Below are 247,780 nucleotides of genomic sequence, written 5' to 3' on the forward strand. Positions count from 1 at the left end.
CTCAGTATGCTTATGCCCTTCAATTCAAGGATTCTGCCAACCTCAGTGCACCCACCAAAGGCCCGAAATTCAAACTGCAATGTACTGCATGCTCCCACCTGTTTCTGTTACTTTATTGTATTGCTGATTCCAAATACATATTGTATTTGAGTTGCAGAACTCAGCTTTTTTTCTCCGGGCATTTGAAAATGGGGAGTGTAAAGGTAGACAACTGTTCTGTGGAGGTGGGTATTTAAGCTGCCCAGCTCCCTGGCTGTGGCTATCTTAACTGCTGTATTTCAGCTGTGCAAACTATTTTATGAGCAAATTGGGGCTTGAGGAGTTCAGAATATCAAAAAGTTCAGAAAATTGAGCATCTCAAAATTACAGCAGGATCAGTGCACAAGATGCAGGATGTTGCACTACATCAGCTTCTTCGTAGCCTTCAAAGCACTGCAAAGCTATTGCCAACGCACTGAAGGCGCTGGAATGTGAAAGGACATTGACTTGTTCTTCATCGACATCACTTTTGTTACGTGATTTTTTTCCCCCATGAAAAATGGTTCATGTAATTGGTTGTTGTTTGTAAGACAGACATTCATGATGTCAAGCTTCTCCTGTATTTGTAAGGCATGGCATGGCATGGGTGTCCTTGCTGGCATTTTGATTACACTATTTTTTTATTGAGGAAAATGTTAACAGGTTTACAAATGCTGGCAGAGTAAATAGAGAAAAAACAATAATCACAACAGTGAGCTTAGTTTGTTCAGAGAAACAATATACAGTAATATAATAATCAGATCTATTTAATAGGGTGTTACAATATTACAGAGTGAGTACCCACAACATCTTGTTTTTAATGATTTTTTTTTAAATGGACTGAAATCTCTGATTACACATATTTAACAGAAGGGGCATGTCTCTTAAATGTTAATAGTCAAAAAACTGGACATATGTGCTGGGTTTTTTAGAGGTGAATATACTTTGTGTGAGTAGTGAATAAATAGCAACAAATTTGTCCTCTATTTTGCTTGGTATGTAATTGGTGACCGCAACCTCCCATATTTTTGAACCATTCCTCTCGTGTTGAGCTATTTTTTGTTTTCCTTGTTGGCATTTCCTCAACTAACGGAAAAATGTGACATGGCTGTGTCCAGGCGCCTGACTCTCCCCGGGACACGGGGCTATCCTGTGCACTTGTTGTGGATCCATAGATGGCTAGGGAGTAGCCATGTCTCTGCCAAGAACAAGCCACGCGTGTCTGTGAGTGGGGTAAGCCTGGCGGAAGGAGGTGCTGCTGCCTGCTTGGCTGTGGGCGGTTCTGGTCTCACACTGGTTTGATGGTGGCGCATTCCCATTGACTTCAGGAGTGACTCCGTCCTGATTTGCAGAGGTGCAGAGCAGATACCGACTGTCTGAGCCAAGCGGGCACCTGCCCTGGCTCACCAGGTCCTCCAGGCCTTTGCCATGTGCAGAGCAAGTGGGCTGGGGCGTCATGTGACACTACGGAGGGGGGAGGCTGGAGCAAGGTGGACTGTACCATTGCATAACACCTCACGAGGAGGGGATATGAAGAGGAAAAATTCAACTGAGCCATACCACTATGGAACAGTGTGGCGAGGGAGAATGCGCATGTGTGGGGAAGAAAAGGGGTAGTGGACTGGACTGTACCATTGTGTCGCTGCTCGGGGGGGGGGGGAAGAATTCTACCCGTGTACCATTGGGCGCACTGCTTACACGTTACACCATGAAGCAGAGCCTCAAGGAGACGCGTGGACTGCATTAGGTAGCACCTGACGGGGGTATCGGGCAGGAGATGTTGTCCCTCAAGATGGGGTTGGCCAGCCCCCTCCCTTTCCAGCCACTCCTCTTCCCCAATGACTCCGCTCTCGCCCTTTGCGGCCTCCTTTACTTCCCCTTCCTCTTCGCACAGCCGCGCTCCTCTTCTATTGGCCAGACCCTGTGAGCTCAGCTGCCTTCACCGAACGCTGATTGGCCACATCTCCTAGGCGCAGGAGCCCTGACCTTTGATTTGCAGACAGGAGGGAGGAAGGCCTCCATCCCATTAACCAATCAGCGTCAAGCCCTTGTTTTGGGGCAGAAACTCGGCGCTCCCATTTCTTCCCCCAATGAATTCCAGTCGCTGATTGGGCGGATCCCACGAGCGCAGGCGCCCGTGCTGCCTGCCTGGATTGTGATTGGCTGGAATCCGCGTACGCAGGGGGGGAGGGCCGCGGCCCCGCCCTGCGCCTGGCGTGCTGCGAGGGGACTGGGGAGGGGAAAGGCCGCGACGTGAGCGCGCGACCCCGTCCGCCATTTTGTATTGAAACCAGCGGAGGCGAGAAGCTGAGAGAGGATAAAAGCGCAAGAGGCTGAACGAGGCGCCTGCTCTGGCCCCGCGACCCCCAGCCCTGCCGTCTGAGGTGAGAGCCGCGACGGGGGCTGGGCTGGACACCTGGGAGCAGGCCGCGGGTACTGAGGCCTGGGGCCGGGAACAGTCCTGGGCCTAGGGTATGTGGGGCCCGGAGCCCGGGCGAGCAGGAACCGACCGGAAGGATGAGGCTTGGGGTAGCCCCAGGCTTGCGGGGGGGCTCGGGGCGGTGCTGAGGCGCTCGGGGCCTAGGCTGGGACGTGACCCGGAATTGGGGGAGTCGGGAGCCCGGGCCTGTAGCGGGGCACCCCGCACGTCGGGAGCAGGGAAGCCCGGCACCCGCCCTGCGGGGGAAGCAGGAGCGGCGGCTGGGTTTGGGGTGGTGGGGCCCGTAAGCCCGGCCGGAAGTTCCCGGTAGGGGGAGCCCGAGTGGAGGCCTCGAGGCCCAGCCGTTTCCGGGGGTCGGCTGTGTGCATGGCTGGGCGGTCTGAGCTGGGCCAGTGGCCCTGGCTTCAGGGGCGCGGGCTGGGGCTCTCGGGGGGAGGGGAGTGGCTGGACTCCAGCTCCCCAGTCTTCCGTGGGGTGTGTGTGTCAAACTTCTCCTTTCTCCTGGGGTATGGTTCTTTGCGACACCAGGGTTAAGGGGCTTTCTAGGCGGGAGCCTAGGACAACCTGCCTCTTCCCTGTTGCGTGAGGGAGGGATGGACTTAGGCTACCACATCCCCTTGGGCTCCTTTTGGATCCCCATGAGTTACTGGGTTTGAAGTGGGTTGGATCGGGTCTTTGAACACCTGTCCCACACTGATCGATTCCAGCCAGTAATTACATTTGTTTTCTCCTTGGTAGAATACTTGTGATGTTGGCTAAATGTGGAAATAAAACTAGCTGGTAATTCAGTTGCAACTCAAAACACTGAATTATTTTTTTGTCACTTGCCTCTTATGGCAAGTGCCCTATTAAAAAGCAGCTTTATCAAGGACCTTCTCCTCACTTAAGCACACTTGAAATACACAAATGGTGCTTGTTTATAGCTTAGTGCACTGGTTCTCAACCTGTGGGCTGCTTTTGGCCCAGTCAGCTGTGGCCCATGTGCATCCTCAGAGCCATACAAGTACATTTCTACCCCAATATAACACCAATTTGGATATAACATGGTAAAGCAGTGCTCGGGGGCGGGCTGCGCACTCTGGTGGATCAAAGCAAGTTTGAGAACATGGTTTCACCTCTAATGCAGTAAGATTTGTTTGGCTCTCGAGGACAGCATTATATCGGGGTAGAGGTGTAGTGTATATATTGTGTGGCTGTGATCCATATAACGCATAGAGAGCTGCATGTGCTGCCCACAATAATTCATAGGTTGAGCACCACTGCCCTAGTGTGAAGTAGAATGAAAGCCTTGAATATCTTAAATATGTCACAATATCCAAAGTGCAGTTCTGGCTTCAGAAAAGTTTTTCTTGGGCAAATTAAGTTAGAATTAAACTAAACCATTGGTCATTCTAAATTGAGACCAGAATCTGTAGCATTTTCCCTCTTGCTTCTGCTGTGTAGACTTGCTCAGTCACACTAAAACTTTGAAGATCTCTTGAAAGGCAAAATTGTTTGGAATTTGCGAACAGAAAAGATGGTGTGCCCTGGGCATAACAACTTGAGTTTGTAACTCCTATATAGGGTAACCTAGAGCCTGTTTACTGTCGGTAGGCCTGACCTGACATGGATTCTTGAAAAGCCAAGTAAAAGGTTTTGAAAATCCCAACGTTTACAAGACAGTTTGTTACCTTGGCTGATGAAAAATAAATACATAAAAATGGAGTACATAGTCATACAGTAAGTACTGTGAAGACATGGTCTTTAATTATGAATTATTTCAGCATACCAGAAATGGCTGTGCTATTCATTAGCAAGGAAGAAATATTTCTAAATGCTATCATCCAGTTAATTTGAGTGATGAGCAGTTGCTTAGTCCTAACAATAGTTCAAAACTAGAAAACTTAGTGTAATTATAGTAACGTGGTGTAAACTGTTTTTTTAAAAATAGCTCTCTTGAAATGGGCATTCATTGCTTGCGTAATAGCCTCCCCTTCCTAGGTCTTTAAACTAAAAGGTGACTGCCAGCTAACTTTAACAAATTGCAAAAGATTTTGTTCAGTGCATACAAATGCAAAAGGAGTGAGGTGATGTGCAAGGGCATTAAATATAACGAACAAATAAAAGTTGATACTGTGACAGACAAATATAGACTTAGTACGGGGAACATGCAACTTAGAGTTTAGAAGTCTCCAGTTTGATCATGTGATCAGATAATGCAGATGCTTTCTTAATTCAAGTTCAAGGACTCTATGGTGGAAAGCATGAAAATACAACAGCTGTCAAATTGTTAAGCCGGTAGTGAAATACAGGTATTTCTAAAGAGAACTGTATGACAATTCATTCTTGATACATATAAGTAACTTCAGGAGGCTTCCTGTTTCCAAGGTAACTATACCTTGGATTGAATAAAATGAAGGCAAAATTAGGCTGGATGAGGTAATTGCCTTGTAAACAGGAAGCAGCCTTTGATGGCTGTGCAGAAATGTGCTTTCCATCCCACTCCTGCATCTTGGTTTGGTATTGTCCTCCACTCCATATCCCTATAAATAAGTCTGTCTAAATTTCTGACCCTCATCCTGTTGCCAGACAACCCCAGTCTTGAGTCTCCCCCGTCCTTCTCCCTAGAGAGACTTATTTCTGTCCATTCTTCTAGTCAGTATTTACTTTAAAATTATATTTAATATCTGGAGTTGAATAGAAAGGAGATACTGAGTTGGCCACATTTTAGCTATATGGATGGACTGTACTGAAGGGAGTAGAACAGAGATTTTATAACTACTGTTACTAAGGAAAAATAATTAATCAAAACCTTGTACTCTAGTGAATCCCCATCAATAAACCAAAGTGCAGGGAATTCCATAAATGAGAAATGTAGTTTGTGTACAGTATTCCTGTGTTCTAGTGAGATTCAGTTTGTTTTCTTAGTGTTGCTTATTAACTAAATTGTGTATTCTAATTAATCACTCCAGGTCTCCTTTTAGGCTCTGGCATGTAACACTTATCAATAGTTTTAAACACTTTTTTTAGTAGAAAAAAATTAGTTCTAATCAGTCTTCACTCATCAGTGAAGGTAGGTCCTATCTATTGTAAACTTAACTACACTGACTAGGGAGAACTTCAAACTGCATTGTTAAATTGGAGGCAAATAGGATATAAATGTGTATCCTGGTTGCTCTACAGCAGTGGTCACTAATGGGTAGATCGTGATCGACTGGTTGATCCTGGAGCCTCTGACAGTAGATCATGATCTCTGGCTGCTAAAAGTCCAGTGAGGCTAAGGCAGGCTCCTTGCCTGCCCTGGCCCCGCGCTGCCCCCAGAAGTGGCCAGCATGACCTGGAGGGGGAGGGGTCTCCATGCTGCTCCTACCTGCCTTCAAGTACTGCCCCTGCAGCTCCCATTGGCTGGGAACGGGGAACTGTGTCTAATGGGAGCTCTGGGGGCGGTGCCATGTCCCCCCTCCCCAGGGGCTGTGCCACCCAAGGTAAGTGCTGCCTGGTGGGAGCCTGCACCCCAGCCCTGAGTCCCCCTCCTGGAGCCAGCACCCCCTACCCAAGTCCTGAGCCCCCTCCCAGAGCCAGCACCCCATGCCTCTTCCTGTACCCGAACACACTGTCTCAGCCCGGAGCCCCCTCCTGTACCCAAACACCCTCCCAGAGCTTGCACCACTCACCCCCTCCTGTACCCCAACCCCTTGCCCCAGGCTCAGCCCAGAGCACTGTCCCACACTCTGAACCCCAATCTGCTAACCTCAGCCTGCTGGAAGTGGGTGGGGGAGAGCGAGGGAGGATGGAATGAGTGAGATGGGGTCTCGGGGAAGGGGCAGGGTAGATCCTTGTTTGCACTTAAATTCAAAAAGTGACCTTGTGTGTAAACAGGTTGAAGACCACTGCTCTACAGTATATACACTACCTAAATGTTTTCCACATTCTTGATTTGTGACACTAGCAAGAGGTGGTACTTGTGTTCCACAGAGTACTTACCAGCATTCAACACTTGCAATGCAAAAGTGGATGGAAACTGATATTTTTAACAAGTTATAATGCCCTGTAGCACAAAATTGCAAGGCAATATATTTAGGAAAGTTTGTGGCTGAAATGTAAGTGTGGAGCTACATGTTGACTACTGAAATCATATTGACTAAATTGAGTTTATAACCTTAAAATAAGGGAAGGATGCCAAAGCTTGTTCAATATCTAATGAAACATTTAGTTGAGTACTGCTATGCCAGTTGAGTTAACAAACTGCTTTCTACAAATTGTTGTTCTCTAAAGTAAATGTAAACTCTTCTTGGAGAGTAGCTGTCTGGGGTTGTGGTGAGAGTTATTAGACAAAATATTAAGCTTGTTCCACGGTGTTTAAATCACAAGTCAGGAAGACTCTATTTTAATCGTGGATTTCTACATAAAAGTGCATTCTTGTTGGTTGTTATAACCTTAATACATATTCTTCACAACTCAGATGTAGGTTTCATTTTTAGAAGGTACACACTATTCATTTTTAAGTGATTTATTTTGAAAACTTTTCAGATTAGTTTTACAGCTATAATCGGGAAAATGAATGATAGTTTGGTTATTTAATTGACCAAAAGTAATTGAAGCAGATGTTTATGAAGTCACTGGGAGGTGAATTATCTCCAATTCAACAGGTTGATCATTAATATTTTGAGGATTTTCCTGCCATGCTGTATTAGGAGGAGAACATCACCAGACAGACATTTAAATTGTTTTAGTTAACTAAAACAACTTTATGTATTCTGGATTTTTTTCTTCAACAGCAAACATATAGTATTTTAACTAAATTCAAAAATTCATATGCTTGTTTTGTTAAACATTCAAGTTTTTAAAATCAGGTTTGTTTTTGTTAAAATTGATTTTAACTCAAATAGTTAAATGAAATATTTAAAAACAAAAACAAATTAAATCTGTCAGCCAGGTCAATATGAGAAACTTAAAATATTGTCTTCTGCAGCTAACTCAGTCATCTTCACCTTCATTTTCCTGTTTGTTCATAATCTGGAAAAGAAAAAACAAGCTTTCCTGCTTTTTCAGGCCCCAAACGATTTCTCAGTTTGGAATGAATTGTCCAAAGGAAGAAAATATTATTTCTACACTGTCTAGGGTGACCAGAGGTCCCAATAAATTTTTTTTTGCTCTGCAGGCGGATTCTTCCTCATTCCCCCCCTCCCCCGCCGGATATTGTCTTCCTCTCATCTGGTCATCCTGGCAGAAGAAGCTACTGCTGTTAAAAGTGAGATTATCACTTCAGCAGTCTCTGAATCCAGGTGCTTAAGTAACTTCCACCAGTTCACTGGTGTGACTTTCTTGAAAACATGAGCAAACAACATTTCTTGAATGGTTCTTATTCACGAACTGGGTCTCTTTTATGGTCTGCTGCCATTATAGGTTTTCCCTCCGAGTGAGAGAATGGTATGGTAGATTTCACATCAATGAAGGCTACACTCAGACCTCAAGACTTCTGGAATATGCTGCTCAGTTTCACTTTTGTTTCTATTGCCTGTCCCTCCCTTCTCACATTTATCTCCAGACTTCTTCTCCTTGTCCAATCTTCTATTCATTGAACTTTTTGAAACTTTGCACTTTTAGAGAGAGGTAAGGGTTTGACTCTGTACACAAATTTGCAGCGGGACAGTAGGGTTGAGGTCTTTCTCACCTCTATACATTTATTTATTTATTGGAAAACATTTTTGCGGTTAACAAGCATGTTATCTATGGAGACACAAATCCACAGTTTGAGAACTGCAAAACTAAGCATCTCTGATGGTATCTTCTAGACTGAGCACTGAGTCCCATTGGGTCGATAGAAAGATTAACCTAAATAATCTATACAGAAGCCCCTGGAACCCCATAAGTTTGGGTCCCTAATCCATGAACTGTTGGAACTCATTTACAAAACTTTTCTTAAACATTACATGAATATATTGTCTTGTACTATAGAAATAGAATTTATAATCCCTATTCCATGATGAGATCTCTTTGAGCTATAATGTATCTTAATTAAAACTGTCTTTAGATCAGTTTTTGATTAAAATGCTTTTTGAGGAAAAAACCTATTTTTTTTTTTAAATCCTTGATTTTTATCCACCCTACTATATTGGAAAGAATGAGTAAAATTTCCCAGTAATGTAATTAAATTGTCATCCATGTGGCTTATGCAGTGAGTTTTCTCTTGCCATAAATGTTTAAGCAGTAACTATCTTGTAGTCTAAATTAGCTTTGAAGCATACCTCCAGTTTCTTCCCTAACTGAGTCTTTTGAGGCACTAGCAGAATGCTTCATAAACTCTACTTATATGTGGCTTTGGTGGGAGGACAAGATGAAACTATTCCACCAGAAACTAGTTCAGTAATTTTGCTCTTCACTGTTTCCTTATGCAATATCTTATAGAACTCATATCCGTGTAATGGCCTCACATTTTTTGCTTCTGGTAAAATGCGAACATCCAAGTTGGAGGTTAGGTGTTGGTTGACTACTGCTTTTGAAACCCAATGGAAATGCATGTCTAACACGTTAAAATGGCTCATTTGAATTTTTTAGGAATTTTTCAAGACCTCTTTTGTAGTCTCTTGTTTTGAAGTATTTCAAAGGACTTCAGAAGCATTTTCACTTCACCCTCCTCAGTGGTCGGACAGACACATGCCTACTGTATGCAGCTGAAGTGTCGCAAAGTAACTGATAGTGCATTTCAGTTTATTGGATTTATAGAATAGCAAAACCATTTCAATACTGAATACTAACTACTTTCTGTGGAGAATGAAGTTTTAGCTCTCACTGCTAAACTATTGGATTCTTGCCTAGAATTTTATTCTTGTATTTATAGCCCACCTGAATTCCACAATATTAGAGGCACTTCTGAAGTTGCATAGATTGCCAACTGAAACTTTACCTGCTATAGGAGATCCTTATGATATACCTGTCATTCTCTTTATAAAGTGTAATGATTCCATGCAAGAATTATAAGCAGACCAAAGTGGGTATTCTGTACCACTTGAAATGAAATTATATACTTTGTGTGTGAGTATAGGTAAGTGCTAGTACAGATTAAGGTAATCATTTAAAGGATGACTGAAGGGCTGAATCTGTTATATGAAAGTAGTGCCCCTTGTAACATAGGAACCTATATCTTTATAGAGCCCCATGTGAATATGAAATTTGTATCTGTATCCGATCCGCAAACATGGTCTGCAGATTTTCAGGGCTCAAACTTTAAATATGCTGATAAAATTGACTTGTATCAAAACGTCTCCTGGGCTGAGCCTGTTTATCTTGAAGTAGACACAAGCAAGGTGTAGTGCATCTGGGATTATTTTAGTTACTGTAGGTGAAGGAGTGTAGTTTGATTGTCCTATTGGGTCACTGAGATTTGCAATGTAACATTCAAGGAGAATGACTTTCCTTGCCTGTTAAATTCTAGCCAGTCTTGTTTGAAACATTACAGCTGAATAAAAACCACTTTGTCCCTGTTGATTGCTAGCTAACCAGTGCAGTATTCTAGAAGTCCATTCTTCATAATGTTATGAAACTTTCATGTTTAGCAGTCTTCTTACAAGTCTGTTAATGAGGAAATTCCAAAACATCATTTGCATCAACGGTGACTTCTAATGCCTTGTTGTTCAGTTGCCATAAAGCTTTCAGCTTCATAGATTATGTATGACACTTTTTAAAGTAACACGAGACTTACAATCCACAAATCTGACTTTTTTCTGTCCTGGGAATGATTCTTCACTTTGGTATATGATCACTTCAGCTGTGTTAGTCTAGAATTGGCCAAGTAGATCATATCTGGGCTACAGAAAGATAAAACTATTTAGACTCTTTTGGAGTGGTGGTGAGGAAAAGGCAGCTTTCCACATGCATTACTTAAGACCAGGGACTCTTACTGAATTTTTCCTTCTTTAGAAGATCGGGCACTCTTGATTAGTTAAAATGTCTTTTGGAGAACTTGTCTGTAGTTGACTAGGATCAAGCTTAATACCGAGCTCTGGTCAAGTGTAGGTAGTCTCTTGGTCTATCCAAGGCCGTGATCAAGTGTCTTGATGTTTTTGGTCTTTTGGCCTCGAGATGAAAACCTTGTCTTTGCTTCTGGGACCTCGAAGTGAAAAAATTCTCTAAGTTATATCTGTTGCCTGAACTCTGACACTTTGAAGTCTTTCAAGTGTGAAAAATTACTGGTTACATACCGTAACTGGTTGACATAATGAAAACCTTCTTTCTTGCTGAGTAAAGTGATGGACTTCTCAGGGTATGTCTTCCCTGCCGAGTTAACATAGGTGACTATCATTGAGATTGGCCTAGCCTGTCCAGGTGTGAGCAGCCATACTTGAGTTGCTGTGTCCTGGTGCTGCGTTGCTCATCTGCATGTCAGGACTTCTATGGGCATGTCACAATGGCTCTTCGTGCTGTAGTAAGCTGAGCCACTCTGGTGAATTGTGGAAGAACTTGTCTGTCCTGCTGGGCACATGGGGAGTGGGAGGGATGGTGGGAAGGCATTGGAGGGCTATCAGCACTTGGGTGGCTTATCCTCTAGTCCTCATTGCAGAGTGGTTGGATACCAGCCCAAGTGAAAGCCTTTTAGGTGTTTGTGTACCCTTAGACAGCCCAGCTAGCACAGGTTGAAAGCAACACTAACCTTGGCTCAGAGGAGAGTGTAGTGGTGATTGTCTTATGTCATCCACATAGTTGTTGGGGCATTTGATGCTCTGGATGGGCTATACCACATGTTGTGCTAAGAATGTGTAGGAACCATGACTCTTAAAACATGTGCTGTGTGGGGGAAGGGTATCACAGGCTTATCACAACATGTGGTATACCTCATCCAGTGCATCAAATGCCCCAGTAACTGTGTGGGTGAAATCAGACCATCATTAGGCTCTCAAAGGAACTTAGTGTTTTTTTTCTTTTATCATATTTCTGTGCATCACCTGTGGCAAATAATGCGATACCACAATGTGATAACTCCATATCTGATTTTTTAGTACTCCCCCTCAAAGGAAACCTGTACAGCGCCTTCAAAAGGCAAGCCTGGGAACTTCAAATCATAACTCTATTAGACACCAAAAGCTATGGACTTGACAGGGACACTAATCTTGTGTTACAAGTTGCAACAAGCTATACATATCTGCACGATCTGCTACCCTTAATCGCCTACTTCAAATCCTTTATGCATAACAATCTGACCCCCAATTGCCCATTTTATTTCAAGTGATGGCTTCCAATACACATTACCTCTTCTGCTTACCAATCTGTCCCAACTTGTATTTAGTTCAGACACTGCTTTCTTCCCCCAAAGAAGAGTTCTGTGCATCTCTAAAGCTTCCATCAATGGAAGTTGGTCCAGTGAAAGATACTAGCTCACCTACCTTGTCTCAAGAATACACTTATCTAAAATATCTACTTATTTTCCCCTGGAACTCACTACTACTCAAACTCACCCAAGTTTGATCATTCAGCGAATGGTGCAAGACATGTCAACTTGTGTAAGCTCTTTCCCAAGCACTGCATAAATTTTCCTAATCATCTTATCAACGGTCATTGTCCTTTATAAAGGCATAATGATGAAGGGTTTACAAGGTATTTTCTCAGTTGACATAGTTGTCTTAAAGTTCTCTGTACTGTGCCTTGTAATGGGAATAAGCACAAAAGCTTGTAACAGAAATACAAACCACCCTTCCTTACACATGCTTTATATCTTGATGTGTTTAGAGCATTGAGATGAGGCTCCTTCCTAGAACTGTGTGGGCCATTAGTACTGTATTTCATCCTCGAGCCACAGTATCACCTCAGGCATTTTCAAATCCTGCTGACTTTAAAATGAAAGCCAAATTTGAGATCCTAAGTTTGATTACTATATGGTACTGTCAGATGCTGCTGCTCAAGACTTGCAAGTAGGAATGCTTGTACTGGTGAGAGAGATGTCGGGAAAGGGGTAAGTTATCAACTTCTGCATAAACTAAGACCTTGTTTTCCTATTCCTTGTGTTGCTGCTAGCTTTTCTAAGCAGGGCATAGGGAAGCTAACAAAGCTGTGGTCAGTTTCACTGCTGTCCTCAGGAACTGCATAGTAGGTGGTGAAAGCAAGAACCATGTCACCTCATAGCTTTCCAAAGAGCAACCTATCAGCAACAGAACTAGTTGCTGGAGCCATGTGGTAAGAGGGCCCAAAAATACAAACTGGGTTTTGGGGGGTGTGTGTGGCAACCACGCTACTTTTCACATCAGATGGATACCCTGGGCCTGAGGAAGAGTTTCTTTTCACTTTCCACAGGGGGATCTTTCAGATTTCCGTTTGGTACTAGCTACCCAAAAATAGAACCCATGAGCAAATTCTAGGTAGAGTGCTGTTCCTAGACCTTACCATAGCAATCACTGTGGAATCCAAGTATTCTCGTAAAGGGAGGGTTATCATTTCTTACTGGCATCTTGCTGATGAGCTCGACTTCTTAACAAGGCACTGTGCTGGACCTTGCTGGTGGCCGTTCCCTATCTACTATACATCTACTAGGTTAGTATGAAACTTCTCAAACTGTACAGTTGTTGGGCCAATAAGCTGCCTCTGTGTGCACAGTGAGAACTTTTGAAGAATATACATTTGACTTGTACAGGAAAACTAGTCATTGAAATTTTTTTTTTAAAGTACATATCTGCTGATGGTCTTCGTGGTCTTAAGTCACCTTTTGTTCCTTTTTTCTGCTGAGGGAAAGACCCCCAAATAGGGTAAATGGATTACACTTCTGTCAAATGCCGACTGTAAAACTAAAGGGGCTTCTCTAATCTTTTAGACAGGCATGTTAGAGGTCTGAAATTTTTCCCTCTGCAGTACAGTTAACTGGCACTTTTAGAAGTTGAAAGTCTCTTAGGATTCTGGAATCCTTTTAATTCTAGGGAGTTTCTTTCCTCCCTACTTCTGAGCTCTTTTCTCCCCCCCCCCCAAATAAATGGTGGCAATTGGGTCATACACACAGGCTTCAGCAATATTTATTTGTGTAGCATAAGGCAGTAGTAAAAATGTGGGCTTTTCTAATACAGCAGAAGAGTAGCTTTAAAAAATCCAACAGTCTGTAGGTTGATAAATAACTTATACAGTTTTTTCCTCTAGTTAGCTAGTCCAGTTATAAGCTTTTACCAGAATACCAAAAAACTGATCTGTTGAATACAAAACCTAACATTTTTGTGTGAAATGTAATCAGCCCTTTTAATTTTGGGCATCATTGAGAAGCATGTCAGTCTTCCGTAACTAAGAAGCTAACTTAGTTTTGGATGGACAGTTGTTAGCTAGCTAATTGTGTCCCAGGAGCAAATGGGCTGCTTATATGACTAAAACAATCACCTGGTCAAGTCCTTTGGAGTGTCAGCTATCTGTGATACCAGAGAAGCACAAAATGCCTAACCATGTGTACTCCTCCCATTCCAAGCATAAAGCCAATGTCAAATAAACATCATACACCTCTACCCCATGTTATATCTAATTTGGATATTATGCGGTAAAGCAGCTCTCCGGGGGGTGGGGCTGCGTGCTCCGGTGGATCAAAGCAAGTTCGATATAACACGGTTTCACCTATAACGCAGTAAGATTTTTTAATTTTTTTTGGCTTACCGAGGACGCGTTGTATCAGGGTAGAGGTGTAAGTTGTAATCCTAATTGAAGAGGAGGAGATTCCTTTATATAAATGTGGGAAAATTCTTGGTTAAATTTGAGATGGCAGAGGTGAAGAGCGCAGCTTTTTCAGCTTTGTTGATAGTTGCCTATTGTCATAATTTTTGTTGAATCCAACTTTAAATTCTTGTGTGGTGGAAAAACCCTTCTGGATAAGGCCACATCTTTTAAAGTGGCTTCCTAAATTGAGTTGCCACAAGTATGGGAGTCAGAATACTAACATTCACCCTGTGTCTGCCCTGTTGGTGCTGAAACATGTCCCAGCATGTATGATCACATTGATCAGAGTATTTTCCTCAGTACCTTGTGGCAATATAATGTTTACTCTGAATAAGGTGAAGTCTTCTGATTCCTGGGAAGTTGCCAGCTTGTTTTTTGTTTTGTGTACTTTGGACAGATGGCATTTTAGTACAGTGACTCTCAAGAGCTAGAATGGTGCTTATTGATTACAATGTCTTTTATCAGTATAGCTTTCAATTTCCTATTTGTCTTAAAGAGCTAGAAGACTCTTCAGTATACATTCTTGTTTTGGGATGCAATTTTATCCCACTGGCAATCCTTAACTTGACAATCCAGATTTCATATCAAGTAAGATTTCATACTGTCATAGTAACTTATTAAACTGTCAAGCTTTGCTTTTGTGGTTGGAAAGCTGGTTTATAGAAAATTGTAGGTTTAGTTTATTGCAGATCCTTGTATTTACTGTTTGCCATATAGATCACACCAAGCAATTGTAAAGTAAGATTGCACGCTGCAAAAACTTTCAAATAGTGAATTGTCCCCAAAACTGTTTTTGCTTTCTGTGGTATCTCATGCGTTGTGTATCATTTCCCCTTGTCTCTAGCACTGCTGACAGATTAGTTGTTGAAATATCTGCAGTGTCCCCTTTGTCTATTTCGAGCTTTTTTTTTCTCTTCAAAGGTTGCTGGAGAGCTGCATAAACAAGGTTGGGTTGGGAGAAAATCTGTAACAGAACTTCCTTCTGTGGCACATGCACATAGGCTACCATGAGAAATGATCTAAACAATGTTCCATATATTATACTAGGCCTTTACATCAAAGGGAAGCTATCAAGAAATCATAAAATTCCTTGTTACCAGTACCTCAGACTGTAAAACCTGGTAATTGATTCCTTTTCACTATTTATTTTGCATTTCACTCCTCTTGGACAAAAACTAAATTGCCTTCTGGTTCTTATGCTGTCATAATGCTGAACTTCCATCACTGCAGGAAAATATATTTTCCCAACTCTGGTTTTAATAGAAATACCTAAAAACAAAAATGCAGGAAAACTTTTGTTAAGCTTCGTGGAGTTTTGGAAAGAACATTTACACTTGAAGCGATTCAGAAACTCTGTGAAACGTACAAGGCTAGTTAAATACTGTACTAGTTTCAATGATAGACTTAAGTGAATTTCAGAAATCTCTGGAAGATATTTGTAAACTGAAACAAATTGAATCTAACGCAATGCTATTTTGTCTTCTAGGTGCCATGTTTCAGAACAGAATAAGACCACTTGGAAAGAAGAGCTGAAGAAATAGCACAGAACAGATATAGGCTAATTGGAAAAAAATTAACCTGTCTCTGAGGTGACTAAAGGGGAATAATGGTGATTTTGCGCCGGGCTCGGCCGCCTGCTTCCGCCCCAACCAGCAATGAATCTTGACTCGCTCTCGCTGGCCTTGTCTCAAATCAGCTACCTGGTGGACAATTTAACCAAGAAAAACTACCGAGCCAGCCAGCAGGAAATACAGCATGTAAGTAAACTAACAGAAGAGAGTGCTGCAAAAGAAACTTTGAATGGAAGGATAGAAGCATAAAATGGGGTCTCTCCCTTTTGAGTTATACCTCACAGCATTCGTATTATATTTCTACACATTTACTAACTCCTTTCTCTCTTCTCTCCTCTCTTCCCCCCCCCCAAGATCCAGGATTGTAGCTCTAACCTTCTTGGAAACAAGTCTCATTGGAGCTGTCACTCAGTGATGAGGCAATTCTCTTCTTATTCTATTCCCTCTTCTCCCCCCCACCCTCCCCCCCAACTGTCAGCAGAGTCTGTTACTAACTTCACTTTTTTTATAGCTACTGATTAGTTGTTCTAACAGCTTCTCTTGAGAGAATCTACTACACAAATAATTCTACCTAAATTCCTTCATATCAGGACCCTTAAGTTTATGTACCATTGTTAACTTACAAGGCTACTTGCCTGACACTTCCTGTTCAAAATGTCTCACTGAAACCTTGGATGCAATAAAAGATGGTAACTGTAATTCTAGAGTCACTGTTCAATTTTCTGGCAAAATCTAAAAACTCCTTTAAATTTAAAATTGTAAGATTCAAGTTAGAAGTATTTAAAATGTTAATCCTTTTAATTAGCTAACTGTTGGATGCTTGTATAACATGAAAAATAAATCAAGTTCACTTTCTGGTTCTGGGTTGCCGATAACAATGGACATTTTAAGCTTCCCTGTCTTTAAAAAAAAAAAAAATTATTTTTGAAATGTTTTGACAATTGTTAAGATTCAGGCTACATCTTGAGTTCATAGCATTCTATTGTAAAGGGAGCCATTGGGCTGAAAAGCCTTGTCCTCAGTGGATTGCTGAGGAGGGAACACATGTTACTGAACCAGTTTCTAGAACTGGTTCGCCTAAAGCAACTGGTCTTCCAGACTTGTATGAAACCAGTTCAGTTAGTTCAGTTCCCAGCAGGCAGATGACCACATCAGTCTGCACTAGTCAGCCAGTTGAGCCATGTCAACAGAAAATCAAAGGATTGAATGAGTGTCGAGACAGAACTAACCTGTCACCTATAGAGGGGACATTCTAAGTCAGGGTTGAGACACCGTGGCAAAGCATAGTGAGTACTGTTGCCTTCTGTGAAGTCCTGCTTTTGTGGAAAACTTCATTTTATTTTTTTTCCAGATCTGTCAGCCTGGTACCTTTTTGAGCAGTAAACTAAAATATTTTCACAATTTTAGTGCAAATATTTAAGGAAGCTTTTTTAGACAAGTACTTTGTTTTCATTTGAATCTGATTATATCTAGGCCATTGGCTGAAATGGAATGGCTTTAGTAAATCTGAGCAAATGAAAACTGTGATTGGAATTGGCTTTCAGAAACACCTAGGGTACAAATCTTACATCTTCCTTGCTACTGCTCTTGCCTATAGATCCTAACAAATAGGGCTGTTTCTCAGTTTGTCTAATGGCTAGATGTTTTGCATAAGTGTTAAATGTAGAAAGACCACTCTTTAAAAACCAAAACCAAAACCTGTATCTTGCCTCTAACTTATTTAGTCCAGGATATGGTTATTACCTTTCCAGTGAAGCTCCTTAAAGATGTCAGATTTATTTAAACATAAATCTTAGGCTGTTAAACACTTTTAAATCGAATCTTCTAAGCCACCGCTTACACTTCCAAATTTCTATGGGACAACTTTATTTAATCCCTCTCCGTTCTGATTTTTATGCAGTAGCACAGTAGTTCTGGTTTACATCATTACAGGGGGATAGTTCTGTTGACATGAAGGATGTTATCAACTTAACTGTTTTGAAATTGACAAACTTCAGTTTCTGATAACCCCTCCAAATTTTGTCATTAATTTTTTTAATGCAACTTAAATTATTTCTGCTCCTTGATCAGGATTTCTCTTCAAGAGTGGCTACGTAGGGGGTTCAGTGAAACTTAATTTAGAATACTATCACAAACAAGGTAAACTGAATATTTTGCAGCTCTTAGCTACAATAATCTTGTAACTAATGGATAAAACACTTTCAGTCAAATGGCTTTCATGTTGATTTCTCACTAAAGACTAAATCCTTGAACCTCAACTGAAGCAGACCTGGCAGTTGCCTATAATTTCTAGTCTACTGGATTCCATAAAATTAGAGACCCATTTTAATCAGGTTTCAGAGTAGCAGCCGTGTTAGTCTGTATCCGCAAAAAGAACAGGAGTACTTGTGGCACCTTAGAGACTAACAAATTTATTTGAGCCCACGAAAGCTTATGCTCAAATAAATTTTAGTCTAAGGTGCCACAAGTACTCCTGTTCCATTTTAATCACTCTTCAGATCAATTCTTGACTAGTCAACAAACTTGTTTTATGGCACTAAACCCATTAGCAGACTGTTTACTCTGTTGTACTTTATACACCTCTAACCCGATATAACACAAATTTGGATCTAATGTGGTAAAGCAGTGCTCCGGGGGGGTGGGGCTGCGCACTCCGGCGGATCAAAGCAAGTTCGATATAACACGGTTTCACCTATAATGCTGTAAGATTTTTTTTTTTTGGCTCTGGAGGACAGCGTTCTATCGCGGTAGAGGTGTACTTAACTTCTTACAAATCTCTCATGAAAAGCATTTGTGTGTGTGGTTGGAGGGGAGTTGGGGGAAGGTATTCAACTACTTGGTCCGTTTAGGAGATGTGGATAATCTGCCTCTGAATTGACCTACAGTTCACTTTGTTTTGAATGCGTCTAATGTTTGACTGGAGAGTCTTTAAGATTTGGATTGTGGTGGGGTAGTGTCTGGATTATGTAGATTGCAGTTTATTGGGGGCTATGAAAATCTAGTCTTGGAATCCTAACTCCGGTGATATCCAATGTTATGTCCAACACAAACTAATTTAGTATTACTTTACAGATGTGAGTGTTCAACACTGTTTTCTTCAATACAGTAGAGGGTAACTACATCCACATGGTTTAGCAACTTTTTAATCTTGTAATATGCTGCTTGGTAAACTTGGTATTCAGACTTAGGAAGTTATCTAGTTATCTCACTTAGCAGCTACATCTAAATGTGTAGAGGCTATTTGAAAAGTACACTGTTGGAGCTGTTTTTTCTTGTATTCAAAACTGGTAACCTAAAGTGTTCTGTAATACTAATTAAAACCTGCTTTAATTTAACCTGTTTTTCTATCTCTTGCAGCTGTTGTATTATGCCACACAAATGCATTCACAAACATAACTTTAGCAGTTCTTAAGCAATGGGTAACCTTTCTGCTTTTGAACTTTAACATGTCTTTATGCCATTTAATAACACAAGAAACTTTCTTAAGACTTTGTCTTGAAAACTGGGAACTTATGTTGAGGCTTCCTGAACATCTCTCTAAAAGCTGAAATCTAGAGCACAGGCTCGGTCTGAGGTTGCAGTCAGGTATAAGGTGTTTCTGGTTGCCTGGCCAGTATTGTTAAAGGGAAGGGGATCCTAGCTAGATTAGACCTTGATATGGGAAATTGAGATCCACTGAGGATATGTCTACACTAGGAAATTAGGTCGAATTTATAGAAGCTGGTTTTATAGAAATTGGTTGTATACAGCAGATTGTGTCTCCCCACATAAAATGCTCTAAGTGCATTAAGTCAGCGGACTGCATCCACAGTACTGAGGCTAGTGTTGACTTCTGGAGCATTGCACTGTGGGTAGCTATCCCACAGTTCCCGCAGTCTCTGCCGCCCATTGGAATTCTGGGTTGAGATCCCAATGCCTGAATGATGCAAAACAGTGTCGCGGGGGGTTCTGGGTACATGTCGTCAGGCATCTCCCACAACGGCAGACAATCGATTCGTGCCTTTTTACCTAGGTTACCTTTGCAGACAACATACCATGGCAAGTATGGAGCCCGCTCAGCTCACAGTCACCATATGTCATCTGGGTGCTGGCAGCCGTGGGGCTGCATTGCACACAGCAGCAGCCCCTTGCCTTTTGGTAGAAGATGGTATATTATGATATCTGTCGTCGTCATACTGCAGTGGCTGTCAATCATGGGCACCTGGGCAGACATGCTCAGTCCTATCGAACAGTCTCGCCGATAATGGCTATCAGTCGTAGTATGCTGTTTTCTGCCAAGCGCCCAGTATTTTCTTCCAAGCACCCAGAAGATGCCAAGGGGTATCAGTCATGCTGCACCGTCGTCTGCCAGCTTAAGATCTAAAAAATAGATTTGTTCTGTATTCATTTGCTTCCCCCTCCCTCCGTGAAATCAATGGCCTGCTAAACCCAGGGTTTTGAGATCAATCTTTGGGGGGGCCATTCTGTGTGACAGTTATTTGTTTCTCCCTGATGCACAGCCACCTCTGTTGATTTTAATTCCCTGTACCTGTACGCCATGTCGTCACTCACCGCTCCCTCCCTCCGTCCGTCAGATACTAGTTTTGCGCCTTTTTTCAGACCAGATGCCATAGCATTGGGATCATGGAGCCCGCTCAGTTCACCGCGGCAATTATGAGCACTATGAACACCACGCGTATTGTCATAGAGTATATGCAGAGCCAGGACATGCCAAAGCAAAACCAGGACCAGCCGAGGAGGCGATTGCAGCGCGGTGACGAGAGTGAGGAAATTGACATGGACGTAGACCTCTCACAAGGCACAGGCCCCAGCAATGTTCAAATCATGGTGTTACTGGGGCAGGTTCATGCTGTGGAATGCCAATTCTGGGCCCAGGAAACAAGCACAGGCTGGTGGGACCGCATCGTGCTGCAGGTGTGGGACGATTCCCAGTGGCTGCGAAACTTTCGCATGCGTAAGGGCACTTCCATGGAACTTTGACTTGCTTTCCCCTGCCCTGAAGTGCCAGAATACCAGGATGAGAGCAGCCCTCACAGTTGAGAAGCGAGTGGCGATGGCCCTATGGAGGCTTGCAACGCCAGACAGCTACCGGTCAGTCGGGAATCAATTTGGAGTGGGCAAATCTGCGGTGGGGGCTGTTGTGATCCAAGTTGCCAGGGCAATCAAAGACCTGGTGATATCAAGGGTAGTGACTTGTGCAGGCCATAGTGGATGGCTTTGCTGCAATGGGATTCCCAAACTGTGGTGGGGCGATAGATGGAACCCATGTCCCTATCTTGTCACCGGAGCACCAAGCCACCGAGTACATAAACTGCAAGGGGCATTTTTCAATGCTGCTGCAAGCCCTTGTGGATCACAAGGGACGTTTCACTAACATCAACGTGGGATGGCCGGGAAAGGTACATGATGCTCGCGTCTTCAGGCACTCTGGTCTGTTTCGAAAGCTGGAGGAAGGGACTTTCTTCCCGGACCAGAAAATAACCGTTGGGGATGTTGAAATGCCTATTGTGATCCTTGGGGACCCAGCCTACCCCTTAATGCCATGGCTTATAAAGCCATACACAGGCAGCCTGAACAGTAGTCAGGACCTGTTCAACTACAGGCTGAGCAAGTGCCGAATGGTGGTGGAATGTGCATTTGGACGTTTAAAAGCGCGCTGGCGCAGCTTACTGACTCGTTCAGACCTCAGTGAAAAGAATATCCCCATTGTTATTGCTGCTTGCTGTGCACTCCACAATGTCTGAGTAAGGGGGAGACACTTATGGCGGGGTGGGAGGTTGAGGCACACTGCTTGGCCGCTGATTACGCACCGCCAGACACCAGGGTGGTTAGAAGAGCACAGCAGGGCGCGGTGTGCATCAGAGAAGCTTTGAAAACAAGTTTTGTGACTGGCCAGGCTATGGTGTAAAACTTCTGGTTGTTTCTCCTTGATGAACCCTCCGCCGCGCGCCCCCCCCAGTTCACTCTGCTTCCCTGTAAACCAACCACCCCACCCTGCCCTCCCCCCTTCAAGCACCGCTTGCAGAGGCAATAAAGTCATTGTTACTTCACATTCATGCATTCTTTATTAATTCATCACACAACTAGGGGGATAATTGCCAAGGTAGCCTGGGGTGGGTGGGGGAGGAGGGAAGGAAAAGGACACACTGCAGTTTAAAACTTTCTCTTATTGAAGGCCAGCCTTCTGATGCTCGGGCAATCATTTGGGGTGGAGTGACTGGGTGGCCGGAGGCCCCCCCACTATGTTCTTGGGCGTCTGGGTTAGAAGGCTATGGAACTTGAGGAGGAGGGCTGTTGGTTACACAGGGGCTGTAGTGGCGGTCTCTGCTCCTGCTGCCTTTCCTGCAGCTCAACCATACGCTGGAGCATATCAGTTTGATGCTTCGGCTGCTGGAGCATCAACTCTTGCCTTCTGTCTGCAAGCTGACGCCACCTATCATATCTTCAGAGCAAGTGGTGGGCTGTTCATCCCGCGATTCAGCCCGCCACCTCTCATCTCGTTCATACTGTGCTTTTCTGTAGTCTGACATTGACCGCCTCCACACATTCTGCTGTGCTTTCAGCGTGGGAGGACATCTGGAGCTCCGAGAACATATCATCCCGAGTCCGCAGTTTTCTCCTTCTAATCTTCACTAGCCTCTGTGAAGGAGAAACATTTGCAGCTGGTGGAGAAGGGAGAGGTGGTTAGAAAAAGACACATTTTAGAGAACAATGGGTACACTCTTTCACGTTAAATTTTGCTGTTCACATTACACAGCACATGTGCTTTCGTTACAAGGTCACATTTTTCCTCTTATATTGAGGGCCTGCCGGTTTGGTGTGAGAGATCACTGACGCAGTGCCAGGCAACAGATTTCGGCTTGCAGGCAGCCATGGTAAGCCACAGTCTTTTGGCCTTTTTTAACCTTCTTAACATGTGGGAATGGTTTCAAACAGTAGCGCCCTCATTTCCCATACCAAGCACCCGTTGGGTTGGCCATTTAAAATGGGTTTGCAATGTAAAAGGAGGGGGCTGCGGTTTCCAGGTTAACATGCAGCACAAACCCAACTAACCCCCCTCTTCCCCACACCCAATTCTCTGGGATGATCACTTCACCCCTCCCCCCACCACGTGGCTAACAGCAGGGAACATTTCTGTTCAGAGCAGGAAGGGGCACCTCTGAATGTCCCCTTAATAAAATCACCCCATTTCAACCAGGTGAGTGTGAATGATATCACTCTCCTGAGGATAACAAAGAGAGATAAGGAATGGATGTTGTCTGCATGCCGGCAAACACCGGGACCATACGCTGCCATGCTTTGTTATGCAGTGATTCCAGACTACGTGCTACTGGCCTGGCGTGGTAAAGTGTCCTACCATGGTGGACGGGATAAGGCAGCCCTCCCCAGAAACCTTTTGCAAAGGCTTTGGGAGTACATGAAGGAGAGCTTTCCGGAGATGTCCCTGGAGGATTTCCGCTCCATCCCCATACACGTTAACAGACTCTTCCAGTAGCTGTACTGGCCGCGATTGCCAGGGCAAATTAATCATTAAGCATGCTTTTAAACCATGTGTAATATTTACAAAGGTACACTCAGAAGAGGTCCCATGTGTGCCCTCAGGGTCTGGGAGCACACCTTGGGTGAGTTCGGCGGTTACTGGTTCCAGGTTCAGGGTGATAAACATATCCTGGCTGTTGGGGAAAACAGGTTTCTCCGCTTCCTTGCTGCTGTGAGCTATCCACATTATCTTCATCCTCCTCTTCCTTGTACCCCGAACCCTCTTCCCTGTGTGTTTCTCCATTGACGGAGTCATAGCACATGATTGGGGTAGTGGTGGCTGCACCCTCTAGCATGGCATGCAGCTCTGCGTAGAAGCAGCATGTTTGCGGCTCTGCCCTGGACCTTCCGTTTGCCTCTCTGGCTTTGTGGTAGGCTTGCCTTAGCTCCTTAATTTTCACACGGCACTGCTGTGCGTCCCTGTTATGGCCTCTGTCCTTCATGGCCTTGGAGACCTTTTCTAATATTTTGCCATTTTGTTTACTGCTACGGAGTTCAGCTAGCACTGATTCATCTCCCCATATGGTGAGCAGATCCCGTACCTCCCATTCAGTCCATGCTGGAGCTCTTTTGCGATCCTGGGACTCAATCACGGTTATCTGTGCTGATGAGCTCTGCGTGGTCACCTGTGCTCTCCACGCTGGGCAAACAGGAAATGAAATTCAAACGTTCGTGGGTCTTTTCCTGTCTACCTTGTCAGTGCATCCGAGTTAGGAGTGCTGTCCAGCGTGGTCACAATGAAGCACTGTGGGATAGCTCCCGGAGGCCAATAACGTCGAATTCCATCCACATTACCCCAATTCCAACCCGCTAAGGCCGATTTTATCACTAATCCCCTCGTCGGAGGTGGAGTAAAGAAACCGGTTTAAAGGGCCTCTTAAGTCGAAAGAAAGGGCTTCGTCGTGTGAACGTGTCCAGGCTTAATTCGATTTAACGCTGCTAAAGTCGACCTAAACTCGTAGTGTAGACCAGGCCTGAGTTAGGGGAACAAGGCATTATCATATTAATCTAGAAAAGGAAAATTACTCTTGACATACTCATATTTGTGTGTCTTATGAGAAAACTATGTTATAACTGTATCAGCAAACACTATCATACTCCTGAAGAAAAGTATGTATGACAATATTCAAATAGGGTCAGTTGTCAAAACACTTCTGCACTGCACAATAAACTACAGTGGTGACTTTGAAAACAGAAAAGCTTGCTAAGTTGCTGCTAGTCTAAAACTTTGATTTTTGTCTAGGGGGCCTGTCTTTCATGTACTCAAATATTCATCAAGTGGTTTTTAAGGCTCCACCATAGACAACACCTTTTGTTTAATTGATATGAAAACGTGGTGCTACCAATCATATTTTTAATGCAGATAACTTTAATTTTTCAAGCTACATGCCACAAAGGAAAGCCCTTGAACTATTGAATGTGTCTGTGATCATTGTCCCTGGGATAGCTGGCTCCTAGAACATAGCTGTAGTGTTAAATATTTGGATTTTGCCAAAAAAATGATTGTAATAACAAATCTTAATGTTTCATATAACTTCCTTCAAATTCACCCAATTTAAATGTTGCTGTTACTTAAACAATGCCCACCTTTTTGTGAAAATCCATCTGTAATCTGATTTAATGTCTTAGATATTTTTATTGCTGAACTATTTGTATAAGATGCTACAAAACAAAGCTCTACTCTAACCTATGTTGCTGAGTAAGCAGTAGTGAACTTGCCGCTGGCAGTCAGCCAAGCAGATACTTGATCTAGTACAGTGGTCTTCTGTTCTTATAAATTCACTGTATGAACAAGTAGACTGACTCTACTATAAATTGTCCTGTAGCAGGAATCATTGACCCAAACTGGCAATTATTCTAAATTCTTTCTTGAGGAAAAATGTAAGTGAATGTAATCCTGGTTGATTTAAATGCATTCTAGTACCTTTCAGAGTTTTTATCTCCATAGGCTGACATGGGGGGAGAAAGGAGAATAAATTGTCCTTTACTCTGCACAGAAATGTACCTCACAGTAGGAAATACAACATCTAAATGAGGGAACAGCCTAATTCTCATGCTGTCAGTTCATGGATGCTAGCTAGTATAGTGGTGAAATTGTAATGGTGACTTTAATATGGATACTCATTGGCTTTTCCTATCTTTAGTAACTCAGTTGAGTCCACAGGTTTATTTGGTATAGCACACTGAAGAGCCAGGGATAGTAACTGCCTTCAAGTCTGGGACAGAGGCGTGGTAGCTATGTCTGAGTACCAATACTTAAGTGATTTGGATTGCCCAAAGTTCTAGCTGCATTCTGAAGCCTGGATTGACCGATTCGCTCTCAACAATTCATCTGAGTCTTTTGGTGTACTGTAAACACATCTGGACTTCTAATTCTCCTGTGTGAGAGTGACCTGCTGGGAGGTCCTCACAGTCATGAAGTGGTGTAATTACTCTTGAATAGATGGCAGTACTACTCTGTCCTATTGCATTTTAAACAAAGAAACCTATTAAAAGAGAAGCATGTGGAAATAAGTAAATTGGGAGGGTAAGGAAATAGACCATGGAAACTGAGTAGGCTAGACTACTGAAATGTATTTATATGCGATTTCTCTTTTCATAATTTAGTGCTTGGAGGTAATGACAGGGTGGTGGTAGCAGATTCTGCTCATTCTATTACTGACTGGGCTTGTAATGGGGCAGGTGACTTTAGATAACTATCCAACTTTTTTAAACTTGGGGATAGAAATTGTTATAAGTAGCAATAGCTAACAAATGTGTAAAAGAAGCTCAAGGTAGTTAAAACAGCAAGGGCCTGGACTTGAGCTGTTTAGTAGCCAAGAATTTAGAAACACAAGACAAGAGTAAGGTGGGCTTTAAAGACCGTATACCACAACCGTACTAAGTTGCTGTGATGGCTAGGAGACCTGTTGCAAAGTAGCTAATGGATTGATTATGATAATAAATGAACTATTGATGCTGTGCTTTTTGACAAACTAGTTTTAATTCTTCAGTTTGGGTATAAATGGATTAATATTGGAGGGGGAAATGTTAGTGCAGAGACCTCTGCCACAGCTGTCTGTTATAAAATCTATGCCGAAAAGCTTGCTGATCAGTGAGAGCCTAAGTCAAATTATAGAAAACCCCTAGTATGTAGGGGTTTATTATGGTAGTAGGGAGAACAGTGGGGCACTGATAACTTACACTTGTTCCAGTCTGTGTGTAGTTCAACACCATAGTTATGGGTGTGTAGTGATAGTGAATCCAGAAGGATGTGGTGCAGCATGCTGGCTTTATGGAGCTCAGTCTATGGCTAGTAGTGCAAGGACATAGTTGACACTACAGAACTGTCCCTCTGTATGACTGTGCTGAGGGGAAGCGGCTAGAAGCTTGAACAGGTGTCAAGACAGCTGCAGTTTTATGGGATGTGGGGGTAAAGTGGGATGCAAGTGAGAGCTGAATCCCCAAGATTCCTCTTAACCCTGTGCTTTTAGATATCTATATAACACACAGAATAAAGCTAATTCCCAAGTTAGTTTAAACTAAGGCCATGGCTACACTTGCAGCTGTAGAGCGCTTTGGGTTAAACCCACCTTCGGAGAGTGCACTGCGGAAAGCGCTCTAGTCTGTCCACACTGACAGCTGCAAGCGCACTGGCATGGCCACATTTGCAGCACATTGGGAGCGGTGCATTATGGGCAGCTATTCCAGTGGCTGCAACATGCTTTTCAAATGAGGGGAATGGGGTGAAGTGTGTTGGTATGTGGGGGGGGAGAGGGTTTTTGGGGTGATGTGTCAGCACACTTTCTTGTAAGTTCAGATCCCCCTGACCCCCCTGCCTTTCTTTCTCTCTCACTCCTTAAGCGTTTGCTTTGCCCTGCTGCAGCAGCCATTGTCTGAAAAGGCATTTCCGCATTATGGCACGTTTCTGGAGGTCGGTCAGTCAGTTAATGCTGTGACTTAACTCCCCGTTTACACTGGCCCTGGGGCGTCTCAGCCAATATGCGACAGCTGCTATCTCTCTCCTGGAGGTGGAGTACCAGGAGCCCTCTAGCCAGGGACTCAGAGCGCTCTATGTGCCTTGCCAGTGTGGACGGGGAGTAAGGTAGAGCGCTCTGGGAGGCTTTATTGCGGTATAAAGTGCCAGTGTAGCCAAGCCCTAAACTATTTAAAACAGGATGTGCAAAAGACCATGCTGAATGAGTATCTCCACGGTTTTAAGAACTATAGCAAGAAAAATAGTGGACTAGACTGAAGGACATGTCAAAGATCTGATGCTTGTTTACTTTCAAAATGGCCTATAATCTTGGCATCCTATCTTAATGAGTCAAAAATTCATTTTAGCACTTCCTGGACTTAAGAATCTTACTGTGTTTCCTTGCTCCCTTGAATACTCCCTTTACCCCGATTTCCCCCTTCTTCCAAATAAAAGAATTGAGGTACTAGTGCATTGTCGCAGGTTGGGGACCTCCTAGTGTTAACGGTTAAACCAGGTCAAATCTGGCTCTAGCATGCTACTAGATTAAAACCTTCCAATTTAGGTGGGTCACTGACTGTCAAAAGTTCAATTAATTTGTAAAACAATCCTTTTGGTTACCTGTGTTGGTATCTGACAGAATAAATATATGGAGATATACCTAGCTCATAGAGGTGGAAGGGACCCTGAAAGGTCAGAGTCCAGCCCCCTGCCTTCACTAGCAGGACCACGTACTGATTTTGCCCCAGACCCCTAAGTGGCCCCCTCCAGGACTGAACTCTCAACCCTGGGTTTAGCAGGCTAATGCTCAAACCATTGAGCTATCCCTCTCCCCTAAGTGCCAGAACGCTTTTCAGTTCTGCAGGCTGTCTAGATAACTGTAGGGATTCTCCCAGATATTAGCACTGAAACACTGCTCACAGTGCAGATTAGTGGCATCAGGATAACTAAATACACCTCTACCCAGATATAACATGCATTCGGATATAACGCGGTAAAGCAGTGCTCCGGGGGGGCGGGGCTGTGCTTTAATCCACTGGAGTGCAAGTTCAATATAACTCAGTTTCATCTATAACACAGTAAAAATTTTTGGCTCCCGAGGACAGCATTATATTGAGGTAGAGGTTTTGGCACATTAGGATGTTAAGGGAATTCCCAGGGTGGATTTGATTTTAAATCATGATTTAAATCACTAGTCAGGAAGACTCGATTTAATCATGGATTTCTACATAAAAGTGCATTCTTGTTTGTTATAATCTTAATATATATTCTTAACAAGATATAGATTTCATTTTTAGAAGGTACACACTATACATTTTTAAAGTGATTTATTTTGAAAACTTTTCAGATTAGTTTTACAGCTATAATCAGAAAATTAATGATTTTGGTAAATGAAATAACCAAATAAGTAATTGAAGCAGATGTTTACGAAGTCATTGGGAGGTGAACTATCTCCAATTCAACAGGTTAATATTAATATTTGGAGGATTTTCTTGTCATGCTGTATTGGGAGGAGAACATCACCAGACAGACATTTAAATTGTTTTATTTAACTAAACCAACATTATTATGTATTCTGGATATTTTTCCTTCAACAGCAAACATATTATTTTAACAAAACAAGCATATAAATTTTTGAATTTAGTTAAATGTTCAAGTTTTTAAAATCAGATTTGTTTTTGGTAAAATTGTTTTAACTCAAATAGTTAAATGAAATATTTAAAAACAAAACAAAACCCTAAAAATTAAATAGACTGTCAGCCAGGTCAACATGAGAAACTTAAAATATTGTCTTTTGCAGCTAATTCAGTCATCTTCACCTTCCTTTTCCGGTTTGTTCATAATCTGGAAAAGAAAAACAAGCTTTCCTGCTTTTTCAAGTCCCAAACAATTTCTCAATTTGGAATGAATTAGTCCAAAAGAAGAAAATTCTTTCTACTCTGGCAGAAGAAGCTACTGCTATTAAAAGTGAGATTATCACGTCAACAGTCTCTGAATCCAAGTGCTTACGTGACTTCCACCAGCTCACTGGTGTGACTTTCTTTGAAACATCAACAAACATATATTTCTTGAATGGTTCACCCTTAGCTCTGAAGTTTATTATAGTTGGCATTATGGAGGGATGATGGCGAGGACATGGACATCCAGCAAACTCCTCTTCTTCAGCAGTTAAGGTTTGACCCTGTTACCGAGTATTGAGAATATTTGCAAGAAAATGAACCAGAGATGGTGCTTGTCTCATTTGTTCTTTTAATGCTTGTAATTTAATTGTCATTGCATATTTCTCTTTTTAAGATCTCACTCAGTTCCTTCCAAATTTCAACAGCATCAGCAATAAAACAGTTATTTCCCTGCATTTTGTTCAAGGCTACAGAAATAGGCTTCAGGATACTCAACATGTGTTCAACACTTCTCTGAAGCCCAATGTTGAGAACTTTGGCTATGACAGTGCCATCTATTTTTTTCATGATTTTGTTCACAAACTGTCATCAGATTAGGCCAATTCTTGATATAGTTCTCAAAACAGTCCACTACGGAGTTCCATCGCACATCTTGTGGGAGAGTTAGCTTGGTTCCTCCCACTTTTTGTAGAGCAGCTGCTGCAGAGTGGTTGTTACAGAAGTATTTTGCAATTTCAACATTAGCCTTTATTTCTGGAACACTGAAGTCTTTGGCTAGGAGGTGGATCAAATGAGCACTGCGACCGTATGTTATTAGCTTGGGACACTCTTCTAAATTTCTTCTCATCTTGGATACGTTTGCAACATTGTCTGTGACAAAGCTGCTTACTAGACATTTGCATTTTTCCCCCAGTTTAAGGCTTTTACTGCTTCTACTTGTAAGTATTCTGCTGTGTGCATTTCCTGATGTCTTCCTTACAGAAACAAGAGAGACGTTCCCTTCCTCTGTCACACAAGCACATACAACTCAATCATTGTGTGACATTGCTCCACCCATCATACTCAGGTTAACAATTTCACCCTCTAGACCTTTTGCACACTGCTCAATTTCTCTTTCATATACTTTATCCAGCACTTTGCCTGTGACATCTGCTCTGTTTGGTGGACTGTATCCTGGTCTTAATGACTGAACCATGTTAATGAAGTGTGGGTTCTCAGTCATACAGAAAGGAGAGTTGGTTGCATAAACAAACTGGGCAATTTTTTTCCATCAATTTACCTCTTTTTGTAATCTGTTGGTTCTTATCACAAACTTATCTATGGTTGTTTCTGGATGATGGAGACTTTCCTGTTTGCTACAGGTGATATACTGTGGTCATGTGACATACATGTGACTGAAACACTATCATTGGTGGATAAACTCTGAAACTAAAGAAAATGGTGACCTTGAAGGTGGATAGTCTTCAGAATCCTGTATGTAGAGGATGGATTCTCCTAAACAAAATAAGTCAATGCAGTTATTTAATTATTACCTTACTGCTCATTTAGTATTATTCATTGCATTCACTGACTACTTTAAAGTGCTATTGTAAAAAGATCTGCCTATTTCAGCTATTTATTTGTATCACAACTGCATCTAAAATGGTAGTATCCTAGAGTAACAACTATTTTTTTTGTTCATGAGAATTCAAGAGTAGTCCAGAAGGAAGACAGGCAGTCCTTAAGAAAGAAGTATGAAATAAAAAAGTTTACCAACCTGAAGATCCTGCGTGTTCAGACATGTTCATTTCATCATCTTCAATGCAGCTTCCTCCTGAGAAGGAACACTTCTTATGATGATTCATTCGGGCAACCAGGCCTTGCATTTCTCGCATTGTTTGCATTTTGAACACATGCCCGTCTTACCCACAGGTAGAGGAACTTCATTAAAATATTCCCAAACTGGGTCTCTTTTACGGCCTGCTGCCATTATAGGTTTTCCCTTCTAGTGAGAGAATGGTATGGTAGATCTCAAATCAATGAAGGCTACACTCAAAGACCTCAAGACTTCTGGAATATATTGCTCAAACAGTTTCACTTTTGTTTCTACTGCCTGTCCCTCCCTTCTCACATTTATCTCCAGACTTCTTCTCCTTGTCCAGATCTATTCTGCCCCCAACAATCTTCTAAATCTATACAGAAACCCCTGGAGCCCCATAAATTTGGGTCCCTAATCCATGAACTGTTGGAACTCCTTTACAAAACTTTTCTTAACCATTACATGAATATATTGTCTCATACTATAGAATTAGAATTTATAATCCCTATTCCATGATGATACATTATAGCTCAAATATCTTAATTAAAACTATCTTTACATAGATCCCCCCCCCCCCCCAAAAGCATTTTATCAAAAAAATCCAATTTAAATAAAAAAAACATTATCCACCACCCTGGGAATTCCCTTATGTACCGGTTCCTTCCTCAAAAACAAACAAGTTGAGTGCTTAAACTAGTGTGCCTTAATGTGGGCAGAAGCATGATCAAAGACTACAACTTGGAGTTAAGAGATTGGGGTTCTGTTCCTGTTATGATTTTACTGCTTTGATTCTGTCTTTCCATCCCCAATGGGGTTAACCCTTACTTCACAGGATATTGAGAATTAATTACTAAACTCTTGGATCCTCAGTGCCTCCTATTTGAACTTGAGTATTCCGTTGTACAAAGTAGTGAAATTACTACAGTAACCAAAGTACTGGTGCCCCATCATTGTGTGTGAACTTTCCATCAAAATTGTTGGATGTTTTCTAAATGGTTTGTTCTTGGTCTTTCAGATTGTGAATCGGCACGGTCCCGAGGCAGACAGGCATTTACTACGCTGTCTATTCTCGCATGTGGATTTCAGTGGCGATGGTAAAAGCAGTGGCAAAGATTTCCATCAGGTAAATGCTGCACTTGGACAATCACTAATTATACTTTTAATTGGCTTATTGCAAAGCTCTCAGGCCATTTTAAGCACAAAGGCAGGGTACAGGTTATAGTCTTCAGTTAATTGGTGGAAAATATCCATGCACAGTTTTTGAATTACAACTCCCTTTGTTGGCTCTCTAAATTAGCAAGAAGGTGGAATTACTGAGTTTCTCTTTTAAAGAACTGACTTAGAAAACCTGCTACTAAAGTGTGTTGGCCCCACTTTTTTTTTTTTTTGGGCCCCAGGCAGTACCTTCTTAAAACATCCCTTACTTTTTTTAAAGCTTAGTCCAAGCTAGTAATACAATGAGCAACTATCTTACACACTTCCAAACTATTTAGACTTCTGGGGCACACCTATTTCCTGGCTTAACCTCCATTCTTTCCTAAAATCTCTTGAGAAACATTGCTTAATTTAGCATACTATGCTCCTATTTGTTGTGCATACAGACACTATCTATGCTAACATCTGTAGGAGCCTAAGACAAGTGAAATGAAGTTCCAGACTTGCACATCAAGTTTACTTTGCCAGGTGACTGAGAAACTCTGTTTGGCTCGCTTGTCTAGTCTGGCAAATATTAAAACCTAAACCTTAATGACAAGGAAACAGTCAAATTCTGATGGACACTAGTCTGTCCCCTTCTGTGTTTCTTGGTACAAAATACTGAATTCAAAATCTGAAGCACTCTAAAATCTGACTGGGTTATTGCTACTGTGGCTGCAGAGTGAAAAGTAAAGTGATAACTGAAATACAGATGCAATATGTTAAAGCAATAGCAGATTCACAGTTCCCTTGTTCTTTTCAGACTCAGTTTCTGATCCAGGAGTGTGCGTCGCTGATTACAAAGCCAAACTTTATCTCGACGCTGTCCTACGCCATTGACAATCCATTGCACTATCAGAAGGTTTGTATACCCTGTTTTAAAAGGGTCAGTCATGGAAAAATAAGTCTCTATTTTATTGTGGAATTATGTAGAATGTTTTCAATGAGTTATATTTAAAATGGCTTTTTAAACAGGAAAACTTGTCAAACAAGGCAGTAGCATTCATTCAGTGTGTAACTGCACTAGCAGACTAAATTTTCAGAACAAGAGGAGTGACAAAGGTTTTCCTAGAGTTGGAGGGGAAATGGATTAACCCATAGAAAGGAAATTATCTACTTTTACCCTTAAGGAGCTGCTATTTTCTAGACTTTGATGGGTGCTAGTGCACGAGGGTTGGGGACAGTTTTTTAGCTTCAAGAACAGGATCCTTAACTAGAGTAGGACATGACATGCTTCCCTTGTTGCCTGAAATCCTCCTTGGCCTTGCTTTTTTTATAGTTGTTTATACCCTCCGTGTTTGTATTTACTGGGATTTAATCTTTTAAAACAAACTCTTGTCTTTTCTAGTACCAAGAATTTTAAAAACTGAATAGTCTTGCTCATCCATTGTCACTCCCTGTACTTCACTCAAGCTTCCACAATAAATATAAATTAGTCAATTTCAGGTTCTTACGCATTCCATAGTACAGCAATGTTTGGATTGCAAACACTTGATGGGAATACTTAAAACCAAGCAAGACTCATACCTCTACTTTCATGAAAAAATATTTACGGAGTTTAAGCCTTTCTTTATAAACCCTAAGGTTGGGTCTAAACTGTATTCCCTTACATGATATTAGCTAATGCTAGTTGTCCATGTGGAAGTCTGGGATTGCACTGTCTGCTATATCTAACTTTATTCTCATACTGCTCATCTCACTTTACCATTTTCACAGAAGCACTGTAGTAGTGTCCAAGCCACTTTAGAAAGGGCCTTTCTCTTGATTAAACTAAGCTGGTTTAATAGTGTTAAACATTTGTGATTTTTGAACATTTTGTGTTAGACCTCAAAACAATCAAAATACAAAATAGGTCCCTAGTGCTTCTATATTTTTATGTTGACATGGGGGAGGTCCTGAGACCAACAGCTTAGTAACTGAACTAGTGTAACTTGTGAGAAGTATGTGTGGATTTAAACTTTCTTCAAAGCATGGGTCACCTTAATATTAACTCCTGAAAATGGCAGCTTTTGCTTGGGTTTTTTGACTGCCCTGTTCAGGCTTTGTGAGCTAGTCTACTGCAAAATGCCTTCCCTTCCTGCAAATTTCCCTCTCCTGCAAATAAAACCTCCAGGCTGTCTTTCACACTACAAGCTAGACCATCCGTATAAATAATTCATACTTTATTCTGTTTCAGAGTCTAAAGCCTTCACCCCATTTATTTGCCCAGCTGAGTAAAGTTATCAAATTAAGCAAAGTTCAAGAGGTGGGTAAACATTTGTTTCCCAAACTAGCTGGTTAAGTTTGTACAATACAAAACTTGACTGAAATTAAATGCATGATAGGCACTTACTTTCCTCTCATTTGTTCACAGGTGATTTTTGGTCTTGCTTTACTGAACTCCTTCAGCTCAGATCTACGAGGTTTTGGTAAGTGAGGAGTTTGCAAAATACTACAGCAAAGACCTGTCAAATTTAAGAACAATCCTGACAATGCTTTAGGGTCTGGGTTACTTGAGTTTGCTTCTGCAGTTGAAATCAAGAGGTACTGGAGCAGGAGTTGTTCCTCCCCCCCATTTCCCCAGTTCTGATTCACTATTGTAATATGTCTGGAACAGACATAGCTAAGTCTTTCTTGCCTACTAAAGGTGGGGCTGAGGGGTACAGAGCATGAAAAGGATATTGCTGTCTTATCAATGGTAGACAAAACTATTTAGGTGGTGTGGAGTGTGTTAAATATGCCCAGAGCATTGGATGACCAACAGAACCAAATTAAGTCTTTGACTAAGGTACATTTTTAAAGTAACTTTCAGGGCTTTAACTGTAGCCTCTCTTTTCCTCTTGTAGCTGCCCAGTTTATCAAACAGAAACTTCCAGATCTGCTGCGGTCTTACATTGACGCAGACGTCAGTGGAAATCAAGAAGGTGGCTTCCAAGATATTGCAATAGAGGTCCTGCACCTCCTCCTCTCCCATCTCCTTTTTGGGCAGAAAGGAGCTTTTGGGGTTGGACAGGAACAGATTGACGCTTTCCTCAAAACATTACGTAGAGGTAAGTAGAACCTCACCATTCAGGAAGCCTGTTTGAGTGCCTGTCATAATGTACCAGCAGCCTGTCATTCCAGTGGCAGCAGTGTGGTGGTGTAATAGGCTGCTTAGTGCATAAGGTTTCATGAGGCTAAATCCACTGAGAACAAATACTCTGTTGCAGTGTACCACTTAATCATGTTGGTTTTGAAGTAGTTGGAATCTTCTTTCCATTGGTATGTGGTAACATAGTATTGCACTATACTAAAAAGAATCTGCAGAATTTGAGGGGTATGCAGCCTTTCTTTAGGGATACCCAAATGAACAGGCTTTAGATAGTGGAGAACTTCTGTCCTGTTGCAAAAGTTCATTTGTTGTATATTTTTCTTCTATTTGTAGCTTTAAACATCCATAGTACACTATCTTTCTAAAACGGAATTTTTCAGAATGCTAAATGAGGGGGAAACTGGATTGATGATATAGTTAAGGCTTCATAATATTTACATTAAATCAGTGTCTGTTGCTGCAAGTCCTAGAATACATAAGTTCCAGGAACAAGTTTAGGGGAACTTTCAGGGAACATAGCTTTGTATATGAACTTTTTATTGATGCCATGTATGTTGTGGAGACTACCTCGGTCTGTGTGACGCTATGGCAGTTGAAATGTAGTATATGAAATAACATTTCCCTTGTCTTCAGTGGGTGAGGTGGTTTCTGGCAAAATATTCTTAATAAAGGGGCCATGCATTCCTGACTTGAACTCCTTTAATCTCCTCTTCTTCCCGGCCTCCCTCACTCCTCCTTAGTTCTAAGAAGAACTAGATATACTGTGTGTATAAACAGATAAATAGAGCAAGACTATAATGCAAAAAAAGCAGCTGTTTATGTTCTTAAGTATTGTCTGTTCTAGAGAATTTGTTCCCTTAATCAAGCCAATAACTTGCCTACATGCTTCCAAAAGTACACAAGCAGTCACACTAACTTGTTTTGAGGGAAGGCTGACCCCTAGGTGGTTCCCACTGGGCTAATCTGTCCTATTGTGGATGGGTTGCTGGCATAATAGCCCAAAACATAAAATTCGTCCTCTTGTCCCATGGTGCATCTGTCCCTTGAAACCTGTCCCTGCTAGAATGGAGAGGAGCACCCCACACTGATCCCCCTATTCCCAATACTTTCTGGTGGAAGGGGACAGCTGCTCTCTCCTACTGTATTCTTTCTCAATCTGTGCTTTTTGGGTGGTTGTCCCCTCAGGAATAATTCTAGCACCTGTTTCTGCTGCAGTTAGTAGCTTTCCCAAGCAGCTGCAGTGAAACTGTAGAAGGCTTGTCAATTTCATGCTGCTCCTGCAGTTTGGGGGAGCTGTAAACAGCAATAGAGGACCTGGAGCTATGCTGGTAGGCTAGATGCAGTGATTTTTCTGCGCTTACATTTGGTAGCTTTTCTTTGCATCTGTAGTGGCTAAAAATTTTAAAGCTTCAATTCTTCAGGAATTGGAAGCTTTCCTGAGGGAGGCTCAAAGCCTTCATTTTACAGGGGCAATGTGTAATAGTATTTTTCAAGACAATCTTCATTTGAACATAAGCACTTAGAAACACAGAATCCTAATGGTCATTTGTGACTGGAAGTAGTATTGTAGAAGTTCCTGTTTATTAGGCCATTATAATGCATCTTAATACATGCTCTTCATTTTCACTTTTAGATTTTCCCCAGGAGCGTTGCCCCGTGGTGCTTGCACCACTTCTATACCCTGAAAAACGGGACATCCTAATGGATAGGATCCTGCCTGATTCTGGAGGGATAGCCAAAACAATGATGGAGAGCTCTCTGGCAGACTTCATGCAAGAAGTAGGCTACGGCTTTTGTACAAGGTTTGTAGGAAAACTGTGTGGAGAGACAGCGCGTGCACATCAATCCTCTTGCCTTGGAACAGTCCACTTTTCCCTGAGGTAAAGGAAAAGAGGGAGACCTAAAGTAACTACACTAATCTTTGTACACCAAGTAGTAACATAAGGTCGCTTGTTCTTGGTTTATGGTATGTTCACTTCCAGTGTTGTGTATTTTCTGATTGTAAATGTAAACTACCTTCTGTTGAACATTCCTATCTAAGCAGTAGAGGTAAACTATTCACTTATCAATCCAGACATATTTTCTGTAAAAAGAAAATAGATAATGTACTTTCTTCTAGTTCTTTGCTTCGTTACACACACACAGGGCCAGGTAGGCAGGCAGAGCTTCAGAGTTGCAATGCGTGGATGAGACGATGGTGTAGAGAGGAGGGGTTTAGATTTATTAGGAACTGGGGAAACTTGTGGGATGGGGGAGCCTATACAGGAAGGATGGGCTCCACCTAAACCAAAGTGGATCCAGACTGCTGGCACTAAACATTAAAAAGTTGCAGAACAGTTTTTAAACTAAGAGATGGAGGAAAGCCAGTTGCTGCAGAGGAGCATGTGGATCGGACAGACTTCTCTTGGAGAGTCTATTGATAGAGAATCTCTAGGTTTTAGTCTTGGAGAGGATGGAAGAGGATAAAGGTTGGGCCAGATCAGATTAGAAATATTCACATAAAGAATCTGACGCATCAGAAAAGGGCAGACAAATAAACAGTTACAAGTTTTTAAAGTGCTTGTAAACAAATGCTAGAAGTCTAAATAATATGGGTGAACTAGAGTGCCTCCTGTTAAAGGAGGATATTGATATAGTAGGCATCACAGAAACCTGGTGGAGTGTGGACAAGCAATGGGACAGTCATTCCGGGTTACAAAATATATTGGAAGGACAGAACAGGTCATGCAGGGGTGGGGGGATGATTGGCACTGAATGTGAAAGAAAACGTAGAATCAAATGAAGTAAAACTTAATTGAATCCACATGTTCTGTAGAATCTCTATGGATGGTAATTCCATGCTCTAATAAGAATATAACAGTAGGGATCTATTATCGACCACCTGACCAGGACAGTGATAGTGACAATGAAATGCTAAGGGAGATTAGAGAGGCTATCAAAATAAAGAACTCAATAATAGTGAGGGATTTCAGTTAACCCCATATTGACTGGGAACATGTCACCTCAGGACGAAATGCAGAGAGAATTTCTCGATATTTTAACTGCTTCTTGGAGCAGCTGGTACAGGAACCCACAAGGGGAGAGGCAGTTCTCGATTCACTCCTGAGTGGAGTGCAGGATCTGGTCCAAGAGGTAACTATAACAGGACCACTTGGAAATAGTGACCATAATAACATTTGACATTCCTGTGGTGGGAAGCACACCTCAACAGCCCAACACTGTGGCATTTAATTTCAGAAAGAGGAACTATGCAAAAATGAGGAGGTTAATTAAACAAATTAAAAGGTACAGTGACTAGAGTGAAATCCCTGCAAGCTGCATGGACACTTTTTTCAAAGACACCATAATAGAGGCCCAACTTAAATGTATTCCCCAAATTAAAAAACACAGTAAAAGAACTAAAAAAGAGTCACCATGGCTTGGCTTAACCATGTAAAGAAGCAATGAGAGAGAGTCCTCTTTTAAAAAGTGGAAGTCAAATCCTAGTGAGGTAAATAGAAAGGAGCATAAGCACTGCCAAATTAAGAATAAAAATGTAATAAGAAAAGCCAAAAAGGAGTTTGAAGAACATCTAGCCAAAAACTCAAAGGGTGGCAATGTTTTTTAAAGTATATCAGAAGCAGGAAGCCTGCTAAACAACCAGTGGGCCCCTGGACAATCGAGATACAAAAGGAGCACTTAAAGACGCTAGTCATTGTGGAGAAACTAAATGAATTCTTTGCCTCAGTCTTCATGGCTGAAGATGTTAGGGAGATTCCCAGACCTGAGCTGCCCTTTGTAGGTGACACATCTGAAGGAATTGTCACAGTTTGAAGTGTCACTGGAGGTGGTTTTGGAATTAATTGGTAAACTTAACAGTAACAAGTCACCGGGACCAGATGGTATTCACCAAAGAGTTCTGAAAGAACTCAAATATGAAATTGTGGAACTATTAACTATGGTTTGTAAACTGTCCTTTAAATAGTCTTCTGTACCCAATGACTGGAAGGTAGTTAATGTAATGCCAATATTTAAAAAGGGCTCAAGAGGTGATCCCAGCACTTACAGACTGGTAAGTCTAAGGTCAGTATTGGGCAAATTAGTTGAAACAATAGTAAAGAATAAAATTGTCAGACACATAGAAGAACATAAATTGTTGGGCAAAAGTCAACATGATTTCTGAAAAGGGAAATCATGTCTTACTAATCTATTGGAGTTCTTTGAAGGGGTCAACAAACATGTGGACAAAGGGGATCTAGTGGACATAGTGTACTTAGATTTCCAGAAAGCCTTTTGACAAGGTCCCTCACCAAAGGCTCTTACGTAAATTTAAGTTGTCATGGGATAAGAGGGAAGGTCCTTCCATGGATTGAGAACGGATTTAAAAGACAGGGAACAAAGGGTAGGAATAAATGGTAAATTTTCAGAATGAAGAGGGGTAACTAGTGGTGTTCCCCAAGGGTCAATTCCAGGACCAATCCTATTCAACTTATTCATAAATGATCTGGAGAAAGGGGGTAAACAGTGAGCTGGCAAAGTTTGCAGATGATACTAAACTGCTCAAGATAGTGAAGACCAAAACAGACTGAAGAACTTCAAAAAGATCTCACAAAACTAAGCGATTGGGCAACAAAATGGCAAATGAAATTTAATGTGGATAAATGTAAAGTAATGCACATTTGGAAAAAATAACCCCAACTATACATATAATATGGGGGGGGGGGGGAGAGAAAGTGGAGGGGCTAATTTAGCTACAACTAATCGGGAAAGAGATCTTGGAGTCATCGTGGATAGTTCTCTGAAGATGTCCATGTAGTGTGCAGCGGCAGTCAAAAAAGCAAACAGGATGTTAGGAATCATTAAAAAATGATAGAGAATAAGATGGAGAATATCTTATTGCCCTTATATAAATCCATGGTACGCCCACATCTTGAATACTGTGTACAGATGTGGTCTCGTCATCTCAAAGATATACTGGCATTAGAAAAGGTTCAGAGAAGGGCAACTAAAATGATTAGGGGTTTGGAACGGGTCCCATATGAGGAGAGATTAAAGAGGCTAGGACTTTTCAGCTTGGAAAAGAGGAGACTAAGGGGGGATATGATAGAGGGATATAAAATCATGAATGGTGTGGAGAAAGTGAATAAGGAAGTTATTTACTTGTTCCCATAATACAAGAACTAGGGGCCATCAAATGAAATTAATGGGCAGCAGGTTTAAAACAAATAAAAGGAAGTTCTTCACACAGCGCAGTCAACCTGTGGAACTCCTTGCATGAGGAGGTTGTGAAGGCTAGGACTATAACAGGGTTTAAAAGAGAACTGGATAAATTCATGGAGGTTGTCTATTAATGGCTATTAGACAAGATGGGTAAGGAATGGTGTCCCTAGCCTCTGTTTGTCAGAGGGTGGAGATGGCTGGCAGGAGAGAGATCACTTGATCATTACCTTTTAGGTTCACTCCCTCTGGAACACCTGGCGTTGGTCACTGTCAGCAGACAGGATACTGGGCTGGATAGACCTTTGGTCTGACCCAGTATGGCCTTTCTTATGTTCTTAGGTTTTTAGAATTTCCCTTTTATGCAAGTTGTCAAGCTTTAAACACAGGCGAGTGTTCACATGAAGATCGGTATTGAAGATCTGTATTGAGTTTTAGAATGCTGGGCAGGAAGAGCTTCACAAACAGTTTAACTTGCTGCATGCATCAAACTTTTAGTCATGCAACATTGTGAGCAGTAGTGTCAAGGAGTGGACTGTTTGACTATACTGCAGAACTTACGCAGCTTCCCTGCCAATACCTTATAGCATGATTATCCTTATAGCTGCCCCAGAACCAAGTACCTGCCAGGCTTCTTGTTTCTTACTGTAAGTGAAGAACTTGTATGGTCAATACTTGCGATTGCCTTCAATTAACACATTAATGTGCCATACTTCACTTATGAACAAGTTCTGAGGGTACATCTGCATGGCAAGCAGAAAGTCTGAGTCCTGTTCTACAAACTTGGGCTCTCTACAGCACTTAAAACATAGCTGTGTAGATGTTCAGGCTTGGGCTCTGAATCTCGGGGTGGGATTGAGTCCAAGTTCTAGCTCACACCAAGTGTTTACACAGCAATTTTTAACACTATAGCATGAGCCCAGGTCTGTAGACTTTGTCTCTGAGACTTGCTGCTATGGGTTTCTGCTTGCTGTATAGACATACCCCAAGAGTCTGCCGGTGGTTCTTAGCCAGAAGTGAACCTGCAGCTCTGATCATTGGAAACTCCAGAAGAACAGGCCAAAAGATTTGGTGAACCCACCCCAGAGGTGATGTAATGTACACTGAAGATCTGTGTGTACAGCATCTAATACAGTGCAGCTCCTCAGTGGTACTGTAATACAAATAACCCCCCTAACCCCTCCCAGGAAGGTGCAAGAAGCAATTGGGATCTAGTTTGAAGTCTGTCAGATTTGGATGCTAAGTCTTTCTGTTCTCCTCCCTTACCATTATCTGTGCTCGCTCACTTCAGTTTTTAAACCCATATTATTGCAGGATGGAAGATAGTGTGCAGTGATTACATGGCAGCCTGCAAATAACTTCAGCAAGATGGCCACTACCAGCAGCGTTCTCAAATGCCAGTTTTAAAGGGACACTTAGATTAGGCTCAATCCAAATTTAATGTGTGGTTAGATGTTGATAAAGCTTATAAAAAGCATAAGACTCGTATGATTCCACACCTAAGTTCCCTGTAAGCTGTACTGCTGCGCAGCAGCCTATTCAGTGCCGCGCAGGCGCTCAGGGAACCCGCCCAACCAACCTGCTAGAGGAGGGGCATGCCATAGGTACGGACTTCCCCTCTAGCTGGGGGTGTGCGCCTGTGCGCGTGCGCTAGAAACAGCTGTTTGCAGCAGGCAGGAGCCACTGGGGGGGAGGAGTTGGTCAGCAGGTGAGAGGTGGTGGACGGAGCTTGGGTGCTGGTAGGTGTTGCTCAGCAGCACCTGCTAATCTCTCTGTGGGTGCTCTAGCCCTATAGCACCCATGGGCTTGGCACCTATGGGGGTGCCCCTCCCCGGGCCCCAACTCAGCCCTGGACTAGCTGGGGAAGGGGCAGCCCCAATTCAGCCCCAGATGGGACCTATCACAGCCCCAGCCCTGGAGGTGCTGCAGCAGGGAGAGGCGCCTTCTCCCCCACCCCTTCCCCCCCCTGCCCAGATGTTGCTGGGGGGAGTCCTCTCTCCCCACTGGAGCATCCTCCTGCACCCCAGAGCCTGCATCCCCAGCCGGAGCCCTCACACCCCTGCACACCAACCCTCTGCACCAGCCCTGAGCCCCCTCCCCATGCCGAACGCCTTGGCCTCCACCCCCACCACATGAATTTTATGTGCACCAATGTGAAGGTGATGTGTCACACCACCTCCTTATTGGTGCACATAACAAAATTCATTCTGCACATGTGTGGAGAAAAATTAGAGGGAACACAGTTCTACATTTTAAAAATTTCTTCTGAATACCCTTAAACATCTCCTCGCAGTGTTTGAAACCCAGAGATGGCATCCAAAGGTGAAAATAAGTTTGGTTTAAAAATACCTTAGTTTTAATAATTTAGATAAACTGCATAAATATAAGTGTTTTCCCAGTTCAGATAAAAATCAAAGGTATTCATAGTCATAGTCCTAGATTAAAGGAAACTCACTTTTTTTTTTAACTTGTGTTCCTATACACTAGGTAACTGTCTAAATTTTCAGAGTAAAATGAACTTTGAAGGATATAAACACCTGAGCTGTAGGAAACCATTTAATTTGCCTTTTGTATTTAGTTCCTGAAGTTAGGTCAACTGCTAAAATATTTCATGAGTTGAAATTCCGTTGTGTAGTTATATTAAGATGACCTTGGTCTAATTGATGAAAATTTGACAACTGTAGAGTGAATTTATACATGTTAATTTCTCACAAAGCATGTAGTCATGGTCTCAAATACCTGTTGCAGATGGGTGGTACTTAATGAAGTTTCTGTAACCGTTGAGTACTCCAACTATGTCAGAACCTAAGATAGTGTTCATGAGTAATCTACCCGTAGTCTTTTGACCCCTTTCCTGTCTAATGGAGAGCTGAGAGTAGCAAAATCCTACAGTTTAATTTGCGTGAACTATATGCAGTGGTCAAATACAGGTCACATGGTTGTTACTTAGTGGAGATCTATGGTTTTGAGTTGAATATATGGCAATTTCCCAAAATATGTTTATAAACTTGCATAGAAATCCCGTGTTCGCAAGAGTTATCTTGGCCTAACATAAATACAGACACTCCCCGGCAAGACCCCATTTACACAAATCCGCACTTACGGAAAAAGTCCCATAAGCTAGAAATAGGAGGGGTTTTTTTTGTAATGGTCAGAGATATATTTCCGACTTAAGCAAAATTCGAGTAACACAAGGCGTTCCGGAATGGTTCGAATTAGAAAGCAAGAACCCTTCTAACTGAAAACATTGCAAAGCCAACCAGTCTTGCACTCCTTATTGTATGCAAAATCAGGTTGAAATAGCAACTTTTTGTTTCAGTGTTTGGTTACCTTTAATCAGAATATCACACTCTAGTCCCTCTTGTGTTATGCTGGTTGTCATGGTGAAACTTGCTTTGGTACTGTGATCAATGTCTATTTCTTCTGGTTATATTTTTAGTGTTGAAGAATGTCGCAACATAATCATGCAGTTTGGTGTTCGGGAGGTCACAGCTGCCCAGGTTGCCAGGGTTTTGGGAATGATGGCTCGAACTCATTCGGGGTTGACAGAGGGTATTCCATTACAAGTGAGTAGTTTTATTGAAGAGCGGTAGTAAACAGTGTACATTTACATCTTAGTGAGAAGAGTGAGCTTGTCACTAAAGCTGGGGACACTGGGAGTTGGTGCCCCAGGATTCCATTTCTGGCTCTGCCACTACTGTTACCTTAAGCAAATCATTTAACTTGTATTCTTCACTTCACATTTCATTCCTGTTCTGCAGAGGGGTATTGCATCACAGTGAGGCATGTCTGTAAAATGCTTTGATTCTTAGGTGAAAGGTGCAGAGCTTTCTTCCTAGCTTACTTAACGGCTTGATTTTGCTCATAATGCAGGATGTTCTGAAGCTCTGGTTTCTGGCGTTTGTTTAAATTTAACTAGTATCTGATCAGATGCATTTAATTTGCAGTCTATTTCGGCTCCTGGCAGTGGGATCTGGAGTGATGGGAAAGATAAAAGTGATGGAACGCAAGCCCATACCTGGAATGTGGAGGTCTTGATTGATGTTCTTAAAGAACTGGTAAGTTTGTGACTTCTTGCTTGTAATATATCAATATAGACTATTTGTAATTAGTATTCAGAGCAACCAGTAGTCAATTCTGGTATACTCTTCTCAGGAGTAGAATACCAGCATTTCTGAACTGAAATGTCTTTATTGCTTCACTTGAATAAAAATGTGTCCAAATACCACCACAGGAAACTAAAGGTGCAAAAATGGCTAACTTGAGTGATTTTTTTTTTTTAAGACAATTCCATGCTGTTTATTCCTATCTTACACCCATCCTAATATGCCCTATTCCTCATCACAGAAACCTTTATAAGCACTTTTGCCTCAAGGACTATGTACCTTGCATGGAAGAGAGGAGCACTTAGCCAGAATTCAGAGCCTGTAATCTTTTCTGGTTCTGGTGTCACTAATTAAGTTTGTCTAACACTCTGTTGTAGGCTCCTATTTTAGTTAAATTACAGCTGAGCCAAACTATTAACTATTTGTGCTGAAATTTTTCCATTGAAATGCACGAATGATCATTGTTGGCCTGGTGCACTTGCAGAAAGTATTGAGGAATGTTTATGGATGTTACCTTGATGCTGGGTAACCTGTTTTACTGGTTGCAGAATCCTAGTTTGAACTTCAAGGAAGTAACCTATGAACTGGACCACCCTGGGTTTCAACTTCGTGACAGCAAGGGTCTACAGATTGTGGTGTACGGTATCCAAAGAGGGCTCGGCATGGAAGTCTTCCCAGTTGATCTCATATACAGACCTTGGAAACATGCCGAGGGCCAGGTAGGCTTATTTTGGAGCTGTTGCCAAATTAATTGTACTGGGCAGTTTACATGCTTAACAGTTACAATTGTACTGGCTTAATATCTTTGTGTAGTAAGGAACATCATTCAGTAGTGAAACTAACTTAAATAGACTAATCCCAGAACTAAGAATGAATTTGCAAGACTGTCTGGGAGTGACTACAGACCCCGAGCACACATCTTAAGTATCGTCTAGTCAACTGTATAACTGGTTTATCTGAAGGCTTAAGGGATATTAAAGCACATTGAGTTGAAGGGCACCACACATTCTTGTTCGGGGAAAACCGTTACCAACGCTATTCCCGTTTGTAGTCTAGATGGAACTGGAACTATGTTCAATAACTGTGTAGTGCCAAGGCTTTAACCTGGTTACACAATAAGATTAAAGTCCTGGATACAGTACAAACTGAGGTGCAAAACACGCACACTAACTTTTGAGTCCCTTCTGAAAATGTCTCTCCTGGTGGTTGAGGAGGAAAGAAGGTATGCAACTTTTGCTGAAGATCTAACTTGATTTTTCTGAACACTTGTTCTAGCTCTCCTTCATCCAGCATTCCCTCATAAACCCGGAGATCTTCTGTTTTGCTGACTATCCCTGTCATGCTGTTGCCACAGACATCCTGAAAGCACCACCAGAGGATGACAATCGAGAAATTGCCACATGGTAAACCTGGTCACATAGTTGGATTTATGTTCTCATAAGTGGAGGATAAGACTAATTTGACAGTTAAATGTGGCTTTTTCAAATGACTTGAGTGTTTAGCTGCGCACATATTTTAGCAGATGATCCATTCAGTATCTTGTGTATAATTAGTGCTTGGTTCTTGCATTATCAGAGCACTTCCCACGTATGCCCATAGTAACACTTGTAAAGCATGCTGCCAGTTGATCCTTCCACTGGTGTCTTTAGCTGTCTGGGAGAGTTCCTACTAATGTGTTTTGGGAGTGCTTTTTCACTTCTAAAAATATATAGGTATTCTATTCAAGAACAGGGTTCTATGATGCAGTTGGGTGTCTACTACAGAATTAGAAATATCTGGGAAATACTAGACACAAATGCTGAGAGCTGACTACAGGCAATGGAGATATAAAATTTTCAGCTGTCTTTTTTTTCCTCCCTCCCTCCCTTCCCCCCCTCCCCCCCCGAGGAGCTTGCTCCAGGTATCTGAAATAAAACATGAGTTTTTAAAGTGTATACATATAGCCACAGTTTTCAGTTATTCAACCTGAAATATCTCAGTTGGCGGTGGAGGTTTTTAATCCCTCTTCACCACAAGAGTAGTTGACTCTGACCTTTTTGAGCCTTTTATTAAATGCGGAGTTTAAATATTTAATGAAAATCAGATAGGAATATTCTCATTGCAGGCTCAATTGGGTTCAACAAAGCTGTAAAAGTTGTATGAAGCTTGCTTATTTAAAATTGGCATTTTAATAATGTTTAGCATTGCCTGCCGACCAGAATCCTGTTAGTCATCTAGTATGTAACTTTGTGTTTTTGTTAGGAAGAGCCTGGATTTGATTGAGTCTCTGTTGCGGTTGGCAGAAGTGGGGCAGTATGAGCAAGTTAAGCAGCTCTTCAGTTTCCCTATCAAGCACTGCCCAGATATGTTGGTATTGGCCTTATTACAGATCAACACTTCCTGGCATACCTTGCGCCATGAACTCATCTCTACACTGATGCCAATTTTCCTTGGCAACCATCCCAACTCTGCCATCATTTTGCACTATGCGTGGCATGGACAGGTAAGTGTTGCAATTGAGTACTCAAAAGCTTTGATTACTTTTATTTTAGAAGCTTGTGTTGGATTGATTTGGCAGCTGGAACAGCAAAGCATTGAAATGTCTTCATTTATGACCAGGGTAGTATAAAAATGCAATACTTTCCACAAAATATTGCAACTCACCGGTGATTGCTTACCACTTGGATCTTAAGGCAAACTGCTGAGACTTGGTCTCTTTTTCATTGTGTAAATAAGTACTCTTTAACAAAAGATCAGCTTAGGAAACTCAAACTTGAATATAGGCTCAATGTAAGACCTTGTAAAACTAAAGTCTTGCTGGTTGGTACATGGAGCGTTTTTTTTAAAAAAAACCTCTTCTTCTATTACTCTGTCTCCTGTAATAAGTACATTATCTTGGGATATAAACTGTCAGGTTCAGGCATAAGCCCAATTGTTAACTAGAGATTGGCTATTCCATAACTATACATCCTGGGCTGAAGTATCTGTACGGCAGTATACTTTACAGATGTCACACTTGTCTGATGCAATGTTACAATTCCTGTATTTGTTAAACTGAGAGCTGTCATGAAGTGGCTGCCTGTGTATCCTTTTAGTGTATGCAAATGTGAGGCGCTAAATGAGTACATAAGCAGACTGTTTTGGGGTTACGTGCTGCCCTCTCCATGCTATAGCTTTCACCATTGCTACCACTGATGGAGCTACCCAAATGGGAAAGGTAAGGAAAAGATGGCTGTAGTTGAGACCTATGTCTTTTGGCTTATCTGCATTAGAAGAATTGTGTTGTGCTCAAGTACATCTGAACAGTGAAGTTCAATGATACAAAACTGACCTGGTCCTGGTCTAAACTGACTGAAGTCATGGTCATTCAGCACTGTCCTTCATTTCAAGCTCTCCCAGTTGTGATGTGGTGGTTTTGTTTACATTAGGAAAATCTCTTAAATTGAAGGGTAGGATTGTCTATTGCTTGACTGGAGAGAGCCTTCTGCAACAAAGCATGAGTTGAGTAAAGATCTTAACTGTAAGATCTGAAGTTTTCCACTGGCCCAGGTTGTGGCATAAATGCAGAACATTGGTCTATCTTTCATGATGCAGTTCCATCAGCTGGTAAAATTAAGTGCTCCCAAGATGTGAACAGCTAGACTTTAAGACCCTTGATACCAATGAAAAGCTGATTTCTGTTTTGGTTTTGGGATCTCACCCCCATTCTGTCTCCAAGAACATGAGATGTGGTATTCCATTACATAAGTGTAGATGGCATGCTACCATAGTTTATTCCAATCTCCATTCCTATGTGAATGGGAAAAGAATTAGACTGGTTTACTGGTGGAATAACATGGGATGTGAACGCAACTTGTTTCACCATTAAAAGAAAATTCAAAGATGTAGAATCATGTCTAAGTAGTGATTTTAGGTTCTTACAGTAGATTATCTGAGTGACATATAACTAGTATTAACTACAGAACTTGCCTATAAACACCATTAAAACTGTGGCGTATAGGTGAAACATCTGCATAAGTGTGTGAGCGAGCTATTCCAAATGTAAACTTCTGTAACAACCTGAAGTGTGGTGTTTCTTTTAAATGCAGCTCTGTATAAAGTGAAATCACAATTTAACTTTCCCTAGGGCCAGTCTCCTTCAATACGCCAACTTATCATGCATGCAATGGCTGAATGGTACATGAGAGGGGAGCAGTATGACCAGGCAAAATTGTCACGCATTCTCGATGTTGCCCAAGACTTGAAGGTGAGTTCTTTGAGAGGCATTTGTCACTTACATAGTGTGTTGTGTATGAACTTCATGTTCCTTTTTATAAGGGAAGGGAAACTAAACTAGCAAGTGATAGAAAGCTAGGAAGAACTGTATTGCTAGAATGTCTGGATTCAGATGAAAGGTTTCAGAGTAGCAGCCGTGTTAGTCTGTATCCGCAAAAAGAAGAACAGGAGGACTTGTGGCACCTTAGAGACTAACAAATTTATTAGAGCATAATAATAATATAATAATTCTATATGCATCCGAAGAAGTGGGCTATAGTCCACGAAAGCTTATGCTCTAATAAATTTGTTAGTCTCTAAGGTGCCACAAGTCCTCCTGTTCTTCTTTTTGTGGATTCAGATGTTGGCATAAGTGGGTATCAAGACTATAAAAATGATCTAGAACTAGAAGAATAGTTTCAACAGATTCTTACTTTTTTTGAAGATGCTGGAAGTGGGAGCATAAGAAACTTACTCTAGAAAAGTAAACTTGTTTAAAGATAGCACAGTTATACTTAAGTATGTTAAACAAGTGACAATAGTTCAGTAACTTTCCATACTAGTCCACTGAAATTGTATGTGCTGTTCAGTTTCAGCTGACTTATTTTTGAGGTATTTATCACCTTTTTGAGGTATCTGTCACCTGTTAAAGTGGATGTAACAAATTTGGGGTGTCATTTGGTGTAGCTGGACAGACTGCCTTCTGAAAAAAAATTTCTGTGCATCAACTACTGTTGACCATGAGGCACATTCAGAATGGATGTGAAATACTCCTGTGTTGTGCCCAGGGAGTGATAAGATTTTTTTTTTATTTGATTTCTTTGGTGTTGCAATAGAAACTGAGTAACCTTTTTTTATTATTCTGCCACTTATTGGTAAGGCTTCATATTAAGACTGTAAAAGCCCAAGCACAAGGTCAAGTCTAGTTGAAGGTAGTGTCATGCTTTCAGATCTAGAACCACTTGCTTAGTCTTATAAGCAAGACATAACTATGAAGCTAATAGTACCAAATTTTTTTGTTGACCAAGAAAGCAGTAGCAGCATGTTGTAGCAAAACTCGTCCAAAAAGTAGGTGGGGAGCAGAGATCGTGAAAGAATGGGTAGGGTAACCTGATATTTTGACTAGTAGTCTTATTTTTTTTTCTTTAGGCCTTGTCAATGCTGCTAAATGGTACTCCATTTGCCTTTGTTATTGACCTTGCTGCACTTGCCTCTCGACGGGAATACCTCAAACTTGACAAATGGCTCACAGATAAAATTCGGGAGCATGGGGTAAAGCAGGATTTTTATTTCATTTCTGCATTTTATTTTTGGTGACTTAAGTCACTATAACAGTTTTAAGTAGTATTGAAGTTGTGGAAAACTTCTTTAGTCTGACAGTTCAGTGAAAATGTTGAACTATGTAATAGCTTAGTGCAATTCTTTCCACCTTGCAATTGCTAAATTTGAAATCATGGCTGGTATGCAGTCTAAATAGAGATTAAAATAATTTCTCTTCCCCAGGAGCCCTTCATCCAGGCCTGTATGACCTTCTTAAAGAGACGATGCCCATCTATTTTGGGGGGCCTTGCCCCAGAGAAAGACCAGCCCAAAAGTGCTCAGCTTCCTCCAGAAACACTGGCAACTATGTTGGCCTGCCTACAAGCTTGTGCTGGGTAAGAAAATTGCACGCTTATGGTAACTGCATATGCTTGAAGACTCAGCTGCAAGTGTCATAGTTGCAAAACGATCTTAAAACTGAGGTTTGGAGTCCCTTGGTGCATATGAAAGATGGGGCTGTACCATTTAGAGCCAGTCCTAGATTGAACACATGATTGGCTCTATCTTATTGCTAAACTCCTCTTGACAGTACTCTCAAATATTAGGCATAAGCTATTAAACTATTCTTTATCTCTGGATTTAGAAAGCTTTAGTCTGCATAGTGGTCACTTAAGAACAAGCAATAACTTGGCTGTGCTCTGAACCCTGATGTTCCCTGGGGTGGAGAACTAGAAGGTCCAGAACAATCTTCTCAACCCTTTACTTCCTCTTAATTTTTATCTAAGAATCTGAACCATTTGCACACTTTTTCAGCAAAATTACTAATGGAGACTAGATTGAGAAGAAGAGTCTTGTGTGCAGGCTTTCTTAATCACAATCACAGGTCTAAAATCTTGGATTTCAGCCCTATTTAGAAACAAGCATTTTAGTCAACTTTCTGGCTAAAAGTTAAGTTCAGATTTATTGTAATTTATGGGGGAAGTTGTTTCCCAGTCATTTTACCTTGAAATTGCACCATGGTGCATCATGTATTTAGGAAGCTACACCAGCACTTTAGTTATAGGAATATCTAATTTCAACACATGATGTGCCAGGAACTTCTAGTGATGCCAGAAATGTCCTGGAAATCTTTGTTTGACCAAACCACTTTGTCCTTATGCTAGTAAACACAGCAATCTTGCTCTATAGCAATAAGTTTTAAACAGCTGTTTACTCTGAAGAACAGTTTGCAATGAAGTCAGATGAGCGTAGACACTGAAATCTGTTCAACTGCTAAGTGTCTGATAAACTCACAGACCACTAAGCTACTTGAAGGGGGGGTGGGGAATCCTCTAATCAAGGAATAAATATGCAATGAGTCAAGTTGGTGCTAGCATCTTTTTTAAAGTACTTGTATTTATAGGGGTTTCATGACCCCAAAAAGCTGCCACAAGTGTCCCTCTAGGTGCAGTCACTGGGATGAAATAGATGTGCATGTTCTTTTTTCCCCCCGTCCTCCCAAACATACCTTGCCTGCTCTGTGTAGAGGGATAAAAATGGAAAAGGTTTCTTTTTTTCCTCTTAATTCTCCCAAGACCACATCCTTTTCTCTCTCCCTTACCCTCAGTTCCTGTTGGTGCTGACTGGCTCCTGAATCGTTGTATCTGGCAGAGCCAGTGGTGGGAGGAGGAAGAACAGATATTGCCTCACTTCCTCCTCCTGCTCTACCACAGTTTCCATTCTCTGAGCAGGGCTAGACTCATCTTTGGGTTGAAGGGGCAAAGTAAGTGGAAAAACAAGAAGTGTGTGGGAATCAAAGGGCTTGGAGAGCGAATGGCCTTCTTTGTGCAAATGTAGGGGAAGGAACTACTGAGACTAGGGTAGAGAACCGAGGAGGAGGAGAGGCTGCTTGTGTGGGTGGGCATAAGGGAGTTGGGACATGCTTGGCACATGATACACAGACTGCCTATTTGAGCGTCTGGGAAGCTGCATGAGAGTGAATGTTGCTTGGGGTGGGGGGGGAGGAAGCTGGAGGGTTCTCAATGTCTGTACACATGCTTGATTTTTGAGGAGAGGATGGTAGTATTTGGACTTCAGAGGTATGAGGCTGGCTCATGAACTTATGTCCTGGGAAGAAGTATAGGAGACAGTTTGGGGGGGAAATGGAGGTTTGGGAGAGTGCAGAGACTGAATAGTGAACACAGGAAAGGAGTGATAATGTGGAAAGGGGTAAACACAACATGGGAAAAGAGGACGAGAGAATATAGAAAAATGAGTGGAGCAGAGGAGAATTGAGTCAAGGAAAAGAGTAAATAGGTTTCACTTACAGGAAGGAATGATACAGTAAAACTTTTTTTTTTTTTTTTAAATTTAGGTATTTAACGGGTGGGGTCGAATGTTTATGGAACCAGACCTAACTGGCAATGCAGTCTCTCCTAATACTTTTTATATTGCTGAACAAAATTTTATGATCCTCTTTTCCTGTAGTTGCAGAGTAAGTAGGTGGGGCATCTTCCTGTATTTCTCAATAGGGCTGCTACATTAAAAGCAAATGGGCTTCCATGTTTGTCATACCAATTCTAAATGATCCTTTGCAAAGTTAATATATGCAGAGATACTTAAATTTTAAACCTAGAATTTGTTACGTAATGTACTTCTGGGGCCAGTCTGCACCAAAACATTAAAAATTCTGCAAATTTTATTCATCAAAATAACACACTATAATCATGCCAGTTTCAATTATTTGGGTCATGTATTTCAAAATACCTGTCAGCAAGTGTCTGTAACAATACAGAGAGACGCACAAATTTCCCCAGGAGTAGAGTTACAGAAATCCCTATCACAACCTAGTTCCTGTTTCTCTGCCCCCTTTGCCTCCCCCTCGTCCCCCAAGAATCTAGCCTTACGTGCCCCCCATATCCCACCCTAAGCCTAGGGATCCGGAGGGAGAACTGCCTGATGCTCAATCCCATGCTTGCACAGAGTTTTCTGTGCGCTGCCCTCTCCTTTTCTCGGCATGCTGGCAGCTGCCAGGAATCTGCTGGGTCCAGTGGTGGCTAGCAGCATTGAAGTCCATTTCTGTGGGGAAAGAAAATTCCACATGCACATTAATTTCTGCAAAATTCTGCATTGCGCAGTGGTGCAGAATTCCCCAAGGAGTAGTAATGTTATAAGATGAAAAAACAGTCTTCAATTTTACCTGTTTTGAGGTATATCCATTCTTTTTGCTGCCTAGATGTCAGGACATTAGTAGGAGAGATTCTTGTAGAATTCATGGCATATTAGGTTAACATTGGAGTTTTCAAACAGTGTGTATTGACTTCAAATCACCATTAATAGGATTTAAATCAGCAAGTAGGAATCATTAATTGATTTTAATCATGTTTTGCACTTGTATTTTTTAGTTATTTTCCTAAAGAGAGGTTGATCCTCATTGGTTGATAACCATTAAAACAGATTTAGTTACAAATTAACAAAGTTATGTTAACCCGGAGGATACATCATAACTTACCCATTATTCAAGCAATTAAACAGCTTAATTGACACTTATTCAGATTCTTAATTTGAAGTCTTTTAGTACTTTAGAAAATAGTGGATGATGCATTTCTCTTAGACAAATCACAAGCAAAAAAATTATTTATTTGTATTTCCATCTAAACTTAATTTTATTAAATAAAATTAAATGTGCTGGAAACGTACATGGTTTCACTAAATTTTTTTTGCATTTAAAACGGATTAATGAGTAAAGGAACTATTCACTAGTTAGTGATCAGAAATCAGTTCAATTTACTATGTCCTTCAAGATTATGGAACTAGTAGATCTCATCCTTGCATCTAGTTTGTATACATGTTTTTTTTCTTTTCCAATCTAAGTTTTCCTGCTTTTTTTCCCCAACTCCCAATTGGCTCACCTTAGAAGGAATTAGTCATTGACCTGAAGTAGTTGAATAAACTGAAATGAAGAAAATAGTCTCTGCACCGGTCTACAGCTGCTTTAGCACTTCAACAAATTCTTGTTCCAGGTTAACTAGTGACGTCCACCAATTCAGTTATTTGACTTTAAGACTTTGCATCAAATGTACTGCTTAATATTTTTTGTATTTCATTTAAATTATTTTAATAATTTAAGGCCTTAACATAGGGTGTCAACTTCAAATTTGATCTTAAATGGGTTTATTTTTTAAAAGAACCTGTATTTAGTTTCAATAAAATATGAATTCTTTTTAGTTTTTATCCAAGCTGGCTTCAAACTTTCATAAGTGTGAGCCTTATTTAAATAGACTCCATAACGAACAATCTCATCCTCACATCCACATAGTATCCATGTAGCAACTACAGCAATGGCTTTCTTAAAAAGGATTGCTCAAAGCATTTAATGTAACTGACTCTCTTGATGTGACTTAATTGCTACAAATGAGTGCATAAGGAAGGATGGTCTAGTGGTTAGAATCATAGAATATCAGGGTTGGAAGGGACCTCAGGAGGTCATCTAGTCCAACCCCCTGCTCAAAGCAGGACCAATCCCCAAACAGATTTTTGCCCCAAATCCCTACATGGCCCCCTCAAGGATTGTACTCTCAACCCTGGGTTTAGCAGGCCAATGCTCAAACCATTGAGCTATCCCTCCCCCTCTTAGCAGGGTTAGCCTCAGACTCTGGAGACTTAACAGAGTGGGGACTTAAACCCAGTTTACTTTGTGACCTTGAGCAAATCACTGTCTCTTTTCCTCAGCTCATCTGTAAAATGAGGATAATAGCACTTTCCCTACCTCTTGGGTGGTGTGAGGATAACTGTAGTAGGGATTGTGAGGTGCTCCTCCTACAGTAATAGCTGGTTATAGATGTACTATAGATGGAGAATAGGCAATACTTTGGGCTTGCCTACATGGGGGGCATCCAGGATAATTAATCCAAATTAACTAAAGGTATGAATTGGATTTCATGCAGTTCAACTAATCCACTTCCCTGTGTGGATGCTTCTGTTCAGAATTGAAGTGACCATAATTCAGTTTAGTTTAATTAGTGAATTAAGAAACTACATTAAGGCCATTTTAATTCTGATCAATCTGTGGAAGGGGAGAGAAAGCACTCCTACAAAATTCTGAAGTCTGCTTACTGGGTAGCTGCTCACTTTTCACAAAATGTGGGTGCTATAGGTAATGTAGAACAAGGGATTCTTTTTATAAAGACTTGTCTTAAGAGGCAAATGACAAGTCTAGCCTTGGATCTATTTCTATATGAGAAGGCCAGTTGTAATATTTCAGAGGATAACAAATTAATAGTTTTATCTTCTGACTACTTACTACTGTGTAAGGTCTAAGCCCACTGAAAGATGCCCTCGTCTTGGGCAGCATGCACTTTTGACCTTTACTTAAGGCTTTCTGAAGTAGTACAGCCCTTTTGTTTTTTAGAGATCCCCGTGCCAAGAAATAGACTAGGGATTCCTAGGAGTCTGTTCTTTTTTAACTCTGTTGTGGAAAAAATGCATTCTGTTTTTAGGTGTGTCTTAATCCTTGAAGTTATTCAGTAGTGTATCTAAGACAGGAGTATTGACACAGGATAATAAAGTCTGGAAAACTAATTTCCCTATCAAGACTGTCCTTTTTCTATGTATCGAATGGAAATCAAATAAAATGTAGCTAAGATTCAATATAGTACAGTTACTTATGAGGAACGACACTTATGAATTGATACCCTGATTCGACTTTACGACGCTCGGTCCTGCAATGTAGTGGATTGTGGTTCCGAGTTACGATGTTTCGACTTACAATGCGGTTTTCAGGAACCAGTTGTCGTAAATGCGAGGACTGCCTGTACACCAGAGGGGGCAGGGTTTCGTTGCTTGCTTAGAGCTATAAGGTACTACTGCTAATTACTCCTTATATTCCAGTGCCTGATGAAATGTGGATCTGAAAACAAGCATCTTCTTAGCATGAGGGGGATAAGCATATTGACTTAACAATGTAACTTTTCACTAAAGATGGTATCTACAGTCACTCAGCCATCTGTTTTGGGTTTAAGGTCTAGCGTAAGTCTTTTAGAAAGACACGCTGCGGGTTTGTAGGTTCTAGAAGTCTCTGGAGTGCTTCAAGTCACTTCTTAGTGAGTCTAACGAAGAGATACAACAGTAGGGATAGTCAAATTATTGTAAAGTAATTGCAAAATCTTAACTTTTATCTACTTCTCCAAAGCCACACTTATTGCCTGTCTTGAAATACATGGTCCCGCTTGCTAAAGAGAAACTGAACAGGCTGGATTGGCCAGCCTCAGGAATGCCATATGGCTTATCACCTAACTCTTCTCTGCTCAGGAGCGTTTCTCAGGAGCTGTCAGAGACCATCCTCACTATGGTAGCCAATTGCAGTAATGTCATGAACAAGGCTAGACAGCCACCACCTGGAGTCATGCCAAAGGGACGTCCACCAAGTGCTAGCAGCTTGGATGCCATCTCTCCTGTACAGGTAGATAAATGACATGCTACAGTTTCAGAACAGTGATAATTGGTATTTGTTTGCTGCATAAACTGAACTCTGGTAACGGAACTAAATGTTAGTTGGCTCCCTTAAACTACTTGTACATGCATGTCTACATAATTTGCTTGTGTTTTAACTACAAAATAGTGTGTAATGGGTTTAGTTCAGAGCTAACTTTCACTTCTGGAATGTTTGTAACAAGTAACTGATGCTTAGAATGGGAGCAGTAAAAAGTGAAATACAAATTTGGCTTAATTAAAAATATAGTGAAGGTTTCTTTAAAGTGGTAAAGAATTTACTGAGACTTTTGAGGAATAAGCACTGCCTTTGAACCTGATGTGTCTTGTTTGTAGCTTCACGGGCCAAGCAACAGTGCTAGAGCATAAGGACTTGTTATAACTGGGGCTCTTCAGCTCTCAACTGAACTGCTCTTTTAAAAACAAGGTACATTTAAGTTACTCCCTGCCGCTCACCACCCCTTCCTCCTCTGGGAGCAACACATTCCAGACAGATTTTGCTTCTAGCAACTACATTCAATGGCACATTGAAATGTTAAGAAATTAACTTTTTCCCTATAAACTAGTGGCACTTCAGTATTTCTATAGATGTCAAAGGCATCAATATTTTGCAGGCTAAAGAAGTAAAGCAGTTTAACAGCTCTCAGAAGTGGGAAAACTACTCCTTAGATAAACCTATTAAATAATATCCTGGGAACAATACAAACTGCTACTGTGAGCAATTAGAGCAGCAGAATGTTTTAGATAACTAGTCTGTAGCCTGGCCATCTTCTGGATAGATGGTGCAGTTCTAGAACTCTCACCTCCTAGAGTCAGGTTTCAGAGTGGTAGCCGTGTTAGTCTGGATCAGCAAAAAGAACGAGGAGTACTTGTGGCACCTTAGACTAACAAATGTATTTGAGCATAAGCTTTCATGGGCTAAAACCCACTTCATCGGATGCATGCAGTGGAAAATACAGTAGGAAGGGGTGTGTGTGTGTGTGCGCGCGCACACACGACATGAAAAAAATGGGTGTTGCCATACCAACTATAATGGGAGGGATCAATTAAAGTGGGCTGTTATCAGCAGGAGGAAAAAAAAGTTTTGTAGTGATAATAGGGATGGCCCGTTTCCAACAGTTGACAAGAAGGTGTGAGTACAGAAGTTTGTTTTTTCTCCTGCTGATAATAGCCCACCTTAATTGATCACTCTCCTTATAGTTGGTATGGCAACACACACAGGACATGAAGAAAATGGGTATGTGCGTGCATGCACACACACCTTCCTACTGTATTTTCCACTGCATGCATCCGATGAAGTGGGTTTTAGCCCACAAAAGCTTATGCTCAAATAAATTTTAGTCTCTAAGGTGTCACAAGTACTCCTCGTTCTTTCTCCTAGAGTCAGCATCTCTAATAGTTGCTAATATTGTGGGATCTCTGAAGGCCTATGCAAAAGATCATGTTCCAGTTTTCTCTTAAAATTGGACACAATGGGATCCCTTATACAATAATGAGATCTATAAATAGTGTTGATCATGAAATTTCACTACAGCCAATAACTTTTAATGTGACCTAAAACTGAAAGTTATAAGTTGCTGTAATATCAGATAGCTAAATATTGGTTTTTAATCCAATTTTTGTTGTTCGAAGTCAAATGTGTAATACTAAGGTCTTGAATCTCCAAAAGCTTTTAATAGACTTGGATTTTACATCTCTAGGGTTGTAGCAGTCTTAGGTTAAATCTAAAAGTGTGCTAAATGTCTAACATTTTGTAGATAAACAGGATCTTGTTGGGGTGACCTGTATGATGTCATAGGCTAAAGTTACACCTATGTGTTAAAAATAGTCCCTAAGAAAGTATTGGAGTGGTGTCTGTCAGTTATTGCTAAGAAGAGCTGATAAATGTATATGGCTGTTTATAATCTGCATTTCTTTATTCAGATTGACCCGCTTGCTGGGATGGCATCTCTTAGTTTAGGTGGTTCAGCTGTTCCACATACCCAGAGTATGCAAGGCTTCCCTCCAAATTTGGGTTCTGCTTTCAGTACACCTCAGTCACCAGCAAAAGCATTTCCTCCCCTTTCCACCCAAAATCAGACAACTGCTTTCAGTGGCATTGGAGGACTCTCTTCACAACTTCCAGGTACTGCTTGTTTGCGTTTTGAGGTAACGGAATTGTTCAAGTACTGCTACAGTTGCCTTGGTCAGAGGTATTGGGCAAGAACAGCAGTATGCTTCTGTTTGCTAGGATTTAATTAAAATTACATAACCTTTGCTCCCACTTCCACACCAAACTGCTCAGTGCAGCATAACAAATCAATATAATGTACTTCAATAAAGGGAGGGTCCCATTTAAAAAATAAAAAATTGTGGGTATGCAGTTCTGACCTCCTTGGAATGTTTTACCCATTGAAGACCATCTGAAGTATATTAAAGTGTTGCATTTGAATAAAAGGCTGAAATTTTGATTGGGAACAAGCTGAGCCTTTTGACAGACTTCAGTAGACTGCTGGTAGTAGCGTAATGTGGACTAAAAAGTTGCATATGAAATTGGATAACATGGGGATAGTTATTATAAGACCTAGCTGGTCAAGTTTGTGGGAATAAGCATTTTTTTCTTACTACATGCAAGTAGCTGAGTACCAATGAGATGACTGATGCCTTGTTTGGCCCCAGTAGGTGGTCTTACTACGGGTAGCCTAACTGGTATAGGGACTGGGGCCCTTGGCCTCCCTGCAGTGAACAACGATCCATTCGTGCAAAGGAAACTGAGTACATCTGGACTGAACCAGCCTACATTCCAGCAGAGTAAGATGAAACCTTGTAAGTGGTAGTGTTGTCTGTGACTGAAGTGTGACTGTGGTCTGCAGTTAACCTGCATTTCCTCCAGGGCAGGCTTGCGGCCAGTAGATGGCAGATCCCAGAAATGTGGCTCTGGTTTTCACTCTGCAGCATGAAACCGGCTACTTTAAAACTGCTAGCAGTAGAAGCTTGCCGAGTAGCCCTGAGGGAGTAGAAAGAAGCAGTTTTGTAGTAAAGTAAATAATGTGTTAAACCCGCATGAACAGTGTTGCTCTGCTTCTTTGTTCTGCTGTATATGAACAAAATATGCCCAGTCTTTTTATAAGGGGTTTTATATATGTATGTGTGTGAGATATTAGTGTTACAAAAATGAAATTCTGTAGAGCAAACTAATAAACCAGAGGTGCTTTGAGTGGGATATTACCAGTCAGAGGATTTAATAAAGGGAGGAAGTGGTGAATTAGGATGCTAAAACTGGGAAGAAAAATGAATTCAGGCTAGTTTGTTTCTCAGAATGGAATATTTGGTCTTCCCAGTCCACCCAAGAGTCTAACCGGCACAGCTGTATCTCTTGACTGTGCATACAGTCAAATTTCACACCGTTTGCTTTGGTGACTAAGAGGTGCAATCGGATATTAAACCTTTCAGACATAATTATGTCAGTAAGTCCACTATCTGGCAGCTTGTCCATAAAACTGAATGTGTGAAAAGCTAAACTAATAGGTCCCCAGCGAACGTACAGCTGGAGGTTGATTTGACTCTCTGCAGTTTGGGCTGAGCATTCAGTGACTTGGCTTGAAGTGCACTGGTTGACCTGAAAGAGCTTGTGTGAAAGACTGTCTGCATGTTAGTGTTGTGTAGCATGCTCTTTTTATGTTCATTTGCACATTGGGTTAGGCCTCAATATAATAAACTTTAGAGGTGAAATCTATTCTAGGAGCACTAGCTTAACATTCAGTTTGTTTCAGATTGATCACTGTTGGCAAAACACAAATCTTACTAAGTTAACAGACCTGTGGTTTTAAATAAAACTTGTGCTCATTAAATGAACAAACACTACTTAAAAGCATTTCAGCCCTGTCAAGAGAATTATGTAGGTTCTGCATATGTTTGAACAGATATCTGAAAATCAATTGAAAAGAACAAGGAAAAAGTCATTTGCTAACGAATTAACTCAAATGTTACTTTGTCCATTTTCCCAACAGCTGACTTATCTCAGGTGTGGCCAGAGGCAAATCAGCACTTTAGTAAAGAAATAGATGATGAAGCAAACAGCTACTTTCAGCGCATTTATAATCATCCACCACACCCCACCATGTCTGTAGATGAGGTGAGTTTCCTTCCGCAATGATCACATCACTTGTCTAGAGACTTGTTTTATGGTTGAAAGTAATTCTCCTTAATGTCTTTAATAAATATTGAGGCAATAGCAACATTGCTTTTTGTTTGGTTGCAGTTTGAGGAAGTAAATTGAGTGCACAAATTTTCAAGAACCTGTCTGCTGTACACAGGGTAAAAACACCCAGTTGTACTGTGCATTAAGTGCAGTTTTAAGTTCTAGCTGCTGAAAATGTTAAATTGGGTGGACTTAGTCATGTGAAATCCAAGCACAAGTATTTAACATTGGTGCCAAAGCTTAAAGGGACACCGTCAACTTAAATTATATTTTTATCTGAAAAGAATTAACCTATGCAATTAACACCTAAAATTACTATAAATGACAAGTGAAAAATGCTCTTCAGTTTTAGCGTATACCCTTGACAGTACTGTGTAGTGGTTTGGTTTACTTCTCCTGTCACTAGTCAATTTCACCTTTCTTGGGTGTCTCGCACAACAGAGAGAAGAAAACGCTTCATTATAAATTTTTTTTTTTTTAAGAGACAAATATCAGGGAGACTCAGTGGCAAGTATAATCCTGTGGCCAAGTTCAGTTTGCTTGTTGAAATAGACTATTTCAAGTTAACGATGTCCCTCTAAATATATTTGCACACTTACGGATTATTGAAAAGCACTGTTTAATGATCTCTACTTCCTGTATTTCAGAATCAAATTTAGGAGCAGTACAAAGAAAAGTCTCATTTGAAGACCATTGCAAATAAATCTGACAAATTTATAAATATAAACATGGCCTTTAATATCTGATAGAGGGGGAAAAAATGAAATTATGAGCAATACTCTAGCAGGTCTAATCTACAACAAATATTCTTGGGAACCTCCCCCCAAGCAACTACTTCACAGTCCAAATACTGTAAAAATCTGATGCTGAATTTCCAGTTACTTAATGTATATTGAAGTGGGGGAAAACTAGAATGAAAGTAATTACTCTGCTAAAATGACATTCAAGGGATTGTCTTAACTCAGAAGCAAGCATGTCGGAAGTATTGATCTGACAAACTAGAATGTCTGAGGATTTGAAGAAAATTGATAAACTGTCCATTTGACCTGAGTAAAATAGGATTTTGCTTATTTATTCCTTTCGCCAAGGCCATAGGTTTGAAGAAAAACTGCCTTTTTAAAAGCAGTTTACATGCATAGGAGACTACAACTTAAGACAGTCTGACATTTTATTTGCACAGATGGGCATAATTGGAGTTATTGCTCAGGTGCACAATTGGTATGTAAAGTACTTGCACACTCATTCCTTACTTTATGCTTGAAACACTCCTGTTGTGAAGCCTTGAATGTTACTTTCTTAACTATTTAGAGATTCCTGGGGAAGATTTAAAACTATTATACCAATTAAAATGACTTCTTGGGATTCCATGTTTTGATCAAACTCCATCAGTTTTACAGCTAAAGATCTGTATAACTGCCAGTCCTACAAACTCAACCTTAGAATGAAATTCAAATGAGGGGGGTGTGACTTGTGTATTATCCTGATGATTCTGCAATCAGAATTTACTCTGAACCAAATAAAATCTAGCTTTCTTTCTCATTTGTTAGCTGCACTGTGCTAACAAGAGGTCTTTCTTAAAATAAAAAAGGCCTAAAGCAGACATCAGCCGGGATAGGCAGAGAGCAGATCTGAGTGAGAGGTAGTGTTTTTTTTTTTTTTTTAAACATGGTCCCTTTTCTGACCATAATTGCACTTTTCAGTGCTTTAAAAATGAATACTTTTGGGCTGATACTATGTACATAAACTTAGCCCAATTTGAATATGTACAGCTAAGATGAAGCCACATGACCTGTAAATGTAGCAGTGCTATCAGATCGACAAACTACTCAAAAGCTTTTGCAAAAAAGATACTGACCTGAACAATTGTAAGACAGCTACAGTACGAACAGATGAAGTTTCTAGCATCCACAGAATCTGTGGAACAGCTACACTGAAGCAAGTTGTCCCGCCATCTCTTGACAAGACTTTAAATAATAAAAAAGTGTTTGAGTTTTACATATAGATTCCTGCCCTCAAGTTTGGCAGTTTTGCACTGGGAATTGGGTTTTCCCAGTGCAATTTACACTAGTGACTAGTTGCAGGTGCTCTTGAACCCACTGGTGTGAAAGGGCTGAGATGAAATCAGTCTCTTGGTAACAGTTTCTATTTCTTTGCAGGTATTAGAAATGCTACAGAGGTTTAAGGACTCCAACATTAAGCGGGAACGAGAAGTGTTTAACTGTATGCTGAGGAACTTGTTTGAGGAGTACCGTTTTTTCCCCCAATACCCAGACAAAGAGCTGCACATAACAGCCTGCCTCTTTGGTGGGATAATAGAGAAAGGACTGGTTACTTACATGGCATTGGGCCTGGCCCTGCGCTATGTTCTTGAAGCCTTACGAAAGCCTTTTGCATCCAAAATGTACTATTTTGGTATTGCTGCACTAGATAGATTTAAAAATAGGTGAGTGATTTTTGTAATCTTTTAAAAAAAAATAATAATGCATGGGATATCTTATTAAACTTATGTCTGCTCTAGTCATATGCTTAGTAGTAGCAATACAGGATTAATGGTATGTCATCATACTTGCACATCTCACAACTTGAACATAATTCACCAATTCCAAGCTCACATATAAAACCCACCTAAGATAATCAGTTTTTGTGTTAAATATAGTCAACATGGGTTGAAACTACATTCAAACATCTCTGTCTAAAATTCAACTGACCATATTTTATTAAATCTAATTCAGTCAAGTGTTAAGGCTTGACTTAATGGTATTTCAGTACTTTAGAGACTAAACTGGTAAAGCTTGATCCCCTGGTTAAGAATTTTCTACATGTGCATCCTTATTCAAGAGTAACTTAAGTTACTTCTTAAATGTGAGATTGGTCAGACACTAAGTGCTGCTATAGAACACAAATTTAAGTCCCTCACTAAAGTGTTAAATCTTCTCGGATGAGCCATGTGGAAAGTTCTTAACTGGCTATCTGTAGGGTTACAAGAAATACCCCTGTAGTAATACAGAGAGAATCTTCAAACTTCATTATTTGCATACGTTTCAGCTAGCAGATGCTTAATTTTCCTCTTTCCACAAAATGCCTATGAAATATTGCCAGTGAGACCATTTCCTCAGACACTTGGAGACTTTCTCAGATATTTGAGGCAAGGAATATAGGCTATTTGCAAATGGGGAAACTGTTCAGATAGTCTGGCTCTATTAGAAGTATCACTGGAGACACAAGGGAAAAGTCTTCCTTGTGTTTAAGAAGACTTCCTTAATTAAAAGGTGCCGATTTAGCACCTTTAAATGTATGCTCTGAAAACATGATTCTAGCTGAGATGCTTCTGCCCTTATTCAATTTCTTCATCATCTTATCCAGCCTTGGAATATTTCAGGCTACATTTAAGATACAAACAGCTGTTTATTTTATATGGCTGGATGTCTTGTTACAGCTATTTAATATTCTATAGCCTAGCAGAATAAAATGGCACTGTCAAGACTGACGTACCCAATCCTTCAGCAGCCTCTGTTACTTCTCTCTTGGTAAAATGCACATACTATTATACATGGGATTTTAAAACTTAGTTTTCATCAATTTTAGTAGTGCTCTACCTTGCATTCGCAAATGCACAGAATAAAACCACTGTACATACAGGGAGAGGCTTCATTGTCAGGTATAGGGGTAGTTCTAAACATTAAACTAGAAGTATAATCAAGCTGCCATTGCTGCAAACACAAAATTTAGCATCTAGTAAGGTTGTTGCCTTGCTAAATAGTAAACTGTCTAGGTGTTAAATATTTGGGAATAGATGGGTTAATAGGACTTAATAGCAGTGCAATGCAAGGGTAACTGCTCTCAAATTATTTTGCAACAAATCCTCTTACAAAAATCATTTGTGTAGCACAGCTGGAAAGTTTAGAAGCAACTTTGATGTGTTAAGGGAGCAACATAGCCAGTAACCAGTTTATATTGCTCTGTGGTATGTTCTTGATCAGGGCTCTTGCTTTCTCTCTGACTAATGGATAGTTTTACTGTTGACAGATTGAAGGACTATCCCCAGTATTGTCAGCACTTGGCTTCTATTAGTCACTTTATACAGTTCCCTCATCACCTACAGGAGGTGAGTGTTTAAAAATGATAGAACTAATTCATTAATTTGAGAAACAATCGATTGAGTTGATTTCTATTTGCATTAAAAATGGCCTAAACGTTCATAAGTTTTGTATGACAGTACAAGTCCATAAAAACAAAATACAAACAATTTTTAATGTTTTGTGTGAGCAAATTCTAGACTTGAATGCATTTTCCTTGGGTTTGGGGGAATGGCAGTAGGGGTAGGGACCAGTGCCTTCCATTTTTCTGTAAGTTTATTTGGCTTGCTTGTTTGGAAAGAAGTGCCTAACCTGTGTAGCCATGTGGCCATCCAGGACATATTGCCACTTAAAAAGTGCTGTCATGTATTAATGTCTAAGATCTAATCCTTGCCATGAATCTTCTCTGGGTTTATATTCCTGTCTCCTTCAGAATTTTGGGCTTCCCTGTTGAATAAATGCCCCTCTTCTGTGGTTAATCAAATTATGTGTTCAGACCTGCTAAAAGTAATTCAAACAAGGGACAAAAGAACTAGGTTCCTGAAGGTCTGATCAAAATAATGGGAATGCACTGTAGTCCAAACAGTAAAAGCAATGTTGATTATGGGTTTGTCTCAATGATCCTTCTGTTGGGGTGGGGGGAGGCATGCACAGAAGGTTATCCTAAGGCCACACTCTTGAATGTTTAGTTGCAGCTCAGTAAAAATAAAGGTCTGTCATGACATCAAGTAGACAATACCTTTACTCCACAAATAAAGCAAAATCTTGTAGCTGTCTCAACTATTTGATTATTGGTTTAAGTGATGTATCTGGCATCTGTGTACTTTCTGACCCATGCATTGTAAATATCTAGGCCCATGGTTCTCAAACACTTGTATCGGTGACCCCTTTCACACAGCAAGCCTCTGAGTGTGACCCACTTATAAATTAATAACACTTTAAAAATATTTAACACTATCATGCTGGAGGCAAAGTGGGATTTGGGGTGGAGACTGACAGGTTGTGACCCCCAGTTTGAGAACCACTGATCTAGGCAAATGCACCACTATGGAAAGAAAATGTTAACCATTGTAGAATTACTTCTGTAGGTGCAGAAATTTAAGACCAAGGAAAAAGCCAGTTCCAATAATCGATCACTGCATAGTTCAGCCTTCCTCTAGCTTTATACTGTCATTGAAGTCTTTGGGGAAGACTTTCTTGTCCACTCTGCATAGCAGGCCTTTTGATGTTCACACATTCCCCTTATATTTTTCTCACTCTGCAGGCCAGCAGTGTTTGGAATGCTGTCTGTCTGTGGACTTGGAAGGGAGTCAAGCCTTGTGGCGCTCAGCAGCAGCCTCTCTAGCTTGGGGATAGCATTCATGCCTTTGAAGGCCATACCATCCAGTCCTTCTTTACCATTAAATAAACAGGGACTGAAAAGAGGCTTCTCTGGTAGAACTTCTCTTAACAGGGAGTTCATCTCTAGGTTTTGCAAGTGAATTTACAAATGTCATACATCATACGGAGTGATTTAATTCTGGTTCTGGAATTACCCAGAAACTCTCCTACAAAATTTCCAGGCTGCAACTTTCTGTTAAATTCGATGTGGTGAACTAGAGTTGGGAGGACTCTAGTATTAGGATGCAGTTTCATTGCTACCTGTGTGAATTTCAGTACGTCTCTTGTCTGCCTTACTCTAGTACATTGAATATGGACAGCAATCCAGAGATCCTCCTGTGAAGATGCAGGGTTCAATCACCACCCCTGGAAGTATTGCACTTGCCCAGGCTCAGGCCCAGGCCCAGGCCCCAGCAAAAGCTCCTCTTGCTGGCCAAGTCAGCACTATAGTAACCACCTCCACCACCACCACCACTGTGGCAAAAACCATTACAATCACCCGACCAACTGGAGTCAGCTTCAAAAAGGATGTGCCGGTAAGTTACCCCATCGCTTCATGGGGCTCTTATTGGGAGATCAACAGAATTATGGGAACGGCTGACTCTCAATGAGAACCTAGGGGTTAACCGTCATGAGAAGTTCTATATTTTAGGTTGTCAAGTTGTGATCCTGTTCATATTCATATTTGTAACTTAAAGCATTTCGTCTCTTACAAGCTTTTTTGATTGGTAGTAAGTAACCTTGTTCTTCGCGGGCCAGCCTTTTGTCAATGAGTCTTTGGCTAATTTTGCTTTTTGGCTAGAAAATATTAAGGGGTGGGGGGTGGGCAACATGGCTTTCATGTTGCAGGTTCCCTTTTTAAAAAAGGCACCTATAGACCTAATGAATAGGGATTGGGTTGAATATTCACACTTCATAAACACTGCTTTTTTCCACTCTTTAGGTCACCTTTCTCAATAGAAGATCAAAGTGCTAACTTTACTATTAAACTGAACAAAAGTCCTCTTTGACCTTTTGCCTCTTAGTACTGTCCCTCTTTGCAATATGTTTTTCTTAATTGTCATTATCTTCCTACAGCCTTCCATTAATACTACCAACATCGATACCTTGCTAGTGGCAACAGATCAAACTGAGAGAATTGTGGAGCCCCCAGAAAATGTTCAGGAAAAAATTGCTTTCATATTCAATAATCTGTCTCAATCAAATATGACACAGAAGGCAAGTGTGGCAGAATGTTACCTTGTTTCATTTTATTACCTATTTGTAGCAGGAAGTAATCTGTTCTAATGTCATGGATGATGAAGGTGAATAGAAACTCTTGAAAAAACAAACCTTGTAGATCTTAACTACAACTATATTTTGTAAGAATATTAACTAATTTCCTCTCATCTCAGTCTGAGTTAGTAGCCCTTCTACTGTGGGACTAGAAGATGTATATTCCTACAGCACTGCATTGAATTCCCTCTTTCTTTCTCCCCCCCCCCTCTTTTAGGGAGATGTACTTGAAATCTCACTGCTTAAATTTTTTGGTCTTTTAAAAAGTAGTTTTGGGTGCTACATCTGATGTACAGGGGTAGGTCTGTCACACAGCAACACACTTTGTTTAAAAAAAAATTGATGGCTAGTTCAGGGACAGCTCTAGTACTTGAAATCTAGTCCATTTAAAAAAGTTTCAAGTGTGCCGTTCTAAAAGATTCTTTGTATGCTATTTTCAACAATTCACCCAAAGATAAGAGTACCAAGCTGAAATAGTAATGACCATGTTAGTGTTGCTATATTTCACATCAAAGAAATGTGGTATCCAGTAATCTTTGAATAGTTAACTGCTCTTGTTCAATGATGCTGCTTCATTCTCTTCACAAAGCAACATCCTTTGTCTAAACTAGAACTGTGTATTGTCACACTCTATTCCCCTCTGGTTTCAGGGGAACACTTCCTAGTAGGTAGCTGCTATAATAAAGAAGTTTTGTACTAGTCATATCACTGTTTGGACAATACTTTGATGGCTGTTTTTGGTGTGATCTAGACAAATATTCACACCGCAGAAAATGCAACCACAACTAGTATCTGTTTGATAATCAGAGCTAAGGATTGTATAGTCAGAGATTAAGCTGCTCTCCTCTTCCACTAGAGTTTCTAGGTTAGAGTTTAGGTTCACACTAACAGTAGAAACCTGCTCCGGGACTGCCACCCATGGTCTCTGTTCTGTGAACAGACCCCTTCAATGTCCAGGGCTGTCCTTCAGTAACGTATACTAAATTAAACTCTTTCTTTAATGATCTGTAATGCAGTAAATATCCAGCATTTCACAAAAGATGGGGGTTGCTGCACTCAAGTGCTTGGAACAGATTTAAGTTGATTCATTGGCTAAAGTAATCCTTGAATGACCAAAATGGTTCTGGAATCACTCAGTCAAAACAAACACTAAAATATTTAGTAAAATTTATCAGTACTGGTCAAGTCATTCCCCCCTCCCCCCCCCACCCCCAATCTGTTTTCATCCTAATTTCTGTGACTTTGTTTTGTGGTGGAGCCAGGTTGAGGAGCTGAAGGAAACTGTGAAAGAAGAGTTCATGCCTTGGGTTTCACAATATCTTGTGATGAAGAGAGTCAGTATTGAGCCAAATTTTCACAGCCTATATTCAAATTTCCTTGACACTCTTAAGAATCCAGAGTTTAACAAGATGGTTCTGAATGAAACCTACAGAAATATCAAGGTGAGTAGTATGTTGCTTTTTCTTCTGACACTTAATTGCAGTTTTCAATAATAGACACTGCACTGCTATCCAAATATGGTGTGAAACTTCTAAATTATCCATAATTTACCAAGTAGACAAACAGGTTTTTATCATAATTTGGGTAGGAAAAGTGCCTTGAGTACTGTAACTGGCCTTTAGATGGTCCTTTCTAAACCTTGAGTAGGTTTGGTATCTACCTGTGCTACGTGCATCTGGAGAAATGATACCTACCAGAGCTTTGGAGCGGAGCCCAGAGCTGGAGCGCGGAGCCGCTCCAGAGCAGTAGAGCTGCAGGTTTTTGCCTGGAGCTGAAGCAGAGCCGGAGCACAGCTCCAAAACCCCACTAAAAACTTGTGAAAGATTAGAGGGGAAAATGTTTGCATTTGACAGCATTCCGTATAGGTAACTTCTGTGTGTGGGACGGGGAGTTTTTTATTTCAAACAGTAGCACAGGAAAGATTATTTCTTTAAAAGGAAAATGGGGCTATAAAACCAACAGCTTGTGAGACTCCAGGGCAGGTGTAGTGTTTTCAACTGCTGTTTACTTGTTTCTCTATAGACTAGTTAACTGTTTTGATAACATACATACATCCAGCAAAATTTGAAAAATGCTTTCTGAAACATTTGTATTTAATCTTTATATTAAACCAGGTAGACAGTGTCCAAATGGTCATGATTTTAAAATCATAACTTTATAGAAAGGGGAACAATCCCTTAATTTTATTAGTTCATTTAAAGAGTAAGTTTTTGACAGGACTACTAAATTCCAAAAAGTATGGTTCAGCAGACCTGGGGTAACTGAGCTTATGTCAGAAAATAGGATATATCTATCAACATTTTTTGGCTGCTACTTATCTATTAAGTTAGTTACAAACCTGTTTAGTATAACAACGCTTTAGGTTTAGATAACTAGGTTTTGAATCTGACAACTAAGACTTCAATGTGTAAACTGATTGGCTTGATATCAGTGTGGTGCCACTTTTTCCCCCCTCTATCAGTGACTTGTTAATTTTCAACTTCTTACAGTAACAGTCTTGCAGTTGGGATAGACTTTAAATACGTGTGCTTGCAGACTGTAGTGAATGGTCAGATGAAATACTGTATCTATTTGTACCAAGAATCAAAGTTGCAGATAGAGCCTTCTTGAATGCATATCCAAGAAAATGTTGACCAGTTAATAGATGTCTTATAGATGTCATTCATTGTAATAAATTGAAGAAATGAAATTGTCCTGTTAGAACGGACTAGTTCACTATGTAGGATTTGTGAAACAAAACACACTAGTGCCAGAATCCTTTTAAATAAGACATGCAGTGACATGATGAATCTAGCAAGCTTCTAATAAAATCTATGAATGTGGGGGTTTGGGGAATACCATATGCATGTACAGTGCCCTACAAAACCATAGGGGTGTCTGTTCTTGATCCTACAGTTTACACCATTGAAGGACTTGTCTAAATGGCAAGAGTTCTGGCTGGTTTAAATTGTGATTAGAAATCCACTCACTTGTACTAGTGAAAAGGTTGTGTGGATGCTCTTGTTTTAAATCAGGCTTATTTTTGATTTAGCTTAAATTGATTGGTATATGTTGAAGCTAAACTTGATAGTCTTAAACAGAAGTAAGTATCCACACAGAGGCTTGCAGTGGTTTAACTGTACCCTTGTAAATTGGTGTAGACAACCCCCTGAATTAAATGGGCAAAGCCATGCAGATACACCTCTACCCCGATATAGTTCAACCCGATATAACACACATTCAGATATAACGTGGTAAAGCAGTGCTCCGGGGGGGCGGGGCTGCACACTCCGGTGGATCAAAGCAAGTTTGATATAACGTGGTTTAACGCAGTAAGATTCTTTTCTTTGGCTCCCGAGGACAGCATTATATCGGAGTAGAGGTGTACATAGTATACTGGCATACTGCTGGATAAACTTAATCTCAAGGCAATCGTGCTTTTAAAAATGTCATCTTCTGCAAAGTGTTTCATTGTTAATCCACAAGTCACATGCCTTAATTTTAAGGGCTTTAAATGATAGTGGCCATTTTTCTCAGAGGATTCTCAAGTGGAAAGAATTACTTGGAAGGTGAAGGCAGTAGGAAAATACTGAAGGAGCACTTAAAGGCAGCTTGAAGGAAGCATAGTCTGTGTACTGGTTTGCCAACAGAAGTATGAGGGAGAACAAAAGAACGGCCATACAGGGTCAGACCAAAGATCTATCTAGCCCAGTATCCTGTCTTCTGATAGTGGCCAATGCCAGGTGCTTCAGAGGGAGTGAACAGAACAGGGAATCAAGTGATCCATTCCCAGCTTCTGGCAAACAGGCTAGGAACACTATCCCTGCCCATCCTGGCCAATAGCCATTGACGGACCGATCCTCCATGAACTTATCTAGTTCCTTTTTGACCCCTGTTAGTCTTGGCCTTCACAATATCCTCTAGCAAGGAGTGCCACAGTTTGACTGTGTGTTGTCTGAAGAAATACTTCCTTTTGTTTTAAACCTGCTATCTATTAATTTCATTTGCTGACCCCTAGTTAGAAGGAAGTTAAAAATGAAAGTGGAAGTGCAGGCATGGGAAGATTAAATCCCAATTTTAACATAAGGAATTTTGTAGAAATGGCAAGGGGAAAATGAAAAACAGGAGTGAATATCAGTATATATCAATTAGCACTATTTTTAAACCTGTGGATGGGATTTCTCTCCACTATAGGTTACGCTGTAGTGCAAAATAATTCCTTGGCACTCTTCTGAGCACAACTGACCACCTACCATTTGGTTGATGCTACTATAAGCTAAGGAACAGAACTACATGTTTAAAAGGTCTTCAGAGACCAGAACTGACTTGAACTATTTGGGAAACTAACTACTTATGCTTCACTGCTGATGGTTTACATGTCGTTATATGGGAGGAATGCAGTGTTTTTGTAGCTGTTTGGTCCCAGGATATGAGACACACAAGGTGGGTGAAGTAATACCCTTTTTATTGGATAGACTTCTGTTGATGAGAGACAAGCTTTCGAGGGCTTACACAGGGCTTCTTCACAGCTAGGAAATGTGCTCAGTGTCACAGCTAAATATGAAGTGAAATAAATTGTTAATCATAAGAAGCTAATGAACATTTCCAGAGACCATTCAAGGTGGTGTTGACAGGCCACTTCACCTTGAATGGTCTCTGGAAATGTTCATTAGCTACTTACACTAAACAATCCTTTCCACCTTGTATTTAGTGGTGACACCTAAGGGCTGGTCTACACTAGGCAGCTTAACTCAACCTAACTGCATTGCATCGACCTAGATGCCAAAGTGTCTTCGCTTAAACTTGTCTCCTCCAACAGAAGTGCCCCTCTATACTGATTTAGTAATACCACTCCCATGGTTGATGTAATTAGGTCAACACAGTGTCAGTGTAGATACTGCGTTGCTTATGTCAACTTGTTGTTGGCCTCCAGGAGCCGTCCCACAATGCCCCACACTGACACAACAGCTAGAAATCCCTCCTATCTAGTGAGACAGGGTGTGGGTGAGGTGATAGCCTAATGAAAATAGATAACTTCTGTTGGAGACGCGCACAAGCTTCAAGCTTACAGAAAGCTCTTCAGGCCTGGGAAGAGTACTCGGGCCATGTCTACACTACAAAATTACATTGACTTAACTTATGTCAGCATAGAAACATTACAGTCAAACCACTTGTATGCACACTTGGCTCCTTGTAGTGTAGACATGGCCCGAGTACTCTTCCCAGGCCTGAAGAGCTTTCTGTAAGCTCGAAGCTTGTGTGTCTCCAACAGAAGTTGACCTAATAAAAATAGATATCACCTCACCCATACTCCGTCTCACTAGATAGGAGGGATTTCTAGCTGTTGTGTGGAATTCTGGTTTGCTGATTTTCAAGATACATAAGTGTGGTAGTCCTGGCATGGAGTTGTACTTTTCTGGATTTTGTCAGTTTACATTTTAAGGCTCCTTGAAGGAGGAGAACTTATTGTAGTTCTCCTTACAGGCTAGTAGGGGACTGTTCCTAGAAACTTGACAAACCATAGTTTCAGTGTATTAAAGTCAAAGGACTGTCTCCTTCATGGTTAAAGTGCAGCTAAATACTTCAGTGTTCTAGAACTCAAGACTTTCTAAAGTCAGTGTGTATTAAATGCTTAAATTGGCTTTGGATGTTTATCTCATAGTTTTGTCTAAGTTGTTCTCCTTTTTAATCATCCGTTAGGTGCTACTGACATCAGATAAAGCTGCAGCCAACTTCTCTGACCGTTCCCTTCTGAAGAACCTTGGCCACTGGCTGGGAATGATCACCTTGGCTAAAAATAAACCCATCTTGCACACGGTGAGCTCACATTTAATCTGTCCCAAAAAACCTGTTAAGCTTGTGACAGATTTGAAGTCAAGAAATTCAGCTAAACTTTAGCCTGGAACCTCTTACCTTTTGTACAATAAGCTTGCTGAAGTACAACAATCTGATTCTGTGGTTTAAAAGTCTTAACGTTTTAATACCTTATTTATCAAAGGTTCCAAAATCCATACTTTTGCGAGATTTAAGTAACTTCGTCCCCATAAATCCACATATTAGGTACATTTTGAAATGTTTACAATTTTGTGTGCAAAGTAATTACATCCCAGAAAAAGTAGCAGCTCCATAAAATTCTAAGGCTGTTTTGATTCAGCAAATGTCAATGCTATCCTGAAACTGTAGCCCTACAAGAAATAGGAGTGTGTATCTCGCCCCACACCCAAGTTTAATTGACACATTTTTGTGTTTTAGGATTTGGATGTGAAATCGTTACTTCTGGAGGCTTATGTTAAGGGGCAACAGGAGTTGCTTTATGTAGTACCATTTGTTGCCAAAGTCTTAGAATCCAGTGTCAGAAGTGTGGTAAGTGAACTCAAATCTGCTAACTGAGACGTAACTATTGAAGTGGCTCTCCAAACTAACTAGCAAATAAATATTGTAATGTAACAAATGTAAACTAACTGGATTTTTTTAAACTATTCATTCAAAACTAAATATCTTGTCAGGTGATTGGGAAGGAAATGCATGGAAACAAGGTGTGTAAAGAGATTGTGACCTGGGGAAAAGGGAAAAGAGATCTTGTAGATGTTGCACTTTTTTGTTCTGGAAGAATGGTTTGGTTGGAATATGTGCTTAAACAGCTGTACATTGTTCCTCAGTTTGCCCACAAATGGGGAAGTCCCAGAGCCCAGTTTTCTTCTAAATCTCATTAGCTTTGTGTCCCTTTCTCCTTCCTGGATCAGCTTTTCTGTTTCCCCAGTTCTACTTCTGCAATGGCACTGTTGATCTGGCAAATGAAAACCCCAATGAACTGGCTCCTTCTAATGTTCCAGTTTGGAATTAACTTCTCATTAAATTTTCTTTAATGCTAACCTGAGGTTCTCACCCCCCCCCCCCCCCAAAAAAAAACATACTGCTGGGGTAGGATATTGCTGTACTCTACATAAACACCATTATTGAAAAATGTCATCACTCTTTCACAGCCATACTAACAGCAATTTGCGTTTATGTGTTTTATGGTTTTAAAGTACACTTGTGCTGAGTTTTAATTTACACCTTTTGGAAAGGAATTGCTTTGTCTGACACACTTCTCTCCAATTCTCTGGTAGGTTTTCAGGCCTCCAAACCCCTGGACGATGGCAATCATGAACGTTTTAGCTGAGCTGCATCAAGAACATGACTTAAAAGTAAGTTGCTTTTAACTTTTTTTCTACACTTACTGAACATTAATGGATTTTCTTGATTGATCAGCTTAGCAAAATGTAATGCAGGAATACTGTTGGACTTCCAAACTTCAGTCCTCAACTCCATTTTTAAAGAATTGCTGAATTTAGATGCCTCATTTAGTCATGCTGCTAACTTCGGTGCTTCTAGACAGTCCCCTTACAGAATATTGGTCTAATGCCTAGAGTCTTAAGATATGAGAGTTAGAATGGGAAACAGAGGGGTTCCTTATTAGTGTAACCTAAAATGATCATACTGGAATTTTGTGCAGCTAAATCTGAAATTTGAGATTGAGGTGCTCTGCAAGAACCTTGCACTAGACATCAATGAGCTGAAACCTGGAAACCTCCTGAAAGACAAGGATCGGTTGAAAAATTTGGATGAACAGCTGTCTGCTCCAAAGAAGGATGTAAAACAGCCGGAGGAGCTACCACCAATCACAACAACCAGTAAGTAGTTGAAGTTTCAGCTGTATTGCAAAAATACAATCTGCTGCTTTTGAAGTTAAAGTGAGGCTTGCTAAATTACTTATAGCAGTTTTTAGTGAGAGTTTATATTTGGCGAGAGCCCAGAATTTGGAGAAGGAATTGATTAGAAAGCTTCTAGACATGTTTGCATGTACCAAAAACGGAATCATTCCTGCATTGTCAGATATCACTTAGAGGACAAATAAGGCTCCCGTATTTGTCATGCTGTTTGCCGGGGGGGGGGGGGAAGGATAGCTCAGTGGTTTGAGCATTGGCCTGCTTAACCCAGGGCTGTGAGTTCAATCCTTGAGGGGGCCACTTAGGGATCTGGGGCAGAAATCAGTACTTGGTCCTGCTGCTAGTGAAGGCAGGGGGCTGGACTCAATGACCTTTCAAGGTCCCTTCCAGTTCTAGGAGATAGGATATCTCCTTTAACTTATAAGAATGGCGCACTCAATTTTTGTACAAGGATATGTTGTTTAGCCTATTCCCCCAATCTGGAGGACCAGTGGACGGCTTTTCATCTGGTCCCTATCCTTTGACCTATCTGACTTGGATGGCCCTACCAGGAGGTAAAACTCCCACTGGTAGAGCGCTTGGGTCATTCACATGTCAAGGTGCAGTCCCCAGCGAAGGATGTACCAAAACTGTCCGCATACTCAGTGTCTGTACACACCATGGCTTTAAACTAAAAAGCAGGATAGTGAGGATTACTTATTGAGCTGCAGGATTGTTGTTAAACTCTTCGTATGTGTAATAGCATAAGCTACACAGGACTACTTACTTTATCTCACAAAAGAATCTGATGTAGTGGGGCTTGAATGAAAAGTGTACAATTACAAAGTCTCAGTGCTTGAACACAGACTGGGACATCAATGAAGTGAGAAGCCTAAACTATTGAAAAAGGTAAGTAATTTAGTCTAAAGAAATGAGTGGAAATGATGCCGTGGCTGTTCTTACATGGAAAACCTGTAAATACTGAATGCTGGGGAGAGTGGCAAGATGCACTTGCAGAAAGGCAGCCAAGGATTGCTATAATTGTGCATGACACAATAAATAATGCTGTCTTTCTACAAACTAAGGTGGAGAGATGGTGTAAGCTGTTACTGGCTTATCACCCTGCTTTTTCAGAAGCTTTGCAATTAAATGGTAAAAATTTTTCAAATGATGTACTCGCCAAGTGTATGAGGCAAACATAGAATTTTAGTTTCTCAGTGAATTAGTTTCGAGTAAAGAAGCAACTCTAAAGAATTCTTACAACTTCTATGTTCTACAGCTGCTTCTACAACCCCAGCTACTAACACCACTTGTACAGCATCCGTTCCTCCACAGCCTCAGTACAGTTACCATGACATCAACGTCTACTCTCTGGGAGGGCTGGCTCCGCACATTACTCTAAATCCGACTGTAAGTACTAGAGCTCATTGTGGTTTGTTACAGAAAGTTTTTGTAGTCCCAGAATAGACAATGGCCTGCAGGGGCTCTCACTTTCACCGAAAAGCACTCTTCTGACATTGAGGAACTAGTTAATGTGCTTAACTCCAGTCAACAATGTATACAGGTGGTCTGCTCTTTCACACAAGTATGTCAGTCCTCATATGTCCTGCCAGAATTGTTGTTTCTGCACTAAGCTACTCCTATGAGTGGTGTCAAATTGCCTTGAAACTTTTGTAGCCTACAGGACTAACGTGTGTGTGTGTGTGTGTGTAAAATTTTTTCGTTTATTGTAATAGGTGTATTACTTTAAATAAATATAAATCTAGTTTGGCTGTAATGCAAGAGACCTACAGGCCATATCCTGTATGTTAAGCTAAAGCAAAGTTAGCATATCTATATTAAGACCTTTTACTCAGAAAGCAAAGTTGACCTATAGCTTGTTATCTAAATAGATGAGTACCCACGCCTATGTCTGACCCATTATCTAGACCAATAGACAATGGAGAATGGCATAGGGGGGTTTTCAATGTTGTACCCACAGACTTAACAAGTACGCCAAAGAGACTGATGTGCGTACATACCAGTCATCAATACACACATACATACTAGCCTATGGGGTAAGTGTACCCTAACATTTCTGTGGGTGAGGAATGAAATTTGTGCCTAAGAGGAAGGATTTCCAGCATTTGCCCTATAAGAGGTAACCCAGCTCAATAGAGTACTCCAGTTCTCACTTTGCTCCATCTCCAGTTCTCACTTACTTCCTCCACTCTATCTATCTACGATGACTGCTACTATTAGTAGGCTATACTTGTTGTTCTTCTTAGTTTAGTTCCTTTGAAACTTAAAGTTTAAGCTTGGTTTCCCTAAGTTTTATTCTTTGTTTGTTAGGTTTTGGTTTAAGTTAGTCAAGTAAACCCTAGTCAGTTTTGATCGCTCTTAGCATTTTCTAAGCACTGCATCCCTTACTCAAGAATTGAGAAACCTGAACCACAAGGCTGTTCCTGTGTCTCTTGCCACCAGGTACCAAGGAAGGGTGTCGTATGTTAACCAAAGCTTTGTTGCATATAATACTAAATTATCATCTGTATCTTTTGAATAGCAGTAATGCAATTGTAACTTTGTAACTCTAGGTATCTTCCCATTTACTTATTAAAATTAATAGTAAGTCTTTAAGGCTATATCTCTCAGTGTGAGCTTCCTGTCATACCCCTGCGGGTCCTTTATAAATTCTGTGGAGCCTGATTCAGGACAAGAATTTTTATCTTCTGATCAAACAGATTGGTGAGCTTAAAACCCATACTAATTAATATTAATACTTATTAATATTGTTAAATCAAATAAAATTAAAGTAATAAACTAAATTCTCATATTCAAATTAATATTATCAGTACACCCAAATCAGGCTACGCTTTTTAGGCTAGCATCTACTAGAAACCAGAATGAGACCCACCCATCTGTACCTTGTGACTTGAACCAAATTTGAAATTGATTTTGTAGTAAGGGAAGTGCAGTTGGCACCTCCGCATCTACTGGAGTAAGTCTAATCTGTGGTAAAGAGATTCAGTCTTTTACTTCTGAATGCCTGGTTGCTCTTCAGTTCCAGGTAGCAGCAGTAACTAAGAATGCTTTTCTGTTGTTCACTAGTAGTTATAGTCTAACCTTGCTAATGTAGAAGAGATGACCTTTTTATCCACCACCAGGAACGACTATTGCAATAGGCTATATTTTATCCCATCCTTAAAGATCCTTTCAAAACTTCTGCCTCAGTAGAATGCAGTCGATTGGAGTAAACACAATTTACAGAAGTACACAAAGCACAGGTGTGGCTAAATTTTTTTAGGTACAGTTTGAGTTCCTTTAATGTAGAAAATCAGTATAGTTTAGGATGGATTGATTGCATAAAAACCGCGTTACTACTGTTATGACAACTGAGATCAGCTGAGGCTGCTTAGCTGACTCGAACTGCACCCTGCTTCTAGTCAAGAATGAACATGTTGGGGTCCGTGAGCATAGAATTTACTCCATCAGGATGCTAACTTTCACTGATGTGCAGAATCCATGTCTTCAGCCAAACCTCTGTGGCATGGGTCAAAACTAAAATGTTCTGTGTTGAGTTAGAAGTGATCTTTTTCTGTTGTCCACCAAATTTCTGTGGCATTTGGTGAACTAAATAGTTACCTAAACAATTGTCTGTAGGAGTACCTCAATGCTAAGTCTTGAATAGATGCTTTCCCTGTACCTATCTGTGTGCACTAGACGAGAATTTAGAATGCTGGTATTGAATACTTAATTTCATATAATTTTCATCTGTATGTGAAGCTCTGCTTGAGAGGTTTAGTATTTTAAACTAACTGGTGGTGATGTCATGAATGAGGAGTGGACACCTGAATTTTTTTCAGTTAGCCTACAGTAAATTTTGGTGGTTTCACTTCTCTCAATTCCAAGGAGGAAGTTTTTTTGTAACATCTTGTTTTAAGATTCCAGTTGATTCCACCAGCAATCTGACTGAAAAAGCTGTCCAGAACAAAGCCTGTTGAAGAATTTGTAGCTCTCATTTCACTCTTGTGCACACTGGAATGTGGGTGGACAATGGCACCAACAAAAATATTTTAAGGAGACTTAGTTTCTTTCAGTTAGTCTCGGGTTTTGCAAGTAACACTAGGAGGTTTAAAAAAAAAACCTTAGAGCATTTTCTATTTTTGTGCATTGGGATAGCACTGCCTATCTTCCCTTTTGTATGGTTTTCTCAGAGCAACAGGTCAAAATCAGAGTTCGCAGGGGACTCAAAAGAAGGTGTACTCCCTGATACTAACTTTCATTTTTAATCCAACTTTATTTTAAATTCCTTCAAGGGATGCCCTTTTGCAAGGTAAAACTGCAGCTTTTGTAGTTTTGCTGCCCTATCTCCTATATACCTCCCAGTTTTTGCCTCTTACCCTTTTTAATTGGCTTTCTGTTCATTTCCAGATTTTTTCGCTAGTTCTTTTTGAAAGGATTACTTCTGTTCTCTTGTAGCCAAAAGCACTCTGCTGCCAGTGCTGTCAAACAAGTATCTGTTGGCTGGCTGAGGAGTGTCTTGTGAGCGAAAAGCTGTAATTCACAGTTAAAGCTGCTAATGTTTCTTGGCAATCCACATTTGCTTTTTTTTAAACAGAACTGCGATTTTACTATTTTTAAAAGTAGATGTAGGAGTACTTGTTCTTTGACTTTGGTTTGACCCTTCTGTTGCCTAATCACTTAAAGTTGTTTTAATTTTCCCCTGTAGATTCCACTGTTCCAGGCCCACCCACAGCTAAAGCAGTGTGTGCGTCAAGCTATAGAGCGTGCAGTGCAAGAGCTTGTCCATCCAGTGGTAGACCGGTCCATTAAGATTGCCATGACTACCTGTGAACAGATAGTCAGAAAGGACTTTGCACTGGATTCAGAGGAGTCACGCATGCGTGTAGCGGCACACCACATGATGCGGAACCTGACTGCTGGTATGGCCATGATTACCTGCAGGGAACCTCTGATGATGAGCATTGCTACCAACTTGAAGAACAGTTTTGCTACTGCACTGCGGGTAAGATGGTGCAACTTCATTGAACTCCACTCATTAGCATTGACTTCCTAATTAATTGCATTGCCATAAACTGAGTACTTGTCTATTGGAGTTACCTGGAATCATGAATATGGGGGTAGAGGATCCTAGGGACAAGAAATCTTTGTATGATTTGGTGTGACAATATGGTTAGCTGAAGCGGAACTAAGTTTGCCTTAAAATAGTAGAGGAGTTGTTAGCCTTCAGTCTTTACAGACCGTTGAGATGCATCTTCTGGTGTCTTTGTATCATACTTCATAGAACCAAAACTTACTGATTGCCTTCACCTTTCCTGTACTTGGAGTGCATGGGCCTGTTACCTTTAAAATAGAATCCAAAAGCAATGGGAGATTAGCCCTTGGTACTGAAAATTAAATTTCCTGGCAAAATAGACAAGTTTGTCTTTGTATATGTGTATATATGCTTCAGACCATCTATTCCATTCACTTAATTGTTCCGTTAGCAAGCATAAAATTGAGAGATTATTTTGTACAATTAAACTGCTTGATTTATTGGCTTTTCTAGAGGCTGTTGTCAAGTCTTCTAACACATTATTTTAAAGCTTCCCCTGTGACTTTCCTCCATTGGCTAAACTAATGTAAAGATAATACAATTTTGTTTTAAACAATTTATGAACTGCCAGCCCTTAACAAATTGTTTAGTAGATCATTATCCAGAAAACTTACCATACTCACCACCAGCACTCAAGTATGTGAACCATTTTGGGTAGATATGAGGGTTGAAGCATCATGGAAGTTCAAGGCATAGCTGTTTTGAGGGGTAAAATTAGGGCTCCGGAAGAAATCGGTTTACATCTTGGTTAAGGGCAAACCCTTCCCCTTTTTCTATGGCTGAGAGGGGTCATGTTGTAATGGACTGACTCCATTGCATGGTAATGGGCTCAAGGCAAGATTTTGAGGATTGCAGGGAATATGAAAGGGTTAGTAACGCTGACACCCAGCTCTCATCACATTTGACCTCTTGGGTGCAATGATATAGATTGAAGACCAGGATGAGTCACTTGGCTGAGGCTCTTGCCATAGAGAAGAATGATGGTAGCTGGAGGGGGAGTAACAAGCCACACCAGTTCATGTTGCGCCTCTGCTGAGAGAGGATTTCTCCTATTGATAGCATAGCTTCACAACTGAAGATTCTTATTTAGCTGCAAAGATGTTCAAGCAGTAACCTGTCTGCCTGGCAAGGATGAACTGTGTAATCACTTCTCGGGTGTGAACTTCTGCTATAGTTACCCATATCTCTGCCATCCTGAGGGACTAATTTACTGTAATGCACTTTCCTTGAGGCTATTTCTTGAGACCTGGAAGCCTAAAGTAGTACCAGATATAACTGCCGCCTTAATGATCAGAGCTTCATGTTGAGAACATTCAAAACCAGTGCTGCCTGTTGGTTTGTAAGTGGTAGTTATGGGGGAGGTGTGTGAGAATTTCTAAATCGTTGCATATAGGGGCCTGGTAATCTCAGACCACTGCTCCATGCAGTAGCTCAGCATTTAAGACCAGAGGTGCTTGAGCCCCTGGTTTAATTTGAGGGCACTGCTGGCACAGCTGCTTGACTCTGGAACTCCCCAATTCATCTGCGAGGGCTGAGGGGCATAGAGTGTAGATCCCACCTATTGTTGCAGTGGGTGACTGAGGCATTAGTCAGTTATATGTAATTGTCTTGATATGGTTTAAGCACTCAAAGCAATGGATGGAGGCTTCTACCTATCAGAATAATCTGTTAAAATATACTAATTTAGACTACTGCCTTGTATTCTTCCATTTCTGTTCTAACACAGCTTTAGCAGCTGAGATCTCATCAACTGATGGCATTGATGATAAAACACTCAGTGTAACTAGAAAAGCTTAGTGCATATCTACCATTGCAAATTTCTAGTCCTGGCAGCTCATGAAACTGTGAATAGGGGTCTCATTATAGCACTGTCTTGTTGATGATGCATCCAGGACTGGATAGCAAATTTATAGCTAGTGTACTGTTTGACCTGTTGTCTCTTCTTTACTTACAGTACTATAATGGATTTTTATTTTGTTCTCTTCAAATGAACAGTGACGACATCTTAGGATCACACTGTCACCAAAATGCAGTCTGAATGTAGATCAAATGTTGATCTAAGATGCCTGATCCTGTAAATCATTTGACAGATTTTTGTTTCCATTTCAGCAGTATGTGTAGAAACCCTGTTGCCAGGCCAAGGAGGACTGCGCTATCCTCTTTTAGGGTGTTCAAACTAAACCAGGAAAGCATTTGCAAAAATTTGTTGCTTTAGTTCTCTAACTAAAACAGAGTGAATACCCCTTTTGGCCTGGCATTTGTAGTTCAAAGGAATTTTTTGTCAGCCCATTGCAAACAACATTTTGCTTCATCATAAATTGGCTTGAAGTGGCTCTGTGGAGGTAGGTTTTAAACAGTCCTTTGGAGGAACCCTTTCAGTGTGCCAGATCCCCAAGGGGTCCCATTCTTAAAGGTAAGCCAGATGGCTTCAGCATCTCGAGACAGTGTGTCTGGGCTCCAGCACTCCTGTTTCACTCCATGAGCTCTGTCCAGCAAGTCCAAATAAGACTTCTGTTCCTAGACTTCTTTGCCTTCTTCAGGGATTAGTGCACCTCAGCAAGTATTTGCAGTGATACCAGGCAGCCTTTACAAAACAGTAGGGTTTATTAGTCAACTGGAACACAGCATTGGGAACGTCCTCAAGATAGCATAAAAAAGTAAAGGTGAAGACAATTGACTGGCCAACATCAGGGTTGTACCCAGCCAAGCTAATGAAGAATCCATTTTGGCTCTCCCCCTCTCTTGGCCTCTTTGACAGTCCTGGGTGAGATCCGTGTGTCTCTCAAAAAGCTGTTGCTTCTCCTAGCCTCTGGTCAGCTCTCAATCCATTGTCTTGGTCCTCTTGCAGGACCCCTGCTCAATTTATATGTTCTGCCTGCCACAGTTTCCTGCTGTTAGGTATCAGTTGTCCAGTTCTTGGGGCTCCCCGGTCTTTCTAGATTCTCCACTATAATGGGCGTTTTCAGCCAGTCCTTAACCCATTTATACCTCTAGAGTCACATGACCTAAACACCACTTATCTCCTGCTTTACTCCAGGAGCAGCATTTTAACCCTTCTACTCTCACTAGGTAGCAATCCGTAGTCAAATCACCTGCCATACATATCATTCATAAAAATATTACAGAAAATTCCCACTTCATCACAGAGGGAGTGAGAGCTTCTGTGCTTTGATTTCAGGCAAGATGCATTGTTAGAGGTAGAGAAACTTCACACAAAGGGTTGTGACAGGCTGTTGTCTTGTACAGCACCAGGCAGTGTCAGTCAGCTTTTAAATGTATAGCAAAATCTCCCTTGACAGCAAGTGGTCCTTGTGATTCTTCAAGTGCTGGTCCCTATGGGCATTTGCTGTGGGTTCACATGATTTCTGGTCATCTGAGACCAGAAGATTCTTCAATGCAGTGTCTGTTGGTCACTGCCACTATACCTTCCATGCTCTGAATTGAGGGCATGAGGGGTGGCATGGATTGACCGCCTCTCTAGTTCCTTTCTACCACTTTGAGTCTGCGTCTGAACCCTTCTGCGACTGCTGCCTTCTCAGCATTCCCACTTGAACTGGCTCTGTAAATAATCTTTGTAAGTAGCTTATCTTAGATATTTAGCTTAGTAAGCCTAGTTGGATAGTTCAGGGCGGTCCCCCAGTGCCTACTTTTCCAGGCATTAAGGATAGCCAAGATTCCAGGCTTCCGGCCCTGTGTGGCTTTTTTTCCAGGTCTTCCCAGTTAGTGACCCACTCGAGAGCTGCCTGTGCTGCATCAGGGGATTGCACCTTCCTTCAAAGTGTGACTGCCATTACTTCCCCCTCATACTAGGCATTCTCAGTTGAGGCTCGTACACAATTAAAGGAACGCTCCATGAGGTCCCAATGTGATCCTGGATCCTCCTCCTCCCCATCTTGTCAACCTGAGCCTCTGGGTAGTGCCATTCTGGTACCAGCGTGCTCTAGATCAGAATCCTCTCCCTCTTGGCCCCAAGTGAGATGCTGTGCCCAGGGCTGGGTGCACCAAGAGCTCATGGAGAACAGCACCACTGCTATTGGGAAGTGCTACTGCTCCAAAACTCTATGAAAGGACAGGACTGACCCCTGCACCACACATGGATAGAGGGAGTGTTCATCCTCGGAACACACCATAAGAAAATTGCTGTGCCAAAACTCGCACCAGTGGATCCACCTATACCCAAGACTCTCTCCAGCTCTCCTTCTGTTAGGCCAGTGGTTCTCAAACTCTTCTATTGGTGACTCCTTTCACACAGCAAGCCTGAGTGCGCCCGCCCCCCCGGTAAATTAAAACCACTTTTTTAATATTTAGCATTATTATAAATGCTGGAGGTGAAGCGGGGTTTGGGGTGGAGCTTGGCAGCTCGTGACCACCCATGTAATAACCTTGCGACCACCCATGTAATAACCTCGTGACCTCCTGAGGGGTCCTGACCCCCAGTTTGAGACCCACTGTATTAGGCCTTAATATGCTCTTCCCGAGGATCTGGCAATTTTACACTGATCCCGAGTCGCTGATCCTTTCAGACCAGATAGTATCGAGGGACATCCCTAAATCATTTAGCACATCATTTGCCAGTCCCAAGCACCAGCCATGCTGTGGGCACTTGGACGCTGTCAGTGCACTATTAGCAGTTTGGGTGGTTGCAAAATGCACACAGTACCTCTGGCTCCGCCAATAGTTGGATAACGCCTATTCCTCAGACGAGCACAAAGGGATACCAGTGGTTCCCCTGCGTGCTCAGAGTCCAGACATCCGCCCAGACAGAGCTTCCAGAGGGTCCTAGCTGCCTTCACCCCCTCGTGATCTGCAGTGTTGGGCTAGTGACCAGTAGTACCCTCCTTGGGAACTGACTCGTATCCTCATGATTCCACCGTTTGGGCTCCTGAGGTCTGGACTTCTGAGTCCCTGACTGAGGGCACTGGGACGTGATCTCTGACACTGGTGCCCAGAGAGGAGCCTCAGTCCTCCCCAGATTGCTTTGTTGAGCAGGAACAGCCAGTACAGCTGGACCTGTCGGCAGCACTTTCTTCCTCTCCAGATGAGGTGGTGGCATTGGCCTCTCCCTCGCAACTGGATGATCATAGGCAGTATCAGGACCTATTGCGGAGGATCACAAACTCTCCAGAACCCACTAGAAAAGGTTCAAGATCTTACTTGTAAACTCCTGGATAGTCTCCAGACTGCAGCTCCTTCTGAATTGGCACTCCCTACAAATGAGGCCTGATTGGAGCCCACTAAGATGTGTTGGCACATACCAGCTACCTGTGCCTCAACCTCATTTTGTTCTTTCCAAGGGGGCAGAATATTTGTTTTCCTACCCTACCCAACTCCAGGCAGTCAGGGAGCAAACAGGATGCACTAGCATAGGTCCACCCCTTTGGACAAAGATGCAAGGAGACAGGATCTCTTTGGCAAAAGAACTGTTCATCAGGCAGCTTACTGTTCTGCATAGCAAATGTTCAGACATTAATGTCCAAATAAAATATTAATTACAATAAACTGTCAGAATTAGCTTGCTAATAAGCTAATGCAGAAATGTAGGCCCCAATTCTAGGCCATCCTGGACAAAGGGAGATTAGTTGCCAGATCATCTCTCCGGGCATCACCCGATGCAGTGGACTTGGCTTTCTGCCCAATGGTCACCAGTGGTTGAGGCAAGCTTCTTGGTTGCAGTTCTCAGAATTCCCAAGGCGATCCAAGGAACAGTAGAGGATCTCCCCTTCAAGGGTAACAACCTATTTAGTGAGAAGACAGATGAGTAGCTTCACTCCCTCAGGGACTCACGCCATCCTCTACTCTTCGAGGATATATATCCCGGCACTCCATAGGAAATGTTGCGGGCTGTCTTCTCATCGGTACCACCCAGCCCTATAGCCTGTGAGCCCCCTAGGAAGCACTAGAGGATATAGCAGAACAGAAGCTACAACCACTGCCTTCCCCTCTTCAGTCTCACCTGCCTCCCAGGAAGGCAGTTACCACTACCCCCTTAGATGGCTGCCTGACACATTTCTCCTAATGTGGCAGCATATCGCATTGGACAGATTACTGTTAGATGTTATATCAACTGGCTACCTGATAGAATTCCTTGCTTCCCCTTCTCCAAACCTCCCTCCCCATCTCTCTTCAAGGACACCCTCTCATGAGAGCATTCTCAGACAAGTGGACTCCCTAATCCAGTTAGGGGCAGGAGAGCCTGTACCACCCCCACATGGGGGAAGAGCTTTTATTCCAAAGATTTCCTCATCCCTAAAAAGAAGGGGGGCTGGAGAGCCATCCTGGACCTTGCAGCTAAATTCTTCTTTCATCGTTCAAAATTTAGGATGACTACACTGGCCACTGTAATCCCCTCCCTGAGCAAAGGCATTTGGTATGTGCCTCTTGATTTGAAGGATGCTTATATTCATGTAGACCTTCACCCCGCACACAGGAACTTGCTGTGCTTTAGTGGGCTGAGAGCACTTTCAACAGCGTGCCCATTCAGCCTCTTGATAGCCCTAAGGGTTTTTATGAAGGTACTGTCCATGGTAGCAGTGGATATGTGCTGACAAGGCAGCCTAATATTTCCCTACCGAAGTGATTGGCTGCTCATGGGACAGTCATATGAGAAAGCACAAATGCCAGTTGCCTCCTTACTCAGCCTCTTTCCTTCCTTGGGATTTCAGGTAAATCCAGAAAAGTCTCCTTTAATCCCTGCACAAGTTATAGAATTTGTAAGAGCAAACCTGAATGTGCAAGCAGCCAAAGCTTGCTTACCTTGGGACAGAGGCCCAACTTTGGCTCAGCCCCCAGATGACAGTCCAATTCTACCTGGTCCTGGTATGCTATATGGCCTCATGCACCTACATGACCCCCTTTGCAAGGCTTCACTTATGGTGTCATCAGGCATGGTTGCAGACAGTCCACACTTCGAGCAGGGTCTCCCTGGACAAATGAGTCTTGCTTCCGCAGAGCATCTGGCTATCACTCACCTGATCGGAAATGAAGGGCAGTGTCTGGGTAGGGGTTCACTTTGTTCTAACATCACTCATTACGGATGCCTCCCTGATGAGATAGGGAACACACACAGATGACCAAACTGATCAGGGTCTCCAAACTCTGCGATAGTCCCGATTACATATCAGTCTTCTCAAGCTTCAGGCAATGCATAAAGTGTGCAAGATATTCCTACCCTTCATATGGTCCATGTGTGTCCAGATCAGGTGGAACAACATGACTGTTCTTATATAATAAACAAAGGGGAGTGAATTCTGCCCCACTCTGCCAGGAGGCAATCAAGCTCTGGAACTGTTGCATCACGAGTGGGAGCTGCACTCTTCAGGAGTGTTGTATAATTTTCAGCAGTAGGGATTCCCATCCTGGGACCTCTTTGCAACCCAAAGAAATACTTATGCAGCCTATTGCTCTCAAGCTGCCCAGGGGCACAATTCCAGAGGGGATGCCTTCCTGGTACAGTGGTTGGACTCAGGAAAATCAGGCAGGAAAAGGCAACAGTAATCTTGGTGGTGGCCAAGCCAGTTCTAGTTCACCACTGTCCTACAGATGACCTCTTGTCCATACATTCACCTAGTGCCTCAGAACAGAAACATCCATCCCAACCCAGCCTCTGTCCATCTGGTAGTCTGTTTTTTGTACGTACAGCAAATTTTTAGAGAGCATGTTCACAAGTACAGTCCATCCTCCGTGACAGCAGGAAACCCCCAACATGGAAGGGCTATGCCGCCACGTGGAATGATTTTTCCATTTGGTATCAGCAGCCTCACTTATCTCCTGTGAGGAGTCTGCGGTGCCTCTTATCCTGGTGTATCTTCTCTCCTTGAAGGCATTGGCTGTGTCCATTAGTCCATTACTTAGCAGCTATTAATGCCTTTCCTGCTTCAGTGGACTACTGCTTGGTTTTCATCATCCCACAACTGTGAAATTCCTGAAAGACATTAGAACATTCTCCCCAGTGTTAAAACCTGGTGCTGTTGGCACATATTGAACCTTCAGTTTGAACCCCTTCTCAGAGATTTGCAGGGCAGCATCTTGGGGCTCCATTCACACTTTTAGTAAGCATTTTTGTCCTAGTGCAAGCTTCTTCCAAGGATGCTTCCTTTGTTTCAGCATTCCCGCAATTGTGGTGTGGGAAATTTCTTCGAACCCTCCTCTGTGAGCACTGTTTGGGAGTTCACCCACAGTGCCGGCCCAGCATGTGAAGGAAGGAAGGTTACTGCTCTTATTGTAATTGTTATTGTTCTTCAAGATGTGTGGTCCCTGTGGGTATTCACAGCCCATCCTCCTTTTCCCTCTGCTCAGATTCTCACTTGATTCATGCTAGAGTAGGAACTGGAGAGGCAGTTGGTCTGCACCACCCTCGGTTCAGAGCTTGAGGGGTAGGGCATAGGTGCAGGCCAACTGAATACTCTTCCGGTCTTAAATGCATAGAGCGTATGCCAGTGTACAGTGTGTCCCATGGGGGCCACACATCTTGAAGATCTCCAGTTACTATAAGGTAAGTGATCTTCCTTTTCTGACAGTCTAGCCTTCTTAGAGGTGAGATCATCAACTTCTGTAGACTTGAGTCATAGAAAATTGGATATGATGCAAACATCCACCTTGAGTTTCATGCTTAAAATAGATGCATTGGATTTTTGCCTGCAGATGCTGACAACTCCCTTTTTGGGAGACTAACTACGTCAATCATGGCTAAAGCTATGATGCTCAAAATAACATGAGCTGGAAAAAAGGATTAATAATCTCAGAATTTGTGGCAGTTTCCCAAAGAGTCAGAAGCAGGTAAATCTCTGCGTTTACATGGTTTTCTGAATTAAGGGACAGCCAAGGATTATTTCAGTTTTGCAGAGGCTTACTGCTTATGTGACACTTTTGTACTATCCTTGTTTGTAGAAATCTAAAAACAGCAGGGATTTCTCTACCCTGGAAGCTACAGGGTATTAAAGTAGAATTTTCCTGGTTTACAAACTAGCGTTACTGTAAAGTTACGCTGTTAAAAAGATAATGCTGCAGAGAAAAAGGTGCTGCAGAAGGTGAACCTTAAATCAGTTGTTAAATCCAGCTTGTGTCCCTAGAATGGGTTAATACCAATCTTTAATATCTACAAGAGGCAATCTGGTTTTCAGAAAATGGTAAAAAAGGAGTAGACTCTGATTGGGGGAGGGAAGACTAATGGTTCAGATAGCTTTGACATCTTGTGTGTGCTCCTAAAACACGGTTCCAAAATGTCTGGATTCATAATGCTTTTTCCTGTCTTTCTTGTCTGTCTGAATGTAGCATAGATTGTGCTGTTGCTGAACACTTCCCATTGTAAATGCTAAGAGAAAAATACTGGCATTCTAGTTAAGGCTATGTTGTATACGAAAATTTGACTGAACCATATTGACATGGTTTTCTGCGGTACTGGGCACCCACATCCTATTACAGAACTTGCATTGCAGTACCCCTGAAAATAGGTCTGTTTGACCTGTAGTTCCCATCAGGACTCATTTCCTAAAGTAGAGCAGTGGTCACATAGTCTTTCTGGAGATGGAAGCTGTTGACAGATTTACTTGGAAGAAGTTTTTAGGGTCAGTGTTTACATGCCATTGGAATAAATAGAGCAACTTACTCTGCTAGCTGCAGATGACTTTTCTTAGTTTGTGTGGGCCATAGACTGTTTAACATGAAGCTTGTTTTCTCCTGCATAGGAACCGACTGCTCTGTCAGCCTAGTACTGATGGGCTTTCTTCCTTAATTCCGCACACTGGAGGTACAGGAGATCCCTCTTGATTTTATTTCTTGATCAAGTTGCTTGTTAGCTCCCCTACCTGCATGGTTTACTGAAAGTTTTGATATCCAATATAAAACATAAAGCATTTAACTTCATGCAAAGTGACTCGTGTTCATGAGAACATCCCTGTTTGATACTGGCATTATGTATAGTCAGTGGCTCAGATTTCAAGATTAACTGATGCATTTTACAGTGGAAACTTACAGCCTTCATTAATATACTGTTTTTTAATAGGCAGCATCCCCACAGCAGAGGGAGATGATGGAGCAGGCAGCTGCACAGTTAGCTCAGGATAACTGTGAATTAGCATGTTGCTTCATTCAGAAGACAGCTGTGGAAAAGGCAGGCCCTGAAATGGACAAGAGGCTGGCAACTGTAAGTATAGAAGTGTCTATCCCTAGCCTCCCTCTGTCAGAGGGTGGAGATGGATGGCAGGAGAGAGATCACTTGATCATTGCCTGTTAGGTTCACTCCCTCAGGGGCACCTGGCATTGGCCACTGTTGGCAGACAGGATACTGGGCTAGATGGACCTTTGGTCTGACCCGGTACGGCCCTCCTTATGTTCTTAGCACAGGGGTAGGCAACCTATGGCACGTGTGCCGAAGGCGGCACGTGAGTTGACTTTCAGTGGCAGTCACACTGCCTGCGTCCTGGCCACTGGTCTGGGGGGCTCTGCATTTTAATGTAATTTTAAATGAAGCTTCTTAAACATTTTAAAACCCTTATTTACTTTACATACAACAATAGTTTAGTTCTATATTATAGACTTAGAAAGAGACCTTCTAAAAACGTTTAAATGTATTACTGGCATACGAAACCTTAAATTAGAGTGAATAACTGTAGACTCGGCACACCACTTCTGAAAGGTTGCCGACCCCTGTTCTAGAGGCTTCACATAAACAGTACCTAGCAACAACTTCTCTCTATTATTGCTTTTGCAGGAATTTGAGCTCAGAAAGCATGCAAGGCAAGAGGGTCGTCGGTACTGTGATCCTGTTGTATTAACTTACCAGGCTGAACGGATGCCAGAGCAGATCAGATTGAAGGTGAGAACAGACTTGCTGAATTTTAATTTTTGGTGGTGATGTCTTCTCCCTCTCTTCCTAATCTTAAAACTGCAGGAGGAGGTGGCAACACTTAGCAGATGAGTATTTCTTTGCCTTGTCTCATGGCTAATAATCCAGCTGCTTAGTATCTGAAACATATACAACTTTGCTTGTGAAATAAACTATTCAATTCTCCTCTTCCCTTCCTCTCAACTCTGAGGATATTGTATGTTCCTTCTAGAGCTTGTCTACAGTACTCCTTCAGTGGTGGTGGAGGAGGGTCACTAGAGTGTCTTCCATCTTTCTAATCTATTTTTGCTTCTCATCACCTTCTAAGGTGACATCTACTTCACTAAAGCTGCAGACAATTTTCAGTGGCAAAAAGAAATCGATAGGCTGCATACTTAAGTGCAGCAGCATAGATGGGGATTTTCCTGCTTTGCAGTTAAGTAGGGTGTGGGGAATATAGGATTCCCGCCAACCCTGCACTGAACTTATACCCACACGTGTACAGCTTTGAGTTTATGCTCTATAGGTCAGTGGCTCTCAACCTTCCAGACTACTGTAGCCATTTCAGGAGTCTGGTTTGTCTTGCATACCCCAAGTTTCACCTCACTTAAAAACTACTTGTTCACAAAATCAGACAAAAAAATAGTGGCACAGCACACTAGCTGAAAAATTGCTTACTTTCTCATTTTTACCATACAATTATAAACCAATTGGAATATAAATATTGTACTTATTTCAGTATAAAGAGCAGTATAAAATTTTAGTTTGTACTGATTTAGCTAGTCCTTTTTAATCTAGGCAAATACCTAGATGAGTTGATGTACCCCTCCGGAAGACTTGTGTACCCCCAGGGGTATGCATACTCTTGGTTGAGAACTATTGCTATAGGTCACTTATTAGAACTAGTTACACAACTTGCCCTTTAGTTTTTTCTTCACTGTCAGTGCAAAATAAAGGACGTGCCACTTTTTTTCATTATAAAGGTTGGTGGTGTGGACCCAAAACAGCTGGCTGTTTATGAAGAGTTTGCACGCAATGTCCCCGGCTTCTTGCCTACCAATGATTTAACTCAGCCCACAGGATTCTTGGCTCAGCCTATGAAGGTACAGATTTCTGTAACACTGTTGGCTTGAAAATATCAAAGCCATTTTGATGAACCTTGCAGAGTTTCACATAGAATACCAGTGGGTAATCAGTCTTTAATGGCACTCAGAAAACTTTTTTTGAGGGATGTCGGTGGCCTCTATAGCCAGATTGAAGGAAACTTAACACCATCCTCACATCATGTATATTTTTGTGTTGAATTCTGAAGTGCTACTTACTCATGGATCTGAGAGGACTAGATATGTAACTTTTGAGAATGAAATGGATAACAATGCTGGTATTTCTGGGAGCTTGTTAATGGACCAACTTGTAACTAAAGTGGGATATTTGGATGGCCTCTGCCAGTTACACAACTTAGTATGCTACCAATATCTGACTGTACATTCAAGTAAAATATCACTAATCAAGCATTGGCATTTGAGTTAAGAGTCTTCTTTACGATGCATCTTTCTGGTGCCAGAGGTTCTACTGCAGTCAAAAGATTAACTGGTATTTAATGAATTCTACATACTTGTTTTACTCTTTAACACCCCTCCCCCCACACACAATAATTTATAATTAATCCTTGCCAAGTCTTACTAAACACATACACTTTTTTTAAAACAGCAAGCTTGGGCTACAGATGATGTAGCACAGATCTATGATAAATGTATGACAGAACTGGAACAACACCTACAATCCATACCACATACCCTGGCCATGAACCCACAAGCTCAAGCCTTACGCAGCCTGTTGGAGGCTGTAGTAGTGGCTCGTAACTCCCGTGATGCCATAGCCGCGCTTGGACTGCTCCAGAAGGTTAGTGTCAAGTTCTGTGTCAGCTCATATGCAGTTCAGTTTGCTTTTACTACTCCTTTTGCCAGTAGATTGCCTATTAGCTGGCAGATGCATAGTTAGAATTGAACAAATATTGTGGGGAACTACTCAGTGAATTGTATTGAAGGACCACTACTGCCTTTTTCAGATGTTAAGAAATGAAAGAAGCAAAAACAGATTACACACAAGATGCAGACACTTGGCATCATGCACTCTAGAATGCCAAATTTAGGCAAGTCACCAAGGGGAACAAATTCCAACACTATAGAGGTTCCTCACTGAGACCCTGTAGCTGGGAGAATTAAGTCTGTGGAACATAGTTAAGATCAACTGGGATGCTCTTGCACTTAAAGATCCATGAGTTTGTTAAAACTTAAAGTGCAAGAGCCAGTCTCTTAATGTGCTTCCAGATCAACTTGGATTCCTTTAAATATGCTCATCAGTACTTTTGAATTGCACCTGGAAGTAGACAGAACTAATAGCGCTGAGCACAGGGGCTATACTGCAATAATTGAAACATCAAGGGTAACACGAAGTAGAGCATATTACAATACGCTTAACCTAGGGTCTGAGCATGGTATGTATGGCTTTATAGTGATGAGTGTCTAGAGATGACAAATGCAGAAGAATCTTGCAAGCTCTGTGAGGAAACTAGTATTAAGACACTCAAGTGCCACTGCTCTCTTACAATACAGGAACAATGATAGTGCTAAAAACTGAAAACCAGTCGTGAAAATAGTTTTACATCCTCAGTAGACGGTGTGGACACCCTCTACTGGTTTTGTCTTGACTAGGTCTTGGCAGGAGCCTAGACTGCACCTTGATCAGCTAAATTGATCTATAAGCTGATTGCCCTCCTAGTGTAATGCAGGGTAAGTTCTTCTTTTAGTCATGTGTTAAGCCTCACCTGAACTGGCCACTTCTACTAATGTAGATTGTCGGAATGCTTACTTCTATCAACAGGGGTATCTTCTCACCCAGTTTATTTTCATCCACGTTCTTATCTGAGCCAGACATAGAATTAGACTCTAGAACCTGAGTTTGATGAAAAGACATTGGCTTATTGATGTTGCAGCCCAAAGAATTGCAAATTTTTTCTTGCTGTTTAGTGTTTATATAAAATCACTAAGATGTGGTAGAGACCTGCAGAATACTTTGTTAAAACCTTTGTGGAGCATGAGCAGTTACCTAGATGCCCTCTCTTGTAAACTTATACAAGACCTTTCTGGATATTATGGCATGAGCGGAGATCACAGGTTTTTGGATAATATTGCAGCTGCCACATTTTAAGGTTAATAACTGCTTTTGGAGAAAAGTACTTAAAGTTCATTGATTTTTCAGGAGGCAGTAGTGGAGGACTGGGTTTTCCATATGTGCTGACCAGCTGCTTCTCTTCTAGGCTGTTGAGGGCTTACTGGATGCCACCAGTGGTGCAGATGCTGACCTCCTGCTCCGCTACCGTGAGTGTCACCTACTTGTACTGAAAGCTCTGCAGGATGGCCGTGCCTATGGGTCTCCATGGTGTAACAAGCAGATCACCAGGTTAGTAATGGGAGGAAGAGAACACTTGTTTGAATACCTCATACCTTGTCCTCTAGTCTTGTTGAGTTACCATTTGTGATTCCAGAACACTTGTGTGTAAAATGGTATAACTGTACAAAAGACTAACGCCTACATAATTTTTCACTTCGTTTGTCTTGTATATAATGAACTAAAACTAGGTGACTAAGTATTGCTCCTTTGCCCTAGAGTTTGATAGGAACCTACTTTTATTAAAAGGTTTAAACATACCTCAGGCGTGACAGTTTTGTCACTCTTTAAATAGAGAATCTAGTTTGAATAAGTCTCTCCTGCATGTTGTGTTGGATTCTACTAGAGACTGATTCCAGGAGTGCTTGGTAGGTAGACGTGCCACTTTCCATGCTTTGGAAATAGAGCTTCATCGATTCAGTGTAAAAAGCCTTTAAAAAGGACTGACCAGAGCAAAGATTTGGTGAAGCTTAGACTGCTCTGGGGTGCAGCTGACTATTAAGATCAAACACTGACTTGGTGAACCCTGTAGAGGATATCTGTTAGAGCTGAACAATAAATCAATGTCTCAAGTCTATAGCTTTCTTGAGGCATCACATTTTTCTGACAAGTCCAGCTAGGCTAAACAAGCATGTATTAAAAAGGTGTCTAATTTTTCTAGATGCTTGATTGAATGCCGGGATGAGTATAAGTACAATGTAGAAGCTGTGGAGCTGCTAATCCGCAATCACCTTGTTACCATGCAGCAGTACGATCTTCACTTGGCACAGGTGAGAGTTTACCTTTTGAACATACTTCATGTAATCAGTTCATTAAAGGGTTTATACTTCATATTCTTGACTACATTTTCCATCTTGGCAGTCAATGGAGAATGGCTTGAACTACATGGCAGTGGCATTTGCCATGCAGTTGGTGAGGATCTTGTTGGTGGATGAGAGGAGTGTAGCCCACGTAACAGAGGCAGATCTATTCCACACCATTGAGACTCTGATGAGGATTAATGCTCACTCCAGAGGGAATGCTCCAGAAGGGTGAGACTGAAATACTGGTCAATGAACTTCTCTAAGGTGCTCAATAGTGATCTGATTTAAAATGGCTTAAAACTGTATTCTTTTTGCATAAATCTGACTTAAATTTCCTGTCAGACACATTTCTGCACTAGATTCATCTAGTTCTGTCTTGATATCAATGATGTAGTTCTCCCCACCTGAAACTCTCTTCTATATTTAAAACTTTTGCACATATACCTGTGTGCACTTTGGAAAAGCAACTGCAATAAGGCTTTCTTTGGGGTAGAAAAAGCTCTGCTATGCACTATATTCCAACACCAGGATATCAGACAGATTCTCTTAGTATCTCACTCAGCCATTTTAGGTTTGTCTAGATTGGACAGAGACTGGTAGAGAATAAACCTGTATTAGCTAACATGTGGTTTCTAACCCAACTTAACTTTTTTTTATCCTTAACCTTTCTGTTGCTGCTGCCAAGTATCTCTTGACTTGCTCTGATGGTCTGAGATCTTACATAAGGAACACTTTCAGTGCAGTCTACTCTACGATCACAGATCTGGCTACTAGACAGTGGCATCTGTCACTGGTCCCTCTCCTCCTAAGGGCCCCACTAAACCATAGGAAGTGACGCTTTCATCCTGTGATGGGAAGGATGGCTCTGCCAAAACACTACGTTCAGGGAGTTGGGCTGGGCTTCAAAATTTGACTTTCCCTATGAATGAGTTGGTAATTTCAACGGTATAGGGAAGCTCCTTCCAGAGCATTGTATTCCCTTACATTAGTCTCATTGTGCTATATGTATCAGAAGGGCAGTTGCTAAGTGGCTTGAAATAGGCTTTTAATTTATTCTCAGTAGCTTCACATTTACGCACTGTTCCCAAAAATAAAAATGTATAGACGAATTCTTAATTTGGGTCTGTTTCACTAGGTTACCCCAGTTGATGGAAGTGGTCCGATCCAACTATGAAGCAATGATTGACCGTGCTCATGGAGGCCCTAACTTCATGATGCATTCTGGGATCTCCCAAGCCTCTGAGTATGATGATCCACCAGGCCTGAGGGAGAAGGCAGAGTATCTACTGAGGGAATGGGTGAATCTCTACCATTCAGCTGCAGCTGGCCGTGACAGTACCAAAGCTTTCTCTGCGTTTGTTGGACAGGTAGAGCTTTTGGAAAGAAAGGTGCTTTTTATTCGACATAAGTAGGGTGTGATGCCCTCAATGTTAAAGCACAGTGTTATGTATCAGTGTTAAACATCCTTTTGAAGTTTTCATGAGTATGACCGCTATCAAAATTCTGTCTAGCTTATGTGCTACGGCATATGTTTTTCCTTTTCACTGATGAAAGAGACTTTAGTGGAAAATCTCTCCTCCCTTCAGTGAGTGCTGTTCCAATTCAGTTACTACAGCAACAAATTGTCAGTGCAGGTTGTGATTCTATTGGGTAAATCTAGTAGCAGGAGAGCTTCTAATGAGACAGATCTTGGTAATAGCTCTGACAGCTCTGTCAAACGAAATTTGGCTTAACATTGCTTCTCCCCTACACTTAGCAGAAACTGTGTGGCAAAGTCAGTCTAGAGAAACCAATGTCTGGTGGGTGGAAGTGCATCTGATTGCTTTGTCCTACCTGAACAGGAAATGCCTTCAATTTTTATCCATTTGTTTTTGGAGGAAACTGTTAAACTGGATGGGTTAAAATGGTTTCTAAACTTGATGCCATTCCTCTTGCTTCTACTTTGACATACATGACTACAGGGTTGCCTGAAGAGTTGGAACTCCACCCGCTTGGGGGAGGGGAGGAAGTAGATGGGGATTGCAGTGAAGAGAAGTGAGATTTAAGTAGGCCAGTGTTTCTACTGACTTTCACTCTTTGGATATGGACAAAAATGCAACCGTTTGACATATGTTGTAAACTGGCAGCAAGACTTATGCTAAAATAGAATTTGCAGTTACAGCTGCACTTGCTACAAAGTCAATTTAGCCATGGCTGCAAGGAGAAGTTCCCAATTTACTCTGTAGATTGACTGCAGATGTCACTTCCAACTTCAAAACTAAGCAGTGAGAACCTAGATATTCCACAGAAGACTGACCAGCCACAAAGCAACAGCTATATGAAACCTAAACTGGAGTTCAGGTGTCTCACTGAGAGGCCAGGGCAAGCGGAATGGAGTCCAGCTAAGGGGTATTGCTTTCTTTATCCATCTGTTTGGGTCAGCTCTAACTAGAAGCTCCCACACCCTTCTTAGTATGAGTAATCTAATCTAGCTTGTAATCTCTTCACTTGAGGCTGACAAGCATTGCCGGAGTTGCGGCTCTCAAACTTCCTGTACTCTCTTCAGTCTGGCTTCAGGCCAGGTCATGGCACAGATGTCCCTAGTTTAAATAGTCAATGTTTTCCTTGTGATGGATGGGAACTAAATTGCTACTCACTATCTGATCAGCTGCTTTGGCTACTGATAGCTGTGAAGTATTGCTGACATGGCTATGAACTCTGACAGACATAAAAGGATCGCTTATGTGGCTCCTTTTTTGTATGATGGGACCAAGAAACTAGTGTTGTGCTTTGCTCTTTTTCTCTGAATGCTTTTATGTGGCATATAGAGAGGTACCTACTTTTCATGGCTTGTGTGGGGCTATTGAAAATGCAGCTCAGTCACGTAACTATGTTCACTTTGTCAGCTCTACGTCTCCTTTTTATAGGCTCCAGGTGGTGGGGCCTCTTTGCTTCCCTGGTTTCTATGAGAGATTGGGGGCTGTATGAGCACTAGGAGGCTGAAACTGTCAGGTAGCTCCTGGCAGGCCCTTGGCTGTAAGATTCTATTCTCTGTGCTGATCTAACGCAACAAGAATTTTTAATCTTCTCTTTCCTTGAGGTGGTAGTGCAGTATGGATAAAAACAAATCTTGCACAACCTGGGCTACTCCATACACCCTCTATGGAAGGGACTTTACTACCCTACCTGCAGCCTAGAAGATCCCCCTTCCCTGTGCCAAAACATGTTTGTTTGAGTGAGGCAGATAACCGTCTGTAAAAACACTCTAGCCCATACAAGAGAGCATCTACATAGTTTATGCTAACATCTCACTTTCTGTCTGGCTCTAAATGCTATATGGTGATGCTCTTTATAAAGATAGATATTGTGTATGTTACAACTTGCACCATATTGATTTTTGTTTTTGTTTAACTTGTGCTCCCTTGCCATCACATTCGGTCTTTACGGAGTAACTTACGTTGTGTACGCTCTTTCTGCCTCTTGGCATGTAACAGCCCTTCATGGGTCTTGTACAGAACTCTTTGTAGCATGTTTCTCTACCTCCACTCTGCACGAGCTATTTCAGTCCCACTTCTGCCCCCTCAATGAACAATAAGAAAATGGCTTTGGTGAAATTTTGGGCTACTTTACACTCTGAACAAATTTCATTAGGGCTGCTATATATTTCATAAGCCTTTATTTGGAAAGGCTTGAAATAACTGAAATGCTTTGCTGTAGTCTTGACTTTTTCCTTGTGAAGTTACATGAGACTCTTCTTTTTTTTAAAAAAGCTCTGGTAACAATTGGACAAGGGGATAGGGCTCAAAACTGTCTGTTGGCTGCTTTCATTAAATACTATCACCTCTTTCCCCAACGCTGCTTTAAATCAAGGAGCACGTGTCTTACAACAAAGCAGGCATGTACCTGCACTTTTCAAAAGCCACTTCATAAGTTCTAGAAGCTTCCCCTGAAAGTTTGACATGGCTACTCATGCCAGTTTCACTGCAGTAGAATTTCTGCTGCTTTTAAGTACACGGACAGCATAGCTGTTGTAACTTCCAAAAAGGTGGTTTGTCCAAGAACTGCAAAGTTGGTGTCCACTACTAATCTGAATTAATAGCTTATTCCTGTTTAACCTTGTACTTTGGTAACAAACTCAAAAGAGATTTTTATCTAGAGATACAGGCACTGGCCATTGAAACTATGCAGAGTCTAGCGTTCCTTTTGAATGTTATGTTCCTATGAAAAACTTGTTCTTAACAGTGAAGTGCAGTATCCAATTATGAGTTAACAAGTAGATTTGTAGCACTATAGTCCAACAAGGCATCAGGCAAACTTTACCACCCCCAATAACTCTGATGCAATCTGTGGGCTCCTAAAAGTGGGGCAACTTGAACGCTTGCCTCTACTTCTCCTCCTTCCAAGGCTTAAACCACCAGTAGCAGAGGAAGGATACTGCTGCACTGATATTGAACCACACTTCATTAGCTCTGATGGTTGAAAGGAGGATCACATGATATTTTTCTCCTTTAGAAGCAGGTGCCATTGATAAAGTACTTTTATGTAGGAGCACAGCTTTAACTCTCTAGCTGTTCCCATTTGTTTTAGAAACCTCTGTTTTGGGGAGTAAGTGGAGGAGGTAATCTCATAGCTACCTCACTGTAAAAAGAAAGGCAGTAGTTACATCCATGTTGCATGGCAGATGAATTATCATAAAACTGTTACTTGTTTGCTTCAGTATAACAATGAAGTGTTTTTTTTTAAATTACCATATTCTGTAGTTCTGAGGGTTTTTCTTGTCCTCGTAATAGATGCACCAGCAAGGAATCCTGAAAACGGATGACCTGATAACTCGGTTCTTTCGTCTTTGCACTGAAATGTGTGTTGAAATCAGCTATCGTGCTCAGGCCGAGCAGCAGCACAATCCAGCCGCCAATCCCACCATGATCAGAGCCAAATGCTACCACAACCTGGATGCCTTTGTGCGGCTTATTGCACTGCTAGTGAAGCACTCTGGGGAGGCAACCAACACGGTCACAAAGATTAACCTACTGAACAAGGTTGGAAATCCTTCCTCTTCCAAGCAGTACTTGACATTCCTAGATTACATCACCTGATGTATTTCTGCTTATGAGCTAAAACATGGGCCTTAACTTGGGGTGGGGCAGTCCGTCTGAGATGGGACCTAAAACTTTCAGATGACTCTTAAAATGGGGTATAGGCAGGGCTGCAGGCTAAGCTAGGTAGCTTCCTCTGTGATGTGGAACCAGGGTATCGAACTTCCTCCTTTGTTGCTGAAAAGGCCAATGCAGTCAGATTTTAAAAATACAAAAACAGCTTAAGGCTGAAACCCCCAACAAACACCATTGGCTGGGTGGGAACTCAGATCTGTTTGTGAGGCTGAGCTGGACGCTTAATGGACAATCAATATGGTGCACTCCGGTTACCAAAATGGCTTTCAGCTCTTCATTAGTACTCAGAATGCAGGCTTCGATTAGTGAAATGGTTTCTACAATTGACAGGTCAAAAACAGTGAAGCTTGTTCGTTCATTTCTTTAGGTGCTTGGTATAGTGGTGGGAGTTCTGCTCCAGGACCATGATGTTCGGCAGAGTGAGTTTCAGCAGCTTCCTTACCACCGCATTTTCATCATGTTGCTGTTAGAATTAAATGCTCCTGAACATGTGCTGGAGACCATCAACTTCCAGACCCTTACAGCCTTCTGGTACGTACTTCTGAATGAATGGCGGTTGGCACGAACTTACCCTTTCTAATAGGGTGAGGACTTGGATTTAACAGTAACTTGACAGCTCCATAGTGGCAGGTCTGATCATTTTTGTAACCATAGTATCGTGTATTGTCTAATTCATTATTCATGGAGGTTATTAGTAAAATGTAGATGCTAATGTCTCTTACTATGTACGTTCTCTCACATTTGTGAAAACCAGTGTTACCACTGTGCTCTCTTAATCAGCTTTAACCTTTTTCTTTCAGTAACACATTTCACATCCTGAGGCCTACGAAAGCTCCGGGTTTTGTTTATGCCTGGCTGGAACTGATTTCCCATCGGATATTTATTGCGAGAATGCTGGCGCATACACCACAGCAGAAGGTGTGGCTGCGGTTTATCTTCTATACATTATAAAACTCTTACTGAGAAGGGTGCCTAAGTGATTTGATGCTGTTTCACATCTTACTTTTTTTTGACGTGCATTAGTAGCATGTCTTCACATGTAGGTTTCTGTATGCACAGTAACTAACAACTGTGTGGAGGGGTGACCCTGTTTCAATAAACTGTCAAGCTTTGGGTAACTGGGGAATTTTGTAAATAAGAGTTTCCACTGTAAACCAAATCATCAAATTTACCCATAAGCTTTCTGTCACTGTCAGAGGTTGTACAGTTCATTGCTTTCCATGTCAGTTAAGCGGGGAGGGATAGCTCAGTGGTTTGAGCATTGATCTGCTGAACCCGGGGTTGGGAGTTCAATCCTTGAGGCGGCCATTTAGGGATCTGGGGCAAAAATCTGTTTGGGGATTGGGCCTGCTTCAAGCAGGGGGTGGGACTAGATGACCTCCTGAGGTCCCTTCTAACCCTGAGATTCTATAGAGGAAGACTCTTTTAAATACATATTCCAGGTAACCCTGAGACCCTCAGAAAACTGGAGCTGTACTGTAGTCATTGACTAGTCCTAGTGCAAATAATCTTTTCAAACTTATCTGGGGATAAGTCTAAACATGCTGTCTCTATTTTACTCTGCTTTAGACCAAACTGTAATAATCTAGGTTTAATTGCCTTTGTTTATACATTACTTATGTGATGGTTTTCTCTTGGCAGGGGTGGCCTATGTATGCCCAGCTGCTAATTGATCTCTTCAAGTACTTGGCTCCTTTCCTTAGAAATGTGGAACTCACTAAACCTATGCAAATTCTCTACAAGGTAAACCGTACGGGCTGATGCAGGTATTTTCCAGGAAAGCACTGTGAAGATGGGTTAGAGTGCAGTGGAAAGTAACTTGTTTTTGTTAGCTGAATATAAACATTTAACTTTTTTTATTTAAATCCTCTGTCTTTTGTGAGTTAGAGGTTAATTTAAGTACAGTTTCGGTATTGACACTGGTCAGGAGATCAGTACTTGCACTATTAATCACAGGTAACTGATCAGAGTTTGATAGTAAGCTGTAAGACACTGGAGACCAGGGAATGGAGTTGTCTGCTAGACACTGCCTTATTAAATTCATTACCGGGAAGAAGAAACTTTGATTACATGATGCATCAGGAAGAAAAAGGTCTCCTCTTCCCCTTTTTGCTTGTCTGGCTGTGGTACAGTTGCTGTTGGGGGAAGCTCAGAACCTGCTAATTACATGCCGCATTCTCTTTTTCTTTTGTAGGGCACTCTGCGTGTGTTGCTGGTCTTATTGCATGATTTCCCAGAATTCCTTTGTGACTACCACTATGGGTTCTGTGATGTGATCCCACCAAACTGTATCCAACTAAGGAATCTGATCCTGAGTGCCTTCCCACGTAACATGAGGCTTCCAGACCCTTTCACTCCCAACCTAAAAGTAGGTAGCATGCCCTGTCAAACTATCACACACGGAAACAATGGGAAACTTGATTGCATGGGTTCTTTTAAATACAATATGAAAGGGCGTGAAACTTCAGAAACAAAGTCCTATTTTGATAAACACAACCTAGAAGTTCCTAAAGTATTTAACACTTTGGATATGCAATTAATCATTGGAATTAATTAAATAGCCTGTTATAATTATAACTTGGTATAAAAGCGTTTAATTGATATTGCTGTAGCACTCAATGTGCTAGAGACTTTCCAAAGAGAGAGAGACTCAGTCCTCATCCTGTAGAACATAAAAGTCCAAGTCCCTAGCCCTGCAGTCTGATCCACATGGACAGACATTTGCACCTGTGGCGCTTCACTGATGCCAGTGGATCTTTGCATGGCTGCAGGGGTCTGCCTGTACGGATCCAATTGCTGGATCAGGTCCTTTGGCTTTCTGAGCTCCGCTGAGGAGCATTAAATAGGAAATCCGGTTTCTCACAGTAAAATACCATAAGGGTTTTGGGTATGAAAATCTGAAGCAAATAGAGGCTTTCTTGATCATGCTTGACTACTAAACACTGGAGCAAAGATGTTGAGGCCACACTTAAGATCAGTGGAGGTATGATACTGGGATTAGTGCTCCTTTCTCTAGCATTCCAGGTGTGTGTACTACACTAGTTTACCTCCGGTTCGCTTGTGTGAAACCACTGACTACTTTGGAAGTCTTCCATGTTGGTTCAGTATGCTCCATTTTTCTTAAAGGAAGAAAGTCAGTTAAACAGAGCTCAACTGACAACTTGCACTTCATTTCTTGCTCTGGTTTCTAGAAGTTGGAGGTGTACAGTAGATTTCATCCACCCTGGTGTATGCTTGGCTGGAATCCAGTTGAGCAACCAGTGAGAAGAGCAATTGTCCTCTCTACTGGATCAAAAAAATGAAGTGCTCTCTGCATGGTGTACTTATGACTCTCTTCTCAGAATACACATTAGTTACTTCCTGTCTCCAGTTATAATTTTTTTTAGATCAGCCATTCTGAAGTGTCAGTAAATTTTAATAGAATTACTGCTTTGACCTATTTAAATCCTGAAGACCATAGTCTTCTAATCCACATAATGGGTACAGCTGCAGCAGTGTGAGCTTCCCCACAAGCCCCAGCATGTCATCCCTTATGGCATGAACCACCTCTAGAAGTGGCAGGAGTGATGATTTTTAATGGCCCACTTTGTTTTAGTCTTCCTTGCTGGGGCTGGAGAAAAGAGAACCGAATGTGGGTGGCAGTTTTTTGATGTGGACTCATTCTCTGGGAGCTAGAATAAGACTTCCAATTCCACTTCACACAGATATCAGTCACTATCTTTGAATGCTACCAATCTGGGCTGATTTCAAACAGTTGATTTAGAGAGATCAGGCTGTGTGTATCCCATTACCAGTCTATAACGTATCTAGTTTTCAGCAATTTATAAGTGACATCAGATTAAGAAACCAGCTATTTTGAAGTCTGAAAACAAAGATCAAGAGCTCCAGCAGTACACCAGGGGAATTGAATTTCATGTTATACCTTCTGGTATAAAAATGTATAGATAAGAGTGGCTGGTATGATGAACTCAAACTTCCTTTCCTTAGGAAGTCTTACAACCATAATTTTGATTTTAAATAGCAGGAATTAAAGGATTACTAATGGAGTTTTTCTTTGGCAGGTGGACATGTTAAGTGAGATTAATATTGCACCACGAATACTCACCAACTTTACTGGAGTGATGCCACCTCAGTTCAAAAAAGATTTGGATTCCTATCTCAAAACTCGCTCGCCTGTCACTTTCCTGTCTGACTTGCGCAGCAATCTACAGGTTAGTGGATCCATCCCTGAAAACGTTTTTAGAGTCGGAGGCTGAAAACCATGTAGGAAGTGAGTTAATGTGACTCAACAGGTATAAAATACTGTGATGTACTGTTTGGCAGATGTGACGGGGATACGAGCTTCCAAAAATGTTCTTTCCTGCTAGATACTCAGTGCGTTTCCCAATGCACTACAAATAGAAATCTTGGATAATTTAGTATCACCAAAGATGATGTGATGTTTTGACAGCAGGAGTGTTAACTGCAGTGATTCTCAAGCAATGTAGTTTTGAGAAGAGTCCATCTTAGTCCTGTAGAAAAGTAGGACTTCACTTGCCATTCAGGGTACCATAAACTCCTCCTCCTGAAACTGCTTCGGTGCATAAATTGGCAAAATTTCCCCAGTGTGTTCTGATGGTTTTCTTCTGCAGTGAGAGCCCCTGGTACCAACTGGCTTAGGAGGTGTCCACGGCTGTCTTTTCAGCAGTTCTCAAATCAGCTTAGCGCTTTTAACCTGGACATCCTGTTCATTGCTTTCCATGTCAGTTAAGTATAGGGTGAGGGATAGCTCAGTGGTTTGAGCATTGGCCTGCTAAACCCAAGGTTGTGAGTTCAATCCTTGAGGGGGCTATTTAGGGATCAGGGGTAAAAATGTGTCTGGGGATTGGCCCTGCTTTGAGCAGGGGGTTGGACTAGATGACCTCCTGAGGTCCCTTTCAATCCTGATATTCTGTGATCTTTGAGACTCTCACCAGACTTTATTGAATTCACCTCAACTAATCAGTTTCTAAAACCGATTAAACAAGCTCAAGTCAGAATTTGCTTTTGAGTCACTTGTTAATGGAAATTCCTTTTTATTTGTGTAATTATACATTCAGATTGGTACATGGGTTCATGCAATTTCAAATGTTACATGTAGACACAAACACTTCTGAAAAGGAGGCCATGGAAGCTAAAGCCCACTTCAGTGTATGTTAAATGTGAATTCAGTAACTGCAAAGCTTGACTTGCAACAGAGTTGGGTACTAAAAGTTGGATATTAAGACCTAGTTTAGGCTCTAATTTAATAGAGGGTCTGTGTCTCTCTTTAGTGTAGAGGTATTGGCAAGCACTATCTACAAAGTAAGAAACCCAAATTTCAGACTTTAGATTTCTAATTAGACATTGCTTTCTGCATAAAGCAGATATTTGAATGCTGAAAATCTCTCCAAATCATTCCCTTCACACAGTCCCTAAGAACTCTGAAGGACTGTAAAAAGCTAACCTTTCTCTTGTGCTGTGCCCCCCAGGTATCCAATGAACCTGGCAATCGCTACAACATCCAGCTGATTAACGCACTGGTGCTCTACGTAGGCACTCAGGCTATTGCACATATTCACAACAAAGGCAGCACACCCTCGATGAGCACGATCACCCATTCAGCTCACATGGACATTTTCCAGAACTTGGCTGTGGATCTGGACACAGAAGGTAAGCAGAACTTCTCTGGATCACTTTTTGCTTCTAGCCTGAAATGGTTCTTGAAACTTTCTTAGTTAAGAGAGCAGATTAGCTCTGGGTACTATGGCAAAAACTGAAATACCACTTAACTGCTAGTGGTTTTGTATTAAGCAACACTGCATTACAATAGAGTTCTGAATACACTAAAAATTATTTTATTGGAACTAAACTTATCTGAAACACATTGACTATTCGCGAAGTATAAAAAGTTAATTTTGGCGTGAACTAGGTTTTGACTCTTAGAGAAATATTGATTCTCTCCTCTACTGGAGACTTATTTAATGTGCTGAGATCAGCTAGTCACCCTCCCACCCCCTTTATGCAGTATAATCCTTAAGTGCAATGAGCTTTGCTTCAGGATAGAGACAAGCGTCATGTTCTCTAGAGTCTGGAGTAATCGACACTAAAACTGGTATCTCTGTCCTGGGAGGATTTAATAAATAGCATCCATCCAAGATAAGTAGTAGAGGGTAAGATTGCAAAAGAGTTAGTTACACCTGCTTGGCTTGTGAAATATAAGAAGTGTTATAACCGGATAATACTTGGCATGTAACATTTCACTTTGAAACTTTCATCTTCCAAAGTGTGTTATGAATATTAATTAATGTATTAGAGTCTAAATTTGGTGTAGGAATGTTGCTTTGTCTGAGAATTTTGAATCCATACAATGAAAGAATCTTCAGCCCTCCTGGGACAGCTGCAAACCTGAGGGGGTGTACTGCTTTGCAACAAATGTCATGGAAGCCCTAATTTTTGGTACAAGAACTCCAGCTGGGATCAATGTTGTGAAGCACCCTAATATTTTTTTTAGCTTTTTACTGAAGTTTCTTTAAACTGTGTAGTGCAGAACCATACATCTGAATCCTTAAGCAGTGCTAGGGTGCTTCCTTGTTCCACTATGTTGTGTAAGGGAAACTAATTACTTCCTATTAAACACCTACTTTCTCTTTCCAGGTCGGTACCTCTTCTTGAATGCAATTGCCAATCAGCTGCGGTACCCAAACAGCCATACACACTATTTCAGTTGTACCATGCTTTACCTATTTGCAGAGGCCAATACTGAGGCTATCCAGGAACAGATCACGAGGTGAGGAGGGGCAGTTACATTCACAACCTTTATAGTTCTACTTTTCACTTTGCTTGAAATTAAATGACTGGGAGGCAGGTGTTATGCTGAGTTGTATAATGTTACTGTCTAGTGCTATAGAACAAGAACACCTAGTGCAATTTGATGCTGCTTGCAAGAGCAAATGTGTTCTCTTCACTGTGCTGTGTTGCAAATATCCGTGTCTTCTAGGAGATCTGTGTTGAGCCTTCCCTGTTTTGTTTTGTTTTGTTTTTTCTTCAGGGTACTGTTGGAACGACTGATTGTAAATAGACCTCACCCATGGGGTCTCCTCATTACCTTCATTGAGCTGATAAAAAATCCAGCGTTTAAATTCTGGAACCATGAGTTTGTTCACTGTGCTCCGGAAATTGAGAAGTGAGTAGATAACTTGGTTTTGTATGGTTTAATTAGAAACTCATGCTCACTTTGGTTTATTCAGTCACATAATGGAAATATTAGTGGTGATATTCCATTTCATACTAAGCTGACACAGCCCCATTGGATAAAATAGGTGACAATAAATATCACTACTTTGGCCTTATAAAATGCTTTACATGGATAGATATTGAAGTGCATCCATGAAGCAGGTGAAATAATTGCATTTTACAGATTATGGGGAATGAAGCACAATGTCGGAATATGCTGGCAGAAGTGAGCCTAGAACTTGTCCTACTCCTAGGACAGTTTACTGTCCACTTGACTGGTGCCTCTGTTTACATGTTTGATTGCATAACCTCATGATATCAAATTACATGGGAACATGCTATTTCCTAAATCTCTGATAAATGCTGTGTTCAGTAGTGGAGGGGGCTTTCTTTCTGAAATCTCAAATCAATGTATTCCTGTCTGAAAGCGCTATAAATCAAACTGGGAAAAGGACTATCCACTATGCCACAGCTTCCATGACTGCTACTTTAGAATAGCATCTCAAAATCCAGCTCGTTGCTAGGTGGATTGTGAGCTCTTGCAGTCCTATGTTTATAGGAAATCCCAGTGTTGAAGGTGTCTCAAAATGAAGATTTTTTACTGAACTATATAGCTCTGTCCCTCAACTTTTTTGCTCTTCTGTCCATGTTTAGGTTGTTTCAGTCAGTTGCACAGTGCTGCATGGGGCAGAAGCAGGCACAGCAAGTGATGGAAGGCACTGGTGCCAGTTAGATGAACTGCATCTTGTATTGTAAGCGTGCCAGCCTGGAGGTCCCCTTCCCATCAAACTGACAGAAGAATCCTTAAAGCTCTTCCTGACCTTCCCAGCCCCTCGATTTGGGTACACACAACAAGCCTTTGGGTGAAAGTCTGTGTGGGCATGTTCCAAAGTTTAAAGCAAAATTTTGACTCTTGGCCAAAATTTAGAAGATGCTGTGAATATCATTTTGAACTAGTGTAAATACATGGAACCGAAACGTTTGTCTGGACTTCTTGGGTTTGTGCAAATTGTGTTAAAGGCAGGTGGATAACTGGTGCCTGTCCAGCTTGTAATAAAGGGGCAGCTGCTGATGCCAAGCACTTGTCTAGGGCAGACCTCCTTGTCCTGACATTCCCGGACTCCCAAAGAATATTGAAAAGCCAGTTTTAAATATTATGTAACTTATTTTTTTTCTTTGTGGATGGGGGACCTTTAAATCACTAAGTTGTTTAAAAAAAAAAAGTGGATGTGTTGGGATATGGGAATACTATGGAATGTGGGAGGGAGGGGTTGGGATTAAGGTCTAGTGTTGCTTCTCCCTCCTGCCCCCCAATCAACTGCTGACAGTGGGGGGAGGTAGCCTTCAGAGCCCGCCTCCTTTCTGTTGGATAAGATAAACTTCAGGCCCTTCGGGAGAGGGTCAGCTGTTTTTAGTAGAGAGACCTGGCCTATAGCTTTTTTTCTTTTTTTCCTGACACTTGTAAATTTTGGAAGGGGGGAGCTAAATCTAGAACTGTCCCCCTGTGGCCACACAGCATAAGTTTGTAAAAAGAACAAAGGACCAATACAGCCCATTTTGTAAGGATTTTGAATGTTTTGTAAATGTATTGGTCCATGTGTTGTATTTTGTAGCCTTTCTAGTTCTTGGGCTTTAGTTCTCCCACTTCTTGTATGTATGCATACTGTAGTTACACATTAAAGTCATGACATGCAGCAAGTGCAGCTCTGCTTATTCTCGGCAGTACCATTACACTGGGTTTTCAGAGTTCTATCGTTCACTACTACCTGGGCCAGGCCCATTAGACACGTTTTGAACTTGAGCTCATGCTGAGAAAATTCAAGTAAACGTCATGTTTGGAACTCCAAACACTAGGGAGGCTCTTTAGGTTAATCACAAATTCACATGCACAAATGATGCCATTAGCAGGTTGTCAAATCATCCAAACATGAGCTTTGGCTATTTTCCTGGCTAGATTAGCCTCTGAGAGAGAGGCTGTGTGTTAATATAGCATTATGGGAGAAGAGAGGAAGTGGATAAAGCAGTAAACTGTAGCTCAGTTGTCTTAATTCTTGGTGGTCAGATGCATATAATTCCTGCATAAATCTCCTCGAAGGAATCTGATCTTATTAATGTGTAGCTGACTTTTAATTACTGACACTTAATAGGTTGGCTTTCATCCATCAAGGTTCAGTTTGACAACTTCATGGCTCCAGATGCAGGGCCTGCATGCTTCAAAGGCAAATAATCTCAAATCCTAAAAGGTGCTAAGACTTAAAAGGGCTTTCCCCCTTTTATCTATCTTTATATATAAGGGAGAAAGCTCATGAAAGTTGCATGTTTGCTTGTCTCGTAGCAAAATTTACCTGCAAAGGTAAGATGCCCATTTATTCCTTAAAAATTATGAAGGACTGGACATGAACAGCAGCACCAGCCCTTCAAATGAATATTGATAAAGCTCTGTGGCCATTTCCCTGTTCTGAAAGGACCTTCATGTAAAAAATGCCCACTTACCTTTAAAAAAACCTCCACTCAATAGCCTGCAAACAAGTACATGTTCACCTCAATGTTGTCTCCCTTGGCAACACACAAATAGAGCCAAGGATCCAACCATGGTGAACTCTGGCACCCAAACTGCCTCTGAACAGTGTTTTGAACAGCACCTCTCTACAATACTTCAAAGGCAGTTGGACAAAACCTAAGCAGTTCAGGCAGGCTGCCACTTGCACTGAACTCCAGCTGAATGTGATGAGGCCTTGCTCGTTAGTAGCAGGGATCCTAGTTTATGAAGAAAATCCCTTTTTCCATGATTAAAATGAAACCTGACCGCAGCTACCCTCCCACATTCTGTGTTCCCCATGGTAAATGAATTTCTAGGATACCTGGTTATTAGTTGCAGATACCAACAAAAAGCCTGGGTTCCCTTTTTCTTTCCTAGCTTGGTCGGCAGTAGGGTTTTGGATAACAGTAGCTATGCTGCTGGTATCAACTAACTTAGGGGCTGCTACAGCTGAACTGCATAACTATCAAGAACTGAACTAAATAGTCACTGAAGGGACAGGCCAGATGCCCTTCAGCAAAATGAATAGCAGCTGTTCTAGCATGTATGGTTTCTCTCAAGCAATGCCTCAAAAGGCTGGCGGCTTTAAGCAATTTTGTAGGAACAGGCTCCAAGCCGAATGAGGGAGAGGGTCATAGCCTGCACCCCCAACTTCACTGCACCCAGGCCAAAGGCTGGCTTCCCTCTAATAGGCACATGTATTCAGGTCCTGCCATGCAGTGAATTCTAGCTGTGGGTGAAGGAAGCAGGCCACCTGTGGCTAGAGGCAGGCCAATGCAACCATGGCTTAAGACCAGCACCACAAGCTACCTGCTAGCCAGTAGCTGAGGTCAAAAGCAACAGTGTGCACACACCCTCTGGCCAATCTTATAGGAGTATTTTGGATCACTGAAGGTGAAAAAAGCTCACTGCCCCAAATCATCAACTGCTGCAACACTTTCAATTGGTGGGAGAAATGCAAACCTCTCCTCCATCCCCTGCCTACTGAGAAGAGGCTGCTTCTACTGCAGTGGTGAATAAGGGGGAATCAAGGACCCCCCTGGCAACTGGACAAGTACAAGTGATTGACTAAAACAGGTCAGCAACCTCTGGCACATTGGGCCAGTTAGTTCGTTTACCTGCTGTTTGCAGGTTTGGTTGATCACAACTCCCAGGGGCTGTGCTTTGCTGATCCAGGCCAATGGGGATGGCACAAAGCGGCACAGGCCAAGGGAGGTGCTGGCTGCCCTTCCCGCAGCCCCCATTGGCCTGGAGTGGTGAACTGCGGCCAGTGGGAGCCACGATCAGCTAAACCTGCAGATGCGGCAGGTAAACAAACTAGCCTGGCCCGCTAAGGTGCTTACCTGGGTGAGCTGCGTGCTAGAGGTTGCCGATCCCTGGACTAAAAGGAAACGAGAAATACCCACTGAAAAGAAGACTGGAGAAGATGCACGCAAAAGCTTTGGTAAGTAAATATCACTGCAACTGATCTCTTCCCTGTGACACTTCCATCGTACCTTTATTTTAGCAAGCAGCAAACTACAATTCCCCTCAGCCTGCAACACCAACCGAGCAGAAGCTACGGAACAGGGACTAGAGTCCAGCTCAAACTGGTGTACAAATTCCTTTATGAAAGTACAGGGCATCATTGGGCCTGCACAGCCTTTAGCATTAATAGGCAAGGGAAAAAATCCATTTCACTAAGGAATCAGAGCCCTTTTAACTTAAGAAAACCCCATTGACAAAGAGCTGCACCATTTTTAGTCATTCAGAGAAAAAGATGTGGCCTAGTTATTTGCATTCCTAGAGATGTGCCTACCTTAACCTAGGGAATCCCATGCTGTCTCTTCCTGAACAGGCTGTAGAATTGTAGGACCTTAAGATTCTGGCAGTGACCATCCAGCCTCTAGAAAGTGGAGCAATTGCTAAAGACAACTTGTGTTGTCAAGCCTCCCTTACCTACTGCATGGCAGAAATGGCACCACACCAATCACTGATCTGCCTTCCTCCTTAGACTGTCAGCAGAGAGCAGCTAAGCAACATAGCCACCACCACCCCAGAGGAATTCTTGCCATCTCAAAAGCGGGTAAAAACATCCTGTCACGTACTGGCCAGAAAAGTGCATAACACTAAGAGTGCTAAAAGCCCCCAAACACCTCAGACTTTACCTACAGCAAAATTGAATAACAGTATGATACTCTGTCTCAGGGCATGTTGCTTGACCATATGCAGAATGAAGTCTAAGGGAGAGAATTGAGCCAACTGTAGCAGCTCTAGGGTTCTGAAATGTACTACCTTTAGTCTGACGCTTGGGAAAAATCTGCAGCCCTACACAGGCTTTGAACAAGTTACTAGCAGGACAGGGCTGCAGGCACAGTTGCTTACAGAGTTTGAAGGCAGTAAGCAGATGTTCTACTAATGGAAAACTCCCTGGTGCCTAGAGGTGAGCATTTTCTTAGATGCTTGTAACAGTGAATGAGAACCACTTCAAGATGTCATCCTAGCAAGTATAAAATCAGTGTTCTATGACAATTAGTGGCTATGGGGTGGGCCACTGCCTCAATCAAAGTTAGCATGGCAAGACTGGGTTCTTGAACACTGGGAACCCTTCTACATGTCACACTTAAGGCTGAAATTTAAGGAACAGACTTTTCCCTCCCCAGTAAGACAGGTATGTAATTTATAGAAAAGTCAAGAGGTAGATGAAAAGCCAATACAGAAATAACTGGGTCCAAATTAACTCTCACCCACTGTTCTTCCTGAATACAAGTGGCCACCCCATCCATCCCACCAGTGGGGGAGAGAGTGCAAGGTGTGCTTTATACAAGGGCTGCAATTCCCAGTTCAGCCTCTGCTAGCTTGTCAGCTCCAGCAATTGGTGCAAGATCCTCTTCTGCCCAAAGCGCACTTGCAAGGCTTGCTGCTCTCTTGGGCTTAGTTTGCCATAAGCCACCTTGTCATTGAGCAAGTCCTGCTCTGCTTTCAGGTCTGAGCTGTAAGACTCCAGCGTCAGCAGCGCACTGTCATGGAGAAGCTTCTTCCATGAGGCTTTGAGTCTGGGTATTGTCTCGTTAGACAAAGTAAAGCTCTCTTCATCCTCTGTGTCTTCTTCCCAGCCCTCGTGCTCTTTAAACTCTTTGAATTCTTCTGCAGCCATACACAGCACCTACAACCAACCACACGGATACCTAGTCATTATCACAGGCAGTGACGCAGGACTAAGGTTGAGTAGAATCAAGGTCCCAATTTTCAGCTACTGAACAGTAGTTTGGGAGGGGAGGGGGGGGGGGGGGGAGTCTCTACTGCAGCTAGCACAACACAATCCTCCTGGACTCCCATGGATCTGCAGTGGGAATGGGCACCAAGGAGCTAGTGAATAACCCAGCCGCAGGCTATCAAATCAGCTAGTTGGTTTAGTGCAGGGCGTTTGGCCAAGACACACATGCTGAGCATGCTTATCTGATCTTCAGGGGCCTTAATTTCCCAGCAGTACTTAGTTTTATTGCAACACTGTCATAGTCCTGAGGGGGGAAGGCTGGTGTGTTTCTTAAAATTCCCTGTGCCTGGACCTTTAACATGAAAACAGATTCTCATCTGATAAGAGATTAAATGTTAGTAACTGTACGGTGAAAGCTTTAAAAAAGCAAGCAAATAAAACAGCTCAACATTTAAGATCCTGATTTTCAGGGGTCTGCTTCCTAGTTTCAGTGCTGCTAGTGCACAGCTGGGGAGTGAAGGGGCCTTTTGGCAGAGTGTTAAATACTTCCCCCTTCCCAGCTAGCTGCAGGAGGGCTGCCACAAGCATAGACCCTCCAATACAGTAACTCCTCACTTAACATTGTAGTTCTGTTCCTGAAAAATGCAACTTTAAGCAAAACAATGTTAAGTGAATCCAATTTCCCCATAAGAATTAATGTAAATGGGGGGGGGGGGGAGAGAAAGGGGGTTTAGGTTCCAGGGAAATTTTTTTCACCAGCCAAAAAACAATATATAGATATACACACTATATGTTTAAAACGTAAACAATTTAATACTGTTCCCAGCTATGATTGTGAAGCTTGGTTGAGATGGGGAAGTTAGAGGGTGGGATATTTCCCAGGGAATGCCTTGCTGCTAAATCAGTGGTTCTCAAACTTTTGTACTGACGACCCCTTTCACATAGCAAGCCTCTGAGTGTGACCCCCCTTATAAATTAAAAACCCTTTATTATCTATTTAACACCATTATACATGCTGGAGGCAAAGCAGGGTTTGGGGTGGAGGTTGACAGCTTGTGATCCCCCATGTAATAACCCCGAGGGGTCACAACCCCCAGTTTGAGAACCCCTGTGCTAAATGATGAACTAGCACTCGGCTGAGCCCTCAAGGGTTAACACATTGTTAATGTAGCCTCACACGCTACAAAGGCAGCAGGAATGGAGGGAGGGGAGACCGCATAGCGGACAGAGATGCACACTGCCCCTTTAAGGAAGCTGACCCACTCTTAAACGCCTTGTCTTTTTAAGTGGATCAGGAAGTTGAGACAGCAGCTGCTGCCCCAGGCTCTCCATATAGAGCAGGGTGGGGACACAGAAAGGGTAAGTGGGGTGTAGGAGCAGGGGGGAGGGGATACCCTGACATTAGCCCCCCTCTGCACAGCAAGCAGGAGGCTCGCAGGAGCAGCACATGGCAGTGGGGGGAGGGACAGCTGCAATTGCTAGCCTGCTGGGCAGCTGTTGCACAGGGAACTTAGGGGAGCGGAGAGCTGATAGGGGGCTCCCGGTCCACCCTGGTTCCAAGCCCCCACCAGCTAGCTCCAATGGGCTGCTCTTCCTGCAAGCCGTGGACAAAGCCGATGTTAGAAGGGAGCATTGCACAACTTTAGACGAGCATGTGCCCTAACTGATCAGCAACTTAACATCGAAACAACGTTAACTGGGACGACTAAGTGAGGAGTTACTGTATTGATAGCCTGTGACTGCGTTCTCAGCTTCCTGGACAGTTTCTCCCTGCTACAAAATGGAGCTCTCAGCCACACTGAAGGTTACATTCCAAATGGATGTTGAAATACAGCATGGCATTAACAATACAATTAAATGCCACCTGGACACATCCCCTAATCTGTCACAGTGCTGCTCCCTCTTGAAGAGGATCAGAGCACGGAGACTCAACTACCCTAGAAAGCTCACACATCTCCTTCACGCTAGACTCTAACTTGACCTCCATATAATCCCAGAGCACCAGACTCCATCTGTGCAAGTGGACCCTTTCCGGAGGCGATCATGCTCCTCCCAGTTCTGAGTAAAGCTATAATCACAGGAAGGCAAAATTTCCCCACCCCCATTATTCTTACAGCAAAAAATCCCTGTAACAGGTCAACATACAGTATTTATAAACTCTTCCAGAGCAGCTCCATTCTCTTGAGGCAGAGATTCTACCCGTAACCCCACACTGAAGGTACAACAGCACAAGTCAGCCAAGCCTTTGGAGAACAAGCCTCCATGGGGCAGGATCAGTGCAGCCATCAGACATCTTTGTCATCTAGCGCTGAAATCCCTTCCACCAGAGCACCACGCACCTTCAATGTCATGGACAGCTCTTCCTCTGTCAACACTTCCTCCCAGCCAATCACAAAGGCTCCTTCTTCCCCCACCATCTCCAGCTGGCAAAGGAAATCCCACTGCTCAGAGACCAGCTGCCGCTCCGCTTCAGTGCTGGCACCTGGTTGAGGACGACAGGAGAGACAAGTCAACCACGCCCACTACACATTGGGGGGGGGAACAAAACTCTGTAGAGCGAGACACAGGCCAAGACTTTCAAAAGCCACTAGCGAATTTGTACCCAACGTGCAATGCCTTAGAGGCCTGATTGCCAGGAAGTACTGAGCACTTAAAACCCAGAGGCAAACAGCAGTTTCAGGGACTGTTTCTAAAGCAGAGGCAGATGTTGATTGTGGCTGCCTTGAAGCCAAATGTTGTGGGTGCCCGACAACGAGTTGGCTACTACACGCTTTGTTTAAAGGGCTGCAGATACGGCCCATAGTCTCCATCTACCAGAGTCATTTAGAATTAAGTTACCCTCCCTCCAAATGCTACAAGCCACTCACCCTGCAGGGCAGCCCTGCGCACCGTCACCATCTGGATGTCAGCAGTGTCGTCCGTGTTGCCGGGGTACGGCTCAGCAAAGCCGTACATGTGCATGAGTTGCCAGTTGGCCATCTGGCCGTAGGTATTGAAGATCTCGTGGCCTTTGCTGATGGGCTGCGTGGTGACCATTTTCAAACACTCCTGTAGGCAGAGGGACGGAACGGGCACGCAGGTGAAGGCAGCGTCACGATACTCCGAGTAAGAGACTCCGTCCTTATGGGGCAAGTGTGACCAAGTTCCCCCTGCCACGACTGCAAGGGAACCACGCCTTGCTGGCTCCCCACACCGGGAGGAGAGAAAGTGATTCTGGGACACACCAGGAAATCCTATTGCCTGGCAAACCCAGGCGGGTTTCTCTGTGTCCCATCCAATACCTTGTGCAATAGGCTGACCTGGGGGAGTCAGTCAGTCCCTGGCAAACACAGAGGTGAGTGTAACATTAGCTGCTACCTCTCAGTCTCTAGTCCTGCTCCTGTCACATACAAGTACCTTGGTGGCCCACCAAGCCCTTTCCCCGCCCCGAGTCGCTGGGGTGGGAGCGTTTGCATTGCCATTGCCCGTGCTCGTTCTATGGCAAACAAGGACATCAGGCTTCAAAGAGGGCAAACCAGGCCAGCATCATTCCTTCCAGGAAAACCTACCTCCCAGTGCTCAGGCCCTCGGCATGTCCTAGAGCCAAGCCCCCATCTCCCAACGTGGAGGCACCAACGCCCCCCCTCGCAATCAGATTGGCAAAGGCGCACCCTGCTGCCCCTGCAGAACCCCCCTGGGCTTCACACGGGCAGATCTGGTCCTTGCATTGGGGGCCAGGAGCGTGGAATCCCCTAGGGCTACTGTAGCCGAGCGTTACCTCCGCCAAGCAGGAGCAATCCAGGCCGCCAGTCCTGGAGCTCAGTCCCGGGTAAGAGGTGAGGTGCTGTGGGCTGTGGCAGGCTGGGCAGCAGACTGGATGATTTAACAGCCCCCCACCTGGCTCTGGAATCGATGAGTCTCAATGGAGAGCCAGGGCTGGGCTTCTCCTCCAGCACCCCATCGAAGGCCAGAGGGGAACCACACCGTGGCTGGTCGTGATCAGATAGAACCAGCTGGACGAGTAACGAGTCATGGCCAATGCCTAGGGATACATACGCTCTCCATTCCCGCGGCTCCCCACCTACTCACCAGGGAATATTCCAGGTTGGCATTGTGATTGGCCACGTGATTCAAAATGTCAGCCATGGGCACCATCATGGGCGGGTTGGGCTCCTTCTCATCCTCGTCTTCCTCATCCAGGGGCTCCTGGAAGCTATTTGGGAGGAGAGGTGAGGACAAGCCGATTCCCAGCCTTGTGAAATGAAGCCGTGGCCCTTAGCCCACCCTGGGCCCAGGACTGCCAGGGGCGGGCTGGCTACCTCGGAGGGCACAGAGAAGGCAGTGGCAGCACCAGAGCCACCTCCTGCCAGGAGAAGCCTGGTGAGCTGCAATCTAGCCCTCACGTCTGACTCCCCAAAGAGATTCCTTCAGCCCCTCTGGATGCAGAGACGTCTGCTGCGGAACGGCACCTCCCCATCTCACCTGTAGGCCATGACGAACGCCACCAGCCTCCGGTACAGCTCCGGCGTGTGCAGCTTGGGGTCAAAGAGGTCCAGGTGGGACTCCATGAAGGGCAGGATGATGGAGGTGTACTCCAGCTGGATGTTGGCCAGGTCTTTGTCCACCGCTTCGAGGATGCCAGTGCCTTGTAGGAGCCTCACCCTCTCTTCTTCAGGCCTGTATCAAGGGGCAGGCGTGGCAGAGACGATCCCCACCACCACCCAGGAAGGGATTGAATTAATACAGTTACCCCTGAGTCAAGTCTCCTAAATCCTCAATGGCCTCCCACTCCACTGCTGTCTGCAGCTAGTTAACCCAGACCCCAAGTTCAACCCACCGTAAACCCTGGCTCGCATTTAGGATGGGCAGCCGCCTAGGCTGCTAACATATCTAACAGAACCAAGCAACATCCATGCCTAGCCCCAGTGCTGCTGACCCTTGGGGAAACAGCCAGAGAGGGCAGGAGGCACATAGCCAGGAACAGAACTGAGGCCAGACCAGGGCTTTATCCCCGGGAGCTCACCGACTCCCAAGAGCCAGCACCCCAGTGGCAAGAGGGACCCAATCCCCAGGACCGAGTCTCGCGCAGGCGGCTGGATTTCTGCAGCCTAACGCTAGCGTGTGGTATAATCTTACCAGAACATGGGGTGATCCAAGCTGCTGAAGTCAGGCCAGAGTGAGAAGTAGGGACGCCAGTGGGAGTTGCTGGCCGTGTATTCATGCAGCAAAGACAGAAGGAGAGGCACCCAGCCAGACTGACTCTCCAGCGATGCTTGGTCTAGGGAGTCAGACACAGAGGAGACAGGAAGGAGAGGAGGGGAGGAACATGCTGAGATCCCAGGTCCTATTATTCCTTCACCGAGAGCCAGTGCCTTTGGCTGTACTGCACTGCTCCAGGCTCCCCGGCAGAAGGGGTGGGGTTGAGTTGGGGACTCCAGACTCGCGACTCCCAGGATAGTGAGGAGACAGGGGGGGTGGGGGTGGCTCTTCCACCAACAATCCCTTACCCCACTTGTTCATTAGAAGCTCTGCAAACCATTGCCCCCTCCAGCTCTAGCTCAGACAACTCCCCCTCCCCATGAGATTCCCCCAGGCTACAGGCTGCCTGAAGCAGACGAGAGCACATTGGCCATTGACTAAGGTCCCATTTGCTGCCCCTGAAATTCTCCAGACTCCTGCATATTAATCACTGGTCTACCCACCGCAGGCACGACCATAACATTTTATCCAATCTCCCTTTTTCCTGCCTTGGCTGGAAGAGAAAATGGGGGCCAACATGGTGACAGAGCAGCCAAGGGAACAGGAGAAATCAGGAGAATCAAAGAGAGCCAGGTTAGAAAAACTCCCGACTTCCAAGAACTTTGTTCCAACGTGGCAGCCAGTTGAAGTCAGCTGCAGGGCTCCTTAGCGCTGCGCCCCGTGTCCTGCTCTCGTACCTTTTTCCAAGAGGGACTGGATGGAGGTGGTGTGCTGGGACAGGAGCGCAGCTCTTGGAATGGTGAAGAGGACTTCTCCGATCTGGAGATCCTCTCTGGCCAACAGGCCGTAGTTTGACACCGTGCCCTCTTTGCTCACGTAGACCTAGGAGAGAGGTGCCTGTCAGGGCCTGTGGGGACCCCAGTGAAAACCTGCCTCTGATGGGACCGCCGTGAAGGGCTGCAAGGGAAATGAAGCCAAGAGGACAGGAGAATAAATCCAAGCATCATCCATAGAAGCCCAGACAGCTAGACTCATCCCTCACGGAGGGATTTCCTGCCAATGTCAACAGGAGGTTGGTTTTTAAATAACAAACCTATAGCCAACCTGACGGCTGCACCCTTGCACTAGTGCACGGGCGAAGTAACTGGAGATCACCACCTCGTAAGCATTCGCACTCAGCCTCGCTGCTTCCCTGCCCACCACTCCAACCCCTCCCCCGAGAACGTCCACGGATGAGTGATCACCCTGCCCTTGGGAAGCCAGCCTTGCCCTATCAGCCCGACGGGTTGCAGATACCCATACGCCACACTCAGCCTGAGACCTCTGAACACTGGGACTCACACCCGATACCCGGCCTCCATCATCCGGATCCTCCTACCTTTGGGCTGAGCTCCAACCCGACCTTCTCACACCAATCCAGGAAGCCAGAAAGGGCGTCAGCTCTGCCATCCTCCGCAGGGCTGCCCCCTGCAGCCACCTGCTAACAGAAATAGGGGGCAAGCTTAGGGAACAAGGACAGCTCAGGCACTAGAGAGATCTCATGGCAGAGGACGGAGGGTAACCCTGGAGGCCTCGCTGAGTTCCAGCTTGGGTAAATTACGCCACAGAGGGAAGCACTAGGCTCCAGTGGACGGAACCACAGATCAGACGTTAGGAGACCTGGGTGCTAGTTCCAGCAAAGCCAGGCTCAGTCTGGCATTGGGCAAATCATTTCATTTCGCCTGGGCCTCAGTTTCTCCACCTCAAACGGCTGCCTACCCATCTTTGTAAACTGCTCTGAAGTCTATGGACGGACAGAGTATTACTACTAGCTCTCCCAATAGCTTCAATTGGATACCCTAGTTCCTTCACTTCCTGTCTTAAACGGCTGCTGTGCACGGTTACACATCGGTTGTGTTTCTGGACAGAGATGGCCGCATTCCTGCGGTGAGTGAAGTGCTTTGGGATGAAAGGGGATATTTATGTATGCGAGATCATCATCAGAAGACAGGCCAGTCATGCTTCTCTCTCCCAACAGGCCCTTGCTGCAGCGAAGAAAGGAAGAATGACAGAAGACGACTGTTCTCTGCCGTGACCAGAAGATTTGAACTGGAAGGTAAAAGATCTCAGAACCGTTTACAACAGGTTCAGTCACTTCTTCGGGTAGGTCGTCCGTTCTGTGGCACGTGCACAGGCAGAGGATTATTTGCCATTGCTCTTAGATTCAACAGGATCTAGCGTTCTTCCAAACTGTAATAGTTACTGTTACCCTCACCTGACATGGCAGCTCCCCCCGCCACTGGTGAGTCTGTGCCCCAAAGGGAATAAAAACCCATCTCCCTCCCATGTACTGTTGGTTGAACTGTCTGCCTGGTCAGACCAAGCCAGCCAGACCATGGAGATTAAGTCCATTAATGGCTATTAGCCAGGATGAGTAAGGAATGGTGTCCCTAGCCCCTGTTTTTCAGAGGGTGGAGATGGATGGCAGGAAAGAGATCATTTGAGCATTATCTGTTAGGTTCACTCTCTCTGGGGCACCTGGCATTGGCCACTGTCGGCAGACAGGATACTGGGCTAGGTGGACCTTTGGTCTGACCCAGTCTGGCCGTTCTTATGTTCTAAGCTTACATTAGAGGAAAATGGCAAAAATTTCCAAAGTATCATTGAAAGATAGCATTTGAAACTGGATTGTTAATGAAAAAGTGAGCCAAGTAGCAGGGAAAACACAACGATCTGGGATTTCCCCTCCCCGATCAAAATACAGAGCTCCATTTGCAAGGATTTGGGGGGCCATTATTGTCAGTCACAATCACTCGGCTAGCCCGTGCAGGTGTCTAATCCTTCGCTAATCCCAAATGTTTCAAATTGCAGGGTGATCATTCCAGTCCAAAAGTTCGTTCTAGAAGAGTGTGACAAAGGGCCTGTCTACACTACCGCTTACGTCAATGTCACTTGCGTTCCACACCCCTGAGCGACGTAAGTTCCATCGCCATAAGCGGTAGTGTAGACAAGCTCAAAAGCGTCACTTACCCAATGAGGGAGCAGAAACAAGACTGCACGGCCATTCATACAACACAACAGCCAATGGTCAAAGTGGGCGGTCTGCAAACAACCCATAGGGTAAAAATTCCGTAACAAGTATTAGACAAATAGATTTGCAGAAATCAGGGCTGGTTCGTGACTAAGCTGCTAACTAACGGGAGCTACTTTCCTAGTGAACATTATTTAAAACCGTTTGACTAGCTCCAATGAAAAGATTCCACCTAAAACCTGTATTTGCTTCCTCTAGAGTCAAGTTGCTTTGTTCAGGTGTTTTTCTGACTTGTTATTCCTGCATATTTGTTGCTAATGTGAGCAAGGTGAAAAGGTCGGTCTGATTTCATTTTCAGATTTTAATCTTCGTAAGACCAGCCAGACTGGGTCAGACCAATGGACCAGCTAGCCCAGTATCCGGTCTTTCGACAGCGGCAATGCCAGGTGCTTCCGAGGGAATGAACAGAACAGGGCAATTACACTGGTCTACAATTTTTGAGAAGTCGTCTGCTTCAGAGATAAAATGTGCTATTATGTATTTTGATGTGCTGAATTCAAATATGACAATTAAAACAACTGATTGGCTACTGTTTCTAAGATATTTAAGTTTTTACATTTTATGTCTATGTATATTGTGTAGCTAGTAGAGTTTTAATCATAAATTGTAAACCTAGGTCTTTTCATGTGTTTATGGTTGCTTTACATGATAATATTTCACCTGTCCTGTTTATGTAACACTTTAAAAATCAGCAAAAGGATTATATAAATAAAAATTATTATGAAACAAAAGGCAAAAAACTATTATGTACATGTTTTAGTCCTATTCAGTGTCTACTTGGCACTTCTTGGCTTGTCTCTTGTATTCATTCAATGGAGCATCTCTTGTCACTGTCCAGCAATAGTCTGCAAGCATTGATGGGCTCCATTTGCCCTGATAGTGTTTCTCCATTGTTGCAATGTCCTGGTGAAATCGCTCGCCGTGCTCGTCGCTCACTGCTCCGCAGTTCGGTGGAAAAAAATCTAGATGAGAGTGCAAAAAATGTATCTTTAGTGACATGTTGCAACCAAGGCTTTTGTATGCCTTGAGGAGGTTTTCCACCAACAACCTGTAGTTGTCTGCCTTGTTGTTTCCAAGAAAATTTATTGCCACTAACTGGAAGGCTTTCCATGCCGTCTTTTCCTTGCCACGCAGTGCATGGTCAAATGCATCATCTCGAAGATGTTCACGAATCTGAGGACCAACAAAGACACCTTCCTTTATCTTAGCTTCACTTAACCTTGGAAATTTTCCACAGAGGTACTTGAAAGCTGCTTGTGTTTGGTCAATGGCCTCGACAAAGTTCTTCATCAGACCCAGCTTGATGTGTAAGGGTGGTAACAAAATCTTCCTTGATTCAACAAGTGGTGGATGCTGAACACTTTTCCTCCCAGGCTCCAATGACTGTTGGAGTGGCCAATCTTTCTTGATGTAGTGGGAATCTCTTGCACGACTATCCCATTTGCAGAGAAAACAGCAGTACTTTGTGTATCCAGTCTGCAGACCAAGCAAGAGAGCAACAACCTTCAAATCGCCACAAAGCTGCCACTGATGTTGGTCATAGTTTATGCACCTCAAAAGATGTTTCATGTTGTCATAGGTTTCCTTCATATGGACTGCATGACCAACTGGAATTGATGGCAAAACATTGCCATTATGCAGTAAAACAGCTTTAAGACTCATCTTCGATGAATCAATGAACAGTCTCCACTCATCTGGATCGTGAACGATGTTGAGGGCTGCCATCACACCATCGATGCTGTTGCAGGCTACAAGATCACCTTCCATGAAGAAGAATGGGACAAGATCCTTTTGACGGTCACGGAACATGGAAACCCTAACATCACCTGCCAGGAGATTCCACTGCTGTAGTCTGGAGCCCAACAGCTCTGCCTTACTCTTGGGTAGTTCCAAATCCCTGACAAGGTCATTCAGTTCACCTTGTGTTATGAGGTGTGGTTCAGAGGAGGAGGATGGGAGAAAAATGTGGGTTCTGTGACATTGATGGTTCAGGACCAGAAGTTTCATCCTCTTCCTCGTCTGACTCAAGTGAGAATGATTCTGGTGCATCAGGAACCGGCAGTCCTTCTCCGTGGGGTACTGGGCGTATAGCTGATGGAATGTTTGGATAATGCACAGTCCACTTTCTTCTTTGACACACCTTTGCCAACTGGAGGCACCATGCAGAAGTAACAATTGCTGGTATGATCTGTTGGCTCTCTCCAAATCATTGGCACTGCAAAAGGCATAGATTTCCTTTTCCTGTTCAACCACTGGTGAAGACTTGTTGCACAAGTGTTGCAGCATATGTGTGGAGCCCACCTCTTGTCCTGATCTCCAATTTTGCAGCCAAAATAAAGGTGATAGGCTTCCTTAACCATAGTGGTTATACTGCGCTTTTGTGATGCAAAAGTCACTTCACCACAAACATAGCAGAAGTTATCTGCACTGCTCACACAAGTACAAGGCATCTCTGCTGACTTTGGCTAAACAGAAATGTGTCCCTTTGCAAAATCAAACACTGACAAATAAGAGAGCACGACACTGTATGATTTCTAGAGCTGATATAGGGCAATTTGTTCAGCAGAGTGATGTAAGCTTCGTTATGATTGCATCATCCGTGACTTCTAGGAATAACATGATGCAATTCATATCATGTATGACACAATACCAGCTTCAGATTGCATCATTCATTGTTTTGCCTAAAAAGCAAGTACTGTCCAAACCCAGTCATAGATTTATTCATAGATCCAGTCAAAGATGTATTTTAGTCATTTCTGGTTTAAATTGAGATCCCTTCCCTTTATAACTCACTTATCCTCCGCCATTCCTAAGTCAAGGGTCATATATACTGACCCAATAGCATATCTTGAAAACTAGAGCCAATCAACACTTTTAAGCATCATTTTCGTTCTCAGTGACCCAGAATTAGTAAAGTTTGACTACATTTATTTCAGAAGCATTTTGGCTGTAGAGCAGTGTAATTAGATAAGTTCAAGGAGGACAGGTCCAGCAATGGCTATTGGCCAAGATGATCAGGGGGACAACCCCGTGTTAGAATCATAGAATATCAGGGTTGGAAGGGACCTCAAGAGGTCATCTAGTCCCACCCCCTGCTCAAAGCAGGACCAATCCCCAGCTAAATCATCCCAGCCAGGGCTTTGTCAAGTCTGACCTTAAAAACCTCTAAGGATGGAGATTCCACCACCTCTCTAGGTAACCCATTCCAGTGCTTCACCACCCTCCTAGTGAAAAAGTTTTTCCTAATACACTGCTCTACAGCCAAAATGCTTCTGAAATAAATGTAGTCAAACTTTACTAATTCTGGGTCACTGAGAACGAAAATGATGCTTAAAATTGTTGATTGGCTCTAGTTTTCAAGATATGCTATTGGGTCAGTATTTGGGAATGGTGGAGGCTAAGTGAGTTATAAAGGGAAGGGATCTCAATTTAAACCAGAAATGATTAAAACACATCTTTGACTGGATCTATAAATAAATCTATGACTGGGTTTGGTCAGTACTTGCTTTTTAGGCAAAACAATGAATGATGCAATCTGAAGCTCGCTGCTCTCCCCCGGCGCTCCGGCCAGTCGGGGAGAGCGGGGCCCCAGCCGCCGGGGAGAGCGGAGAGCCCCGGCCGGGGCTCGGCGCTCTGGCCGCTGGGGAGAGCGGAGAGCCCTAGCTGGGGCTCTCCACCCTCCTCCCGGCGCTCTGGCCAGTTGGGGATTGCGGGCCCCACGGCCGGGCTCGGCACCCTCCCCTGCCGCGCTGGGGGGTGGGGCGGCGGGTGGCTTTTTTGCCTAGGGCAGCAAAAAAGCCAGAGCCTGCCCTGTTTCCAACACTGAATTCCATCTGCCATTTCCTTGCCCAGTCACCCAGTTCTGCGAGATCCCTTTGTATCTATTCGTCTGCTTTGGACTTAACTATCTTGAGTAATTTAGTAGCATTTGTAAACTTTGCCACCCCACTGCCCACCACCCATCTCAGATCTTAGAGTCAGACTTTAACCCACTTGAAGAAGGTTTTAATTGAAATAGATTTTAAGTTAATAAATACAGGGGCTGACTCTTCGCTCTCACCCGTAGCCCTGATAACAGTGACCAGCTGTTGGGCTAGTAAGTGTCACTATAAAGCTTGAGAGACAAGGCCCCCTACCCCAGTCAGAACCCGTTTCTGATAGGGATGGATTCAAATACCCGGGGGGGGGGGGGGGAAAGGTATTTCCCCAGCCAGGCTCACACCAGGCTGCAGCTGAGTCCGCAGCTCCCTCCTCGGCCCTGCCCAGGCGAGCCTGGGAGATCCGCTTCTTCCTCACTCCGGTGTAAACGCGTCTCACTCCGGCAGTGGCCCCAGCCCGAGCCGAGCCCTGGGAGGAGCATGTGGGGGCAGGCACCGGCCCCTTTCACCGCTACCTGGGGAACCGGGACCGCCCCGCCCCCGGGGCTCTTCCTTCAGCAGGAGTCCCCGGCATCTCTCGGGGGGGGCCTCCCCCTGCCCCACAACTCGCTCCCCCCCCAGGGCTGGAGCCGCCCATGGGGGGGCAGGGTCCCGAGCCCCCAGAGGCGTCACCGCCCCCTCCCCCGGCCCGCTACCTTGGGCCTCTTCGCCGCCGTCGCCATGCCCGGCCTGGGGGGTGGGACAGAGCCGCGTCCGCAGCGCAGGAAACAGGCGGCGGTCGCCGCTTCCACGTGGTTCCCCAGCACCCGGAGCCGCCTTCCGGGCTGGGGCAGGCCACGCCCCCTTCGCGTACGGGGACCGAGATGGTCCTACAGCTGCAGGGCTCCCCCCTGCCGCCTGCCCTAGGGGCTGCATGGGGACGAGAGGGCGGGGCTGCCCATGACCCAGCAGGGGGCTGGGTGTGTGGCCAGGGCTGGAGGCGGGGGCCAGGAGGGGTGGCTGGGAGAATGGGGCCAGGATCACCCACCACCAGTGAAGTGGGGCTAGGGTTACCATATTTCAGCAAGCAAAAAAGAGGACGGGAAGAGCCCCGCCCCTGTCCTGTCCTAGCCCCGCCCCTGCCCCTCCCACTCCCCCCCTCAGAACTCCCAACCCTTCCCCCCGCTCCTTGTCCCCTGACTGCCCCCTCCTCGGACCCCTGCCCCTAACTGCCCCCCAGGACTCCACCCCCTACCTAAGCCTCCCTGTCTCTTGTCCCCTGACTGCCCCCTCCTGAGACCCTCCCCCCATCCTAACTGCCCCCCTAGGACCCTATTCCCTACCTATACCCTGACTGCCCCAACCCTTATCCACACCCCCATCCCCAGACAGACCCCTGGGACTCCCACGCCACATCCAACCACTCCCCACCCCCTGACAGCCCCCCCCCAAACTCCCGACCCATCTAAACCCCTCTGCTCCCTGTCCCCTGACTGCTCCAATCCCTCTCCCCACTCCTGCCCCCTGACAGCCCCCCCCAGAACTCCCAAACACTCTCCCCCCACTCCTTGTCCCCTGACTGCCCCCTCCTGGGACCCCTGCTCCTAACTGTCCTCCAGAACCCCACTCCCTACCTAAGCCTCCCTGTTCCTTATCACCTAACTGCCCCCCAGGACCCTACCCCCTATCTGTACCCTAACTGCCCAAAACCTTATCCACACCCTCCCCCAGAAAGCCCCCCCCGAACTCCCGACCCCCCCACCCCCTGTCTCTTGACTGCCCCCTCCAAAACCTCCCTGCCCCTTCTCCGACCCCCTGGCCCCCTTGTTGTTGGCCTTCGCCTAATGTCTCTGTGAGCTTGCTCAGGAACGGCCGGAGCCGTTCGTCCCGGCACACTGGGGAGGAGGAGCGGGGGAGGAGCTCCAGACTGCCAGAGGCGATCTGCGAATGCAGGGAGGGAGGGAGGGAAGGAGTGATCTCTGCTGCAGGGGAGAGGAGGAGGGGCTCTCTCTGGCTGTCGGAGCCCCATGCAAGTGGTACCATCGGGCTGGCTGCCCTGTTAGCCGCGCGCGCTCTGCAGGGGGATGAAGTCTGGACATTTACAAATTCCCCCCGGACGCTATTTTTAGCTCAAAAAGCCGGACATGTCCGGGGGAATCCGGACGAATGGTAACCCTAAGTGGGGCCTCCCCCGGGGGGGCAGCAGCCGCCAGAGGCAGCCCCAGGCCCTGGGGTCATTCCGGCGGGACAAACCTTTCCAGTGCTGGGATCTGTGGGGTCCATGCGCAGGCCGTGGGGCCTTGGCGCATAGGGCTCCCGTGGGAGGCTCTCCCAAAACAAAGGGCATACAGTGCTTTGGGAATGCAGCGGGGGGGAGGGTGATTGGGGGGAGTGGGGAGAAGAGATGTCCAAAGGAGCCTGTTTCCCAGAGAGCAGATGTTCAAGGCGGTCCAGCCGCTGGTCCCATTGGAAACACTTGGCCTCAGTGTTCTGGTTTCAGAAGTTTCCAGTTGCATTAAAATTCAAACCCTTTGCTGCTGCTATTTGCAGTAAGAAGTGGGTGAAGTGAGCTAAATCTGTTCTCAGACGGGGTGGTTACGAGAGCAGCCCAGCCGGCAGGGGAATGCCTAGTGTGTGACTCCTACCAGAGCATGTCAGGAGTGAGGTGGCTTTGCGTATGCCCGGCCCGCTGGCAGCAATGTGGGCACCTGTAGGGTTAGATGGGAGCTGATCAGGGTTTTGAGGAAGCCTGCGGAGAAGAGAACTACAAAATCCTAGTGTGGCACCCTAACTACTGGCCCACCTTCCTTTGGAGGTGTCAGCGGGAACTGCGACCTACTGCAGCAGGGCGAATGTCAGATACTAACTCAGGCTTCTAGTGACATTGGAGAAAATAGCTCCCGGACCATCCGTAAGGAATATACATACCTGAGAACTGTCCTACTTGTCTCTGCCCTGGCCTTTCAATCTGACACGGGCACTGGAAAAGCCACACACCCCATCACATAAGGGTACAGTACAATAAGGCTACTGAGACCAAGATTCCCAATCCCATTCAATCACTTATGACCCTTATTCTGATGGAGCCTTATTCTGATGTAGCCCTTTTAGAGGGAAGTTGACGATTAGACCACTCCCCAAAGCTCTCTGAAGGGACCGCCCCCCCAGCTCCCTGCAAGGGAAACTCCAGGGCAGACAGAAGAGAACAAGGTTTCCTGTTTGTTCTGAAAGGCTCCTAGCCAAACTCATTGCCAGTTTGGTTTTAGAGATAATGCAGCATGTTCCTGCGTTTCCCCCTTTCGCTTCCCAACCCAGCGTGCTTGCGAAGGGCCGGATTCTGCTGCTGGGAATTCAGTGCCATTGATTTCCGTGGAACCAGGATTAAGCCGGATTTTAGAGAAGTGCCACCAGCTCTTTCTTTGTCTCTTGGGCCTCTTGCAGAAATCATCTGCAAACACTTGGAAGGTGGTAAGGTGATCGGGAACAGCCAGCATGGATTTGTAAAGAACAAATCGTGTCAAACCAATCTGATAGCTTTCTTCGATAGGATAACGAGTCTTGTGGATAAGGGAGAAGCGGTGGATGTGGTATACCTCGACTTTAGTAAGGCATTTGATACGGTCTCGCATGATATTCTTATCGATAAACTAGGCAAATACAATTTAGATGGGGCTACTATAAGGTGGGTGCATAACTGGCTGGATAACCGTACTCAGAGAGTTGTTATTAATGGTTCCCAATCCTGCTGGAAAGGCATAACAAGTGGGGTTCCACAGAGGTCTGTTTTGGGACTGGCTCTGTTCAATATCTTCATCAACGACTTAGATATTGGCATAGAAAGTACGCTTATTAAGTTTGCAGATGATGCCAAACTGGGAGGGATTGCAACTGCTTTGGAGGACAGGGTCATAATTCAAAATGATCTGGACAAATTGGAGAAATGGTCTGAGGTAAACAGGATGAAGTTTAACGAAGACAAATGCAAAGTACTCCACTTAGGAAGGAACAATCAGTTTCACACATGCAGAATGGGAAGAGACTGTCTAGGAAGGAGTACGGCACAAAGGGATCTAGGGGTTATAGTGGACCACAAGCTAAACATGAGTCAACAGTGTGATGCTGTTGCAAAAAAAGCAAACATGATTCTGGGATGTATTAACAGGTGTGTTGTGAGCAAGACACGAGAAGTCATTCTTCCGCTCTACTCTGCGCTGGTTAGGCCTCAGCTGGAGTATTGTGTCCAGTTCTGGGCACCGCATTTCAAGAAAGATGTGGAGAAATTGGAAAGGGTCCAGAGAAGAGCAACAAGAATGATTAAAGGTCTTGAGAACATAACCTATGAAGGAAGGCGAAAGAATTGGGTTTGTTTAGTTTGGAAAAGAGAAGACAGAGGGGACATGATAGCAGTTTTCAGGTATCTAAAAGGGTCATAAGGAGGAGGGAGAAAACTTGTTCACCTTAGCTTCTAAGGATAGAACAAGAAGCAATGGGCTTAAACTGCAGCAAGGGAGGTCTAGGTTGGACATTAGGAAAAAGTTCCTAACTGTCGGGGTGGTTAAGCACTGGGATAAATTGCCTAGGGAGGTTGTGGAATCTCCATCTCTGGAGATATTTAAGAGTAGGTTAGATAAATGTCTATCAGGGATGGTCTAGACAGTATTTGGTCCTGCCATGAGGGCAGGGGACTGGACTCAATGACCTCTCGAGGTCCCTTCCAGTCCTAGAATCTATGAATCTATGAATAAAACCCAGTCTGACCAGCCTAGATACTTCTCCAGAGTGGTTTACTTGCCCTGCAGTAATCACCCCCCTCCACCTCGCATTTTGGTCCCTGGGAGAAGGTTAGTACCCCCCACACACAAAAATACACATAACACTGAGAAATACAAAAGCAGGAGAGTCTGCTGGGTTCTTCTTAATGTCTTTATTAGTTTTCGACACAGTAATCCTTTCTACATCAACCATTTTTTCTTCCATTTTACATTTTTGTAGTCGTCTGTAAATACCATGGCATCAATGCAACTTTCTGAGCATCAACCATCTTAATGCACAAAAATATAAGGATTCACCTCATACAGAAGTCTGAAATTCAGTAAATTCCACCTTAACCAGGAAAAAAGAAAAAACTCAAAACCAAACCCAGAACAAAATTACAGCCAGAACACCTTAAATGTTAAAACCACACATTTGTTACCAGTTGCTACAAGAACGAAAGAAAGAGGGGGGAAAAAATCCAATATATATATTATGTATAGGTATTTATATATATATTATCTGAAAGGACACACTAAAAAACAAAAACAAGAAAAATTGCAGCAGTATCTACAGTAAAAAGAATTCCTACTAGCTTTCAAACATTCACATTTAATGTTCAGAAGGAAGCACACGGAAAAACAGAGTCTGGGACAAACTAATACACAACAGAGAGTTTCTAGAATGCTTGTGGTGATGTCATACCATTTCAATGCACTATGTGTGTGTGTGTGTGGCGTGTGTGTTCTGTATTTATCCAGAGACGCACACTCTCCTAGATAGCATATGCGTGAAAGAGACAGCGTGTCTGGAACACCATGGCATGTTGAATGCTGTCTCTCTTTTTATCTCTAATAGAATTTCTTCTTGCTGCTAGTATGATCAGCTTTGAATCTGTTCCCTCCAGCTCCTAGTGTGGCAAGCCAGGCAGCTGAGGCGCCCTGTAGGGGCTGTGTGGTCACAAAGGACCAGAATGGAAGTTGGGTGTGTCAAAGGGACTGGAGCCCCAGCATCTGAGATGGTGCGTGCTCAGTACCTCATTAACTGGCTCTGCAGCGTTCCAGTGCGGTGAGTTGGCATTCACTGGCTGAAATGGCACAGAATGCCACTGGATGTGTTCCTCGTGGGCTTCTGTAGTCCCTTGGACTTCATCTTATGGTCCATTTCCCCCCTCCTCTGGCCCAGGGGCAATGCAACAGGAAGGGGAGGGTTCTCATCCTGACATAAAAAATATGGCACTCCCATGCGGGCGTGGCTCACGCCTGGCCCACTGGTTTGTGGCCTCCCTTGGCGACTCACTTTTGCCTGGGACATGGTGGAAGGAGACAGTGGCTGATCCCGGGAATGTCTTGCATACATGTCAGCTCTTGTTTCTCTCCCTGCCCCCCAGGGCTGGTGCAAAAGGAACTGTTCTAGAGCCATGCAGAGGGACTGCACGCGGGCTGTACGTGTGCAGTCCCTCTGTTTTGGGGGCAGATCCCCACAGCCAGGTGACCCTGCGGGGCTAATATGAAGTTTCGGCAGCCCTTACATACAAAGTACATGATAACGTAGCTCCCCTTACCCCAGACGCCCTCCCAAGCACTCCTCACCCTCTACATACAAGGCGCTGACAACCAAGGGAATCCCATTGACGGGTGAGACTAGGGAAATTGCCACTCCCAACACACCAACTAGACCCTGGAACAAACTGGCTAACAAGCCATTTACCGGATGGAATCAAAAATGCTCAGCTGCATGTCATGGGCCCTGTACTGCTAACAGCTCACAGAGATTCTCCTTTAGCTTGAGTGGGTAGGGCTGGGCTTTTGGAACAAGAGGATCTGTGTTCAGTTCCCCGCTGTCGCCAGGACATTCTGAGCAGCCATACAGCACAGAGACATGGATTTGTTACAATGCAATTTGCATTCACATCCTGTGCACCAGACCCAAACCACTCTGAGCCCCAGCTCCTCGGGACGGATCACAGACATGCAGGAACCTCACCAACTTGGAATGGATCCAGCCACAACACTGAGGAAGAACCAAGCCCTGGACAGCCGCTCAGCATGGAACGCCAAGCGACAAATGAGTCCGACACAATGAGAATGGGGCGTGCGGGGAGAGGTGTTGGCTCTGGGGGTTTCCCACCAGAATCTGGGGAGCAAAACACTGACTGATGCAGACTCACATATCCCCGGGAAAGCTGGTACCCACTTGCCCTGAGTCCACTGTGCCAACCACAGCAACACTGGCACAAAGCCAAGAAACCAGGCCTCACGCCTGCCTAGCAGTGGGCATAGGATGCCAAGTTCAAAGCCCAACTCACCTAGACTAACAGTAAACAGAACAAACTGGGACAAATTACTGACTTCATTCAGCTAGTAAAGGACACACAGTCAGTGGGAGAGACTCATTTCTTGAGTCCAGGCTGCCTGCTTGTGGGATGCACACAACACCCAATGAAGGCATGGCCCAATCACGTAAAGATGCCTCACCCATTCGCTAGAACTTAGCCCAGTTGTGGTAGGTGCTGTACAAACCCCCTGGAAGATGCTTTTGTCCAGTGCTTAGTTTGTGATGAAAGCGGTACCAGGGCTCAAGCAATGTTTTTACTTTCATAACGGATGTGGCAAGCCCAGAAGTGCCGGGGCTCTGAACTGCCAAGCCTAGAGGTGCCGGGAATCAGCCCTGGCGGGCTCTGGCACAAATTAAGCCCTGCTTTTGTCCCTTGGGCGGGCTATCCCCAGCACATGGCCTGTAAATACGACAATCGTCCACCAACAGAGCACAAAGCAGCAACAGAACAAGAGCAGCTGCCCCGCCAGCCTCTGGACCCTTCCTATAGGTTCCTGGAGCGTTCGCTTCTAACAGCCTTTCTGGAGAGCAGAAACAGAGCTCACGTTAAGGGAGGGAGAAAGAACCTGCACAGGCAGCAGCCCTGTCCTGGAAATCACCACCACCCGCCCCTGCATAAGTGTCCTCCATTCTCTGGCCCCAACATCCTGCTCCGGGCAGCACTGCTGGGTGCCGGGAAGGAGCTTTTCCCTTGTGAACCTTGGCTCGGTATGGGAGGGAGGGGGAGGCGCAGAGACTGCCCAGGAGTTTAGTCTGGTTTTGGTTACTGTCGTTGATTGTCCTTCTTGCAAAAAAGAATTGTACAGGGGACGTGTGTGCGCACAAGTCACAAACGCACGCACGGGCACCCCTGGGCTCCGTACTGCCACGGAGCACCTGGGAGCTTAGTTTATAGCACTGGCTCGTGCGTGACTATTCATTGGTTCGAAATGCGTCCGGGGCAAATTTAAGATCCTGTGACTTGGGCGCTTTCTCAGCACCAGAAAGGGCAGAGCTCGCCAGGTCTCACTGCGTGTAGGTATTTCTTGGGGCATCGTTATTTTGATTATATGTTTTGACAGATCTCACCCCGGCAGCATTTGGGTGTCTTTTAGGGGAGGGGCTAATGCCCAGTCCTCATGACATGTCACTTCCTGCCTTAAAACAATTCTACTTCCTGTTTTGGATGGACAGGCCAGAGGGCTAGGAAGGAAGGCCCCGGGGAGCCATTCTGCAGAGCAGTTACCTTCTGTATTGCTCTTTCCACGGCTAGGCAAATGCTTCGTTTTCAGCATGACCAGGATTAAATCCCAGTGGGCAGCGACATTTTAAAACCCGGATTTCTCAAGCCCTTTTTGTTTCTTCCTCCCCATCTCCCACATTAACCCAACGATGCATGGAGCCACCCTGGGTACCGCTACCAGTGACACTCAACAACATGGATCCGAAGAAGTGGGCTGTAGTCCACGAAAGCTTATGCTCTAATAAATTTGTTAGTCTCTAAGGTGCCACAAGTACTCCTGTTCTTTTTGTGGATACAGACTAACACGGCTGCTACTCTGAAACCTGTCAACAACATGGAGTGTTTAAGCCATGTAAACGCTGTGTGGGGCTTTGCCCCCTCTAGTGGCTGAACCATTTATAGCAGTTTAGGAGCGTACTATGGCTAATTGAGGTGGTCTTTTTAGCTCAAGTGGTAGGGATTCATGCTTTTGGCTCTTGGGATCCTAGGTTCAATTCTCCCGGGGGCAGGTCAATCGGAGAAAAAAAAAAAAAAAGACGGTGGTGATCAGTGGAAGGGGGGGCCATGCTACATTGAACTCTGAGCAGTTTATTTAAACAAACCAGCCCAGATTGTTATGAACACCCCACCTCAGGTGACAGAATTGTGATGAGCCTTTCGGTGACCATGGACACGTACGGGATTACGTGCTTGCTTGAGCTTTCCTGCCGCTGGCCAATTCGCGGACACTTCCCCCCGGTGACCTTAGGAACCCGAGCCTTCGGCTAACACGCTACGTAAGTGGCGGGGCCGAAGAACCCTATGGACCTGACCCCTGGAGAGATTTGTTACTGCTGGACTGACAACAGGATAACGTCACTAATTCAAAGTTGCAGCTATAGCTAGAGGTGGACTGAACTGTTGGTCTTATAATGTTACTTCCCATCTCCCCTTTTTTATGTAATATTAAAAGGAAAAAAAAATAAAACCCGACGAGAAAGAAAATGAACCCCCAACACGGTAACTGTTGGAAGCCGAACAGGATGGCCGTTTGGATGGTGACTCGATGCAGAACGATGCTAAATGTCTCCGGCAGAGGAGGAAGAGGAGACAGCGGAGGGACCAAAGACCTCAGCACGATACCTCCATGGTGTGGTTGATCTGCCCCATGGCCTCGCTGCTTTCCGAGTGGGTGCAGGCCCGGGGGTGGTTGCCATCCACCGAGCTGGCGCTGGTGAGGGAGGCAGTGCGGGAGCGGGCCAGCCGGGTCATGCTGGCCGAGGGCACTGGGGAGGGAGGGGAGATAGGGGGGAAGGGGACAGAGGGAGAAAAAGATGGTTAGGGATTTCACCCGGGGCCTGCAAGGAGGACTCGAGCAGACACGACACACAAGCAAAGCCGACACTGGTGAAGTGACGGGCTCTCCAGCCCGCCGAGTGAAGCGCCATTCTCTCAGCCTCTGCATACCGAGATGCCAGCTTCCAACTGCTCAAGCTTGAAGCATGCGGTGTTACAAGAGACGAGCTGCTACCGGCCTGTGATGGAGGGCAGCGGGGGTCCATTAATCCATCTGTCACTGGGATGGGGGGGGTGGGGGGGCAGACGACTCCTGCTGCTAAGCCCAGGTATCTGGACTGTGTGGGAACAGACTATTAGAGGGGCTGCAGCCCAGCCTCCAATTCCCGGTAGGAGTTTGCACCAGAGGTTTTAACACGTGATATTTTGCCCCTTTGGGCAGTCAGGTGTCCTAAAGACTGAGGCTCTGGGCCTTAACACCCAACTGGTTCGCTAGCTGGTCTGTGCGCAGAGCCTCTGATATGGCCGTGAAAATCCCCACGCACAAGAACGCCGGAATGCCACTGTGCACTCACCATGATCAGGGCTTCGGTGAAACGTACCCCTCCTAGTGCAACGCACAAGGGGTGGTGACTTGTCTTGTGCCTTAAATGCAGGGGCAAGGAGGTCTCAGCCTTCTGCACTGCTCCACCCTGCTTTTCAATCACTGTGCGGTGCCATTTTGCCCTATAGGGCGTATTATCCACAATGGGGACCCTGGGGGTTCTGCCTGGCACTGCGGGTGGGGAACACTGACTTGGAGCTGCTCCCTACAGAGAGGGTATAATAGGGGAGACCGTTCAATGCTAAATGGACATGGGAAATGGGATCCGTCCTGTCCCCATCCTGTCAGACTGGGACCCCCCACTGCTACTAGAACCCCCCCGAGCAGATGTCAGGAAGGAGACACCCCCGCAGCAATGAACTAGTGCAGGTACGTTTGGTGAATGTGGCTTATTCCCAATGGATGTGGGAGTAAGAGCCAAAGTGGGATGGAAGCCACATTAGCCCACCTGTGCCATTTGTCTACATCCGGGGGGCCATGAAAGCAGGCTGGTCTCTCTCGGGCTCTCATGCACTAGCCCCCTGGTGGATTTCAGAGTCCCAGCCCCACGGGGGGAAGCTGTAAGCCCACCACGCCCCCAACATCCGGCAGACGCTCTTAGGCCGTGATGCTGTTCTGAGATTCCCATCTGCATCGGGTTCGGAAAGACACCACATGTGCGGCCAAGAAAAGCAGCGAATTATTCTCATGGGGGTGTTTCCATCAGGTGGGCTCTGAATGCACTTTACCAGGACAGGACATCCCTAAATCCTCCCTGAGACAGGGGGCATGTTCGCCAGGACCCCCTGCTGCAGCTGAGCCGGCGTCCTGGGCCGCAGAGCAGCCAGGAGGCAAAGGACCCAATTCAGTGCAGCAGAGAACTGATTCACTGCTCCAGTCCTGGCCTTTAGAGCAGCCACGGGGTCTCCTCCCTGGTTTGGGGTCCCAGGTTAAGCAGCCTTCTCCTGCCACCCTGGGAGGGGATGGAGAAGTGGCACAGGAATCGGCCCCTCCCCTCCCCGCTAACACCTCTCCAGCCTTTGCAAGCAGCTCAGGGCGCGTGTCAGGTAGGCAAGCGAGGGGCAGTAGCCCTGGGACCCCTCGAGCCAGCCCACCTGCCAGGCTGCTTCTCCAGTCGAGGTGGGGGCAGCAGCCTGGACCCAGCCGGGGAAACCTGGAGCATCCCTGAGCTTCCCAGCCGGGCTCCCACCCTTACTATCAACACGCACAAGCAAAATCCACAGCTGGCCGCTAGCCCTGGCGAACGGAGCACCCAGCGGCACCAGCCGCTGCCAGCAGCAGGAGTGGAGGATGCTGCCATGAACAGGTGCCCCTTAATGCCTATTCCCAGCTGCGGGTAGAGATCCCAAGGGCTCGGATTCCAAGCAGGGAGGGTGCTCCCCACCCGGCCTGCCTCCCCCAGTAGCTATTCCCCCACCCCCGCCGCCTAGTCCCATCCTCATCCCTGGCTTGGCCTCTTCCACAGCTTGCCTGAGACTTTTCCACTCTGGGAAGCCTCTGCAGCTCTTTCTGCCACCGCTCCTCTCCTGGAGAGGGTGGGACTGGAGGGCGGCTGGGGGCGGGCATGGGAGCACAGCCCTCCCCGCAGCGATGCACATGGAGTTGGGGGACGGGGGCGCATGCAGCGGATGGGGAGGAGGGTGAGCAGCAGTGACAGGGGTACCTGCTCCTCCACTCAGCCTCCGATCCTTCAAGTACGCAACTAAGGGAGAGACAGAGAGCGGGGGGGAGGAGGGGAGTAGGGGGAGACAAGAAACGTTGGGAGAGAAAGAGAGCGTCAGCATTCGATCTGCCCCAAAACCAAACAACTGGGACGGCAACCACAACACGGAGAGAGCGGGAGGGAGAGAGACAGATGGCAGGAAGGATTACGCGCGCGCGCACACACACACACACACACACACCTCTACGCATCCACACACCCCATCTACACACCCATGCACATACCCACCCTATCTCTACGCACACCCATCCACACCCCATCTACACACACCCCATCTCTATGCATCCACACACCCCATCTACAACGCCTCCCCCCCCCACACACACACCCCATCTACACAGACACGCACACCCTGTCTACACCCCCAGGCCCCCTGTCTACACCCCTACACACATACCGTCTACACCCACACCCACATACACACCCATCCCCCATCTATACACCCTCCCCAACTACCCCCTCTATCTATACTCACACACGCTCGCTCTCTCCTGGGGGCTAGCCCAGGAATGTGCACAAGGCAAGGAAAGTCGCAATCTGACTGGACAACGCTCACCCCCACGTCTCTGCCTTTCTCCCAGAACCATCCAAGGGACCGCACGGGTCTCCGCTAGGGGCAGCCAGAATGAAGCGATGCTGGTTCCTGGCCACCCCCCGGAGACCCCAGAGCGGCCAAGGCCTGAGAGAGCAGAGGGGTCAGGGGAATCTCAGCTCAGTCCCAGACTCCTCCATTCCCCCAATGGGGAATCAGAGCTGGCACTGACACCCCCCAGTGCCAGGCAGGGTCCTGCGGACAGGCCCCTTTGTCCTGCTCGAAGGTGGCAGCAGTGTTGGTGGCAAGGGGGCTGCTGGGCAGCAGGTAGGGTAGTGCTGGGCCTGGGACAGCCCCCTGCCCGCATTCCCCCGCTACCTGCACTGCTTCGCAAGGAAGTTCTGATGCCCTTTGCTGTGGGGCCTGATCCTGAGGTGCCCGCAGCTCCCACCAGGCAGTGAGAGCTCAGCCCCCAGGGAGACCAGGCCTCTTGGGCTGGAACTGGCTTTTTAAGGGCTCTCTGCCCTCCTGCCTCCCTCCAAGGGACTACCTGCCGCCCCTGTCCCCGGAGAGCAGAGCAACGCTAATTAACCTGCAAAGAGCAGGGACTGAGCACGGTGCCCAGAGAGCCCATGGGGAGGCAGCCATGCTGTCTCACTGATCTGTGCTTTTCACACGCACCCCGAGTGCCGAAAACCAGCTCGGTTCTCCCCTCCCGGGTTCCCTCGGCCCAGGAGCCTAGCAGGGGCTTCCAGCCCAGGGCACACACTCACACAACGGGCAGTGACTCTACGCAGGCAGGACAGGGGGCAACTTAATCGAACAGCCGTGCTGTCAGCACAGCGCCGTGGGGGCAGAGCGTTGGCGTGCTGGGGGCTCCGGGCACCGCACCGTGCCAGGCTGAGTGTCGCACACACACAGAGATGGGTACCCCCTCCCCCACGCCCCTGTAAGCATGTGCCCAGCCACCCACCTGTGCCCTTACACACACAGTGCAGTGGGAAAGACAACTACACACACCGGCATGCACAAACGTTTACACACCGGCCCATGTGTAGGGCACATTCCCACCACCCTGCGCACACCCGTCCCCCCCAGGCAGATCCACACTCACACCCACACACACCTGGCACCTGCACTTACTGTAACCCATCCCTTGCAGGAAGTACTTAAAGGCTTCGGTCAGTTTTCCGGGCTGTTGGAGGGGAAGAGAAGAAAAACAAGGCTGAAAGGGCAGGAGGAGACGCTGGCTGTTGTTGAGACACAGACTGAAGCCCTCCCTCACCAAACCCAGGCCAAGAGACCCCATCCCCAGCAGCCCCTCCCCGGTAACCCCCCTTCCCAGGCCACGAGGCAGGGATCCCGCCGCCCCCTCCAGCCCCCCCCCCACACACAGACACCTCTGCCTGCTGCTCCAGGAGCGGCACACAGCCAGGGTGGTGTGGGGCTGAGGCCCAGGGTGGGGGGAGAGAGGAGAAAGAGCGGGGGCGGGGGGCTGGAGGACTCACCTGTGTGACTTGTGGGAGCCCCCCAGAGTCGGCCATCTGGAGGGGAAAACAGAACTCTGTTAGCGGAGGGCCCCAGGGACACCTCTACTGGCACCCGGGCTCAGAGTCCAGCCCCCCACCCCCATCCCACCCGCTGCATGGACATTTCGGTGGCTGCCGGGGCAGTCTGCAGGGACCCTCTTCCAACCTGGCTGCGCAGGGGGCACCCAGCGAGGTGGGCATGGGCGCTCAGGAGAGGCGGGGGGATGGACAAGGTGCCCAAAGAGCCCTTTCCCTGCTAGAACACCCCAGTCATCTGTGTGCGGGGGACAGGCCGCAGGGACACGGCGGGGCCATTTACTGCAGACCACTCCTGCGAGAGGTCAGCTGTGTCCATAGAGGGACAGCTAGCAAGTCCTGATCCCTGAGTCCAGCTAGCAGAGCTGTTGGGGGAGGGGCGGGCAGGAGAGATTTGGCATAACGGGGGGAGGGGGAGCTGTAGGGCGAGACTGAGGGGTTTGAACGGAGCTGGGGGGGGCAGGGCTGGTGTAGCGGGGGACTCCAGGAGTTTGAGGGGACTGAGGGGTTTGAACGGAGCTGTGGGGGGGCGCAGCGCTGGTGTAGCGGGGGACTGTAGGGCAGGACTGAGGGGTGTTGGCAGAGTGAGGGGGGCGCAGCGCTGGTGTAGCGGGGGACTCCATGGCGGGTCTGAGGGGCGTTGGCAGAGCTAGGGGGGGTTTCGGGAGAGGAATAGCAAGGCAGGCCAAGAGGCGCTGGTAGAAATCAGAGGGAGAAATCTGCACCACTCATCCCCGGCTGATGGCCAGCCCGCCCCGCGCAGTGGGCAGACAGCTGATGGACCCAGATTACCTTCAAGAATGTGGTGTTGATTGGATCCAGCTTGGAGTTACACTCCACCTGTCAAGGAGAAGAGCAGAGCTGAGGAAGGTCAGAGAGCAGAGCGCTGGGGATTCCCGCCACACCTCCACGGCAAACGTTTTTAACCATTGGAACTATTTACCAGGGTCGTGATGGATTCTCCAGCACTGGCAACTTTAAATCAAGACTGTCTGGTTTTCTAAAAGATCTGCTCTGGGAATTAGGTTGGGGAAAGTCTCTGGCTTTGGAATCTATGAATCGAAGGCTGCCTCACCCTTTGACTCTGTCCCAGACCGGCCTTGCTCTCCGTGCGCCCAGAGCTAATTCTCCTTCCTGGGGCAAGAAAGCAAGACAGAGAGAGCCAGAAAGTAGCTGAGGGATTCCTCCATTGGCCTTTGCAGTTGGGTTCTCCGAGACACAACGCCCTGTGGCTACAGCATCCATGCCAGGCGGGGCTCGGCTCGGGGTGAATCTGAGATGCAGGTGGAGGCTGGGACTTGGAGAGAGCAGCCTTGCCTGCAGAAAGTGTCCTGCAGGGTGGGGCGACGGCCCCCCAGTGTCCGTAGGGAAGGACTGACTTACTCCGTGTCTGCCTGCAACGGGGAGCAGTAGGGGGCGGAGAAGGGAAAGTGGCAGGGATGGGGGCATGCAAGGGTGCTGGGGGGAAACCCTGTGGAAAACGGGAATTCGTTCTGCAAAAAACCGGGAGAGCGGGGAGAAGAGAGAGAGATGCTGAGAGAGAGGGAGAAGACAGGGACGTACAGCAAAGGAAAAAGAAAATCAAAACGTCGACGAATTTTGTTTTTCACCCCGCTCGAGAAGAAACCGACTCTCAGGGAGCGAGGGAATGAGAAACCGCTCGGTGCAGAAGAGAGAGCGGAGGTGCAGCGGGGGAGAGAATCTGGCATCCTGCCTTAGTCCGGGGAGCCGGTTTAAATCTCCCTAGCGTGAAGGCTGGTGTATCGGAACAGCCTGAAAGTGGCACAGGATGCCAAGGGTCTGGGCAGGACACGACAGCGCCCTAGGAATGCCCGCTCCTGCCAGGAGGAGAAGGTGTGCTGGTGGCAGGCTGGGGAGGGATGTCTCTTGTCTGTGTCTGGGCATCCGGTGACCCTCCTAGCAGGCAGCATGGGGTTTAACCCTTTACTCACCACCCCATCTTCGGCAGGCGCGTTGTCCCCCACCACCAGCATGACGGGGCAGCTGGAAACACCAAGAGGAGGAGAGTGGTCAGAGGCTTGGTCTTTAACACCCGGTTGCAATTCAGCCCCACTGGGACCAGCATGCGACTTACCGAAGTGTTTTCGCATTGGGGACAGTCCCAGGCCGGTTAATGTCCAGGTCTCTGCGGCTGAGGGGGAGAGAGGGGGGCCAGAGGTTAATGCCCCAGAGCAAAATGGCAGAGCTCCCAGAATACCCATAAACAAAGCACGCCGGCAGCTTCCCCGGCCTGAAAGCGCCTCTCCGTCCGGACACAAGAGGGCAGCAGAACCCAGCCCAACTCATGGAAACGTGGAGTGATGGTCTCCGAACCCCAGCACATACCACAATGGCAAACTCTTGGCACAAGCGCTGAGTTCCCAAGGTCAGAGGAGTTAAAGAGACTCTTGGCCGTCTTCCTGCTGCCATTGCAACCATGCGTACCCCACATGGCCCCAGGCCTGCGGCTGGGCCAAACCACTTGCCTGACACCCGCTGCCCAGAATGGGGCTGACCGGTTTGGCCCACCACCCCCTGCCCAAAGCAGGGCTGGCTCACATGCCCCACCATTCCCCAGCCCAGAGCATAGAATCACAGAAGGGTGGGCCTGGAAGAGACTTCAACAGGGCATCTAGTCCAGTCCCCTGCATTGAACGCAGGACGACATAATAACTAGACCATCCCTGACAGGTGTTTGTCCAACCTGTTCTTAAAAACCTCCAATGATGGAGATTCCACAGCCTCCCTAGGCAATTTATTCCAGTGCTTAACCACCCTGACAGTGAGGAAGTTTTTCCTAATGTCCAACCTAAACCTCCCTTGCTGCAATTTAAGCCCGTTGCTTCTTGTCCCATCCTCAGAGGGTAGAGAGAACAATTTTTCTCCCTCCTTGTAACAACCTTTTATGTACTTCAACGTGTCCCCTCTCAGTCTTCCCTTCTCCAGACTAAACAAACCCAGTTCTTTCAACCTTCCCTCACAGGTCATGTTTTCTAGACCTTTAATCATTTTTGTTGCTCTTCTCTGGACTTTCTCCAATTTGTCCACATCTTTCCTGAAATGTGGCATCCTGAACTGGACACAATACTCCAGCTGAGGCCTTATCAGCGTGGTGTAGAGCGGAAGAATTACTTCTCGCGTCTTGCTTACAGCGCTCCGACTAATACATCCCAGAATGATGTTTGCTTTTTTTGCAACAGTGTTACACTGTTGACTTATATTTAGCTTGTGATCCACTATAACACCCAGATCCCTTTCTGCAGTACTCCCTCCTAGGCAGTCATTTCCCATTTTGAATGTGTGCAACTGATTGTTCCTTCCTAAGTGGAGGACTTTGCATTTGTCCTTATTGAATTTCATCCTATTTACTTCAGACCCTTTCTCCAGTTTCTCCAGATCGTTTTGAATTTTAATCCTATCTTCCAAAGCACCTGCAAGCTCCCATCTTGGTATTGTCCACAAACTTTATAAGTGTTCTCTCAATGCCATGAAGATATTGAACAGAACCTGACCCAGAACTGATCCCTGCGGGACCCCACTCGTTATGCCCTTCCACCTTGACTGTGAACCACAGATAACTACTCTCTGGGAATGGTTTTCCAACCAGTTCTGCATCCACCTTATAGTAGCTGCATCTAGGTTGCATTTCCCTAGTTTGTTTATGAGGTCATGCGAGACAGTATCAAAAGCCTTACTAACGTCAAGATATACCACATCTACCGCCTCCCTCCATCCACAAGGCTTGTTACCCTGTCAAAAACAGCATTTAGGTTGATTTGACATGATTTGGTTTTGAGAAATCCATGCTGAATGTAATTTATCACCTTCTAGGTGTTTGCAAATTGATTGCTGGATTATTTGTCCCATTATCTTTCTGGGTACTGAAGTTAAGCTGACTGGCCTGTAATTCCCCGGGTTGTCCTTATTCCCCTTTTTATAGATGGGCACTAGATTTGCCTCTTCTACTCCTCTGGAATCTCTCCCGTCTTCCAGGAGTTTTTGGAGATAATCGCTAATGGCTCAGATATCGCCTCAGTCAGCTTCTGGAGTATTCTGGGATGTATTTCATCAGGCCCTGGTGACTTGAAGACAGCTAACTTGTCTAAATAATTTTTAACTTTGTTCTTTGCCTATTTTAGCCTCAGATTCTACTTCGCTTTCACTAGCGTTCACTATGTGAGATGTCCATTCGCTACGAACCTTCCTGGTGAAAACGGAAACAAAAATGGCATTTAGCACTTCTGTCATTTCCACATTTTCTGTTATTGTTCCTCCTCGCTCCTCGTTGAGTAATGGGCCTACCCTGTCCTTGGTCTTCCTCTTGCTGCTAATGTAGCTGTAGAATGTTTTCTTGTTACCGTTTAGGTCTCTAGCTAGTTTAATCTCGTTTTGTGCGTTGGCCTTTCTTTGTCCCTACATACTTGTGTTATTGGTTTATATTCATCCTTCATAATTTGACCAAGTTTCCACTTTTTGCAGGACTCTTTTTTGAGTTTCAGATCATTGAAGAGCTCCTGGTTAAGCCAGCCTGGTTTCTTGCCATACTTCCTATCTTTCCTACGCAGGGGGATAATTTGCTCTTGTGCCCTTAATTATGTCTCTTTGAAAAACTGCCACTAATTGATTTTCCCTTTAGACTTGCTTCCCATGGCTCAGATCCCTGAGTTTGCTAAAGTCTGCCTTCTTGAAATCCATTATCTTTATTGTGCTGTTTTCCCTCCTGCCATTCCTTAGAATCATGCACTCTACCATTTCACCATCATTTTCACCCACACTGCCTCCACTTTCACATTCTCAACCAGTTCCTCCCTATTTGGCAAAATCAAATCTAGATCAGCCTCTCCCCTGATGGCTCTCTTCACCTTCTGAATTAAAAAATGGTCTCCGGTGCATTCCTAGAACATGTTGGATAATCTGTGCCCTGCTGTGTTATTTTCCCAACAGATGTCTGGGTAGTTGAAGTCTCCCATCACCACCAAGTCATGTGCTCTGGATGTTTAAAAAAAGCCTCATCCACCTCTTCTTCCTGGTAAGATGGTCTATCATAGAGTCCAGCCATAACATCACCCTTGTTTACACCCTACCCACATGTCCCACTGCCCAGAGAGGGGCCAGTCCACGTGCCCCCACCGCCCCACTGCTTGCAGCATGGCCTGTGCGCCCCACTGCCCCCTGCCCAGAGAGGGGCCAGCCTACATGCCCCCACCACGCCCTAGCCCGAAGCAGGCCTGGTACGCATGCCTCCCACCACCCCCTTGGCCGGAGCATGGCTTATCCAGATGTTGCAACTCCCCCCTGCCCAGAGTGGGGCCAGCCAACACACCGCACCACTCCCCTGCCAGAGTGGGGCCTAGACATGTGCCCATTGCTCCTCTACCCAGAGTGCGACTGGCCCGTGCCCCTGCCATCCCACCTGCCCAGAGCAGGGCTACTCTCCTGCTGGGAGCATGGCCTATCTGTGTGTCCCACTGCCCAGAGCACACGAGCGCAGTGACAACCTCCCCCCAGGACCTCGGGCACCAGGTTCGCCATTTGTTCCCTTCAAAGCTGGGTTTTCGGTGATGCTCGACCCAGCTGCAATTTGATTACTGCCCCAAGAGCCCCTAAGCAATGGGGGTGCCCAGCTCAGGACCTGCCTCTTGCAGGCAAACAGCCCCACTCCGGCCATGGTCCCGTTGGGAGTGGGTGGTGGCCAAGCTAGAAAGGCCAGACATGCTGGGGGCTATTTCCCATGCCTCTCGCTGCTGTTCACCAAAGCCTGGGTCTGGGAGGGTGCTGGGTGCGAATCCTGCTCTGCGTATCTGGCTGGGGGCAACACGCCACGTACCACCCTGGCTCTCAGAGCGTGGCCTCCTGCACCTCGTCCCTAGGGGGCCAGGAAGCAGCAGGGCTCTATGGTGCTCCTCGACCAATGAGCTGCACACGATGGTCTTGGGCTCTTCATGGCACCAGTGGAATCCTCAGCTCCACTGCCTGCCATCTCCAAAAGCTGCCACCCTCCCATTCCCGCCCTGATGCCCATCGCCCTGCCCCACCCAGGCCCCAGCTAACAGTGGCCATTAGCCACGAGGCACAATAGGGTCACCCCGTGAGGTCCTCACCCTCTGCCTGGTCTGCACGACAGGAGACGCGTGCCACTGCGGAGAGGTGAGGGGGCCACTTACCTGTTGTACATGTTCCAGAACAGCTGCAAGTTGTATTGGTTCACCACACTCCCGATCTGCTGCCGATAGCTCTGCACCAGCTCCGTGTTGCTCACCAGCTCTTCCTGTGCAGGGGGGGGGGGGGCGAGAGAAACGAGCGATCAGCTGGCCTGCGGCAGGGAGGAAGGGCTCAGCATGTGTGGTATGCAGGAGGGACAGGCTGGGGGGAATGGGGACTGATCTGAGTGCAACAGGGGTAAAAAGACCCAGTTTCCCCCAGGATCACCAGGGTTGGGGGGCCCCTATGTCCTAGGCCCTCAGAGCATTCACACCCTGCAGGGCTGTATTTGCGGGAGGGGAGTGCTAGTAACTAACTCCCGAGATTGGCCTCTGGCTGCCGCCAGGAGACGGACTGAAGCTGCAGACCTGGGGTCTGAACATGGCCCAGTGCCTGGGTCCAGGACAGGGGTTCAGCCCGCTATAAAGGTGAGGCCACTTGAGACACTGGGAGTCAGATCTGGCTTCAGTTTTCCAAGAGTTGGGGCTGGCTCCTGGGGATTGGTTCTGACCCATCCCGGTAACTAGTTTGTGCTGAAGAGGCTGTAGTCTGGGAGAGGGAGCAGAACATGCATCGCCTATGGGCTGTGGGGCCCTTCAGCTCTGCATCCTGGGGGAGACGCCCCACATTGTGCCCTACAAATCCAGTTGTCGATGGGCCCCTCCAATCCATCCTGGGCACAAGCGGGCAAAGCACTCACATCTGTGCTCTCTTCGGGGGCTTGCATCTCACGACAGCCCTGCAGCTCTCCTCCCCCCATGGCAGGGGCAGGGACACAGCCCAGCTACAGACAGGACCGGAGAGGGAGGCATCTCTTGGCCTGTTCTTCCCCCATAAAGCAGCCCCAGCTGCTGATCCAGTCCAGCTGTTAGCTGGCTGACTCTCTGTCTGGACTGGGCACTGGCCCTCTCTCCGCCAGAGTCTGATCTGAGCAGGGCAGCTGTGAACGTGTCCAGTGCTCTCCCCCTTACCTGGCTGAACAGGTGAGACAACACGGTGTCAGGCAAAGAGCTGGTCAGGCCAGAAAGCTGTGGACAGAGAACACCAGAAGCGTTATGCTGATGCCAGGCCCCACTCACGCCCACCCCTGCACCTTCGCCACGGGACCCCTCCTCGCGATGGTCCCTGGAGCCAGGCAGGCGTCACGGGAGCCCCGAACCTGTTGAGCCGGGCGGGGAAGAGCAAACAGCTGCTCCGGCTCGGACCCATCGGAGCAGAAAGGGAAAAATCTGCTGCTCAGCAAGTGAAGAGGAAGGGTCCGAGACCATCCTGTAGCCCAGGGCTGGGTCAGGGAAGAGCCAGATGATGGTCTCTGCGGTGAGGTGATCACCCCTGCCTGGAGCTTCTGTACCCTGGACTACCCAGGTCCATGTCCCCCAAGGGCTGATCTCCTCAGGGATGCTGACTTCTTTAACCCCTAGGGCAGTGGTCCCCAAACTTTTTTGTCCGTGCCTCCCTCCCCCACCTTACCTGGTCCATGCCCTCCTGGGAGCCACAGTCGGGGCTAGGGGCTATGGTTGGGAGTGGGGCCAGTGCTGCAGTTGGGGCATCGGCCAGGAGCGGGGCAGTAGTCAGGGCTGGGAGCCAGGGGCTGCGTCCAGGAGCAGGCTCGCAATCGGGGCTGGGGGCTGCAGCCAGAAGCGGGGCTGGGAGCTACGGCTGGGAGTGGGGCCGGGGCCAGCTGGTGGCTGAGGCCAAGGCCGGACCTGCAGCTGGGGCTGGGGGCAGGGCCGGAGTGGAGCTGGGGCCAGAGCAGGACTGGGTGGGGCTCCCTCCCTGCCCCCAGTCGGGGCTGGCCAGGCCCCGCTGCACACTCCCCCCAGGGGGGGGGAACACCCCAGAGTTTGGGGACCACTGCACTAGGGGAAGCAGGCACGGCCCCTGCACACTCCCAGGACAGCTCCATGGGTGGATCTGCAGGCAGGATTCGGCCACGGGAGACTATTTTAAACCCAATGATCCGCGTTATTCCTTCCCACTCCCAGCTCCCTCCTCTCCTGAGCACGGAGGCCTCAGTCAAGGCCGTGCCTGAGGAAGACACTGCGTGGTGAGACCAGGCAACACGGGCTCTGGTTAGTCTGCAAGCTGGGGAGCCAGACAGAACCACAGGGTGTGTGTCCCCAGCGGCCTCATGAACGAATTCCCTTTATATTCATTACAGCTGAGCCCCGGCTCTCCCCTGTCCCTGGAGACCCTGCCAGTGCCTACGCCCGCTCCAAGCGATTTCAGCCTAGCTGGCGTCTCAGAGGTGGACACTGCTCACCTTGGTGGCTGCCCAGTCAATCCAGCCTTTGCCGTTGGGGTCGATGTTCATCAGGACGAGCCCTTCCACCAGATCCGGGAAGATCAGCTGTAGCCAAGCAGACACAGAGCTATTGCTCACGGCCGTGGTGCGACGGGAGAGGCCTATGCTAGGGGGGGCCGTTAGCAGATGTGTGGAGATCCTTTACTGACAGCGACGCCCTTCTCTGGGGGCAAGGGATGGGTGGGAGACCACGTCCTCGGATGGACCCTCCCACCACCTTATGACACAAAACAGGCCAACCAGTGCCAACGAGGTAAAGGCTTTGCACACCACGGCTCTGCCCCTCTGCCCACAGAGAATCTAGAACAAGGCAGCCAGGATCCCTCCCTGCAAGGCCTGGGAGCAGGGCATGGTACTGAGATGGCTCTGGTAGATAACAGGCCCCTGCTGCCAGACAAGGGGAGGGCATCCACGCTCCGCCTGCTGCACCTCCCCGCACTCTTCGACACCAAGGAACTGCAGGGATAGAAGGAACTGCCCTGAAATGGCAGAGGCCCTTCCTGTCGACCTGAACCCAGAGGGCTGTCGCAGGCAGCTCCAGGACCCAGCCCCAGCCTCTCGTCCGTGTGACTCATAAGTGCCTACAAGATACCCCCAGCTCTATGGCTCCCGAACATCCAACGTGAACAGCACCATCTCCAGCTCTCTCAGCGCCCAGCCAAAAATCACCCCCTGGATGAAGAGCAGCTGGCTAAAGCCGAGCTCTGGCGAGATGCTGGTTGGATGCAGGCCACACTTTGAAGCACTTGTCTCCTCTCTCAGATTCCCCACTCCTAAGAGAATCTGGTACCCCAAGGCTATGGGCTGACATTGCTGGGGGCTCCTCAATGCTATTGGATACTCAAATAGCCACAGTGCCAAAATACACCCACTTTGATTGGCCAGGAGGTTGTGTTCCATCCTATCAGAAACAGCCGTGGCTACAGTGATGACCTCCTTTCAGGCTTGATTACTGCAACTCCTTCCACCCAGGACCGAGCCCCATGCCCTGAGAAAGCTCCCGCTGGTGCAAACGGAGCAGCTCTCCCTCTGCCCCGTGACCTCCCTCGGAAGTGGGTCACACCTGCCCTGCTCTATCAGACCCTGGGTCACTGCAGAACGCTCCCAGCCAGGGCTCACTTACAGCAAACTTGGCCAGGACATAGGCTCCTGCTCCCACGCCGATTCCGATCACGTACTTGAACCTGAGAAACAGAGACAGAAGTGTCCCTGTGCAGCTCCCAATAGTCCTTGCTAGGCCAGTCTGGCTTTTTAAGGAGCCTCTAGGTAAGGCACCCGGAGCAGCAGAGAGAGAGGGAAATGGGGCCGAGGCAAGAGGAGGCGGTACCTGGGAGACATTCCCATAGAGCCCTGGCCGGGTCTCCACATCCTGGGCTCCTTTCCTGGCTCTCAAACCCTGTGCAAACAGAGTTCCTCGTAGCGTATAGGAATTGGGTAGCATCCCTTTAAATAGGTTGTGAGCCCTCTGATAGTGCTCACCATGTTCTGTGTCTTAGAAGCCACCAGAAACAGCTATACACGACATTCCTTCTCGTCTGTTAATAAACCTGCCGCCCGTCTTCCCTCTCTCGCTTTAATGGCAGCGTCTGATTAACAGAGCCCGTAAAATCAAGGCCAGATGGGTAGGGAATATGAGCATCCTGTGACTGTCACCGCAGCATCATCCTGAGCCGCGAAATCCAGCCTGAGGGCTGGCACTGCACCTCGGAACGAGAAGGCTGCTGCCCACGGAACCTGGCCAACTGCCATGCTAACCCCCTCACACACTGCTCCGCCAACGTGCCCCTCACCTCGGGGTGAGACAGGTGTTCAGTCCCCTTGGCTATTCCCTGATGAGTGGGGCTCTGAAGGAAGCCAGCTAGAGCCAGACATCAGGGTGGCTTTGGTGAAGTGGGAACTGGAGACCTCCCAATTTGTTCCCCACAGGGCACCGATCAGCTGCTTACTACTGACCTGGGCTGGAGTCAGACCCATGGGCCAGAGGGGACAGGCCCTGGGGTGCAGTTCCAGGCCCCGGAAATGGAGGAAGCAGCTTCCCTTATTCCGTGCCGTGAAGGTGACAGCAGAAACCACTAGCAGGGGACAAAGAGCGGGAGTCTCTTTTGGCTCTGAGGTGACTCCGCACGGCTCTCCCAGGGCGTGGAGGGGATTGACCTGTCTCACCAGGGGGTCGCCGAGCCATGGCCGAAGCGCTGACTGTTCTCAGCTCCAGCCAAGTGGACAGAGCAGGAGAGCAGGGAACAGGCTGTGAAGCCTGGAACCCCTAGTGACCCGGTGTTCTTAGGTCAGTGGTGCAGTGCAGGCGGGGGTGCTTTGATCCCCGTTTTTCAGCCAGGCCCAACCCTGCATCACTTGTGCATCCCAAATGCTACATTATGGTTTCTACCTCCCTACGCCCCCTGCCTGCCCCTGGCATTTTTCTTGGCATCCCACCCCTCCCTGCTGGCCCCACGCCACGAGGTCACAGGCCCCTGACACTTACCCGAAATGCTGGACCACACTAGGGAGCATGGCAGCCAACTGGTCCATGGATGGAAACTGGTACCTGGGGGCATGACGGACACACAGTGAGAAAAGCAGAGTTGGGGCAAGGCCCCAAAGTGCCCATACAGGGGGAGCCCAGGTCTTGGGGCCAGGAGAGCTCAGGCCAGGGCTGGGAGAGGCTCTGGGCACCTACACAGCTCTCCAGGGAGGGACAGCCCTTCCCCTCCCACTCCGCACTGCCTAGCCCCTCCCTCCCTCCCAGAGCAGGGCACAGCCCAGCCCTTTCCTTCCCCCCTCTGGGACAGACACAGCCATCCCCTTCCTATTCCTCCCCTCCCAGGGTGTGGGCCATGCCCAGGAACCCACTGGTCCCCCTTCCAGCCCCTCGGCCTGGCACAGCCCTCTTCCTATGGCTACGCTAGGAGCAGTGCTGATGTGCTTGGGAGGAGGACGTCCCCATGATCCCGGCCCTTCTAGGGGGTGAGGAACCTGACTCCCCTTCAGAAACGGGATGCTCTGTTGGGCCCAGGATGAGGGAGGCAGAGTCCCAAGTGCGTTGCTCTGCAGCGCCTCCTAGCAGCTGGTACAGGCTGGACGTTCCCGGCAGGAGAACCCACCTTATGAACCAGGGGAAGGAGCCGGGAAATCAGACCGAGACCCTGAGCATGAAAAGCTGGGCTCCTCCATGAGCAGCATTCCAGACAGGCTGGCAGGGCTCGGGTACCTACCCCTGTGGGAACTGCGACGCTCCGGCCTGCTGCCCTGGTGCATCCACGTGACACACCACAAAGTGCTTGGTGATCTCCTGCATGTCCTCGAAATTGAAGAATGTGTTGAAGCACAGCTTGTCTGCACACGGTCAGGGGGGAGGAAGGGGTCAGAGTCCAAAGGACAAAGGGGAAAAAAGATCAGAGGCAAAACATCAGCAACCCTTTCATTAGGCATGGAATGATTCCATTTTTAGCAGTAAATGCCGGTAAACCGTCCATTTCACCGTCCATGCGCAAACCAATGAAAATATTCCCGTCGATCCGGATAGAAATGGACAGACTGGCAAAGTGAGAAAAATGCTGCCTGCGAACAGGACAGTTACACTTGGGATATTTTGATGTGTTACTGTAATGAATTGTCTGCCCCCCCCCCCATTGTTCAGCCCATTCATAATTTCCTGCAACGGTGACAATGCAAATCAAAAAATTTGTTTAAAAATTCTTAAGAATAAACATCGACACTATCCGTCGAAATGATAAAACCATAAAAATGGCATTCTGCCAAGCCGACATTTAATCGAGATGAAGGCTAAAGAAAACAAACACATGGAGAGACAAACGCCGAGAGACAAATCCTGGCCATCAGCTGCTGCTCTCAATATCTAGCCAGGCTCTGAGGTGCAGAGCAGATGTGGTATCCCAGGTATCTGACTCCTGGATGGGCCTGACTCGCCTTTCACACCTGCCCCACACTAACACTGCTGACATCAAGGGTGTTACTCCTGATTCACACTGGGGTAAACGAGATCAGAATCAGGCCTGTTCTCTTCTCAACATCTCGTGTGGCTTTCCCTGCTATGCTTTACTTACCCACCGCTAGGGGAGACAATGTGGTCTAGTGGTTAGCACACAGGTCTGAGAGTCAGGATTCCTGGTTTCTACTCACGGCTCTGCCACTGACTTCCCATGTGGACTTGGGCAAGTCAGCAAGGCCAACATGTTCAAACTTGGGGGCCAAAAATCAGGCACCTACATAAATGGTCTGATTTTCAGAGCAGCCGAGCATCTGCAAAGCTTCGTGGCACTGAGAATCAAACCACTCTTCGTGGGGTCTGTCTAGTCCAGGGATAGGCAACCTATGGCACGCATGCCGAAGGCGGCACACGAGCTGATTTTCAATGGCACGCACACTGGCCACCGGTCCGGGGGGCTCTGCATTTTAATTTAATTTTAAATGAAGCTTCTTAAATATTTTAAAAACCTTATTTACTTTCCATACAACAATAGTTCAGTTATATTTTAAAGACTTATAGAAAGAGACCTTCTAAAAACGTTAAAATGTATTACTGGCACGCGGAACCTTAAATTAGAGTGAGTAAGTGAAGACTCGGCACACCACTTCTGAAAGGTTGCCGACCCCTGGGCTAGTCATTTGGATGTCTAATTACAGGCACGCACATTTCAAAACTGGGCCCGTGGCGTGGGATTTTCCAAAGCATCTAAGTGACTTGGGTGAACACGTCCCACCAAAATGCTATTGGGCTGAGCTTGTGCTCCTAACACCCCCGGGCTCTTTCAAAACTCTCATCCCCTAACTGTTGTAAGCCTCACTTACCTGGCCCCTGGGAATGCCCGTCTCACAGGGGCTGGTTAAGCTTGTTCCCATCCCCCCCTCTCTCTGCGAGCTGTTCCCTTCCCCCCTCTGCAGTGCTTCCAAGGTGACCTTCCCACAGCAGCAGCTTGCCTCCAGCCTGCGATCAGGTGATATCCACTCTGCTCCCATCCAGTCCTCCTCCCTCCACACAGCCCCAGCCAGCTTCTGGGAAACAGCAGGGGCTGCTTTCATACCCAGGCAGGCCTTTGGTGAATGTCCCATCCCGAGGGGAAGCCACCGGGAAGGTCCCAAAGCCCCCATCACTTAGGAACTCTTCCCCCCTCCCACTGTGCCCAGGAGAGCCCAGCCTTGGGCTCGTCACAGCTGAGCAAGGAGGACAGGAGAGACGCCCATCTCTGGGCAGGGCTCCCTTTGGATCCCATCAATGTTCCCCTCTCAGCTCCAGGGTGAGCGATACAAGATTCCCCCTTTACTCCCAGCCCTCACCTGTCTGAGGAGAAAGCCCGATTAAAACCAGAGCTGGCTTGCCGTGTCCGGGCCCACAGCTTCTTAGGGAGGCCTTGCCGGGCCACAGAACTGAACACAACCCACCAATGCCCCTGAAAACATTCACACCGGGATCCTAGGGGGAAAGAACAAACCTCTGGGCTCCTCCAAGCAGCTGGGGTGGAGCGGACGGGACGGGCAGCAAACATCACAGCCTCCAGCTCTAGGCCAGTGGTTTGAACATGACCCAGGCTGTCGCGAACCCAAGGCTATTCCGACCTACTGGCTGTTCCACGGCCTTCGGGAGAGGTCAGTCTCAGGCCAGCTCGGAGGCCACAGCTGTGTATACTGGGATTGCCATCATAGCAGCCGGGCCAAGAACAAAACGGGTCATGGAGACTCTCCCACATTCTCCCCAGAGGGTCAGGACTCCACTCCCCAACCCAGCACTCTTTGCCGGCACTGAATTCACAGCTGACCAACCATCCAGCTCCCCTCCGGCAACCCAGCAGCATTGGGCGTTGGGCTGGTTTGCATTGGCTGGCTGCCTGCGTCCCACTGTCCTTTCGCCCGGCCCATCTGCTGTGCTGGCGTGAGCGCCCCGGGCAGGGGATCGCTTTTGGTGCTAGGCTGCTCACAAGACTGGAGTGGGCGGGGAGGAGAAGGGAAAGAGAGTGTGATGCACGCATGGGCCCCACAAGCCAAGACACAGGCTGATCTTGACCGGGTCCCTTTGTCTGCCCTCGAATCCCCCACTGCTTGGGCCTGGGAGGGGCAAACGCTTTTAAACACTAGCTGGTTGATTCGGCACAGCCTTGTTCCTCATGTCTCATGGTCACATCAAATCACGTTTGCCAGCTCTGCGCTGTTGTACTGGGCAAAAAACGAGGCAGGCGTATCAGACCTCCCTCCACCTCTCCTCTAACCTCCTCCCTGTTGTAGTCCGCAGGCCGGAGGCAGGCATTGCTTTCTGCAAGCTGTGGGACTGTGTTAGTGTGCGAGAAGTACTACTGATTTACACCCATAGAAGTGGTAGCAGAATCGGAACCGTTTCAAACTAGCTGGCACATCCCGTCCCGGAAGGCAGCATTCACCACACTGCAGCCACCAGCACGTCTAGATAGAAGGGGGCATGGAGGAGTTTAATATCAATATTCACTTGCTTCCAATTAACTGCAGTGTGAAATTCCCTTTGTCAAAGCAGGGCTCACTCAACAGCCGTTTCATTTAGGATGAACAGATTTATTATAAGGTAAGGAAAATGCCATGTGATTACCCAACAGCTGCATGCTGTGGTTTAAACGACCATTCTTAGTTGAATATATTTTGAAGAAGCCAGATGGCGATTTTTAAATATACAAGTGTCTCACATAATCCAATATGAATGTGCTCAGAGATTTTGGATTTTAGAATCCTACACAAAACGTCATCTGCCAGTTTGGGATTTGGGCTCCTCTGTACTCGGCCTATTGCAATCACCACGTACTATTTTATTTTAACAGCAACTTTGGAGGGTCTTCACTGTCTAGGAGGCAATAATTCTATCCTGGGTTAATTCTGCAGTAGAGCCGGGCAAGATTTTTCAACCAAAACTTTTTTTCAGCAAAAAAAATGCAGATTCAGGGCACCAAAATGTTTCACAGATTTGTGTTGGATTTGCCGAATGGTTTCAGCTGAACCCCCCCCGCCCCCCTAAAGTGTGGAAAAACCAAAAAGGCTAGTTTCAACATTTTTAAAAACAAAACTTCTTGATTTTTCAGTTCAAGATTTCCCTTAATTAAAAAAAAAAAAGTCAAAAATGTTTTAAAAGGGTCAATACTGAAATGTGCAAAACATTTTGTTTGGACAAAATCAAAACTCTCTGACCCCGAAAAAAACGGCTTTCAACTTTCTGATTCGGCAAGCATTTCAAAAAAGTTTGGTTTTGGTTCAACCCGCAACAAAATTCCCCCCCCCCCCAGGTTTTCAAAAGTGCCAGAGAACTGAAAATCTATTAATCACCCAACCCTACTTTGAAATCCTCAGGGCTCCCTACCCAGATATGATTATTGCTGAGTCATAATTATACTCAGCAAGGCTTACCCTCCCCAGAATGGATGCAACCCTTTGGTGTTGCTACTTTGTTTCACAATGGAATTGGATGGGAAGGGCTTGAAGTCTCTCGGAAGGTAAAAAACAGCAGCTGTTGTAGGGACAGGAGCTGTGGCAGGCTGTAGGGATTGCAGCAAAGCTAGAGGACAGGCATGAGGGTCTATCCTGCAGCCTCTGACCTCGTTGGCAAAGCTCCCCGGGATGTCAGTGTGAGAGGAGAAAATCAATCTGAGCTGAGCTGGCATCCCTGCTGCCAGCTGCAGCTTGGAAGATCTCAGTTACGTATTCACAGTTTGAGAAACCCCTGTATGGTGCTTATGCAAATCCATGTAATCTGATTAATTAATCACAGCTGCCAATCAGACTACAGCCATTAACATAGTCCGTAGATACTGCTCGATGACCATAAAGTGATGATGCTGGCCCCACTGTAGTCAATGGCAAAACTCCCATTGACTTCAATGGAACCTGGATTTCACACACACTCCGGTTTGGGGAATTGCGTTAATACAATTTTGTATCAGGGACTGTGTACTGGAGACAATTCCATCTTGGTGTAATCAAAAATAATCAAGTATCAGAGGGGTAGCCGTTAGTCTGGATCTGTAAAAAGTGGCAGAGTCCTGTGGCACCTTATAGACTAACGGACGTATTGGAGCATAAGCTTTCGTGGGTGAATACCCACTTCGTCAGACGCATGTAAAAATAATCAATTCACCAGGAGACGGCGATGGGATAGGAAGGACAGGTTGGTGGGTAGGGGGCTGGATTGGGACTCAAAAGACCATGTCTCAGCCAGACTCTTTGGCTGCGTATATGCTGCAAACCTCCCCCCCCCCCCCCCCCCCCACGGCAGCAAGTCTCACAACCCAGATTAACTGACTCAGGTCCTGAGACTCACACTACGGAGCTAAATATAGCAGTGTAGACGTTCCCACTAGGGTGCTGAAACCGGCGAAGGAGGTGTGTCTCAGAGTCCGGGCTCCAGCCCCAGTGGGAATGTCTATGCTGCTATTTTTAGCCCTACAGCGTGAGTGCGAGTCAGTTGATCCAGGCTCAGACTCACTGCCATGGGTTATTTTTGCAGCATAGATGTACCCTTTGTGTGACCTTAGGCAAATCACTTAATAATTATAGCTAGTTCTGATATGGCACTTTTCATCTATAGATCTCAAAGCATTTTACAAAGGAGGTCAGTCTCATTATGCCCATTTCACAGATGGGGAAAGGGAGGCACACACACGGGAAAGTGACTTGCCCAAAGTCACCCAGCAGGCCAGTGGCAGAGTTGGGAACCCAACCCAGGTCTCCCAACTCCCATTCCAGTGCTTTAACTCCTAGGCAATACCACTCTGACTTGGTCCCTACTCTGCAAAATGGGGATAAAGCCCTTCCCTACCTCACAGGAGTGTTGTGAGGATAAAATCTATTCAGGATTAAGAGGTGCTCAGCTATTGCAGGGCTGAGGACCATATACATACCTAGATAGATAGATAATAAGTAAAATACATGCTTTCCCTTTCATCCCAGGTGCTTTACGAACATTCACTTGGACTCACAGCTACAGTCTTGGCCCTTTAAAATTCCTCTGTTCAGTTTTTTGAACAGGAACTCAGTGTTATTCAATGGAATTCACCCTTGCACGGCAGGCAGGGCCAGGGTTGAGGGCTGTACAAAATAGAACCTCGCTGCTCTCCGCTGGGGCTGTGCTCAGAAAACCTACATGGTAGCAGCCGGTGACCAGGATGGAAGGGTGACACTTACGGTTGAGTCCAACATCATGGTAGGTCAGGATGGCCGGGCGATTTCCCTTTGGGGACCCCCGAATGACCACATGCAGCAGCCCGTATGGGGTCTCGATATCATGCTCCTGGAAGAGAGAGAGAAGAGACAGGGTTACATGTCGCCCCTCCCTGTGGTCACCCTATTACCCAGAAAAGAGGAGACCAATAACAAAGTTCTACCGGGCAACGCCTGCCCTCACCAGCTCTCCCACTAACAGAGCCATGCAAGCCTGGCCATGAATCATGCTGGGATGAAAATAACCAGTGACAGCAATCACTAGAGACACACTCTGCCTGCAACAGATACACACCTGTCACTGACAGCATCACACGTGTGTACGCTGCCATGCACACAAGTCTTTTCACACACACAGCACACATGTTCACTCTCACGCACTGACACGCAGCACGCTAGCACACTTCTGGTGCCCACTCTGCCAAACAGGTGTACCCTCACACGTATACCAATGCATGTGCTCACACGCACGCTCCTGTCAACTCTTCCCTCCTACAGACGTTCCCCAAACTGACTCCCATAAATGCTCATAAATGCTGCAACCATTTTCATGGCATTGGAGCCGATCGACACAAATGCCCCCCACATCCTTCCCAAAGATAGAAAAGGGGCGATGGATTTTTAACAGCCACGTCCCAAATCCACCACCTCATCTGCATACGTGACTCACACCCAGATCACCAACTGGAAACACACGCGGTCATTTACATGCACAAATACCCAACTGGCGCGAGCAATGGGACAGACAAAGTATCCAAAACCATACCAGATATCCCCCACTGGCAGGAGGCTCTGGATTATAGTAACACGGATTTGCCTTGCTGCCATTTTGCATTTTTAAAAGGCCAGATGTGGATCTAGAGCAGATTAGACAGGGCTGTCCTGCTGTCTTCCAGACCCAGGAAGGTCTTGAAGTATGTCCCAAAGATTAGGAGCCAATGAATTGCCAGACTGGAGCAGACCTGAGATATCTAGCCTAGTGTTCTGTTCTGACAGCGGACAGAACCCGATACTTCAGAGGAAGGCACAAGAATCTTGCAGTGAAGAGATGTGGGATAATCTGCCCCTGCACATTGATCTCTAATAATTAGACCCTGAATGAAGTTCTGAAGAACGAGGTTTAATCCCTTCCACCATGTGTATCATCATTAATTCTTGACTATTCTCGTTATCTATACTACTGTTCAATCCCTTTTTGGAATCTTGCTAAATTCTCGGCCTCAATGACATCCAGTGGCAGTGAGTTCCACAGGCTAATTGTGTGTTGTGTGAAAAAGGATTTCCTTTCATCAGATTTGAATTTGCCACCTTTCATTACACACACACACACACACACACACACACACACAGCAATTCCACACAAATCACTGCATTTCACCCGCTCCTCTTATTTAACTAGATGAAGCCATCAGGATACAGGGATCCGTCATTCTCATTGACTTAAATAGCAGCAGGCCCATAATGTGTATGAAAGAGGCAACCCAAAAATAATCCTTTGCCCTTCTAGGATCTATTCCATCCAAGGACATCAAAGCTCTTGAGAAACATTAGGGTGATGTTCACCCCATGGTGAAGGCTGGCACAAAACCACCCGAACCATTTAAATCCTACTAAATCCCTATTTAAACCCCCTCTGCATGGGGTGCCTTTCCCCCATTTGTGAATTAAGCTTTACAACACCTCAATGAGACAATCATCATGATCTCTTTACAGATGGGGAAACTGAGGCTCAGCAAGGGACAGTGACTTGCCCCTGGTCACACAGTAAGACCGTGGCAGCTCCTGGCACCCATAAAATGCACAATCCTTCCTGTAAATGTCAACTTCATTAGGCTCTTATTAGCACAGATTTCTTGACACTCCAGAGAGTAGTGGCAACTTCACATAAATTAATCACCTAACTAATTAATCAACCCTCCTTCCTAAACCATCAGAGAGTTAAAGGCATGACAAGGCAGCCTTGGGACGCCAATGTCGGTCTCTATGCTGCAGTTCTAGCATTTACCAGCAGCCCTAATGAAATGGGAAGATCCGAAGTGGGTACACAGGGAAATGTCGTCCTGCCCCATTAAGCTTCTTGAATTAGCAGCTGAACAGTCGCAGAGAAACAGGGCTCAAATCCTCAGATGGTGGAAATCACCATAGGTTAATTTACATCAGCTGAGAATCCGGCGAAGGGAGGGTCATCACAGCAATGCTGAGACACACACTGAATTGCAGACAAGCAAATCTAGCGCCAATTCACTAGCTTGACAGCAGATACGAGAGATCTGGGAAGATGACAGGGACCGGACTCGGAGTGGTTTTTAGTGACAATAACGGGACAATTGTCCAGACAATTATAATTGACTCAACAGCATGATATCCACGTGCCTGACAAGTTAAAGACCCCAAAGGGTCTGATGTGATCCAGGAACCTCTTAATGAGAACCGGCAAGCAGCAAAGGGGTGCAGAGAGGTTGCCGGGATCTCTTGGGTCGGGTATGTACATTATAGTTCACCAATAAACGTCACGTGACGTCTCAAATGAAAGCCGATGTCACACTGGTCACCAACATTGCCGCGAAACCCACATACGGACGCTGCGTAAGGAGTTACGGATGTATACTGAAAATTGAGTTCTTGGAGCGTGTCTGGGGACTGGTCACCAGCGAAAGTGAAAAGCAGGCTCTCTTTCAGATAAGAAATATTTATCTAGCTGGCTCTTGACGTATAAATTAAGTACTGTATGTTTCACAATGGTTCTCCTCTCACCTGTCTGAACCGACCGGTAATGAAGGATTGTAAGAATTTCAAAGCGAGAAAATTACAAGTAAACACTGCAGGGGGTGGGGGAGAGGGCTTTTCTTGAGGTACACATCCAAGGTTTGCTCTAGAGTATCTGAGGAACAAAGATGACAACCTGTCTTCCTTCTCCTAGCAAGTAAATGGGCAGCAGGTTTTACTTCATGGAAGAGGAGTCTCAACCAGGCATGGCTGAGAATGCTGAAGAGAACTTTGGGTCAATAAATAGACAGGGGAGAATGGGTTAGTTAAGTTTAGGCTCTAGAAAGCGTGTTATGATTCTGTTCTGTACGTAACCACTTGTTCCCAATGTTCTTACTCACTATCACGTGAATCTCTGAGCTTCGATGATCAATTTATTCTTGTTTTTGCGCTATCTCAGTGCTGTAGGGGTAAGCCAAGTGCTGGTCCTGAGAGGTGTTCCTTTGGGAAGAGCAGGCCTGGTAGTTCTGTGAGTGTCCAGTGGACAAGGGGCTGGACTATACAGGGAACACGCGAACACTCAGGGGTTGATGTGTACCTCTTGCCACCTGCACGGAGACAGAGAGGCCTGCAAAGAGGCTGCTGGTGTCAGGGAGCTGACCCAGAGCAGGCACAGACAAGACTTCCTGTTGCTCAGGGCAGGTGGTGGTGAGGTGCCGCCCAACCCTGGGTAACGTCGCAGTCACTCCTTTCCTGCTCCATTGATAGGGATGTTTCTGTTGCTGAGGGAAGGCTGGGCCTTTGCGCTAGGAAGGTGCTATGGGTCGTGATCATTCTAATCTCCACCACGAGGGAGTCCCACGGTGCTGAGCCGAGGGCTGGGACAGCCCTGTTTCCTGCTCCCTCATGTCTCACGCTGGAGGTTGACAGTTCCCTCATTCCAGTGGGAGGGCATGGTGCAGGGTGAGGAGGATCCTAAAGTCATGGCGGACATAGAGGCCTCCGAAGAGAGGAACCAACACCGGGAGATGAGCTGCTCAGATACTATAGTGATGATGAGCACAGAGTTAGGAGAGAGAGAGAGAGAGGACGATTACGGGACCCTTTATCCCTAGGTCACTGGTTCAAACCAGGCCTAAATCAGCCATCACGATCACTGAGGTTTCTGCTGTGGAATGAGCTGGGGAATCTCAGTCGAGCTTAGGTGTCCATCTCACAGACCCCATTGCGCCTGGCACGCTGTCTGTCTCAACTGAATGGGCTATGGTGTCCTGTAGCGGGGTGGTTACCCACTCCTGCCCTGAGGGGTTTAAAACAGCCCTGGAGGAGGGCTGTGGAAGGGCAAGAGGCCTGGGCTGATTGGGAGGAAGCAGGCAGCTGGGGCCACACCCAACTGGGTCCAACTGGCCCTATATGAGGCTGGGAGCCAGGAGCTCAGTAGTAGTCTCTCTCTGCATTCAGAGAGAGAAGGGCCTGGCTGCAGGGAGCTAGAGACAGGGTACCTGAGTGGAGCAGGGCTGGGGAAAGGCTGAGGAGTTGGGGAGCTCCAGTCTGGAAAGCCCCAGGCTGCGGCCTAACAGAAGGCCAAGGGGTACTGGGGGGTTGCAGAGGGCAGCCCAGGGGTAGGCCAAGGCAGCAGGTCCAAACCCTCCTTGCCAGTGATGAGTGGCTAATACTGCAGTCTGCCCCAGGGCGTGGGGCTAGACGATGACTGACAGTAGCCTTATACTGAGGCAAGGTGGGGATAGTGGGTGGGGGTTCCCTGGGGAGGGGAAACCCTAAGACTGAGGGGTTACTGCCAGGGGGCAGCACCCAGAGAACAGGGCACCGGGTCCGGGAGGGACACGGGGGCCAAGCGACGAGCAGGACACCAGCCTGCAGAGGGCGCTCCTGGGTCGAAGAGCTAATTCCCAGAGACGACCAGCAGGAGGCGCCGCAGGGGTGAGTCCCACACCGCTACACGTCTGAAATGCCCTTTCGCATGGAGACTGCCAGACTGGGTCACAGCCCTGCTCAGCTCCACCCACTCCAGCCCCCCCCCCCCCAATCTCCAGCGGTGGCACCAGAATCCCCACAGCAGCAGTTACGGGCCCCCCTGCCCCAGGGAACACTTCTCCCCATTCGTTAGAGGTTGGCATATGCTCCTGCCTAGTGGTGGTCCCTCTGGGCTGGCATTAAGCTGGTCAGGGCTGCCACTTCCCTTGCCCTTGAAAATTGCCAGTCGCACCTGCACCATGATCTCCTTGCCAGCCAATCAAAACACTCCATTCCTGCCTATTGGAGGAGGAGGATACTGTAAGCAGCCAATCGCAGACAGCCTCTGTTGTTATTGGCTGGAACAGGCAGGTTTTTCCGCACCTTCCTCCAGCTCCTGCGCCCCCGTCGGTACCCAGTGCTATAACCAGAGAGGCGGCAGCACTGGCAGGAGGACAGATTCAGCGCAGCCACGCCAAGCCTCTCTGGGTTTTTGGGTCACAGGCACATGTCCGGAAACAACATCAAGACCGCCCGTGCCGGGGCTGCAAACTGGCCATGGCAGGGGTTTTCCCAGAGGACTGGAAAGCTGCCAGATTCCAGGGCAGGATGCCGGGCTCAGGACATCAATGTTCCCTTTTAACGAAAACTAGGGCAATTAGTGAACAGGATCTGCAGCCAGAATCAGCAAGAACTCTAGTGTTCGAGAACATCATTCTCACTGGAGACAATGGCGCCTGCTAGGAAGAAAGAATCATTCCCAGCACGGGACGGGGGTGAGCGGGTGGGAGGATGGGAATGGAATAGCACAACACGGACCGTGGGGTTAAAACAGGAAGCTACACCCCAATAAGCCACGATGCTAAAGGATGCAGTGAGCCCTGGCCCTGCTCAATCACAATCAACAGGAGCTAGAGACGCTCTAATTCCAGGTTCTCCCTCAGAAAGAGCCCTTGACCCTAATCTGTCTTGCTGTGGAGGGGGAGCCCTTGTCAGACAAAGAATCACTTGAATGGTTTACAAGCCAGACGACACCCTGAGCTTTTCATACTGCACCATCTGCTGCTCCGTCTCCCAGCTCCGCTGCACGGCTGCTGAAATGGCTGAATCCTACTCCTCCGAACAAAGCTGGCCCTTGTCCTTCCCAGGACCGCAGCAGCGAGGGGACAGCGTCCCAGTACATGCCGCTCTGTTCTCCTTCTCCACCCCCTAAGCTGCCTGGCCTCCCTGCTCAGCATTCGTTCCAGTTCCCGGCCCAGTCAGATCCAGGGCACAGACCCAGTTGGGTCTGCTTGCCAGCTCCCACTTGCCCTGTTAGGAGCCATGTTCCAGCTGCCTGCTCTGATGGGATTGCTTTCTTGACTGGAGTATTGATTCGGGGCAGGGATTAATGGAGGCTTGGCAGTACTGCAGCATGCACCAAAAGGGAGCGGGAGCTCGGAGCTCTGCAATGCGCTGGAACAAACAGGAGGGAGGCAACCAGCCCCAGGATTTTGATCTACGGCGTTCGCTTCTTTAGTTTAGTCCCCAGTAAAGCGCATCAGAGAGGCGCACCATCCGAGGGGTAAACGAGGGTGCATAAGGGAGCTTTGTCCACAGCAGCGGAAAGCGAGGACATCTCTGGCCAAACCTCCATCCGCTGTATCAGAGCTATTCCGCTGCTGTGCCGTCAGACCCATCTTCCCGGGGAACCTGATCTTTTCCATGATGCCTTCCCTTTTTGTAGGGGAGAATGGTGTTAATTCCCCCCACTGCTGAGAACCATCCCCTTGCACAGCTGCGGTGTCTGATTGGTGAACGCCCTGTAGCACCGAGCACTCACATATAATAGGATTAAAGAGGGGACCCAAGCCAACACCCACACATCCACACCACACCAGCGGTGGGGGGTCGAAACCTCAGTCCAAATCTGGATCTGGACTTTCCAGTTCTAGTGGGTTGACCTGAAATCTAAGGTCCACTCGGGACTTCGCTGCTGCTGTTGATGTTACAGCTCCGCGCTGACGGGCAGCAGTATAAAACCCTAAGACAGATCGATCAGAAGTCCCCAGACTTCAGGGCTCCCTCTTCCATTCTCAGTGAACCCCCCCCGCCCCCCGTACATTCTCACTCCCATCAGTGAGGGGGTAGGGATGCCACCGTATTAGGCCGAGGGCGTTACATCCCCAGCTTGAGTCCCCCTCTGGGCACCTGCCCGTGATCCCAGCCATGTGGGTATCTCCATGCAGAAGATCCCGACTGCACAGTGCGCCTGGCCGGGTGAGAATCATTGGTTGCATTCCAGGGAACGCAGGCCTGGGCTCCGGGATGGACACGGGGAGCCTTCTTGATGGAGCCAGCCTTTCATTGCTGCTTCAAGCGCGGCCATGCTGCCCAGACCTGCCCTTTGGGGCTCAGAGAGCAACAGTTAAAAAGAATCAGGCTCTGGCGGCTTCCCAGGACTGGTCGAGTCACTCAGCCGGGGTGAGGGGCATTGGGTGCAAGGGGAGGAGTTTCAACTAATCATTCCACAACATCTCTCTCTCTGATCCTTGCTTCCACCCCATGCCCAGTGTTACAGGTCTGCCCGCCCCTCTGTCACGAAGCTCTGGGGTGGAGGGGTTTGCTCCTTTTGTCAACAGAGCCTGAGCCTGCTCTTAATCTCAGCCAAGGGGTCACTCCCCACAGTGAGGAGATTTCAACATCTTCAAAGCGGGGGACTGTGTGTTTGTACAGCACCTAGCGCCAGGAGGTCTGAGTCCTGACTTAGACTTCTGGCACTGCCACAGGACTTCAGCACCCGTCGACTTCGACTGGGGTGGTGGGTGCTCAGCACCTCGAAAACTAGGCACCAGAGCAGAGGAAAATTGGGCCTATGGTATTTCTTTGCCCTTGGGTATTTCCCCCCGAAATGTGTATTTTGCCTCACAAAGGAGTCACAAAAGTATCTCCCAAATCAGTGATCTAATATACATCACATCATCGCCATTCCTTTAAAAGCACAGGGGCCAGGGCTTGCTGGATGTCCTCCCCCCACGGCCCCCTCCACACCCTCCCTCCCACTCATGGCTGCCATGTTGGATTCACTCTGCCCAAAGTGGCCACGTTCCCATGGTTACTTGGAAGGGAAGAAAAGCTCCACCAGGCCCAGGGTCTTAAAAGCTTATGAGAAATGAGGGTTTCCAGAACGGCAGCTGCAACGGGACGGGTCACATGTGCGGGGCTGGAAAACGATGCCCGGAGACCCAGGCCTGCTGGTTTAAAGCAGCAGCGCTACGCTTACAGCAGTGTGCTTGCAAAAATCCCCCACCACAAAAACCTGTGGGCCTGATGCTGTCCCCGGGGTGCATGCCCAGCCCTGCAGGAGCAGACGGTTCCATCCAGCAACTGTCCAAGGTTCCATCTTTCTCAGCCAAATCGCATTCGGCTTATGGAAGGGTTTGCTTTCATTCCAATCGGTTAAATACATAAAAACTAGGAGACGGGAACGTTAATGGGAATTTTGCCACCGAGGCTTAGTGGGAACAGGACAGGGCAGGATGCTTGGGCACCCTTGGCTTGCCACATGGGAGTCTCAGCATCCCAGTGGGTGTGTAGCGTCACACACCAGCGCTACGGTGTGACTTACGGGTCAGAAGGCCTCTCTGGAGATGAGCTTCTGGGCTTTGCTCAGTGTTAGAGAATGGGGATGGGGAGGTGGCATGGACACCTTACCCACAGCTGCTCTCAAGCCGTGACCTCTGACTCAGAGCTTAGCTAGGAGGATGAAGAGGAACAGCAGGAGTATGTGTGCAGCACCCAAAACAACAGGGCCCTGATCAGACTAGGACCTCTAGGTGCCACAAAACTTTGTTTGGGGCATTGAGAACACCCCTCCTGCAGCCACCTCTTGGCCCCGCTTCCTTGCACTGTTTTGAGAGCATGTGTGCAAAAGTGCACTCCCACATGCAAAACACCTGATCTGTACACGCAAGCCAGGGCCATGCACGCAGACACGTCTGCAAGCCAATCCCCTCCTTGCTCAAGCACGCCAGGTGTTTTGCACATGCAGCTTACATGTCCCCTAGCAATACCGGCCTGGATTGCTAGTGTGCTCTCTGCTTGACCTCTCGGCTTTGTGCAGTGTTCTGGCTGGAGAGTCTGCATTTCTCCAACACACTTCACAGTGACCCTGTGCTTTTCTACCGAGCCCTTTGGCAAGGATCGCCAAGGACTTTATACGCTCGAATAAGCTACACTTCATGGCTTCCCCCGCCTCCGATAGGTAAAAAGAATCATTCTCGCTAGGGAAACTGAGGTACACAGAAGTTAAGTGATTTGTCCAAGGTGTCCCAAGAGTTCAGTGGCAGGATTGACAACAAGATCCAGAAGTCCTGACGCCCAGTCCTCTGCTCTAACCCTGTAAAAAACACTCCCTCTTCAGCTGTTCCTGACAAAATTCTAGCTGCAACAAAGAAAAAATCCAACCCCTCAAACTGTTCTCCGGCTGTTTTGTGAACGGGTGGCTTTGGGATGCAGTTTCAGCTCTGACTGGCTCTCAGTGATGTCATCCCCCTGCCTGTGTTCTCAAGGACGTACTCAGGTTAGAGACTGCGCCTTACTTTTGTCCATTTTTTAGAGCGGTGCCTTTCGGACGAGTCCCCTCCCAGTGAGTTAAAGGCCCTTTGGCTCCTAATCTGGACTCCCGGCCGGTGTCTCCGGACTCCCAGGACTGGCCAGATTCACCAGCGGTGTCACTTTGCTGGCTTTAATAGAAATACACCCCGTGGGGAGGCTGGCCAGATGTGCCTTTTGCTTTAACGCAAGGGACCCGATCCTGTCCTCCCTGGTGTCCATGCACTCACTGACACTGCACAAGGGTAACTCACGGCTGACCTGGACCCAGTGGCTGTCTGGCTAGGAAAGCTCTCTGCCCTCACCTTAACCAAACTGCTGTGCTCTCTGGCTCAGCCAGTATGTCCCCCTTCCCAGCCGGTCACCTTGGGCTTCGCCTGCTCCTCCGGGCTCCGGGGCAAGGATGACAGCTGGCTTGCCCTCCCCGTGCCAAGGCAGAACGCGTCTCTTCCCAAAGGGGCCGAGGCAGAGGGGAGGTCGGCGTTACACGCACAGCCATCTACACCCAGACAGACCATGGCTCTGGAAGGGAGGAAAAGGGGAATCAGAGCCATCAGCCACAGAGGGCGAAATGCTCAGGATCCCTGCTCCAAGGTTGGCCCGTCCTCCAAAGGAGGCTGATCAGCTGCTCAAGGTCTCAATGGGGCCAGAGGACTCACGAGTGCCCCCTGCACACCCCGTCCTGACCACCCGCTTGTCTCTGTGCAAGTGTCATTTGTCCTGAGTCCTCGACCCCTCCGGGAGGCAAGTGCATATCATCCCCACTTCCATCCCTACTTCCACTCGGCAATTATATTCCACTTCTCAGCCCCAGATCTCCCAGGAGGATCATGATCCCCCTTTTACAGACAGGGAAACTGAGGCACAAAGCAGAGAAGGGACTTGTCCAAGGTCACAGAACAGGGCGGAGCAAGGATTCGAACCCAGGTGTCCTGACACTCAGCTCTGAGACCTACCTGCCAGCACCCCTGTGCCTCGCTATCCCTAGCTCGTCACTAAGAGTTAGCACATATGCTAGTAGCACTCATCCCCCACCTTATGGATTGAAAATAGGAAGTCCTCTCCAGCCACGCGGTTCCCTAGCGCCAGACATTTCTACCCCGGCCCGGCTCCTTCCAGCGCAGAACTTCCCTGCCCCTTCCTCAGCGTCCCCCTGCAGCTTCATGCATGCTCCACCCTGCCTAGAAACACCGCTGCGTTCCTAAGCCCAAAGCCCCAGGTCCCCCTGCATCCCCCTAGGCTGAGCAGAAGGGCCCCTTCGCACACACATGGTCGGGGTGGGGGAGACACTAGTGCCTCACGAATTAGCCCAACGTAGGTGCTCAGATGCTGTTGCGACGGGGAGAGAGATCGAGCCCAGGTGGGCGATATGGGGAGCACCATCCAGGCACTGGCTGTGCAGGGCAAACATCACTGACCATGGGTCTCATCACAGGACGCCACGTATGTTTGCTGATCACGGGGATGATCCATCACACTGCGGCGGAGCACGTCAAGCCCAGCCCTGCGCATCTCTCCTCTCGCCTCGATGTTCCAGCCTGCACAAGGTTAGCCACGAAACCCGCTCCAGTGCTGAGCCCCTCTCCCCCGCTCACTGCTCACCCCCCTCCAGCAGCGCCTGTTGTTGTCATTTGCTACTGCAGTCCCTGCAGAGCGGGCTCGGCTTTGATGGCTGCTGATACGCGCAACAAGACATGCAATGCCCTCCGTCGCCCCGCAGCCATCCCGCCCACCTCGCAGGACACAGGCATCCCAGCTGGGAAGGACACAGGCATGGCTCTCCCCGGGATTCCAGGCATGCTTCCCTACACCGGATCGCTCGAGCCGGAGAAAGACACACATGCCCATCCCTGCTGTAGCTCCTGCATTCATTTTCCTTCCCTCAGGGCTGCAAGGACCAAGGTGGCTCTCTGCAACACCTGAGCCCAGTGGGGACGAATACCCTGGGGACTGGGCACCCCGGCAATCTGCTTGTGATTCGGGGGCGGGGGGGAGGATGGGGAAATGCACACGTTAGAAAGCAGACGAGATTTCTTTGGCCCCACTGCCTGTGCTGGCTTGTGAAAGGCAGCCCTGGCTGGTGCAGAGATCCTGTGTGGATCGTGGGTGCTATCGCCTGGGAAAGCCCTGCCTGACACCGGGGAGAGGTGGGGGCTGTACCTACCCCGTCCCAGCACTCTGGCATCGTGAGGTGCTTGTCCGGCGCAGATTCCTCAGGGGAGAGAAGGTAGCGCTGGTGCCAGTGGCCCACCTCCTGATTCCCCGTCCTGAGTGCGGAGAGCTGACAGGCTGGGTATGAAGTCAGCCTCTCGGCTTTGATTTATAAATCAGCTCCATCCCCTTTATTAGCCCCTCCCATTGCCCCCTTCTCCCTCCACCAGCTCTGGCTTGGGAATTTTTCCTTCTTTTTTATTGCAGGCAGTTGTTGAAATGGAACCCAGGAGCTTAGCGATTGGCTGCTGAGAAAATTATTCATGCTCCAATTGGCTCAAAATACCGTTTATGGGGGGAGGGGGGGAAACAACACCATTGCAGATCATCACTACGCCCTCCATCTTCCTTGCCATGACAGAGAGAGACTCACACAAAAGGACATGTGCTAATATGCATGCACACAGAAACACACAAACACAGAGATGGAAACACGCACAAGCATGTATACAGCCCCACATAAAGGGAGGTACATTAACCTGCACGCACGCATCAGAATGCTCACAGAGATGCAGATCCACAAGGTCATGAACATGCCTACATGCAAACAGACACACATGCCCACAGAGACATGAAAAACGTGCTCACGCACAAACCCACACAGGTAAGGACACCCGTGCACTGGTTCTTTAGCACACGGAGCATTTTGAATAGGCGCCTCTCTGTTTGCTGTGACAATGCAGAGTAGTACCTGCTCTCATCTAAAGCGATGGCTCTCAACCTTTCCAGACGACTGTACCCCTTTCCGCAGTCTGATTTGTCTTGAGTACCCCCAAGTTTCAACTTACTTAAAAACTACGTGCTCACAAAATCAAACATCAAAATACAAAAGTTTCACAGCCCACTAATACTGAAAAATGGCCGACTTTCTCACTGTTACCATATAAATAGCAAAATACATCAACTGGAATAGAACGATTGTACTTGCATTCCAGTGTATAGTATATAGATATAGAGCAGTATAACCAAGTCACGGTCTGGATGAAATGTTAGTTTGGACTGACTTCGCTAGTGCTTTTTACGTAGCCTGTTGTAAAACTAGGCAAATCTCTGGACGAATTGATGTATCCCCTGGAAGACCTCTGCGTACCCCTGCTTAAGACCACTGCTCGAGAGGGACTGATTTAACCTGCTGAAACATCAGGAGGGCAGAGCTGTTAAAATCCAGTGGATTCAAGTACTTTGCAGGAGTGGAGGTGGGAGGGGACAGGGGGTAGATCACCAAAAGAAGGGACCAACCAAAGGATCAACCTGGAAAAGAGGCTACAAAATCTAGGATTCTTAAGGGTCCTTTGCATACTGGCTCACTGGCACCTCGGCTCCCCCTCCCTCAGTGCTCAGCTCAGCAGCTCTGTCAGCATCAGACCCTGCTCCTTGCCCAGTTCATTCTCTGCTGGGCTTCCGCTCTTGACTGCAGGGCAAGGATTGCTTAGCCCGACAAGGGGGCTGCTTTGGCCAGGGAGTCAGAGTGCGAGCCCATGACTCAACATCACAGTGGGTGGCCGCGACATTACCCAGGATACAATCTGGATTGCTGAACAGCTGTGCCCTATCGGTTCTCCAACCCAGCGTGCCTTTCACACTGCTTCACTGTGAGAACCACCACTCCTGGTCTGTTCACACACAGCCCCCAGCGTGCAAAATCACTCCCAGCTGAATGATACGAGTGCTTCTAGCCAGCCACTCCTGAATTATATTACAGAGCGACACCAGCAAATTCTCAGTCCCAGACTTGTCCCCAGGAATGTGCATCTTGTATTGCCCTGCTCTTTCCTTCTGGACAATACAAGCTCACAGAAAGTCCATCATTTCATTAACAAAGTGATATGCACAAACCCTGTTATCTCAAATGGAGTTTCCCCCCACACTTCAATCCAAACACATGCTGGTTCAGATAAAACAATAATACAAGTTGATTAACTACAGAGAGATCAATTTTAAGTGATTACAAATAATGAGGCATAAAAGTCAGAATTGGTTGCAAAGAAATAAAAGCTAAAACGCAAACTACTACCTAAGTGAACTTGAAGCACAAAGGTTTTTCTCACCACATGCTCACAGGACCTGTTCCTCAATTCAATGATGCTTCCTTTGTCTTTCAACCATTGTTGACGCCATGAATAGAGATAAGGGAGAGCAGTGATTTGGGGCCTCTGTTCCTCATTTTTATATTTTTTCCTTCTCTTTGAGAATCGTCTCCAACTGGGGTTCAGGCAACAGCCAGTCTGTTTACATGGGAACCTCCAGCTGTTCCACTGCCAAAACTGTAAATTTCTCAACCCCCCATCCCCCGCCAAAGAATGGCCACTTAACCAGGTGATAGTCTATTTGATTGTGTTGACGCCCGGCTGAGGCGCCAGTTTGCCTTTTGTCTCTGAGGAACTGGTCTAGATCTGCTTTTCTAAATTTGGAGCATGTCTCAGTAAAATCATACAATAGAATTTTATAACTTTGCATACAAATTTGCCACACATCTTGTACCGGGACAATAATGATCAGCCAATTATGAGTTTTCAAATGATATCTCACAAGGCATACTTTGTACAAGATTGATCATAGTTTTGTAAAAGTGGTGAACGTAAGGCTACAGACTGTCACAGTGGGAGGAAGGGTTGCCAATGAACTCCTTGGGATCTGTCATTTTGGACAGCCCACTCCAGTCTGGAGAGCTCTCTGAAGGGGGTGCTGGCTTTGACATGGACTCCCACTGGGAATTATCCAGAGATCTCCAAATGCTTTGCACGTGTGATGCAAGTGAGATTTTATCCCTGGTCTCCATTGGCACAAGGCTAGTGAACTGCATTAGCAGGTCCCCTCCTTTCCTTCGCCACCTCCTCTCCTCTGCAATGCACTGGCAAGCGGGTGAGCTTAGCGAGGTTAGTGCCAGGTAACAGAGCCAGGAGAAAACTGCAAGCTGGCAGCTTTGAGTGTCTCAGTGGTGCTGATCCTGGCTCAACTCCTGGCCCTCCCCCTTCACTTCCTAGCTAAAGCGTGGGAGAAGGAGACTGATCGAGTGAAGAAAACCCTGATAAAGAATATTCAGGATGCTATGAGATTTAGGGTATGCATCAGAGTGGGCTACATAACTGATGAGCGTCTGGATTTCCACGGGAAAGTCATGTGAGGGGGCGGGATCAATATCCCTAGCCTTTCCTGCCTAAAAATCCATTGGAGACACCAGGTGGGTGAGGGGGAACCTCTTTTACTGGACCAACTTCTACATATAAAAATCCATCGCACATTCTCCTCCCCCTGACAGAGCTGCAGGGCCTGGGTGAGGATTCTTGCTGTCCTAGGCAGACGCCTGGCCCTCCCAGCCCTGTCGTCACACACGCGAGGAGCAGCATCTCCCTTGTTGCCGCCTTGGATGTTTTGCTGCCTATGTGTTAGAGAGGAGCCGGCTGCGCCCGCTCGGGGAAGAGAAGCGGTGCCATTCCTTTGCAGCGCACAGCAACGTGGGAATCATTTTCAGAGGGGCACCCTGCAAGCACTGACCTGCTTTCAGGAGAAGACCAGCCAGTCTTTCAGGGACAGAGGCAAGCACAGCTCTGCTAACGCACTTCAGCCTTGAGCTACAGCACCACACGCTGTTCCAGACCCGGCTCCCCCAGCCCTGCCAATGCTCCTCCATCCTGACCTGTAACTGCCCCTGCCAGGCTAGCCACCAGGCCAAATACAGACCTGCCGACACACCCAGCTCCCAAGGGGTCAGGGCCCAGATGCCAGGCTCTGGAATGCCAACCCCCTGTTCAGCCACTGTACTGACATTCCAAACCCTGGAGAGCGGCCGCTTGTGTGGGAGAACATCCCTCATCACACCACCAACTCGGTACAGCTGTAGCCAATCATTTTAGGTTATTGGTCATTTATGGTGTGATGTTACAACTAACTAACATGTCATGTCACATGTGACAGGTTCAGTCACAGACAACTCCTTGGGACTGTCACCTGATGTGCTGAATTTATCTCTGAGCCCATTTTCCCTGCCAGCTTGGGACTCCAGAACCCTGTCTTGTTGAGCCAGACACACTAGCCTGCTGCAACACAGACCCAGGTCTGGTCCACACCCCCAAAGCTGCAGGCTTTAACCAAAAACTGCTCAGCAGGCTACCTTCTCCAGCACCCAGACACCCAGCTCCCAATGGGGTCCAAACCCCAAATAAATCTGTTTTACTCTGTATAAAGCATATACAGGGTAAACTCATAAATTATCCACCCTCTATAACACTGATAGAAAGATAGGCACATCTGTTTGGTATTAATCACTTACTTTGGGTTTACTAATAAACAAAAGTGATTTTATGAAGTATAAAAAGTAGGATTTAAGTGGTTCCAAGTAATAACAGACAGAACAAAGTAAATTACCAAGCAAAATAAAACAAAACACGCAAGTCTAAGCCTAATACATTAAGAAATTGATTACAGGTAAATCTCACCCTCAGAGATGTTCCATTAAGCTTCTTTCACAGACTAAACTCCTTCCTAGTCTGGGCCCAATCCTTTCCTGGTACAGTCCTTCTTAGTTCCAGCAGGCATCTTAGGTGAAAAGCAGGGGCTCTCTCATGACTGGCACCTTCTTTGTCTTGTTCCACCCCCTTTTATAGCTTTGGCACAAGGCAGGAATCTTATCTCTTGGGGTTCCCACCCCTCCTTCTAAACGGAAAAGCACCAGGTTTAAGATGGATTCCAGTATCATGTGACATGTTCACATATCCTGTGAGACCCCCTCCATTCTTCCAGGGCTGGTTCCCACGTACACAGGCCGGCTTGCAGGTAAATAATCCATTTACAACCAATTGTCCGAGTCAATGGGAGCCATCAAGATTCCAAACCACCATTAATGGCCCACACGTCGCATAATTACAATAGGACCGCAGAGTTATACTTCATATCCCTAGTTTCAGATACAAGAATGATACATTCATACAAATAGGACGAACACACTCAGTAGATCATAAGCTTTGTAATGATACCTTACAAGAGACCTTTTGCATAAAACATATTCCAGTTACAGCTTATTCACACTTCTAAACATATTTTTATAAAGCATACGGAGTGCAACGTCACATCATATATAATCATTGTATGCTAAATACAGTTAAATTGTTGGATTATAGAAGTAGGAGACTGATCAGTAAGTCAGAAAGATTAAGTATGCATTAGGTATCTAAGTAAGTAGGGCTGAAGGCAAGGCCTGTAAGATTTTAGATTAGCCATACTAGGCCATAGACTTAAGAAAATGCTTGACATATGTAAGTGACCAAAAATGATCCGATGCCACATGATTATGGGAAAAGATGTACCAGTGGGTGATACTGCAAAAAAATTAACAGTAAGAGTAATGTTTTGCTTACAAGATACCCGGTAGTCACATTTTTCTAGCACATGCGATCACCGCTGGGTGCGATATGTCCATACATGCTAATGAGGTATAGTCAGAATCATATTATAAAAAGAGGGTGCCCAGAGTGGGACAATTGAGCTCTCTATGGGAAACTCCAGCAGGAACCATCCCTCTACTGATGATCAAACCATGAGAGACCCATCAGACCCTAATGCTATCCAGAAGGATGTGAGTAACTTGTGCACAGGACTTGACCCATGCATATACAAATTCTATCACCATAACTTTAACTGTAACTTTAATAAAATTTACAAAGCAGACTAGACTGTGTACTTGTAAATGAACGGGTGGTCACTATCCTTGGGCTTAGGTCTTCCAAATCTGAAGCAAGTAGCAGAGATAACTTTCCCTCTGTTGAGGTTGAAACTGTAGCTACCAGAGCCGAACCCACGGTGATGTAATACAGCATTACTAAATTCACTGTAAATACAACACAAGGCTACACAGCGAGGCTGGAAGTACTAGAATAGGCTGGTCTCATGGTATTCCTGCCTCAGTGGAAGTCAGAAAACCAGCAAGAAATGCCTGTCATCGACATCAGAGACCTGGAGAACTGCCTCTCTGTGGGTTCTTTTCCCAACCTCCTGAGCTTCACCCATCATCGGCCAGCACACACGGAGAAATAAACAAGGTGGCTGTAATTCAGTTTTGCTCCCTCCCAACGGAGAGAGGAAAGAAAGTGTGTTTTGATCTCACCCCCCCATCACCATCAGAGACCCAGCTCCAGATACTCAAGGGAACACATTCACAGCAGTGAAGACTAAGCCCATGAACAGATTTTGCAGATGACTATATGCCAGAATCGAGACACTTATGAGTTGACTGCAACACCCTGAACCTTATTAATGATTATCCCTTACATCTGGGTAGCACATACCATGCTGAAGCACCTTGCAAATTATCCTCTCACAGGAATCTATTCATCCACCACTGAAATGCAGCCATCTCTGGGGTGGAACAGGGCAGATGTCTCACAGAGCAGAACACCACAGTACATGAAGGATGTTCCAACTGAAACTACAAGGGGAATTTACGGAGGCAAAACAAAATTGCCCATTTTTAATTTCTCCAGCCTAGTGCCATGCAATCTGTAATGACCGGAAGTGTTCCTGATCTTGATTATACACCTCATCCAAATGACAAACCACTCAGTGGCTTCTAACACCCAGCAAGAAACAACTGGCCCATGAATCCTTGCTGATCTTAAACACAAAAAAGAAGCTTACAAGAAGTGGAAGATTGGACAAATGACCAGGGAGGAGTATAAAAATATTGCTCAGGCATGCAGGAGTGAAATCAGGAAGGCCAAATCACACTTGGAGCTGCAGCTAGCAAAGAGATGTTAAGAGTAACAAGAAGGGTTTCTTCAGGTATGTTAGCAACAAGAAGAAAGTCAAGGAAAGTGTGGGCCCCTTACTAAATGAGGGAGGCAACCTAGTGACAGAGGATGTAGAAAAAGCTAATGTACTCAATGCTTTTTTTGCCTCTGTCTTCACAAACAAGGTCAGCTCCCAGACCGCTGCACTGGGCAGCGCAGCATGGGGAGGAGGTGACCAGCCCTCTGTGGAGAAAGAAGTGGTTCAGGTCTATTTAGAAAAGCTGGACGAGCACAAGTCCATGGGGCCGGATGTGCTACATCCGAGGGTGCTAAAGGAGTTGACGGATGTGATTGCAGAGCCATTGGCCATTATCTTTGAAAACTCATGGTGATCGGGGGAGGTCCCAGATGACTGGAAAAAGGCTAATGTAGTGCCCATCTTTAAAAAAGGGAAGGAGGAGGATCCGGGGAACTACAGGCCAGTCAGCCTCACCTCAGTCCCTGGAAAAATCATGGAGCAGGTGCTCAAGGAATCAATTCTGAAGCACTTAAAGGAGAGGAAAGTGATCAGGAACAGTCAGCATGGATTCACCAAGGGGAAGTCGTGCCTGACTAACCTAATTGCCTTCTATGAGGAGATAATTGGCTCTGTGGATGAGGGGAAAGCAGTGGACGTGTTATTCCTTGACTTTAGCAAAGCTTTCGATACGGTCTCCCACAGTATTCTTGCCAGCAAGTTAAAGACGTATGGGCTGGATGAATGGACTATAAGGTGGATAGAAAGCTGGCTAGATCGTCGGGCTCAACGGGTAGTGATCAATGGCTCCATGTCTAGTTGGCAGACGGTATCAAGCGGAGTGCCTCAAGGGTCGGTCCTGGGGCCGGTTTTGTTCAATATCTTCATTAATGACCTGGAGGATAGCGTGGACTGCACCCTCAGCAAGTTTGCAGATGACACTAAACTGGGATGGGTTACTTAGGGAGATGGTGGAATCTCCTTCCTTAGAGGTTTTTAAGGTCAGGCTTGACAAAGCCCTGGCTGGGATGATTTAGTTGGGGATTGGTCCTGCTTTGAGCAGGGGGTGGGACTAGATGACCTCCTGAGGTCCCTTCCAACCCTGATATGCTATGATTCTATGATTTCTATGAATGAGAAGGGGACATCTTCACACTACATCACCACTTCATGCAGGACCTGCCTTTCCCCTGGAAATCTCCCACAAGTACTGATGAGCCACAAACTTGCTTAGCTTAGGTAACAAGAACACAGGCCAAAGCACTACGGCTGCCATTTATTTATGGCATTATGTTGTGGTTTACCAAATCTCTCTCTCTGCCTCTGCCTAATGTCTAAATAGTGCTAGAGCAAGAGGCAGAGAGAGAGATTCGGTAAACCACAACATAATGCCATAAATAAATGCAACTTCCCTGGCTTGGGGAGGCTTTCAAAGTTTTCTCAACTTTTCCACTGAAATCACTAGGATAGCATGGCTAAGGACAATAATGCTTTGTGGGTGGGGCTAAAATCAAAGAACAGTTTGGGGGAGTGGTCTCAGTAGAAAAGGACTTGTGTGATTGGCCACCGATAGCTTCAAGAACAAATTCTCATTGGGTATCCTTTAGGGGTGTTCCGGCCAAATGATTTATTATTCACGCTGCCCCTGTCATGGCTCAGGCTGATCCCAACTCTGGTGCTTCAGAAAACAGGAGCTTTCCAAAACATCTGGGAGGCATTTGTTGCCCTCCGAGTGTGGAGTGTCACTACCTAGATAGGTAGCGTCCCCTGAGTCCCAGCCATCTGGGTAGCAACACACAGTAAAATCACTGCCTGGGAAGGTGTGGGGGGGATTTCTTGGCTTTGGGGACCCTGGCTCTGTCCTAGTGCTTTGGCATGAGGTCACCTCCGACTCCTGTCAGCCCAGCTTCACCTTGTAACAGAAAGAGAAACACAATGGCCTCTCCCCATAAGAGGGACAGACACTGCCACTGGGGCTACATCCTCACCCCCGCCCCCCCATGCCAAGATCTGGATCCCTCACTGGGCTGCGTTAGCGTTTAACTCCCAGCTAAGCCGGATCCCTGGCAACAAGGCATTTACTGAACTAATTTGCCTTTGAATTTGGCATCAACCACCCACTCGTTGAACAGCATTCCTGAAACTCCCTGAGCTGGGGGCTCAGCGGCAGGGGAATGGGGGAGACAAGCAGGCCTGGAACAGCGCCAAAAGAAAGGAGAGAGAGCACAGGAGGAGGTGGAAGTGTCCACCCAAACAACGCAGGGAGTACGGAGGGGGGAGGGAATTGGGAAAAATAACCCCAAGGAGGAGGAGCAAGAGGGAGTGAGAGACAGAAAAAGCCATGGAGAAAAGGAGTGAAGGGTAAAAAAGCAGAAGAGACGGGAAAGGAAAACCAGGGCAAGCTGGAAACGAATGAATGAAAAAAGGCGAGGAAGCGCGGAGGGGAAGCAAGGAGCCAAGAGCGCCTGCCTTAGCTAAAAGGGCAGCGCCCTCTTGCAGCTGGCAGGCTGATCCCACTAATGCCGCTGCCTCTCCTCGTCTGTCCCCTCTGCCCTGTTTGCTCATGCGAGACGGGAGCTCTGGGCAGATCCTGTAAAGTTTTCTGCAAGCCGAGGGCTACGGATTTATGCTGCTCCCAGAGAGAGGGTACGAAGGCAGCGCAGTGAGTGCAGCCACCCACAGCAGATCCTTGTGTGCCAGGGCCCCCCGCCCCCCTTTGCGGGAAGGCTCAGCAGTGAGACTTCACCCCCGGCTAACATGGCGTATCCCCCACGGGACTCTCAGGAGGTTCATGCCTCTGCTGACCATGGTCCTGAATGGAACAGTGGCCTCACCGACAGGATGCTGCGGGCTGCCTGAGGCGGGGCTGGGGAGGGATTTGGGTTTGATCTGGTTCAGAGCAAAGTCCCATAGTGGCCTGTGGTTCCACCTCCCACCGGGGACCGTGAGCACCGCTGAAATCCTGCCATGGCGGCTGGCGGCAAAGCTCACCTGCACTTGGGAAAGCTTTATGGGGTGCCTTCAACCCCCGGAACACCCCCAAGGGCACAAGAGCTGCAAGGGGCCTGACAGAGCCCAGCAAACAGTGCTGGCCTGCGAGCTTTCTGCCCAAGGAAGATCAAAGGCTTCGGAGGGTCAGAGAATGCACAGGGAAGGTGGAACACTTACGGGAAAGTCCTATAGAACGGAAGGGGAAAATGATCTTTTTCTGTATGATGAGGATTTATCATCTGTATTGCATTGGCATCTAGGAAGCACTCATGGGCCAGGCGCGCATTGCGCCAGGCACTGTACACACCCAGAACAAAGACTGCCCCAAAGCTTTTCCAATCTCGAAGTTTCTGGACCATCCTTTAGCATCTAAGGCCTGGTCTACACTGGGGGGGGATCGATCTAAGATACGCAACTTCAGCTACGAGAATAGCGTAGCTGAAGTCAACGTATCTTAGATCGACTCACCTCCCATCTTCACGGCGTGGGATCGAGGGCCGCGGCTCCCCCGTCGACTCCGCTTCCGCCTCTCGCCCTGGTGGAGTTCCGGAGTCGACGGGGAGCGTGTTTGGGGATCGATTTATCGCATCTAAACGAGACGCAATAAATTGATCCCCGATAGATCTATCGCTACCCGCCGATCTGGCGGGTAGTGTGGACGTACCCCAAGAGAATTCTGTCCCTGCTTTAAGGTGCTCAGAAAGCCTAAAGAAAGGGGCTCATTCCCTAAATTGATTCCATAGGTTTTCAGAGGAATATCTATAGAATCCTACAGCATTTCTATACGGCCCTACTGATTTCATTCCTATTAAATTCTACAGGACTTTTCCACGAGGGAAGGAGCTGGTTGGACTGGGTGGGGAAGGTGTGTGATCCTAGTGGCCTGAGCACAGGACTGGAGTCAGGAACTCATGGGAGCTGCTCCACTTTGGCCCCTGACTGGCTCTGTGACACTCAGCCTCTCTGGGTATGTCTACACAGTGAAGGAAAACCCGTGGCTGCCCTTTGCCAGCCGACTCGGGATCACAGGGCTGTTTCATTGCCGTGTAGACTTCCGGGTTCAGGCTGGAGCCCGAGCTCTAGGAGCCTGTGAGGCGGGTGCACTGCTGGAGCCGGCCTCTCAGTGCAGAAGGATCCACACCCCACAGCACCAGTGCTGGGATTCACACCACCAACCTCCAAGCGCTAGTGCCCAAAATCTGACTCCTGGCCTCCGAGCACAACCCGAGGAGACGCATGTGAGCTAACGTCCTACTCCAGCCAGTCTTTCCCACTCATCCACAGCCCAGTTTCCTTGGCTCAAAATATATGGATCTCCTCTTCCAGAACAGAATCAGGATTAAGCAGTCGGAAAGGAACAGGCAAGTGTTTCGGTGCCACTGCCCTCTCCTGGATGGTATCGGAATGGCAGTATTTGTGTCACAGCCCCGGTACTACTAACACTCACTGGCGATTCACCTTTAGCTGAAGCGGTAAAGGCCCATGCTTTTGGAGCAGGAGAGCCTGAGTTCTACCTCTGCTGGCTTAAAGAGGCCATGAGTGGCTGTGGCCTGTAACCTAATGACAACTAGGAAGGCCAAAGGGGTGAGGGGTTGATTTTTGATTAACCATTCTTTGATTGGCTGCAGCTGTTTAGGGGACAATAGATACCCCCAAAGAATCTCTAACCTGCACATCCTGTGGCTCCTAGGTACTGCCCATGGTTTACTGCATATTTTATTTCTCATTTCAATTAATTGTAACTCAAACAATTAACAGATTTGCTTGCAAATGCTCAGAAAATGGATTCTGTCTTCCAAGAGCCAGCGCTGGAAGGTTGGAGAGGACCCAGTGTAGCATCCACGCTAACACAGAGGCTGCAAAACTCAACTCGGCTTTAACTATAGATTCACAGAGGTTCAGGACAGAAAGTACCATTGTAATCATCTAGTCTTACCTACTGCATAAGAAGTGCTTAAGGCCTTTTTTCCTTCCGTCTCCACTAAAAAGATCATTTTAACACAATTAATATTAACCAGGGAGAAGGATCTTGGGCCAGAATAGGGAAAGAACAGATTAAAGAATACTTAGATAAGTTCCATCTATTCAAGTCGGCAGGGCCTGATGAAATTGACCCTAGAGTCAATTAAGAGACGAGCTGAAGCAACCTCTGAATCATTAATCATCTCTGAGAACTCCTGGAAGATGGGGGAGGGCCCAGAGGACTGCAGAAGGACAAACGCAGCACCTATCTTCAAAAAGCGGGGAGAGGGGGACCCCAGGAATGACAGAGCAGGCAACCCAACTTCAATACCCAGAAAAAAACTGGAACAAAGTATTACCCAATCAGTTTGGTCAAAGGTGGAGAATAATGAGGTGATAAGGAACAGCCAGCATGGATTTGTCAAGAACAAACCATTCCAAGCCAACCTAGTTTCCTTCTCTGACGGGGTAACCAGCCTAATGGATGGGGGAGAAGCAGTAGAGGTGGTACAGTGGGAGTTCAGAATAAGCCTTTTGGCACGGCCTCGCATGATCGCCTCATACACAAACGAGGGAAATGAGATGTAGATGAAATCACTAGGAGGTGGATGCACAGCTTTACCATACTCCAAAAGTCACGGTCAAACTGGGAGGATGGATCGAGTGGGCTCTGGGATGAGGTTTCCAACCCCTTGCTAAGGCCGGGAGAGCTGGAGCAGCACTGGGCCAGGAAAGCTCTGCCCTGCTGGCACTGCCAAGCTTGCTCTGGGGGAAGGGGCAGCATAACGAGAGCTCAGCAGCCCAGGCCGGAGTGGGGAGCAGCAGGAGCTCTTACTGAGTCTTTCCCCCCTCCTTGGAGGCCACCCCAGAGATATAGAGAACCACGTGCAGGGCACAAGAGGGTCCCTGCATCAGCACTGAGATCCCGGGGGTTTGGAGCAAAGAACTATAATCAAACAGCAGCCACGCCTGAAACGGAGACATCAGGTGGGACAGGAAGAGGCCCAGGGGAAGGCGAACAGGAGGTGAGCCAAGCGTAGGCCAGCCTGCACGGTCACCTCTTCAGAGCCCCGACCTAGTAAGGCCTAGGTCCTCCTACCCCTCCCAGATTCCTCTACGCCTAGCCCTGGGATGGGCAGGACTAGAGAGCTACCCACAAGCAACCTCGTCCAGGGGATGCCTGACACGTTGAACGGACAGACTAGAGCCGCAGGCCCTGACCACTAGGCCTGCTGACCGGACAGCCCACCCCGCTACAGGATCCCATAGGAATCGGTCTTGGGACTGGTACGAGTCAAGATTTTTAATTAATGGCTTGGATAATGGGGTGGAGATAATGCTTATAAAATTTGCAGATGACATCAAACTGGGAGGATTTGCTACCACTTCGGAGGGCAGGATTAGAATTCAGAGCAATCTTGATAAATTGGAAGAATTGGTCTGAAATCAGCAAGACGCATTTCAATAAAGGCAAGTGCAAAGTACTACACTTGGGAAGGAAAAATCAAGTGCTCAACTCCAAGATGGTGTAACTGGCTAGGCAGCAGTACTGACGAAAAGCACCCGGAGGTTATAATGGATCACAAATGGAATACACGTCATCTATGTGCTGCAGCAGCGAAAAAGGCGAATATCTTCCTGGGCTGTATTAACAGGAGTGATGTAAGTAAGACACAGAAGATAATTGTTCCACTCTACCCAGCACTGGTGAGGTCTCAGCTGGAGTAGTGTGTCCAGTTTTCAGCACCACACTCTAGGAAAGATGTGAACAAATTGGAGAGAGTCCAGGGGAGAGCAACAGAAATCAGAGGTTTGGAAAACGTGACCTACAAGGAAAGATTGAAAGAACTGGGCATGTTTAGTCTAGAGAAGAGGAGGGTGAGGGGGGACTTGATAACAGTCCTCAAATATGTACAAGGCTGTTATAAAGAGGACAGTGATGACTTGTTCTCCATCTGCACCGAGGAAAAGACAAGAGGTTGAGTCTGCAACAAGGGAGATTCAGGTTAGATATCAGGAAAAACTTCTAAAACTGTAATGATAGTTAAGCGCCAGAACCAGTTACCTGGAGAGATTGTGGAATCCCAGTTATTGGTGGCTTTTAAGAACAAGTTTGACAAATGCCTGCCAGGGATGTGCTAGGTTTCCTTGGGCCTGCCTTCGCGCACGGGCAGATGGATTAGATGGTGCCGTCTCTCTCAGCTTACGTTTCTAGGATTCTGCGACACAAGTCAGAGGTTCTCCCCCAGAAATTCCTGCATTATACCCGGAGCTTCTGTTTGAGCTAGAGCCGGTCTTTTAGGAAGAGATCCAGACTTGATTTAAAGGCTTCAAGTGATGGAGAATCCACCACATCCCTGGGTAGTGTTCCAATGGCTCATTACCCTCACTGGGAGGCATGGATCAGTGTTCCCGTTGCATTCCCCGTCAGTACCAGGCCTGGGCAGCTAATGAGGGGGGCTGTAGCAGACTCACCCCCCCCACGGATCAGGCGCAGAGGGAGACCTGACATGCACACACCAGTGGGTTACACCTGCAGCCCGATTCTAAAGGGGTGTTACAAGTGTGGACAGCAAACGAGCACGCAGAGCGACACTGTCAACTCCTGACATCAGTCCCCCTGCGACGCGTCCCAACTCACGGTCAATGCTGAGCAGCCAGCGCCCTACCCAGGGACAGTTCAGCCACCCAGCTGTTGGGTATTCTAAGCAGCAGGGCGTGGTGCCCCAGGCTATGGAGAAGGGGCGGTCATCTGGGTGTGGGGAGGGGCTGGTGGCATGTGAAGAGGGTTCTAAAGAGCAGGTGAAGAAGACGCAAATGCTAATTTGAGGGACAGGGATGGCGACAGAAAAAGTCACCTCTGTGGTTTTCCAATGTGTTTCAGCTTTAGATGTGCTGCTAAAAAGAACAAACCGGTGGGGAGAATCTAGGCTAGTTGCTGTTGGATGCCTGCTGCTCTGTGCCGTGGTCTGGCTGTGCTGCCACGTTCTAGATCTACACAGAAGGGTAGAAAACGGCGCAGCACCTTGAGCCAGACAAGAGGGAAAAGAGGTTTTCCATGAGGATGCTAAATCTGGGGTTAGGCTGCACCAGTCTGGAATAAGCAACGCCCTGAACCAAAAGTGCTGTAGGCATTCAGGATAACTCCATGTGTGGACACTCTTATTCCAGAATAGTGTGGTTCAGCGTAATCTACTTCCAAAGCGTTTAGAAGAGTGTCGATCCAGGGAGCTATTTGGGTCAATTTCCCCCTGTAGACAAGCCCTTAGGTTTGGTCCAAACAAAGAATGGCTCACAGGGTTGAAATCAAGTTTTAACAGGGTTAAACCCTGTTAACACCGGAGCCAGCCCGGTCTCTGTTAAAGCCAATAGAAGCTGTGTCACTAGCTTCACTGGGAGCTGGGACTAGAGTCCTCTAGGACATTGTTTCCTCAACCTTGTTGATACCAGGGACCGGCTTGCTGCCTTCCTAAACTGCGCCAGGGAGATCTCAGGGACCGGCGCTAGTCCACAGACAGCTCATTGAGAAACGCTGCTCTAGGATCAGGGAGTGGCATTGCTGTGATGGATTCATGGGAACTGGATTTGGAAAGACAACACCAGCAGCTACTTCTCCTAACTGTGTGTGTCGGGGGCAAGGAGCACGCAGTTCTCTAGGTCAGAACAGTGGCAGGGGGTTTTGCTTCTAGAGGACCAGAGGGGCTTATTTTTAAACCGTGCCCCGGGCTGAGTCCATGCAGAGGACAGGAGCCTTTGTGGAGTAGGAACAGAGCTGGTTTAGAAATCAAGTTATAATCACATCCTGCTTCTCTAGCATCGCTCAGCAAGGCCAACCCCACTCCTGCGGAGTTCAGTGCGAGCAGGGTTAGGCCCCGGGAGTCCGATTCAGATCGGACAGACACAGGTGAGAGTCACCCCTGAAGTCACAATTTCACAGGTGCAAGACTGGTGAGAGCAAAATTTGGCCTTAAGTTCTAACAACATAGTGCAGTGCAGCGATCCTGCGACATGCATGCTCAATACATGTGCGTACACACACACACACACACACACACCCCCCTACACCTACCAGCACCAGGCTACATTCACAGTTAGTCTTTGCAGAATGCCAAAAATGTGACATCTCCGGACTTTAAACTCTGCAGCATCAAATAACCCAGTTAGCCCCTTGCCCTTGTATTGAGAAGCTCTGATCTCTTTACCAGCCTCAGAACATCGCTGTGGGATAGGCAAGAATCATCCCCATCTTACAAATCGGGGAAACTGAGGCAAGTTGGCCAAGGTCACCCAGCGAGGCAGTGACAGAGCTGGGAACGGACGTCAAGAGTTCTGTGCATCAACCACAGGCCTGTTCTTCCCCTTTATATCGTAAATAAACACATTTTAAAATGGTTGCCCCCTGCAGCAGGGTTTGAAGCCAGGACCCACAGCCAGTCAGCACCAAATGCATCCCCAAGCCCACTCTGTGCCTGTTAACTTGGTATCACTGCACTCTGCAGCCATCATGGTATTGCTCTTCAGTGTCTTGCTGGGAGGGTGGAAACTGTCAGTCACCTAAAAGTCACAATCCATGGGCCTGGACCCTACTATACTGAAACATGGTTTAGAATGGGGATCAGCAGTCCTGGGTTCTTTCCCTAGCTCCGGTACCCACGTGCTGTGTGATCTTGGGCTAATCAAGCAGCACAGAGTGGCTGGGGGGGAGGCGGGTGGATGTGAGAAGTAATTCACTGCTATGTTTGTACAACTTTGGCATTGTCAGGTGAGAGGTGACAGGTAGAAAGTATTGTAATGAACTGGGCTTGGGGCAGGAGGAGGAGTGAGACACGCTGCTGCCAGAATCGGATGTGTGTGTCATAGCCCTGATACTGTCTCTTTCTCCTTCAGAAAGATCCGAGTTCCCTGAGCACCGTCAGCATGTAATTCCAAGTGACTCCATTGAGAATACATTGCTCTTCTACACAGCCAGTCTCAGCAGTAGATCTCAAAGCACTTTTAGAAAGAGGTCAATATCATTATCCTCGTTTTACATATGGGGAAACTGAGGCACAGAAGCGACTTGGGCAACAGAGTGACAAGTCCTACAGAGATCACAGAGTTGTCAGCGTCTGTATTATAATGAGATTCACACATACGCCACTCTACAATCATTCCTTTGCATGCTCCAGTTCGGTTTAGCTGTGTGGATGTTGTGAGCTGCGAGAACTGCTCTTCCGCATGCCAGACTCCGCAGGACCCAGACAGCCTAACACAATTCGACAATAGCTCTCCACGCAGTACCCTGCTGAGACGCGGGCTGGAGGAAATGGGCTTGTTCTTTGTGGTCTCTATAAGGGAGATGCACTGAAATCTCTCTGCAGCACAAGGAGGGGTTCCTAGATCTCTGAGCGAAAGCAAAGCAGCAACTTCCTAGGGCCGAAAGCCCTCAAAGGAAGAGGGAGAGTTGCAGGCTTTGCACAAAACCCAGGGTGGAGTTGCCCAGGCGACTGTCACCATGGAAACAGCAGCTATTTCTGAAAGTCGGCTTGGTTTTTATTGGAGGAAATTGCTAGTTTTAACAGCCTCCCTCAACGCCCCTTCAGCCCATCAACACCTGCCCCACAGCGACGCCCGGTGGGAGTTCCTGGGAGCGCCCCACAGCCAGAGCTCCTGCCTTGCTCCCTACAGCAAGTCCTGAGAGACATTGGGGGGGGTGGGGTGGGGGGAGTGTGAAGCAAACAGGAACCCCCCTGCACATGGCCAGGGATACTACTCCATCTTCTACAGCGCCTCCTGCTGGAACACGCTGGGAGCTCCCCTCGGGGCTGTCAGTTCAGCAGGCCCCTCTCGGCTCTCACTGAAGAAGGGAGAGACTGGGCCAGCCTGTGAGCTGTCGAGATCCCCAAGCAGTTGTGTGTGTGGCTCACGCTTCAGGCCAATGCCGGCACCGCACCAGCCAGTGCTCCAGAGACTAGGAAAAGGGAGCTGGCGAGGGTGACCAGGCGTCCGGTTTTCGACCAGGTGTCCTGTCAGCGGTGCTGCGGAGCTAAGGCAGGCTAGTGCCAACCTGTCCTGGCACTGCGCTGCCCCCCAGAAGCAGCCAGCAGGTCCGGCTCCTCACCGAGGGGCAGGAGGAGGAGGAGGAGGGGAGGGCAGAAGGCTCTGCGGCGCGTGCTGCCCTCACCCCAAGCACCGGCTCCGCACTCCCATTGGCCAGGAACCAGCAAATGGGAGCTGGGGGGTGGTACCTGTGGGTGAGAGCAGTGCATGGCATGGAGCCTCCTGCCCTGCCCCCCCACCCAGGAGCCAGACTTGCTGGCCGCTTCCGGGGTGCAGTGTGGTGTCCCAGGACAGGCAGGCAGCCTGCCTTAGCCCCCCAGCTGCGCCACTGACCGGGAGCTGCCGGAGGTAAGCCCGTGCCCCAACCCTGAGCCCCAGCCTCCTCCCCCAGCACTGAGTCCCCCACGACCCAGAGCCCACACCCCCAGCATCTCAACCCCCTGCCCCAGCCCAGAGCCCTCATCCTTCCCACCCACCAACCCCCTGCTTCAACCTGCAGCCCCCTCCCAAACCCCTCATCCTGGCCCCACCCCAGAGCCAGAACCCCCAGCCCAGAGCCCTCTCTCCCCCACCCCAACTCTCTGCGTCAGCCTGGAGCCCACTCCCACACCCTGAACCCCTCATTTCTGGCCCCATCCTGGAGCCCACACCCCCATTTAGAGCCCTCACTCCCTCCCGCACCCAGGCTAGTGAAAGTGAGTGAGGGTGTGGGAGAGTGAGCCACCGAGGGAGGGGGAATGTAGTGAGTGGGGGGTGGGGCCTTGTGGAAGGGGCGGGGCTAGGGTGTTCGGTTTTGTGCCCATAGAAAGTTGACAACACTAGTGCTTGCAGCTACGCCATTCCCCACAGCGCCCCCTTCTGGGAGACGTGAGGGATTGCAGTAATGATCCCTCACCAGCCCCAGCGTTCCTGCCTAATTCCACAGCACCTCCTGCTGGAGGAGGCAGAGACTGAAGTAGCTGTGAGCTCCACAGCCTGCGCTCCTATTCCACCCCTACTCCTGGGGGGAGTCGGTTTTCCAGAAGGCCGGCCTGCTGATTCCACCTCTCCCACCACGAGGGAGCATATGTGCCAGGAGAAGCCGGGGGACTGGGGAGGCGTAGGCATGAGGAGAGATTTCCTTGATTTGTTTGGGTATAAATGGAGAATGATATTTAATAAGATTCAGCCTCCCACGCTGCCTCACGAAAGAGGAAAGGAGACGGAAGACGTGCCAATGTGTCCCCTACAGGGCCCATAAACCCCACACATGCCACTCTCCATAGCAGTGTGACCATCAGGGGCAATGCTGACAGCAGCAGTTATGCTCTTACACCAGGGCTGAATTTGGCCCCAGGCATTTAATTGCATTGGGACGGGGGATTTTATTGCGGATCTGGATAGTCTGTACTCCAATAGCGTATTCTCTTTCAACTTCCGGCCCCCAGCCGTAGCAGTGCCATTAACCAGCTGCCAGGATACACCGCAGAGGTGGCTGCACTTCAGTGGTGGGTGTAGTGGCTAGAATATATCAAGATGGGCGATTTCAAAGCTGAACTATTTTAACAATTCCAAGGCCAGCCACAACATCATGGCTGTCCCTATACCACATGCCACCACCCCTTGCAATGTCACTGTGACAGTGGGGCTAAACCTGCTCAGTCTCCACCACTTGAGCTAATGGAGGATCTCCATTAGAGGTTAGCAATATAGGGCCAATGTCACACAGTGTAGCAGTTCCAATTCCCTCCACCAGAAGACAGCAATGCAAACACACAAATTTGCGCTGTAATACTGTAATGTGCTAACTAGCTGCCACTGTGAAGCTCATGGCTTCAGTCCCGTTGATGGTTAGGTGCACAGAGACCTTTAGCATTGGAGAGACGCAGACCCTCAGGCTGGGAACCAGGCTGAATCCCCCACATCCGTCACCCACACTCAGGGGATGTGCCCACAAGCCATTTTGTCCCCCTCAACCCTGAAGATCAGGCAAGCGCACCAGCAAGGGAGGACCGAACGGCAGCTGCTTGGCAGCATTCCCTCCTCTCCGTCGGCCAGCTGAGGAGAGCCCGATAGCACTGGTCAGGGAGCAGGGGAGTCCATTGCTGGAACCGCGGGGCCAATTGGCAGAACATGACCACCCCACCCAGGTCCCAGAGAACGGGCAGAGGGGCTGGACAGTCAGAGGAGGGGCCTTACCTTCCAGTCCGTGTCCACAGCGGAATGGAACGTATCCGAATGCTCCTGGAGGGGAAACAGACCAGAAAGAACCATCAGAGCTCAGACAGGCGCCACCGCGAAGCAGTAACACAGACACCCGGCTATCGCCTCATCCCTACCCCCTCGCCACCGCCACTTGCCCTCCAGTCACCTGCTGAGAGCGCTGATGAGCTTCTGCACAGCCTCCTCCTCCTCCATTAATACCCCAGGAAGGAATTCACGCCCACTCTACGCTGGGAAGGATCTCGGGGACCTCAGCAAAGAGCCCAGTCAAGACTGCCGGCCCGAAGGCCGTTGAGATCAGAGAGGCAGGGGGCTGCTGGTCCCCAGGGCCGCCCAGAGGATTGAGGGGGCCTGGGGTCTTCGGCGGCGGGGGCCCCCCGCTGCCGAATTGCCGCCGAAGACCTGAAACGGAAGAAGCTACGGGGGCCGGGCCCCACGAGAGTTTTCCGGGGCCCCCAGAGCGAGTGAAGGACCCCACTCCAGGGGCCCTGAAAAACTCTTGTGGGGGCCCCTGTGGGGCCTGGGGCAAACTGCCCCCCCCCCCTCCAGGCAGACTTGCTGGTCCCAGTGGACAACTGACCCGAGAAGCGTTAAGAGAGCAAAGCCCCGTGCTGGGCGGCTCATCCCCTGCCGCTGCCGCTGGCCTCAGGGTGCGATCTCTGCCACAACCAGCTCTAGAAATGCTGTCAGGGGGGGTTACAGAACTGAGCCCTGGCAGCTGTGCCCGCTAGGGTTTGTGAGCCCACCCCCTTGGACATGCCCAGCTGCCACCATCTTGGCCAACACCCAGGGGACCGAACTGGGGACCTTCAGAGCTAAAAGCATAATCTGCGCTGGCCTGAGCTAAAGCTCCCTACCTGGGGCTGTAACACTCCTATTGCCGATGGATCAGGCCCAGAGCAGGACACACTCACCGGGGCTACACCAGCACACATCAGCACCTGGGCTTGTGTCTGTTCAGCAGCGGCTGGGCCGCCCTCTGCGGGCGGGCGAGCCCTTGTCTGGGTGCGGGGCCCGTGCCCTGGATCAGCATCCGCACACGGGCATTAGAGATGCCGCCTGGGTTGCGTTTTGGCCGTAGGGCCGTGCGTCCTTACGACGCGATGGCATGCGGTGCTGACGCACGGATCAGAGCGTAATGGGGACTCCAGGCAGCCCACCCGGGATGCAGGACAAGCCTGGCTGGGAATGTCAGGACAGGCAGCCCGCCCCAGGGGGCCCCTGAAAGTCATCCGGACAAACAGCAGGAGAGGAGACAGCTGCCCTGTCTAGCCCACAACGGGCTGTCAGGGAACGCTCAGGAGCACAAGGAGGGGGACAGGCCGGAACGAGATTCATCCGTCCCTGGACATGGCACGAGTCCCCCACACCCATGCAAGCGCTTGGAGCGCCTGTCTGTCCCTTCCCCAGCACCGCAACCAGGAATCAGTGGGACGGGGGTTGGACGACACACTATTTGGATTCCTAGAGCCTTGAGATCTCAGTATTAGGGAGCCCAGGATGGAACAAAAACTCAGCATGAATGTGCCTCTCCCCCATCCAGACTTCAGGGTGCGTTTGCAGAGACCCAGAGGCTGGAGTCACCTGAGACCCAGACGCACCAGATAGCTGGGACGCCTCTTCCTGGGCACAGGCTTCCTGCTCTGATCTCTGCAGCGATTATCTCCCCTGCACAGTTCCAGGGCTCCAGCCTGCCATCGCTGACCCCTGCGCCCTCCCCTATCACCACCAAGGAGCTCGTGTTCTTCCCCTCCCCTCCGTGCCAGGGTGAACTGGCTGGGTTGGCAGAGTGCCTCTGTCTTCACTGGCCACCTGCCCAGCTCCAGCAGCCTGGCACCTGCGGCTGATAGAGCCAGGCCTCGCCACTCCCCACCCCCCGCTGTCTTCTTTTCCCCAGCCTGTCATTCAAGTAGATCAATAAAGCTCTCTTAACGCTCTCGCTCTCCTAGCAGGTTCGGCCTCCTGGCATCAGTGACATGGCCCTAGCTTTACCGCTCCTCTGGGGGACCAGGCACAGAGACGGGATCCTGGGGGGAGTGGAAGATAAGGAAGAGTCCCATTTTTGCTAAAGGAACACTACCACCCCCAGGCTGGGGGCCCCAGCACCCAATCCGTGGCTGTGCAGAAGCGGACACCCAGACACCAAGGTTAGAACATATTGGCCTAAAGTTAGGTGCCCACTTTTCAGAAGTGCTGAGTACACAACTCCTGTTAGCTTGGAAATCCGGGGGGGTGGGGGGACGCGCCGGATAATTATTTGGGGGCTTAATATAGCAGGGTGAAAAGTGATGAGGCAACAGTCTAGCAGAAAAATGCTGGTGTGCTGGAATCAAAATGTTTTACAGGAACGCGTCGATTTCAACAGAAACGTTTCCAGACAAGTTGTTTGGACTTTCTGGCTTTGTTCCCTTTAAAAGTAAATACAATTACAATAAAAGTCTATAGAAGAATGCTTTGACAACATGAAACGTTTTGAGAAGGCCGGCTCAGTGTTTCTGAATTTAAATATTTGGGGATTTCTGTTCCGAGATCATTTCAGCTCTGTCCCAATTCGAAATGAAACGAAGTTTCAAGATGTCGGGATTTCCTGCGGGACAGAAATCCCATTCTCTAAGCAGGTCTAGTGCCAACATTGGAAAATCTAGCGGAGTGCATCTCTGCCGTAGCACCTCTCGCTGGAGACAGAACAGCAGATCTATCTCCCCCTGCCCCTGGCAGGAGTTCTGATCCAGATCTGACTTGTGTCTCAGGCCTGTCTGGAACAGGCTGGACCAGAACGCTGCCTTCCCCCGTGTGTGACTGGTTTTTACCAGTGCAATTAGCACCAATCAGAATGGCAGCAGCCGAGCCCCATGTTGCTAGGGTGACCAGATGTCCCGATTTTATAGGGACAGTCCTGATTTTGGGGTCTATTTCTTAGATAGGCTCCTATGACCCCCCCACCCCCGTCCTGATTTTTCACACTTGCCGTCGGGTCACCCTACATGTTGCACAGGTGTAAGTAATTCCACAAGGGGAAAGGCAGAGGAGAATCCAGCTGAAATGTCCAGACTTCGCGGGAGTTTGGGATCAGATCAGATTCCGGATCCGAACCTCCGGCTGACAGGATGGTCCCGAGTTGAAAAGGGTCCCAGAGCACTTGACAAGCCGCACACTGAGGCCCTGAAATGCAGCCAGCTCTGGGGTTGGGGGCAGCCGCCAGCACAACCGCACTAGGAGTGGAAGATTTTGACCATGGACACGTGGGCAAACCCCTTCCCCAATGAGCAAGATGTGACCTCCTCTGCAGCCTCCCCACAGAGCAAATATCCGCCTCCGAAAGGTGGGAGGGGCCAAGTCAAACCTCTTCAGACTCCAGAGTCCTGGCATCAGAGAGGATGCTGGGATACTAAGACAGTCCCCAAAGCAGCAGTGCTGGAGGACAGGGCTTCAAGGGCACGTCCAGAGATGCAGTCTCCGGTTCAAAACCACGTCTAGTTCTCTGGGAGCCCTTTGTTATCCCTGACCCGGCCACACACCCTGCCTGGGCACCACTGCAGAGCCCAGTGGCACGTCCCAGTGCAGCTCCAAAGCAAATGAACGTTTCCAGGCTCCGAGGACGGGCAGCCCTGCCCACCACATACCCAGTCCTCCAGCTCCCGTTCTCGGATTTACGAGGCCAGCGAGATGAGCACAGACACGCGGGCGGTGACACACCCAGCTTGGCAGGTCCGTGCTCACACGCTGGCTTTGCAAAGCAGCCTTTCAACTCCTGGGATCAGGTAGGATGCTGGAGACCGGCTCAGCAAGGGGGGCCCAACCCCCTCTCACCCCTGGGGATCGCCTTTCGACCAGAGAGAGCCAACCCAGGGTTCAGCAGGCTGGACAGTGTCTGATGTGCCTGCAGTAGCAGGGAGTGCCGCAGGCCAGGCTGGAGGTGCACTGACAGAGCTGGGGACAGCAAGGTAGAATGGTGCAATGATGGAGGCACCATCTCAGTGAATGCTGCAGTCCACTGGCTCCTTGCAGGTCTCATCTGGAATCTGATCCCCCATGAGTGTGGCTTGGAGAACCCAGGAAACCGGCAGAGACCAAGCTGGGCCCTTCAAGGTCAGCATTCAGAAGGGAGGAGGGCACGCCGGAGCTCTCATCCTCATGGTGGATCAGGGAAGGGACATTAGAAGGCCATAGGAGATAGTGGGAGGGGGAGGAACAAGCCCACCCAAACACAGCTAGTGAGAGTCCTTCCAACCCCCACCATCAACCCAGCTCCACCAGGCCTGTCTCTTGCACCCACCCACCCCTGAGAGGCCTCAGAAAGATGTCCGTGGGTTCTCCCCTCCCCCCAGGCCTCAGAGATTGTGCTGGGGACATTGCTCTTTGGGCTGGCTGTGTCTCCCCCACACTTTCTAGCCTGCAGGAAGAAGTCAGCTTGTTGATGTTCATCAACTCCTCCCCGCTTGCTTTCCAGACGCAGCCTCCCTCCCACTCCGCTCTCACACGATAGGCGTCAAATGGGAGCTTAGCCAGAGATGGATACCTACTAAGGTCTGATCACGGGGGTGGGGGGTAGTCCCTGTGAGTCGTCCCTGGCTCCCAGGCCTGGCAGGGGCATTCAGTCAGATAACCCCCTGCAGCTGAGCTAGGAGCAAGACGCCAGATGGGACATGGGCTGCCATGAAAGGAGCCTTTGAGGAACAGGAAGTGGTGGGGGAAGCCAGACCACCCTCATCTCCTGCCTTTGCATGGTCCACCATCCCATCTGCTTCAGAACCTGGGCGCTGCCCGTCACTGCAGCCAGCCTGCACTCCTGGCCGAGCCGAGGGGAGCAGTGGAGACATTGGGAACGGTCAAGCGCTTGATCCTTGGCCGCCATCTCCACAGGGACCCAGCTGCTACCAGACGCTCAGATGCTTGCATGGTGCAAGCTGCCATTCTTCAGTTGGGCCACATGGTGGCACCCTCGCTGCTCACAAAGCCAGCTACGCCGTTAGCGGAAATCCAGCGGAACGAGTCCGGCCTACAATGGTTTCTCTTCAGCGTGGACAAACACTGCAGCTACTTGCAGCTCGGACGCTCCTCCTAGCTGCATCCTAATGTGGAAGTTATCCAAAAGCCCGTGCTCCTAGTAACGCCTCTTTGGGACAGATACCTGTCCCAGAATGCACTGGTAGATTCACGGTTATAGGACAAGGTGTGTGAAGAGGATAACACACACACACACACACACACACACACACACACACACACACACACACACACACACACACACAGAGTCAGGACTAGATCCCTTGCATTTGAGCTAAAGGAGAGCTCCCCTAGCTGGTGGCAATGGTAGGTCCCTTATCCACCCTGTCAGCTGAGCCACTAGAGGGCAACATAACTCACCCACAAAACCAGGACATTACAGACACCTGCTGCTGCTGGGTGAACAGCCCCAACTGAGGCTAGGGCAAAGCAAGGCAGGCAGCCATTCCATACAACCAACACCTCCTCGCGTGTTGGGAATGAAGGAGGTGAAGGAGGCTGACAGGTGGGATGTACGGGGGGAAGGAAGGCAACTCACAAGCTCGGTATCCTGGCCTCGCAGCAGTGGCTTCTCCTCGGTGAATCGCAGCTCGTGCAGCCCTGCCATGGTCACTTCCTGCAGCAGCAGCCCTGCAGGGGGAAATAAAACCAGCACACAGGTCAGCTGCCTGGCAGCCAGCCTCCTGGCACTGCCCACAGACCTTCGGCCTGAGCTCTGGGCTGCAGCTGGCGAGGGGAGCAGCCAGATCTCTGCTGTGTGCGCCCCAAGGATTGGCTCTCCGAGATAGGTCCATCTGGGGTGGCATCAGGATGGGACAGATGTGCCCAGCACATGGTGGCTATCAGAGCGGGCAGTAGCTGGTCCCTCCGTGGGCAGCCATGGCAGAGGGGCCAGGGACTGACTGGGCCGTGGAGACTGACCCTAGTCATGCCTGGGGCGGGGGGGAGGACATTGGTGGGGTGGGTAAAGCTGGCGCTATTACTGCCCACACTATACATGTTCGGGGAGGGGGAGAGGCACATGGGCATGACGCCTTCACCCAGCTGCTCTGCCAGGAGAGGGCACCCTGGGGCGCAGCCTGTGAAACTCTCCCACATGGGAAGGGAGGATCCTGCATGTCGCTGGGTGACAGACGCGCCCTGGGAGGAGGAATCGCACCCCAGCTCCTTGCTTCAGCCACGAGCCCGTTCCCCGAAAGAGGGGCGTGTCCCTCCCCGTTCCAGGAGCCCTGGAGTTTAACCTCAGTGCCCTCGCCCTCGCGCACTCCGCTGAGCTGGCAGGCCCACGGGGAGCCTTTGGGCTGAAGCCCGCAAGCACTGACAAATTTGTGAGCAGCATCTGCCCGGGCTGGCTCAGCAGGGCTGGATCCTCCACGTGGTCAGCGAGGGCAGGGAGCCAGCCTAGGACGTGGGAGAGCTGGGTTCAAATCTGTGCTCTGCCACAGGTGTCCTGGGTGACCTTGGCCAAGTCACTTAGGCCCGGATTTTTAAAAGTATTTAGGCAGTGCACCGCTCCTGTCCTAAGTCACTTCAGCATTGTAAAGCTAAATCTCACTGAAAGGGGTCCAGGCTCCTTTGTCACTCAGGCCAAGCTCTGCAAAGGTATTTAGGATCCTATTTCCACTGAAGCTAGGAGCCTAAGGACCTTTGTGGAGCTGAATCTTGGGCCTTGCAACGCTGAGCAGAGTGGTGCCTAAAGACATCTTCGGCCTCTCTGTGCCTCCACTCCTGCTCTGTACCACGGGGAGTACAGGGGTGTTGTGAAGAGAAATGCCGTAGCACTTGTGAGGGGTGTCAGGTGAGTACCCCAGACAGCTCAATCTAGAGTCAGGGCCGTCAGCTCTGCAGGCTTTGGAGCGGTCGCCCCCTAATAGCCAGGAGTTTGAGACGTCCACGCCCCTGGAATAAATCGAGATGATCTATGGAACTGCAGGGCACAGTGTTACAGCTGCATAAACCTCAGGCCTTTCAGATCAGGCTGTGGGGAGTGTCACAAAAATCCTTCCTTCTGCTCTGTGTCCACACACAAAGCTGCACCAGTTTCAACGAAAGGCGCAACTGAAAGTGGAGTCAGATGCAAAAAGCGGTGGGGATGCGCTTAAATCCACACAAACCTGGCGGATTCGGTTTAGCTCCCACGGATTAGGAACAGGGTTCAGCTAAATTGAAAGAAGCTGCTCTTAACTAAGCGTCCATGCAGGAGTTTGCACCAGATTAACCAGATCAGTGCCCGCGAGTGCATGGACAAAGCCCCAGGGGCAGAGGATTCAGGGGGCCTGGGGCAAAGCAATTTCGGGGGCCCCTTTCATAAAAAAAAGTTGCAACACTGTAGAATACTATATTCTCGTGGGGGCCCCTGGGGGGCCTGGGGCAAATGGCCCCACTTGACCCCCCGGGTGGCCCTGCTCAGGGGTGAGGGAAAACCTCAGCTGGAAAGGCCCAGGTTTGCTGGTTTGGAATCTGAGCCATGGGGACCTGTTGACTCTTAACAGATACACATGGGACCCGAGCAAGCCAGCACTCAGGTGGCTCGAACGGTTTGGGACCTCAGGAAACAGGGCCCAAGCTCCTGATTGGCAACAAGACGAGAGTTTCAGTTTCTTTGCTCAGCTCCACCAACTTCGTGCTTAACTCCATCCTGGGAGCAGATCGCTGGTGCCGAGCAGCGGTTACCTTCCGCCCCATAGCCGAGAAATCTGCGAGAGCATTATCGGTAGGGCCCTACCACATTCACCGCCCATTCTGGTCAATTTCACGGTCATGGGATTGAAAAAATCGTCAATGTCACGATTTCAGCTATTTAAATCTGAAATTTCACAGTGTTGTAAATGTGGGGATCCCAACCCAAAAAGGAGTTTGGGGGGGGTCGCAAGGTTATTGTAGGGGGTACCCTTATTTCTGTGCTGCTGCTGGTGGTGGTGCTGCCTTCAGAGCTGGGCAGCTGGAGAGCAGCGGCTGCAGGCCGGGAGCCCAGCTCTGAAGGCAGAGCCGCCGCCAGCAGCAGCGCAGAAGTAAGGGTGGCCTGGTATGGTATTGTCACCCTTACTTCTGCACTGCTGCCTTCAGAGCTGGGCCCTCAGTCAGCAGCCACCGCTCTCCAGGCGCCCAGCTCCGAAGGCAGCGCAGAAGTAAGGGTGGCAATACCGCAACCCGCCTAAAATAACCTTGTGACCCTCCTGCTAATCCCTTTTGGGTCAGGACCCCCAATTTGAGAAAGGCTGGTCTCCCTGTGAAATCTGTACAGCATAAGGTAAAAACACACAAAAGACCAGGTTTCACAGGGGAAGACCAGATTTCACGTGATGCGTTTTTCATGGCCGGGAATTTGGTAGGGCCTCAATTCTCATTTATTATTTGTATTACCACAGCGCTTAGGAGTCCTAGACACGACCCAGGACCCCGGCGTGCTAGGGGCTGTACAATCACAGACCTAAAAGACCATCCCTGCCCCCAGAGAGCTTCCAATCTAAGCTGGATGGCTTTAAACAGAGATTTCAACTGTGCGAAAGATCTTGGCAGGGGGGAAAAGAGCCTCCCATGTAAACCCTGGAGGTGAGGGAGACACAGTAGGGAGATGCTGCCGGTAAATTTAATCTCTTCGCTGCACATAGCACTTCTCTTCCCAAAGCAGTTTCACCCACCACAGCTACCTCTGGGGTGCAATATTCCACCGCACAACAGTTTACAATGGACTTGAAGGAGACTGCATCGAACTGACGGAGCAGCGGGGCGTTCAGCATGTAGAGTCCACGCTGGAATTTCAGGCTAACTCTCCGGCATCCGCAGAAAGAACCACATGATTGTGACCACACGTGGCCATCCTACCGTGAAACGTGGCACCAGCCCAGCAGCCCCACCCTCAGCTCAGGGCCAGCCCCGCTCGGCTTGGGACACGTGTCAGGATTGCCGCAGCCCAAGGAGGCTGCACACGCAGTGATACGACTGCAAAAAGAAGAACAGGAGTACTTGTGGCACCTTAGAGACTAACAAATTTATTAGAGCATAAGCTTTCGTGGACTACAGCCCACTTCTTCGGATGCATCCGAAGAAGTGGGCTGTAGTCCACGAAAGCTTATGCTCTAATAAATTTGTTAGTCTCTAAGGTGCCACAAGTACTCCTGTTCTTCTTTTTGCGGATACAGACTAACACGGCTGCTACTCTGAAACCAGCGATACGACTGGGGGCTGGAACAAAAGCCTGCCCTCAAGGGGAGCACCCACACCTGAATGCTGCAAAGAATACGGAGGGCAGCACTTGGTGTGGGGCCCCCCAAGAGAGAACGGAGCCCCTCCAGCCACACAACAGCGAGAGCTTGGAGTAATACCCATGGGTCTGAACTTCTGCTACCCCATCTGCTGAGCTAATCCCCAGGCTTGAAACACACGCGAGCCTACCTAGGAGACATCACAGCCCCTCCGCACTGTCATCGAGGTTGCTCGATGCCTCCACTGCTTTGTACTCTCCGCCCTCTATATATCGCCTGAGCCAAAACATCCTCCCGCTCTCACGTCCCCAGAGGTGTCAGGCAGCTGAGATTAATTAACTCCCTTGCAGACAACGCTGGGTTAGAGGGCAGGGCAGCAGTGGGAGGATGCCATCGATTGCCGATTACAAGGCATTTGCTCATTACCCTCCCACTGCATTTCTGCACTGGGCTCCTTAGCTCAGCGCTGCGCAGGAGGGGGCACTCCCGCTCCGGAGCAGCTGGCACTCGGGTCCCGACCCGGGGTCCGGGCTCTGCAGTGGAGCAATGAGAGCCACTGCCCTGGAGAGTGCAGGGTCGGGGTCCTAAGTAAGGGCTTGTCTACCGGGAAAGTGTTCCCAGTGACACCAGTGTAACTAAACCACGATAGTTAGGCTTGTGTGACTACCCACATGGACCCGCTTTTTCCAGCACAGCAGTGGCATTAGGCAGATTAACTCACTCTGCTTTGGAAGGGGTTGAGTTCAACCAAAACGAAGCTGCTTTTTGACTGGAGTAAGCACCCACATGGGGAGTTCTGCCAGTAGTCCCACCTCCTTAGCATAAAGCAGGACGACGTGCCCGTGTAGACAAGCCCTAAGGGGGTTTGGGGACGTCAGCAGGGCTACCGAGTCTTATCCTGCCCCTAAGACAGCGGTGCATACCACAGGCCACACTACTGGGCAGGACTGGGAAATTCTGCTCAAGGGAGGCCCATGGGTGTGACAGCAGAGGAGTCGTGGCCCACGGGCCAAAATTCAGAATTTAAGTAAGGGCAACGACACTGACTTTGGTGGAGTCACTTTCTGAGCCAGTTAGAAGCCCTAGTCTCATTAGACAGACGTGTGTGTGCTACCCTGCGGAATTCAGGAGACCCCTAAGCTGGCACCCCAGGAGATGCCCCGTGGCACAGCGTGTGAGCAGGGGAGGGAACTGCAGCCTGTTGCTGCATGTCCCCTGAGGGATAGAGGGTACTGACGTGAGGCACATGCTGATTACAGAGAGAGGGGCAGATCCTCTGCTCGTGTCAGTGGCCACAGCTCCACTGACAGCCAGCCCCAGAACAGGAAACGCCTGCAAACAGCAACGTGCGGGGTAGGAAATGAGCTGAATTATTCAGATCAGGGGTCTGTGTTCATGTCCCCACCCGCTGCTGCTCACTACCAGTCTCAGTTGTCGCTTTCCCCATGACCCTCAGATCGCTTGTCAGCCGCTTGACGTTCATCGTTCCTTTTTAGTAGGGTGCAACTGGACGCTCATTGAACACGCTATCATTTCTGCTCCCTGATTGGGCAACCAAAACTTATAAACAGGAGGCCAAGATCTCCAAGCTGGGCACACAGACATACCAGGCGAGAGCTAAGGGAGGAACACGTTCACCTGGAGAATTCAGTTGCACAATGTGAAAACCAAAAAATGAAAGCATCAGGTACAGGAGCGGGGAAGGAGAGGAAATCACACAGGCTGTGAATACCACCAAAGCAAAGTCCTGGTGTTTCCTCTAAAGAATCCATACAAACTGTCTTGTGCTATTCGCCCATCTTTAAGACCGTACCAGGCTTCTCATGGGAGAGAGATTTCATTATCCTGAAAAAAGAACAGGAGTACTTGTGGCACCTTAGAGACTAACACACTTATTTCAGCATAAGCTTTCGTGGGCTACAGCCCACTTCTTCAGATGCATAGAGTGAAACACACAGACGGAAGATATTTCTACATACAGAGAACATGAAAAGGTGGAAGTACGCATACCAATTGTAAGAGGCCAATCAATTGAGATGAGCTATCAGTAGCAGCAGAAGAAAAAACTTTGAAGTGATAATCGAGATGACCCATAGGAGGTGTGAGGAGAACTTAACATGGGGAGAAAAGAATTCAATTAGTGTAATGACCCAACCATTCCCAGTCTCTGTTTAGGCCTAAGTTAATTGTGTCTAATTTGCATATTAATTCGAGTTCAGCAGTCTCTCTTTGGAGTCTGTTTCTGAAGTTTTTTTGTTGCAAAACTGACACCTTCAAGTCTGTCACTGAGTGATTAGAGAGGCTGAAATGTTCTCCCACTGGTTTTGAATGTCATTATCCTGGTTATCTTAAAAATGATAGGACCGAGGCTCAAGTCTGAGCAGAGCTAAAGATGAAATCCCAACTCTCAGCATCTCTGAAATAGAATTAAGTGAAGGGAGAATCTCTGTTTCTTCCTCCTGTTCTGGGGCAGCCATCTGAGGGTAAAAGGAACCCTGATTCACCTCTCCCATTCCCTGCTGTATGTCAGGAGTGACTCTGGAGTCACATCAGTGCAGAACTGGTGCAAGTCAGAGGACAGTCAAGCCCTTTGAATTGAGGGACAAAAGGGTGACAAACTGTAAGACCAAGGGCCAAATTCTGCCCTAAGCTACATCCATGCAACCCCACTGAGGTTATGGGTGCTCCAGAGGAGTAACCAAGGGCCAAATCAGCTCACCTGGAGTACAAAAGAATTTCAATATCCCCCTACCAAGGAGGGGTCGATCTCAGGGGAGAAGTACTAGCCCCACTGAAGACCATGGCCGTTCCACCACTGACTTCAGTGGGGCCAGGATTTCCCCCTATTCTGAAGCCAGCCTAGAAGCCAAGAGGACGGAAGGGCTAGAAGCCTCGGCCAGTGGAGAAGTGCAGGCCCAAGCTGCCAAAAGCCTGACAGGGGGCGGGGAAGTTTCCCCAGGTGGGGATGTGTTGAGCGGAGATAGAGGAAGGAAGCACCAGTCAAGAGAGCCAGAGCCAGAGCCCAGGGACCCTGATGAGCTTGGTATGATCGGAGTGGCTCTGAAAGTGGCAAAGTAGCGTGGGCTTCTTTCACAGGACCCGTCCAGGTGCCTGGCACGACAGCGGTACGTCACCAGTGTATTCACTTGTGCCTGACAGGACCAGAGCTTCGAGGAGAATAATACTTAGGCCCCTGTTATGCACCCACAGGGAAAGAAAGACCCAGGAAATTGTGCCAGGTTGCAGAGGAAGCAGGGGGATGGTACTTGCATCCCAAGGTGACAGACGCCTTAGAAACCTCCTGGCTTAGAGTTCATTCTGATCTCACTGATGCCAGCGTCAATCAGCTGTAGCCACCATTGTAACCTATGGGGATTCAATGCTGCAAAATGGGTGTACCTCCATGGACATCAGTGGATTCATTACTCACCCAGCCATGAGATGAGAGTCAGGTGCACAGCCCTCAAGACCCACCCATCCCAGAAGCATGGTTGGCCCCATGGATCTGGTGCACTAGGCAGCAGCGAAGTGGTTGATGGATCCCTCCGGCTTAGGCCTCATGTCCTCTTCCCAGTGGAAATCTTTTCTATTTCGATTTCTTTTGACAACCCTGGGTTCCCAGGCAAGCGCTGGTAGGTCTCTACTGATTCCCACGCCATCCCCGCCTGGGTCCGTGCAGGAGGCGAGCGGGGGTACCGGAGAGTCGCACTGATTGCTAGCCGGTGCCAGCTGGTTTCCTGGGTGTTCCCGGCAGCATGTGGCTCAGTAAGCCCACGTCACTTAGAGGGAGAAGCACCTTTGTCAGCGCACCTGGACTGCACTGGGGACAGATCGTTCCTGTCCCATCCAAGCCCCTGACCACACACAGTCTGTGGCTCAGCTGTATCCATGGAAACGGGAGGACCCAGTGCAGACGGGATGTATTTTTAGATGCCAAATCTCTCCCCAGCTGTTCTGACGCGGGGCTTCACGCGCAGCCATTGCGCACCACGCACAGCAGAGGGCGCTGCCTGGTAAAGCTCCCTGCCCTCTCCTTTATAGAGGGCTCCCTGAGTGACGTGGGGGGGGCATACGGGGGCATGTGTCCCCGTCCCCGTCCCCCCCCCGATTTGCTGCTTGGCTTGAACTGAGCATGCTCACACGGACGGTGCATGCTCAGTAACATTGCTGAAGCCAGTTGCCCTCACTCTGCTCTTCCCCCATCAGTATGCACAGGTTGTCTCTGCTCCACTGGTACCTTGGCGCAACCCCTTGCCACTCAGCTCCCCAGAGGAGAAGGCTATAAAAAGGATGCAACGGAGGCAGCAGCATGTGGAGGGATGGACTGAAATAGGAAAGAGCTGGAGTGAGAGAAAATGAGAGCTGACAAGGGAGTGTTCATCTGCTCCAAATGCTCTTGTAAATAGAGCTTCAGGCTAAGGCGGGTCAAACATTTTCTGTCAAAACTGTTGTTTTAATGCAAAATTGGGTTTTCAACCAGAAAATGTTTTTGGGTGGAAATGTCTGCTCTCTCCTTTTGTTGTTGTTGAAGAAGTGAATGCCCAACCCAGAAATACTTTGAGGGTGAAATGTTGTTGTGATGCCTCATGGGAGTTGTAGTATAAGTGCTTTGTGCTCCCATTCTTCTCTAGGGACTGAGATTCCCAACTGGACTTCTTCTCCCATGATGCACTGCAGCCATGCAACTGCACCACTTCCCTCACCAAGAGGGTAGACTGTTGCATCATGGGAGATGTAGTCTGACTAGGGAGCCTGGCGTATAAAGAGGCTGAAGGCAGAAGCACCCAAACTACAACTCCCATGAGGCACCATGGTGGCATTTCAGAGTATTTTGAGTTTGAATTTTGCACTGAAAACTCTAAATTTTTCAGATAAGCTCTAGTTCCAGCACTGGCAACTCAGAGCAGAAAGTCCCCAGCTCATAGGAGGCTTTGGGCATGACTGCGATGGTCACCCTTTACAGAAATGTCCTGGGGAATTTAATAGAGAAGACGACATTAACAGGGTTCTATAGGAGATACTCTATCAACCTCTGGAATTTGACAGGGAATGAGCTCCTGCTACAGAATTCCATGGGTTGTCCAGGAGGGAGAGTTCTCTGTTCAGTTCTGCAGACCTTTTCCATAAGGGTCATCCCAATAATGAGGTGGTTAATGCCTCAATAAAGCAAGAAGGAGCTAATGCTGTACAGTGTGATGAGCAAACTGTGCCACAAATGGAGCCGCAGGCCCATTAAATTCAGCCCTGCCAACAAGGTCGGGGGCTGCATTTCCCAAGCAGCGCATGCAGCCATCTGTCAATGAGATTTCTGTGCTGAGCCCGTGACGTTGCACTCCATAATGTTTTATGAAAATATGCTTATGAGTATAGATATGATGCAACTGAAATATGCTTTATGCAAAAGGTCTCTTGTAAGGTATCATTACAAAGCTTATGATCTACTAAGTGTGCTCATCCCATTTATTTGCATGTATTATGTCTATTTCTGGAGTTAGGCGAATAAGATATAAACTTGTATTACTGATGTAAACATGTTAAGTAGAAGCCATTAAGGGTGTTTCAGAATTAATCACCTATAAATGGCTCTGTTTACTTGCAAGCCTTCCAGCTTTCCTGAGAGTCAGGCTGGGAAGAATGGAGGGGGTCTCACAGGACATGTGAACATGTCACATGATACTGAAATCCATCTTAAACCTAGTGCTTTTCCATTTAGAAGGAGGGGAGGGGATCCAGAGAGACAAAAGATTCCTGCCTTGTGCCAAAGCTATAAAAGGGGGTGGAACAGAACAAAGGGGGCTGCCAGTCATGAGAAATCCCCTAGTTACCACCTGAGCTGGAACTAACAAGGACTATACCGGGGAAAGGATTGGGCCCAGACTAGGAAGGAATCTAGTCTGTGAAAGAAGCTTATTGGAACATCTCTGAGGGAAAGATATTATCTGTAATCAGTTTCTTAATGTATTAGGCTTAGGCTTGCATGTTTTGTTTTATTTTGCTTGGTAACTTACTTTGTTCTGTCTGTTATTACTTGGAACCACTTAAATCCTACTTTTTATACTTCATAAAATCACTTTTGTTTATTGATAAACCCAGAGTAAGTGATTAATACCTAAGGGAGCAAACAGCTGTGCATATCTCTCGATCAGTGTTATAGAGGATGGACAATTTATGAGTTTACCTTGTATAAGCTTTATACAGAATAAAACAGATTTATTTGGGGTTTGGATCCCATTGGAAATTGGGCGCCTGGGTGCTGGAGACGGGAGTACTTGCTGAGCTGTTTTCACTTAAAGCCTGCAGCTTTGGGGGCGTGGACCAGACCTGGGTCTGTGTTGCAGCAGGCTAGCGTGTCTGGCTCAACCAGGCAGGGTTCTGGAGTCCCAAGCTGGCAGGGAAAATGGGCTCAGAGGTAAATTCAGCACATCAGTGACAGTCCCAAGGGGATCTCTGTGACCAAATCACGTCACAGCCCCCATGAAGACCCACACATGCCCACCACAGATCCAGGGATTTTCTATTCTAGTCTAAGTAATTCTAATCTAAGGAATTATCCCAAGTGAGGGAGCATCCAGGAGGCATGCAGCACACAGATGGTCGGTTAACCCAAAGAGTGGTGGTGCAGACCTTTCTCTGATCACTATCCCCCATCACCATCACTGGGCACAAGGATGGCTTTAACCCCTTTGACACACTCGAGCATGCAGCACAGGCAGCGGCAGCAGCAGCATGGAAAGCAGACCACAGCTCCATAACAACAGCAATGACAGCGCCACGTCCATGGAAGGGTTAAAAAAAAAAAAAAGTCTCCCGGATAGCTCAATACGGAAGAAATCTGGCACCTTCGACCCAGCTGGGGAATTTTCATCCAGCCCCAGTTCACGTCAGCATCATTAATGACATCACAGAGGCAGCTGATCTATCATACAGCAGCAGGGCAAGGTCGGGCTGGCTGGGCAAGCAGTTAACGCCTAGTTAATGGGCAAACCTCGTCTCCAGGATCTCATAGTATCTCGGCACATTGTGAATGCAGCCAGCCAGCACCCCCAGGAAGTAAGGAATGAGCATCCCCATGTCACAGCTGGGGAAACTGAGGCACACAGCAGCAAAGCAGCTTGCCCAGGCTCATGCAGCGAGTCAGTGGCAGATCTAGGACCAAGCCTAGGAGTCCCAACTCCAGTACATTAAGGCTTGTGAAAGCCATATTCTCGCCCTGCCTAGGTCAAGTCCACAACAAGTGCAAGAGCCCCAACCCATACAGCCTCATGGCATAATACATGGCAGCCTCCCTACACGCGAGAGCTCACCTAAGTCTCCATGCAAACAGCGGCGCGCATGCCCTGTGGAACAGCCCAGCCTGGGTCAGTTGCTTGCTGGGTCTCCTTCTCTCTAGCAGTGCATAGCAAAAATTATTTAAGTACATCAGAAGCGGGAAGTCTGCCAAATCATCAGCGGGGCCACTGGAGGATCAAGGTGCTAAAGGAGCACTCAAGGAAGACAAGGCCATTGCGAAGAAGCTAAATGAATTCTTTGCATCAGTCTTCACTGCAGAGGAACTGAGGGAGATTCCCACACCTGAGCCATTCTTTTTAGGTGGCTAATCTGAAGAACTGTCCTAGAATGATGTGTCAGAGGTGGTTTTGGAACAAACTGATCAATTAAATAGTAATAAATCACCAGGACCAGACAATATTCATCTAAGAGTTCTGAAGGAACTCAAATATGAAATTGCAGAACTACTAAATGTGGTATGTAACCTATCACTTAAATCAGCGTCTGTATCAGATGACTGGAGGATAGCTAGTGTAACACCAATTGTTTAAAAAGGCTCCAGAGGTGATCCTGACAGTTACAGGCTGGTAAGCCTAACTTCAGTACCAGGCAAACTGGGTGAAACTCATAGTAAAAACCAGAATTATCAGACACAAAGATTAACATGATTTGTTGGGGGAAGCGCTAACATGGGTTTTGTAAAGGAAAATCATGCCTCGCTAATCTATTAGAATTCTTTGAAGGGGCCAATAAATGTGGACAAGGGTAAACCACTGGATATAGTGTACTTGGACTTTCAAAAAGCCTTTGACAAGGTCCCTCACCAAAGGCTCTTAGGCAAAGTAAGCAATTATGGGATAAGAGGGAAGGTCTTCTCATGGATCAGAAACTGGTTAAAAAGATAGGACTAAATGGTCAGTTTTCAGAATGGAGAGAAGAAAATAGCGGTCTCCCCCAGGGATCTGTACTGGGACCACTGCTGTTCAACATAAGCATAAATGATCTGGAAAAAGGCATAAGCAGTGAGGTGGCAAAGTTTACAGATAATACAAAATTACTCAAGATAGTTAAGTCCAAAGCAGACTGTGAAGACTTACAAAGGGATCTCACAAAACTGGATGACTGGGCAACAAAATGGCAGATGAAATTCAATGTTGATAAATGCAAAATAGTGCACATTGGAAAACATAATCCCAACTCTACATACAAAACGATGGGGTCTAAATTAGCTGTTACCACTCAAGAAAGATCTTGGAGTCATTGTGGATAGTTCTCTGAAAACATCTGTTCAATGTGCAGCGGCAGTCAAAAAGGCAAACAGAATGTTGGGAACCATTAGGAATGCGATAGATAATAAGACAGTAAATATCATAATGCAGCTATATAAATCCATGGTACGCCCACACCTTGCATGCTGGCTATCATTTTATGGAAGACAATCATCCTCAAACTCCAAGGGATTGATGACAACGATGATGCACAGTTCTGGTGGCCCCATCTCAAAGAAAGATATATTTTAAAATTATTACGGGGATGGAACAGCTTCCATATGAGGAGAGATTAAAAAGACTGGGACTGTTTAGTCTGGAAAAGAGACAAGTAAGGGGGGATATGATCGAGGGCTAGAAATCATGAATGGTGTGAAGAAACAAGTGTTATTTACCCATTCATAGAACACAAGAACCAGGTGTCACCCAATGAAATTAATAGGCAGCAGGTTTAAAACAAACAAAAGGAAGGACTTCTTCACACAACGCACAGTCAGCCTGTGAAATTCGTTGCCAGGGGATGGTGTGAAGGCCAAAAGTATAACCGGGTTCAGAAAAGAACTAGATAAGCTCATGGAGGACAGGTCCACCAATGGCTATTGGCCAAGATGGTCAGAGATGCAACCCCATGGCCTGGGTGTCCCTAAGCTGCGAGATGTGGGGTCTGGACAGCATGGGATGAATCATTTGATAACTGTCCTGTTCATTCCCTTTGAAGCATCTCACATGGGCCACTGTCAGAAGACAGGACACCGGGCTAGATAGACGATTAGTCTGACCCACTGTGGCCATACTTGTATTTATGTGGTCACTAGACCAGCTCCCCATCAATAGCTCTCAAGACGCTCTCCCGCAGCTCTCTGTACATAGCACGGGCCAGATAGGGCCTTCAGGTCTCTCCCACACCAATACACATCCAACCGCTCCATGAACCCACACAGACAGTGCAGTCACAAAAAGCTTGAAGTATTTGCAGCTTGCCTACTGGGTAGGGCCCCTGACTGGGAATCAGAAGATCTGGATTCTATTCCTGGCTCTGCCGTGGATTAGCTATGTAGCCTTGGGCAAATAACTTGGCCATTCCATGCCTCGGTTTCCCCATCTGTAAAACAGAAATAGTTACACTGGCCTTCCTTTGTAAATCCCTGAGATCTAGGGATAACCGTGTCTGGTATGGCTGTGTACTGGAGGTAGAGATGACTCATTGCAAGGTGTTTCTGAAGTCCGGGCCCTGCGTTGATCACTGTGGAGTACACACCAAGGCAACATGCTTAATTCAAACGGCAGCCACTTAACTAGCTCTCTGCCTGCCTGATTGGGACAATGGCTGGGGACAGACATTCAGCGCAGTATCTTTCAATGGCTCTGAACAATGGATTATTGGTGTTGCTTGCCTGTTTAATTGGCACAGGAGGTGGTACGTGCAGCCAGTTTATATAGCTAACAGGAGCAAATCACAGTTTGCTAGCACGTGTTTCCACTCCACTGTCCTCATCACGCTGCTTCCCTGCTCTGTTACGGCTGCTACATAAGCCCCTCTTACCCTCATGTGGTTTTCTCTAGCCTTTTCATGCTTTTTACACCGCAAGTCATGCAATTCAAACAAATCTTGCCCTGTGAACCTCTGAGGACCGGGGGCATCGCTTAACAGGTGCTTTTTTCCCCTTCTGTCAGGATCTGTGCCAACCAAGGGGATTCTACCATACGAAATAAAAAGGCCACCCAAAACTGCACTGATCAAGGGGATGTTACGGGTGAGACTTCAAGCCACAGATGTGCAGATCCCCCTTCAGCTCTGAACATCTTCACATCTGCACCCTGGAAGCTCAAACAGCATCACTGCAGCATGTGAATGGCCCAGACACCAGGGTAAGAATGGAGGGTAGCACATTCGGTAGCTTTTCTGCCGGTCTGCAAAGTCCACGCATTTGACACTCAATGGGATGCCCCTAGCGTGGGCTCTGCTTGGGACATCTCACCTCCCACTGAACCCCTGAAATGGCCTCCAAGTTCCCATCTGTGGTGGGATACAACCCTGCCCCAGTGTTTAAACCCAGCTGTGAACCATGGCTATGGGCCAACCGTATTCTCATATGGCTCCTTCCTGCCTGCGTGAATAGAAAGTAGTGATCCATGTTCTCCCCCGGCTGAAAAACACTAGGAGTAAGACTCTGCTGCAACCGCCACCTTGCTGGGGGATCATCCAGTTATAACAAAGTTCTCCCCTGAGATAGTTTTATCTTGGATTGACCGACACCTGAGGGGACCCATCTGTGTAACCCACGTTACTGCCTTGGACCGAGCAGGGCTCTAGCCCAATTTAAGCAGTTAGTTCTCAAAATAAAAACATGATTTAAACAGTGTCAAAGGACACTCACGGTGTCAACAGGACGCCCTGGCAGAGCTACCCTCGCAGAGACGCGATCCAGGACATGGTTCCTTTGCTTGACAATGAGAAGCCCTGTTATAACGCAGCTGGGCCCTGACCACGTTTCATAGCAGCAATTAGACAGCTATTCAGATAGAGTGGGCAGGGCTTTAAGAAGAGATGGGCTCAGCGTTAGCTGTGAGTTCCCAGCACGCAGCATGCTGGGGGCGCTAGAATACGCACAAGACAACAATCTACCTGCCTGAAAACTTGCTGACTGGCCCCCTTCCCTAGTGACTGGTGGGCACTCAACACGGACTCCCAGTGCTGACGCGTTGTATTCACGGAGGGGACTGCCCTTTAGCGCCTAGCCTTGTGCCGTAATCTCACGACCAGGCCGAGGTATCGTGGGGTCGGAGAACGGTGATGACTGTGTGTAACACGCAGTACGTACACTAGGACCAGTGCAAATGAAGAACAGTGCTACACAATCGATTTTATCTTGGCTCTCAATTTTCAGGCTTTTTGGACATTTGAGGCAGACAAAAGGACTTGAAGGAGAATGGAAAAGCATTGTCCCTTTTAGCTGCTTAAGATCCCAGACCAGAAATAAAACAGCTTTATATTGAAAGTCGCAAACCAACAATCAGAAGGTCCATTCCCCCTGTGCAGGGCTCTGGGGGTCCCGGCAATGGCAGGTAACTTCCCCAACTCCTCAAGCAAAGCAGCTTTCAGTGTTTCTGGCATTTCTCCAGGCACTCAGCCAGCCACACGGCAGCTGGGGGAACGCGCAGTCCTGCCAGGAGATTAAGCGGAGGAGAAACTCTTGGGTGGCTCAGCGTATTGGGGCTGGCGATTACGTTCTGCCAGCAGTTTGGATTCTCCGAAGATGGAGTAGTTGAAATGGTTTGGACCACAGTCAGCACTGCCATAAGGAGGTGCATTTCTCTACCCCATTCCTCAACAACTGGTCAGAGGAGCAACACCATTCCACCAAGAACGGAGTCCCTGCCAATCTCTGTCGTCAGCCCCTCAGCTCAGGATTCAGACCTGGCCCCAGCACAGAGGCTGTTTGAGCAGTATTTGTGGTCACACTTCTGTGCTCTTTCTATCAACAGCCTACAACCCACCAGACAGTGCTACTGACCTGCCCTCATGAGCAGGCAGAATGGGCAGCTTAATGCTAACCTAGGTCATCACATCTCCCCAGCAGATCTTCATGGCGATGCTCCTCCTAGGTGAAATCCTGCAGAGGCCACGCCTGCCCCCTCTTCTGTTCGACAGATACACGAGACTCCTGGGGAATTCAGCCGGCACCGCAGGCTCCTCTGCCACTGGTGTGCGGACACCATCCTGCCTTATGCGTCTGTCTCAGCAAACGGCCCTGCTGTGTGCTCACGCACGTCAGTGCTGGCCACCGACAGACACCTGGATGAACACAGCTGACTGAAGCTCCGCCCAGAGGGGCGCTGGAAAGGGAAACCATCTGAGGAGCCAGCGACCTTCCCCTCAACTCCTTGATGCGTCCTATTGCAAAGCCGCACGGCAGTACTGGACTTACCCCTGCTCTTGGATAACCAGGTAGAGACCGACCAGGAAAATCGTCTTTCCAACTTACCAGGAGACCACTCCCTGTCCTCTAAGGCCTGGCAACCGTAACCCACCATGCATCACTGAGGCTTACCCACTGTAACTCCCACTACATGGGGCAAACAGCCAAGGCCACTCAAATTCCGCCTTGCCCAACATTTATCTGCCCACCTCCTGAGAAGGCCTGGTCATGGGAAGAACATTACACCCGCACTCCGACTCAAGGCCTGTGTGCTAATCGTAGTGGGTTAGGACCAAACCGTGTTATAACCTGGTCAGGGCACGGAGATCCCCTGGCACAGCAGACCTGCCTTGTAGATGGGGCCCCCACGTGTTGCCATCTTTCCATCCACAACCCTCCAATCCAGCATCACAGGTCTGAGACGCAAACAAGGAACAGCTACGGTAGGACTACTGGGAGTGGGAAACAGGGCGTTTTCTGTGCGACGTTGGAGGTTGTGGAACACTCCCATGGAAAGTGTAACACTGTGCTGTCACCTGTCCACGTTCAGAGCCCAGGGCAAATCCCGCCGGAGTGCAATAGCCTCACCACACTACCCGGGGAGGAGACTTAAAGCAAAAGCCAAGTGACTGAACCCCAGGGGAGCCCAAGCAGAACCCATGTGTGCTTGTTGCTAATGCCTCTTATTTTGCTGTACTTCCATCCTTAGATTCTGCAATGACTGGCTCTCTCTTACCACAACAAAGAGAACCTGCACTGAAGCATAGAGGAGACACACCCACTTGTGCCAGGGCTCAATTTAACTCCATGTAACACAGCCGGAGAGTCTGCTTCCAGGGGCTAGCTCTCCCCTCCGCCCACTGCAGAAAGAAAAGCCTCCTCGAATCTCCCTCTGTGTGCGTCAGGCAGACAGTGCTGATGAATGGGCTGGCTACTGTTTGCATTATTGTAGCCCTTACAGGCTGCAGCTACGATCAGGCCCCATTGCGCCAGGCACTGTACAAACAAAGTGAGAGCCAGCCCGGGCCCCAATGAGCTAGCAGAATAATGGAGCACACCCTGCCTCTGCTCCCAGAGAGACCCTCTCCTGCGGACACCAGAAGCAAACAAAAGGCAGCCATGTTGGGCTTTCGCTGCACCGGCGAACCACAGCCAAACAGAACGCCTGCCTACTGGAGAAGGAATAAACTGTACGTCGGGGAGGGACTATTTATTATGAAGCTTCGGGAAGGGTTCTAAGAACGGGAGAGTGAAAGAGCAGGGGAGGCTATAAAGAGCAGTGTCCCTGTAAGGGCAGCGCATACAGATCACGCCATTACGCTCATGAATTACGACGCTGCGCTGGGGATCTTTGAGCTAACAGAACGGCTTGTTGGCTCTCGGCCGGTTCCGCCTGCCACACACGCAGGCACTGCCTGCCGGCACGGCGGCTAATATGTCTGCACGCCTCCTTGGTGCCGGCCCCCTCTCCTTAGGAGTCCTGTCACAGAGTCTTTGGCCTAATAGAGCAATCCTTGATCGATGGGGAGAAACGAAACCAGCTCCCAGAGGAGCCAGGCCTGGCCCGGCGCCAGATGGAGGAGCGAAGGAGAGTTGGAGCAATGGGAGGAGGAGGGAGGCAAGGGAAGCATTCAGGAGGAGACCCCGAATCAAGAGAGTCTAGAACAAGGCCGCAGCGAAATAGGAGGCAAGGAAGTTTCGCCTCCATCCATTGCCAGTTGGGGATGGGGAGGTTGGGGGGAGAAAGCTTACATCAGCGCTTCAGTGTCTAACCTGGAGTCCCTGAGGAGGGGAGGGAGGGGGGCACCACTGGTTTAATGTCAATACCAGGAAAAGCATCCTCATACAATTCATCTTGGTCCCTTGCAGAGCAAATTTTTCCCAATAGGGTCTGCTCCGCTCCCCTCCCCACCCTAGGAAAGGCCAAATCCCCCCCCCCCACACACACACACACACTGCACCCCCGTTTGGACAGATCACAGGGCAAGGGACTCGGCATCATTCTCCAGCATCCCTCCAGTCCCTACCCCAAAAAGCCCAGGCCTGAAGGCCACCCAGCTGGCGCCAACATTCTCGCTGTGTTCACAGTGCCTTAGAAGCCAGAGGCGGGAGAGTCCCATGCCAACGGAGGATCGCTCCCTACTGCTCAACAAGAGAGCAGCGCGTTCCATGCGGGGCATGAGCCCAGACGCGAGGGGACGTGCGCACTTTCACGTCCACTCTGTCACGTGGAAGGCTGTGGTCTGATTCAGTCTAGTCTGTGTCGATGGAACCATGTTATGGATTCCTGTTACAGCCCTGATCTTTCCTGATACTGTGGCACAGTTTGGTCCCCAAAGACTAAATCTTCTTAGACATACATCACGCAGCTGGGTAGGTGCTATTGTGAGCTAATGAGATCCCCAAGCACAGCAGCCTTGACTGTGAAGATGGGCCCTTTATTTACCGATTGTCTACATGGGCTGCAGCTATAGCTGCGTGTAACCTGTTCTCCACCCCCAATCCCCAGAGCTCAGAGCCGGAAAGAAAAAAAGGCAGCCAGACAGCGCAGGAGGGTTTGGAGCAAGAAAGAAAATAGACAGTACCCATGCCTATTCCAGCACCTTCCCTGCAACAGTCCTCTATCCTGCCATAAGAGGGACCCTGGCTTCAGCCGTCTCCTTACTCCCTTGGTGACACTCCAACAAAGTGGGTGCTCATAAAATCAGCAGATTATTCACCCCAGGTCAGCTTCCAGATAGCCTGTCTGGGTCCCCCACCAGTTAGTCACAGCTTCCCTGGGAACAGACTGGGCTGCCTCCTCCCCCAGCTCCAGCCCTTACTGGGGTGCAGGGGATTAGCCTCTGGAGGAGACCCAGGCTCGCTTCAGGTCTGAGATACAGGAGTGTTGGAGAGCAAGTCCTGGTCCCACTCCATGCCTCAGTTTCCCTATCTGTAAAGCGCAGATAATGACACTGCCCTCCTTTGTAAAGTGTGTCGAGATCTACTGATCAAAAGTGCTAGAGAAGAGCTAGGGATTATTAAAGCAAAAAGATCCTACCGGAATAGCTCCACATCCTCCCGGTGGGGGCGATTACTGCAGAGTACTGCAGTAAAACCAAGAGTTAAGCGTTGTTCTTCGGATATACTTCGTAAGGTTGTGAATCCTGCCCCTCAAACATGGTGAGGCGCTGCCGGCGAACTCGGAGCCCCAAACATATTTGGGGCTAAATACAGACCCTTTTCTCTGCCACTTCACAGCCCTATCACAGGTCTGGCGCCCCAAACACACAGTGCCCCCATCGCAGGGACCTACTGCCATAGTATACCCTGAACTGCTCAGTCACAGCATCTTGGCAGATGCCTGGGCTGTCAGCAACCAGAAGCAACACAGGGAAAAAGCCAAGCGAGATCCCCAGGTACTGTGGGCAGGCAGTGGGGCCCTTATGCAGCAGGGGAAATCATGACTCTCCAGTGCCTCTTCCTCTCCCATCCTGTCTGAGGAACCCCGGAGCAGTATGGGGGTGCTGACACACACTAGGGTTTGGGATCAACGACTGGTCCTGTGGAGGAGGAGGCAGAAAGCATCCTGCGTCACAGAGGGCATAGCTGGAGTGCCTTGCATGGAGAAATGGCCCCCTTCTCCATTCCCTAACGACCCCCTCCCCACAGCAACAGGCAGATTACCGAGCAGGATGGAGGTCAATACCCCAGACAAAGCGGCTGCCAGCCGACTGGCTGCAGGGAATTTGCTTGTCACGGAGGAAAAACATAAACTAGACTTACAGGGCACTTTATGTTTCCAAGCACGGCACAAACACTAACTCGCTAAGGAGAAAAACTGCCCAAAAAAGTGAAAGATACCCAGACTCTGAACTAACCTGGACTCCTGCAGCCAGCCGACCCACCCCACCGCCTCCTATTCAGGATTCAATACATCAGAACTCTCCACCACGGCTATGTTCTTGCAGAAAGCAATATCCCACCCTCTCCTCTAGACAGGCAGCTGACCGAGGGCTCAAGCCAGCATCTGATGATGTCTGCGACTGGGGATTTCCCCGACTCCCAGGATTTTGCCCCAAGTCATTATGCCATTGCAGTGTCACTGAGACTAGCTGCATCCATTTAAGACTCGTTGCTTGGGCTAGAAATAGGAAAACCCATTTGACTCTAGCTTGGAAAGTAACTCAGCCATCAGCCCAGCGGACGGAACAGTGCCTTCAGAATGGTGTGGAAAAAATATAGACAAGTTACCTGTTAATAATTCTATCTTATGTCCCAGAACCTTCATTGTGATTCGTATTCTCCCAACAGGTGAAAATGGCAAGGGGGGGGGAAAGCTCTTGGAGACAGTCAGTAGGGAAAATCCACTAGCGAGGGATGATCGGAGTCCTCTGAGCTCAAAGCAGCTTGGATCAGGAATGAGACAGGGCGCCTGGATGGAGTGGGAAGTGCAACATGGAGCATATGTGTGTGTGTGTGTGAGAGAGAGAGAGAGACTGGCTGTTCAATGCAGGTAGGTAGGAGCTTCACCCGTTTCACAAAACAAGAAAAAAACCAAACCACCCTCACTTACACTGCAGAAATGCCAGGCACTAAAAAAGCCGCTAGCCTGGCACTGCAAGGCGGGGTGAATCCAGGCACAGATGGACCGCCAACCCAGGCGGTGGGCTCGGAGACTAAACACCAGCCCCCCCACTTCTCGAACAAAAGAGCAAAGCTTTCTCTCGCCACACAATGTCTGCAAAGCGGGGGGGAGCCCTGCTGGCACGCCTGCAGCACCGAGGCGCGCCGGGAAAGCAGGGCTGCGTCCCAGCACCGAAGATGGACACCCACCCTTAAAGGCGAGGCTATCGGGGTGATGAAACGCAGCCAGATTTTACCTTGGAGCGGGAGAAAAAACAAGGCCCCGTTTTTAGCGCCACACCTGGCTGGACCAAGCCGGGGCAGAAGAGCCAAGAACTGACCCCCCCCCCATTGCGTTTCCAACTCCCTAGGTCGGATCTGGGCAGAAAGGCTTTACTGGGGGAGGGGGGCGCCTCGGGGGGTGACTTCCAGCCAGGAGGTGGGGGGGGGCACGCAGGGGGGGCGCGCCCGCGAGACTCACCGGCTCAGTGCGATGCAGGGCGGGGGTCTCCGGTTCCCCTCTGCGCCTCGATCTTTGCAGCCGCCTGCTCCCCGGGCGGTAAGTCCCCACGCGCGGGCGGGCAGCGACCCCCGCCCCACCCCCCGGAGGAGGAGCAGCAGCAGCAGCACCGAGTCGCCCCCCGTCTCCTTCCCGGGGCGTGGGTGGGCTGGGCGGGGGGGGGGGGCAGGCAGCTGGCCGGAGCCGGGTGTAAATCAACCCACGTGCGTGGGCTTGTCTGGCTCGGGTCGGCGGGCGGCTGCGGCTGCTGGCGGCGCCGGGTTTGCAGCCAGGGGGAGGGAGCGGCTGGGCTCCCCCGGTTTAAATGGGAGATGCACCACTGCGTCAGGGAGGGGAGGGGGGGCGAGGCGCGCGCAGCAGCGGCGCAGGAAGCGGGCACCGTGCGCGCAGAGGGGGGGGCACCTGCCAGCTCCCCCCTCCCCCAGGGGAGGGGGGCTCCGCGGCGCGGGCAGGACCTGGCTTCGGGCCACGCCGACACGCTCCCGCGTGGCCAAGGAGGGGGCCGCGTGGGTGGGAGCGCTCAGCCCAGCCCCTGCTGCGCCCTGGCCGCTGGGGACTGGGGATGCAGCTGGAGCCGGGACCGGGTGGGTGGGTAATGCAGCGTGCACTGCCTGGGCATGAAGGGGAGAAACCTGGGGGCATCCAGACCCACACCGGCACCTCGTGTCGCTTACCCCCTAGAGCTGATCGGGAGCCCGCGCTAGGGCGCAGCCCCTCTGCTCTGAGCGAGCCCAGGCGCCGGAGCTGACCCTGCTCAGGTGCTAGTCAGGGGAGAGTGGCTAGTAGGTGCATCCTTTCCTGCGCCACCTCTATCCTAGGCCCTATACCAGCGTGCAGGCAAAGGAGCTTTGTTTTCTAGCCTCGGTGGCAGGGGCCTGGGCTTTCGGAGCAGGGGCATCTGTGTTCTGTCCTGACGGGAGCTGGGCAGTGACACCCATTACACAGCAGCCCAATCAACCCCCTGTTCCACCCCAAAACCCAGCACGCACTGGACCCAGTTGAACATTTTCAACAGGAATTCCCAGCAGGGATGGAAACGTTTCTGCATTACACGGTGGTTGCAAACGCCACCAACTGACACTGATTTATACATGATTTTTAAGCATCTCGTTTATTTCCCGGCATACATAAGCCACGGTTTTGGCCTAAGATCTGTCAATGCGCTTCCTTTGAGCAACAAGGAAGTTCTAGGCCCAAAGCTAGCAGTATGTTAAGTGCTGTGTTTAGGCTGAGATTATAAAGGGCAAATGCTGCCCTCCGAGTGTGGCACGACCTGGACATAGCAGTAGTGGTGCAGTTACGCTGCACACGGAGGCAGGATTTAGGGATGCTGTGCAGGGGATCTGCAACTCTACCATACCGCAAAGCTCCATGAAGGCTCTGTGTGTGCTATCAATATCTCCTGCTCCCACTGGAGCCAATGGGAGCTCAAGATTCACATTACCTCTGAAGGAATCAAATTAACCACTCCCAGAGTAACAAAGGCATAATGAAGCCGAGACGCAGGAGCCCTGATGATCATGATTTTATAAATTTTAAGGCCAGAAGGGACCTTTATGATCATCTGGTCTGACCTCCTGCACAACGCAGGCCAGAGAACCTCACCCAGTAATTTCGGCATGAAGCCCATAACTTCTGTTGGAGCTATAGCATAATTTAGAGAAAGAGATCCAGACTTGACTGCAAGCGATGGGGATTCCCTTGCTAAGTTCTTGCTTACAGCGGTGACGTTAAAGTCACAACCTTAACAGCTTTTTGCTTAGAATGTATTTCCATATATTTAGGGTTTGCCATGTGACCTCAGGTCATTTGGTTGTAGTGAGCTGGTGGTTCAGAAAATTACTAATGAACGACACCTCTACCCTGATATAACGCTGTCCTCGGGAGCCAAAAAATCTTACCACGTTGTAGGTGAAACCATCAAACTTGCTTTGATCTCCCAGAGTGCGTAGCCCCGCCCCCAGAGCACTGCTTTACCACGTTATATCTGAATTTGCTTTGATCTCCCAGAGTGCGTAGCCCTGCCCCGCCCCCAGAGCACTGCTTTACCACGTTATATCTGAATTTGTGTTATATCGGGTCGTGTTATATTGGGGTAGAGGTGTAGTTCACTTCCCTTGCACCAGATTCTGATCTCATTCACACTGGTGTAACTCTGCAGTAACAGCATTGACTCCACTAGAGTTACCCTGAATTTACCTGCGGATTAGAATCTGACCTCTTGTCATAAAAATCCCAGGACTCAAAAGACCTTTTGGGACAAAGTTCGATAGAGATGTACGGAGACAGAAGCCACATGCTTCACCCTGTTCTCTCTTTAGCTGACCAACAAGGTTGCTCTAATACCAATTTATTGTGCAATGTCTTAAAATTACAAACGTACATCCCTGCAATGGGGAAACCTGTAGGCTGCTGAGTAGATTCATTCAAGGATGGGTCATAACTTCTGATAGCTTCCATTATTCTCACCATTCTCGTGAAATAAATGGCTGATGAGACACAAACTGTTGATATAAACATTTAATTCCATACTTGGTGCATCATCACTCATCTATTTTAATACTTTGTGTGTCACTGGCAGCCCCTTTTAATTTGAATTCAGCCCTTCTGCCGTATGAACAGAACATCTAATAGCTAAGTATCGGGGATAGCATTAATCTTCACTGATCAGTGAGAACTCCTGAGAGAACATGAAAACACAGAGTGCATTTAACCCCCCAACTTACTGCCAGACAAGTCGCCAGCAGTCACATGGCCTTAAAGTCTGCACTCTACGGTCAGTCATCTCACCATGGCTGGGTGTGAATGTCCTGGTGCTTAGGGAAAAACCTGGACTAACTCAACCGACTTCCAGGGACTTATACCCGGGTAAATAAAATCAGAATCTGGCCATCATCTCTGCACCAACTCGAGCCTTATTGAATAATAGAATAAAGGCTTTTAGACGGATACCCATGAAGAAGAACAGCCTGTGTGCCAGAAATAAATTACAATATTAATTAGACCTCCAGAAGCACGGGCTTTCTGTACAGTAAGCCAGAGAATGTAGAACAACACAGTTTGACAGCTACTTCAGAAACAGAGCTTGTGAAAAGAACACATCTGTTAGAAGGACAAATGTGTTGTGCACGGAAGTTGTGTGTTTAAAGAGGGAGAAGATGTGGTTCTGCAGTATGGATTTTTCCACATCGCTTTTCAATTCAGGTCAACCTAGCTTTTTCCACATTGCTTTTCATTGTGCTTTTAGTTCAGCCAAGCAAAGCTAAGAGGGTTGAATATTGGTTGGGCTCTAGAAGGAAGATCAGGAAGGCCAAGGTTCTAAAATGTGGATCCCAAGAAGACCTAGGCTTGAGGAGACCGATGAAGCCTGTCCCCATCTTGCAGGATTGGTTTCTAGAGGCCCAAGAAGTTTGAGTTCCAAAAGACAATGCTCCAGCTCCCAAAGAAAAGTCTTGACTTGATTTGTCCAAGTCAATTCCTAGGAAGTTTGAGTTCTAGAAGTTAAGACCACCCGGAAGCTTTTCATTATAGGATTAGGACCTCCCAGAAGGCCCACCCACTAGAAATTAATGCCTGCTACTTATGGCTTGAGTTTTAGAAGTTTGAACCCATCTCAAAAAGTTTTGAGTTCCAGAAAGACTGAGCTCCAGAGTCCCTGGGAAAGGTTTTAAGTTCTAGTATTTATACCCACAGGGACTTGGGTTCTACACACCTTGAAGGGCTGGCGTCTAGTGACTGATCCCTAGAAGCAGTAACCGTTTTGTGCCGTGGGCTAAGCCACTGTACACTAAGCAACTCTGTTATCCACAGAAAGCCCCTTGCCAGGAACCTGAAATAAATGGCAATTTTAGACCAGACTGAGTGCATCTTAAGAGAAAGGACTTCAATGAGGCTGTGGAAACAAAGCCAAGCAGTGTTGTGGATGTGAAAACAGGGTGGGATGGCTGGAGCCAGTCTTGGGAGAAACATTCACGCGTTCCACGACAACACTCACCAGTGCTCCAGGCTAACGGATGGGCTTGATTGCAAGGCGCTGAGGAGATGGTGGCCTCCTAGGATCAGTGTTAAACCTGTTGGGCTCCTTGGAATCTCCTCGGATTTGACCTGGACCTCAGTGGCATAGGCACCAGGGGCCCTATTCTGATCTTATTTACAGCAAGGTCAATCTGGATTTACCCTGGTGTATCTGAGAGCAGAATCTGGAGCAAAGACACCCACCGGCCAAAACATTGATTAAATCCTGTCCCCACTGAAGTCAATGGGGATTTTGATTGACGTTAATGGGACCAGATTTTGGCCCAGGGAAACAAAAACAAAAAGAGAGTTGCATAGAAAACATCCAGCCTTTGGCATTCAGGGACTTCCGGCAGGAATACGGGCCTGATTCCCACCCCCACCCCCTGAGTATGTCCCCAGAGGACCAGGTGGGATTGTACTTGGGCAGAGAGCCCGAGCTGCCGCCCATGTCACCATGGCCACACTGCTATTTTTGGTGCATTAGCTCAAACAGAGCTAGTATGTGTAGGTCTATCTGAGCTGCGAATATCACCTCTCAGTTGCTGGTTAGACAGCCCGGCTTTACGGTAGGTGAGATCAGAATTAGACCCACTGGCTTGGCTATACCATAACCCACCAATGAGCCAGCCAATCTGATATCCTGTTGCCCATGGGGGAGAACGCAAATGATTTGGAAGAAGGGGCAAAACCCCTAAAAAGAACATAATTGTGCCTGCTTTTTGAACAGTAGAACAGGGTGAAATTTCTCCTTGATCCCAGCCGGCGACCAGCTTTGTGTCTTGAAGCCTGACAACTGACGGGTCTTGTAATTTTGTCTGTGCTAGAGGTTTCTTTGCAGAAACAATCAATCAAGAGATGTTCCTCCTTGCCAGAACATTGGCATGGTGCCCAAAAGCGGCATTCCAGCCCTTTCCAATACTCAGTCTCCCAACTGCTCCTTAATTCTTCTCCGAAACAGCACAATGGGGTCGACCTGTCTGGGGGGGCGTCACGGAAGTCAGGTGCGGGGAACAAGACATCCAGAGGCTCCCACTTGAGTCACACACACTTTAGATGGAGGGATGTCAGCTCAGCCCCACTAAGAAAGTAATACCTGCACAGACGCTCCAAAACAGTGCTCATCGCCTCCCCGGCAGCTGAGCAAAACCTACGGCCCAGCTCCCATTCCACAGAGATCCTCACACCGGGGTTGGCCCGGTTCTGGATGAACCCTGCAAAGTCATGCACAGATCAGATCCAGTTTGGTTCCATTGTCAGCAGGAAATTGTCCATCACAGGTTTGTCTGGTTGTTCTCCCACCTTGCAGTGAAAGCCAGAGGGGGAGGAGGAAGGGAAGGCAGCCAGGTGAGTCAGGGCTTGGTCACGCAGTGCAGGGAAGTCTGGGCTCCTGCCATAATTGCAGTGTCATCTGCCAAAGCCATCTTTAAACCTTCGCCAGGCAATAGGTTGAATGTATTAGTCTCAAGGATCCGCATGACAGAAATAAAAGGCAGCATCATTAACCCCCTCATTCCCAAATGCACATCACTGGTTCTCCCCACCACACCCCTGCGAACAATCACGACATCAATAGCATCTCTGCAGCTGCATGGGCCATCTTAAGCAATAGCCAGGGGCGGCTCCAGGCACCAGCGCACCAAGCGCGTGCCTGGGGCGGCAAGCTGCGGGGGGCGGCGTGTCGGTCGCCATGAGGGTGGCAATCAGGCTGCCTTCGGCGGCATGCCTGCGGGAGGTCCGCCGCTCCCACAGCTTCGGTGGCAGGTACGCCGAAGGCGCGGGACCGCCAGACCTCCCACAGGCATGCTGCCGAAAGCCGCCTGACTGCCGTGCTTGGGGCGGCAAAATACATAGAGCCGCCCCTGGCCATAGTGTTGGGGAACTAGGCCCCGGCCTGTAGAATACTGCTGTAGTTTGTTTTACAATTATATAACTCAGGGCTACATCATTTACCAGGCTTTCAACACGTATCATTCACCACCTCCATAGACAGGCCCCTTTAATTTTCCAGGGTACTCCGAGTGCCAACACCCACACACAGCTACAACAGGGAGTACTGGAATGGTCTTTCATTGATGCGAAAGCAGCAGCAGGCTCTGTCCATCCCATGAATGACTTTTGTAAGAGCTCTGTATTGGGCAGATGCTACTGTGTCCAGGGATGTGCAAAGAGTGAGTTAGCTGCATGCCAGCGAGTGCATGGACCAAATCCAGACCTGGTGCAAGCTGGTGAGATTTAGTTGAAGCCCAGGGAGTTGCAATTACTTACACTAGGGCTGCATGTTACAGCCTGTGTACATGTAACCTTAGAACAATCGTTACTGTTGGCTGTAGTAGTTTGCACTTATGTCCAAGGATCTCAAAGCACTTTACGAAGATCAGTTAATTTTCCCAACATTCCTGCAAGCTAAGTTTTATCAGCCCCATTTTGTAAACTGAGGCCCAGAGAGGCTGAATCCACGGTTGCCGATTAGGAAGAATGAGCTGTAGGTCTCGGATTCTTAACCAAAGGACCATCCTGCTTCCCGCAAAGTGGCCGCTGTTCCACAAGTTGCCTATCTGTGCTCCGAGGGCACGGGGTACCGGGGAGTTGGGGTCTGATCGGGACAGAGAATCTGACAGAGATATTAGAATCTCCTGATTTCTGAGTACTTAATTCCTCAACCCTGACATGCATCAACGTTCACATTTAGTTTCTCCTTTATTTAAGAAAAACAAAGGAAAGAAAATGTAAGAAAAGCAAAACAAAGTCCATCAATCCCTAGCTAATAGGTGTTGATTGGCTTTTGTCATTAGGCCACTGCCAGGGTCAACCCACTCCCCAAGTCCAATGCATTTAGGGGCCCAGTTTGGAGGCTTGCTTCCCAGACTCTCCAGGGGTATCCAGCCTGCCCTCTCCCCTGACCAGTGCTGTCCCCTACCATCTCCTCTAGGCCTCGTTTATACTCCACGCAGTATTCACCTCAGTATTTTCATGACTATGCTGTTTCTTATTATCAGACTCGCTCTCAAGGCGAGAGGCCTCCCTCCTGCACATTCACTTTCCTTCCTCTCGGCCATCTGCTTCTGTGACGGTTGCGTGGTAGTTGCCGGAGAAACCAAGACAGACGCAAAGGTGATTGACGGGACCCTTGGTGTCCCGGGCAGAGTTCTTCCAGCGAGGTCTGCGTCTGAGGTAGAAAGCCAGGGAGCTCTTTCAAAAGGAATGGACCATCCCGCAGCAAGACGGAGAAAATGACTTAAACACAAGGAGAGGAGAGGACATAGTGCATTGCTCTGGGACAGCGATTGCTAGCCCAGAAGGGGACACAGACCAGTTCTCAGAGACTTTAAGGTCAGAAAGGACCATCGTGATCATCTAGTCTGACCTCCTGCACATTGCAGGCCACAGAATCTCACCCACCCACTCCTGTAATAGACCCCTCATCACTGGCTGAGTTCCTGAAATCCTCACATCACGGTTTACAGACTTTCCGTTACAAAGAATCCACCATTTACACTAGCTTAAACCTGCAAATGACCCGTGCCCCAGGCTGCAGAGGAAGGTGAAATAACCCCAGGGTCTCTGCCAATCTGATCCAGTGGAAAATTCCTTCCTGACCCCAAAAGTGGCGATCAGTTAGACCCTGAGCACGTGGGGAAGCCTCACCGGCAGATACCCGGGAAAGAATTCTCTGCAGTAACTCAGAGCCCTGAGCAGGCATTTTCAAATCTGCTGTGGGGGGTTTCCAGTGAGGCAGATGATACAGAAAACATTCCAAGCTGCCCAGTAGTGGGCAATTATCAACAGCATCCCCCTCTGTTCATCCGTCTTGAGAGTGTTTGCAAAGGCGGCTAGGCTGAAGAATAGGGCTCTCAGCTGCCTGGGAAGAGGAAACTCCGTGTCAAGCTGGAGCTAGATTGTAGTCATGCCTGAGCAACGGAGAGAGGGGGCTCAAGAAGCTACTCGATCACTGGTGGCCTACCAACAGCCACCAGCACTAGCGCGAGACCTCACAAAGGGGGCAGGTGCTTTTCTGTGGAGAACAAGAATAACTTTCCCTGTGGGCAGGTTATTCCATGCCGGGTTTCTTGCAGCTTCTCCTCTGAAGCTGGTACTGGTCACTGCTAGAGACAGGCCCATTGGTCTGACCCGGCCTGGCAATTCCTATGTTCCACATAGGCAGCCCGGGCAGACCCCAGGGCACTGGTGTTGTGCTGCCAGCAGGGTACAAGGCTCAATCAGAGGGCTGCCCTGTTCTGTGACAGCTTCGGATTCCAAGTTGTTTCAATGTGTAGCCCCCCGTGGAGTAGGACATTGCAGGGATCTGATCTTGAGGGGACAGTCACAGTCTTGAGGCAACTGCACCTAACCCCCATATGGCTTCTTTAAGGGCTCCCACTTTGATCTCGGGCCTCCAGCCATCACCTTTCTCAGGACAGGATCCCGCAGTCTGCTCCTTCTAGCCCTGGGCCTTAGGCTGCCGGCTCCTGCGATTATCTCAGCAGGTCTGATTCCTTTCAGCATCAGCAGTTCTGTTCTCTCAGGGGCAATGACAGGGAGAATCAGTGACCAGCCAGCTCTCCCGAAGCAAAGGACAGATGACGATTTATTCAGAACAAAAGCATTTCAGAGAAAACCTCTCTCAAGAACAACAAAGAGCTTGCTACAGCTAGCTTACCGGGCCGTCCCCATCTTCCCTATGGAGACCCTGGTAGGAACAAAGGAATTCAAGCCCTCTCACAGGATCTGTCTCTCCTGGTCCCAGTCTCATGTCAGTTCTTGGATCGAGTGAGTGACGCTCCCCTCTGTCCAGGGCTGATACTTTATACAGGCTTTTACTCAAGTCTTTTGTCTTCCCAGTCTCTTGAACCAGGTCAAACCAGTCTAGGCTGGAGGCATACTTTTGACCTGCAATAATTATCCTCCAGGGACTTTAGTTCCTGCCAGAAGCATTCATTGGCTCATCACTGAGCCAGGAATACAATCACTAGCCAGTCCACAACGGTACATACAACAGTATAACATCAGTACAATAGTTTGAACAGTCCACGTTTCCAACGCATCCGTCACATCTCAGTATAACAGTCTGAATTTCCCCAGTTTCCAAAGCATCATGTCTGTCACAGTGATGTAGACATGGACTATCGCAGCAAGACGCCCATCTTGCAATGATGGCAATCTCCAGTCCAGACACAGATCAGAAACGCCATCCGGCTGCTGCCACAGGATTGTACAACAACAGGCGGAGAGACAACAACTCTAGGCTGCTAAACTCTCAAAACAAATGGTGCGTGTGCGCACACAACACTCTCACAGTTAAAGGGACAGATACAATTCTCACAACATCTTCCAGTTGCTTCCCTCACCCTCCACTCAGCATACCTGAATTGAACTTCTGCCAGTTCATTTTCCTCCATGCTTCAGTCATCACCTAGCCACGCACTCGATCTGCTGGGCTGGATGGGACAGCAGAACAGAGTTGAATGTTATCAGCGCACTGAAAACACTGTAGCACGTGCCGCCTCACTAAGGCATTGACCCAGTGCCTACTGGATTCAATGGGAATCTTTCCTAACAGTGCCATGTACACGGTGAAAGGGGAATTGGGGCATAGAGAGCTCTAGGGCCTGAAAAGCAAATGCTCCAAACTACTCTCACAGGGATCTTTCCCATAGAGAAAAATGAAGCTACTGCAGGGAAGCCCAGTCTACTCCTGCTTCAGTTGGCAAGTGAGTCAGCAACACCTCATGGCCAGGCCTATCGCTGGTCAGGACAGAGAGAAAGAGACCCCAGAACAGCCAATTGCTCACTCGCTCTCATTTTTCATGAAAAAAATGTTGGGAGGTCTCCGGTTTTGTCCCAATTCAGAACAGGAAAAAGTTTTGAAATCTTACATTTTTTTCACAGGACGGGAAAACCATTTCCTGCCCAGCTTAATTAACACCTGCCTGGATACCGGATCTCCATCCAACTTTAGGAGTCCATCATCTACTAATGCAACCAGTGCCCGGCTCTGTACCCAGATTGGCTAGGCTCAAGGCGGTTAAAAGCAGTCCGATCCTCAGACTCGTCTCACTGCAACCTTCTTCTCCGTCATCTTAGCCAGGAATGGAAGATTAAATACTGGGGGAGGGGTATTCCTTCCTGCCCTCTGCTCCGCTCCGTTTATGTCCTGAAGCATGAGGCTGGATTCAGGCAGTATAGCTACAAGTGTTATTACTGGCCATGGGAAGATGCCGAACAGCTTGCAGTTCTGAAAAACATCCATGTGAGAACAGATCTGACATCCATTCTCTTGCATTTCTTTGTATCTACAGATAGAAGCGTTTTCCAATATATCAGCCTATGAGAGCCCTGCAAACAGTACCTTCCTCTGCTCCCACATATGGGTCTATGGTATATAAATAGAGATCAACATAGATACAGAGCAATGGGGGGGCGTCTGGAAAAGAGGAAAAGGGGCGCATAGAGACAGGTGACAATCCACCAATTCCGTGTGAAGGTCGTTCTGTATAAGGTGCAGCTGGTTCTCAGTGAAGCTGATCTGTCTATATTGCAGTGCTTCAGAAACATACGTCACGCGGCGGTACGTCCTTCCTGCTGTAAAGCACATTGGAGGAGAAGAAATAATCGGCGCACCAGCGACTAGCTGGCCTGTGCATTCCTACCTTGAACGCCTGACGGTCTGTTTTGGTTCGGATTTAAGGGATTGGCCATTCTGGAAGCTTTGTCTCTTGGGTTCCCAACCCGAGACACCTTAAAGGGGGGCAGATTTTCAAAAAATGCTCAGCCCCCACACCGTAAAAATCAGGGCTGGTCTCCCTAGAAAGTTGTATCACTTTCACTGTAATGGTCTAGTGAAAGCTGTACACCCGGACTAGTGTGGCTGCGATTACATAGGCAGCTCTATTCTTCAGTAGCTCTCAAAGCACTTTACAGAGGAGATCAGTAGTGGGGAACCTGTCCCTGTGGGGAAGGAGAATAAGCGATATGGGTATGAGGCACTTTTATACCGGTATAACTGCAGGCATAGTAGGGCTTGTACTGGGATAACAGTAAAAAACCCATAGCCCCTAACTGCAATAGTTATGCCAGGACAAAACCTGTGTGTCCTGCAGGCCTCGGGGTCCTTTAAGGCATCTCAAGCCAGACACCCGAAAGAAGCAGGCACCCAAAATCACTATCACTGCTGAAAATCTTGTCCAGATGTCTCAATAGAGACCATGTGTGTCAACTTTGGGTACGTCTACACTGGAAAAGAAACAAAACCACAGCCGCTAGTCTCAAACCCCAGTTCAGCTGACTCGGGCTGCGGCGGTGGGGCTATAAATAGTAGTGTAGACATTCAGGCGTGGGCCGGAGCCCAGGCTCAGAGCCCCTCGCCACCCACTGGCTTTCAGAGCCCGGGCTGGAGCCTGAGCCCGAACGTCTACACTGCGGTTTTTACCCCTGCAGCTCCAGCCCCATGAGGTTCAAGTTAGTTGACACAGGCTCTGAGGGTTGCTGTGGTGGGTCTGGTTTTGCAGTGTAGACGTACCCTTAAAAGCCAGAAATTCCCATTGTGGTCATCTAGCCTGACCTCTTCGTAACATAGCCCATAGGACTTCTTTGAATTCATTCCTGCTTCAAACCCAAGAGCTGTGGTTGAGCATATCAGTCAGAAAACAAGAAACGAAAACCACCGTCCAATCTTGATTTCAAGATTTCCAGCGATGGAGAATCCACCATATCCCTGGGTAAGTTGTTCCAATGGTTAATTACCTTCTCTGCTAAAACCCTGCACTTTATTTGCACTTTATTTGCACATTTCCTCGTGCTGTAACTTAGTAATGGTTCCCATGTTTCCATGAGATCATCTGTGTTATTCTCCATATTGAATGTTACAATGCCCATAAACCATGACTGTTGGACCCCAGGACTGTCTCCTTTGGGCTCTGACTCAGCAGTTCATCCCTATTCAGCATGTTAAGCACTTGGTTTAAATCCCAGTGACAACAAAGGCTTAAAATGTGCACATAGTCAGTATGTTATCTAGACTAAGGCCCAAATCCTGAAGCCGTGGCTTGCTCAGGCAAAACCCTCAGTGAAGTCAGTTGCGGGGTACAGTGGGGGAAGGGCATGGGGCCACTTTTGTCCTTGCAAATAAAAATGGAGTGAAGATTTTGTCCTGTGGCCCAATGGGAGTTTTCCCTGAGTCAGGACCAAGCTGAGCAAGGACCTCAGCCCATGGCCCGTTGGGGTTATAAGACTGACGCTCCTGGAGGACTTTGTTGCCCTTGGCTTTGGCTGTAAGCCCCAGAGAAGGCAAACCAGCTCCAGGATTCCAAACGAGGCAGGTGGGTATAACTGGACGGGGGGAGAGGGTGGAATCTCTCTTTCCAGCACCCTATGATACGGGGCATATAGAAGGCCTGATTCTGCAAGGAGTTCAACATCCTCTACCCTCACTGAGATCAATGGGCGGAGGGGGTGCTTAGCTCCTCCCAGGATCAGGCCCACAGCCTTGGCTCTGAAAGCCAGCGCAGCGTGTTTCCTTGTAGCACAGTGACGCTGTGAGAGAGTCGCTGCTGCTCCTCTCCCCCCGCCTCAGTGTGGAACATGTGCCCTGGCTGGAAGGACGCCAGCTTTCCCATGCCATTTCCTCCCTCCATCAGCACAGGGCTGCCAGTAATTTTCCACCCTGGCAGCCAGTGCCTCCCAAACCAGAGTCCCTGAAGGAGAAATTCTTTCTTAAGTATCTTTAATAGGGCTGGGTCCAGTTCCAGATTTTCTTTTCATGAAGCCCCCAATCCCCAGTGCACATTGATGTTGTTATTCGTGTTTCAAGTCAATTAAAGTCACGATTCTAAGGGACAGCTGGTCTCCTTGTAAACACAAGCTCCCCCTTTCCCACACTTGATCTTGTGCAAATATGAAGGATTTTTTTAAACCCGACCATGGAAATTCCCATGGGCCAGCTGCATCCGTGTGGTAACTCCACTGGCTTCAGTAGGGTTGCACCCAGGAGGTGGCATCTGGTCTCCCTGTGCCACTCAGCATTTCTATCTGGATTCTTTTGCTAGACAGACACAAAATACTACAGCAAGCGTCACTCTAAGGCCTGACCCTCCAGTGGTGTAATTAAAGCACAGCTCCACTGGCTCCAATGACTTCAGTTGGCTTCAAAGAGCTGGGCTGGCGTGTACAGGTTCTTACAGATCTCTAGAGATCTCTAGGAGCCCTTATTCCTCTGAGGTGCACCCCTTATTTCACCTCCTCAGAACTGGCCAGTTATGACATGTTCCAGTTTTGGTTTCAGCCCAAAGGTGATTTTATTTTTTTAAGGGTGAGGACAATTCGTCCAGCGAGTCGAGTTATTTATATATGAACCCCCTTCAGCGGCCCCTGCCGACGATCCAGCTGCTCTCCAAGTCCGTGGCAAAGTTTCCAGTGGCCCTGTGGCCACCTTCCCCCTTCTGCCCCAGCTCTGCATCTGGTTCCCTGATCCTGCTGCCCTGCCCAGCCTCTAACACCTTGCGGGTGGAGGTGGCTCAGCCCTCCGGTTATGTCACATGACAGTTCCACCCTTCCCGTGGCACCCAGAGGCCACAACCATCACAAAGAAACAAACCCTTCCTTTTCCTAAGGAGCAGCCTTCCTTAGCTCCCGGTCCAGCCTTCCCCCCGCCCTGAGAGCTCAAAGTCTGCCCTCCCTCCCAGCCAGGCAGCAACTGAGCTGGGCTCGTCCTTGTCAGCTCCTCTTTTGGTGCCTGACACCTGCTTCTGGGGTCACAAGGCCGGGCGCACTGCACCCCCAGCAACCTGTTAACACTTTCCTGACTCAGGTGGGGACACCCCGTCACCATCTCCTATCACTAACCCTAGTCACTCACTGAATCTGGCCCACAGAAATCAATCACAATCTTTCCATTGACTCCAAGCCCTTATGGCTGTGGAAAGTGCATGCAAGACACTACCATTCTGATCGCATTTGACATCCACTCTGCACAGGTCCAGTTGGTTACCCAAGGTGCCAGGGGAAAGCAGGCTTTTACATTAAAGGTGCAGTGCAGAGAAAAGCAGAACATCCTCCCTACATTTCCCTAGCTACATGTGCCACAGTAAAGAGGCCCCCTTTGGATGAAAGCCTGATCAAGCCCCAAACCAGGAAGTTTGAGTGTCTCTAATGGAGAAGCACAAGAGACAACTGAACTTTTGGAAGGATGGATCTGTCATGTGAGCAGGTTGTCTTTACAGTTCTATGAGATACAACAGCACTGGAGACCAATCTCAGACTGAATGAGATAACCACGTTTTCCTATGTACCTAACCAAACATATTGAATCAAATAATGGAACATGTGAGTTCCCACTCTGACAAGTGCCTGTAAAAATGATGTCTTCTAACTCAACAGATCTGACCCCCCATTGCATCTTTTGATTCCAGTGACAACAATAAGTTGTCACTGCTTTTTACTCACTAGCTAGGCAGTGGCCAAGACAGGTACAAGAAAACGAGCTGAAGGGAAAAATCCTGGCTCCATTGAAATCAACAGCAAAACTCCCATTGATTTTAATAGGGCCGGAATTTCACCTCCATCTCATGAACATCAACAATATGGTGTGCTCAGGTCCAACCTGTGCAACCCCCTCAGGTTTGCAGCAGCGTCAACAGCTCTCAGCAGCAGCCCCTTGGTGACATGCTGAGAAGCAAGATCCCAACTCGACATCTGGATCCAAACACAAGTTGCAGGGCCGGCAGTTCCCCCAAACCATTTTTCCTTGCAAACGGAGCACATCTGACCTGGAGTCAGTGAGAGGTGACAGACACGGAGCCCCGTAGTGACAGTACTGACAGGCGCACTTTTCAGAGCACAGCTGCACTTTAAACAAATACCTGTCAAAGGGGGCTGTTAAGGGGGCGATTGTGGGTGTACAAATGTGTTTAACAAGTTGATGCAGCAGAGAGAGGCCAGGGTTTCCGCTATTAAGCGCCAAGGAATCGGCATGTTATCAGAGGGAGTGTTAATAAGCATTTTCTATAAAGCAGCCACTTATGAAGAGGGAGGACGCCGCCCACTTCCTTACTTTACCTCCAGGGAGCAGCACAATGCACCTGCTCCAAGTCGCTACTGAGCGGTGGCTTTTACGGGGGTCGGAGTGGAAAGAATCATTTTCCTAAAAGTTTCCACACGTTCAAAGAATCCATGACAACCAGGGCCCAGTTTGGGAAATCAAAGGGCAGGGTTTGGAATCCAACTCCTACTGTCTCGGTGAACGTGGTTGTCAACCGCAGAGCACGTCAATCCAGCCGCTTGTCGGAAGCTCAGCTACCAGAACAGAGTGGGCGTGGGGCGGTCCAGGGCCTTTCAGACCGAGGTCCCACTCTGAGAAGGAGCCAGCCTCCTTCCCCAGGTACTGGGCTCATTTCTAGCCCCAATTACAGCTCAGGCCACAGTAGGTCATGAACAACCTGTTCCAGTGTGGCGCGCCTGCTGCAGAACCGCTGGATAACACAGAGCACAATGCTGTGTTCGCCTCTGAAATGGGCTGCTCGGATCCACTGGAAACCCTGCGCCTCAGAGTGCGGAGCGCCCACATTGCGAGTGCCCAGGGTGACAACTCAAGATGGGCTGTTTTTCTAGGTCTGCTCTAGGAGTTATTTTGGGGACGTTCCATGGCTTGTGTCATTCAGGAGGTCAGACTGGTCCCTTCTGGCCTTGGAGTCTATGAAAATCAGGGGAGATTTCAGCTGAAGCCCCCAGCTTGTGGCGGGAGGGGCTTGATTTGAGTTCCCATATATTACCGAGGGGATCCAGCAAACTATGCTCTGCTATCAGTTCTCTCTGGACTAGAACAAGGTCAATAAACATCAATCCATCCCCGCATGACACTAAGGACCTTCTCTGCCCAGGATCTGGAGTGTTTCCCAGCAGCCAAGATGCCCACGGTTCTGCTCCATTGTTGTGTGCGTGGAGAGGGCCCCCTGGAAGAAAATGGTGTAACAATGTCTCTTGTAGTGCAGAAGCCATTTCTTAAGGTCCAAGTCTTCCCCTTCCAGCCTCCTGATCTCGCAACATTCCCATAACCTAGCACTGTAGCTGCCACAGGAAAAAGTTATATTAGAACAGCACTAAGGAGACTTTACCTGGGGACATGGTGGGTTCCCCATCACTCGCGGTCTATCAATCAAATCTTTCTAAACCTCTTGCTCTAGCTCAGACAGAACTCATGGGCTTGCTGCAGGAATTCCTGAGTAAGGTTCTGCGGCAGGTCAGACTAGATGAACATGTTGGTCCCTTCTAGCTTTAAAAACGGAGAGTCCTGTGCGAGGAGAATCTGACCCTGCAGTCAGTGGGAGTGAAGGGCACTCAGCATCTTTCAAGATTGGGCTCTGCAAGCAGCTACTTGGCTACATCCGCTTAATCTGTGCCTGTGCTGTTTGTTTCCTTTCCCTGGGCACAGGCCTTCTCTCCACACCACCACCAGCCTCCTTTGATGCAATCTCTCCAGGTCACTGGCTTCTCCTCTGACTTTGGTGGAGTCCACAAACTTGATCACGGTTGCATTCGTACCAATGAAATGTCCAGCAAAGAAAGATGCACAGAAGCTGTGCAGGCTGATGAGAGGGGAGTGGGTTGTAATTTAGGTGGTCAAAAGAGCCTCTGGAAGTCCTAGAAGATGAGCTCCAAGTAGCAGGAAACCTCACTGCTTCTCCACTGTGATGGAAGCAGCTCTAAGGACCATCCAGAAATACTTCAGTGATCTGCCCAGAGCACAGCTTGGGCACTGTAGACACAGCGTCTAGGTGTACAACACCTATGAGGGATGCCTAGTCTTCAAACCCTCTCCTTGCCTTCAGTGATCTCATTTGACTTACCTAGTTTTGGTTAGAGGCTTGAGTGTTCCCAAGTCAGTGGTTGACTTTTAGTGACAGAGTTGCAGCAGGAGAGAAAGGGCTCAATGCATTGGGTTAACGGTTATTTCCTGGCTCCAGCCATGCAGAAGGAACAGACAGTGAGCAGGGAAGGAAAGAGAATAAATAATAAAAATATCCAGCTTTTATACAGCACTTTTCTTCTGTAGATCTCAAAGCACTTTGCAAAGGAGGGCAGTATCATTATCCCCATTTTATAGATGGAAAAACTGAGGCACGAGGCAAGGAAGTGACTTGCCAAAGGTCACCCAGCAAGCTAGTGGCCAAGCCGGGAATAGATTCCCACTGCCTCCCATCAAAATGGAGACCTGCTTCCTTGGACTGGGTTCGCTCGGAGGCGGTCTCTCAGGGGCACAGTTAAATGGGGGTGTCAGCCCAGGTGTTGATGTGCAGATGGGTTCTAAACACGTGCAATGTTCTCAGGGCCTGTCTCTATTTCAACATCACTTAGTAGGGTTAACCCCTTTGTTACTAGTGCTCTCCTGCCCCGGCTGTGCACCTTCCTTCCACTGAAAGTGACGAACAATTGGGAGACGCCTGGCGCCGTCACAGCAGGTGCATTCTGCATGGGCGCACCAGGCAGTTAGTTGCTAGCAGGATCTCCGGATATTAGATACAGGGTTTTCTATTTAAAACCTGCTGGTTTTCCTGCTTGTATTAGCGTAGTCAGCACGGGCCAATTTCTGCCTTTGGCGGCGCATACATGTGGCTCCCCCAGATGTCAAGGAGAGCCAGACAATGAATTTAAAGACAAAAGCCACGCCTGAAGCAGGGAGAGTCACATTCTGCCTTTCATCTACAGCTGGGAATGGCTTAGCCAGTAGGTGCAAGGCCTGGGGTAACTGAGGACAAAATCTGGCCCTGTGTATACAACCTCTTTGTCCAATATAGCATTTCAAAGCTTAGAAAACCATGGACCACCCATTCTGAGAAACCCACGTTTCTTTCCATGGGTCTGACAGGCTTCTCATCTCCTTATTCAAGCTCCCATCTGCCTGGGTTGTACAGCTTCTAGTGTTGAAAGACCCTAACGTTCCTGTTCTGTTTACACCACGAGGCAATGACGGATCCAGAGCATCTGTCACTAGCGTCCACACCTTTAGAAACAAGAATGTAACATCACAAAAACTAGACTCCCAGAGGGTGGTGCGTAATGATCTGCCGGTAACATGTCAGCAGCTCTGAGACCTGGGACTCATTCTTGGGGATGCCAGAGCTGAGCTGGGGAAGGGGCATTCTCAGATTCAGGAAGGGGGATAGAGGCAGAAGACAGGGAAATAGACATCTGGCTGCTACGTGAGTGGCTTGTCCTGGCTGATTCCTGGAGATGTATCAGTGTCAACTTTACGGAAGGCTGACCGGAGCACCTATCAGAAAGATGGTGCATGGAAAAGGCAAAGGGAGGTTCTTCAGAATGAAGGTTGGGGTGGTGGGCCATCGCTTGGCTCTGTCCCTAGGATCACAGCAGTGAGAGAAACAGCCGTCAGCCCACCGAGTCCACGTCCTCACAAGGGCAGGCAGCCCCCGTAGAGGACACAGCAGGTATCGAACTGAGCCCACATGCTTTTACTAAGAGCTTTCAGAAAAGCTGGCACTGAAAAGGCGAGGCCGCCTGCTCATTGGCAGCTCAGAAACAGCACAGGGTGCCCTGCATCCACTCCAGCCCGGCTGCTACTGCTGCCCTTCTCCCTGACCCAGAGCCGATCAATCCCTCTTGCCCTGGGGATGGATCCATTGTTCCTAATGATTGTGTCCTGGCTCTCGCTGATGCACTAACATGCCACTCAGGTTTTAGGTTGTGGATATTTGTCGGCTGGGAACGGGGTGGAGATTTCATAGAATATCAGGGTTGGACGGGACCTCAGGAGGTCATCTAGTCCCATCCCCAGCTCAAAGCAGGACCAACCCCCAGACAGATTTTTGCCCCAGATCCCTAAATGGCCCCCTCAAGGATTGAACTCACAACCTAGCAGCCCAATGCTCCAACCACTGAGCTATCCTTCCCCCATTTCCAAGTACTGTGTCTCCCAGGTCCCGAAAGAGGCTGGACAGAGGCCCTAGAGAACCACAGGGATTGCCTGATCAAACAGGCTAGCCCAATACAGGCTAATGACACAGGACAATGGGCTAACCCTTAACAGTGCAGCCATTACAGAACTTCTCCAGCACACTAACGAGAACGGCCCCCAGCCCACAGCCCCCAGCAATCTAGCTTGGAACGGTCATTGACCATCGGGTTCAATCTGCACCGCCCTTCATTCCCCTTGGCTTCCGTGGGAGCTGCTGGGTGCTCGGCACTTTTGCAAAGCAGCCCGTTGATTTAGGAGCCTCCATCAAGATTTGGGAGCCCAACTTCAGGCTCCAGTTTTGAAGTTTTTGACCCAAGTCATCTTTCGGAACAAAACTGCACTGCCTGGGTGAAGCACAAGGTTCATTTATCCAGGCTAGTTCGGAGAGGCGAGCTGAGTGGGGAGGGGTCTCCATTCACATGGGCAGGGGAAAACGTTACCTGGGGATCTGCTCGTGGGCGCTGTGAGATGATAGAGCAGCACAATGCACAAGCTGAAATAATAAACGGGTGGAATGAAATGTCTATGCTGGGTCCTGCCCTCCTCCCTTTTGTCTTTGATACAGTCCGTTTCCTGGATTCTGCCCGTCAGAAGCAGGCACTCATCCTACAATCCCTCCACCACTGCAAATGCCCTGCTCCGGCACGGCACCGGGGCTCAGCGGACACAGTCTCTCTCTGCGAAGCTTCCACACAAACACCTGCCTTGCTCCAAGGCGGAGCCAGCCCTGGCTCCCTGGCACGCCAAGCTTTTCCAGCACTAAGGTCACAGTTAACATCTGAGGACAAGATGTTTACACTTGGGCACCTAAAAGCTCCAGCTTCCCATGCAGGAAAGAAAAGCAGCCTGCTAGTCTGAGCCCCTCCAGGCCCTGTTGATTTCAGCGGGAAGTCACACCTCTCCACATCAAGCCATTTTTATTTACTGTCGTGCTCAGATATGGATTTAGGTGACTAATGTTAGATTCCCCAGTTTGAAAATTTTGTCCTAAATCCCTTTTTCTTCTGTATTCTCACTAGGTTCCCAACCCCTGCAGCCCCCTTTTCAGAGCAGCAGAGGCCTCCAGCTGCTATCTCCCTTGAAGAGACATAGTGAAACCAGTGGTCAGACTGCCACAGGCAAATCTCCTTGCAGAACCCCAGCTGGGATACCCTTGAGCCAAGCCCGCTCCCTTCTCTCAGGCCCTCGACCTCTCTGCAACCTGCTCTCAGCACAGTATCTGTTCCTCTGTCCTCCCACCAGGGAAACCTTTTGGCTCAATGTCACCAGCCCTGGGCCATAGAATTCAGTTCTCAGGACTAAGCACCACCTTGTTCCGGTGGACCTGGGCACCTCTTGCTCTGCAACACAAAAGGATCTCAGTTTACCCAGCATCCACTGGAGCGCCAGCTAGCTCCCCTCCAGGAGCAGTTACTTTGCCAGCCCTTGAGAGGTCCCTTGGAAAAGGGCCCTCGCTGCTTGTCCCTTCTCTGGGGCGTTTCAGATCATGCACAGACCAGGGCGGGCACTTGGGAGGCAGTGTGGTCTAGTGAATAGGGCACTGCACGCAGAGTCAGGAGAGCCGGGGTTTGCTCCTGGCTTTGTGAGGGTCATGGGTGCCCAGGCTCGGTCCTCTGGAGCCGCTGTGAATGAACTTCAGACAGGCTCCTCTTGCAACGTGACATCCCTCAGGGCACACTCTCCTGGCTTCAACAGCTCCTGGGCCTGACCTCGGGGTGTTCAGTACCCCTGTTTCACGCCGTGAGCGCCCCGCAGTGAGTCCACCTGAATAGGAAACCCGGGGAAGCCTTACACACCCCCTGAAGAGGCCCTGCACCCCAACTTCACAGTCAGCAGTGTCTCTCAGCAGCATTGTAAAGCAGAGGGGTTTATGGGTTGACTGGGACACAGCGTAGAACAGTTCTTAGCGCGTACAGAAAGCAGGAACATCGGAGTCCATCTTGGGGGCGGGCGGGGGTGTGTGTGGATCCAGAGCACTGGGCTCTCCCCCCAGCCACAAACCAGGAGACCGTTCAGTTTCCAGCAGCCCACCCTCAGTCATGCCCAGCTGCCCTTTCTCTGTCCTTTGTGCTGTTTTCCGGGCAAACCAGTCACCTGGCCTCCACCTCCCTCTTTGTTCTCCAACTCCTCCGGCTGGCTTCTTGCAGAGGGTGGGCCCCAGCCATCAGTTACCAGGATACAGAGTGTCCGGCCATTGTGTGGGCCCAGGGAGCTAGGCGGCAGTCACACCCGCCCCTCTAGGGGTCTCTGCAGTGACCACACATCCTTGTCCCACTACCTAGATACTAGTGCAATACATAGGGGAAACTGAGGCACACCGAGTATTCATACAAAACATTGAAAATTCCCACTTGGTCACAGTCACTAACCCACTATCTGTGCTTGAGCAAGTCTCTGCCCCACCCTGTCTTGCCTGTGTAGATTGACAGCTGTCTGGGGTAGGGGCTGTCTCTCACTAGGTGTTTGTACAGCGCCTGGCACAAGATTAGAGCCTCAAGACACTTCGGTACGTCAACTAATAATACTGCATTTCATTACCACCTGTGCCATCGGCTCCTGCAGCTCCTCGCCACCCGCAAGTGTATTTCTTGGATCTCACTTAGACTCTTAAGCATAGATGTATCACTGTCACAAGGTGACTGGCCCCTTTAAGGGGAGATGGGGCCAGCCACACCTGGGCCATAATTAATTAGCTTCCCAGCAGCCTGAGGGCACGAGGCTAGGAGGGTCAGGTGATAGCTGAATCAACACCTGGGTCTTGTGAAAGATGTTAGATGAGAGCCCTCAGAGTGAAGCATAGGGTGCAGGCAGGAAGGCAGGCTCCAACGGAAGGCCCTGAGCCAGGGTCGGCAGGAGGTCAGCTACTCCAGGGGAACCAACCTGAGGGCCCAGTGCTCTATACCAGAGTCCAAAAGACTCTTAAAGGTACCCCAGAAAGGGGCTGGAAACAGGGCCCTCGGGGCACAAGAGATTAGGGTTGCCAATCCTCCAGGAATTAAAGATTCATAAGAACGGTCATACTGGGTCAGACCAAACGTCCATCTAGCCCAGCATCCTGTCTACCGACAGCGGCCAATGCCAGGTGCCTCAGAGGGAATTAACAGAACAGGCTATCGCCAAGTAGGGTGACCAGACAGCAAGTGTGAAAAATCGGGATGGGGTGGGGGGGTAATAGGAGCCTATATAAGAAAAAGCTCCAAATATCGGGACTGTCCCTATAAAATCGGGACATCTGGTCACCCTATCGCCAAGTGATCCATCCCCTGCCACCCACTCCCTGCCTCTAGCAAACAGAGGCTAGGGACACCATCCCTGTCTATCCTGGCTATAGCCATTGATGGACCTATCCTCCAGGAACTTATCTAGTTCTTTTTTGAACCCTGTTATAGTATTATCTATAATGAAAGATTATATCACGTGATGAGACCTCCAGGAGTATGTCCAACCAAAACTAGCAACCCTAGAAGAGAGGCCCCTGAAAGGGAGAAGAACTTTTGAGTTTGTTGGAACTCTGTAGCTTGGACTTTTGCTACCCTGGAAGGGTAGTGGAGGAGCACCGGGTGGAGAGTTTTGTTTGTGACTTGGCCAGAGTGCTAAGCCATATCTCCAGGACAGCCTGGTATGTGGCGAGCAGAGGAGACTCACCTTGGGAAAAGAAACTGAGTCAGGGAGTCCTGGCAGTGCCAGTCTTGGGCAGCCAGCAGCACGGGCAGCCATGCCCCAGGATAGTCACCAGTCTAGGAATGAGCAGTTAGCTCGTTGGACAGTTCAGTGGAATTTCCCATGAAGACACTGGTGTTATTTAATGGGACTAGCTCAGCCGGGATCATAGATTCATAGGGTTAGAAGGGACCGCAAGGGGCATCTAGTCTCACCCCCTGCCAAGCTGCAGGATTTGTTGTGTCTAAACCAGGGGTGGGCAAACTTTTTGACCCGAGGGCCACATCGGGGTTGTGAAATGGTATGAAGGGCCGGGTAGGGAAGGCTGTGCCCTCCAAACAGCCTGGCCCCCGCCCCCAATCTGCCCCTCCCACCTCCCACCCCCTGACTGCCCCCCTCAGAACCTCCGACCCATCCAACCCCCACTGCTCCTTGTCCCCTGACCGCCCCCTCCCAGGACCCCCGCCCCTAACTGCCCCCCCGGGACCCCACCCCCTATCAGAATGCGTCTCTGCGAACGCGGGCGGAGGACTCAGGAGGCGCAGGGGCAGCCGCGCAGCTGGAGAGAAGCGGTGGTTTCCCCTTCAAAGCGCTGTTTCTCTCCACCCGGGGCTCCTCCTGAGTCCTGTGGCCTTGTTCCTCATACTCCTGCCACCTGCACTGCCCGTCTGCTCCCCTGCCCTTGCAGTGCAGCCCCTCTCTCCCCCCACGGGGGGTGCGCCAGTGCTGAGCTGCCTGAGTGCCCAGCTCTGGGACACCCTGTTGTTGGGGGGCCTGTGCCAGGGCACCCTGTGTTCACTTGTAAATCTGCCCCTGAGCCGTGCCGCCCGGCCGGAGCCAGCCACGCCGCCGGCACGGCGAGCTGAGGCTGCTGGGGAGGAGGGACAGCAGGGATGGGGCCGGGGCCAGCCAGGAGCTCAGGGGCCGGGCAGGACGGCCCTGCAGGCCGTAGTTTGCCCACCTCTGCTCTAAACCATCCAAGACAGATGGCTCCAGCCTCTTTTTGAAAACCTCCAGTGAAGGAGCTTCCACAACTTGCCTATGGGTCTGTGCCATTATCCTAGTGTTCTTCCAGTTAGGAAGTTTTTGCCGAGATTTAATCTATATCTGCTGTGCTGTAGTTTGAACCCATTGCCTCTTGTCCTGCCCTCTGTGGCAAGAGAGAACAACTTTTCTCCATCTTTTTTATAGAAGCCATTCAAGGATTTGAAGATCGCTATCATGTCCCCCGCCTTAATCTTCTCTTTTCCAACCTGCACATACCCAGTCCCCTCAGCTGTTGTTCAAATGGCTGCATTCCATCCCTCTGGTCATCTTTGTCGCTCACCTCTGGATCCATTCCGAAATGGGACACAGTACTCTGGCTAAAGCCTACCAGCGCTGAGTAGAGTGGTACTATCCCCTCCCGTGACTTGCAGGCTATGCCTCTGTTAATGCAATCTAACACTGCATTTACTTTTATCGTTTGCAGCAGCATCCCCTTGCTGACTCATGTTGAGGTGGTGATTGTGATCCACCACCACTCCCAGCTCCTTTGCAGCAGTGCTGCTGCCGCGCCAGTTATCCTCCACTCTGTATTTGTGCATTTGGTTTGGTATTTTGGCCCTCTGAGACGTCAGACTACAACACTTCATTCCTTTAAAAGCCCAACTCTGATCTCACATTGATGTTACACTAGTGTACCGCAGTGGAGTCACTCCTGATTGGCGCTGATGTACCTGAGCAGAACCCAGGCCCTTAAAATGCTGTTCCTCCCTGAAAACCACCTATGGTTGCTCCCACGTCCTTACTCAATAGTTCTGTTCCCTTCAGAGCCACGGCCGCTTATTTCACTGCCTAAATAAGGCCATCTCCCCGTCAATGCTGCAATGCCACCGTGGCTCTGGAAGAGGGAGCTGGCTATCCTGGATCATGCGCCATCAGAATCAGGCCAGCCGAGCTCCAGCTGCCGAATCTTTATTGGTGCTGGTGTAGGAGCCCGGAAGGACCCTGAGTGACCTTCGCACCCAGGAGGAGTTTGCAGGGCTGGCAGTTAGGGTACGTCTACCTTCGAGCTGGGAGGTGTAAAGGAGACCGTAGTGGGGCAGACTGCCCCACTCCCTGAGAGTGTGGGCTGCAGTAGGCCAGTGCGCCTGCGCAGACGGGCAGCCAATCGGAGAAGGGCTTAGTGGGAGCCAATCGGGGCCCAGATTGGACGCAGCCAATCAGGGCCTGGCTCAGCCCTATAAAAAGGCTCCTCAGGGAGCAGAGTCAGTCTCTCCTAGACCTTCAGAGGGGAAGGTCTGTCTCTTGAGTGGGGAGACTAGCATCTGGGACAGCACAGCACAGTGCTGGGCAGGCCTGGGGGAGCAGAAGGGAACTCCAGCCCGGTGTCTGCCAGGCTGCAGGCCCTGAGGGGAAGGGCCTTAGCGGGCGCAAGGGGGCTGAAGGGGAAGTGGCCCAGGGAGAGAGGCGCACAAGGGGAGAGAAGGAGGGCAGGAAGGCTGCCACCAAAGGGTCCCTGGGTCGGGACCCAGAGTAGAGGGTGGGCCTGGGTCCCCCCCTTGCACAAACACCCAGCCAGTGGATGTGGTAATAGTGGACTGCACCAGACCCCTGACACTAGGGGTTAGACTTTAGGGGTGTGGTTGACCATGGTGGCTGGGCACAGAGTAGGACTGCTGATAACACCAGACCCCTGGAAGGGGGTAAGACCGGAGCAGTGGGCACTGCCAGAGGACAGTGTCCTGAAGAGGACACCGCCGAGCAGGAAGCAACACGGGTCCAGACAACAACAAAGGCGCAGAGGATGGATGGGACACCACCAGCAGTGGGCGCCCCGCCAAGGACTGAGCTAATTCCTGGAGTGACCAGCGGGAGGTGCCGTGGTGGTGAGTCCCAACCTCATTACAGAGACGTATCGGCACTAGCTGTGCTCAAGCTGGAGTGAAGCAGTGTTGCCATGGCAGCACAAGCGGTGGGATGGGCTAGCCACCCCGAGGACGCACCTAGGGCCTCGGACAGGATCATTCTTAGGGCAGGTAAACCCTCCCGCCGCTTGCACTGCCACAGCTACGCTGCTATTTTTAGCATGCTGGCTTGATCAGAGCTAGTGCTGGTATGTCTCCCTGAGCTGGAAATTATACCTCCCAGCTCGGTGCAGACAGGAAAGAGCCACCTTTTCCCTTGTAAACCGAGCAGCTGTTAACTGGGAAACCGAGAAACACTAAACAGAGTCCCATGGTGCCAAAGTCACTTTCAGCCACACTCTTTTAAAAGGACATTGCAGCTGCTTGAGGGTTGTTTACAAGTCACAGGCTCCTGACTCTAGTGGGTTCGACTCAAGACCACCACCAGTAGAGATAACAAGCAGAATCTCAGCACCTCTCTGAGAGCTCCTTTGCTCAGTCACCTCGCTCTGGTGCTGCATGGACGCCCTGGGAAGAACCTTTCAGAGTCCTTCTCCCGGGAGAGCCGATCACCTCGCCGATCGTCGGCCTCACCTTGATTTGATCGGTCTTTGATCCAATGATGCCTGGCCACAGTGAATTCCATCAAATTCTATTGCATGCCAGTAAACAAAAGGCCATTTAAAATGGAAATAAACAACCCATTCTCTTCCTGCACAAGGGCTGGGATTGTAAAGCCACTAAACAATTGTAACATCACGCAGCCAAAGAACCAACCTACCTCAATGCCGTTTGCTGACAACAGTTGTCTATTTCAGTGGGTCCTGGTCCTGGACGAGGGCTCCCAGGTGCTAGGATAATGCAAAAAAGAAAAAAATAAGGATGTTCCCTTTCCTCCGTTTCAATCCTGTAAGTGAAACAATTCGACAGGTGGAGTCGTGCATCCAGCAGCAGCACAGGCAAAAATGAGATCAATAACGGTAACTTTGGTGTACCTGGAAAACAGTGGTGTAGTGTCATAGCTTGAAAATGTGAATGAATCCTTCCTGCAACGCCAAAGAACAGCTCCTCTCCCTTAGGGAATGAGATCATTTTGTGAGGTGTCCTGACCCCACTGCCCCTCCCACACACAATGCACCTGGGCCCTCAGATTCAGTGTGTGCAGACGCAATAAAAGACAGGCGAGCAGTTGCGTTAACGTTGTTGCTGTGGTGGTACTGGCTATGTTTTTGGTTTCTTTGTTTGTTTTTAAGGGGAGGCAGTACTGTCTAGTGATCGGAGTGAGGGCCTGGGAACGGAGACCTTGATCCTATTCTAAGCTCTGCCACTGATTTGCTGTGGGATGACAGGCCAGTCACTTAAACCAATATTTTCAAAGTTGGGCACCTCAATAAGAGTCCTGATTATTTTCCTCCCAGAGATGCTGAGACCCACTGGGGATAGAGAGTTGTGGGCACTCATCACCCATGAAAATAAGGCTTAGATATAAATTATTGTGCCCACCTTTGAAAACATTGATCTCCTCCTCTGTCAGTTTCTCCATCTTTAAGAAAAGGTCAGTGTTCTTTTCCTATTACACAGTGGGTTATGGGGTTCGTTCAATGTTTGTAAATCACTTTGTAATCCCCAGGGAACAGAGGCTATAGATGTATAAAATGTTTGTACTATTAACAGGCTTGTCGGTTTTTATTAATATCAGTTTCCTTATTTCTAAGACAAAAAGAACAGAAGTACTTGTGGCACCTTAGAGACTAACAAATTTATTAGAGCATAAGCTTTCGTGGGCTACAGCCCACTTCTTCAGATGCATAGAGTGGAACACACAGACAGAAGATGAACTGTTCTCTGTATGTATAAATATCTTCTGTCTGTGTTCCACTCTATGCATCTGATGAAGTGGGCTGTAGCCCATGAAAGCTTATGCTCTAATAAATTTGTTAGTCTCTAAGGTGCCACAAGTACTCCTGTTCTTTTTGCGGATACAGACTAACACGGCTGCTCCTTTGAAACATTTCTAAGACAGCCACCCTGGCAGCGGGGACTGGTGTGGGTTTTTCTGGCCCCAGGTCATGTTTTCATGACTGTTTGGTTTGTGTACACGGTATTCCCAACTTCAAGAGAACAAAAAGCATGAGTTGGATCCACCAAAATCGTGAGATTGGCCCCAAAATCATGACAATTAAAAAAATCAAGTGACTGACCTAAAAAAAAAAGATCTTTTTTTAAACTCCCCTGGCCATCCCCAGGATGTGTACATGTGATTGGGGTAAGCAGCGGGGCTCCCAGGCCGCGTCTCAGCCCAGGGTCCCTCCATCCAGGGCTCCCACCTCCAGTACCGGCCAGGACCTGGGAGGGCAGAGCCGGGGGACCCCCCCACAGAGGGCTGAGGAGCCGGGGCAGGGTAGCCCCAGAGGCAGTGGAGCCCCGGAGAGCGGGACGCAGGCCGCACACGACAGCGCCCCGCCCTCTATGGCCCCGCTGCTGCTGCTTCTGGCCGCCCTGCCACAGTCCCTGGGCGGCTCTGGCCGCTTCGCCCAGCCCCGGCTGCAGCGCTGGGGGCAGCCGCCCTTCTGCACCTGCAGGCAGCTCCGTGTGCCCCGTGGGGTGTCCCCCAGCCTGAGTGTCCCCCACTCGAAGCCTGCCCGGCCCAGCCACAAGGTGTGGGCGCTGCTCCCCTGCGGCGCGAACCGCAGCGGCCCTAGGGCGCCCCCCGCGCACGACGCGCTGCTGCCGCCAGGGCCAACTCTAGGCGTTTGCTGCCGGAAGCACCAAAAAATAAAAATGGCCAGAATGCTGCCCTTGAAAATGTGCTGCCCCAAGCGTGTGCTTGGTTTGCTGGTGCCTAGATCCGGCCCTGGTTCTAGCAGGTTCCTGATTACTCTAGTGCAGCCCCTGCTCTGGTCACTCAGGGAACAGAAAACTACTCATCCAGTGACCAGTATATTTGCCCTCTACCAGACTCCTGTACCCCCCTGGTCTGGGTCTGTCACAGAGGGGACATAACAGTTTTCAAGTACATAAATGGTGTTACAAGGAGGAGGGAGAAAAATTATTGTTCTTAACCTCTGAGGATAGGACAAGAAGCAATGGGCTTAAATTTCAGCAAGGGTGGTTTAGGTTGGACATTAGGAAAAACTTCCTAACTGTCAGGATGGTTAAACACTGAAATAAATTGCTGAGGGAGGTTGCAGAATCTCCATCATTGGGGATTTTTAAGAGCTGGTTAGACAAGCACTTGCCAGGGATGGTCTAGAAGATAATACTTAGTCCTGCCATGAGTGCAGGGGACTGGACTAGATGACCTCTCGAGGTCCCTTCCAGTCCTATGATTCTATGATCCTGAGTAAAGCATAATTTTATTTCGGAATCACGTCTCTCGCGATAAATTCCCCGAGAGTTGTCATGCCTGGTACGGTATTAGGCAAACTTTAGTGATCACATAGGAGAGGATCTCTGAGTGCGCTGAGCAGGATCTGTGCTCCTGGCATCACTCTAAGGGAAGCAACCTGTCTTCCTGACGTCTGTAATTGACACAGATTCAGACCCACCAAAGGAGCTCCCTGATCAAAGAGCACAGAGTCGGATTGGTGAGTTCCTGCCATTCTAATGTGTTTCATCTTTTAGATGTCGATTCTCCCTTGACTCAGGGTACAGCTACAGGGCAGCTGGGAGCAGGCTTCCCAGCCAGCACAAACGGACTTGTGCTAGTGGGGCATGAGCCAGCGGGCTAAAAATAGCCATGTGGATGTTACGGCTTGAGTGGCTGCTTGGACTCTCAAGCCCACCTGACCCACTGGGGTTGAGCTCGGGTGGCTAGCTCGACTCTCCGCCAGAGCCACAACGTCCACACGGCTATGTTTAGCACACTAGCTCACGCCCCACGAGGGCAAGTCTACCCGGACTGGGAGGCTTGTTCCCAGCTGCAGCATAGACACCCCCTAAGTTACCGGCGCTGGTGACTTTCTCGGGCTGCGTTGAAGACACCGTACTCCTGGCGAAGAAACTGGCAATAGAAATGCTGCAGAATCTGGATTCTCCTCACTCCGATGAAAGTCAAGGGAAAATTAAACCGGTGTAAGTGAGGGGAGAATCAGGCCGCCTGTGTCTACTACAAGGTCAGTACCAGACTTGCAGCATCAGCAACTGATCCCGTCGCCCTACAAACAAGCTTTGCTTCTTGTAAATGCAGCAGCGTATCAGTCCAGGACAGGCAGGGCAGGCATGCGGGTTTCACAGGCAGCATTCTTCTATGCAGCCCACGATGATCGCATTTCACCTGCTGTGCAGGGCACCTTGGGCCCAGCTCTCTGGTGTCGTCATTTGAAACCTGGCCACCGTGACAGTAAAACGCTGCTACGGCTGCGAGCGGAGAATTCTGGTCTGGTAGCATTTTTCACTCCCTTTGCCCAGGTGGCTACAACAATTGTGCTCCCGCTATCCGTCTGTTGTGCCCACCTGTTGTCCCTGCTGTTGTACTTGGATCGGAAGCTCTTCAGTTCGGGGACCATCTTTTTGCTGGGTGGGTGTTTGTACAGTGCCTAGCACAAGGGGCTTCCACAGTACAAGTAATACAGAGCAGAGGAGAATCCAGCCCCTGGAATCTGCCACTAAGTGGGCCATAGAACCACAAAAGGAGAACCAAGTATATTTGGTGGGGACAGAGGCAGTTTCAGTGGGAGAATGAAACTCAGGCCTTGCACTAGGGCTTTGCTGCAGTGTAGCTGCACTCGTGCAAATCCCTCGTGCAGACAGGGTACGCCGCTATAAGCCGTGCTGTCAAGTAAGGAGGCGCTCCGCTCCCTGGTGCCCACGGTGCCTTTGCCTGTTTACCCCAGGGGTTTGCACTGGCTGCTGGTCACTGGTGGCTGAAATCAGGGCAAGTCTGTGCAGACAAGGCCTCACTTCTCTCCTTGGAATGCTGCTGCGTGGCTCCATCTAGGACAAATTGACTCTACAGACCAAGTACCTTCCTCTGTGAGTGCCTCTGCATTATTAATAGCTGACACGCTGGGGCTTGCTATAATAAAGGCTCTCTCCTTTGTCAGAGCAGGTTCGAGTAACAGGCTCATCAATTTGGGCATTTTGCCTCTCCCTGCTCAGTAAACCTTTCATCTATCTTCCATGACCTTATTCACAGGCTCCTAACAGGGCTCTCAGAACCAGCACAGACTGGCTTGCATTCCCCTCTGGGCCGTCCTCCTCGTTTTCTGAACATGTGGTGCTCAGCGCCTGCCTTAGGCGAATTTCTAAAGCACACAGTTAGAGTGAAGCGGTCAAAATGTGGCATGTGAGAATCCGGAGCCCTGGGATTCATTCCCAGCTCCAGCACTAATTCACTGAGTGACCCTGGGTAAGTCACTTCACCTCTGTGGCCCGCAGCTTCCTCATTTGTAAAATGCTGATAATAACTCAGAGGGGTGATGCGAGACTCAATGCCTGACTGTTTGCAAAGTGCTTGGAGATCCCCTCACGAGAAGATCTGCGGAAGTTCTGGGCTTCACTACAACGCTGTAGGCAGTGGAGGAAAATAGATCACGCACATTCAGCCAAGAGAGAAAAATGCCGTTGCCCTGTATCGGAGCCCCACAGCAATCCAGGCCATGTCACTGTTTCCGGCCGTGTGACTGCATTGCACACAGCGTCTGCCACAAGCAGACAGTTCTCCAGCATCTGCAGCAGGTTTTTCAAAAAGGAATGACTGGCTCTCCTGGGCCAGGGAGAGTCAGCGCTGCTACTGCTGCTCGTATACAGCAGGCATTCAAGCGAGGGAGCAGACGGGACATGACTCAACAGCTCTTCTGCATACAGTCTAACCAGAGCTCCCCGAGCAGAATTCCTGCAGCCCAGCCTCTCTCAGTGACCCCAGCGTCCGCACTGAAATGTGGGCCAACACTGGAAAGGGACAGGGCAAAATGGCACCTTCGGACTCAAAGAAACCTCCTCCTCCGCCGCCTGTATCCAGGGTTGCATCTGCTCTGACTTCAGAAAATGGAACTGCTTGTAACTTCTACACAGCTATGGAAGCAGGACCCTGTTCTTTCAGTGGTGTCTGTTACACAGCGCCTTGCAGCCCTGCTGTATTAGGTGCTAGACACACACACAGGGTGAGACTCGAAGTAGACAACAAGTTGGAGGGGAAGAGAAGAGGTGATTTGCCCAAGGTCACACAGCAGCTCAGTGACAGAGCTAAGACAAGTACCCAAGTCATCTGACTTCCAATCAGTGCCCTACGCACTAGACCATGCCAGAGCTCCTGGGTATTATCGCTAGAACTGATTACTAAGTTGCATTTACACCAAAAGCAGTGAAACCAGTGTGACTCCAGAGAGGTCCCACAGGGCATAGCTTAAAACCACTGGTGTTATAAAGATCTGAATGAGGACAAAGTTATTCAGGGCAAATTATATTACAGCCGATGACGCTCAAGAAGGAAAGAACCAAGCTTGAGTCTCAGATCCCAAGGGGAACGTGCAGACCTGGCAGTTAGAAAATAAAACCGTATCTTTGTCTTAGTAAATGGCAGACATTTGAGATGGAAATTATCAGTCCAATGAACAAGGAACCTCACAGCACCATTTTCACAGAATCACTCTTCAGAGAAAGATGAACGGCCACAAACTGGTATTTCAGTCCAGACCAGACATCACTCGTGTGTGGGGCTGGAAGCTGGTTCTCAGTCACTTCCCGAGGGATGCAGAACACAGAGGTTCTGTGGTTTTCATGTTTGAGCTGCTGCCCCTTTAACAGAGAAAACGGCATCCCTAGGGGCTGGAGGGGTACACTTGTGCCTCCCCTATTTAGGGGCTGCCAGGGGACAACTCAGCCCCCAGCATGGGTTAGGCAGCCCTAGCAGCTGCTCCAACGTGGACTCCTCTTGGAATAGCTCCATGGGCCATTGCAGGTGTTCAGAATCAGCAGGCATAAGAACACCCCATCCATGCCCCTGACACTCCCTCTCCTTCCTGTGGT

At 47.6% G+C, this 247,780-nt stretch overlaps 3 protein-coding genes and 2 non-coding genes across 42 annotated transcripts; 3 read left to right on the top strand and 2 right to left on the bottom strand.

Moving 5' to 3' along the window:
• The first annotated feature begins 2,168 nt into the window (after positions 1-2,168).
• On the top strand, positions 2,169-109,226 carry CNOT1 (CCR4-NOT transcription complex subunit 1). 33 transcript variants are annotated; one of them, XM_065566804.1, is made up of 49 exons: positions 2,169-2,402; positions 15,597-15,867; positions 31,890-31,997; positions 32,832-32,930; positions 34,245-34,313; positions 34,422-34,476; positions 34,894-35,097; positions 36,772-37,018; positions 43,774-43,900; positions 44,282-44,392; positions 44,989-45,159; positions 45,716-45,843; positions 46,682-46,922; positions 48,546-48,665; positions 49,823-49,945; positions 50,177-50,328; positions 56,222-56,372; positions 58,325-58,526; positions 59,060-59,206; positions 60,391-60,515; positions 62,738-63,024; positions 64,608-64,686; positions 66,340-66,573; positions 67,115-67,255; positions 68,575-68,754; positions 72,992-73,108; positions 73,544-73,654; positions 74,401-74,478; positions 74,787-74,964; positions 76,259-76,389; positions 79,688-79,984; positions 90,075-90,215; positions 90,783-90,887; positions 91,880-91,999; positions 92,607-92,798; positions 94,216-94,358; positions 95,008-95,116; positions 95,208-95,377; positions 96,285-96,537; positions 99,919-100,167; positions 100,667-100,830; positions 101,100-101,217; positions 101,941-102,042; positions 102,494-102,667; positions 104,361-104,510; positions 105,789-105,969; positions 106,954-107,086; positions 107,348-107,482; positions 108,187-109,226. In XM_065566804.1, the coding sequence occupies exons 2-49, from the start codon at positions 15,766-15,768 to the stop codon at positions 108,263-108,265; spliced, it is 7,233 nt and encodes a 2,410-aa protein (XP_065422876.1). In that variant the 5' UTR covers positions 2,169-2,402; positions 15,597-15,765; the 3' UTR covers positions 108,266-109,226. The 33 variants fall into 33 exon arrangements, with proteins under 33 accessions (XP_065422876.1, XP_065422880.1, XP_065422878.1 ...); XM_065566808.1 differs by having other exon boundaries at positions 96,285-96,516; XM_065566806.1 differs by having other exon boundaries at positions 59,060-59,191.
• Positions 56,701-56,836, top strand: LOC135975730 (small nucleolar RNA SNORA50). Its single transcript, XR_010592738.1, has one exon. It is a non-coding gene; the product is annotated as a small nucleolar RNA SNORA50 (small nucleolar RNA).
• On the top strand, positions 71,442-71,580 carry LOC112060486 (small nucleolar RNA SNORA46). The gene has a single exon (XR_002889771.1). It is a non-coding gene; the product is annotated as a small nucleolar RNA SNORA46 (small nucleolar RNA).
• Positions 109,227-112,713: 3,487 nt separating the features above from the next.
• SETD6 (SET domain containing 6, protein lysine methyltransferase) lies at positions 112,714-126,314 on the bottom strand. Of its 2 annotated transcripts, none has more exons than XM_008174526.4 (9): positions 126,089-126,314; positions 119,824-119,922; positions 119,183-119,327; positions 118,383-118,524; positions 117,729-117,923; positions 117,336-117,459; positions 116,135-116,315; positions 115,607-115,749; positions 112,714-113,216 (listed from the first exon to the last, which is right to left on the bottom strand). In XM_008174526.4, exons 1-9 carry the CDS (start codon positions 126,113-126,115, stop codon positions 112,905-112,907), a joined length of 1,368 nt encoding a protein of 455 aa, XP_008172748.2. In that variant the 5' UTR covers positions 126,116-126,314; the 3' UTR covers positions 112,714-112,904. The 2 variants fall into 2 exon arrangements, with proteins under 2 accessions (XP_008172748.2, XP_005309568.2); XM_005309511.5 differs by having other exon boundaries at positions 119,824-119,925; positions 126,089-126,247.
• Positions 126,315-130,277: 3,963 nt separating this feature from the next.
• On the bottom strand, positions 130,278-215,429 carry NDRG4 (NDRG family member 4). 5 transcript variants are annotated; one of them, XM_005309513.5, is made up of 17 exons: positions 214,393-214,806; positions 194,036-194,127; positions 188,467-188,511; positions 157,039-157,144; positions 151,101-151,221; positions 150,371-150,433; positions 149,012-149,072; positions 147,847-147,933; positions 146,555-146,611; positions 145,547-145,650; positions 141,478-141,534; positions 141,335-141,386; positions 140,175-140,222; positions 139,326-139,361; positions 138,961-139,012; positions 137,226-137,264; positions 133,514-134,948 (listed from the first exon to the last, which is right to left on the bottom strand). In XM_005309513.5, exons 1-17 carry the CDS (start codon positions 214,427-214,429, stop codon positions 134,794-134,796), a joined length of 1,212 nt encoding a protein of 403 aa, XP_005309570.1. In that variant the 5' UTR covers positions 214,430-214,806; the 3' UTR covers positions 133,514-134,793. The 5 variants fall into 5 exon arrangements, with proteins under 5 accessions (XP_005309571.1, XP_005309573.1, XP_065422910.1 ...); XM_005309515.5 differs by lacking the exon at positions 214,393-214,806 and adding an exon at positions 215,246-215,429 and having other exon boundaries at positions 134,150-134,948; XM_005309514.5 differs by lacking the exon at positions 137,226-137,264 and having other exon boundaries at positions 130,278-134,948; positions 214,393-214,538.
• Positions 215,430-247,780: the final 32,351 nt, after the last annotated feature.

The sequence above is a fragment of the Chrysemys picta genome, chromosome 14 (assembly GCF_011386835.1).
Source record: "Chrysemys picta bellii isolate R12L10 chromosome 14, ASM1138683v2, whole genome shotgun sequence".
Classification (NCBI taxonomy): domain Eukaryota; kingdom Metazoa; phylum Chordata; order Testudines; family Emydidae; genus Chrysemys; species Chrysemys picta.

Bases quoted from the DNA above. Each gene is read 5' to 3' on its own strand.
- CNOT1 (XM_065566804.1), top strand. From the start codon at position 15,766: ATGAATCTTGACTCGCTCTCGCTGGCCTTGTCTCAAATCAGCTACCTG. The intron at 48,666-49,822 runs GTGAGTTCTTTG...TTTTTTCTTTAG, and splicing joins ATGTTGCCCAAGACTTGAAG to GCCTTGTCAATGCTGCTAAA. The intron at 96,538-99,918 runs GTGCTTTTTATT...TCCTCGTAATAG, and splicing joins TAGAGCTTTTGGAAAGAAAG to ATGCACCAGCAAGGAATCCT.
- SETD6 (XM_005309511.5), bottom strand. From the start codon at position 126,115: ATGGCGACGGCGGCGAAGAGGCCCAAG. The intron at 118,525-119,182 runs GTACGAGAGCAG...CTGACTCCCTAG, and splicing joins CCAGTCCCTCTTGGAAAAAG to ACCAAGCATCGCTGGAGAGT. The intron at 117,460-117,728 runs GTGAGATGGGGA...CCTCCCAAATAG, and splicing joins GCGTTCGTCATGGCCTACAG to CTTCCAGGAGCCCCTGGATG.
- NDRG4 (XM_005309513.5), bottom strand. From the start codon at position 214,429: ATGAAGGTTCTGGGACATAAGATAGAATTATTAACAG. The intron at 188,512-194,035 runs GTGAGTTGCCTT...TTTCCCCTCCAG, and splicing joins GAGGCCAGGATACCGAGCTT to GAGCATTCGGATACGTTCCA. The intron at 151,222-157,038 runs GTAAGTGTCACC...GACCGTGTGCAG, and splicing joins CCATGATGTTGGACTCAACC to ACAAGCTGTGCTTCAACACA.